At 43.2% G+C, this 265000-nt stretch overlaps 2 protein-coding genes and 1 pseudogene across 4 annotated transcripts in view; all 3 read left to right on the top strand.

The window, feature by feature from the left end:
• The window catches only part of trim44 (TRIM family member 44), a 57675-nt gene extending 25706 nt beyond the window's left edge, over window positions 1-31969 (top strand). Inside the window, 1 exon segment of the mRNA XM_088995950.1 lies at window positions 31931-31969. Within this exon segment, the coding sequence (XP_088852076.1) occupies window positions 31931-31969 (39 nt within the window).
• A 51858-nt stretch (window positions 31970-83827) lies between these two features.
• Window positions 83828-213075, top strand: ldlrad3 (low density lipoprotein receptor class A domain containing 3). 3 transcript variants are annotated; one of them, XR_016115065.1, is made up of 7 exons: window positions 83828-84132; window positions 112037-112183; window positions 127697-127822; window positions 131125-131259; window positions 190341-190583; window positions 190646-190737; window positions 209932-210068. XR_016115065.1 is itself a non-coding variant. In XM_088997329.1 (6 exons), exons 1-6 carry the CDS (start codon window positions 84090-84092, stop codon window positions 210080-210082), a joined length of 996 nt encoding a protein of 331 aa, XP_088853455.1. In that variant the 5' UTR covers window positions 83828-84089; the 3' UTR covers window positions 210083-213075. The 3 variants fall into 3 exon arrangements, 2 of the variants coding, with proteins under 2 accessions (XP_088853455.1, XP_088853454.1); XM_088997329.1 differs by having other exon boundaries at window positions 131128-131259; window positions 190341-190737; window positions 209932-213075; XM_088997328.1 differs by having other exon boundaries at window positions 190341-190737; window positions 209932-213075.
• On the top strand, window positions 148733-149530 carry LOC148898234 (E3 ubiquitin-protein ligase CHIP pseudogene; annotated as a pseudogene).
• Window positions 213076-265000: the final 51925 nt, after the last annotated feature.

Raw genomic sequence — 265000 nt, 5'->3', positions numbered from 1 at the left:
TTCTTTTGTCACTTTTAGCAGCAATTACTTTCTTTGGAGGCATGATTAGGGGCTAAAACTCTTCGTACACCTATATTAAACGCTAGAGCAAAACGCAGCACGTCCGCAAGCGACAACAGTTGGTCACGGAGAGAGCGATACACCCGTACGGTGCTCAGCCGTGTTCAAACACCGATTGGTGTTCGAACTACGAAGCAAGAATATCTCGAATATTTTGTTCGAACTCCGATTTGTTCAAACTGTGAGGCGTTCGAGAACCGAGGTACCACTATATATATATATATATATATATATATATATCTCATCTCATCTCATCTCATTTTCCGTGCCGCTTATTCCTCATTAGGGTCGCGGGGGTTGCTGGAGCCTATCTCAGCTGTCTTCGGGCATGAGGCGGGGGACACCCTGAATTGGTTGCCAGCCAATCGCATATATATATATATATATATATATATATATATATATATATATATATATATATATATATATTTATTTTTATCTGGGTTCATATGAACACACTCAGCGTAAATGGGTTCACATTCATCTATTGTTCATCCAACATTACAATCACATTTTGATATTAAGCCCATACTAAGAGTTAAAAAAAATACACTGAGCTCATTATCTCTCACTGATAGCGGATGAGGACAGGTGCTGACTGTTTGTAAAGGGCACTCATTCATTACATATCTTGATCATAAGATAGGTCAGGTGCAGGTGTGATATATAACCTTTTAACGCCAGATTCAAAAAGACCTGTGCCAGTTGCTAAATTTAACGTGTGGGATAAAAAGGTATGGGTGTGTCACTAAGTTGCACTGACAAAATACCTAAAGCTCGCTCACAATTTGAATGTCTTGTGAACAGAAGTTAGAAGTCGTGCATGGGTCTCATAACTCAATATCATGCCGGCTGCTCGGTTCTTAATTTATTTCAGTGATTCAGTTTGTAATATGAGCTCCCACTTTGGAGCAGATGGCAGCACGGCTGGACTGAAGTGTGAGATGCAGCTGCCCTTCACCAAGGTTAACTGCTACACCTTAGACAGTCCGTAAAATGATAACTCTCAGGTGACCCACACAGCACTAAATTGCAACTATGCAGACTCTTTTAGAACTACTGGAACATAACTTCAACTGAAAAGAAATATCACATCGGAAATGTATGGAAGAATTGCACTGGGCAGCTTTGTATCTTAAATTGTCGACCATGCATTGTCCGTATTTCACAGCATGACTACTAGTGAGCATTTAACAAAGTGTGCTAGATCAAATTTATCGACAATGAATGAATTATTTTTTTAATATTATTTTCAAATAACATCATGTGCCATTCATAGATTGCAATGATGGTCTCAGCAGAGTTTTACACATTGACAAGTTTTTTTTCATATCAGAGAGGTCTGTGAATATAGATCAAATTCCCGCCAGCAATTGAAATTTGTCACTCACAGAAATTTTTCGAAATGATCAACGGTGTCTCTTGTGATTGAAGCCAAGTTGTGCATGCAATTTAAATTCAACAAAATCATCTGAATTCCTGACTTTTCATTAATGAGACAATCTAATTATGTGTAACAAATGAAACATAATTCCATAAATCATTTTATATTTCGGAAAAGTAAGTAAGCAATTGATTATGCATACATGCCTCAGGAACACAATTCTGCTATCTGAGCCCAATATCACTAATATTGACAAACTATCCCCCTTAGACTGTAATCCTTACACCCCCACGCATCTTTCCACCAGTTCCACATCAATACCTTGCCTGCCAAAGTCTTCTGAATTTAAAACTTGCTCTTCTGCTCTCAGCTCATCCACCAGACTGTTGCCTTAATGAGATGCATTTTAATTTAAATTTAAATTTCATCCCTCTGCTTTAACCCCCACATGTCCTCTGCACTTCCTGACACTTTTTGTTTTACATATGTTCTATATTGATGCACACTGAATGCATTTATGAGAACACCATCTCAGGCAGATTGGTCTTTAAAATGATTTTTTTATTCTACCTTATGTTCCTTGTTGAATTGACCGACCAAAAACAGAATCAATTGACCCAATGCAGAATATGACTTTATGTCAGATGCACTGACATAAAGTCAGTGCATCAAACATTCAATAAATTCTATGTAGCATATCATAGGACATTTAAAAAACTACTTCAAAGAACCAGATTGATCCATATTTAAGGTGCATCAGGTTATATAGTGCACCGTTGGCTTTTGAGAATGAATGCTTTTTGGTGCAACTGAGAGTGTGAAAAATAGTATATATATATATATATATATATATATAGAGAGAGAGAGAGAGAGAGAGAGAGAGAGAGAGAGAGAGAATTCCATGGCTAAACCATCCACTTAGTCTTACCAAGTGATGGACTTTAGCTTCCCTTTTTCATAGTGTAAACGCACATGGAGACCAAGGCGACAGCCCTTGCTTGACAGGACATAAGAGTGGCGACACCGGACGGTATTGCATCGGCCTTTCTGTGTGACTAGTTTGCCCTTCACATAGTCAAAACAGATGAGCTCAGCAAGGCAATGTGTCAGAGGATCATGTTTGGAGGAAACAGTACAGAACTACAAAATAAAGGTTAAGGGAGGAGCTGCTACTCCTCATGAAAAAATCACGACTTGCTAAAAACGACACGGCATTTTGTGTTCACAATCAAACCGTTTTTTTTGTAAATAAGCAAAGAGGCTGTAAAAGAAATGACTGCAAATAATGCCAGCACTATGATTTGCACACGTCAATTCAGCAAAGGTGTCAAATATGGATAGTGTGTCAGAAAATAAAGTACTTGGTAAGTGTCTACAAAGAATTTATTGAACATTTTAAAAAAGTGGATGACTTTTTTAATGTACGCTATTATTATTATTATTATTATTATTATTATTATTATTATTATTATTATTATTATTATTATTATTATTATTATCAGCAAAATCATCTCATTCAAGAATAATATGCCTAGCTGGCTGCTTGAATGACAAACTGAGGCTGTACAGGAACGGGGAGTCTGATTGACATTCACACCGCAATTAATTCAATCTAAAAAATTTTAGGATTATGAGACACAAATTGTTTTCAAACACAAATTGAACAGTTGATGCACTGCTTTTGTATTAAAAACAAAATGTCAGATGGGCCGTAGCTCGCGGCCATAATGTAAAATCACAACTGAACAAGTATAAAGGTTTATGAGAATCTGTTTTTTATTCTATGTTTATAATAATTGAGATTGTAAATAAAACATCAGTGCTCTCATCAAATAGTCATCTAATGCATCTTTAAAGTGGTTGGAAAGTACGGTACCGATTGTGTTAAGCCACTCTGAATGGAAAATATGATGGTTGTCCGCAACTCTGTTTTCTACAGTGTTCCCTTGAAATAATTGTTTATATACTAGCAACTTAGTCTGATTGTATTCAGCTTGATATTTTTTACTGTTTCAAACAAGTATTTATTTTTTTCCACTTCAAAAAGGGATGTTTAAAGTCATGAGGCCCTGGCTTAAAAAACACTGAGACTCTTTGTAAGAATGCTAATGGTTTGAAATAAAGCTTTTAGAAATAGTCGGAATTATATAGAGAGATCGAGCAACCAAGTAATCAAACCTGCTATTTGTAACAATGCTTACTTAACACAGTCATTCTTTGATATCACTTGTTCTCCTCTTTTGTCCGACAAAGTTCTTCCTTTCACTTTTATAGCAACCTTCTCAGTATTTAGGCACGCTAATGATACTCACAACACTTGACACTCTCTCTTGTTCACATCTTAAGGTTGTTGCAGAAATCCATTCAAGGGTGGCAACAGTGCTTCTAATTTGCTAACATTCACAACCATGCCCTCGCTGTAACGTGTTAACAATTACTTTCTTTCAAATTGTGATTATACTGTCAGTAACCGATTATATGCATCACTGGCTGCCGAGAGAATTGTGGGATTATTTGATTTGCATTCCAACATTTCTGGGAACGGTCGGTGGTAAGGGCGGGATGGTGGGACTCTCAGTTTTTGATGTCAATTTCCACAAGCAATTTTGTCAAGACATCTCTCCCGCTTGGTCAGGCAATGTCGCATGATTGACTGGACAGCTCAGAAGAGGGAGGTCTGGAGTTCTTTGCAGAAGGGGCTGCCTCATGACTGAAACACTGATAAACAAAAAAAAAAATGGATGGGTAATAGTTTAGTTAAAAGCACAAAACAGTAACGTTTCTCATTGTTGTAGTCACACTACCATTTGGACCACTATTTGTAACATACCGTGGTTCTGCTTCACATTTATTTTTAATTATGAGGTGGTGGTGGTGGTAGTAGTAGTCGTATTAGTAGTCGAGGAGTAGTGGTAGAAGACTATACACTCTATTTGGTTGACTGTCTGTAGCTTGAAGAGTGCTTCTCGAATTGACCAGCCCCCTCGGCAGAGAGAAAGCAACGATCTCAGGGAGCAAAGATCAAGGTTTAAGTGTTTGCAATGCATCCAAAGCTTCAGTGTCGCAGAATCGGGTTACCACTGTGTTTTGGGCTGAGGCACTCAAATCTGTGGCGCTAATGAATAATGGATTGTTAATCCATGTGTGCACACTACATCCTCCCCTGCATGTACTTCCTTGCCTCTTCATCACACTGTTTGGGATGAACTCGTGTGTTTGTCCACATTGAGAGCCCCTTTGTGCATTTTTTTAAATTCGCCTTTATTATCTGAAAAATATTTGTTGTGTCCATTGCCAAAAGCCTTAAAGGGATCAATAATACTTTCACACTTGTTTGAAAATAATTTCATCAAATGACAAAATGAAAGCACTTGACTCCCAGTTCAAATACAAGGTGCTTTTGCCTAGAAAATGGCAGGGGAGACAAACTGCGGGTTTTCTGCTGAAAATGATAATGTAGTATGGGAAATTATTCAGGAATCATAACTGACTGTGACACTGTTATAGAATGGCAAACTGTATAATAAAAAAGCAAAATGTCAAAATTAATCAACAACTAATCAATTATCAAGTTAATCAAAAGCTGTTTTAATAATCAAGTGACTTTTAAACTACAGTAAAGTCTCGTTATATCGATATCGGATATATCGATAGTCCCGGTTATATCGATACTATTTCTATGCACGCACGGAGAAAATTACATGCAAACAGGGTCGGATATATCGATAGTCCCGGTTATATCGATATTTTTTCGGACTCCCTTGAATATCGATATAACGAGACTTTACTGTATATTTTATCATCTGTTCTAGGATAGTAATTATCCAACTGGCCTTCTTGGATTGTAAAGTAATTTTAAAAGAGTACAGAGCGCTAAAAACAGAAGTCTTTAGGAAGGCTACGCACACTGACCAATACTTACTTTTTGACTCTAACCACCCTTTACAACATAAACTAGGAGTTATCAGAACCCTCCAGCATAGGGCTAAACTAATACCAACTAGCACTGAAGGTAGAGAAAAGGAGTCAAAACATATCAGGAGAGCACTCACTAACTGTGGGTACCCTCAGTGGTCATTCAACAAATGTCAGAAAGAAAGAAAGAATAGGGAATGAAACCAATAATTCTCAAGATACAAAAAGGAGAGGAGTAGCAGTACCGTACATTGCAGGAGTTAAACACGATAAACACGTTAAGGCAAAAATTAGTGCATCCAAAAGATAGGCTACCAAATGAAAAACAAAGTAATGTAGTTTTTTCCATACATTGTAAGAATGAAAATTGTAAAGAGCAGTACATTGGGGAGACTCAACAAATTCTCAAAAAAAGACTTTATCAACATCGCAGGGATAATATAAGTGGACCTCAATCGGCAGTACATTTGCACCTAAAAGCTAGCAACCACTCATTTGACGACAATGAGGTTAAAATCTTAGCGAAAGAACATAGATGGTTTGAAAGGGGGGTAAAAGAAGCGATTCTTATAAAACAACAAAATCCTTCATTAAACCGGTCTGGTGGGGTGAGGTTCAATTTGGATCGCTCATACAATAGCCTGCTTAGGCAAAACAGGTTAGGCAACTTTCGTAATGCTGATGAGGGTCGTTATGCTGATGAGGTGATACCGGTGGGAGTGGGGGTAATAGGCCAGTCGTTAGTCAGGAATGTAGGAACAATCAGTGGGGCCACAGGGAGGGGTCCTCTGCCCCCCCAACCTGAGAGTAGGGACCTATCATAGCTGTGTCCGGCGCCACCAGGTCTGGAAATTAGGGATATATAAATAGGGCCGTTACGACCAGTCAGACTTTAGTTCGCTGACGAAGCCTCTTGGATAGGAGGCGAAACGTCCGAAACCTTCACTTTTGTACAGATGACGGCTGAAGAAACCTTCTCATCGATGGACCACTCCTGTACGACTGAGAGCTTACACAGACACTATCTGCCCTTGTTCAAATTACAGGTTTTTGTCACATTAAAAACAAACAAAATTTGTTTTTGTTTATTATATGAGGCTGACATTTATTTTATTGTCACGGATGACTGTATTAGCGCCTTGTTATCGATCTCCAAATAACTCTTGACAGATGTTAAGATTATGAATGCAGTTGCAGAATGTGTTTGTATTCGGATATCCATCCATCCAGTCATCCACTCATTAACTTTTCTTCAGCCAGGTTTGTTTAAAAAAAGTGATCCGTTAGGAAAGGCACGCAGGCATTATAGTTTGGAAACAGAATCTGATTTATTGGCCACTTATGCAAGAAAAACAACAATTTTACTTTACAGTTACATCCCGATCAGATGAACATAGATAAGACAGAAATAGCCAACATGGAGGAGACAGAACGAGAAGTCTGGGGGGGTCCCTGTTAAGCGCCGCGGTATCGTATACGTGAATAGATGTGAAAGGAAACCAACAGGAGAGGGCGGGGCCAGAATAACCTCAGCACATGTTGCATACATTCAAAGCAATAGATGTGAAAGGAAACCGACAGGAGAGGGCGGGGCCAGAATAACCTCAGCACATGTAGCATACATTCAAAGCACAGTACAACAACTCTTAAGACTTAACATGAATACAGCCAAAACTGTTATATTGCACCTGCAGCTGCAAGGCCAAGACATTATCAGTCACAGGCTCGGGTCGGGGGAGCGGGGGGTGGATAGGTAGATAGTGTTTTGGCAACAGTACCGTCCACAATTTCAGACAACCTTGCACCAGACGCCATGTAACTCTCCATGGCGTTAAACCAGACATTATTAGAAGTGCCAAGAACAAAACGGAAGCTCAGAAGGGCCTTTTCCATTGATCCCTCTATAGAATGACCTCCCACTGAACAGCCACAAAACTCACTGCTACTCTATAATGTTTGACTCAGCATGACTCAGACCTGGTCTTAGTTTTACTCCTTGGTGCTTTCTACTGCCTTTGTGACTAATTTATGGATTTATTATTATTGTGTGTGTGAAATCTTCATGTACAGCACTTTGTTTGCAGCGTTGGCTGTTTGAAAGTGCTCTGTAAATACAGTTGAATTGAGTTGAGTCAATCTGCCAAGTTCATTATCAATCAGTCAATCAATTTTCTGTGACAGACTTTGAACACCACATCCACTTTGGGGTTGAGTTCGGTCAATGCCTGAATCTGAATGTCGATCACCCACCCCACACTTTTCATGTCGGCCGACAGCTTGTTACTATCCAATGAAACTGGCCCCATCGGCTGAATTTTGCGATAGATGGAGAGACTGCTATTTTGCGATAGAGAGGGAGACTGCTAAAACCAAACAGCAGATTACCTGTTATCAATAGGCCAATAATATAGATGTCTTCCACATCCTCTACGGACAGTCTTGTTAGCACACCATTTTCCATTTCTGCCAAGGATCTAAGGCAGTGGTGTCCAAAGTCGATCCTCATTGGCCGCTGCCCTGCCTGTTTTCTAGTGATCCAACACACCTGATTCAAATCATCAGGACCGTTTTGATGCTGCTTCAGAGCTGGCTGATGAGCTGATCATCGTAATCGGGTGTGTTGGGTCAGATGGAAACAGGCAAGACAGTGGCTCTCCAGGCCTGGAGCTGGACATCTAATGGGCGTCTGATCTAAGGTGTACCCAGCAGCATATGTCCCAGAGGCACTAGAAGGCTCCCCACCACCTCCTCTTCAAGGTGTAGAAGATGATGCCCATGATGCCAATTTGCAGTTTTTCGACAAAACAACCGGAAGGATATTAACTATACAGAGAGGGACTGTACCTGCAACTCTGTTCTCTTTTACGCCCTAAACATGCACATGACATTGTGTTGGAATAGAATTACACGTCCGATCTCCTCAATTTGGTGAAGATGTGGGAAGATAGTGGCAGACTGAATCAAGGTGCAATGAATCAGTGCCTTATCTAGCCTCTGGCCCGAGGTTGGAGATGTCAAGACAGAAATAGAAGACACTTACACACACACACAAACACACGCACACACACACACACAAACACGCACAAACACACATTTGGCAGACATCTCCCTTCCCAGCACGCCTACGGTTTGAGACAGCAACCTCACAGCAAATGTTTGTTGACTCACTGGGAAGGGCCATCTCCTTCGCTCAGTCCACACTGCGTCCCTCTGCTCAGTTGTCATCCAAGTGAGGTAAAGGAAGCGTTTGTATGTGTTTTCATGTTTAATTCAGCAGTCCTACCACAATCTCTGTCACAATGCTTATATATAGTATTAGTTAAAGGGAAAGTGGTGATGGTTTGGATTTAATTACTCAAGGATTGGCATTTGTTAAACCACCATATTTGTTATTTGCTTCCTGGCCAACAAAAAACATGTGTGGGATTAGTAATGGCATTTCTTTGAGTGACATCGTGAAAACTCAATTCCGGAAAAGGTTGTATAGTTTTTTTAAAGGACAACCAACGTCTCCGGACAAGTTGTGTCCATAATTTGTAAAATGGCTTCAAATGACTTCTACTGTGCGTATTTTAATAAGATTCCACCGCATATAGCTATATTTTACGTTTTAAGACTGGCGCTGAATATTCAGGAAGTCTTGTTTTTGAGTTGGTGACGAGTCCGTACGTGACGTCACGAAAGGAACGCCCCTGACTGAAAAAAGACGCATTGTAGCGGTCCTTCCATCACGTCAATGTATTTTGCTGTACTTGTTTGGTCTGGGGACCTCGTTTTGCACCCAAAAGTCGACAGAAGAGGGCGTCCAAGCTCCATATAAGGAATTTATCAGCCTGTGGAAACGGAGGTGGCCACAGGAGGTCGCCAATTTGTGCCTCTTTTTCGGTGAGAGATTTCCCCTCAATGTTGCCTCGTAATGGTACGGAATAAATTCTTTAATCGATTGCAAACATGTATGCTTTCCTCTTCAGAACTATTTGAATCATATTCATAACTGGATTGTAGCATATTCACACTGCTACAGAATGTTGCGACAGGTCGTAAAGCAGCGGTGACGTCACGACCGCAGGTAGACTAAGATGGTGGCACAATAAACACGTTGACAAAGCAACTCTCCTCCTCTCATTCCTCCGGACACAACATTGGCGACGAAGATGGACTTCTACACAGCTCCCCTCCCCTCGTTTCTCGCGCTCCCCGGTGAGCCACCAGTCCCGTGGTCCCGCTGGTATGACTCGTTTACGACGTATCTGACGGCGACCGGACTAAACGAGGCAAGCGAAGCACGCCGAACGGCTATGCTAATACACAGTTTAGGTAGTGAGGGGCAGCGCATTTTTCGCTCTCTTGGACCCGCGAAGACATACGGGGATTGTGTCACTTTATTGGCCCGACATTTCGCCCCACCTCAGGGCGTGATTGTCCGGCGGATTGCCTTCCGTCAACGACGGCAACGAACAGGCGAGTCGGTACACCACTACGTTGCCGACTTGCGGTGTTTAGCGGGCCTCTGTAAATTCGGCCGCTTGGAGGAGGAAATGATTAGGGATCAACTCGCCGAGCACACGATTGATCCCAAACTACGTGAGAAACTGTTATTGTCCCCTGATGACCTCCCACTATCGAAGGCTGTGGAGATGGCGTTCCAATTGGAGAACGCAGCACAACTAACGACTCGGCTTGTGAACCCACCCACACCTTCACACTCTCCCGCATTGGCACAGATTGTTGCTCCAACCTCGCCACTCCCAGAAGCCACCGCCACCTACGACTCCACTTCTACATACCACGGTGCAGAGATAAATGTGGCCAGACGTCAAGGGGCCGATGCACGCACGCCTTGTGCCAACTGTGGGTCAGCCTCACACCCCACACGTGCGCCCACTTGCAGAGCCACCGGACAACGATGCCAACGCTGCGGGAAGATGAATCATTTCGCAAGGATGTGCCGCTCTGCTCCCACCTTCACTTACGACCGTACCGAGATAAATGTCGTCAGACATCAACGGGCCAACACACGCAGACCTTGTGCCAACTGTGGGTCTGCCTGGCACCCCACACGCGCGCCAACTTGCAAAGCCATTGGACAGAGATGCCAGCACTGCGGAAGGAGGAACCACTTCGCCAGGATGTGCCGCTCTGCTCCCACGTCAACATACCCGCCACGCCGCTCACCAGACCAGCCGAGGCGAACCACCATCCACCGCCATTCAAGTGGTGCACAGTGGAACTGGATGGAGTGAGCTTACCACTCCTGCTCGACACGGCAGCCTCCAGGTCACTGTTGAACGTGTCCACAGTTCGACGGCTATTTCCTCATCTCCAGATCGAGGCCAACGCTGAGGACTTGTTTGGCTATGGCCAAACTAAGATTGGTATGGTGGGCACTGCCACCTTCACAGTGCGCTATGGCTCGAGGACTCTCCCCCCCTTCACCTTCCAAATATCCCGTCATGGCGCCAACCTCTTGGGGTTGGACTTGTTTTGTGCACTCGGCTTTTCCATCTCTGACAATGCGGGTGCCACAATTCACCCCCAGGCCAACGGGGGTGGAGAAAGCTCCAACCAAGCAGACGGCCTGCCCTACTCTTCCTCAGCCAGCAGAGGGCCCAACGAGAAGCGCCGGACGAAGCAACGCACACTTACTGTGTCGGACTGGGTCCGCATTCGCCGGCCGTGCTGCTCTCACAAATTGGACTCATTCTGGACAGCACCAGTCCAGATTACCGCCCAAAGCGGACCGACCACCTTCTTTCTGGCTGACGGGTCGCGTTGGCATGCCAGCCGCCTAAGGAGAGTGGCGGCACCGACCCCCTCGAACGACTTCTCAAGCAAAGACTACTGACGTCCTGTCACACATCAGAGAACACCGATGGGACGCCTCGAAGAGCGTCGTGAACCAGCCGTGCCCGTGGGGCCAGAGCCTCGGCCAGCTCGCGTTCGCCTTTGCCCTTTGGTAATTTGGACAATTATCACATATTTTGAATATTCAGACCCTAGCCAGTGCTTAGCCTATCGCGTGGCAGAATAACCCACACGGCTAAGCAGGGAAACCGGCAGTCTACCCGGTTTCCCTTGTTACAAAGTGTTTTTGGTTCCTTCAGGGCGGGGGGGTAAATGTAGCATATGTCACACTGCTACAGAATGTTGCGACAGGTCGTAAAGCAGCGGTGACGTCACGACCGCAGGTAGACTAAGATGGTGGCACAATAAACACGTTGACAAAGCAACTCTCCTCCTCTCATTCCTCCGGACACAACATGGATGTGTAACAAGAAAGCATATTCTCCGAATCTGAAGCCATTGTTTTGATTCTCCAGCAATGCAAGACGTCTTGGCGTGACGTCACGAACTGGGGGCGGGACTTTCTGAAAAGGCCCAATTCGCACCTCAATTTTTTGCAGATTTTGGACACTTTAAGTCATTTTTATTTTAGATGCTATAAAACGTTTTTCTGATATCCTCATCACGACTGGCCTGGATGGCAGGGTATGGACGTCAACGCCTCATTTTTCATATGACAATAAACATTGCCTTACTGCATTCTGTTATGCAGCTCTGTTTCACAGCAGTTTTTCATCGTTTATCCTCTCTCCTCTTTTGTCCTCATATATGGTGCCTCTGATAGTTCTTCGCTACTGAGGAGGGTTCACAAAGAGGAGGAGTCAGTATCATTTCATAACGGGGTGCAAACGGGGTGCATTTTTATTTCAAACCCCCTCTCGTGCAATCCCGTTTCTGTGGTAACATGTGTCAAGGAATCTGGGCATTTTGCTGATTAAGATTGCGCCGACAGTTTAATGTTTGAGAAGGGGCTGTGAGAAAGGGGCAACAGGGGGTAAGGATACCAGTCTGCCAAGTGCGTATTCACTGCTGTGGCCAGCCAACCCTCATAATGGTTGTTTGGCTTTGTGGAAAAAAATCAGTTCAGTAATCACGTCCCTAAAAAGGTCTCCCAAAGTAACCCTGAAAATAACAGAGCTTTTTGATGGGAGAGCTAAAAGGTTCAGAGGATGGGCCAGGGCGGCAGAATATTGGAAGCATTGCAGGTGATTTTTTGTGATTTTTACATATACAGTACATGCAATGCAATCTGACAAGGTGATAGTGGGTTATGGCATAGTCTGAATGTCAAAAGTTAAAAGTGAAATGAAGAATGGAGCCAATGTACTGTTGCTGCCCACTGTTCATTACTTCTAAGCCAAAGCTGCACATTTTCAGAGGAAAATATACCGCTTTATCTCTCCAATGTATTTTGTCTGACTATTCTTATTTTAGTATGAAATTCCAACCTCAAGAAATAACTGAGACAGCGCTTTCGAATTTTCAAATTAAAGTCCCATTTCATGCTTTAAACACGTAATGTATAGAAAAGACAGATTTTGCTATACTGGCAAAAATTCAAAAATTATTACCTCACCGGGGAGTTATATAATGAAGTACAATAAATGGAACTTGTACCTTGGGGTTCTGTGATGAGTAGCGACTTGGAGCTTGGCAACAATCTTGCTTACCTCTTGAGGCAGTAATTTCATGCTAACAAGAACAGACTCCTATCGAAATAATTTGGTCAGAACTCTTCATGGTCTTGGCAACATAATGTGACAATAACATACTTCAATTGATAAAATTGCCACCAACCGCTAATGATTTTCATAATTTGTTTTGACTATTATACATTGCTACCAATTTTTAAAATGACACTTAAACCTCAGGTTACAAATATAACTTGTGCCCTGACTGTGTTTGCATGCTGCAATGTTTGCAAATTGAGGAAATTATTTTCATTGAAACGAATGAAAATTCAATCAATCCATTTCAGACCCACAAATATAGTTAAGGTGATGTTTTTGAAATTGTTTGTTTGGTTCAAACTATAGAGCGGGATGAGCAACTTAAATGTTGAGGCGGGGGGCCATAAGCGGTACATTTGAAAAAACATTCTTGTCAGGTTTCCCAAAGATCACCATAGTCTTCCTTGGCTGGCACCACACAGAATGGCCTCTTTTGCTTTTACTTTACAACACAGGCAGGGCGGGTTCAACTGATCTGCATTCACATTATGTAGGGTTTTGCCATCGCATTTCAGTTCCTGCCACCGTTTTTGCAGCCATTCAAAATATGATGTGCTGTTGAATGATGGAGAAATGTTGCAAAGAACAGCCCATCCGATGTTGTGTTTTACACCAACATTGAACCATATCCCATTTACAATTTCACATGCACTATGGTGTGAAACTTTTTGCGAGCTGCACACGAAGCTTACCACATATTCATTCAGAATGTAGAGCCCACTCTCATTGGCCGCCCACCGCTCTAAATCACTCGGATTTTCCCACCTGATCAATCTTCCTCAAAGCACGTTAATATCTTCTTCTTATCGCAATCCCCCAGATACATGAGGAGTTGCTGCCTGAAGACCAACAGGTGAGCATGTATTGGCCACAATCCACTACCTGCATGGAATAATGTTCGCGGAAAAATGAGTCATTCACTCCCTAATTCGAAATGCGGGGATTGGTTAGAGAAGGTGGTGATGTCTGCAGCAAATCACAGGACATTGACTGGACTGCCATTGTGTTGGAAAGGTTCTGAATAGATTTCGTCATTTCCCTGAGGAGAGATGATAAAGTCTGCCCAGCAGTGCACCCCTAGGACTCGCAGCTTGATGGATTTTGTCTGCTCTAACCATGAGTCTTCTTGGGTGCATGATGACTCTGAACACGCTGTCACATTTGAAGCAGAATTTGCACCCAGAACAAAACACGACACATAAGTGGCAAATAAAAGTCTTTATTTACAAAAAAAGTGCACATAATAAGAGAGAGCAGGGCTGGATGCAGACAACATGGAAGAAAGCTTCACGATTTGACATGTAAAATAGGTTGACGGTCTGACAATGTGTCACTGAGCCCACTCAAGCTGAAATACTCAGTGACATCAGGCCAGTCCCAGTCCCAAGTTACACAATGAAGATACATAACAACATAAACTGACAACGTAGAGTTAAAACAGTCCGAACTGATTGAAAGAAACTTCACGAACAAACTGCACACAAGACTGACATGTCATGCACAAACATCTTTATACAGTTATTTGGCAAAATTGCATATGCCAGATGATTTATTGTGATTACGACATTTATAACGCAAATGCCTGCAATGACATTTCCAAAGATCTTGACTTTAATGTACTCAGTCCATTAAAGGAAGTCTACCAATTTTAACAGACACCTAGTAGAAAAAATAAGTACATTTGCAGATTGAAAATACACAAGAATTGTCTGTTCAATTGCAGAATTTGCTGAGGATACTTACCAAAAATACCAAGTGTTCAATATGCACATCATCGCTCAGATTGGTTTCAAGAGTGCTGAAGTTGTTGGATGGAAGTCTGTATTGCCCCCTGTGGACACGAGCTGTTGAAGCACCAAATGAGCCAACGTAAGATTAAGGTCAAATGGCATTATCATAATGTCTCTGCATTAATTTGTCCCTGTGATTAACATTTGGGGTCTGTGTTTAAATGAATTGGGAATTCATTCATTTTGTGCTAACATAATCATCCGACTCACCTGCTGCAGCACAGAAATCTGTGTGATCCCCCATCGTGAGCTCAGTCTTAAAATGTGCATTGGTGACCTTTTTGCCCAGATGCTCAGTCCATATGCAGGCATCCTCGGGATAATACATGCGTCACAAACTGTCGGCTGAACCTTTTGAACAAGTCGTGAGCGATGCCTTTCATCACCAAACAATGCCATGTATGAGCGTTTTGGTGGACAATATTTATTTATTCTCAGTAGTTTCACTTTGCCGCAATGAGTAAGCTTCAGAACACACAAAGGCTCACATTAAACCGCCGTGAGTGCTTTGTCCCTGCCATGATGCATTGCCTTTTTGTTTTGCCCCGTATCTTCCTTTCCTCCATGAGCGGAATAAGTCTCTATCACTGGCTTGAAACACCACAGGGTTTCATATTGTTTTTCAGGGAGAAAAAAAAATCCCTTGTCTCTTTTTGGCTGCAACTTTTTTTTCCCATGTGCAGCAAAGTATAAGGCGCACCACCAATGAATGGTGTATTTTATAACTTTTTCCATATACAGGGTGAGCCAAAAAGATGTGTACCCATGACAATTTCAATTGTGGCTTTGATTAATAAGTTATTTCTTTCAAGTTACAACCACACATTATTCAGTTTATGGAAGACCATTCAGCAGAGTTTCAGCTATTTCTGTCAATTTTTAGTCAATTTATGGCTTTCCCAAGATATGTTCCAAATGTGTTCCATTTTTTTTTTTTTGCTGATGATACTAGTGCAGCGTGTTCGACCGGAAACAAATTCCTTGTGTGTTCTACATACTTGGCAATAAAGATGATTCTGATTCTGAAATGTCCACCATTTCGTTGCAAGCAAACCTGTACTCGTCTGACAAAGTTGTCAATCACTTTTACGCACTTCTCTTTCGGGAGGGTGACCCAAAAAGATGCATCCTACTGAGTCCCTCGCTGCAGCAATGTTTTCTCCCCACCAAAAAAATCCTAAACCTGTGTGGTTGTCTCAGCTATAAATTGTTGATGGAATCTAGGGGATTCATCAAAGAATGAGTTCAGGATTTATGTTAAAACCTTTTGATTAAAAACCAAACACCTAAACCTCACGCACGCGTGCACCCCTGTGTCATTGGTTTAACTGCTTCTTCTGTTTTGTATTTGAAGGCTGGTGCTTGCTTCCGATTAAACGGAGCATATTGATATTGAATCATCGCCCTGCGCTACTTTAATGGTGATAGCCTCTTTGTGATGCACATTCCACACGGGCCCTTCAACACTGTCTCACTTGAATCTTATCATCAACACGAGCATTTATTGACATCACAAGAGCTGCAACGGTTGTTTTGCCTGTTAAATCTTCCCCTGAGCAATTGTGTTTCCCACACGAGGGCTCTCCCTTCACTTCTGTGAAATGGTTCTCTGACCGTGCTTAGTTCCATCCCTCACATTTCGTATCATTAGGATATCGAGAAAACAAAAAACAAATCTTGGCTAGGTGTTGAAAGATCAGAGTATGGCATTAAAAGTGTGTGCACGGCCTATCTTTGAATAATCTTCAATCAGGTTTGTGTGAGATGGAGGGCGTACAGAACAAAATGGGTCGTTTGAATTAGACACAGTGGTGTTCACAGTATGGCCTGCTGTTTCTTCTGTCAATTGTTTTCCCCTCATCTTGTGATTTACACTATTTTAAAATATGTTTTAGTAAATCCCCCATCCAATTTATTGTTACGCCTTTTTTAAATCAAATTTTCAGTGAATGCTGCATTCTGTAGAATTGCCCGGGAGAAGTGATGGGTTTTAGTTCATTAAATTGTAGCAGAGTGCGCTGCTTCACCCCCCGCTCCCTTCTCTTCCATAGCCCGGTCAGAAAGAAAAAAAGATACGGCACTGCCAATAACCATTAAGGATCTCTGATTAGACCAAACACTATACCCCCTGGTGCTTGAGAACAGCCCCGCTGCCTTACATGATGAAATACACATAGATGGAATTCCGAGTGTGTGGATATACAAATGGCAGTGTTTATAATTGACACTAATTGACATAATTGACACTAATGCTATATTATACACAACCCTTTTCTCATTCACGTGATATTAGGTTACTCAAAATCAGGTAATCTTCTGGACAATTGACAGTGCATACACAGGAATAAGGCGATATGATTCACAAGTCACCAGTCAACGAATCTGGATCACGGTTGTGAGGCTGCCTCAAATATTGGAGTAGATCAGGGTGGGCAAGCGTTTTGGCTCGGGGATCCACATTGATTTCTAAAATTTGACAAGTGGGTCGGGTCAGCACAAGATATGGTACATTTAAAAACTGCATATGTCTACAGTGCATACCAAACATCAACAGAACAAAAGCATTCAACCAGAATGTCCAAAGTCCGGCCCGGGGACCAAATGCGGCCCGCGGTCAATTTTCATCAGACCCGCAGCCTCCGTCATAAAATCAATAATGTCTGGCCCGCATGTAGAATTAATACATTGTGCAGTAGTGCTGTTACCCATCCGAGCATACTATTGCTAAGTGCTGCAATCTAAAGGCTCAATTAGGAACAACTTATTAGTATATGAGTAATTGAGTGAATGTACACAATGTAAATTGATTTCCGAGTCCAAGCATCTCCTGAATGTCCCATACTTTGTAACCTGCTTCGTTAATTAGATACATCTCACTTTCCCTTCCGTGGTCATTACTCTCTTCCTCTTTCTTCTTCGTAAAGCAACTTAAAGTAACCATGCTACCTGGTGTTGTATTGTTTGTTATTACAAGTAGAAATGAAATGAATGCAATAATTCACATCAAACCTGAATTATGTCTCATCCTTGGGCGACCCGATTTAAAAAGACAAACTGTGACAGTTGGACTTGTTTCAACTTTGATAGTTCAAAGGCAGAGTGTAGACTGCAAGGTTAAAATATCCCATCAATCAGGCTTCACAAATAACCCGCACAAGCCATCTGTATACTTGATGCAAAAAGCGTTGATGCAATCCAGCTAAACAGAACACAATTGATGAGGAACTAGGTAAAATTATCGCAGAGAAAGCACCTCCAATGGATCATTCCTCAAGATGGTGAAAGAAGAAGGCTATCTTCCTCATCAAGTTTAATGCTGATGAAACCGGCCACTCCATTCCATTACGCCATCAATGACCATCACAAAGGTAAATAAAATGACTTTATTATATACAGTAAAGTCTCGTTATATCGATATTCAAGGGAGTACGAAAAAATATCGATATAACCGGGACTATCGATATATCCGATCCTGCGCCGAACTGCATTAAACAAAAGCCGCCAAAAGAGGGCAGCCAAGCGCCATATAGGAAACGGAGCTGGCCATTAGCTCCCTTTTTTGTTCCCCCAATGTTGCCTCAAAATGGCACATATAATTCTTTAATGATTGTAAACATGTATGCTTTAATCTTCAGAACTACAGTGTATTTGAAACATATTCATAACTGGATGTGTAACAAGAAAGCATATTATCCGAATCTGAAACCATTGTTTGGATTCACAAGCAATGCAAGACGTCTTGGCGTGAAGTCATTTTTATTTGCATTTGAATAAAAAGTGACATCGGCTGTCCTTTAATACACAGTATGGAATGTTAATAATTTTCAAAATCATCGCGCTTCAGCAGACAAAACAAGAAACATTGTTGCAAAAAACGATTGCATTCATATACAGTACAGTGGGCATGTACATAACACAACAGGGAAACTGCAACGCTTACATCTTACTGTATTATGTATACAATTTAAAAAAGTCATCAATCTTCTTCTGCTTCCCATTTTTACCTTTTAACACAAACACTTCAATCTCGTCTGCTACACACGAGCTAGCGTCTGAAAATGAAAATGGCTCTGCTACACGCGTGCTGGGCACGTAACCAAGTCACCTGACCAAGTCGACCAATGGCGCGACTGATGGCGTGACACGTAACCAAGACACGTGACCAAGTTGACCAATGGCGCGACCGATGGCGTGTCACGTGACAAAGTCACACGGCCAAGTCGACCAATAGCGCGACCGATGGCGGCTCATGTGACCAAGTCGACCAATGGCGCGACCGTTGGCGGCTCACGTAACAAGACACGTGACCAAGTTGACCAATGGCGCGACGGATATATCGATGTAAACAACAAAAATGGCCGGCGGGGGATGAAAAGGAGCACCGTAATAACCGGATTATCGTAACAACCGGGTATCGTACTAAACGGTACTAATTATACATAAAAAGACTCGAAATGTGCAAGGGAAATGAAAATAATATCGTAATAAGCGGTACTATCGATATAACCGATATCGATATAACGAGACTTTACTGTAGTACAGTTTATTTCTTTACTTATAATACCATAGAAAAGTATGTTTTATTGTGACCTGGGAACGGATTATTCTCATTTTAATGGTTTCTTATGGAAAAATTATTTTTTGGGATATAGTGCACACTCGTTTATCGCGGGAGATACGTTCCAAAAATAGCCTGCGATAGGTGAAATCCGCGAAGTACAATGTAGTCAGCTTTTTTTTTTACACAATGCAAAACTACATACTGCAGAATGAAACAAAAAATAAAACCTCTTTTTTAATAGTTTAAAGAACGGTGTGTAAAACAATATTTTGCTACTGCGCCTATTCGTCCTGACTCCGCGGCGCTGTAGCGTCTTTTTCTCCTGAACGAATCTTTCTCCGAGGTAAGGACATTGTTATTGGTAGTTGAAGATTTTTATAAACCGACATGGCCCGATTTCTAGAAGGAGTATGCTCCATGAGTTGTTCAAAGCCAGTGTGTTTGATTTTATTCTGCTTTGTTTCCAGTGTTGTTTCTTTTACTTTGTTTGTTTGTACATTTGAATCCCATTAAAAAAACGTTTTTTTCCCCAGAAAAAAAATCTGCGATACACTGAAGCTGCGATAAGTGAACCGCGAAGTAGCGAGGGATCACTGTACACACTTTTCGCCTTACACACTCTGTCTGGGAACCAATTAAGTTCGTAAGCCAATGTATCACTGTATAAAGCATAATAAAAATGTATAAAAGGTGTATACTGTGCCTGTGACAGAATGTTTCATAAAATAAATTACATAGTGCAAGTATAAAAGAAAAGAAAGATAATATATTTAATAATACATTTAAAAATAATCAGCGACCCTGTGCCCCAGTGAGTTGATTCCCCAAAAAGGAGTGTAATAAATGAAACAAGCCATGCATTGTCAGTCTTTTAATGTCGTGTGCTTTCTGATGGGTATGTTTTCAAGGGACATACAAAACTTATGGTCTGAGTTTTCGAAAAACCTGCATGATATGCATCCGACAACAGTAATTTGCCATGACTTTGTTTGCCACTTCTTTTTTTATTGTCATTTACAGTATTTGTGTTTATGTGTGGCAAGTGTATCGGATCTTCTTGCCAAATCTCACCCCATCCTCAGGCCATGGTCACACCAAGGGGAAGAGGCAATGATCGGTCCTGATCAATAATACATTGACTGCATTAATGCTTATGAATAAGTCATCGAAGCAGAGAACCCAGGTGAAAGGAATGACACACCCAAATGCATGGACACACGCCTGCACAGGCAAATGATCTTTTATTATAGGGCTGGGAAGATAAATGAACAAGAAGAGAAGGAGAGCAATGCAGGGGCTTTAACTTTGCACTCGAGAATGTATCAAGCACTTGCTGACATTTTGCTGCATGTCAAGGATCCTCTCTGTCCTTTTTCTGTCACTGGCCTTTTTTTCTCAAGGCCCCTTTCCCCTGTGGGTTGGATGAATAAGTTATTGCACCTGTGTCCTCAGTCTTAGTAAAGACTGGCTTTATATAACAACTCACTTTGGTTGAGGCCTGGATTTTATACCAGCATACAGTAAAGTCTCGTTATATCGACATTCTCGGGAGTCGGAAAAATTATCGATATAACCGGACTATCAATATATCCGATCCTGCGGCATGTAAATTTTCTCCTTGCGCTCATAGAAATAGTATCGTAATAAGCAGTACTATCGATATAACCGATATCGATATAACGAGACTTTACTGTATGTGTATATGTTCACATGTATAATATGGACTGGCCTTTTACCCCACATCCTCTCAGACAGGAGGAGGCTTTTTTGTGCCGCTAACAACAAAGCCTGAGCAGCCCGTGAGCCGGTTTGAATGCTCAGTAAAATTTGTGTTGTCGGTCAAAGTACACATGGATCTGTTTTTGAATTTGAATGGGAAGAGCACTCTTGAATAATTAATCCACTGAATGTATACCAAAGTGAGATGGGCTGCATGTGGGTGTATTCATGTTATCAGATCTTTTGACCCTTTTGGTCATAGCATTGCCAATATGTTATCCCCATGTGTTTGGTGGGCTGCTGCGTGCTGTAGTGTTCTTAAAATAAAATTATAAAGTATTGAACAATCATTAAAGTTTATTCTGTTTTATGAGAAGCCCTGTGGTGAGTTCTGGGTGGTGTCTCCCCAGAAAGTGTATGACGGGAGAGAAATCAGCTCTTTGTTTCTGCAAATGTAAATATCCATGGAGCGGTGCTCAACATAATCATTGGGTTCTATCAGGATTTTTATTTTTCCTTTCGCTCAACAATCCCACCGCTCCCCGCCTGGGTTGAAAAAGTGATGCGGTGGAGGTAGAACAGTGGCGAGTTGCTTTATAATGACAGTGGCTGTGAATGATGGAAGTATGTCCTTGGAGGGGAAACGGAAGGTGAGGTTAGAGAACATAATCATGTGGCCGCAAAAAAAAGAACAAAAAACAGCCGTTTGTGTAGATTTCATCAATTTGTTGCTTGAAAAGAAACCATTCTTCAAAAACGTATTAATTTCTCGCACAATGGCTTGCAAAATTAAAGACCTGCTCTTGCTCAGATTTTTGTCATAGCATTCATCTCTGCCCCTTCTGCTCGTCATAAACGTTTGCCTCCACATGCTTCGAGTTAAAGGCGAGGCAATAAAAAGAAAAAAAATCACGAGCTCGATCTCTTCCTAAGTGCATCCAATTATCAAGTATGAAATATTTCACAGTTTATAGTCATGAGTTTCAACATATCTAAGACTCTTTAGTAAAGCAATTACACAACCTTCAGCAAAATAGTGTATTAAGAGGGCACATATAATATGATAAAAGTGTCATAGCAATAGCTGTTTAGTGAAGGCTACCCCCCAAAAACATCCTCTGTCATGGGGGTTTTGTTCTGGATGTTTGTCTTTGCATGTGAATCAGGTACTTGGTGTAGCTTTGGGCACATTTAAAGAAGAGCTCATTTCATCACATTTGCCATTTCATCATCACATTCATCCATTTTTCATCAGGTAAGAAATGACTGAATAGGAGCATGCAAGCAGAAGTGTGAATTTCACAAAATCAAGGTGATGATTGAAGTTTGTCAAATATGCTGGTAATAACATTGCTTTAATCCGATACAGTATTACACTCACTTTGCATCAGGGCTGAGCAATTCATCGAAATTCAGTAGGTATTTCGATTGTGGCTCCTTTCAATTTTTAACAACACAATAAAGGTAGAAAAATGATATATGTGCAAAATGGTGCAATGTGTCTGCATTGCTGATTTTATTCAATTACACCCAAGAGTGCCATGTAAATCAAGCTTGGAGTTTATAATAATAATAAGAATAATAATAATTATTATTAATAATAATAATAATAATAATAATGTATTTCCCGGTGTATAAAGCGCACCGGAGTACACGCCGCACCCCCAATGATTGGTGTATTTTCAAATGTTGTTCGATATATAAGGCGCACCGCAGTATAAGGCGCACCTTCAATGAATAAACAAAGTTTTCCAAATCTAATCCATAAAGATATAAAGTTTTTAAAATACAACACACACCACATTATAAGGCACTATAGTAAAGGCTGGCGTTACACAATACTTCTTCAGGGGAAAATGGAGTCAGTGGGTGCTGTCAGTAATTGTGAGACCTGTTGTGGCTCAATATTTCTTCACATATAAGGCGCACCTGCGTATAAATTACAGGGTCATCTTTAGAAGAAAATGAAGGTGTTTGGCTTCGCGTTAAACATGGGAAAATACGGTAATAATAATAATAATACAGTATTTTCTGGTGTATACGGCGCACCCATAAGCCTTCATTTTCTTCGAAAGATGATCCTGCACATTATACAGAGACCGGCGGGATGTGATGTCATGACCCGAAGTACAAGTCTAAAACGGAAGTCCGAGAAAATCAAACGATGTATGAGGAAATAAAAAGATGTTTAAAACGTGTTCGTATAGTGAATTGCCCTAACAGGTGTAATAATAATAATCATACAGTAAAGTCTCGTTATATCGATATTCTCGGGAGTCAGAAAAAATGTTGATATAACCGTACTGTCGATATATCCGTCCTGCCCCGAACTGCATAAAAAAAGGGGGCGGGGGGGCAATACGTAAATGGGGGATCTTTGATATGGCATGTAAATTTATCATTGGGTTCATGGATTGCGTATCTTGCTTGCTTTTTGTACAGTAATGAAGTGAAAAATAAACTTTCTCTTCCGTGGTCATTAGTCTCTTCCTCAAATAAAAACGTCTTTACACTTTTTAATGACTATTTCCTTTCAAAAATGCAACCAATGCAAAAAAAAATCCTCACGTTGTTCTATTCACGTGTCTAAACTATACCTTTTGTTTTAAAACATCATCACATTTGTCTTTGCACAACTGGCAAAGTGGTAATGTAACTCGGTATGCCCACAAACAGTTCAGGAAGGTATGATGTCAAAGAATGTTACTGGCAAATGAATAAAATGTATGCGAGTGTGGCATGTTCTTGAAAAAATCTCTCCAATGAAAGATAATTCAATACAGATCTTGATCTAATTTTAAATGTTAAAGTTAAATGTTAATACGACACCAATTCTTTACAATGCATGAATGCGTGCATTGGTCTCACACCGACTTCAATTCTTCCACAGCTTTGTTGATAGAAGGCAAGTGATGGCGGCAGCCCACAAAATTTCCTCATGGCAAAAACATGAACGTGTTCACAAAAATTGCGTCAGCTGCACACCTTTATCCTGTCAAACTTTTTTGGATGCAAGTGCCCGAATGACCCGAATTTGTAATTCAACCCATTGCAATGGTACCCCTGAAACCATAAATTTTCAGGAAACCGTGCTTCAATATAACTAACCATCGCATCATCATAGTCATTTTCAAAACTTAGACTGATCAATTTACAAAATGAGCATCTCCTGTAGTGACTGACCAGTATTGGTCATCGACCAAATTTAGATAGGACATTTCCACCCCACATTGACGAGTATATCTTCCAACAATGTTTGCGCAATGTGCAATTAGAGCACTTTATGCTGAGTGTGGACCGTCTCCGATGGGATTGAATCAATCAGCCATCCCCTGATTGCTCCAGGTCTCAGCAATTTAGCTTTCGCTCTGTCTCCATCACTGCATAGCCGCTGCTGGAAATACGACCCAATTGAAGATTTTCTGCTTGAAGTGTTGATTGATTGAAGCTGATAACATCTCACAAAGGTTTATTATATTTCATATGCATGTGAGTTGGGATGGGGAGAGGTTCATTTAAAAAAGTGTTTTGATTTGATCTTTTTGTGCTGATTTCAGGCTACCAGTGCCAAGGGCAGACCCGGTGGACCTGCAGTAATTTGAGGACAGTGATTCCGGACGTTCCCTGGACCATGCCCCATAATTGTTGTCTTTCTGTTTTCTTACTTGGGCTTCAACATACTACTTTTGTCATCCTTGTGATCTTCAGTCTCCTTTATCTTCAAAATGCAGTGAAGTGAAGTGGCCTTGAGGTCACTTGTAACGGCTCAGTTGTACCTTTCAAAATGTTGAATTTTTCTCAACCTTTAACTTGGAATGGAAACACTGAAGTTCATTTTAATCAATTTCTACTGCCAGTTGGATACTTGGCTCACGAGTGTGCTTGCGGACTCAAGAGTAAGTTTGGCAGATGACAGAAATTGGATAATTCTTCAATACTGGGATTTATACTTTCAGTTTTTCCAGTTTTATATACAGTAGTGTTGAAAGATATTTTGTATTTGGTGATGATAAAAAAATAACATCGACAGTTGCGTGTTTTTATACTCTGCTTTTTCCATTTGCCGTCGTCCTGGTGCTTGAACGTTTTATTTCCTCATGTTCGCATGTTCCTCATATCTCGTCTGTGTAAGCTCTCAGTCGGACAGGAATGGTCCATCGACGAAAAGGTTTCTTCAGCCGTCATCTGTACTTTTTTGAAGGTGTCGGACATTTCGCTTCTTATCAAAGAAACTTCGTCAGCAAACTACAGTCTTACTGGAAGTTTAGGCCCTATATATATATATCCCTACTGTCCAGACATGGCGGTGCCGGACTCTGCTATGATAGGTCCTTGCTCTCAGGTTGGGGGAAGCAGAGGACTACTATGTGTGATAATGATGTGTGGATCATACATGGCAACATCCCCTGAGGGGTGCAGTCAAGTTGCAACAATCGTGTTTTTATTTTTTTTAAATGTCTTTATATTTTCTTTTTTTTTTTATTTTTTTTTTTCTCGACTCTTTAAACACGTTTGGACTTGATTTGAAAGATAATGCCTGTATAAAGACTTTATTGTGGTACCTGAAAAGGAAAGCAAGAATCTGTTATCTGAATACAGTACTTTGCAAGCAGATGGTGATACTTGGGGACAAGAAGGGAGATGCAGTGCTGCAATTTGGCCATTTGGCTTCATCAGAGGTTAAAACAACAAAGATTCTAAAAAGAGTTGATTATTTACGAACATAGCATTCAAGTGTTGAGCAGAGCTCAATGCAACAGCCCTTGTCATTGTGCCTCACTATTCAGGCGTGACACAAATTTACATGCAGTCCAGTGAGTACACAAAAGTAAATGTTTGGTTATTCTGCTTTAATTGGCCACACCCGTAGGCATAGAGTTACGGAAAGATGCCGCCGCTATTGCTTTCAATGCATGATAGAAAGAAGTACAGTAGCTCATGTGTAGTCAGTGTCCCCAATGACTGACAATTAGGGCAATGTAGGAAGGAACTTGGTTTCATTTGATCAATGGTTAATGGTGATAATGAATGCTACCGCAAATGCAATCAATCATTTGAATCTAAGATGCAATGCTTGTGCATAAGCAGCCTCATGAACATTTTTCAAATGTGCACCTCTTCTCAGAAGTGCTTTTTTTGGTCACACATAGACAGACCTAAAAAATATTTTTCGATGAGATTTTTGGGTTGAGCCGTCAAGCAAAACTGCTTGTTGGGTGGCTAGATCATAAAAAAAATATATAAAATTTGCTCAGGTTCAAAAAACAGGAGAGCCGTGATTGGGCATTAACTGAGCTGATTAACAGTGATATCATTTTCACTTGACATCAAGTGGCAAAATAACCTCCCCCTGAGACGGATAAAAACGAGTGGATTTTACGACTTAATTCATATTCTACAAACAGAAATGTAATCTTTTTTTTCTGTCACTTGCGGGGTGCAAAGAAAATAACACGTAAAGAACATTTGTCGGTTGACTTCAAAAAGAAATGAACGGCATTTCAATTGTATTTTGTGTGTGTGTTTTTCTAAACAAAAATTATATAGATAAGATTGGCATGAACTTTAATTTGTATTGTTAGGAGTTATAGTACTGTGAAAATGTTTAAAACACATTTTATTGTATGTGAATATTTGCCTGGGAAGTAAGTCGTATATGCAACGTAAGATGACAGATTGAATTCCAACTGTTGTTTGACATTTTAAAAAGATTTTTCCTATATTTGACTTTGAAGGACACTTTTATTTTTGTAGGCCAAGTAAACTTTAACATACGAATTACAGAGTTCCTCGTATCTACCGTGTAACTTGTTCTTCTTGCAACTTAACCTGAAATTTATATGTCAGTCTTTTCCATAGCAATCACTTAATTACGCTAATGCAAGTCATCAGGAAAATCAATTTATGTCTAAAAAACATAAACATAAAACAAATCAAAGAAAGTGCAGTGAGTTTGACAGTAATTGAGCACGCCTTCTTGTGCTGTGGGGTGACATTCCGACACCGTTAACCTTGAAATGTCATACAACACGCCTGTTCTCAAGCGAGGACCCTCTTTAACTGATTAGGTCAGTGTTAATAATCTCCAGAGTCTATGATTTTTCAACACAGCTGTGGATGAAAGGATTTAGGTTGCATGTGAGGGACAGCCTCATCGGGCGACTCCTCCTTCATGCTATTGCCTGTATCGCTGAGTTCAAAGAAACAATGACGAACCTGAGGAGGGGGAGGGCGCACAACAATCTGTTTGTGGTGTCGGTTGAAAATGGAGAAAAGAAATCTGATCTCGTATAACTTGGGCGACGACAAGGTTTCCTTTCCTGTTTCCCCAGCCCCAATTACAACAGCTCTTCTAAGTTCAATTAACACAAAAGCCTAACACACACGCACATATGCACATACACACACACACACACACACACACACACACACACACACACACACACACACACACACACAAAACTAAACACAACCCGAGGGCTTCTGCCTCCTGCTCCTTTTTTAGATATACAGTGATACCTCGGCTTACGAACACTTTAGCTTACGAACTTTTCGCCTTAAGAACATTAAATTCTCAAGGATATAATGTTGGCAAACAAATTAGTTTTCGGCAAACGAACCAAACCACAAGGAGCGTCACGGTGGCTGGTGGACTAGTTTTCGGCGGAATAACACCGAACCTCATGGTCGACCAGTGGGTGGCCAGTGGCTGGCGCAGTGCTGTTCCCAGCACTGCGCTTTTCTGGACCGAGATATCCGATGTTGTTCCCGGGATCTGTTGCAACCACTCGTCGAGTTTGGGGGTCACTGCCCCGAGTGCTTCGCCCACCACAGGCACGACTGTCACCTTTACCTTCCAGGCTCTCTCCAGCTCCTCTCTGAGCCCTTGGTGTTTCTCGATTTTCTCATGTTCCTTCTTTCTGATGTTGCCATCACTCGGGACCGCTACATCCACGACAACGGCTTTCCTTTCCCCTTTATCTATGACCACGATATCTGGTTGGTTGGCCATTACCATCTTGTCAGTCTGTATCTGGAAGTCCCACAGGATCTTTGCTCGGTCATTCTCCACCACCTTGGGAGGTGTTTCCCATTTTGACCTTGGGGTTTCCAGTCCATACTCCACACAGATGTTTCGGTAGACTATGCCAGCCACCTGGTTATGGCGCTCCATGTAGGCTTTCCCTGCCAGCATCTTACACCCAGCAGTTATGTGTTGGATTGTCTCAGGTGCCTCTTTGCACAACCTACACCTTGGGTCTTGTCTGGTGTGGTATATCCCTGCCTCGATGGCTCTGGTGTTCAGGGCCTGCTCTTGGGCAGCCAGGATGAGTGCCTCTGTGCTGTCCTTTAGGCTAGCCCTCTCTAGCCACTGATAGGACTTCTTGAGATCAGCCACTTCTGCTATGGTTCGGTGGTACATCCCGTGTAGGGGCTTTTCCTCCCATGATTGTCCCTCATCCAGCACCTCAACCTCTGTTCCCCATTGTCTGAGACATTCTCTGAGTATATCATCCGTTGGAGCCTTCTCTTTGATGTATTCATGGAGCTTGGATGTTTCATCCTGGACAGTGGCTCTCACACTCACTAGTCCCCGGCCTCCTTCCTTATGGCTTGTGTACAGTCTCAGGGTGCTGGACTTGGGATGGAACCCTCCATGCATAGTGAGGAGTTGATGCTGCAGCAATCTCCTCCTCGCCATATATATATATATATATATATATATATATATATATATATATATATATATATATATATATATATATATATATATATATATATATATATATATATATATATATATATAACTTTTCATCTTACGAACGTCAAATTTATGAAAATTAAACTTTGAAATACTCACTATTTTCATGATACACACCCACCACAGCTGGTGGAGTAATATTCAGCGGGAAGAACACCAAAGCAAACGACCTTTGGATCTGGCGGTGTGATCTTCGACGGAATCACACGACCGAACAGCGCTTCAGCCTACTTTCAACACCCCTCTCATTGAATGCACACGTTGATCGCCTCCTTTTTTTTTTTACTATTATGGGACCAAAAACAAAACCCACCACAGGCTCGTCTTCAGCCCAAGAAAACACAAAATAAAATCACTGTCGCTGAGAAGAAGGAGATAATTAAAAAACGCGACGAGGTTTGCGTTTGTGTGATTTAGTGGCCGAGCACGGCTATGCTAAGTCAACCATTGCTACCTATTTCCGGAACAAAGAAGCCATCGAAGGTGCGTATGTTGCAAAAGGTGTTTCCGTGCTCTCAAAGCGACGGTCTCGGGCAATCAAAGAAGTTGAAAGACTTCTGTTAATTTGGATTAACGAAAAGCAGCTATTCGGCGACAGCGTGAGTAAAGCTATTTTATGTGAGAAAGCCGATATCGCCATGCCGATATCGCCATGCGCCAACCTGGAAATTCCGCGCTTATTGAGGATTTTAAAGCCTGCAACGGATGGTTCGCTAAAATCTGAGGGCGAGGAGGAGATTACTGCAGCATCAAGTGAGCTCATAAAGGCAATGTTGGCAAAGTGGAATGATGTGCAGGCTTTTACCGAACAGTTCCATCCAGAAACGACTGTGGCTATGACAATCATACGATAATGTGATGCCTCAGCTTCGTAAGACCTTACAAGTCAGAAAGCAAAAGGTGTCAATTAAGAGGTTTTTAATCAGCAAAAATGATGAGTCTCCAAAGAAGCAAAGAAGAGAAGCCACACCAGAGGTTAAGTTACCAACAGTCCTTATGGAAGGTGACTCTTCTTCCATAAGCCATCAACGACCATCAAAAAGGTAAATAAAACTTTATTTTACAGCACAGTTTATTTCTTTAATTATAGTCCTCATGTAAACAGCAATCCTTTTCAAACAGCAATTCCCTCTGACCTTCGACCTCCAACACCATTCCATCAAGCCATCAATGACCATCATAAAGGTAAATAAAACGACTTTATTTTATAGCACAGTTTATTTCTTTAATTACAGTCCTCATGGAATGTGACTCTCTTTCCAAACAGCAATTACCTTTGACCTCGGACCTCCAACGCCATTCCATCAAGCCATCAATGACCATCACAAATGTAAATAAAGTGACTTTATTATACTATATGTATTTCTTTCATTAAATACAATAGCACATTTATTATACATAGAATAAGGTATGTTGTGTGTAGTTTTAAGGCTTATTTAGTTGAAAAGTATATTTTATGGAAACCCGGGAACAGATTATTCCCATTTTAATGGTTTCCTATGGGAAAAAAATGTGATACACACTTTTTGGCTTAGACACTCTATCTGGGAACCACTTAAATTCGTAAGCTGAGATCTCACTGCGTATATATATATATATATATATATATATATATATATATATATATATATATATATATATATATATATATATATATCATCTCATTTTCCGTACCGCTTATTCCTCATTTGGGTCGCGGGGGTTGCTGGAGCCTATCTCAGCTGTCTTCGGGCACGAGGCGTGGGACACCCTGATTTGGTTGCCAGCCAATCGCAGGGCACACAAAGACATACAACAGTCACTCTCACACTCACACCTAGGGACAATTTGGAGTGGTCAATCTGCCTGCCATGCATGTTTTTGGAGTGTGGGAGAAAACCGGAGGACCCGGAGAAAACCCACGCGGGTCCGGGGAGAACACAGGGAGGCCGGACCGGGACGCGTACCGGCGACCTCTGCACTGTGAAGCCGGTGTGCTAACCACTCGACTACCGGGCCGCCGTATATATATTTACGTATATATATTTACAAAAAAGGCTTCCATAAAAATACTAAACGGTGGATTCTCATCCTTGTGTTTTTATTGGAAGATTGTTAAGCTTGCTGTCTACACGCCAACATATTTGGTCAGGGCAGAAGAGTAAAAAGATTACATATACGTCGAAAGCATAACTGTGGATTGGATACACATTACATCTCCTTCAAAATCAAAAAAGTCAGAGCCCAAGGAAATGTCTAACCTGGAGGTCAGGTCAGTCTGTGAATCATCAGGTGCTTGCCAGTCATCTTCCTAGCGCTCTTCCAAGTCAAACTCAAGCCAGGTTGCTGCAGCCGCACGGGCAAAGGCGGAGGCCGCTCGCAAAAGAGCTGAATATGCGAAACTTAAAATTGACATGGAAGTTGAAAAAGCCCGCATTGATGCAACGTTGAATGCTCTTAAGGAAGAGAGTGAAGCTGAAGCTGCAGCAGAAAGTGAGAGTAGTAAAGCTGACTTGCCTATCGGACCTCCTCTATCGCCGGCTGTATCAAAACAACAAGTTGATGACTACATTGACGCACACTTCAGCCCCCAAAATGACGACAAAGGGAAATCAGTATACCCTCCACAGCGCCATTATAAGGACATTTCTCATAATAGCCCCAGCGTGTTGCAGCCTGTAGCAGCTCGTATAACCCAGCGTTCTGAGCAACCCCAGGCCACACGGCTGCCAGTCTTCCCTCATGCCAATATTGATGCCTTCAGATCCCACTCACCACAGGGCAACAATGCAGCAAGCCCTCCACGTAAAGTCAGTGACAGGCTTACACCGAGGTCTACAGATGTTTCTGACCTTGCTGCCTTTCTCGCTCGTCGTGAACTTCTCACAACAGGGTTCAAAGTGTTCGACAATTGGCCTGAGAACTATATGTCATGGCGATCTGCCTTTTGCAATGCCATAGACGGCTTGAATCTCAAACCTAGTGAGCAGCTCGACATACTTACCAGGTGGCTTGATGGGGAGTCACTTCACCATGCCCAGCGGATCAGGGCAGTGCATGTCAACGATCCAGCGGCTGGACTCGACAGGCTATGGCAACGATTGGAAAAGACTTATGGTTCTCCAGACGTTATTGAAGCTTAACTGTTCAAACGTCTTGACAATGTGCCTAAAATCTCTCCCAAAGATAACCGACGTCTTCAGGAGCTTGCAGATCTTCTTCTAGAGGTGGAAGCTGCAAAGAATGACCTGGCCTCAGTTTCTTCTGCTCATCTTGGGGCATAAATTCAATTGTTGAGAAGCTGCCATCCAACCTCCATGACACATGGGTTACTCAAGGGACCCAATACAAGATAGAGAACTTTGTCCATTATCCGCCATTCTCTTTTTTCGTTAACTTTGTGAACAGTTACGCAGAAATGAAGAAAGATCCCAGTTTTACCCTCCAAGGCTCCAGCACAGGTCCCTACAAAAGTGAGAAACCTCCCACCAGCCAGTGGAAGGTCAGGATCTCTGCAAATAAAACTGAGGTTGAAGCTTCCAACCTTTCAGGTGGTGACAAGCCTCCCATAGACCCGGAAATACATTGTCCCATTCACAACAAGCCACACTCTCTCGAGAAGTGTAGGTGTTTCAGAATGAAGACCCTAGAAGAGAGGAATAACTTCCTTAAAAAGCATTTCATTTGTTTCAAATGCTGTATGTCCACAAACCATAGAGGCAAAGACTGTAAGACTGCAGTTCGCTGTTCAGAGTGTGACAGTGATCGTCACCTCTCAGCTCTCCACGATGGTCCCGCTCCCTGGATGGCAAAGGAGGCCGTGACTTCCGAGGGTGATGGCGGGGAGCAGGCTGAGAACTCCACTGTAAGTACATCCAGCTGCACTGAAATTTGTGGAGAGGGTTATGCATGGAAAGTCTCCTCTTCTTTTTCCTTTCGGCTTTTCCCTACAAGGGGTCGCCACAGCGAATCAGTAACCTCCATCTTCAGAGGTATGATACGCATGTTTGTTTTGGCCAAGATTTTACATCGGATGCCCTTCCTGACACAACCCTCTGTATTTATCCAGGGTTGGGACCGGCACAAGAAGACTTATGTCCCTTTGTCATGTTCCAAAATATGCCTGGTCAATGTGTATCCCAAAGGATACCCTGAACATAAGAAGAAAATGTGCAATCTGATACCTAATAATAGAGAGGGGATACCAACTCCAGAGGCTGCTACACATCAGCGCCATCTCAAAACCATTGCTGACAGGATACCACCGCTTGATGCCTCAGCCGAAATCCTTCTGTTGCTTGGAAGAGATATCATCCGAGCTCACAAGGTCCACAGTCAGTGTAAAGGGCCACACAATGCGCCATATGGCCAACACCTTGATTTAGGATGGGTAATTATAGGAGACGTCAGCCCCAATGGAGCCCACAAACCCACTATGAACACTTTCAGGACGAGTATCCTCGAGGATGGTCGAGTTAGCTTCTTCAAACCCTGTGAGAGCAGCATCTACATTAAAGAGAGGTTTACAAGTGAGCACCCTAAACAACCTCCTCAAAAGCCAGTCCAAGATGGTCTTGGCAAGCAGATCTTCAGTCACACCGTTGAGGATGATACACTGGCCCTCTCTGTTGAAGATGAGATCTTCCTCCAAATCATGAATAAGGAGTTCTCAAAGGATGACTCAAACAGTTGGGTGGCTCCCCTCCCATTATGGTTTCCAAAGCAGCGCTTGCCAAACAACAGGGAGTACACCCTCAGCCGTCTCCTGTCTCTTCGGCGTACTTTGAAGAAGAAGCTGAAGATGAAAAATCACGATGTAAATTTTAAACGGAAAGCAGAGAGCAAGCCTTCCAACCTCTCCTCATCTGAGTCTTCATCAGAGTCCAACCACGCTCGGCCTCAGCAGCATCCCCGAGGCCAAGAACCAGGCCGGGGCAACAGGGACAGACTGGGCTCCGGTCCCCCTCCGCGACCTCCTCACCGAGACAGACAACATTGGGACCAGAACCAGGATCAGCCGATCCGCCGTGATCCCCATGCCGAACACAGGCCAAAGTCCAGCTATCAGGTACGAGATGGCAGCCCGCAGTCCCCCCCCGGGAAAAGAGAACCCTCTCAGGGCCTAACATCCGCACCCCTAACCTGGCGGCAACCGATGGCGTGATGAACACACAGCAGACAACGCGGCGGTTCAACACGTATCCCAGGGCGGAAAGCGACGGAGGGTGCAGCCCCATCGGGCCGCCAGCGTGTCCCCACAAGTCATCCTCTCAAAACAGCCCCTGCATGTCCCTCCGAGGATCTTCCGGCCAAAAGTCCCCCGACGGGCAGCTGCACCCTCACCACACCTCATCCCATCCTAGCCTGACGCCAGAAGCGGGTCAACACCCACACACGCCTCACCCCAGCGTGCCATCCCCACGTCTACTGGCCCCCTCCAGCGCCGCCCGATACCCACTCCCCGCAGAGAGAGCCGCAGAGGGTGTCCCACGAGCAGTTCCGGGCAGCTCTACAGACTGGCGACCCATGCACCTATTTGGACCAGTACATCAAGATCGGGGCGGGGTCCATGAGCATCGTGTGTATCGCCACCGTCAAGAGGACGGGAACATTGGTCACTGTGAAGAAAATAGGATATTGATACTTACCTTTTGATGATGTTTGTTAATATTTCTGTTTGTTTGTTGGTTTGCCATCTTAGATGCCAGGCGGGGAGTGTGCTGCCCCCAGTAATTACGTTACAATGCAGTACAGTGCCCCCTAGTGTTGCACTAGTTAAAACCACTCAAAAACGTTGTGGAGTAGCCATTTTGAAATCGAACTGTGGAGAGTTGTGATTACATCCATGTCCATCCTCTTTCTATCGACTTGTTCAGGCACAATCTGTAAGTACATTTACACTATTATACATTTTATCGTTTGTTGTGCAAGTTATTTATAATGCTACATCGATATTTCAAATGCTTTCCATAGAATCGTTGAATGAGCTCGAGAATAGGCTCATAGGTTTCATTAATGTTATTTTATATGCATAATTGGATGCTGTACAACATTTGTATTCTTTTTCTGTTTGTATGCAGTTTTGCAAGAACTAAACGGTGGATTCTCATCTTTGTGTTTTTATTGGAAGATTGTTAAACTCGCTGTCTACACACCAACATATTTGGTCTGGACAGAAGAGTATATACAGTAAAGTCTCGTTATATTGTTATCGGTTATAACGATAGTACCGCTTATTACGATATTATTTTCATTTCCCGTGCACATTTCTAGTCTTTTTATGTATAATTAGTACCGTTTAGTACGATACCCGGTTGTTACGATAATCCGGTTATTACGGTGCTCCTTTTCATCCCCCGCCGGCCATTTTTGTTGTTTACATCGATATATCCGTCGCGCCATTGGTCAACTTGGTCACGTGTCTTGTTACGTGAGCAGCTCTCCCGAGCAGACGCCATTTTCAGACGGCAGCTCGTGTGTATCAGACGGCTGCTCGTGTGTCTTCAACAATGGACTGTTTTGGATGCCATCAGAGCAATTTCCAAAGCGTGGAGCACGGTGTCCGAAAACACCATCAAGAACTGCTTCTGTCACTGCAAATGTGAAAATCCAGGGTGCAGTGAGGAAACATCTGCAGCTAACGAAGAGGATGACGACAACATTCCTCTTGCAGTGTTGGCTGAAAAGCTAAAAGTCGCCGACATTGCATCGTATGTCGCAGTCGACAAAGACATTGCGACATTCCCAAGCTCATCAGATGCGGATATCGCAGCGGAGGTCAAAGCCAAGTATGCCACAGTAGATTCCCGTGATGATGATGATGCTGATGACGATGAAGAAGAAGCGACTGAATACACACCTTTTGCAACTTCGACAAAAGCGTTGCAAGGGGTTGCGGACACGCGATCTTTCTTTGAATCCGTAGAAAATGCATCCGGTTTTTTAGAAACGTTAAACAAGATGGAAGTGTTCATATTAAAATATAAAAATGGGAAGCAGAAGAAGATTGATGACTTTTTTAAATAGCTTACATACATACTAATTGCAGTGTTATGTACATGTACTGTTACATGAATGCAAGCGTTTTTTGCAACAATGTTTATTGTTTTGTCTGCTGAAGCGTCATGATTTTGAAAATGACTGTACATTCCATACTGTGCATTAAAGGGCAACCAACATCACTTTTTGTGTTTCTTGAGTCAGTCAAAAAGCTGTTGTAACGTCACAGGTGCGCGCCGGCATTCTATTCAGCCACTCTCGAACGTCACGTAAGTTATGTAAACGTTGCAGTTTTGGTTTTTCATCCATGTACAGTATTTAATTGTGTTGCATCCAGATATCTTTATTGTTTGCAACAATCACTGTTTTTCATATGATTGTACATGCTGGCGTTCGTGGCTTCGTGTGAATAGAACTTGACGATTTAGCATTGGTTGGTTGCATTTTTGAAAGGAAATAGTCATTAAAAAGTGTAAAGACGTTTTTATTTTATGCACAACTTTATTTTTCACTTCACTACTGTACAAAAAAACATGTTAGATACGCAATCCATGAACCCAATGATGAAATTACATGCCATAACAAAGATGCCGCATTTACGCCCCCCCCCACAGGATCGGATATATCGATAGTCCCGGTTATATCGATATTTTTTCGGATTCCCTTGCGTATCGATATAACGAGACTTTACTGTATATATATATATATATATATATATATATATATATATATATCGATATAACGAGACTTTACTGTATATATATATATATATATACACAGTAAAGTCTCGTTATATCGATATCGGTTATATCGATAGTACCGCTTATTACGATACTATTTCTATGAACGCAAGGAGAAAATTACATGCGCGCAGGGTCGGATATATCGATAGTCCCGGTTATATCGATATTTTTTCGGACTCCCGAGAATATCGATATAACGAGACTTTACTGTATATAGATATAGATATGTATATATGTACAGTGAGACCATGGCTTACGAACTTAATTGGTTCCCAGACAGAGTGTGTAAGGCGAAAAGTGTGTATCCCAAAAAAAATGTTCCCATAGGAAACCATTCAAATGAGAATAATCCGTCCTCAGGTCTCCATAAAATATAATTTTCAACTAAATAAGCCTTAAAACTACACACAACATACCTTATTCTACATATAATAAATGTGCTATTGTATTGTAATGAAAGAAATACACTGCACTGTATAATAAATCAGAATCAGAATCATCTTTATTGCCAAGTATGTAGAACACACAAGGAATTTGTTTCCGGTAGAACACGCTGCACTAGTATCGTCGTCAAAAAAACTGCTAAGTGGCACTATACAGTTCCATTTTGGCTACTGTTGAAGAGTTCAAAGAGTTAATGGCTTGGGGGAAGAAGCTGTTTAAATGTCTGCTGGATTTGGTGCGCATGGATCGGTAGCGCCTGCCTGAGGGGAGTAGCTGGAAAAGGTGGTGGGCAGGGTGCGGAGGGTCCAGTAGGATTTTCCGCGCCCTTGTTCGGATTCTTGCAGTGTGCAAGTCCTCGAGAGTGGGTAGGGCGGTGCCAATGATTTTTAACGCCATCCTAACTGTCCGTTGAAGTCGGATTTTGTCCATTTTTGTGGCGGCCCCGAACCAAACGGTGATGGAAGAACACAGGATGGATTCGATGACAGCCGTGTAGAAATGTTGCAGCACCTCCTGTGGCAGGCCATGCTTCTTTAGCAGCCTCAGGAAGTACATTCTCTGTTGGGCCTTTTTCAGAATAGAGTTGGTGTTGACCTCCCACTTCATGTCCTGGGAGACTGTGATTCCCAGAAACTTGAAGGTCTCAACGGTTGACACAAGGCAGTTGGATAGTGTGAGGGGTAGCTGTGGTGATGGATGTTTCCTGAAGTCCACGATCATCTCAACTGTCTTGAGCGTGTTCAGCTCCAGGTTGTGACGGCTGCACCAGAGCTCCAGCTGCTCCACTTGTTGTCGGTACGCAGACTCGTCGCCGTCTTTGATAAGACCGATGACCGTGGTGTCGTCTGCGAACTTTATGAATTTGACAGCTGGGTGCGTTGAGGTGCAGTCGTTCGTGTAGAGAGAGAAGAGCAATGGAGAGAGGACGCATCCCTGCGGGGCTCCAGTGCTCGTGGTTCGTGTTGTGGATGATATATTTCCCAGTCTTACCTGTTGTGTCCGTCCTGTCAGGAAACTGAGGGTCCACTGGCAGATCGTGGGGGACACACCAAGCTGGAGAAGTTTGGGGATGAGGAGTTCTGGGATGATGGTATTGAACGCAGAGCTGTAGTCCACAAACAGGATCCTTGCGTAGGTTCCTGTGTTGTCAAGGTGGTCGAGGATGTGATGCAGTCCGATGTTGACTGCATCCTCCACAGACCTGTTTGCCCGGTAGGCAAACTGAAGAGGATCTAGCAGAGGTCCGGTGATGTTCTTTAGGTGGTTCAGCACGAGGCGTTCAAAGGACTTCATGACCACAGACGTCAGAGCGACAGGTCTATAGTCGTTCAATCCCGAGGGTGCTGGATTCTTTGGAACTGGGACGATAGTAGACTGTTTGAAGCAGGATGGGACTTCACACTGCTCCAGGGATCTGTTGAAGATTTGTGTGAAGACCGGAGCCAGCTGGTCAGCGCAGACTCTCAGGCAGGAGGGGGACACTCTGTCAGGTCCTGCAGCTTTCTTGATCTTCTGCTGCTTGAAGAGCCGTCTAACGTCCAGTTCGTGGATCTGTAGGGCAGAGGGCGGAGATACGGTAGTTTCTGGTAATGGTGGGCAGACCGGGGAAATGGTGGTGTCCTTTTCAAATCGGCAAAAGTATGTATTTAACTCATCAGCCATACCATTGTTGTACACTGCTTGGGGGGAAGGTAAACGATAATTTGTTATTGCTTTCAGGCCATTCCACACAGATGCAGAGTCGTTAGCGGAGAACTGTTTGTTAAGCCTCTCCGCATAACTTTTCTTTGCGATGTTAATTTCCTTCGTCAGCCTGTTTCGGGCGAGTTTGTAAACTGCTCGATCGCCGCTTTTAAATGTGGATTCTTTCTCTTTCCTAAGCTGCCTGAGTTTGGGAGTGAACCATGGCTTGTTGTTGTTGAATGAGCGGAAGGACTTTGTTGGTACACACATGTCCTCACAGAAACTGATGTATGATGTTACAGTGTCTGTGTATTCATCCAATGTGCCCGTTGAAGTTTCAAAGACGCTCCAATCAGTGCAGTCTAAGCATTCTTGTAGCGATAACTTTGCTTCATCTGTCCATGTTTTAACTGTCTTGACTACCGGTTTTACACATTTGAGTTTCTGTTTGTATGTGGGAATTAAGTGGATTAAATAGTGGTCAGAAAGACCCAATGCTGCATGCGCAACAGACGGGTATGCGCCTTTGAGTGCTGTGTAACAATGATCTAGAATGTTTTCTCCTCTGGTGAAACAGTCAATATGCTGCTTATATTTGAGGAGTTCACGGTTTAAGCGTGTTTGATTAAAATCGCCCAAAATGATCAGGGGTGATTCTGGATATTTTAGCTTGAGATGATTTACATGGTCCGCTAGCGTTTGTATACACGCGTTAGCATTAGCTTGTGGCGCGATGTACACGGCAACGAGAATAAAGGAAGCGAACTCACGTGGCGAGTAGAATGGCTTGCAGTTGAGAGACAGCGATTCCAAACCAGGGCTGCAGTGTGCGTCGAGCATCGTGACATCGGTGCACCATTCTTCGTTGATGTAGAAGCATAGTCCACCGCCTTTGGATTTCCCCGATTGCTCCGTGTCACGATCGGCCCTAAGGAGACGGAATCCGGGTAGGTGTAGCGAGGAATCCGGGTGGCGGTCACTGAACCAAGTCTCAGTGAAGCACAGCGCAGCAGAGCCGGCAAACGTTTTATTGGTCTTTGTGAGAAGCAGAAGTTCGTCCATCTTGTTTGGTAGTGAGTGTAGATTAGCGAGGTGGATCGATGGGAGCGGCGTTCGAAATCCACGCTGCCGTAGCCTGACGAGCACGCCGGCTCGCTTCCCCCTCCTACGCCGGCGTCTCAAAGCTCCGTACAGAGCTGCTACGCCGCTCGCGAGCAGCCTCGAAAAACCTTGTAGATTTTGGTGTGTCGGTGAAAATAGTCCAAGAGTGGATTCCCCAATGCTCAGTAACTCTTCCCTCGTGTAACTGAGTCGCATAGGATCGCAAAAAACAAATGAAAAGGACAAAACCAGGAACAATACTAGGGAGCGTGTGACCGAGGCTGCCATCCGCGGCGCCATCTTGGATCTAATGTCTAATAAAGTCACTATTTTTACATTTGTGATAGTCATGGATGGCTGTTAATTGACACATGTTGCTTTCTGACTTGTAAGATCTTACGAAACTGAGGCATCACATTATCATTCATCATGTTGATGATTCTCATAGCCTTTTCTGGATGGAACTGTTCAATAAAAGGCTGCACATCAACTCCTGGATGGCCTGCTTCTGCTTGTCCTCTTGAAGGCAAATCAAATCCTCTGTGTTGAGGACCTCATTATTGTCAGCAACAAGCTCCTCGATGTCATCTGCATCCACTTTGAGTCCCGTAGGTGCTGGCAGAGATTTGATTACAACAAAAGGCTCTCGTCCGATGATTCCACAGACGCGGAATAAAACACGACAAAAGAAGGCGGGCGGGGCGATCCGTCCAGCACATTCGCGATCCCGGAAAGCACCAAACTTATGCAATCGCTACTAACAATCACCTCGGCAAAGCAAACTCTTGAACTTGCCAGCACAGACCCAGCTGTGAACTCGCACGTGACAATTTCGGTGTCATTAGTCACGTGAAAGCATCGACTAAATAACGCCTTTGTCTAAAGCTTTTAGGCGAAGGATGGTAGCAATGGTGAACGGTACCGGGCTCTTTATTTGTAGAATGGTCGTAGAAAGTTACTCTCAGGGAAGTGACACACAGCGTGAGAGATGTGTCAGGCTGAGATTCACATGACAGCCGCGGTGTGCACATGTGACGCCACAAACGCACACCTAGTTCGTGTTTCTCAATGATCTGTAAGGTGCGCCGGCTGGAGCGCTGTTCGGTCGTGTGCTTCTGCCGAAGATAACTCCGCCAGAACTCAAGATCACTCCGCCAGCCGTCGTGGATGTGTATCGTGAAAAGTAGTGTGTATTTCAAGGTTTAATTTTCATAAATTTGACACTCGTAAACCGAAAAGTTCGTAAGGTAAGGTGTTCGTAAGCTGAGGTGTCACTGTGTGTGTGTGTGTATATATATATATATATATATATATATATATATATATATATATATATATATATATATATATATAGAGAGAGAGAGAGAGAGAGAGAGAGAGAGAGAGAGAGAGAGAGAGAGAGAGAGAGTGACACACTAATTGCATCATGGATTGTGGGATTCAATGTGGGATTCGCTCCGTTACAGGCTGACAAGTAAAGAAGGTTCTTCTTTGATTGTTCTGTTTCATAATACATTTGAACACTATGAAATTGCAATGAAGAAACACTTCCCCACCAACCGCTGTTCATTTCTACCACATAAGAACTGGCATAAATGGGAGATTTTCCTCAACCAACACATTGCCCCACGATTCAAACGTGTGTGCGTGTGTGTGTGTGCGTGTGTGTGTGTGTGTGTGTGTGTGTGTGTGTGTGTGTGTGCGTGTGATTCTTTGGTGTTTGTGTGCATTAGCCTGTGAAAAATGATCCACATTTGCAGAGACCCACACCTCCGCCCTTGCTCAGATTGCATGTTCTTGTTTCATTTGAGAGATTGAATTGCTTGTCTCACACTAAATGTACTTTCTTATTCATCTCCCGTGAGGCCCTCCTTCTTACCTACAAACACGCAAACACACGTGCACACACACACACACACACACACACACACACACACACACACACACACACACACACACACACACACACACGCGCACACACACACACACACACACACACACACACACACGCACACACACACACACCTGGCCTTTAACGTCGAAGCATATTTGAACAAAGCAATGTGTTCGTCTTTGTCTATCTGGACGACATTCTCATTTTCTCCAAGTCCGCAGAACAACATCGGCAGCATGTCCGACGGGTCCTGGCGCGGCTCCTGCAAAACCGGCTCTACGTGAAGGCAGAGAAGTGCGAGTTCCATGTCCGTTTTCTGTCTTTTCTGGGGTTCATCATGGAGCAGGGACAATTTCGGCCCGGTCCCGCCAAGACCAAAGCGGTGGTAGAATGGCCAACCCCCAAGACGCGCAAAAATTGGGGTTTGCCAATTTCTATCACCGCTTCATCCGTGATTATAGTCAGAAGGCACTTCCCCTAACCAGTCTCACGCAGAACACCAAACCGGACGCCCTGTCACGCATTCACGAGCCGGCAGAGAGGGAGGACGTCATCACCAACATCCTCTCGGCGCAACACATCCTGGGTGCCATTAGGTGGGAGGTGGAGGAGAAGGTTTAGGAGGCCCAAGGTGGTAACCTGGTTCTCAAGGGTTGTCCGGTGGATCGCCTATTCGTCCCCCCCGCACTGCGCGCTGATGTGCTGCACTGGGGACACGCCTCCAGGGTCGTCTGTCACCCTGGAATCAACAGGACGATATACCTTATAGCCCAGCGGTTCTGGTGGCCGGACTACAGGAAGGATGTCGCGGACTACGTGAAGGCATGCCCAGCCTGCGCCTGTGGGAAGGTCTCCCATCGACCCCCGGCGGGACTTCTCCAGCCACTACCAGTCCCCTCCCGACCTTGGTCCCACATCTCCCTGGATTCGTCACGGGTCTTCCCCCTTCCCGTGGCAAGACGGTCGTCTTCACAGTGGTGGACCGCTTCTCCAAGTCGGCACACTTCATCCCGTTAACCAGGTTGCCGTCCGCCATCGAGACGGCCCAGCCCCTGGTTAACCACGTCGTCCGTCTCCAAGGGATTCCGGCGAACATCGTGTCGGACCGGGGACCATAGTTCGTGTCCAAGGTATGGAAACGTTTCTGTCGGTCCATAGGGGCGTCGGTGAGTTTGTCGTCTGGCTACCACCCTCAGTCCAATGGCCAGAGGGAGCGCAAGAACCAGGATCTGGAAGCGGCTCTATGGTGCGTGTGCCTCCACCATCCAGCGTCATGGGCTCTCCACTTGCTGTGGGTGGAGTACGCACACAACACCCTGGTCTCCTCAGCCACAGGTCGGTCTCTTTTCATGTCTGCCTGTGGTTATCAGCTGCCGATGTTCCCCACCCAGGAGGGCCAGGTGGAGGTCCCGTCTATTCAACATCACCTCAGACGGGCCCATCGGGTGTGGAAGGTGACCAGAGCCACCCTGTCGCGCACGGCGTCCCGGAATCAGCACATCGCGGATCGTCGTTGCCGCCAGGCACCGGTCTACGAGGTTGGACACAAGGTGTGGCTGTGCACGAGGGATCTCCGGTTGGCCGGGACGTCGGCCAAATTGGGGTCGCGGTTTGCGGGCCCCTTCCCCATCTCGGTCAGGCTCCGGCTGCCACCCACGATGAAGGTCCACCCGGTCTTCCACGTGTCCCTCCTCAAGCTGGTGGAAACCAGCTCCCTAGCTCCAGCACCCGCTCCCCCCCCTCCCCTGATGGTGGACAGCGACCCAGTATACACTGAGACATTGGTGCATGGGCAGGGGCTTGCAATATCTGGTCGACTGGGTGGGCGACGGGCCCGAAGAACGTCGTGTGGTTCCCAGCTCCTGGATCCTCGACTCATCGCTCACGCGAGCATTCCATTCATCCCTCCAAACCGGGTGGATGCCAGGGGGGCGTCCGTTGAGGGGGGGGGGGCACCGTCACATCCCGATTGGCGTCAGGAGCGCGCCCCTCCCCTCCCTGCTCCTCCGGGCTCGCGCACCTGATCCCAATCCACTGATTTTGCCTTCTGGTTATAAAAGTCACCCGGTTAGGCTGGGTATTCGCCGGTGTATTTCCTCATTCCACGCCCTTGTCGCCTCACAGTACGCAGGTTGGGCCCACTCGGCAGTCGTTGCCTCGCTACTCCGTTTCGTCACTTTATGTTTTTTCCCTGCGTGTCTCAGTAAAGCCTCTTTTGAACCTATTCCTGTCTCCATCTAGTATTTTGGATCCAGCTCTGCTGTTTGTCCGACAAGATCTGTTGCCACATCTCGTGCGGACGTGACAGATACTTAGAGGACTCGATATTCTACTCAATATCGAATGCTGAGCCGCTCTTAAGTTAAATGTGAGACATGCAGTTTCCTGAACAGCATCATAAATGTCATTCCTTTCGAATCAGGCCTTGGTCACTTTTGTGTTTTCTTCATTCTGCTATATACTGGGATTGGACCAAAATCTCCTATGTCATTGCTGAAAATGGTCACTATCTTTGATGATGCAAACGTTTTCAGCCCGTTTTTGGGATATCACAGAAAAACTTATCCTGTGACTGTAAAGTGACCTTGAGAATGTTGAAAGGCGCTTATAAACTATAACTGAAATGTATTATTATTATTATTATTATTATTATTATTATTATTATTATTATTATTATTATTATTATTATTATTATTATTATTATTATTATTATTATTATTATTATTATATCCTAAAATCGCGGCCCGGTAGTCGAGTGGTTAGCACACCGGCTTCACAGTGCAGAGGTCGCCGGTTCGCGTCCCGGTCGCCTGTGTGGAGTTTGCATGTTCGCGTCCCGGCTTCCTCCCACACTCCAAAAACATGTCCGGCCAAATTGTCCCTGTGTGGACGTCTTTGTGTGCCCTGCGATTGGCTGGCAACCAATTCAGGGTGTCCCCCGCCTCGTGCCCGAAGACAGCTGAGATAGGCTCCAGCAACCCCGGCTACCCTAATGAGGAATAAGCGGTACGGATAATGAGATGAGATATCCTAAAAAGTGATGACTTTGGAGGCCCAAACATTCGGCCTGATATGGAAGTAGATTAGAATCAGAATCAGAATCATTATTATTCAGTATGTAGAACACACCAGGAATTTGTTTCTGGTAGAACACGCTGCACTAATATGTTAGGACAAGATTCTCACTTTAATATCAGAATTTAATTTTTTTTCCTCACTTTAATCTCACAAATCTGACTTTAAAGTGAGAATCTTGCCATGCTTGTTTTTGTTTGTTTGTTTGTTTGTTTGTTTTTGGCCCCTAATCACCGTCCATATGAATTTATATTCATACAGAAACAAACGTGTTTTGAGAACCTGAAATTTTGTATGAAATCAATAACTGAACAAGAAAACTCTTCATTCTTATCCTTGTTCTTGCGATCATGTGCACATAAATTGGTCACCTTTGTTTTGCACAGCAAAAGAATGACCTGTTCACTTGTTGGAATTTTAACTCCCTGTGAGTAAAGACGTTTCAGCTATTGGGCAAGTAAAAGAAGTTCCAACTAGATCTAGTCAGGCTTGCCTTCACGCGCAACTTGAGCTTTGGTATCAGTTCACGTCCAGTAAGATGGTTGCATCCTTGTTTGCAAAGGATGATGTAAGACGATGTGCAGTGCCATTTTTGTAATGACACTGCCATTATGTTTATGCCATTAGTTATGTTTTTATTACTATGAGATCCCCGACTGTTCATAACCATTTCCCACATAAATTACGGAAGTGTTGTGTGGCGCTAAAAGGCTTTTTCCCTCGCTGTCTATATTTGGTGAATAGAATGCTGTTGAGAAACGTCAGTCATTTATTTGTTGCTTGTCAAGTTTCTGTATAGGAGAGCATCCTTGAGTGACTGACCTGACTGTGAGAATCATTCAGGGGTGGCAGGTACACAGAGCAGCTTGACTTATGAACCACCAAATATAGACAGCGAGGGAAAAAGCCTTTTAGCGGGTGAGGCCTATGCAGCCAGAGAAGTCATTTATCCTGACAACAGCCTCGATCACTCTTACATCCTCAGGTCGACAAAGACTCTTCAGGGCTGCCCTCTCGAAGCTCTGAGTATTTTCCTGTCTGACCACCCTACTTGGACAAGTGTGAATTATAGAGGGGAAACAAAGAGGAGTGAAGATGTGCATGACTGATGCATTATCATCGTCTACAAAGACTGTTGTCAGCCGGTCCCACGTATGCGATTAGAGATGGAGGATCACAATGGTGTGAGTGCAGAATGAAGGAACCATCGGGGTTTGTTTCTTCGAGCTGATAATGGAGCTTGCCTCTGAATCCTAATGAACATCCCAGCTAGATAACACCTCCTGCTGTTGCTTGTAGAAGCTGAAGCGCAGTTTACTCTCTGCCATCACATCTGATGAATTTCCGTCACAACAAAGAGAAATGTAGAATGTTGAGAGGTGGGAGGAAAAGTCAAGTATTTTCGGGCTACTCTCCCAATATTTGTGCCCCAAGCAATTTGGGAGCAAACACAAGCTTTGCGTAAACACTAATATTATTTAAAAAATCTCACTTGGCACAAATGGGTCTTCATGAGGATGACTTAAAAAAAGGACTTGAAAGTCCTTGCCTCCCTGCAGGAAAATGAGTGACAGATATGACATCATCAACCTTGTCTGTTGTATTCAACATTTCTTTATGCTCATGATGCAGTTTATCATTCACACGGTGTACAAAGTCGGTCCCTGAAAGACTCCTTAGAAGCTTGTTCCTTGCCTTTGTGACATGGTTGAGTGTGTGTGGCAGCAGGCATATTCTCTGATTTGGACTGAAAAGAGGCAAAGTTCCTGCCCCAAATCTGGGAGATTAAAAACATGAATCCATTGTGTGATAAAACAGCTGATATTAGCAGTTTTATCAGTGACCATATCTTCCGTTGAGCTTGCACTGTTGGCTTTGCTTGACCGAACTGCATCATTAGAATGAAAATTGTCTTTCTGTAATGCTTCGCCAAGTTAGCCAGTGGCGTTACCGTAATCTTTTCACGACAGCAGGACAACTCAACTGTTCTGCTTGTTCCTCCATATTCAGAGACCAAATCACACCATGCTTTCACAATGCATGATTTGCACTTCCACAATGTTGAACCGTTAAGGCTTGGAGTGTCACAAATAAAGCACGACCAGCATTGATCTCCCATCCATCATGTTCTCTTACAAAACCCTAAAGATGAGCGATTTCATGTTTTGGATCTGTCCCGCGTGGGTTTTCTCCGGGTCCTCCGGTTTCCTCCCACATTCCAAAAACATGCATGGCAGGCTGAGTGACGACTCCAAATTGTCCCTAGGAGTGAGTGTGACAGTGACTAGTCAAACCATGCACACAGGCGGCAATAAGTGATGGTCGTTGACGCTGTGAGCTGTAGCAGCGCATCTCCTCGGCAGCTTCCATTGTGTCTGAGCAGCTCCACACTGCTCACCCCTGTGATGGAGAAGGACCTAGAAAAAGTGGTCTAAAAATTGTCTGCCCTCCACACTCCGGACGGTAAAACGCAATCGGAGCATGCCCCCTGCAGTTGAAACTTCAAAAAACGAATCACCAAAAAACTCAGTATTGCTTTGTGGAATGTCCGCACACTGTTGGACCTGGCTCAAACCACTGAGAGGCCCCCCCGGAGGACAGCACATGTAGCCATGGAGCTCGCAAGATACAACATCGACATTGCAGCCCTCAGCGAGACCAGACTACATGGATGGATACATTGATGATGATACTAGTGCAGCGTGTTCTACCGGAAACAAATTCCTTGTGTGTTCTACATACTTGGCAATAAAGATGATTCTGATTCTGATGGAGAAGACTCCCTGACAGAGGTTGGTGCAGGGTATACCTTTTTCTGGAAAGGGGTCCCCGAAGGCAACCGCCGTATCCATGGAGTTGGCTTTGCTGTGAAGTCCAAACTGCTGCAATGCATTCCGGAATCCCCTATTGGCATCAATGAAAGGCTGATTCTGCTGGCGCATTCCCTTGGCAAAGGGACGCTTTGTTACACTCATCAGTGCTCACGCACCAACTCTGGATGCCAACCACATTGTAAAGGATGAGTTCTACAGAGCTCTGGACACCATCCTGCAGAAAACTCCGGCCGCGGATAAGCTCCTCATCATGGGAGATTTCAATGCTAGGGTGGGAATAATGTTATTGGCCAGCATGGAGTGGGAAAGATTAACACCAATGGCCTTCGGCTTCCCTCCCTCTGTGCAGAGCATCACCTGGTCATTACTAACACCATCATCCAAATGAAAGACAGGTTCAAGACCACTTGGCTCCATACATTGGCACCTCCTGGACTATGTGATTGTCCGTCAGAAGGACATACAGGATGTCCTTATCACCCCTGTCAGTTTGTCCTTGTGTGCCCTGCGATTGGTTGGCAACCAATTCAGAGTGTCCCCCGCCACGTGCCCGAAGACAGCTGGGATTGGCTCCAGCACTCCCCGCGACCCTATTGAGGAATAAACTGTACGGAAAATGGATGGATGGGTTATAATAATAATAATAAAAAGTGGAATGTCCAGAGAAAAATCATCTGCATTGAGTGCTGACATAAATATAGCCTACTTGCTTTTGAGTCACTTGCACTGAGGCAAGGTGTAGGTTCGATTTTTCAGCACAGATGAAGGCATTTGTAAGTTAAAATATGCATTACTTTATAAGCTTTAGCATTATTTTTAGCATTAACATTCCTACTCCACCAACTCCGTAAACACCTTCTTTGTTGGTAGCTTTGAATTTTTTTGGCAGGTGATTAAATCATAGCGTGTGCATAGGAATTTAAAATGAAGACGTGTAAAATCGCACATTGTATTCCCATCTTAAGGGAAGGAGAATAAATGCATCCTTATTTCTCCAAGTTTATCCCCACAGGATCTCCTAAATCCCCTTAATCGACATTAAATCCTAAATTCCTCCGAAGGCAAAGACTTTAGAAATGTAGTGCAAAAGGATGATGTCGGGAGCAGAATCCCCGTCATTTTAATGGCCCTATCCTAAGAGATTTCAATTTATGAGTTCATGATTGTCCTAAATTGGGAAAAAGGCCATGTCTGTAAATGCTAATATGAATTCCACGAGTGTATGGAATGCAGTAAAAATAATTGAATGAATCGATATCCAGTAATCTGATGATCGATTCATTTTCTAACCCTTTCATGCACCAATAATGATAACCTGTAACCAGATAACTTGAGAGGCACTCCACAGTAGTAACATTTGATGTGAAAGGGCCCGCAGGACTGATTGTGAAGGTGTTCAGGTAGATTTCTGACCCTAGTAACGATTAAATGATGGCTGAAATGTAATTGGTTAAATGCTTGAATACGAAAACACACATCTGGAAGCAGCGCAACAGTGGAAAAGTAATGAAAGGAAGCTGAAAGACAATTTAGAATTAGAATTCATGGACAAAATGTACTTATCATCCGTGATTCACATATTTTTAGGCCAACAGAGAAGGCTTTGCAGGCCTTGACGGTCCACCGCTGCTTGAACCATATACACAGATTCCCAATCAATTTAACTCAACAGCAGGAGCATGCAGGTGGCTGCCTGCTGCAATTTTAAGTCATAGAACGGCAAAAATGTCTCAAAAAGTTGGGCTTATTGTAATGAGAAATCCGCTTCACATTGTAGCCAAAGTTACAATTTTGTTCCTCATAAATCGTTGTGATCAGTTTCTACATTTTTTTTGGAAACAACTTTAATTTAGCTACGTTTCTTTTCTTTTAATTCTGTTCATGTTTTCTGAAGTTAATTCTGAAATATCACACTCCAAAAAGATAGATGTGCTCTCAGTATGTATTGTGTTACTCCAAGATGTTCAAAATTGATTAACAGTCTAGTAAAGGTCATATGAGGACATCAAAGGAAGTGGAAAGGCAACTACAGTCTGAATATGCTCTTGGCTTCTAATAGTAACAGCATGCATTTATTCTTGTCCTTGCCTCCCTGCTCCCCTGTGTTGACGACAAGTCCATGATGAGAATCATGCGAGGAGGAAAAATAAATTCCATTGGAGTGGTGTTAAGACACAAATTTAAGACACATGCGCTTAAAAATAAGCAAATTAAAGAAATTAATGAATTATGGCTTTGAAAAGTATGAGCCTCCCCTTCATTATCACTCACTCTGCCCCCTCTTAATCTTTAATTTTTTTTCAGGGAGGAAACATGGTTGTGGCATTAAGAGGCAACGGTTAAGAGCTGCCCTTTCTAGCTAAAATATACTCAAGCTAAGTGTCTCTTCAACATGCTTGTTGGACAGCCAAATTAGCGATGACAAAACCTCATTTCTCATGGGCACCTTGAAGCAGTAATTCATGCGTTTTGTCTGTGTAAGCTCTGAGTCGTACAGGAGTGGTACATCGATGAAAAGGTTTCTTCAGCCGTCATCTGTACTTCTTTGAAGGTGTCGGACGTTTTCAGAGCAATAATCAGTGGAGTTGCAGGGAGTAGTCCTCTGCTCCCCTCAACCTTAGAGCAGGACCTATCATAGCAGAGTCCAGCACCGCCATGTCTGGACAGTAGTGATATATATAGGGCCTAAACTACCAGTAAGACTTTAGTTTGCTGATGAAGTGATGACTTGGATAAGAAGCGAAACGGCCGACTTTTCCGTAGCTGATCCCACTCTCTGGAATTACCTGCCACTGAACATTCTGCAAGCCCCCTCGCTGCCCATCTTTAAAATCCGTCTCAAAGCTCACTTTTACTCTTCGGCATTCGACTCAGCATGATTTCGACTTGATCTCGTTTTTACTCCCTGGTGCTCTCTACTATCTTTGTGACTGCCTTATTTCCTTTACATGATAGCTGTCCATGTTAAACGCTTTGTTCCTGTTTCAGCTGTTGAGGAAAAGGTTTGTTCAGCCCTCATTTCCTCAATGGACCACTCCTGTACGACTGAGTGCCGACACAGAAGTTTCAGCTGTTGTTAAAGCGCCATATAAATCTATGTGTATTCCATTGTAAAATATATATATTGGACACTGTTGCACAAATTGATTGAAATTCTAATTGTAGCACTGCTGACCAAAGATCTCGAGATTGCTTGGATTTTAGTACTGGCAACCAGTGGTTTGAGATGAATATGTTTCAATTATAGGTCACTGCCGCAGTCTCTCAGTGTAAAGAAGGAATGTAAAGTGAGAACTGTTCTGAGGTAGTTAGAAATGTTTTGGAGTGCCCTTGTTTACCCATGGACGGAAAATCAAACGCTCTCCTAACGTGCTTGTACAATTCCTTTGGAACAGTTGCAATTGGCGGTTCCCTCTGTCCTCTATAATGAATATCGACAGCCGCAAAGGGCATGGTTTTAAAATCTTTGTAAACATCTCTGAAGTGGCTATTCTATCTCCATTACCATGGACACGCATGGCAGATAAATGTGATGTGTGTGCTTACATTCAAAAGAAATGATCGACTTGCTTCCGTGAGTGAGCATCACTTTATTCACATATTCTGCATCTCACGACCGAGCTACAAAGAATATTTTCTCCATGAAAGCTTTTCTGGCAGGCAGAGGAATAATGAGAATATAGTGCAACATTTGTGGTCATGGCTTTTCTGGTTATGTTGAAAATGAACCTAAATGCCATGCAGTCTGAATGCATAATTACCTCTGCATTAATGCAGTTAAGGTAATGTATTACTTTTTGCTTCACCTAAAGACGCTAACTAATTATTTTCTATTTGTATTCATTTCTTCAATGCTTTGTGAGTTTTCATGGTTTCGATGTACTGTTTTGAAGGTTTTCCGTGAAATGAAGAGCATTTAAATATATATCTATTTTTAAAAATGGTTTCACATGCCGAAGATTGAATGTAAACAAATATATTTGATCATATCTCATTGTATTTCATTCTGTGATGTAAAAAATAATTTACCGTATTTTCACGACCAAACGGCGCACCGTGTGAAAAGGCGCAGTCTCATTTATGTGTGCCATTTCTGTATTTAACACACACATTGGGCGCACCGGATGAAAGGAGGCAAGTTTTATATACCGGTACATATCCTCTACTGCTATACGTACAACAACACACAGGCATACAAGTCTGCGTATTTAAAAAAACAAATCAGGAGCAAAACTGAGTTTGGTAGTGCTTTATTAATTACAAAGGAATAACATTTTGTAATCATCACTCAATATGCGTCGGCATGGTAAGAAGGAGCACATTACCGGTACCGACTTTTCCGAAAGTTCAAACCACCGTACTAGCAGACACGTTAGCCCAGGGGTGGGCAAACTTTTTGACTCGCGGGCCACATTGGGTTCTAAAATTTGACAGAGGGGCCGGGCCAGGAGCATTTGGAGGGAGTGTTTGGGCCGGAAATACTCTGAACAAGTTATGTCCATAATTTATAAAATCACTTCAAATGACTTCGACTGAGCGTATTTTACAAAGATTCCACAGCATATAGCTATAGTTTACGTTTTAAGACTTGCGCTGAATATTCATGAAGTCTTGTTTTCGAGTTGATGACGATCCCCCATGTGACGTCACGTTTGGACCGCCCCTGACCGAGAAAGCGACATACAATGCATTTTGGGTACTTTGTTTGGTCTGAAAACTTCGTGTTGATCAGTGTTGATGGTGAAATTAGAACGAAAACACATAAATAACGCGATGGTGAATCGTTGTGTGTTGCACCAAGACAACTATTTGATATTCGCTGACATAAATTCCCAGCTGACAAATCAGCCCATTTCCAACGGAGCTTGGGCGCAATCTTCTGCATTTTCTGGGTGCTACATTGCTGTCATTGACGGATCGAATTGATATGGGAGGACTCCTTGAATCAATTGCAAACATTTATGCTTTCCTCTTTAGAACTATTTGAATCATATTCATAACTGGATGAGTAACAAGAAAACATCTTCTCCGAATCTGAAGCCATTGTTTTGATTCTCGATCAAAGGCAAGACGTCTTGGCGTGACGTCACGAACAGGGGGGTGGGACCTTCTGAAACTGACCATTTCCGGATTCATTTCAGAATCAGAATCAGAATCAGAATACCTTTATTCGTCCCGCAATGGGGAAATTTGCAGTCCACAGCAGCAATTGAAGAGGGATGGGGTTGGGGTGGGAGTGAAAGGATAGAAAACAAGATATTCTAAGCATAACAAAATAAAAATGTCAACTGTATACTGTGCAAATGTAGATGTGCAAAAACCGTTCTATAAACAAGACTGTACATAGTGCAGAATCAAGAAATGCATTTAGATATATTGCAACAACCCATATTTACAAGTGTCCAGTTTTTGTTTTTTGTTTTTTTTTTTTCACATGTGATCATTGGGAATTGTGAAGCCTGACAGCAGTCGGTAGGAACGAGCGGCGGTACCTCTCCTTCTTGCAGCGCGGGTGTAATAGTCTCTGGCTAAAGGAGCTACCCAGAGCTGTCAGGATGGGCAGGAGGGGGTGGGAGGGGCTGTCCGTCATAGCTTTTAGTTTAGCTAGCGTCCGTCTGTTGCCCACCTCCTCTAGAGAGTCCAGCGAGCAGCCCACGACAGAACTGGCCCGCTTGACAAAGCGCTCCAGTCTTTTTCTGTCCCGGGTGGTGATGCTGCCTGACCAGCAGACAATGCCATAGTGGATGGCTGATGCCACCACAGAGTCATAGAAAGTCTTTAGGAGTGACCCCTGAACTCCAAAAGACCTCAGTTTCCTGAGGAGGAAGAGGCGACTCTGTCCCTTTTTGATTAGGGCATCCGTGTTTGTTGTCCAGTCCAGTTTATTGTTGAGAGTAACACCCAGGTACCTGTAGGAGGTCACCCTCTCAATGTCCGAACCCTGGATGTTCAATGGTGCAGGAGAGGATTGTTTCCTGCAGAAGTCCACCACCAGCTCCTTGGTTTTGCCGGTGTTGATCTGGAGGTGATTCTGCTGGCACCAGTCCACAAAGTCCTTTGTCAGTCCCCTGTACTCCCTATCGTCTCCCTCTGTAATGAGGCCGACGATAGCTGAGTCGTCAGAGAACTTCTGAAGGTGGCAGGTTGGGGTGTTGTAGTTGAAGTCCGAGGTGTAGAGGGTGAAGAGGAATGGAGCCAGGACTGTTCCCTGCGGCGCTCCGGTGCTGCAGAGAAGCCTGTCCGACTCACAGTTCTTTACCCTCACGTACTGTGGCCTGTTTGTGAGGTAGTCTGTAATCCAGGATGTGAGGTGATGGTCGACTCCGGCATGCTGCAGCTTGTCCCCCAGTAGACTTGGCTGGATGGTGTTGAAGGCACTGGAGAAATCGAAGAATGTGATCCTCACCGTGCTCCCAGCATTCTCCAGGTGCAGCAACGCCGTATGGAGGAGGTAGATGATGGCATCCTCCACACCGATGCTGGGCTGGTAGGCAAACTGCAGCGGGTCCAGCGATGAGCTTGCCAGCGGTCGCAGGTGGGCGAGGACGAGTCTCTCCAGCATCTTCATCAGGTGAGACGTCAGCGCCACCGGTCTGTAGCTGTTGAGCTCTTTGGGGTTGGCAATCTTGGGCACTGGGACCAGGCATGACGTTTTCCACAGCTGTGGAACTCTGCCCAGCTTCAGGCTCAGGTTGAACAAGTGCTGGACAATGTCACACAGCTGGTCGGAGCAGGTCTTGAGGAGTCGGGAACTGATGTCATCCGGACCTGCTGCCTTCCTCACCTGCATCCTCCTCAGTTGGTTCCTCACCTGTGCAGTTGTGACAGACAGGCAGGAACCAGGAGGCAGAGTGGCGGCTGAGGGTGTGGCAACGGTTGGGAGGGCAGATGTTGGTTGTGGAAAGCTGGCCGTGAGAGGGGGCAGGGAGGGTAAGGCCACAGTGAGAGTTGGTGCAGGTGCAGCTACAGGTGAAGTTGACGGTGGGCCGGGGGCGGCTGGCGTCTTGTCAAACCGATTGAAAAAGCGGTTGAGTTCATCTGCCCAGTCCTTGTCTTTTTCGTTCAATGTCACTGGGCTTTTGTGGCCTGAGATGTTTTTCAGGCCCTTCCAGACCCCAGCGACATTGCTGGCTTGCAGCTGCTCCTCCATTTTCATCCTGTAGGCCTTCTTCCCCTCTCTGATCTTCCTCCTCAGTTGGATCTGCACGGCCTTCAGTTCCTCTCTGTTGCCCGACACAAAAGCCCTTTTCTTCTCCTTCAGGAGGACTTTTATGTCGGGATTAATCCATGGTTTGTTGTTGGCAAAACACCGCACAGTCCTGGTGGGTACGGTGTTTTGTTCACAAAAGTTAATGTAGTCTGTGATGGTGTTGGTGAGTGAGTCAATGTCTTCCCCATGAATCTCAGTAAAGAGCTCCCACCTGGTTGAATCAAAACAGTCCCGCAGAGCTTCTTCAGCTTCTGTGGACCATCTTTTGATCGTGCGGGTCACAGCTGGTTGCCTCTGGACAAGGGGTTTGTACACAGGCTGGAGATAAACCATATTGTGGTCTGCTCTTCCGAGAGGGGGGAGGGGGGAGGGTTTGTATGCATCCTTGGCGTTTGAATAAAATAGGTCCAATATGTTATTGTCTCTGGTGGCACAAGTTACATACTGTGTGAATGTTGGGAGGGAGAATTTCAGGGAAATGTGATTGAAGTCCCCTGAGATGATAAACAAGGCGTTGGGGGACTGGGTTTGCAGCTTGTTTACAACAGATATGAGGGCATCGGAGGCAGCGCCGCCATTTGCCGTAGGGGGAATGTACGTCGTCACGGCTATGACGTGTGAGAATTCCCGTGGCAGGTAATGCGGCCGGAGGCTAACGGCTAGCAGCTCGATGTCCCGAGTGCAAAGTTTTTCCTTCACCGTGATGTGCCCAGGATTGCACCATTTGTCATTCACAAATACAGCAATCCCCCCTCCTTTCTGCTTACCGCTGCCTTCATTTCTGTCCGCTCGTACGAGTTGGAAGCCCTCCAACTCTGCGTGGGCGTCCGGAGTGATTGCCGAAAGCCATGTCTCCATGACGAGTAGCAAGCTGGCTTCCCGGTACTCCCTCTGATGTCGCGTTAGCGCCGCCAGCTCGTCCATTTTATTTGGGAGCGATCTCACGTTCCCCATGATGACGGACGGGAGAACGTGTCGGTATTTCCTCGTTCTTTTGCGGCGATCTTTCCCGGCCCGACATCCTCGTTTCCTCCTCTTCAATTCATCGGGGATGTCTGGTGCGGCGGCCGCTAGTCCGCTATTAGCCCGCCACGCTAGTAGCTGGTCTCGACTGTAAACAATGAGATTCCGCGTGCGCGTGGATTCCCCGTTCACAGGAGCGATGAAAAAGTAAAAAATAACGGTGATGAGCAAAAGAAAAGATGCCCATCTCCTCTCCGTAGGTTTATGGAACGAGATTAGGCAAAACAAAAACGGAAAAGTAAAGAAGTGAAAAAGTAGACAAGAAAGGGAAAGAGCTGCTGTGGAGGCAGCCACACAGGGGGGCGCCATCTTGAAGTCATTTTTAAAAAATGGTGCCGGTGCCTTTAAATGTAGTATGTACAAACCTCATAGCACAGTAAGAACACTACAACCCAATTTATTAACTGTCTTTCAAATGTGAAAAATATCCCTGATCAGTTAATAAATTTGTCTCAAGGAACATGGCGTTTACATACTATTTCGCAGATACTTGGAGGAGGAAATGGAAATAAATTAAAATAACATGCACTGTGATTTATCAAGATTGCGTCTGTTTTTAATAAGTTTCCATCGAAGGGGCAAAGTTAAAGAAATCCACATTTATTGAAAAAATTGAATCACTTTCAAAATTCAAAACATATTATTACACAACGAAATATTCAAGCTCAATAATACCTACTTGTGTTAAATTCCGCCAAATCATAGATGGTTTGTCCTGACCGCGCGCTCAACAAACTCCTCACTGACGCCCTCGCCTTCACGCGCATACAGGACACTTGCACCGTCGCCGAGCACACAAACATCGACTACCTGCAGTTGAAATTTGCATTCTCGGCACGGCAGCCAATCAGAAGCCTGCTTCTTTCTTCCGGACTTTCGCAAGCGTTATAAAGTCGTGCAATTGCATGTCATTTTCCAAAATAGATGCACAGAACCTCAGACCAGAAGAAAGATTCAAAAGAAGCTAACAACATATGTGACGCTAAAAAAACGTAGATTTACATTAAACCGTGACTGTAAAGTGTACGTAAGACTTATGAAAGGGGCTTAGTGGCTCGTAGGAAGCAATGCAAACGTTGCATTGTGCACCGCAGTGACAATCGACTACTGCAGCAAAATCTACGGCCATGCACATTTACCGTAAATTACGCAAGGTGGCATTTGTAGTAGGTGCATTCTTGATTTAACAAAAAAAACCTTATACTTTGTTACAATGTTTTTTTAATGTTATTAGTTGTCTCTTTGTGCTTCAAGTTGTGAAAAATGGGACAGGCGACTTTTCAGTTATCTGCCCTGTTGTTCGCTAACTTTTTGTCATGAGTTTTAGACACTGTTTGTACTATAATTTGGGCAAGTTCGGCGGGCCGGATTAAAAAGCCTAACGGGCCGTATGTGGCCCGCGGGCCGTAGTTTGCCCATACCTGCGTTAGCCCAAGCATCCACAATCCATTGGCAAACTGTGGCGTAACATCCAGCCCTTTTTGTTTGCCTTAAGAATGACGCCTGCTGGAAATGTCTCTTTAGGCAAAGTCTTTCTTTTAAAAAAATCACAATCGCCGGGAGTTTCTCTCCGTTAGCATGGCAACCTTTTCGCCAGCTTTTCAGAATAATTCGCCGGCCGTCGCTACAGTAGTCCCGGTCCACATGGAAAAATCGCACAGTTTCATAAAACGCCAGCACCAAGACGGACCTCCTTGGAAATGTTCAATTTTCATTTCCCCCGCTAGCGTTACTGCTCTGAGTGGGACGGTGACTGTCGAAACGCTCCTTCCGCTCGCTCTTAGCTCGCCGATCGATTGCTTGAAGCTTTCCTCCAACTCCAGCCACCTTGCCTTATGTCCGCGTATTATGTCACGGCGGCTCCATTCCCATGTTCCTCGGCGTAGTTGATAGCCTTCAGTTTAAATAAACTGAGCTTCATAATCATGTCTCATTGCCATTTTCGGGGTTGTTAAAACAGCAATGTTCTACATAAAGCACATACCTGTTCGTTTATACACAAACCACGCCCGCACACCCCCCTCGTTTTCTCTACACGTCCTTCTCATGGTGGTCTCTAACACGTCCGCACTACAGGACGCACTGCACATTTTGATAAAAATCTGAAACGTTTATATGCGCCTTATGGTCGTGAAAATACGGTAATATCATTTATTGTGTGTCTTTAATTTTTTTGTTTACAAATTCATCTGTGTTTTATAATAATGATAATACAGTAGGCGTGGGTTTTCTCCAGGTCCTCCGGTTTCCTCCCACACTCCAAAAACATGCATGGCAGGCAGATTGGCCACTCCAAATTGTCCCTGGGTGTGAGTGTGAGGGTGAGTGTTGTATGTCTTTGTGTGCCCTGCGATTGGCTGGCAACCATTTCGGGTGTCTCCCGCCTCCTGCCCGAAGACAGCTGAGATAGGCTCCAGCAACTCCCGCGACCCTAATGAGGAATAAGCGGTACGGAAAATGAGATGAGATAATACAGTAAAGTCTCGTTATATCGATAGCGGTTATGTCGATAGTACTGCTGATTACGATACTATTTCTATGAACTCAAGGAGAAAATTACATGCCCGCAGGATCGGATTTATCGATAGTCCGGTTATATTGATATTTTTTCAGACTCCTGAGAATATCGATATAATGAGACTTTACTGTAATAATAATAATAATAATAATAATAATAATAATAATAATACATTTTATTTCAAGTGCCTTTCAAAGCTCTCAAGCACACTTTACAACACAGACAAGCATAAATACAATAATAAATAAAATACAATTATAAATAGAAACAGGAGATAAAGCTACACAGAAAATGCCATTTTAAATAGGTGGGTTTTGAGATGGGATTTGAAGGTGGGAAGAGAATCAATGTCATGAATGTTGGGAGGAAGTGAGTTCCAGAGTTTGGGGGCAGAGCGGCTGAAGGCTCTGTCACCCATCGTGCTGAGATGGGCAGGGGGGGCACACAGAGGTGGAGGGAGGAAGAGGATCTGAGGGAACAATAGGAAATAGAAGTTTGAAGAAGGTTAGATAGGTATTGGGGGGCAAGGTTTTGGATAGCGCAAAATGTAGAAAGAAGAATTTTAAAGTTGATTCTATATTTGACCGATGTACTGTTTTTAAAGTTTTGTCACCCCCCCACCCACTAAGCAAATTTCCTTCAAGTCGTTATTTATTTATTTATTTATTTATTTATTTATTTATTTTCAAAAGCAACCCGTTTGTGTAACAAAATTGAATTTGATCATCATTTGCACAGTTAGGGGCAGGAATATCCCGTAATAACGTTTCTAATTACACATAAATGTAACAACAGATGTGTGTACTCTGTATGTCATGTTCCAGGTTGATACTGTCTAGTATTTTTGAATAGAAATCGGATTCAACCATGATTATTGTATTAAAATAGCTGATATTAATGGTACATTCACTTCTGTTGATTGTCTCTTGAATGAAATGTCAGGCTTAGCACGTGCCTTGATTTATTTGCCTCAAGCAATACTATTTATTGAGATGTTCTCGAATGTACAATAAAGTCTCGTTATATTGATATTCTCGGGAGTCAGAAAAAATATCGATATAACCGGACTATCGATATACATATAATCAAGCTGACTTTGACGTTGACTTTGACTTTGACTTTTGATATCCGATCCTGCGCCGAACTGCATGAAAAGGGGGCCATACGTGGGGGATCTTTGATATGGCATATAATTTTCTCCTTGAGTTCATGGATTGCGTATCTAGCATACTTTTGTACTGTAGTGAAATGAAAAATAAACGTATGCATTAAATAAAAACGTCATTTACTATTTTCATAACGCACTCTTGCAATCGTGACTCTGAGTCGCACTCGACATTGTTATATACACGCGAGAGAAACCACGAACGCCCGCATGTACATACTGTATGAAAAACAGTTATTGCAAGCGATAACAATATCTGAATACAACACAATTAAATACATGTATGGAAAACAAAAACTGCTACGTTTACATTACTTACGTTGATGAAGTATTCCGCGGCACGTCGAACTCTTTCGCAATGGAGGATTTGCTTCTTGTTGGATTCTCCTCGACAGCCACTATTGCCTTGTACTTCGTTCCGAGGTCACAATTCTTACGTTTTCCCATGGTTGAAATTGGTGATGAGTGTGATTGGTGATTGGTATAAGAAGACTACAGTACTTTTCAGATGCTATTGCAGCTCTGCTACACTGTGCAAGACACGAAATCTAGTCACGCCAACGGTGTGACCGATACAGATATCGCTAATGGTGGTACTGTATAGAAACCCTTGAGCAAATATCGATTCAGCTTAAACTGCTTTAGTATCGATATAAGCAGAGCAAAATGGCTGCTGGGAGATGAAAAGGGCACCGTAGTAACCGGATTATCGTCATAACCCGGTATCCTACTAAACAGAACTAATTATACATAAAAGACTAGAAATTTGCCGGGAAATGAAAATAGTATCGTAATATGCAGTACTATCCATATAACCGATATCGATATCACGAGACTTAACTGTATCGGCTACAGGAAGACAAATTCCTTTCAATCTGACATTAAAGATGTCTTTTGGTGTGTTACCTGAAGGCATTGAGGCAATAAAAAGCAGTTGATCAAATGTCAAGAACTGGCTGTTTTCAGCTGTTTTTGAAAACACTTCAAGGCCGTAAATACCAAAGTATCAGCACAAAGGAACGGAATAATACGTGGAAAGCCATGCTCCGACATTTGCCGGAATGGCAGCGTGCAGAGAACCACCTCCCATCCTTTGAGGATTAGAAACCACAAAGCCCTGCTCATTCCATGCTCACATTTCCTCACTCTCGACAGCAGGCTGGAAAGCCCCATCGGAGGGAGGATGGGAATACTCTCCCAAAACCTGCCATTTCATTCCCTACTTGTGGCCTGCATCCAATGGAATAATGTTGTCGCTTGATTGTTGAATCATACTCTAATTACAATATCACAATTGGAAGGAATTATTCTGGGAGAGGTTTAGAGTCGAGCTTTTCAGACAAATGTATCCCACATAGCTCCGGTCGTGCATTTGGGTGCTGGCCAATATGTGAGCGTTATCTTGATCACAGTTCACATTGACATCTTTAATAGTGGGCCAAAAAGTGAAGCCAGTTAAACGCATTTGATAAGAACATTCCCAAACAATAATGTTGTTTAATGTGTTATTGATCCTGATGTCGAACTTGATTTGTGTCTATATGGTGGCACATAAAGCAAGCCAAAAAATTGCAGTGGTTGTGCCTCTTTTGCAGACAGCAGCATGAAATATTGCAAGTGGAAAGTGTTTCTCATACAAGTACTTAATAGCAAAACCACTTTCATCCTTTGATAAAAAGAAGCATAGTGGGTCTTTTTTCCTAAGCTGCTTTTTGTTTATGTTGACGTTCAACAAATGGAAAGTTACCTGGTCTCCAATCAATCAATTACAGGGCTTGCCTGATATTATTTAGTTATTTTCCTACTCTTCCTGCTGAAGTGTTACACCCAAATTTTGTTTTATCTTGGTGCACTTGATGACAACTGTGAGAATTTAATATTCAATTCTCTTTAATCAAAACTGTCAACACACCCTTTGTATACAAACCTCTGTTGCCTTACTCAGGGCGGCCTGGTGGTACAGCGGCTAGCACGTCAACCTCACAGTGGAGGAGTGGTTAGTTCGAAGGCTCTTGCCTTCCTGAATGCAATTTGCATCTTATTCCCACCTGCGGCGGTTTTCTACGGTTTACTCCAGTTTTGTCCCACATTCCGAAAACATGCACGGCAGATTGATTGGGCATGCCAAATTGTCCATTGGTGTGATTGTGAGCATGAATGGCAACCATCTGAGGGTGTACCGCACCTAGTGCCCAAAGACAGCTGGGATAGACTCCAGCAACATTGTGACCCTTGTGAGGATAAAGCCGATTGAAAAATGGATGTAAGGCTTGACTAAGAACTCAAATGAACAAATTTATCTGCGCTGGATAAATGACTAAAACAATGCAATCACTTCGTACATGGAGGGGTCTTGGGTTAAGTGCTGCACTATGCCCCTGATTCCAGATAGAAGAGATTTTTAATCCTTGATTGTTTTACCTGGATAAATATAGGAAAAATACTAAAATCAGGTTTTGATACATTGCCTCCTGTATGATGCTCTTTTCATAAATAAGAATTTCCTTGTGATTCTCTTAATCTATATGTGTGCATGTACATTAATTTGTTATATATTTTTCAGCTTGTAGAGTCTGTAAATCAAGCTAACTCGAAGCAGAAGAACAAAACCTTAGCTTTTGTTAAATGGTATTGGGCTCCGTCTTTGAACATTAACCCATTTAATGGCATTTTTCTGGCTTGAGGCCCAGCAGCAGTGAGTACCGAGTAGGTTAGTCATGACTCATGACAATCAAAGGTTTTGCTCCCTGCTCTCACTCCACTCGCCCCTTTTCTACCCCACCCCCCTCGTATGGCAACTCGAGTTAGAGCACAACACAGTCGGGCGAGAGTTATAACCATGTGGCGTTACTGCTTGTTATCCCACAGCCTTGCAGATCTTACAGTTTCTGATTAAACTGTCTAACCCCTCACTGTGCTGACTCTTCACTCTCCTGGGCACAACTTCCTTCTGCCAAAAATCAGTCACCATCACTAAGCAGTCTTTTTTTCAACGTTCCCGCCATCGTATCCTCCCCATGTGCTTTCCTCTCTTAAACTCTTTCTAACCCCACTATAATCCAGTTTCCTGTACCCTTGACCAAACACTTGATTCCAGAAAATTGTCATCCCCTTTTCTCCCTTTGTACACACAAATGAATCCAAATTACATATGCCCTGAATCTGTATCTGGAGGTGGTTCTTTATTTCTTGTCTTTTGACAAGTCAACTGTTGTGTCCGGAGGAATGAGAGAGGAGAGTTGCTTTGTCAACGTGTTTATTGTGCCACCATCTTAGTCTACCCGCGGTCGTGACGTCACCGCTGCTTTTCGACCTGTCGCAACATTCTGTAGCAGTGTGACATATGCTACATCAACTTTCTCAAGAGTTGTCTCTTCTTTCTACTATTCCAATTCACATATCAGAATTCTTAGTCACTTGCTTAAGATACATGCAATCCCATCGCCCTACAGGACCATCTCATCAAGAGCTTTTGTACTTTCAAGGTTACTAGCAATTTTACATTGGAACCAATGTGGGTCTTTTTTACTTATTTATTATTCTCACCGCCGAGTGCACTGGGCATGTTGGATGAAAAATGCAGAACTATGCGAGGACATGGCGAGCATGCAAGTGGGCAGCGAATGATTGGCCCCTTAAAAATACAGCAGAAACAAGGCAGCCTGCGAGTGTTTGCGGCAAGCCAAGCCATAAAGGATCCCATATAATAAGTCAACCTGGCTGTGAGCATCTCTTGACGTTACCCCATACACCAACACCCCCTTGACCCTGTCTCATCCACTTATTCCAATGTAATGTTTCCTTCTCTTTATTTTTGGAACTTTGTATTCCGCATTCGATCTTTTGTATGATTTGTTTCTCTTTGTGGAATTAGTGGTGGCAAACTTTATTTGAGGCCTTCACTGAAGTGATTTGGTTCATTTGAGTCACTTATGTAGTTTTCGGCCAGCATTCCAACCCAATCATTTTGAGGGATTTTTAAAACTCTGGTTAATAGAGGCATCTGACTCATAATTTCTTCTAATTCCGGAAGATTTGAATTGTTTTCCCCGGTGAGTCAGGAACTGCCCAGCTCTAGGTGGAATAGTGTATCCATCATTACTTTTTCTGAGTGGGTTTGACATTCATAAAACATGTATATTATGCTTTTTTCCTTTTCTTATAATGTCCTTCTCTAGTTGTGTATTTCCACCTGTCTTCTTAAATTACCGGTAATCTCATCGGTGGTGAATTTTAATCTTCTTTTGTAGAGTATTTTGTGACAGAACTGAGAAAATAGTCAAGAGTATTAGTTCTTCTGTACATAATTTTGTCCAGATCCATTAAGATTGTAATTGGTGATGCTTAAAGCATGTCTCTCTCAACTTGTTTTTGGCCGGAGCCTCTGAAATCCCTAAATCAATATCATTTCCATACTTGTATGACACACAAACACACTGACACAGACGCTCACATACACCCACACACCCACACCCACACACCACACACACACACACACACACACACACACACACACACACACACACACACACACACAGATGTGCACGCAGTGTGCACACATTGTGCTATGTTTCCAAGTCCATCTAATTCTATTGTTGATGTCTTTCTGGTTTCATCAGCTTTGACAGCTACTGCCAAAGGAAGTACATGTTGATCGCTATTCTGTGGGAAACATTCCTATGGTTTCTGTCATTGTTGTTGTTTTTTTTGGGTGGGTGTGTGTTCCGTTCAGTATAATTCTAATCACAGTCATCATTTTATTTGGTGGGATGATCAAGATGGCGCCCCCCTGTGTGGCTGCCTCCACAGCAGCTCTTTCCCTTTCTTGTCTACTTTTTCACTTCTTTACTTTTCCGTTTTTGTTTTGCCTAATCTCGTTCCATAAACCTACGGAGAGGAGATGGGCATCTTTTCTTTTGCTCATCGCCGTTATTTTTTACTTTTTCATCGCTCCTGTGAACGGGGAATCCACGCGCACGCGGAATCTCATTGTTTACAGTCGAGACCAGCTACTAGCGTGGCGGGCTAATAGCGGACTAGCGGCCGCCGCACCAGACATCCCCGATGAATTGAAGAGGAGGAAACGAGGATGTCGGGCCGGGAAAGATCGCCGCAAAAGAACGAGGAAATACCGACACGTTCTCCCGTCCGTCATCATGGGGAACGTGAGATCGCTCCCAAATAAAATGGACGAGCTGGCGGCGCTAACGCGACATCAGAGGGAGTACCGGGAAGCCAGCTTGCTACTCGTCACGGAGACATGGCTTTCGGCAATCACTCCGGACCCCCACGCAGAGTTGGAGGGCTTCCAACTCGTACGAGCGGACAGAAATGAAGGCAGCGGTAAGCAGAAAGGAGGGGGGATTGCTGTATTTGTGAATGACAAATGGTGCAATCCTGGGCACATCACGGTGAAGGAAAAACTTTGCACTCGGGACATCGAGCTGCTAGCCGTTAGCCTCCGGCCGCATTACCTGCCACGGGAATTCTCACACGTCATAGCCGTGACGACGTACATTCCCCCTACGGCAAATGGCGGCGCTGCCTCCGATGCCCTCATATCTGTTGTAAACAAGCTGCAAACCCAGTCCCCCAACGCCTTGTTTATCATCTCAGGGGACTTCAATCACATTTCCCTGAAATTCTCCCTCCCAACATTCACACAGTATGTAACTTGTGCCACCAGAGACAATAACATATTGGACCTATTTTATTCAAACGCCAAGGATGCATACAAACCCTCCCCCCTCCCCCCTCTCGGAAGAGCAGACCACAATATGGTTTATCTCCAGCCTGTGTACAAACCCCTTGTCCAGAGGCAACCAGCTGTGACCCGCACGATCAAAAGATGGTCCACAGAAGCTGAAGAAGCTCTGCGGGACTGTTTTGATTCAACCAGGTGGGAGCTCTTTACTGAGATTCATGGGGAAGACATTGACTCACTCACCAACACCATCACAGACTACATTAACTTTTGTGAACAAAACACCGTACCCACCAGGACTGTGCGGTGTTTTGCCAACAACAAACCATGGATTAATCCCGACATAAAAGTCCTCCTGAAGGAGAAGAAAAGGGCTTTTGTGTCGGGCAACAGAGAGGAACTGAAGGCCGTGCAGATCCAACTGAGGAGGAAGATCAGAGAGGGGAAGAAGGCCTACAGGATGAAAATGGAGGAGCAGCTGCAAGCCAGCAATGTCGCTGGGGTCTGGAAGGGCCTGAAAAACATCTCAGGCCACAAAAGCCCAGTGACATTGAACGAAAAAGACAAGGACTGGGCAGATGAACTCAACCGCTTTTTCAATCGGTTTGACAAGACGCCAGCCGCCCCCGGCCCACCGTCAACTTCACCTGTAGCTGCACCTGCACCAACTCTCACTGTGGCCTTACCCTCCCTGCCCCCTCTCACGGCCAGCTTTCCACAACCAACATCTGCCCTCCCAACCGTTGCTACACCCTCAGCCGCCACTCTGCCTCCTGGTTCCTGCCTGTCTGTCACAACTGCGCAGGTGAGGAACCAACTGAGGAGGATGCAGGTGAGGAAGGCAGCAGGTCCGGATGACATCAGTTCCCGACTCCTCAAGACCTGCTCCGACCAGCTGTGTGACATTGTCCAGCACTTGTTCAACCTGAGCCTGAAGCTGGGCAGAGTTCCACAGCTGTGGAAAACGTCATGCCTGGTCCCAGTGCCCAAGATTGCCAACCCCAAAGAGCTCAACAGCTACAGACCGGTGGCGCTGACGTCTCACCTGATGAAGACGCTGGAGAGACTCGTCCTCGCCCACCTGCGACCGCTGGCAAGCTCATCGCTGGACCCGCTGCAGTTTGCCTACCAGCCCAGCATCGGTGTGGAGGATGCCATCATCTACCTCCTCCATACGGCGTTGCTGCACCTGGAGAATGCTGGGAGCACGGTGAGGATCACATTCTTCGATTTCTCCAGTGCCTTCAACACCATCCAGCCAAGTCTACTGGGGGACAAGCTGCAGCATGCCGGAGTCGACCATCACCTCACATCCTGGATTACAGACTACCTCACAAACAGGCCACAGTACGTGAGGGTAAAGAACTGTGAGTCGGACAGGCTTCTCTGCAGCACTGGAGCGCCGCAGGGAACAGTCCTGGCTCCATTCCTCTTCACCCTCTACACCTCGGACTTCAACTACAACACCCCAACCTGCCACCTTCAGAAGTTCTCTGACGACTCAGCTATCGTCGGCCTCATTACAGAGGGAGACGATAGGGAGTACAGGGGACTGACAAAGGACTTTGTGGACTGGTGCCAGCAGAATCACCTCCAGATCAACACCGGCAAAACCAAGGAGCTGGTGGTGGACTTCTGCAGGAAACAATCCTCTCCTGCACCATTGAACATCCAGGGTTCGGACATTGAGAGGGTGACCTCCTACAAGTACCTGGGTGTTACTCTCAACAATAAACTGGACTGGACAACAAACACGGATGCCCTAATCAAAAAGGGACAGAGTCGCCTCTTCTTCCTCAGGAAACTGAGGTCTTTTGGAGTTCAGGGGTCACTCCTAAAGACTTTCTATGACTCTGTGGTGGCATCAGCCATCCACTATGGCATTGTCTGCTGGTCAGGCAGCATCACCACCCGGGACAGAAAAAGACTGGAGCGCTTTGTCAAGCGGGGCAGTTCTGTCGTGGGCTGCTCGCTGGACTCTCTAGAGGAGGTGGGCAACAGACGGACGCTAGCTAAACTAAAAGCTATGACGGACAGCCCCTCCCACCCCCTCCTGCCCATCCTGACAGCTCTGGGTAGCTCCTTTAGCCAGAGACTATTACACCCGCGCTGCAAGAAGGAGAGGTACCGCCGCTCGTTCCTACCGACTGCTGTCAGGCTTCACAATTCCCAATGATCACATGTGAAAAAAAAAAAACAAAAAAAAAAAAACTGGACACTTGTAAATATGGGTTGTTGCAATATATCTAAATGCATTTCTTGATTCTGCACTATGTACAGTCTTGTTTATAGAACGGTTTTTGCACATCTACATTTGCACAGTATACAGTTGACATTTTTATTTTGTTATGCTTAGAATATCTTGTTTTCTATCCTTTCACTCCCACCCCAACCCCATCCCTCTTCAATTGCTGCTGTGGACTGCAAATTTCCCCATTGCGGGACGAATAAAGGTATTCTGATTCTGATTCTGATTCTGATATACAAGTCCATCACCCCCGTATTTGTCATTATCAAGTAGTCAAGTATGGATGTCAGGTCAATTGTAGGATGTAAATTGTGCTGGTTCAGCAAAGCAAAAGTCTTCAACCCATGTCTCTATAAACTCACAGAATATTTTTGTCTGTAGATTTCTAAAAGGAACTTCTGACCCTATGTCACTATTTGATAGATTGGAAGGAAGACGAGGCTGTCTCCTTCCTGTTTTCTCTCTATTGCTCTGTGCCTTGCACGCTCCGTGGCACATGAACACAGATGTCCTTTATATCAGAAGGTGGGTTAATAAATGTAAGATGAATTTTGGGAGTCACGCTCTACTGAGTGAAACTTACATTTCCATGCCTGTTGGGGCCGTGGCATTTCATAGTTAGCCAAGTGCAGTCTGATGTGACAAGGACATGACTCCTTGAAGCTCTCATGATTTGCAATACTGCCATCCCCTGGCTCATTTCATCCCCTCATTAGAAAAATTGATAGAGCTTTAGTGGCTATAGTTATTGCCAAGGTTACAGAATGTTTCTTTGTGATAATATGTGCGAATATGTTATATGTTAAATAAATAACAAAAAAATCAAATGACTTTTAAATCTCATTTTCGTATTACTATAAATAACACATTAAAAAAAGCATCACATTCGTGGAAGCTCCAACCCACCTTATTCCCCACCCCACACCAACATAATAAAACCATGGCCACAACCATACTCTATTTTGTTTTTTAAAATCATAATGGTACATCCTGAGGGTCGGACATTTTGGTATATGCCACAAATGCTCAAAGATTAAAATAAGAGTAAAAAACTTATCGTATCGATTCCTCTCAGCTAAGTTTCATGCATTTCAATTTTGCAGTCACCACAATTTGCATCTTTCTTACTGTGTGATGGCCTGGGACTTCTGTGGTGTGGTTTACTTCTTATCCCTGCTTTTCTTTTTTTTCTATTTTGGCATATTCACGACTTCCTTCTTCATTATCTTCCTCTGCGTTAATTTGCTTGGACTCTGGTTTCCTTATATGCTGCTTTGCGAATGTAATTTTTGTGACACACCCACCCACGCAGGTTCTCTTTGCATTTTGGGTCATCATAAGACATACAGTACAGCCTTAGACGTCTCAGGGCATCTCCAGCTCAAATGGTCTCCTTCCCAATGTCAGTCCTCACCCACGGGCGTAGTCTTTCTCGTTTCTCACATGTAACAAGTATTTATTTATTTGTTTCTGTCACATCTCGTTGCCATCCGGGGCGCGCCCCGCCCCTCCTGTCACCTCCTCCGCCAATCTTGGGAGACGGCCCCTCCAATCATCATTCACCTGGGTTCCCACAGCTGATTGTCATTCACTGATTGTGCCTTCTGCCTATATCTGTCTGTCGCTCACTACCGTCTCCGTCGGAGTATTTTTGGACATTGCCGTTTCCACTTCCGTGTTGCCAGGTCTGCTGTCATTTAGTTATCTTCCTCCACTCTTCCCTGTTTGTTATTTTTCCATGCGTGCCTCAGTAAAGACTTTTGTATCCGAGTATCTGTCTCGCCGTGTATTTTGGATCCACACTCCCCGCTTTCCTTTCGTCACTCGAGCCCAGCCCTCGAGCCTCGAGTGACGTGACATAATACTCCGACCTACTATGGATCCCGCCGGCGAAGACAGATATCTCGCCGCCCTCACCGAGCAAGCGGAGCGTTCGAGCCAGCTGGCCCGAGCCATCGCGGAAATCAGCCAAATTACCACCAGGCTGGCTCAACGCTTCGAGGCGGCTGAGGCACGCATTTCCGCTCTCACGGCCAAGTCTTCCCCGCCCGTGAGTAGGCACGCTCCTCAATTTCCTCTTCCCTCCCGCTACGCAGGCGAAACCGGGCGCTGCGCTCAGTTTTTAATGCAGTGCACGCTCGTGTTTGAGCAACATCCATACGCCTGCGTTAGCGATGAGGCGAAGGTAGCCTTCATCACCAGCCTGCTCACGGGAGAAGCCGAGACGTGGGTGCTGGCCATCCGAGAATCCCGACCGGAGCTGCGCACCTCGTACCCGGACTTCGTCGCCGAGTTACGCCGGGTTTTCCATCATCCGGTGACGGAGTCCGAAGCGGAGGGGAGACTACTGGACTGCGTCCAAGGGGCCCGTTTAGCCGCGGAATACTCCGTCGACTTCCGCATCCGGGCCGCTGGCAGCGGCTACGGCGACCGAGCGTTGAGGGGGGTGTTTCGTCGCGGATTGAACACCGACCTCAAGGACGAGTTGGCTACCCGCGACGCGGGCACCACCTTCGACGACCTGGTCGCCATAGTCATCGGCCTGGATCACCGCCTTCGGGAGCGACAGAGGGAGCAGCGCGGCCGACGGTCCAGACAGCCACGCAGCCGGTCCAGATCTCCCACACCCGGCAGCGAGCGTGTGCGGCGCCTGGAGGAATCCCCCGAACCCATGATTATAGGGGGGGGAACGACCACACTACCCCCGGGGCTCATCGCACCAAGGCCCCCAGGCGAAGACCTCAGGTCCACGCAAGTCCCCGTCAAGATGGCGACCACAGCGACCTCTGGAGGTCAAATCCACGACCCCCGTTACGCGGTTGGAGCTGGACAGCGAATTAATCGGCCCGTCCAGCTCCCAAACCGTGCGGGCCCTAGTGGACTCGGGGGCCGACGGGTGCATCATTGACCCCCAGCTGGCGGACTCGTTGGGCTGCCAGCTGATCGATCTCCACCCCCCAAAGGAGATGGTCGACCTGGACGGCAGACTGTTAGCCCGAGTCACCCACCTCACGGTCCCGCTCAAACTCCGGGTCGCGGGGAACCACGTCGAGCACCGCCAATTTTTAGTTATGCCCTCCCGGAATGCGCCGTTGGTATTGGGTCTCCCCTGGCTCAATACCCACGACCCGTCAATCTCCTGGGAGGGTCCCACCATTCAGGGCTGGAGCCCCTACTGCTACGCCAACTGCCTACGGTCGGCTACGGCAGGGCGAGACGCCTCCCGCGGTGGACCGCCTGAGGCCATCTGCCTCAAGGGCGTGCCACACTGCTACCACGACCTGCGGGAGGTGTTCAGCAAGGACAACGCCCAATCCCTGCCGACCGTATGACTGTGCTATTGACTTGCAGCCAGGGGCTCCATTACCGGACTCCAGACTTTTCCACATCTCACAACCGGAACGGGAAGCCCTGAGCACTTACATAGACTCCTCCCTCGCGGCGGGACTCATTCGGCCGTCACGGTCTCCGCTGGGCGCAGGGTTCTTCTTTATTGACAAGAAGGACGGAACCCTGCGTCCGTGTGTCGATTATCGGAGTCTGAACGACATCACCATCCGTAACAAATACCCCCTCCCCCTCATGGACTCAGCCTTCACGCCCCTTCAATCAGCAACCATTTTTTCCAAATTAGACCTCCGTAGCGCGTACCACTTGGTCCGCATCCGGGAGGGGGATGAATGGAAAACTGCATTTAAGACACCGTTAGGACATTTGGAATATCTGATGATGCCGTTCGGACTCACGAACGCGCCCGACGTCTTCCAAAATTTGATCAATGATGTGCTCAGGGACTTCCTCAATGTTTTTGTTTTTGTTTATCTTGACGATATTCTCATCTTTTCTCGTTCCGCAGAGGAGCACCGTCAACACGTCCGACGGGTCCTGGCGCGGCTCCTGCAAAACCGGCTCTATGTGAAGGCAGAGAAGTGTGAGTTCCATGTCCGCTCTCTGTCCTTCCTAGGGTTCATCGTGGAGCGGGGGCACCTCAGGGCCGACCCCACTAAAACCAAAGCGGTGGTGGAATGGCCGATCCCAAAGACGCGGAAACAGCTTCAGCGATTTTTGGGGTGTGCCAACTTCTACCGCCGCTTCATACGCGGGTATAGTCAGAAAGCACTCCCCCTCACTAACCTCACATCCACCAAGAGTCCCTTCAGGTGGACGCCCGATGCTGAGGGGGCATTCAATCGCCTCCGTCTAGCCTTCACCAATCCCCCTGTTCTGCGTCATCCCGACCCGGATCTCCCGTTCACGGTCGAGGTTGACGCATCCGAGTCCGGAGTAGGGGCCGTCCTGTCCCAGCGCTCTCCCACAGACCAGAAGCTACGCCCATGCGCCTTCTTCTCCCGCCGGCTCAGCCCCGCTGAGGCCAACTACGACGTCGGCAACCGGGAACTGCTGGCGGTCGTCCTGGCCCTGCAGGAATGGAGACACTGGCTTGAGGGAGCGAAACACCCCTTCACCGTCTTCACTGACCATAAGAACCTGGCGGCCATCCGGTCGGCCAAGAGACTGAACTCCCGTCAGGCCCGATGGTCACTCTTCCTCACCCATTTTAACTTTTCTCTCACCTACTGCCCAGGGTCACAGAACACCAAGCCCGATGCCCTATCCCGCATCCATGAGCCGGCAGAAAAGGAGGAGACCACTACCAACATTCTGCCGGCCCAGCGCATCCTGGGTGCCCTGAGGTGGGAGGTTGAGAGAAAAGTCCAGCAAGCCCAGGGGACGACCCCCATCCCCAGGGGCTGTCCGAAGGATCGCCTGTTCGTCTCCCCCCCTCTTCGCACGGAGGTGCTCGTCTGGGGGCACACCTCCAGGATTGCCTGTCACCCGGGGGTCAACAGGACGATCCAACTCATCGCCCAACGATTCTGGTGGCCGGGGTTCCGGAGGGACATCACCCTCTTCGTGAAGGCCTGCCCGACCTGTGCCTGTGGGAAAGCCTCCCATCAGCCCCCGGCAGGACTCCTCCGGCCGCTACCGGTACCGTCCAGACCCTGGTCCCACATCTCCGTCGACTTCGTGACAGGCCTCCCCCCCTCCCGTGGCAAGACGGTCGTCCTTACTGTTGTGGACCGATTCTCCAAGTCGGCCCACTTCGTCCCGTTAACCAGGTTGCCGTCCGCCATCGAGACGGCTCAACTCCTGGTTAACCACGTCGTCCGTCTCCACGGGATTCCGACGGACATCGTGTCGGACCGGGGACCGCAGTTCGTGTCCAAGGTATGGAAACGTTTCTGTCGGTCCCTAGGGGCGTCGGCGAGCCTGTCGTCTGGATACCATCCCCAGACCAACGGACAGACGGAGAGGAAGAACCAGGACCTGGAGGCGGCCCTCCGGTGCGTGTGCCTCCACAACCCGGCGTCGTGGGCCCTGCACCTACCCTGGGTGGAGTACGCCCACAACTCCCTGGTCTCCGCAGCCACAGGTCGGTCCCCATTTATGTCCGCCTGTGGCTATCAGCCGCCCTTGTTTCCCACTCAGGAGGGCCAGGTGGAGGTCCCGTCTATTGAACATCACCTCAGACGGGCCCACCGAGTCTGGAAGGAGACCAGGGACGCCCTGACACGCACCGCATCCCGGAACCAGCGGGTGGCGGACCGTCACCGGAGTCAGGCACCCAACTACCAGGTCGGGCAGGAGGTGTGGCTGTTGACGAGGGACCTTAGGCTGACAGGGTCTTCAGCCAAGCTAGGCCCACGCTTCACGGGTCCCTTCCCCATCGAGGCCATCCTCAGCCCAGTCTCGGTGAGGCTCCGGCTGCCACCCACCATGAGGATCCACCCCGTTTTTCATGTTTCCCTCCTCAAGCCAGTGGAGACCAGCCCCTTAGCCCCCACGCCCCCCCCCCCCCACCTCCCCCCGGATATTGGACGACGGACCAGTCTACACCGTGCGGGAGATACTGGACTCCAGGCGCAGGGGCAGAGGAGTGCAGTACCTGGTCGACTGGGAGGGCTATGGACCTGAGGAACGTCAATGGGTCCCACGTTCCTGGATCCTCGACCCATCCCTCGCCCGGGCGTTCCATGCGGCTCACCCATCCAAACCTGGTGGGCCGCCGAGAGGCGTCCCTTGAGGGGGGGGGCACTGTCATATCGCGTTGCCATCCGGGGCGCGCCCCGCCCCTCCTGTCACCTCCTCCGCCAATCTTGGGAGACGGCCCCTCCAATCATCATTCACCTGGGTTCCCACAGCTGATTGTCATTCACTGATTGTGCCTTCTGCCTATATCTGTCTGTCGCTCACTACCGTCTCCGTCGGAGTATTTTTGGACATTGCCGTTTCCACTTCCGTGTTGCCAGGTCTGCTGTCATTTAGTTATCTTCCTCCACTCTTCCCTGTTTGTTATTTTTTCATGCGTGCCTCAGTAAAGACTTTTGTATCCGAGTATCTGTCTCGCCGTGTATTTTGGATCCACACTCCCCGCTTTCCTTTCGTCACTCGAGCCCAGCCCTCGAGCCTCGAGTGACGTGACAGTTTCATGTGGCCTCTAATTTGTGTTGTCATTTTACAGTTTTACATTCCTGTAATGATTCAATATCTTGGCAAGTATTTGGTCAGGATTTTGCTTTTCATCGAAAATCAAACCTAATATGACACACCCACCCACTGTTTGATGTGATTATTGACTATGTCAGAGGTGACAAATTAAGACACATAGAAGATGAAGGCATGTCTCAACTCCTTCACCTCGATGACATGATCAGCGAGCTCCTAGATGCCCCGGAGGAACCTACTGGGGAAGGAGCTGACCTGAGAGGAGAAGTTGAGGTTCCATATCTTCCACCGAGAGACATCCACACACTGGGCAGGATCATCGCCAACAGTTCAGGTGGTGCTCCTCCTGAACATGCCGGTTTATCCTCCGGTATGGGGGAGCAGGTGGTGAAGTACACAGATGTAGCTGCTCTGTTTCCACGGAGGGAGTTCAAAATTTATGGTGGTCAGATTTCTGACACCGGGTCTGAACTGTCATACCGTAACCCGTGTAGACAAATGGATGAGGGACACACAGAGGAGTACACTGAAACTTTGGCAGGGGGACAAGGCTGTGGCTGAGGAGGATGTGCCATGAATGGCGGCGTTGCAACTCACCTCTGATGGTGAGGATTTTCTTCCGGTGACAGTCCCCGTTATCACTCCAGATGATATCAGAGCTGCTCAGGAAGAGGATACATCAATCTCTGAGGTAATGACACTGAAGAGGAGGGAATGGAACCCCAATGACAAAGATAAAATACAAATGGGACCAGAGGCAAGGAGACTAGTACACGAATGGAATAGACTGAAACTGGACAAGGGGATTTTATACAGACAATGGGGGGAAATGGAAACAGCTCGTTCTCCCTAGTAAGTTGAAGTCGACGGTGCTTAAACACCTGCATGATGACATGGGTCATGTTGGAGCTGACAAGGTGATCAACCTTGCAAGGCAGAGGTTCTATTGGCCATTCATGCAGCACGAAATAGAAAACTACATCATTCGCCAGTGTTCCTGCATTAAACAGAAACACCCCACCATCCGGAAAAAGCACCCATGGGCAACATCACTACTAGTGCTCCATTTGAGCTCATTTCGATTGATTATCTCCATCTGGAGCCAAGTAAAGGAGGCTATGAGTATATTCTAGTCCTGGTAGACCACTTTACTCGTTTTGCACAAGCCTACCCGACTAAGAGTAAGTCAGGCAAGGTTGCTGCTGAGAAAATCTTTAGTGATTTTATTCCACGGTTCGCTTATCCAGAGAGACTACATCATGATCAAGGTCGGGAGTTTGAAAACAGTCTATTCCAGCGGCTTCAACAGTTGTCTGGCATTGCGCATTCCCGAACCACCCCATACCATCCGCAGAGCAACCCTGTAGAACGTCTGAATAGAACATTGTTACAGATGCTACGCACTCTCCAAGAAGAAAGGAAAGCTGAGTGGAAAGACTATTTGCCTCATGTAGTTCATGCGTACAACTGTACAAGACATGAGTCCACTGGCTATTCACCGTTCTTCCTCTTCTATGGAAGGTCTCCCCGGTTGCCCATTGACTTAGTTTTTGGTCTGACAGCGGACAAAGAAGTAAAAAGCCGACAGGAATATGCACGTAAGTGGGCCTGTCGAATGCAAGATGCTTACAGAATTGCCTCCGAGAAGAGTCAAAAGAGTGCTGAAAAAAGGAAGAAATACTATGACCGTGGTGTTAAAGGCATTGCACTCCAGCCAGGGGATCGTGTACTTGTCAGGAACCTATCTGAGAGGGGTGGACCTGGCAAGCTCCGTGCTTACTGGGAGGAAAAAGTCCACAGGGTCACTGAAAGAGTGGGAGATGGACCAGTGTACAAGGTTCAGGCAGAAAACGGAGACAAAACTACCCGTGTGGTGCACCGTAATCTCCTAATGTCTGTCAATGATTTGCCAGTTGAACAGCCAAATAAACAGGAAAAACAGCTAGACAGACAGGCAAAGAAGCAGAAAAAACAGCTAGACAGACAGGCTTATAGCAGGGAAGCAGTTGGGCAGGAGTCTGGATATTCAGATGAAGAGGAGGGATGTTCATACAATCTCCGACGGTTACCTGTGTATACAAGGAGGACAGGCAGTCATCAGGTGTCTCAACCTGAACCGCACAATTTAAGAGCTGGGGCATCAGAATTCCACGCCCAGGCACAAACTACGGAACCAGAGGATGGGCAGCAGCTAGAGGAAGCGTTTCCACTGGTCGTACCAGCATCATTACCAAAACCAACACCAGCTGACAGCCTGCCTGCTGAGGGAAGCCCGGAACAACTTGTAATGGATGATAATGAGGGTGATGCAGGAGCGCCGGCGGAGTTGGTGGAATCGGACACCGCGTCACAAAGTGGAATGGAATCGCTGCCACGAAGGTCTACTCGTACTCTAAGACCCAGAGAGATATTTACATATGAACACTTGGGTCATCCATCATACCAGGCTTGGAGACCTGGGGTAAATGTGTTGTATACTTGCATGCCTTACCCCACGACTCATTATCTAGTGCGACCTGAACACTATTGCTACTCTACCCCGACGGTATGGACTTGAATGTAGTTGCAGTAGAATGTGATTGACACCACCTTACGGAGACCAGACAGATGACTGTGCTTCTACTGGTACTTGACTACTTGTTGGTATAGTCAAGATGTCGGGGGACATCTTTTAAAACAGGGGAGAGTGTAGGGGGTTAGAAACGACCTCTGTTATTGTATGTTAGTCGATTAGACTACCAAGTCAGGAGAGGGCGCTACGCGCCTGTGAATGGAACAGAGGAAGGCGATGTAGGCTCAGCTCACGCATGCGCAGTTGTCATAAATGCCGTTGTGTGAAGCTGATTAACACGGTTGTCTCGTGTCGTCTTTCCTCGTCGTTCACAGGTATTCAAAATAATAAGTGTTAGACATTCTCAAGATGTTAAAGTAATTGGGGACTTATTGGGCGATGCTAGATATGAAACCTTGTTTTGTGGCTTTGATGAATATTTTGTGGCTTTGATGAATTTGGATTTTTGGATGTCAATTGTAGTTCCCAGTACAACACACACGAGCGGGCAGACGTGCATAAGCATGTGCGAATGTGGAGGATATATACAATGTATAGATGTTGAATGTATAGATCTACACATGAATGTATTCTGATATTGAAATTGCTGAATTGATGTTTTGAGGAGTTGTCATAAATGCCGTTGTGTGAAGCTGATTAACACGGTTGTCTCCTGTCGTCTTTCCTCGTCGTTCACAGTGCTACCTGCCTGTGAAGCGCTTTGGACCGACCCAGGTATCCCCTAGGCCTGAGGCCGGTTACACTTGGACTCTGGTTTCCTTATATGCTGCTTTGCGAATGTAATTTTTGTGACACACCCACCCACGCAGGTTGTCTTTGCATTTTGGGTCATCATAAGACATACAGTACAGCCTTAGACGTCTCAGGACATCTCCAGCTCAAATGGTCTCCTTCCCAATGTCAGTCCTCACCCACGGGCGTAGTCTTTCTCGTTTCTCACATGTAACAAGTATTTATTTATTTTTTTCATGTGGCCTCTAATTTGTGTTGTCATTTTACAGTTTTACATTCCTGTAATGATTCAATATCTTGGCAAGTATTTGGTCAGGATTTTGCTTTTCATCGAAAATCAAACCTAATATGAGCATCACTAAACAGCGTGCCGGTCCAAATTGTGTCTTTGGTATTCAGCTTGGTCGTATGGGATCCCATGACGTTATACTGTTGTTCCAAAAGCTCAAAAGCAGTGGTTCTTAATCTTGTTTGAGGCATTGAACCCCACCAGTTTCATATGCTCATTAATCGAACACTTTTTTGAATGACTGTGCCCACTAACTGCAGACGAGACTGAGGGGTGGACCTCTGCAGCGGAGGAACCACCGACCCCTGAGACCGTCTCATCAAATCCCCTGGGATTCGCTCGAACGCAGTTTAAGAACCACTGCTCGAAAGTGTATTTCGTTCATCTATTTGATAATCTACTTATGTTGTTGAGCAGACAGGGATCTATGTATCCTATGTGTTTAAAGGTAAAAGAAACATGGGCTAACTGCCAATTAGTTGCGGCGCAAGTTTAAAGGACAACCGACGTCTCCGGACATACTTTGTAAAATGGCTTCAAATGACTTGTACTGGGCGTACTTTAATAATATTTCACCGTATAAAGCTATATTTTACGTTTTAAGACTCGCGCTGAACATTCAGGAAGTCTTGTTTTTGAGTTGGTGACGTCAGAAATGGACCGCCTCCTCACTGTAAAAAAGACGCATTGTAGCGTCTTTCCATCACGTCAATGTATTTTGCTGTACTGATTTTTTTTACCATGTCTTACACCCAAAATCCGCCAGCAGAGGGAGGCAAACTCAATGGAAAGAATGTATCAGCCTGTGGAAACGAGCTGATTCATTCCTCACCGGAGCTGGTCGGCATTTTTCTGCCTCTTATTGGGTGAGACATTCCCCCCAGCCCGTTTGCCTCAAAATGGCCCAAATAAATTCTTTAATCGATTGCAAACATGTATGCTTTGCTCATCAGGACTATTTGAATCATATTCATAACTGGATGTGTAACAAGAAAGCATATTCTCCGAATCTGAAGCCATTGTTTTGATTCACAAGCAATGCAAGACGTCTTGGCGTGACGTCACGAAAGGGGGGCGGGATTTTCTGAAAATGCCCAATTCGCAGCTCAATTTTTGGCAGATTTTGGACACTTTATGTCATTTTTATTGGTGTTTTGCATTTGACTAAAAATATCATACTGCATGTTTTGGGTATTTTAGATGCTATAAAACGTTTTTCTGGTGTGAGTTAAAAAACAAAAAGTGACGTCGGTTGTCCTTTAAATAGCACATGCAATGTGAATCATAAATGTAGCCACAAGGGGGCACAAGCCAGTGTCTTATTGTGCCGGTCCCAAGCCTGGATAAATACAGAGGGTTGTGTCAGGAAGGGCATCCGACATAATTTTTTTTTGCCAAAACAAATATGTGAATCAAACCTCTGAATCCCATACCGGATCGGTCGAGGCCCGGGTTAACAACGGCCGCCATTGGTACTGTTGACCTTCAGGGTGCCAGTGGAAAATTGACTACTGATGGTCGACGAAGGAGAGGAGGGAGTTGTGCCCGGAGGAAAAGAGAGAAATGGAACGCCAAGAGTATAGAACTAAGAGTAGGAACTTTGAATGTAGTAACAATGACAGGTAAAGGTCGAGAGCTGGTTGACATGATGCAGAGAAGGAAGGTAGACGTACTGTGTGTCCAGGAGACCAGGTGGAAAGGGAGCAAGGCTAGAAGCTTAGGGTCAGGGTTTAAGTTGTTCTATCATGGTGAAGAAGGAAAGAGAAATCGAGTTGGGGTTATCTTAAAAGAGGAGTTTGTTAGGAATGTCTTAGAAGTAAAAAGAGTATCAGATAGAATGATGAGTCTGAAGCTAGAAATTGAAGGTGTGATGTTCAATGTTGTTGTAAGTAGGATGTGAGCTGGGAGAGAAGGAGAAATTTTGGTTGGACTTTGATGAAGTCATACAGAACATCCCGAGAAGTGAGAGGGTTGTAATTGGTGGAGACTTCAATGGACATGTTGGCGCAGGAAACAGAGATGATGAGGAGGTGATGGGCAGGTTTGGACTCCAGATGAGGAACGCTGAAGGACAGATGGTGGTTGACTTTGCTAAGAGAATGGAAATGGCTATTGTGAATACTTTCTTTCAGAAGAGACAGGAACATAGCGTGACCTATAAGAGTGGAGGCAGAAGTACACAGGTAGACTACATTTTGTGTCAACGGCGCCATCTAAAGGAAATCAGTGACTGCAAAGTAGTGGTTGACAAGAGTAGACAGCACTGCTGTCTACTCTTGTACTGCTGTCACAGCAGTACAAGGAGATGCAGCGCACGGTTAAAGTAAAGGTGACAAAGGCCAAACAAGAGGCCTATTATGACTTGTATGCTTGCCTGGACAGCAAGGAAGGCGAGACTAATCTTTACAGGCTAGCAAGACAGAGAGACAAAGATGGTAAGGACCTGCAGCAGGTTCGGGTGATTGAGGATAGAGATGGCAATGTATTAACAGGTGCCAGTAGTGTGATGGCAAGATGGAAAGAGTACTTTGAAGAAATGATGAATGAGGAAAATGAGAAGGAACAAAGAGTAGAAGACGTGACGTGTTGTGGACCAAGACGTAGCAAGCATTAGCAAGGATGAAGTGAGGAGGGCGCTGAGGATGAAGGGGGGAAAGGCACTCAGGCCTGATGATTTACCAATTGAGGTATGGAACTGTCTTGGAGAGGTGGTGGTGGTGTTCCTGACTGGGTTATTCAACAAGATCTTAGATGGTGAACAGATGCCTGAAGAATGGAGACGAAGTGCACTCGTGCCCATTTTTTAAGAACAAAGGAGATGTGCAGGGTTGTACTAACTACAGAGGAATAAAGTTGATTAGCCATACAATGAAACTCTGGGAAAGAGAAGTTGAAGCTAGACTAATAGCAGAAGTGAACATTTGTGAGCAGCAGTATGGCTTCATGCCAAAAAAGAGTACGACAGATGCAGTGTTTGCTTTAAGAATGCTGATAGAGAAGTACAGAGAAGGTCAGAAGGAATTGCATTGTGTCTTTGTAGATCTGGAGAAAGCGTATGACAGGGTGTCCAGAGAAGAGCTGTGGCATTGCATGAGGAAGTCTGGAGTGACGGAAAAGTATGTATGAGCGGTGCAAGACATGTATCATGACTGTAAGACAGTTATGAGGTGTGCTGTCGGTATGACTGAGGAATTCAAGGTGGAGGTAGGACTCCACCAGGGGTCCGCTCTGAGCCCCTTCTTGTTTGCTATGGTGATGGACAGGCTGACAGACGATATTAGACAAGAATCTCCTTGGACCATGATGATTGCAGATGACATTGTGATCTGTGGCGAGAACGGGGAACAGGTGGCGGAGAAACTAGAGATGTGGAGATATGCCCTGGAAAGGAGAGGAATGAAGATCAGTCGCAGCAAGACGGAATATATGTGTGTGAATGAGAGGGATCCAAGTGCAAGAGTGATGCTACAGGGGGAAGAGATAAAGAAGGTGGAGGATTTTAAGTACTTGGGGTCAACCGTCCAGAGCAATGGAGAGTGTGGAAAAGAGGTGAAGAAGCGTGTCCAGGCCGGCTGGAGCGGCTGGAGAAAAATGTCAGGTGTGATGTGTGATAGAAGGGTTTCAGCTAGGACGAAAGGAAAAGTGTATAAAACAGTGGTGAGACCAGTCATGATGTTTGGACTGGAGACAGTGCCACTGAAGAAAAGACAGGAAGCAGAGCTGGAGGTAGCAGAGCTGAAGATGTTGAGGTTTTCTTTGGGAGTGACCAGGTTAGATAGGAATGACTACATTAGAGGGACAACTCCTATTAGAGGCTTTGCAGAAAAAGTCAGAGAGGCCAGACTGAGATGGTTTGGACATGTCCAAAGGAGAGAGAGTGACTGTATCGGGAGAAGGATGAGCCTTGAACTGCCAGGTAGGAGACCGAGAGGATGACCGAAGAGGAGGTTTATGGATGTGGTCAAAGAGGACATGAAGGTAGTTGGTGTGAGAGAAGAGGATGCACAAAACCGGGATAGATGGAGGACATTGATTCGCTGTAGCGACCCCTGAGGGGAAAAGCCACTGAATCACTGATTTGCACTTCAGCCCCACTGTTCTATAACGGTGAAACAAATGTGCAAATGGTTTTCCAACTCATGACATGAGCGGTGAGGATATCAAAGATCCAGATCAATTGTCGCGCCACAGTAAAGCCATATAAATACAGCCAAAGAAATAATTTAGGCTAATCATGTTTTGACTTCCTAAAATAAGGACACTCGCCCCGGCTTTGAAATACTGAACAGATCCTCAAATATATCATACACTATGACTTTAATCATTGCTCGAAATTGGAAAAAAAACATCTAGTATTTGATGTAGATGTTGCACATTACAATATCAAATATTGCCAATGTTAATATACTGTATACAATTACATATTCATTCTTGAATAAAGATACTACATGTTGTTATGGAGAAAAATATATGTGTGTTCTTGTCATACTCAGTTCTTAAATGTTTGTAATATGTCGAGATATTGTTTTCTTCTTGGCTTGAATTGATGTTGGGATGACATGGTAATGAATTCAACACAGTTTTATCTGACTATTATTGATTTCCCCAAAAAGTAAAAGTACAAATTGTTCAACTAAAAGTAATTTTGACGTTGGAAGTTTCACCATGATCGTAGCGCCACGATTCTGTACATCATTACGTATTCCCTTTTATCTAAGTCCTTTCCCTTACTCTTTCACTTGTCATGTGATTTTATTTGAGATTTGTGCTGAACACATCACTACCCCTGGCAATTATTGAACTATTTATATGTGCCAACCACATAGTTTTTTTTAGAGTGGTTAGAGAACACACTACTAGCATCCGTGAAAATATAATGAAATATATGAGGCCCTTTGGAAGACATACCCCCAGAGATAACCTTGCACATCAAATGGACTGCTGCACAGTTTAAAAACCTTACCTGATGTACCCTCATGAGTCTATCTGCCTCCTTGCAGGTTAATTGAAGAAGATATCAGTCAGCGTTTTTTTTTTTTTTTTTTTTTTTTTTTTTTTAGTGGCATATAGATGAATAAAATCTTCATGGCATGCATGACATGGAAATCGTTGGGATTTTGGGACTGCCTGAGTCTGGTTTGATAAAGCAGCATTAATGGAAGAAAGTAGAGGTTTAATATTGGGCCCATGCCTCCAGGCGAGCAGACAATTAAATGGAGCCGTTTGTTTGAAGACATGCTGCCTCCCTGCACACAACTGTGTTTCAGTGATAAAAGGATGGTTGTGGTGGTGGGATCTTTGATAGGTGAGGTCTGTTAATTGTGTTTCTATTATGTGCTATCCAGATTGGTCATCTAAATTGGACATGTCAATACATTTTGCAGCTACACAGCTTTGTTATTTACCAGCAGCCGGGCCTCCAGTCCATAATTGTAAGTCTGTTGTCGTTTCAAGCCGAAACTAAACTGTCATCGTCCGTACGACATCTTATTTCAACCGCACTTATGTCATTGCTAATGCCAATGTGATGCGACATTGCCGTCGCCTAATTTTGAGCTGACAAATGTGTCACTGACAACCGTAGCGTCTTGTAGTCGATTTTCAGGGGTCTTGACGCATTGTAGCCTTCACGACCCTGACGAAAAAGGTCTAACATGTCAGAATTTTTGTTCATCTTGCCGCACATTGTGACATTGTCTTACAACATCCTTTGATTTAGGGATATATAAATGGGGCCGATACGACCAGTCAGACTTTAGTTCGCTGACGAAGCCTCTTGGATAGGAGGCGAAACGTCCGAAACCTTCACTTTTGTACAGATGACGGCTGAAGAAACCTTCTCATCGATGGACCACTCCTGTACGACTGAGAGCTTACACAGACGAACATCCTTTGATTGTTTTGTCACCATTGGCTAATAGGAAGTAATGTGCCTCAAATCTGATTGCATAATATTTTTGTCCTGAAACTGAGTGAAATTACAGTTCTGTGATATTTTTGTGTAAATGTGTTTTGTGAATGTTTCATGCAGTTTTAATGAGACTGGCCATTATTAGTGGTTGTAAACCATGTACAGTACAGTATAATGCTCAAAGGTATACCATCTTGTCAATGTTGTCACCAATGAATGTGAAGCGGATTGTTGATGCTTCTTCATCAGATGCAGTTATTGTTTCTTAAATATACAGTACTCCGTTTTATTCTCAATGCGATGCCCGTTTGCTTATTGACGGAGAAGCGCGTTCTCGAAAGGTGCGCTGGTGGTCCCGAGTCGAAGCACAGTTCCAGGAGGGCCGACCCTGCAGCCAGCCGGCTTGTGTCTCCGCCTCCGTCTTTGAACAACAACCCAGGAGCGACCTCAGTCTCCAAGGCTCTACCCCGAAGACACGTCCACGTTCAGCATTTTCCCATCCCCCCAAACCGAAAGCCGCTACTTGTACTCAACGTGAACTTCTCTACGAACCGCCCAAAATGTTCCTTTTAACCCGGATAGTGATAAAATAGTCCAATTCTAAAGTCCAACGGGCGGCAGAGTTCGTCGCCGAGGAAGTCTCCCCTCCGGTTTTCGGCGAGAAAGCTCAGGACTCTGGGGAAAGGAGCGCATATGATGTGGATCTGGTACATTCTACTCGGCTCGAGAACAGTTGGTAAGTTTTTGAAAACTTAAAAATAAACTAATGGTGGGTGATGCGCGGACGGATTGCAAGCGATAAAGAGGAGGGGGCTACGTGGTTACGTATATGTATCTCTCCGCCGACAAGCAGGAGAACTTTCGATCCCCCTGAACATAATGTGCGTCTTTGGCGTCAACATAGCCTCGTATCCCACATGGCTCATGGTCACTTATTTATGATTGTCGAGCGACAACCGCATTGCTCAAGCCACCCACGTTTGCCATTCTGTGTGCAAAATACGGCAACGAGTTCAACCTTACTGAACAGCGAGCCCACTGACAAACTGTTTCCCAAGCGTGCCATGGCAGCTGTCCCAGCTGAGTTGGGCCATTGCTGATCTTAAGCAGGCGGCTTCGGTGGGGCTTGCAACGGGACACTTGGCACTCGACATTACAGTTGTGTTGTTTTTTCCAATTGGTTGAGGTTGCAAAATTTGTACTGATGTACAACTACAGATTGAAAAAAATATGATCAACGTAAAACGTATTTAACAATATATTTAAAAGTAATTAGTGCAAACTCTGAAATCTACTAAAATACCAATGCATTTTCCTTCAAGTATATGTAATACCCACCCATTTTGAGCATAATAAAGGAGTTTGTACTAAAAATAAAATAAAAACAAAACCGTTGACTCAACTTGGCTGATAGGTCTGCATGAGCAACACACGTCCCAAAATAAATGAATACATACTGAACATACATTAGTTTCATATATGACAACACTCATAAAATAAACCTTACCCATCATCTTCCTGCAACACACTGTTTTCAGTTGTGTGTGTGTGGGTATCTATCTATCTATCTATCTATCTATCTATCTGTCTGTCTGTCTGTCTGTCTGTCTGTCTGTCTGTCTGTCTGTCTGTCTGTCTGTCTGTCTGTCTGTCTGTCTGTCCGTCCGTCCGTCCGTCCGTCCGCCCGCCCGCCCGCCTGCCCGCCTCGAAAAGCATTCAAAATGGCTGACGCGAGGATCACGTGATCATAACAAATTATGACACGCTGGCATCTCCTATACGACAGGATAGTGTACGATGTCGATCTGTTGTTTTTAAGCAATACTATTATTACCAAAATGTTTGGATTGACAGCTAGTGGCGGGGCCACGCCTCCCCGCTTCCTTCTTCAGGACAGCGGGTACGAAAACGTGACGCTGTCAACTTGTATTTGTACTTTGTATGACACTAGACTTTGTCTTTGGCGCTCGGTCTGCTTTATTTACACAAGGGTGACGGTCGAAGTGGGGTGGGGGTTTGCTGTAGCCTATTCCAGCTGTCTTCAGGCAATAGGCGGGGGACACCCTGAACCGGTTGCCACAAGGCACCAAAAACAAACAACCTTTTGCCCTCACCCTCACACCTAGGGACAATTTGGTGTGTTCAATCAGCCTGCCATCCATATTTTTGGAATGTGTGAGGAAACTGGAGGACCCGGGGAAAACCCATGCAGGCCGGGTAAAACTTGCAAACTCCACACAGGCAGACCAGAACTTGAATTGAACCCGCTACCACTGCACTGTGAAGTCGGTGTTCTAACTACTCGACAACTGGGCCACCTTAAAACGAATAATCAATCAATCAATCAATCAATCAATCAATCAATCAATCAATCAATCAATCAATCAATCAATCAATCAATCAATCAATCAATCCCCCAAGAACACACTGAAAAGAAAACATTTTAATCATGTTCAATATTAGTCAAACAATTTTGTGAAAAACAGGTGTAAAACAGTGTGATTGTACATTGAACAAAAATGGTCCTGTTTTATCGCCGTATCTCTCGAGTTAGCAGGAGATTTCACCAGCCCCATTGTTTTGTCTCACTTTAACACAGGTCTGTTTTGCTTCCATTTTTTAAATACATTTATGAAAGTTCACTCAGAAAACCAATTGTTTGGGCCATTTGCCTCGGATTCCAAAGCTTTCCTTGGAATTGAATGTTGTCTGCGTAAAATAAGAGTGAGTTGTCAAATGTTACATTTACTTGTGATATTCATTCGGACAGCGAGATGTCACAGTCAAGCTATCTTCAGGGTATAATGCCTGATTCAGATGTATTTATTTTATTTTTTTAATCCAACATGCTCTCTTTATCTTCTCAGTGACATTACAGAAATGCACAAACACATGCATGGTATGATGTGCACGCATACAGTACAAAATACTACTACTGTACTTCTACTATTTTTTATTTCTACCACTACTACTACTACTACTACAGTGAAATAGCATAAACATTGCTTCAAATGCACACCAGTTGCAGTGGTGATGTTTGTAATTACTATATGTTGTCATGCCACCAAAAGCTCATTTGTTGATTTGTTGATTTCATACACAACACAAAGTCGATACACACATATCATATTCATATATGATCTGTCTACGAGTCAGCATTAAGATTTTTTTTAATTACTTTTCAAAATGAAAAGAGATGGTGGCTAAATACCTCTGATGGAGCTGTAATGCGAAGAGCATTGCCAATCTAAACCCAAGTGTGTCTCAAAAGAGATCTGAAGAGCACTGAAATGGGACAGATATCTAAATGGGTGTGGAAAATTTAACCATCCTGCTGTTTCTGTGTTACAGTCAAAGTACAAACTTTCAGCTGTTAGAAAACTAGTTAATTGTTTACATCCAAACATATGTCTGTTTCACTCAGATTTACTTCGGCCATCTGCGCTTTGACTGTGGGCCTATTGTTTAGTTGGCCAACTAAGCACGGCACTTTTAAACATGATAACTTCTTATTCTTTATCAGTGTGAAATGCCAATGTGAGGGGAGCTTTGGTGAATTTTGAATGGAGAAGAACATTTAGTTTGACTATTTACAATACATATTGATTTATATAGTTTGGAAATAGTTATAATTGTTATTATTTATTTCTGTTTAGTGTTCAGTGAATTTGTACATTTGCAACTACTGTGCTGTCGATGAGAAGGTTTCTTCAGCTGTCATCTGTACAAATTTGACAAATTTGTACAGATGACGGCTGAAGAAACCTTCTCATCGATGGACCACTCCTGTACGACTGAGAGCTTACACAGACGAACTACTGTGCTGGTAATAATGTGGTGAGAAGCCCTGCTTGATTTGCTCTCCTTAAATAGTGAGTGCTGTTAGTTTACCTTGTATTATAGTTCGTGTGTCAGTCATAGCAGTCTCTGATTTATAGTAGTAAAGCAGACTTAAGTTCATTTTTCAGTCTTTAAGAGTTTCACAGCTCCAAACACCCACCATTAAAGGTTATTTAATCATTGTAAACATCTTGCGGACTTTGTACCGATCTGTCGTGGTGAAGAAGGAGCTGAGCCAAAAAGCAAAGCTCTCAATCTATCCGTCGATCTACGTCCCAACCCTCATCTATGGTCACAAGCTATGGGTTGTTTCCGAAAGAACGAGATCCCGGATGGAAGCGGCCGAAATGAGCGTTCTCCGTCGGGTGTCCGGGCTCTCCCTTAGAGATAAGGTGAGAAGCTCGGTAATCCGGGAGGGGCTCAAAGTCGAGCCGCTTCTCCTCCACATTGAGAGGAGCCAGATGAGGTGGCTCGGGCATCTGATTAGGATGCCCCCGGGACGCCTCCCTCGTGAGGTGTTCTGAGCATGCCCCACTGGCAGGAGACACCGGGGACGACCCAGAACACGCTGGAGAGACTATGTCTCCCAGCTGGCATGGGAACGCCTCGGGATCCGCCAGGACGAGCTAGAAGAAGTGGCTGGGGAGAGGGAAGTCTGGGCTTCCCTACTGAAGCTGCTGCCCCCGCGACCCGACCCCGGATAAGCAGCAGAAGATGGATGGATGGATGGATGTAAACATCTTCTACAAGATACGACTCTAACAATTGCTGTTACCCACCACAAACCTTGTTTCGTGAAACTTCTCTATACATCTTGCAGTTGAAGAGTCTCCTTCTTAAGCAGACTTGGTCTGGTGGTTTAGTGTTTTGCGCAGTTTCGAAGGTGATCAGATCAGACAAGATGAATTGACCAACAAAATACCAATCTCCTTTGTTGTTTCCCGATTTATTATGTGCAAGATAAAAAATGAGGGTGGCGGTTCAAAAGACTTGTATTCTGCTCACGAACTGTTTAATCAGTCAGTTTGTGATCCATTCGTGCGACAAGAGCATGCACCCGCACACAAACTCACATCCAGACGATTAATTTGCATCCAAGACAAGACTACATATTTTGGCCAATTCACCCATTCAGCAGCGCCTATCCCGAAGATGGGGGGGGGGGGGGGGGGTGCCACACTTCGTGGCAGTGGGGGGAAGGGATAGCAATTAATAACATAGAGACAACACTTGCTTAGCTCCAGATATCCGCCCCGCAATGCTGATCCCATCTTGAATGGTGCCTTGCAAGCATGCATGACCATTTGCGGTACGCCGGCCCGATGGACTAGTGCTGAGCATGTCGACCTCATAGTGCAGTCGTAACGGGTTTAATTACACCTTCGGCCTCCCTGTGTGAGGTTTGGATTGAACTCAAGTGCAAAAATATGAGTCGGATATTCAAGTAAAACACTGAATCAATTGACAGGATAATGGCTGTGTTGCCATGAACTAAACTTGCACAAAAGGCTTGTGTTTTATAGCTAGAATGGTCACGTTGACTTCACAGTGCAGAGGTCGTGAGTTCAAATCCCGCTCCGACCTCCCTGTGTAGAGTTTGCATATTTTCCCCAGGCCCGCGTGGGTTTTCTCTGGGTCCTCCGGTTTCCCCCTACATTTCAAAAACATGAATGGGAGCCTGATTGTGAGTGTGAGCACGAATCATTGTTTGTGTCTGTGTGCCCTGCGATTGGCTAGCCACCAATTCAGGGTCTCCCCCACCTAGTGCCCGAAGACGGCTGAGATAGGCTCCAGCACCCCGCGCGACCCTCATGAGGATTAAGCAGTCTGGAATGATGAATGAATGAATGTTGTAACTGTACTCTCCCAGGAAGCCAGTCCTGACATCATTTCTCTGCCTCATTGTCAAATCTCACTCATCTCACATTAAGCAATTTTCTATTGTGCACTTTTATAATTTAAAGAACCCTTTATCTGGAAGCTAAACTGCAGCAGCATCACATCATTCCATCTATGAAGCCACACTCATGACGAGTAAGACGATAGATGCCTGCTTTGAGCAGTAAAAAGCAGAGAGAAATATAGAATGATAAAACACATGACACATTGTAGATAAAATACTCTTTTTTATACAAGATTGGATTCAATGGATGCCCTATTTTGCTTGAGAAATATGCTTCGGGAAAAGTACATAGAATATACTGTACTTCTGTAAGCAATTGATGTTGATTTTCATTATTTTAGCCCAAAAAAGCCGAACCAAACCACATTTTTGAGTTTGCAAGGACTAATACAGTCCATAAAGATCTCATGACACTGGTGTTAATGAGCTGCAGCTTGTTTTATTCTTACAACACCACATTAGCTTCAGTTTTCTCTGCTTAAATGCTTTGATTGCTGCTCTTTATCTTCATTCAACATGCACTCCATGATAAGAGGACACTGCATTTGTCCCCTGTGTTGTTTTGACAGATTGACAGCCGGCCAGCCTGCTGTCCCCATTATGAGCAGTCATTTGCTATTTTGTTGTGTTGTTGTCTCATACACACCACGGCAGGCACTTTAGCTGTTGAGAGTCTATTTTAGACTGAGATTTGGGCAAATTCTTTGAAAAGCATATACTTGAATAAATACAACCGAATACATTTCAATGTACTCGTTATAAGGTGCAAATCAAGGTAAAACTTACTAAAAACAAACACAGTATTCCTGAAACGAAAAAAGACATTTTGGTGGAATCCGAGTTTACATATCAAAGTATTAATAGAAAATCAGTCACAAACAGGTATACAAAGCAGAGTAAAACTGAAGTTACTTATCGAGTGTTGCTCTGTTCCATAATATTGGAGGCACTGGTGCCTTCAATATTGCGGAACAAAGCATTTTTCAAACTTAGCAAGCGTGGTTTGAGTGGTCTGTTATCATCAAGACACAGCAGTATTTTCTGAATGAAGGTGAATGTGAGGATTAATTTTCTTGGATAATCTAAATGCAATGCGTACATTAAACCAAACAAGAGGAGGTGTGCATCAGCCAACCTCACAATAATGCCATCTTCTATCACAACAGAAATGCTGTCGGGGTTAAACAAGATGGCACTAGTGAGGTTGTCAGTTGTTACGGAGAGAAGTGCGACAGGAGTGTTTTCAATGTCTGGATCCTCTTCCCACTGCAAAATACACACAAATGTACACATACTGAATAAAGTAAAAGGTTATAGCATATATTGTGGCCATAGATAGACATGTGTGTTAAGTCAGGTAATACATACATTGCATGTCTTGAAGAACTCGGAGTTATCTTCTTGTAGGTGATGGGAGCGCACGAAGGGCCAGACTGCGTCTCATGTGTATATCTGTGTATACTGAAAAGTGCAAATGCAATTGCTGTCGAGACATGGCAGTGGGCTGACTCTTGAATACTGGAAATGTTGCAAACGATAATGGCTAAATAACTTTGCCCGAGTATCCAGGGATGTAGAACACAGTTTGCATCTCCAGTCCATGTTAGGCCTGCAATTACATTAAACATTTTTCAAGAATGAGTACGTGTTTGGATAAGCAAAGTAAAGTTGGTGTGATTCTAGTGGGTCCAAATTAAAGACAGTTACGGATTATTATAGCTCAAATCCAAGCATATCCTTCGTAATAGTTTGGAACCTCCGCACTATCCCTATTGCAATTTAACAACTGCATCACTGTAATGATTAATGAACATCAGTTGCTGGTAAGAGCAGAGGAGAATGTGAGACTTGAGATTGTTTTTATTAAAGAAAGAACAATCAATGAAGTCTCAAGTAATGGTGTAAAATACTCCAATATATGTTAAAAAGGTAAAATTCTGTTCAATATAAAAAATAAAATGTAGTATGATATTCATCAGGTAATTAAGAATATAGCATAAATAAAAATGTAAACATACCTTCGATAATGGTGGTGTTGCTCAATTTACACCCGGGGGCTGAAAGGTTGAAGAGAAAAAAACATGACAATGAATGTAATCCTTTAATTTAATAAAACACATTTATCCATGTTAACTTTTTAAGTTTAATAAATCTAATGTACCAGATTAAATGATGCAATCAAACCAGTCAGGTGTTTGCAGTTTGATGACTTGGCCTCCAGCAGCTCTCTCGGTATCCTGAATATGCCAAAAATACATTTAAAAAAAAGTTCATGTTTAATTTACACATGCATAACCATTTAAACTGCATCAATTGTACATATTCCAATCCACTGTAAATTTTTTGGCTATCATTATATTTACTTAGTGCATTCTTAAAACTGCAGCACTACCGCTGCACGTGTATAGATAGCTTAAGCCTATAGCTTGTGCTGGACAATGACACGCGGTACTGTCGTTTGCAAACAAAGTTAACTCAAAGCACTAACCTGCTGGCCGTTGCAGCCACGGTGTGGAGGATTTTGTGTGACCCTTTTATATAAACCTTAATTTTACACCGATTTGACGATTACTCTCGGACCTTCGCGGACACAAACATAACCTGCAACAGGCCTTCTCATCCACTCTTTCAGCTGTCGCAAGCACGACAACCGACTAGCATCTTTGCTAACTTGTGAAAGGCGGCAAGTTCCACAAACTGACTTTCCAATTTGCTGTCGTCAAAAACACAACAAAATATCCTTTTTCTGTGCACCGACTACAGCATTGATACACTGGGTCCTTGTAATATTAAATAATGTTGTTTGTCTTCTCACCTGAATTCGTGGGTCTCTGCACGCTTTAGCCGTCGAGAAGTAAAAATGGCCCCGGTGAGACCACGCCTGCGGTGACGTCATCACGCAGCGTTCTGCCGTTTACTCAAAATATATGAGTATATGACAGCCATGAACTCAAAAGTATTGATTTACTGAAAATTAAAAACGCATGACTATTCAAAAAACTCAAAACGTTTAAGGTTTTGAAACAAAAAATCGGCTTTTGAGTTGACTGACCTCAATGACTTTGAGTCAGTAGTACTGTTCGGGTTTACAGTGTACAATACCCAAAACAAGCAGGCGGATATTTTTAGTCAAATGCAAAACAGCAATAAAAATGACTTAAAGTGTCCCAAAACTGCTTCAAAATGACCTCGGAAATGGCGAGTATCAGAAGGTCCCGCCCCCTTATTCGTGTCGTCACCCCAGGATACTCCAGACACAAAACAATGGCTTCAGAGAGTTCAGATTCGGAGAAGATGCTTTCTTGTTACTCATCCAGTTCTGAATATGATTCAAATAGTTCTGAAGAGGAAAGCATACATGTTTGCAATCGATTAAACAAGTCCTTCCGTATCAATTCGAACCGTCTGGACTCCAATGTAGCTCCCAGAAAAAATGCACAAGATGGCACTCAAGCTCTGTTGGAAATGGGCTGATTTGTCGGCTGAGAATTTGTGTCCACTTTTATGGTGTTACCGCAATTGGTAGTGTTGGTGCGACACACGATTCACCATCGCGTTATTTACAGTAAAGTCTCGATATATCGATATCGGATATATCGATAGTCCCGGTTATATCGATACTATTTCTATGCACACACGGAGAAAATTACATGCAAACAGGGTCGGATATATCGATAGTCCCGGTTATATCGATATTTTTTCGGACTCCCTTGAATATCGATATAACGAGACTTTACTGTCTATGTGTTTTTCCTTCTAATTTCGCCATCAACACAATGTTTTCAGACCAAACAAAGCACCCAAAATGCATTGTGTGTCACTTTCTCAGTCACGGGCGTTCCTGACGTCACGTCAGGCATCCTCATCAACTCGAAAACAAGACTTCCTGAATATTCAGTGTGAGTCTTAAAACGTCAAATATAGCTCTATGTGGTGGAATCTTTGTAAAATGTGCTCAGTAGCAGTCGTTTGAAGTGGTTTTACAAATTATGGACACAACTTGTCAGGAGGTGTCGGTTGTCCTTTAACTCATTCCTCCCGGCAAACGACTATAGTCGTTGTGTTTTTACATCAGTGTATCCCGATTCACACCTCCAGTCGGGCTGAAGCGATAACAAATAATGCCGGATGCCGACTACAGGCGGGCAGTGAATGGATGTTAACCCTTTACGGACGATTGTGCTATTGAGAAAATGAAAGGTAGCAGCCGATTGAAACTGATGCGGCACAAGTTACATGTCCCTTTAAAACAGGTTCGATGCAGCTTTGCCTTTAAGAGCGTCAGTGACATCATCTCCTTCATGCGCAACACAACTTGCTCTCCTCCATCTTCAAAGTGCCTTCTATTTTTCCTCATGGATGAAATACCACGTAAATATGTTGTAACTATTTTATGAGCTATTCAGAAGAGGTTTACCTTGATACTGAAATGCATAAACTAACGCTAACTTGTTTATTTATGAGAAATATTAAAAATAAGGAGTGTCCCGAATTCAGAACATTCTAACGCTAACGCTATTTTCATGATGATATTGTTGATGCTGACTTGGTACCCGATGCGAATAATTGTAAGTGAATGGTGCGTTTTCCACTAATAGCAGTACCTCATTGCATTCTCAATATGATTATTGAAAGGGAGGTCCATATGTTTTTTTTTCTAAAATACCCATGTACTGTATATCTTTCCAGATCGTGATGAGAATGAAATAGATGACCATGTGAGATGAAGACATTTTGGCATCTGACACAGTCGTGACTTTTGCATTGATGAACTTCTATCACCATTTAAATACTTTCAGGCTGATGAACTACGTGCTTCATATGCTATCTCCAGGAAATCACTCAAATGGTGGAAATACTTGTTCTGGTTTCTAGTGGATATTTGGATTTGCAATGGATTTATACTGATGAAACTCTCCAAACCATCAAGTGAAAACCAGAACAGGTCGCCTCCGAAAAAGGACTCAGTTAGAATTCAGGACAAACTTAGCTCATCAGTTGTTTGGCAATTACAAAATGAAAAGAAAAAGAGAATGCATGAAGGAGAATTACACTGCTGCCCTCCTTCATTGGCCAGTAGAATTGGATAAAAAGAGAACATGTAAAAAGTGTGCAAAGAAGAAAATTCGTTGCGACCCAAGAACAGGTTTTGAGCAATGCAAGGTGAACCTATGCATTCCATGTTTTAAACCGTACCAGAAATAAAAACATCCTGAATTATTTTAAATGCATTCTAGGCTTATTTAATGCGTGTGTGACTTGTTGTGAATGCATTTTGTTGAATTTGCAGGTTTTGGAAAAACATATTAATTAACATTGCAATAATTTTCTAAAACTTAAATCAATTTCACAAAAACACACTTTGTTATCTTATTCTATTATATGTTATGAAAGTGTACTGAAAGTTTCATGAAGATTGGACGACAAATGAAGAAGTTATAACAGTTTATTTGAACACACATGTTAGTTATGAATTTCCTGCTGAAGCCTCTCAGGGAGCACACTACAAAGCTAAGCTGCAGGCTCTGTAGGTTGTGGGGGAAGAAATGCAAAATGCCTGCTCGGGAGGAAAGAGTTAAGCATGCCCACAAATCAAATGTGAGTTTCTGTTTTGACTAAGACCATGTAAAATGTTTTTAAAATGATCAATTGTGGTGTTACTATTTGTACAGAAGCTCCCCACTTTACGAACGAGATACATTCTGAGCGGTCGTTCATCAGGTGAATTTGATCGTAAGTGGCTTCAGTGCTATATTTTGTATGGAATGTATGTTTAAGTCAAAGACTGAACAAGGAACAATAAAACACAGATGCTATAACAGTCGTAAAATAAATTCACACATATACCGTAGTATGACGAAATATGCTCTTTTATCTTTAGTGAACCATTACTGAAGCTGCTGGCACGTAATTACAGAATTACGTGCCGTTACTTTTTGTTAAGTATCGCCATTTGCCTCCTCGTCAGAGCCTCAACTGGGAAGAAGGATTTCCTCCCCGCCTACATACTCTACACAGCCAATCGTAAGCGAGATTGGTGCCTCCTACTCAGAGCGTCAACTGGGAAAAGGGATTTCCTTCCCGCCCACTTAGCCAATCGTAAGTGAGCTCGCCGGATCGGGGCCTGAACTCATTGGCTACACTTCACCATAGCGCTGATGGGTCGGCCATGGTGTCCGTTCGTAAACATCCAGCCCTTGAAACCTCTAATCATTAGAGGTCATGAAACGTTCTGATTGTAAATGTGTATCCATTAGAGTCTAATGTGTCTGTGTGCATGTATGCGTATATGTGTGTGTGTGTGTGTCTGTGTGTGCATGTGTGTGTGTGCGTGCATGTGTGCGTGTGTGTGTGTGTGTGTGTGTGATGCCCACTACACAGTCAATTGCAAGCGATCTTGGCCAGAAAAAGGTGCGGAATACAAAATCTAATTTGCAGCATCTCTGACCGAACATTTTTCGACATACTGTGCCCACAAAAATGTTTGTATGTACCGTTATTCGTAACTCGAATGTTCGTAAGTTGGGAAGCGTCTGTATTTCCTGTCTCTAAATCGAATTTCAGCGGGTGAAGCAATACAGGTATTCAATCCCCCCCAAAACTATATTGTGCGTTTCAAAGATTATTCAGTTAAATGGATAATACTCAAATTATACAATATTTAATGTATATGGTTGCATAGACAGTAGCCAAAATGGAACTGTATAGTGCCACTTAGCAGTTTTTTTGACAACGATACTAGTGCAGCGTGTTCTACCGGAAACAAATTCCTTGTGTGTCCTACATACTTGGCAATAAAGATTATTCTGATTCTGATTCTGATTCTGATATTGCAGTTCCTTTACTTATGAAGGTCTGTTCAAATGACCATGTTACAAAAGTGCCTCAACTGGAAAATATTGTTTCTATTTACGAAATAAATTACAAAAGGTAAAAATACAGTCTGATAACGTCTGCCCAGTGGCCCGGGGCGTTCAACTTCTATGTCGGGCGTACAACTTTCAAAACATCTCCGCCTGGGTGGACGACAACTTCTTCAAGAAAAAAAAGTTTTTTTTTTTTTCCAAATCAAACGTTTGTTTTATTTAATAAAGCAAAAGCTTTAAGTAAACCACTACAAGCCACGTGGACTCCTCTTTCTAAACGCCTTTCAAAACTCACAAGTACACTTTTCAGTCACGGTGTAGTCCGAAGCACGAAACAGGCGTCTGATTGGCAATTTGCACACTCGGCACCGGCAGCCAATCAGACATCCAGGAGGTCGAAGTTGACGCTGGTGGAGTCCACCAAGCGGAGCAAAATCATCAGCAAGAGATATTTACCATAAATTAAGCAAGGGAGCATTTGTGGTAGGTACTTCCTTAATTTAAAAAAAACCTTATTCTTCGCATCAATGTTTTGTTTTTTGTTTTTTTTTGCAGTTAGTTGTCTTATTGTGTTTGAAGTTGTGAAAAATGGGGCAGAGAACTTTTCAGCGTCAACTTCGACCTCCTGGACGTCCGCTCGCTTACGGGAAAGGGGTGTCTTATCCAGGACATCCTAAGTGACCGTAAGCTTGACTTTTACTGTATTAATCAGACCGTATTAATCAGGCAAACGGCGGGAGACTTCCCTCAGCTCAACGACTCGACTCCTAAGCCCCGCCTCTCAAGCCGCGAGAACTGGAAAGTCCCCCAGGTTTCACTCCCGGAAAGCCTATCATTTGAATGCCTTGCATGTAAAATTTCCGGACCCTCTCCCACAATCGAAAATTTGAAAATAATTCTCTGATGTCCTCACACACCTCTCCGCTCTGTCACCAAATGTAATTATTCTCTGGGACTTCAACATTCACATGGACATTTCCACTCTTCCCTCACCAAAGATTTCACTTCCTCACTTGACAGCTTTGGTCTGCATCAATTCTCGGATTTCCCCGACTACATAAAAGGCCACATCCTGGACCTCATTTGCATTTCTGGTCTTACCCAAACGAATTGCAAGGATAATCAACTTTCAAAACAGACCATTTCCTGGTTTCATTTAACATTTTCATCACCCTCTCTCTCCCTAAACCACCCTGCATCATCACGTATCGCAACGTCAAGGACATCAACACTGCCACCCTCGCTGAGATGATTGCCACCCTGACTCTGGACTACAACTCCTCCCCTGATGAACTTGTTTCTCAGTACAACGTGGACCTCACGAACACCCTCAATGCCCTTGCGCCTGTAAAGTTCCGGTCTGTCCAATTCACCCGGTCCGCCCCCTGGTTCACCGCCCATCTCTGCTCCATCAAAACTAAAACTCGGCAACTGGAAAGACTTTACAGGAAGACCGGTCTCACTACTCACAAGGCCATGTACACAGCTCACCTCACCCATTACAAGGACTCTATCTCACGCGCAAAATTGCAATACTACTCTGGACTCATTGACTCGAATTCTGGAAACACACGGGTCCTCTTTTCCCTCTATAACAAAATCATACAACCTTATATCTCTCTCCCCTCACACATTTATTCCTCTGATACCTGCAACGCTCTGCTTATGTTTTCTTAGTGAAAAAGTCAACAAAATTCATCAGCACCTCGGCTCCTCTGTCCCCCCCCCACTCTACTCCTTTTCTACTCCTTACAACTGCTATCCACTTTTGAACTCCCCCATCCCTCTGTAATCTCAGACATAATCACCAAATCCAAGAATTCCTCCTGTCAGCTCGACCCCCCCCCCTACTATCGTGATCTCTTCTCCCATTTATTTCAACCATTATTCACTCCTCGTTATCAGCTGCAATTGTTCCTATCCCACTCAAAACCGCAGCTGTTACTCCAATCCTGAAAAAACTTGACTTAGATCCCAACAATGTCTATAACTTACGTCCAATTTCCCATCTTCCATTCATCACCAAAATCCTGTTGCCTCCCAGCTTCACTCTCACCTCACAATAACCTTTACAAACAATTTCTGTCTGGTTTCCACCCCCGCCACAGTACTGAACCGGCTCTCATAAAAATCACGAATGATCTTTCATGGGGGCCGATGCCGGTTCACTCTCCATCCTCATCCTTCTCGACCTGACCGCGACCTTTGACACCGTTTCCCACCTCATCCTGATCGACAGACTTTCCACCCTAGGCATCACACACACCCCACTTTGCTGGTTTCACTCCTATCTCTCTGATCGCTCACAGTTTATCCAAATCAACTCCTTCATCTCACAGTCCTCTTCTGTGTCCTCTGGTGTGCCCCAAGGGTCTGTCCTGTGGCCCCTTCTCTTTATTACCTACCTTCTTCCCCTTGGCAATATTTTCCGCAATTTTGGCATTCACTTTCACTGCTTCACGGATGACACCCAACTCTACCTCTCCAGCAAACCTGACACCTCTCTCCCACCTTCATGCCTTTCACTTTGCCTCTCAGAAATTAAATCCTGGCTTTCCCATAACTTTCTCAAGCTTAACAGCGAAAAAACTGAACTTCTCCTTGTCGGTACCAAATCCACCCTACACAAAGCAAACAATTTCTCTCTCACCATTGACAGTTCAACCGTGTCCCCCTCCCTTCAGGTCAAGAGCCTGGGTATGAATAACCCATATGAATATCATAACACGGTCTGCATATTTCCCCCTCCGTAAAATCCATCGTCTCCGTCCCTCTCTCACCCCTCACTCCGCTGCTATCCTTATCCACAGTCTAAATCCACTAGTCCAAAATTCTTCAGCCCGGATCACTAAACACATCACTAAAACCCCCTCCTTTCACCACATCACCCATGTCCTCCAGCAGCTCCACTAGCTCCCTGTTAAACATCGGATCAAATTCAAAATTCTTCTGTTTACATTCAAAGCCAGCCATAACCTTGCCCCTCCCTATCTGTCTGACCTGCTTCAAATCTCCGTTCCCTCTCGGTCCCTCAGATCCTCATCCTCCCTTCACCTCGATGTGCCCTCTGCCCGTCTTACCACGATGGGATGCAGAGCTTTCAGCCACTCTGCGCCCAAACTCTGGAATTCACTTCCACCCAACATCCGTAATATTGACTCCCTCCCTATTTTCAAATCCCACCTCAAAACCCATCTGTTTAAAATTGCATTCATGGTCTAGTTCAGGGGTCGGGAAGCTTTTTGACTAAAAGAGCCATAAAAGTAAAATATTTAGAAATGTTTTTCAGTGAGAGCCACACGCACGCGCGTGCGTGCGCACACACACACACGCAAAAACACATGCAAACACGCACGCACGCGCGGCCACTTTTCAACAAAATATCAGAATATATTATTCAAAATAACTTTGTGATAGTACTCACCCTTAACATGAATGGTTTTCCGTTCCTCGTGATTGGTAAAAATCCAGTCAAACGATCGGAATGAAATTCAACTTGCCGGTCTCGAGGCGAAGTTACCGCTAGCTAGCCTGCACACGGCCCATAAGTTTCCACACTTGCTATCTGCAATATACTTCTCACAGAAGTATGTTGATGCTAACGTTAACATGGAGCTTGTTCAAATGTCACTGACATTCGACTGTTTCATCGATGGTGTTGTTTCATTGCAAATTAGAATCAGAACATTTTCTCTCCTTAAAGGTGAACGCTCCGGTGCATTCAAGCTGAAGTGCACTCGTTGGGCTCATTTAAAGGGGTGTTTACCTGTTTCAACATGATGGCCGGTATCATCCAATCAAAATTGCGCTTTCCGCCAACTGCAGCCCCAATAGGAAATGAACGGCGAAAAAAACTAGAATATGTATTTTGTTTTATCGGCGAGCCATAGACAATCATCAAAAGAGCCATACGTTCCTGACCCTGGTGTAGTTCAATCAGCTTTTTTTATTATTTATCATTTTACTTGTGGTTTTATTGTTGTGTGTTTTATTTTTATTGTAGTGTCCTTGGGTGTTGTTCTGCCCCCAGTAATTACGTTACAATTCAGTACAGTGCCCCCTAGTGGTGGAAATAGTTAAAACCACTCAAAAACGTTGTTGAGTAGCCATTTTGAAATCTAACTGTGGAGAGGTGTGATTACATCCATGTCCATCGTCTGTGTAAGCTCTCAGTCGTACAGGAGTGGTCCATCGATGAGAAGGTTTCTTCAGTCGTCATCTGTACAAATTTGAAGGTTTCGGACGTTTCGCCTCCTATCCAAGAGACTTCGTCAGCGAACTAAAGTCTGACTGGTCGTATCGGCCCTATTTATATACCCCTAATGTCCAGACATGGCGGCGCCGGACACAGCTATGATAGGTCCCTACTCTAAGGTTGGGGGGAGCAGAAGACCACTCCCTGTGGCCCCACTGATTGTTCCTACATTCCTAACTAACGACTGGCCTATTTGCCCCACTCCCACCAGTATCACCTCATCAGCATTACAAATGTTGCCTAACCTGTTTTGCTTAAGCAACCCCCCTTTCAAACCATCTATGTTCTTTCGCAAAGATTTTAACCTCACCTCGAGGTCCATGAAACGTTCTGATAGTAAATGTGTATTCATTTAAAAGTTGTCCACCGGTCAGGGAATCACTCTGTTGATCTTTGTGTGTCTTGGACATTGTCCAAGGATTTATAAAAACCACCATTTGCTCAGTTCTTTACAAAACACCTCGCAAAAAACCCTTCTGAGATAAAACATGAAATAAAGACAGAAAAAAATGTATGCGGTTTCAAGTTCAATACATAGTACATTTTACTCAAAATTTTTGAGTACAGTTTACTCAAAATTTTTGAGCAGTGGAAATAAATTTTATGAGTTTGACTGAACTTAAATGTTATGAGTTTGTTTGGACATAAATGATATGAGTTTGAATGAACTTAAAATATGTTCTTTCAGTTTACTCTAATGTTTTCTTGTTATCTTAATTTTTAAGTTAAAATTAGGTTTCATATTTAAGCGTAACCAACTCAAATTTATAATGTTACATGAAAAAATATATTCATGTATACTGTACTTACATTTGCCTTCTATGTCTAAAAACCAAAACCCACCTCACATGTCTGTTTCAGTGCACATTTTTTATTAAGGTTTAAAACAACCTTTGATAAAACATTCATGATAACAGTATCAAATGCACAGCATTTCCATGTACCAAAACAACAAATAAACCCCTGAACAGTTCTTTTTTAGTAATTAACACAGCATCGTGATAAAGATGTGAAATAAACACAACAAAACAAAACAGAAAAAAAACAACAAATTATACTCTGCTGTTCTGTTAAAAAATAAATTCTCTGACAAGCATATACTTGAATAAATACAAAAGAATACATTTCAATGTACTCGTTATAAGGTGCAAATCAAAGTAAAACTTACTAAAAACAAACAGTATTCATGAAATGAAAAAATACATTTTGGTGGAATCTAAGTTTACACATCAAATTATGAATAGAAAATCAGTCACAAACACTACATCAATGTTTAGGTATACAAAGCAGAGTAAAACTATGAAATTACTTATCCAGTGTTGCTTTGTTCCGTAATATTGGAGGCCTTCAATATTGCGGAACAAAGCATTTTTCAAAATTAGCAGGCATGGTTTGAGTGGTCTGTTATCAAGACACAGCAGTATTTTCTGAATGAAGGTGAATGTGTGGAATAATTTTTTGGGAGAATCTAAATGCAGTGCATACATTAAAGCAAACAAGAGGAGGTGTGTATCAGCCAACCTGCGGAGACATCTCACAATAATGCCATCTTCTATCACAACAGAAATGCTGTTGGGGTTAAACAAGATCGCGCTAGTTGTCAGTTGTCAGTCACGGAGAGAAGTGCGACAGGAATGTTTTCAATGTGTGGATCCTCTTCCCACTGCAAAATACATCAATAGACATTTGTGTTAAGTCAGGCAATACATACATTGCATGTTTTGAAGAACTGTGAGTCATCTTCTCGTAGGTATGCATGGAAAGCACAAAGGGCCAGACTGCGTCTCGTGTATATCATGCTGCTCCTTTATCAAAAGCAAGAGGAGATAAAAGCTGGAGGAGACAAAAGTTTTAATTTGGGGAAAGCGACAAGAGCTTAACATTGCAGTACTTGTCTTCAGCATCTCAAACCCAAGACAGTGGCCTATGGAGACCTCTGGAGAATTAAGTTTAGGTAAAATTCTGTTCAATATAAAAAAAATACATACATGTATTATTTTTAATATGATTCGGAGCGGTGGATGACATTGATATTAAATACGATTGTCTTTCCACCCTAATTTAAAATAAATAATCCGTCGGTCTTTGCCAGATTCAGCCGTTGAGAATTCAAATGGCGTCCAATGAGAGCACGCTGTGACGTCATCACGCAGCTTCCTGCCGTGAACTCAAAATGTTTGAGTAAACGATTGCCATGAACTCAAAAGTATTGATCTACTGCAAATTAAAAACGCAGGAGTCATTCAAAAACTCAAAACGTTTGAGTTTTTGAAACAAAAAATCGGCTTTTGAGTTGACTGACCTCAATGACTTTAAGTCAGTAGTACTGTTCGGGTTTACAGTGTAGTAATGTGAAATTACAATTTTAATTAGGGTTCTGGTGTACAGTAAAATGCATGTAGCTTGTTTTGAATTTAATGTGAAGAAATTCAGTGTCATAGTGCCATTTTGCATAGTACTGGCTTGAAGAACTTTGCTGGTGAAAAAAGGTGCATCGGTTTCTTGGCCGAGCACTCAACATACTATTCAAATGATTCAACTCTCAAACAACTCAAACATGACTTGTGAACCACCATTTCAATCCATGTGACATGAAGTCAAAGTCTAAACAAACAGGAATAGTGTTTTTTTCTGTGTATTTTATATTTCAACCAAATCATTCATTTCCAAAAAATGCGTTGTCCACACAGGTTTCATTTTGAGGAGACAAATTAACCTCACATATTAACAATGGTCAATAGATGAACATAAACATATAATTTTTATATGACCTCCTAACTCTGACTACCGAAAGAGATCACATAGATGGTAATCTTTGGGGAATGACCTTTAGTAACAGTACCATCAGCCAGCCAGAGGACCCTGTTCAAACACCTTCTAATAGCATTTGCCTTTTTCAATCAAACCCTACATTTGGTTGTTGAAATTCACACAAAAGAAGTCCCGACACAATTATAAAGACACCACACACAATGGTAATAGCCTCACTGGTGCAAATCCTTTTTTCATGGTCTCTCTCTCTCTCTCTCTCTCTCTCTCTCTCTCTCTCTCTCTCTCTCTCTCTCTCTCTCTCTCTCTCTCTCTCTCTCTCTCTCTCTCTCTCTCTCTCTCTCTCTCTCTCTCTCTCTCTCTCTCTCTCTCTCTCTCACACACACATTCTCTGTCTCACTCTCTGTAGATCTGACTTTCTGCATTCCTCGCTTGCTTATGCCTGGCTTCACAATTAGGAGTTAATTGCTAGTAAGACAAAATCGGTCTATTTTGTCTTATTTGTGGCGTTTTCTTCTGTCACCTTCTTAACTCTTTCACTGCCATTCTCAAATGGCAGTGAATGAATTGCCTTTTATACAACCGCCTCCACTTGCACCACATATCACTCCAGACCCATATCACTTTGGAATTAACTCTTTTTTTTCTCATGAAAGAAGCGAGTCTAAGGGTCTCTGTATCTGGAAGTCCCACAGGATCTTTTCCCGGTTATTCTCTAGCACCTTTGAAGGTGTTTCCCATTCTCACCTTGGGGTTTCCAGTCCATACTCACGCAGATATTTCGGTAGACTATGCCAGCCACCTGGTTATGGCGCTCCATGGATGCTTTCCCTGCTAGCACCTTACACCCTGCAGTTATGTGTTGCATTGTCTCAGATGCCTATTTGCACAACCTTCCCCTTGGGTCTTCAGTCCCTCTATAGCTCTGGTGCCCAGGGCCTTCTCTTGAGCAGCCAGGATGAATGCCTCTGTGCTGTCCTTTAGGCCAATTACGATAGCACAATTGGTAAGGCATTGGTTTGGCGTATGGGAGATGATGGTTCAAATCCTGCTTGGGGCTGAAATGAGCGGCTAATGCTTTTCAGTGTCAGTCTTTGTGCAAGATCTGGGTTCGGAGTAAACCAGAGCACCACATAATCACTATAATATATATAAAATAGATTGAGATGTCTGCTTTCTACTGTATATATATATATATATATATATATATATATATATATATATATATATATATATATATATATATATATATATATATATATCTCCCTACTGTCCAGACAAAAAAAATAGACTTTCTCAACATCGGCAGTACATATTCACCTAAATGCTAGCAACAACTCATTTGATGACAATGAGGTTAAAATCTTAGCGAAAGAACATAGATGGTTTGAAAGGGGAGTAAAAGAAACTATTTTCATAAAACAACTAAATCCTTCATTAAACCGGTTTGGTGGGGTGAGGTTCAATTTGGATCGTTCATACAATAGCCTGTTTAGGCAACATAGGATTAGTAATACTGATTAGGTGATACCGGTCGAGGTGGGGCAATTAGGCCAGTCGTTAGTCAGAACAATAGGAACAATCAGTGGAGCTGCAGGGAGTAGTCCTCTGCTCACCCCAACCTGAGAGCAGGGACCTATCATAGCAGAGTTCGGCACCGCCATGTCTGGACAGTATGGATATATATATAGGGCCTAAACTACCAGGTAGACTTTAGTTAGCTGACAAAGTTTCTTGGATAGGAAGCGAAACGTCCGACACCTTCAAAGAAGTACAGATGACGGCTGAATCAGAATCATCTTTATTGCCAAGTATGTAGGACACACAAGGAATTTGTTTCCGGTAGAACACGCTGCACTAGTATCATCATCAAAAAATTGCTAAGTGGCACTATACAGTTCCATTTGGGCTACTGTTGAAAGAGTTCAAAGAGTTAATGGCTTGGGGGAAGAAGCTGTTTAAATGTCTGCTGGATTTGGTGCGCATGGATCGGTAGCGCCGGCCTGAGGAGAGTAGCTGGAAAAGGTGGTGGGCAGGGTGCGGAGGGTACAGTAGGATTTTCCGCGCCCTAGTTTGGATTATTGCAGTGTGCAAGTCCTCGAGAGTGGGGAGGGCGGTGCCAATGATTTTTTTTTCCGCAGTCCTAACTGTCCGTTGAAATCGGATTTTGTCCATTTTTGTGGCGGCCCCGAACCAAACGGTGATGGAAGAACACAGGATGCATTCGATGACAGCCGTGTAGAAATGTTGCAGCACCTCCTGTGGCAGGCCATGCTTCTTTAGCAGCCTCAGGAAGTACATTCCTTGTTGGGCCTTTCTCAAGACAGAGTTGGTGTTAACCTCCCACTTCATGTCCTGGGAGAGCTGGAAAACAGGCAGGACGGCGGCCCTCGAGGACCGACTTTGGACACCCCTGGTTTACATGGTCCGCTAGCGTTTGTATACACGCGTTAGCATTAGCTTGTGGCGCGATGCACACGGCGACGAGAATGAAGAAAGCGAACTCACGTGGCGAGTAGAATGGCTTGCAGTTGAGAGACAGCGATTCCAAGCCAGCGCTGCAGTGTGCGTCGAGCATCGTGAGATCGGTGCACCATTCTTCGTTGATGTAGAAGCATAGTCCACCGCCTTTGGATTTCCCTGATTGCTCCATGTCACGGTCGGCTCTGAGCAGACGGAAGCCGGGTAGGTGTAGCGCGGAATCCGGGTGGCGGTCACTGAGCCAGGTCTTAGTGAAGCAGAGCGCAGAAGAACGTGCAAATGTTTTATTGTTTTTTGTGAGAAGAAGAAGTTCGTCCATCTTGTTTAGTAGTAGTCCATCTTGTTTAGTAGTAGATTAGTGAGATGGATCGATGGGAGCGGCCTTCGAAATCCACGCTGCCGTAACTTGACGAGCACGCTGGCTCGCTTACCCCTCCTACGCCGGCGTCTCAAAGCTCCATATAGAGCTACTGCGCCGCTCGCGAGCAGCCCCGAAAAACCTTGTACATTTTGTTGTGTCGGTGAAAATAGCCCAAGGGTGGATTCCCCAATGCTCAGCAACTCTCCTCTCGTGTAACTACGTCGCGTAGGGTCGCAAAAAAACAAATGAAAATGACAAAACCAGGAACAATACTAGGAAGCGTGTGACCGAGGCTGCCATTCGCGGCGCCATCTTGAATGTACTTTCTGAAGAAACCTTTTCATCGATGGACCACTCCTGTACGACTGAGAGCTTACACAGACGTCTTGTAGCGGTACATAAAGTGAATGTGTTCCAGTTCTTTGGCAAGGGGCAAAACAGTATTACTGGGTAATCTCGAGCTCTGTGAATTTGGGGGAAGCCAACAACGGCATTAAAATGATGTTTTGTTTCATTTGCCTCATGCCAAATGTGTGGTGACTGAATGAATGTGCCCATCTTCATAATGTGTTTTAAATTTGCAACAGCACTCCTGCAAAAATGTTCCAGGCACACAGATGCAAGAAAATGGCAAGTCTTGTGCACAACCAGTCATTGCGTCGGCGTCACAGAGCAGAATTTTAGAGTTAGATTATGGCCGGTGGACTCCCTGTGTGGAGTTTGCATGTTCTCTCCCATGCCTGTGTTGGTTTTCTCCAGTTCTTTCTGCTTCCACCCACATTCCTAAAACATGCAGGATACTGTAGGTTCATCAACTACACAAAATTGTCCATAGGTGAATGGTTGTTTTGGGGATCGGCTCCAGCACATCCATGGCCCGTGAGGATATGGCTTGACTATATCTGTGAATGGCATCAAGTTTTTTTCCTGAAATCATTCAGACGCTCTGAAATTGATTAAATGAATAGAATTTATGTCCAAACAATTTTGATTTCTTGGAATTTCACAAATGTGCTCCCGCTGATGGGTTCTACTTGCCACCTCTCGCAAAGTCCTCTTGATACTTTTTGTGCTTATTGTCAGACACAGCTTTTAAAGATTCAGAAAAAGTCCTAATGATTTATCTTAGGCGTGATAAATTTAATTGCATGCCCTACTTTTTTTGTACTGCTCCCAGAATATACGAAATGATCTGCATTGAAATTATGAGTGCTTGGGTAATAACAAAAAGTAAAAGAAAAGGCTAAACATAGAATTCTGAGTTTGTTGGAGGCAAGGGGAGGCCGGGAAAGCCAATTATCCCGTGCACCCATTTTCACTTTACTGTCAATTTGCATTCATGGTTTAGTTATTCTAAATCTGACCCTCTGTTGCTTTGCTTTGTGAATTCTTTTGCCTGTGTGCCTCCGTAGGGTGCCTTTAATTGAAGAAGGCCAGCTTTCTACGAGTGCTTACTTTAACTGCTGGCTTCAGTGGGCTTCAGGAACGGACAGGAGAATGTTCTCCCTTGCACACAACGCACTAACATCCACACACACGCTCAGAGGGACAACAAAATCCCCTCCTGCTGCACCACAGAGCCCAATTGAGAGTATTGTATGACTGAAAAAAAAACGTGTGCTCTTTATCTGAGAACCTGTGAAGCCTGAATATTGTTATTCAGAGCTTGGTCACAAACTTCCCATTTTCCTTTTTTCTCCAATCTTAATTTTATCAATTGCAAGATAACAATTAATTGTTAAGAATTGTTATAACACATAGACACACACGCGCATGCACACACACACAAACACATGTATGCACACACACGCACACACACATACGCACACACATACACATACACACACGCGCGCACGCTCACACACATGCACAGTGTGTTGACCAAGATCTGATCAGTCACTCCTCCCATCTAGTGGGTATTTATCATACTGAAATCCTTCCCAAATCCTTGATACGAAAGCAGTGAAGAGCTGTGTGAAGCCCTTTTTTTAAATGGTATCTTAAGTTCGACTTTAGTTCGCTGACGAAGCCTCTTGGATAGGAGGCGAAACGTCCGAAACCTTCACTTTTGTACAGATGACGGCTGAAGAAACCTTCTCATCGATGGTATCTTAAAGCAAAAAAAAAAACACAAACACATTTATGTTAGCTTTTAGCTTTGAATTAGTCTAGCTTTTTAGACAATGCCAGTGCAAACCCATTTTGAATATCCACCCATGAGTATCCATAGCATGACGATACCCTCTGTTGTACTTGTTTCTGCTGCCATGATCAGGCTTCCACATAACATGGTCAAGTTTGCAATATCTTTCAAAACGTTGTTTACAAAATCATTCAGCATGTGCCGTCCTCCCACCCCTCAAAACCTGACATTTTCCCTAAATAGAATGTTGCCTTGGAAAATTATTAAAAAAAAAAACAAAAGAAAATGTCTTTCACTGAGCCAAATTGTACTCCATTTTTCCGAAAATAATTAACATCCCTTGAAAGAGATTTACATGGAGTGTTCCTGTTACAATCCTGGAAAACGTGTTGTCAACAAAATTAGTTTTCATAATTTATTTTTCAGAAAGAATGAAAATGTAATATTTTGTCCCCATTGGAGTAGACTCACCGTGAAGCTTTGTGAACGAGTTGCATCAAGTAATGCTTGGAAAAAAGGTTTTCTCACTTTGTGGAAATCCTTTTTTGGGATACATTTGATCATTCCTAAATCTGACCCAACTGTACCTGACAGCCGTTAAATTGGAAAGTTTTTGTTTTTGCCAAAGCAGCTTGGCAGATCATCCCCCCGTCTATTCAATTTTCTCATCTGCTTATCCTCACAAGGGACGGCCAGGGGATCCGGCCAAGGGATCCTGGCCTCGCGGGCTGTGCTGGAGCCTCTCCCAGCTGTCTTTGGGCTGTAGGTGTGGGATACCATGAACCGGTTGCCAGCCAATCGCAGGGCAAACATCGACAAACATCCATCAGTAATATCATGAATACGAGGGGTTCTCAAATAGAAAATGACCATTTTATTGGAAAGTATAGACCACAGGTGTCAAAGTCAAGGCCCGCGGGCCAAATCCGGCCCGCCACATCATTTTTTTCGGCCCGCGAAAGCAAATCAAACTTGTTAAATTCCATGATGATTGCTAAAATCTGAGCCAAAATGTCATATTTTTGGATGTCAACCACAATAAAAGTAATTATTCTTGACTTCAGATTTGAAAACGAGTTATTCATTAATTTGCTGTGTGCTCAATATGTAATATTTGAAGGGATTTAAACATTCTAATGGGTTCCCCAAATTCATAACGGCCCTCGAGAGGAAACCATAACTACAATGTCGCCCGCGGCAAAAAATGACTTTGACACCCCTGGTATAGACGCTCCCCATCGTACGAATACGTTCGTAAGCTGAAAGTGGTCGTAAATTGATTCAGTGCTATATTTTGTATGGAATGTATGATAATTCGAAGACTGAAGGGGAAGTATAAAATACAAACGCTCTAACAGTTGTAAAATAAATTCACACCTCCTGGAACTCAGGCAACTTACTGTAGCTGTTCTCCCTCTATACTAGAAATGGGTAAACCACGGCCCGCGGGTCAGATCCTGACCGTTGGTCTTATTAATCCGGCCCACCGAAGGTTGGTACACAATTGAGGTTCGAAATGAATGATTGCATTCATTTCATTTGGACTTTCAGCGCCAGGGGATGGGGGCAATTATTTCCAGTTGCAGAGAGAGGAAGAGAGGATTAAAATCAAGGAAGAAATATTATCTAACATACTAAAGTATGCATTAGTTCTACTACTATATTACATTAACGATCAATTCATAACAAAAGAGGTTCTGCAAGCTATACAGAAGTCTGCAGTCGCGACAACTCAAGCAACTCCCACTTGATGCGACGGAATAAGCATATCCGTGCCATTATTTTCTATCATTGAATCCAAAACGGCAACATGCAAGTAATTGCAATCAATTTACTGGAATTGTGAAGGCTTTTAATTTCATTCATTTACATTTACGGTCATGGCATCCAAATGAAAAGGAACAGTAATGATCGCAAAAGAGAAAGTGGGTTACAAAGTACGAAACAATCAGGTGACGCTTGGAGCCGGGAATCCTCAAATCCATGAGACTTTGCAATTCCAAGCAATTCGTATTGAGTCCGATTCTGGCAATTTCTATGCTCAGGGTGAATGGCTTGTGGCTTGATGGACAGTCAAGTAAATGCACATTTCCTTGAATGGTTTGACTGTTCTCATGTTAAAAACGGCAGCAAACTAACTATGAGCATAGAAGACTTTGAAGCATCCCATGCCTCGCTTCAAAAGTTTGTTGCACGACATCAGCTGAACAATGCTGTCATGTTTGCTGATCAAGGCAAGGTTAGAGACAGTGAGTGAGTGGAAAGAGAATCCACCAGGTCACTTAGTCCAGAGGTCTCCAACCCCCGGGCCGCGGACCGGTATCGGTCCGTGGGTCATTTGGGACCAGGCCGCGCAGAAAGAATGAATAATTTACATAATTTCCATTTTATTTATTATCTGAGTCCGAAATATGTTTTATTTTGAAAAATGAAAAATTCCCGGTACGCGTGGATGTGGAACACAGATGCCTTCTCTTACACACAGAAATTAGATGGTTATCCCAAGGGAGATCGCTTGCCACAGTGTTTGAATTACGAGAGCCGCTGCAGAGATTTCTCTCAGGAAAAAAGTCACCTCTTGCAGCAGATTTCAGTGACGTGGAATGGGTCGCAAAGCTCGCTTACTTGTGCGACATATTCAACCTGCTCAATGAACTCAATTTGTCACTTCAGGGGAAAATGACAATTGTCTTCAAGTTGGCTGATAAAGTAGCTGCATTTAAAGCCAAACTGGATTTGTGAGGACGGCGCATGAATAGCAGTGTATTTAACATGTTTCAAACATTGGCTGGGTTTTTGGAAGAGACTGAGCCAGAACCTTCATTCCCCCAAATGATGCACGAGCACCTGTCTTTGCTTTTAAAAGAGTTCGAGCGCTATTTCCCAGCCACAAAAGACCCACGAACTGCCAAGGTATGCATCCGCAACCCATTTGTCAACAAACCAGGTGAATCCAGCATGCATGTGCAAGAGGAAGAACAACTGCTCGAGTTCGCAAATGATGGCGTACTTAAAAGTATGTTTCAGACAACAACTCTGCCGGTGTTCTGGATTAAAGTGGTTGCAGAATACCCCGAGATCGCCACAACAGCACTGTAAACCCTGTTGCCTTTTCCGACATCTTATTTGTGTGAAGCGGGGTTTTCTGCAGTGACCAGCAATCAAAACAAAACTACGGAGTAGACTGGACATAAGCAAGACATTTCGGGTGTCATTGTCTCCCATCATCCCTAGATGGGACCATCTCGTTGCAGAGAAACAAGCTCAGGGGTCCCACTGATTCAATTGTAGTGAGTTGTATTTTTCATGCTCTTTGTACTTTTTGTGGTGTATCTTATTTTGAAGGCACATTTAAACATTACCATGGTGACCATAGAGCGATAAGGGGCAGAGACGATGTTACATATGTTGTTGTTGGCGCGATATTACCAGGACCCTGCTAATAAAGTTACACAATGGATTCACGTTTATTATTATATTTAAAAGAAAGGAAAAAAAAACAGTTTCCATGCCTGTTGTATCATTTTATTTTGTTGTATTTATCCGCCGGTCCGTGAAAATATTGTCTGACATTAAACCGATCCGTGCGCAAAAAAGGTTTGGGACCACTGTCTTAGTCGTCTCATTTTGCAGCAAATAGTATATACGTATATGTATCTCTATCTATCTATCTATCTATCTATCTATCTATCTATCTATCTATCTATCTATCTATCTATCTATCTATCTATCTGTCTGTCTGTCTGTCTGTCTGTCTGTCTGTCTGTCTGTCTGTCTGTCTGTCTGTCTGTCTATCCATACATACATACATACATACATACATACATACATACATACATACATACATACATCCGCCCATACATACACACATACATACATACACACACACATATATATATATATATATACACATTTTTATGATGGGTGTTGACTGTCTTAAAAGTTCATATTAAATCTACCTGTGTGACTTTTTTCAACTGAATGCTCATCGGTCTCTGTTTTTTATGTCTTTTCTTCTTCAGAGAGCCAGCTGCTTCCAGGGAATAACTTCACCACAGAATGCAACATCCCTGGAAATTTCATGTGTGGAGATGGGAAGTGTGTCCCAGGAGGGTGGCAATGTGATGGATTGCCCGATTGCTTTGACAAGAGTGATGAGAAAGGCTGCCGTAAGACCACTTTACTTGATTGATTATGGTTTTGTCGATCCTGCCCCTCAACAAAGGATATTTACTTTTGTATCTACATTTTTACGATACTTTTAAGAACGTGGCGGTTAACTGGTAACATAATTATAAACACAAAAACATGAATGACCAAAAAAATAATAGTGATTTTTCATAATGTTTTGTTTCTCGAGTACCGTAATTTCCGGACTATAGAGCGCACCTGATTATAAGCCGCACCCACCACATTTTAAGAGGAAAACCGATTTTGTACATACACAAGCAGCACCTGTAAATAAGCCGCATGTGCCCACATTAAAACCTGTAACACAAACACAAAATTAACCCAAACCCGACTTCAAGTCCCGCGAATGAAACTAAATGTCCTTCATTAAAGTCCTCAGTCCAAAAATCACAGCCGGCAAAATGAACGGAAAATGATACTTAAGGTTCCGTTGAAAGTAATCCAAGGAAAGCGTCTGTGTAAGCTCTCAGTTGTACATGAGTGGTCAATCCATGAAAAGGTTTTTTCAGCCGTCATCTGTACTTTTTTGAAGGTGTCGGACGTTTCGCTTCTTATCCAAGATGCTTCTTCAGCGAACTAAAGTCTTACTATATCTAATGGAGATTGGAGAATGGAGAAGTGTATATTTCCAAAGGTAAGGGAGGGAAAAATATATATCCACTATTGTCCACCGCGTCCACAAACAGGTGGTTGGTCGCCGCCTCGCCTCATCTATCGCAGAGTCAGACGGTAGATATGGTGTGTGTGTGTATATATATATATATATATATATATATATATATATATATATATATATATATATATATATATATATATATATATATATATATATAGATTGGATGAAACATCCAAGCTCCATGAATACATCAAAGAGAAGGCTCCAACGGATGATGTACTCAGAGAATGTCTCAGACAATGGGGAACAGAGGATGAGGTGATGGAAGAGGGACAATCATGGGAGGAAAAGCCCCTACACGGGATGTACCACCGAACCATAGCAGAAGTGGCTGACCTCAAGAAGTCCTATCAGTGGCTAGAGAGGGCTGGCCTAAAGGACAGCACAGAGGCACTCATCCTGGCTGCCCAAGAGCAGGCCCTGAACACCAGAGCCATAGAGGCAGGGATATACCACACCAGACAAGACCCAAGGTGTAGGTTGTGCAAAGAGGCACCTGAGACAATCCAACACATAACTGCAGGGGGAAAGATGCTGGCAGGGAAAGCCTACATGGAGCGCCATAACCAGGTGGCTGGCATAGTCTACCGAAACATCTGTGCGGAGTATGGACTGGAAACCCCAAGGTCAAAATGGGAAACACCTCCCAAGGTGGTGGAGAATGACCAAGCAAAGATCCTGTGGGACTTCCAGATAAAAACCGACAAGATGGTAATGGCCAACCAACCAGATATCGTGGTCATAGATAAAGGGGAAAAGAAAGCCGTTGTCGTGGACGTAGCGGTCCCAAGTGATGGAAACATCAGAAAGAAGGAACATGAGAAAATCGAGAAATACCAAGGGCTCAGAGAGGAGCTGGAGAGAGCCTGGAAGGGAAAGGTGACAGTCGTGCCTGTGGTGGTCGGAGCACTCGGGGCAGTGACCCCCAAACTCGACGAGTGGTTGCAAAAGATCCCGGGAACAACATCGAATATCTCGGTCCAGAAAAGCGCAGTGCTGGGAACAGCACGGATACTGCGCAGAACCCTCAAGCTTCCTGGCCTCTGGTAGAGGACCCGAGCTAAAATGGGAGACAGACACCACCCATGGTGGGTGAGATGCAGATTTTATATATATATATGGTAAAGTCTCGTTATATCGATATTCTCGGGAGTCGGAAAAAATGTCGATATAACCGTACTATCGATATATCCGATCCTGCGCCGAACTGCATTAATGAGGGGGGGATACGTAAATGGGGGATCTTTGTTATGGCATGTAATTTTATCATTGGGTTCATGGATTGCGTATCTAATGTTTTTTGTACAGTAGTGAAGTGAAAAATAAAGTTGTCCATAAAATAAAAACGTCTTTACACTTTTTTAATGACTATTTCCTTTCAAAAATGCAACCAACCAATGCTAAATCCTCAAGTTCTATTCACACGAAGCCACGAACGCCAGCATGTACAATCATATGAAAAACAGTGATTGTTGCAAGCAATAAAGATATCTGGATGCAACACAATTAAATACTGTGCATGGATGAAAAACCAAAACTGCAACGTTTACATAACTTACGTTGATGCCGCACGTCAAACTCTTTCGCGATCAAGGATTTGCTTGTTAGATAGTCCTCCACAGCCACGATTGCCGTGTACGTTGTTCGGATATCACAATTCTTCTATTAAATCCATGGTTTAATTGGTGTCAAACAACAGTACTGGATATAAGCTATGCTGCTAGTTCTTTTTTAATGTGCTCGCGTCGACAGGATAAACATGGAAGCTGGTTACGCGACAGTTCGAGAGAGTGCCTGAATAGAATGCCGGCGCGCAGCTGTGACGTAACAACAGCTCTTGTTTGTATCTGGATGTGATAACGGCTACGTTTTGTTATTAAAAAGACCGACCAGTAGTAATGAAAGCTGTGAGCTATCAACAGTCTCGGCCAATAGCTAGTTTTTTTTATTGTGCTTGCGTCGACAGGATAAACACGGAAGCTGGTTACGTTACTGGGGGATCTTTAATACAGTATGGAATGAAAACTAAACATTGTTGAAAAACGATTGCATCCATATACAGTAGTGGGCATGCACATACAGTAACACTGCAACAGGGAAACTGCAACGCTTACATCTTACTGTACATTATGTATGCATGTTTTGTCTGAGAACCGTGTTGCATCCAAAAGCCGCCAGTAGAGGGCATCCAGGCTCCATAGGATACAGTATACAGTACAGTACAGTAAATCTTTAATCGATTGCAAACATGTATGCTTTACTCTTTCTCTTCTGTATTTGAATCGTATCCATGAATGGATGTGTAACAAGAAAGCATATTCTCCGAATCTGAAGCCCTTGTTTGGATTCTCCAGCAATGCAAGACGTCTTGGCGTGATGTGAAGTCATTTTTATTGGTGTTTTGCATTTATCATACTGCGTGTTTTGGGTATTGTAGATGCAGAGTTGTACTAACTACAGAGGAATAAAGTTGATGAGCCATACAATGAAACTCTGGAGAAAAATGCCAGGTGTGATGTGTGATAGTAGGGTTTCAGTTAGGATGAAAGGAAACGTGTATAAAACAGTGGTGAGACCTGCCATGATGTTTGGACTGGAGACAGTGCCAAAGACAGGAAGCAGAGCTGGCGGTAGCAGAGCTGAAGATGTTGAGGTTTTCTTTGGGAGTGACCAGGTTGTATAGGATCAGGAATGAGTACATTCGAGGGACAACTCATATTCGAGGCTTTGCAGAGAAAGTCAGAGAGGCCAGACTGAGATGGTTTGGACATGTCCAGAGGAGAGAGAGTGACTATATCGGCAGAAGGATGCTGAGCCTTGAACTGCCAGGCAGTAGACCGAGAGGAAGACTGAAGAGGAGGTTTATGGTGTGGTCAAAGAGGACATGAAGGTAGCTGGTGTGAGAGAAGAGAATGCACAAAACCGGGATAGATGGAGGACCGTGATTCTCTGTGGCGACCCCTGAGGGGAAAAGCCAAAAGGAAAAGAAGATATATATATATATATATATATATATATATATAGCATTTTTTTTAAATGTAACTGAAATTATTATATATAATAAAAATCAATCACCTAATTTAAATGTTTATGTTAAGTGTTTTATGAGTGACCCATACAAGGTCACTCGCTAAGAATAGTTTAGTATGTTGACCAATTCACCGTAAAGTATGAAGCCATAAATAGTCTGACTAATGACACAGCAAGTCGATTCAATATTGCTATTGAACTATTCAGAACATCTGTTCGTATGATGTTCTCTCTTCTCCTTAAATTATAATTCCATGACATTTGAAATAACGGACATGCCAATTTGTCTAATTTCCAGAATCTTCAAATAGAGGTCAAAAGGAGCACAGACACACTATGTTCCAAATGACAGGAAGAGACAAAATAGATTCTGACAAGGGAGTGAGGAAGTAAAGCTGACTGAGCCTTCTGGGCCTCCGAGCCAGGATTAGCCTCTTTGCCCTTGTCTGGATAGGGAAAAAGCAAGCAAGAGGTGAGAAATGAAACGAATAGGCAGCTAGGTAGAATGGGTGTGACTAGTAATGCTAAGAGTGCAGATCATAAGGTGAAACAAATGCAATATACAGAAGTGTCATCTAAAATGTATATAATTGTACGTAATTAATAATTGTACGCATTGTTGGAGTCTAATTCCTGTTTCTCTTCTGGTTCGGAGTTCAACGGAGTTTTATGATGAAATACCAGCGGGGACGATAGATGGTGAACAGAAAAGACTACTTTATTCTAGTAGAACAAAAGAAAGAACATGTCTCGTCGGAGCGGGAAGCCAAGAGCAACAAGCCCGCCTCCTCAAACTAGTTTAAACACACAGCAGTTGATGACATCGTCTCGACTGAGCCTATCAGCTACGGACAAGTTTTGGGAGAACATTAGACTGAAAGTTGATACTTGTTACACTCTGCATACGCAACTAGTTAACTAATAAGCTACATACATCCATATAGACTAAACTAAACATGAAATACCACCTTGATATGCAGTTGGCGTTGTGATCAGCACGGTGAATGGCCCCTCCCACTCCGGGGGCGCAGCCTCTGTTCCTGTGGAGGGAACAAAGAGGACTGCGGCAGTACACATGTGGAATGTACTACTCTTTTGTTGTAAACATTTCACACAACCGATGAGAAGGTTTCTTCAGCCGTCATCTGTACAAAAGTGAAGGTTTCGGACGTTTCGCCTCCTATCCAAGAGGCTTCGTCAGCGAACTAAAGTCTGACTGGTCGTATCGGCCCTATCTATATAAATAGGGCCGACATTGGGTTATAGGGATATATAAATAGGGCCGATACGACCAGTCAGACTTTAGTTCGCTGACGAAGCCTCTTGGATAGGAGGCGAAACGTCCGAAACCTTCACTTTTGTACAGATGACGGCTGAAGAAACCTTCTCATCGATGGACCACTCCTGTACGACTGAGAGCTGACACAGACGTATTTCACACAACCATTTTGCCAACAAAGCACTTGGATCTGATTCATTATTTTGCCAGGACACACCTTCCCATAATGGGAGAAAGGTCTGCAATGCAAGGTCTCAAAAGGCGTTAAGCCGTTATTAGTGGCCGTTATTTTCATATATAATTTAACCAAAAACAGACATTCAGGCCATGTTCTGGAATAATATGTTTGCTTGCTTTCGCAACGGATAATGCATCGGATTTCTTTGAAGGCACAATATTGGCTGTCTGTAAAAATCGTCACCGTCTTTCAAATCAGGTCGTAGAAATGTCATCTTCTTCTTTTTTTTCCTAGAAGTTCAACTTCTTTTTGGCAAAACTGTAACATAGTCAAAGAAGCTTTGTTACCTGTACTTTCTAGATTTTGGAACAAAGGGATTGATACAGTCTTGTTTTCGACTTCAGTCGGTGAGACACGTAAAATGTTGTCAATGTACAAAAGAATTTGAGAAGTCACAGAATTTTTTAAAGTCAGCAATACATGAAGACATTTCTTGTGAAAAAAAATGGTGTAATGACTGAGTCCCCCCCAGTAGGGGATGTGTGTGCTCCAGTCTGTTCTTTTCCTGAAAACACATCTGGTCTTCTATAAGCAGCAAGAAGGGCTGAGAGGGAGGGTGGGGGACAGAGAGGGCAGCCGTTAGAGGAAGTGGTGGGGGACCCCGCGCGCAGATCCCCCCCCTGACCTCTGGCCCCCAAGCTCAAATTTCCCAGCCTACAGCTCGCCCCTCCTCCTGCAGTGGTTAATTCTATGTCTGTCCCAGTAATGGCGATTTTAAGACCATGTGCTGCTTTGTCCTCGTAAGGGAGGAGTTTTTTTTTATCAGCGGCCATCTTTAAAGACACAGCTTTTTCATTTTGCCAGTTTGCTTAAATTGGTTAACATATACGGAATCCTCATCAGCAGATTCAGGGATACAGCTGGGGTGTCTGAAAACATCTTCAAAGCGTCCTCTGAAAATGTTTTCATCTTCCCCACTTTTTTTATGAATTTCGTATCCTGGTGGATGTCACGGCACTCGAGGCTTGAGGGCAGGGCTCGAGTGACGAAAGGAAAGCGGGGAGGTTGGATCCAAAATACACGGCGAGACAGATACTCGTGAACAAAAAGTCTTTACTGAGGCACGCATGCAAAAATAACAGCAGGGAGAGGTAAGTGAGAGATCGGAGACGGCAGACCTTACGGCATGGAAGTAGTAATGGTGGCTTTCAGAATACTCCGACGGAGACTGTATTGCGCGATCGGTAGATATAGTCAGAAGGCACAATCACGGGAATGACAATCAGCTGTGGGGACCCAGGTGCATGATGATGGGAGGGGCCGTCTCCAGGGAGCAGCGGAGGAGGTGACAGGAGGGGCGGTGCGCGCCCAGGACGGCAACGAGATGTGACAGTGGATTGGGGTTTTCTTAGAAAAAGATTGCACCCATCAATTCAATTCACCACAGTTCACTAACAATTTCTTCTGTTAGCTCAAACACAAAGAAGACTCCTGTTGTGTCACAACGTCTCCAACCCCGAGACGCGCTCACATACACACACAATGAATGACATACACACACACGCGAACGCACTCACACGCACACGCGCACACACTCTCACTAACGGCTCAAATGGCTTCTCGCCCCCACCTTCCTTTGTTCAAGATCTTTGTGAGACAAATAAACTCTTGTAGTTCACCATTTCAGCACAGATCAACCAAAATGAATGTATTAATATCACGGAGAATCTACGATCAATTGAAGCTGCATTTAAACAAAAAAAGAACACATAATCGCCTGGATCAAAATAAAAAAAAAAACAATTCCTTAATTTTTTCACCAGTCCTCGCACAGAAATAAATCCTAGGAGTTCACCTTCTTGTGAAGAATCTCTCACTAGAAAATTCCGGATCCGAGCCGGCGTGCGGAAACCAGACGCTATCTCGACCCGTACTGGCGTCGATCAGTCGCGCGTAAAGAACCTCTTACACATAAGGCCCGAATTTAAGGTTATCAGCCGTGATCAGAATCATCAGAAACAGAACCAGAATCAGATGATCTAACCCAAAAATCCGCATTACCAGCCCTGGATACGTAGATTAAATGTGAATAGAATACCTTCTGGCCATAAAAGATCCCACGATACATTCAAACAAATTGGCTGTGTGCTGGCGCGTCACCCACCTTGAAAAAACTCTCGTCGAACTCAGCTGTGTAGTCAGTCAGAATGAAGAGGAGCAAGCCCACCGTGTCACCACGAGCAGGTGCCACCAAAAAGGGAAAAAATCTTTTTGTCTCTCGTGAGAAAGCATGAGCAGGCTCCGCCAAAAAGAAAAACATTTTGTCTCTCGTGGTCAGCCACGCGCCGGGAACCCGCCCCCCTCTCTGGAACCGGCTTCTTGGCTCGGGTGACTGGCACCAATTTATGTTGGTGTCTAATTCCTGTCTCTTCTGGTTCGGAGTTCAACGCCGTTTTATGATGAAATACCAGCGGGGATGATAGATGTGAACAGAAACAACTACTTTATTCTAGTAGAACAAAAGAAAGAACATGTCTCGTCGGAGCGGGAAGCCAAGAGCAACAAGCCCGCCTCCTCAAACAAGTTTAAACACACTGCAGTTGATGACATTGTCTCCACTGAGCCTATCAGCTACGGACAAGTGTTGGGAGAACATTAGACTGAAAGTTGATACTTGTTACACTCTGCATACGCAACTAGTTAACTAATAAGCTACATACATCCATATAGCCTAAACTAAACATGAAATAACATAGTATGTACTAAACTAAACGTGAAATAACATAGTATGTATTAACAAAACATGATGTTTACGGATGTGTATAAAAATATTCTATCAGCATTGTAGCAGACATTTCATTTCCTGTTTCCAGTGCAATTGCAACATTATTGTTTAGAGCTTCGTTGGCTCCTTTTTTACTTCTGACGACTTACTTTATGAATAAAAAATACACACTTGCCTCATGGATGCTCACTACCAGTCCAACTGCTTTATACTGTATGTGTCAATACTACAGTACAAATGGCGACCAAAAATCGACATTCCAGTGCCAGTGGACCTTTTTCCTCAGCTACAATGATAATTTGACATGCGGTTGACACACTGGTCACACAGTCATTGAAATAAAGCATTGCTATTTTTTTTGAGGGGGATGCATTTCAGTGCATTGCTTGGCCACCTGGTCAACTTTCAATTGGCAGCGTCTACCAAGTTTTCTGCGACGAGTACGGTATTCATATTAAAAATATTTTGATTTGATTTATTCAAAAGTGAATGCAAAAACATACACTCTGTCAAAATAACCTGTTGATGAGCACAAATCACTGGTGGTCTAGGTCCAGGTAGCAAATGACGATAGATGGATCGATATAGATAAAATACATACAGTTGATTTGTTTTATAATGTACATCTTTGGATTGTTGCATATTCTCAGCTAAGTTAGTTTGAAGGAAAAAAATAATACGTGGTTGGTTCCAGTACTAGAAACGAACATGGATTGCTACACTCTACTGTACTATCCATTGCTCTTGCCCTATCTCAATAAATGTTGTTTGCATTTGTACAATAAGAGACTAAGTCAATAAATTTGGACTGATAAAAGACTTAAAAAAAGTGCTTTATAAGTGTTTTTAAAACATGCATGGGTGGAAATTGACAAGGATTATACCATATGTCATAGGTTTCAGTTGTTGTGGGTGTGGTCTGGAACATAACCCTCTGTAATGTAGGGATGTGGGGTTGGTGGTTACTGTGCACAATTTTAGTCATTCAAACCTTAATTTCATCCGTTCATTGTTATCTGCAATTTATAAGTATTCTACTCAAACTTTGAATTCGAAATATAATACAATGAATGGCATGGACACATTATTTCACCATTATTAAAGACAATGTTTGTTTTTTTTATCAATCCTTCCATTTATTTTCTAGACTGCTTTATTGTCACAAGTGTCATGAGGCATCCTTGCACTTATCCCATCTGCCGTTCGGAATTTGGCGAGGGACACCTTGAGCTTGTTGCCAGCCATTTGCAGTCTTTTAAACCACGAGTCTGAAAATAATTGTGACCTTCTTGCTAACGCCCTAAGTCGGATACTTTGATGATTGCATTTTCACCTGTGCTCGTGTTTAGCAAAGTCTGAACTCTTGAAATCCTCTTATACTCAACCTCTGTACTATTTTCTTTTGTTTGAGTCTCTTCAGTTCCCCCAAAGCCTCCCACTCCTGGATCAATCATGCATGCCCAATATGACCAAACGTACTCATGCCAAACAAGTTATTCTATCATCAGGGGAACTGAGAAAAGAACAAGAAGGGCAAAGCACCAGGTACACAAGTACAGTAGCATGTTCCACTCAACATGAATTCTGAAATATATGCAGGAGAGCAGACAAAAATATAGTGTTCCACTTGATGTCAGCTTGAGTTGCTGATCTCCCTGATCTGGATTTTCATCATTTATTACTTAATGTTAAAGGACAACCGACACCATTTTTTTGTTTCCTAAGTGACATCAGAAAAACGTTTTATAGAATCTAAAATACCCAAAACACACAGGCTGATATTTTTAGTCAAATGCAAAACACCAATAAAAATGACTTAGTGTCCAAAATCTGCAAAAAAATGAGCTGCGAATTGGGCTCCCGCCCCCAGACATCTTGCCTTTCTCCAGAATCAAAACAATGGCTTCAGATTCGGAGAATATGCTTTCTTGTTACACATCCAGTTATGAATATGATTCAAATAGTTCTGAAGAGGAAAGTATAAATGTTTGCAATCGATTAAAGAAGGTCTTCAGGGTCATTTTGACGGATCAAGACTGATGTGTAGCATCACAGAAAATGCAGAAAATGGCGGCAGAGCTCAAGTTGGAAATAGTTTTATTTTTCAGCTTGGAATTTTTGTCAACGAATATCAAAGAGTTGTCTCGGTGTAACATACAATGATTCACCATTGCGTTATTTATGTGTTTTCCTTCTAATTCCGCCATCAACACGGATCAACACGAAGTTTTCAGACCAAACAAAGTACCGCAAAATGCATTGAGGTGATGCAAGGTATGTCCTTTCTCTGTCAAGGGTGTTCCTTCAGTGACGTAGGGTGAGGACTCGTCGCCAACTCAAAAACAAGACTTCTGGAATATTCAGCGCGAGTCTTAAAACGTAAAATATAGCTATATGCGGTGGAATCTTTGTAAAATACACGCAGTAGAAGTCATTTGAAGCGATTTTACAAATTATGGACACAAATTGTGTGGAGACGTCGGTTGTCCTTTAATCTCTAAAACTAAGTTTACTGTCTCCTTTGGAAATGGTAACATGACATAACATAACAACATAACAACATAAATGTATGCGTGCACACATCCAGCTGTGTATTCAACTCTAATCTTGTCTCTGAATGTGCTTTTGATAGTTTCACCTCAGGAGTCAGCTTGACCTCAGCGTCTTTCGGATTCTCTTTGACTACATCCATAAACCTCCTCTTTTGTCTTCCTCTCGGTCTGCTGCCTGGCAGTTCAAGGCTCCGCATCCTTCTCCCGACATAGTCACTCTCCCTCCTCTGGACATGTCCAAACCATTTCAGTCCGGCTTCTCTGACTTTCTCTCCAAAGCCTCTAATATGAGTTGTCCCTCTAGTGTACTCATGCCTGATCCTATCAAACCTGGTCACTGCCAATGACAACCTCAACATATACAAATCAGACACTGTCATGATTAAAATAAAATCATGGTTAAATGATTGTTTTTCCACGTTTTCTACCGAAACTGGTGAGTGCATGCTGTAATAATATTTGTTCTAAATCCCACTTGCTGTCTTTCCCACCCACAAATTTCTCTTCATGAGTTTGCCCTTCATGCGACATTTGAGTTAATTGGGAACACAAACATTGGGTCAGATAAATTCAGCCAGCAGCAGAAGTGGTAATGAGGATGCAGATGAGACAGGAAGTGGATGTGGGGGCTTTCGAGGCAATCACAGAGCTGTCTCAACTAAGAAGATCATAACCATGCATTCAGCAGAATGCAATGCAATGTATTTGCGGCAAAGAAAGACCAAAGTAGAAAAAGCTGGCAAAAATCTTGGGCACAGATACATTTTCTGTTCACCCCTATTATTTTTCCATATCGCTCAGACCCATGTCTCATTTCTCCTTGGACTCCAATGAGCATGATATACCATGCCTAATGAGCTTTGGGTGATTATGGGGTGCTGTCCAGGTAAACAAAGGTTTCCAAGAGTACACAAAAACAAATTGGACTCAAGCCCAACTCCCTCCCTTGTTCTGCAGATTACTTTTCATCTTGGAGACGGGCGCTCCCCTTGCTATTCCTGTGTACCTCATGCTTTGCCAAATGTATTTGTGCTATTTGAGAGAGCCTATGACTCTGACCACAACATTCTTGTTTACTGAAAATATTGCGCCTGTGGTATTTGAGTTGTGACGATTTCAACAATGAAGTATTATTGGTGATATTCTTTATATATCGGACAGAAAGCAAATCACAATACGGTTTCTCTAGGAAGCAGCCATGCAAAATGAAGATACAGTAAAGTCTCGTTATATCGATATTCGAGGGAGTCCGAAAAAATATCGATATAACCGGGACTATCGATATATCCGACCCTGTTTGCATGTAATTTTCTCCGTGCGTGCATAGAAATAGTATCGATATAACCGGAACTATCGATATATCCGATATATCGATATAACGAGACTTTACTGTAATTGTCAATTTCTGCTAAATTAAAATTGAAATGAGCTGTCACCCTCTTAGCTTTCTCACTCTGCAATAAAATAGTACAGGCGACAATCAGGAAGATCTTAATATTTCTATTTTTTTGTGTATTCCTTAAGTACTGTTAATTAAATAGTGTCCATGCATACCACACGCACACAAGCGCACACAAGCGCACGCACACACACACACACACACACACGCACACGCACACGCACACGCACACGCACACACACACACACACACACACACACACACACACACACACACACACACACACACACACACACACAATTAATGCACAAATATACTTCTGTGCTTCACACACACACACGCAGGCACACACACGCAGGCACACGCACACACACACACACACACACACACACACACAGACAGATACACTTTTGCATATCTATCTCGTGAAGGTTATTCATATACAGTAAAGTCTCGTTATATCGATATCGGATATATCGATAGTCCCGGTTATATCAGTACTATTTCTATGCACGCACGGAGAAAATTACATGCAAACAGGGTCGGATATATCGATAGTCCCGGTTATATCGATATTTTTTCGGACTCCCTTGAATATCGATATAACGAGACTTTACTGTATCTTTTTTTATTATTGATTGTCATTTTTTTAAAGACTAACCAACAAATATATTGTATGTGCATATATTTTTCTATATCGACGAGGGGTGTATATTGTGTCAAGCAGATAGACGAAATTGCCATCCAATGAATGGCAAAAGGTGCAATCAACAAAGGTATCCAACTGTTGCCATTTCTTCATCCAAAAGAATAAATTGTGACTTCCTGCAAATATATCAGCTATGTGTTCCATTGAAGAAGCACAGATTTCCAACGAAATAAGCGGCTCCTGTAATTGAATTGGGACCACGTGGAACCCCACCAGTCCTGGGGTTCCACAGCTAGCATCTCCACTTGCAAGATAGGTTGACATTAGCCACGCAGGCAGCTGCTGCAACATGTATAACGGCACAATTCCTGCACAAACTGTCAGATGTCATCTCACGGAAGATCATCTGCATGCTCATCATCCATGTCAGGGTTTCAATCTGACCTCAGTTTGTCTTCATATCTGACTTGAGTGAGCATTATATAATTGAGTCTGATTGCTGTTCTCTCCATTCACAAATCCTGGTTTGTCACTGTACAGGCAGTTGCAGACAAGGGAGGGGTACATTGCATCATGTTGGTCACATAGGCTGTGGAGTTAAGGGGTTGTCTTATTGAAGTTCATTTTGAATGTGGAAAGATACCAAGACAATGTTGGAGGCCTGTTGTTGTGTAGTTCCTCCATAATCATAATCACGTTGCAATATGATAATGAATAGCCCTCATTTGCTAGTGTGTGTGCACAATATATCTTTAATAGTGAAAAAAACGTTTACTAATATTTTTCATTTCTGCACTTCCATCCCCACCTAGTGGTTCATTTATTGGTGCATCTTAATTTGAATTTGGCAACCACGCTGATTGCCAGATGAGATGAGATGAGAGATGATTTTCACTGCATGAGGCAAATGGTGGTCACTTTGGACCGATCTGCCCGTCCCCCTCAAACCCTCGCCGGCTCCCCCAACACACCCAATACGGCAAAACTACAAATTTTACAAAGATCCTTTATTGTGCATTTAGATGTAGCACACCTCTGAAGTGAATTAAATATTATTAGATGAGTGTAGCACATATTCAAAAACATTATTTAACATTCATTTGTGTTTTGTGGACAGAGAAACACGTTTGTTTGTATGCTTTTTTTTGAATTACCCTTTCCTTGTGTTTTATCCGATATGTTTGTTTCGGTTTGGTCAGGAGAACATTTGGTATTTGATCCAGGCTGGAGATAAGGATTGTTCCCTTTGTTTTCGCGCCGTGTTTGTTTTCCTCTCCCGCCATTGCCGAATAGTGCTAGAATTTGTTGCTTCTCTCAAAATATTATTTTGAGGGTGTAAAGTACATTTTATTTTCACATTTGAAACATTTCATGTCCTGCTAATGTTTTTAAAATGACTCCCATCCAAACAGAATGCTTTAAGAGCCTGTAGTTACATATCATGCCAAAGTAATTTGCATTTTCATCATCTGCTTGGTTAGCTGGTCAAACATGTTTATTACTTTGCATGTATTTATGTTGAAGATTTGACTAATGGGAGCAATACCTGCATGTATTTTGTATTTAGCTCATGTATTTTGTTTTTCTACTTTCATTCCTTTCATCACTTTGCTGCTGTGAAATGTAAATTTCTCCACAGTGAGACTAATAAAGGCATATCCAATCCAATGTTTCAGTTGACATAAAAAACATCTGAACTGCACAAAACTGTCAAAGATCACGATACCTGTTGGTGGCACAACAACAACCCTTTGTTCTACAGTTCATGAATGAATATATGTGAGTCTTACATATTAGAAACAATCAAATCACCATTTATAAATTTGACAGCCCTTTTTACACTATGCTATTTAAAACAAATGCTTTGCTGCAAACCAGTGTCTATGAATTTTACTTAAAGCAAATAATAATGTATTAAATATAAAATGAATAACTTCCATGAGAACATATTGCCTCTTATGTCTGAAACAAAGCACACACTACAAAATAGCCTGTCAAGATATCCTCAATAGTCCGTGTCTTCTTGCCCTGCTACTACGTTCTCATGAAAAAAAAAATAGATTGCTTGTCGGGTGGGCACTCCTGGGAATGTTCACAGTTTTCTCTATTTTTGATCAATGTCTCTCACTGTGCTTCAATGTTGTCCTCACTATTTAGTAATGACTTCATAGCTCTTTCCAGACTGATAGACGTCAATTTCTTCATTCCTCATTTCTTCATTTGCTTTTGGATTTCGTTGACTCGCGGCATTTTGAGATTTTTTTGACCAACCTATCATTGTCATACAATTTATATTTGACGAAGGCGGAAGTAGTCGCCGAAACATGTCAGGTATTTGAACACCGACAATACACTGTCTGTAAGTAAGGAATCTGCTTAACATTAATTTATATTTGAGTATTTTTTGATTGAACACTTGGTCTTGAATTTTGAGTGTGGCCCGTGAAAATGAATTCAGCTTTGCTAAAATTGCTTTTATCTATGATTTAACAGTTGAAGCAAGTACTTTTTTTACACACAGGGCCTTTTTGGAATAAATCTCTCCAACACCTTCCAATAAGCCATTATCAACCTGTATTTTATTTCTGCTAACATCATTGAAAGAGTTCAGATTGAAAATAATTTGTCACTACTCTGCACCTTTGCTCTCGTCGTGGTCAGATGCCATAATGATGCCCTCTTGTCATATTGAAATACTCGCTCCATATATAACCATCATGTTTCATTTCTACTGCATGTTAAACCAATCATTAACAACATGTTTTGGACAGACATGATTTGCTGGAACATAGCAACCCAGAGTTTTGAATGCACCCTGGCTGTACCGGTGTCCAACCAAAATGCATTTATTGTGAATGGATTTTTCTGTGATTGTTGTTGCTTCCTCTGCTCAATGACTAATATGATATTTTACTTGATTCCCTTCCCTCAACCACTCCTTAGCTAAAGTGAAGTCCAAGTGTGCACCTACGTTCTTTGCCTGTGCCAATGGGGTCCACTGCATCATTGGACGTTTCCAGTGTAATGGCTTTAGTGACTGCCCTGACGGGAGTGACGAAGACAACTGCAGTAAGTCTCTCCATACAAACATAAAATGAGTGGCAGGTGTCTGTGGGCTATGATTATGAGACCCGGTGATGATAACTTTGTCATGCCATCATAACATTTGGCTAGACATAATAATATAAATTATATATTGGCATTTTGTTTTTAAATCGCTTCATTAAGATCTATTTTCAAAACTACACGAGGTGTCTAATCTTTTCAATGATTTCGAATTTTCATTCAGTATTTCTGTAAATGTATATTAAAATAATGCTTATTTTTTATTGTTTAGGTTATGTGTCTCATTCGTGTACACTGTACAGTTTCCAGCTAAAAACGTGGCTCTGCAAAAGTCCTTGAAGTAGAAACGCAGCCCCGAATTTCTTCTCATAAGCAAGTTGGCACGACCGACTGCGTTTGTGTGACTTAGCGTCCCAGTACCAATATGCTAAGTCAACCATTGCTAAGTGTGGCTATGGGTGTTTCTGTTTTTTTTTTTTCCGAAGCAACGGTCTCAGGCAACAGAAGAGGTTGAAATACTTCGATTGATTTAATTTAACGAAAAGCAGCTAGCAGGGGACAGTGAGTGATGGTATTATCGCAGAGAAAGCACGGCAACTTCTCTCGGATATCATCAAGAGACAACAACATCAACGACCACCACAAAGGTAAATAAAACAACTTTATTGTACTGTACAGTTAATTTCTTTAATTACAATACAATAGCACATTTATTATTCATAAAATAAGGTATATATTTGTAGTTTTAAAGCTTATTTAGTAGAACATTATGTTTTATGGGGACCCGGGAACGGATTATTGGATTGGATTGGATTGGATTGGATTTGCCTTTATTCGTCTCGCAGTGGAGAAATAAATGTTCGGCAGATGAACTTTTTGCCTTACATACACTTTCTGGGAACCAATTAAGTTCGTGAGCTGAGGTATCACTGTAATTATAAAACACACCTTTGGAGGTATACACCGGAATAAACTTCAAAAATTTAAAACACAAATAACTCAAAGTAACAAACTAACTAAAGCACACTATCACCCTGAAAGAAAAAACAAGAAGACAGAAATACAAAAAAGAGAAACAATGTCTTTGAAATCAGTACCAATTACTACTAGAAAAAAACATACACATACTCCCTTTTAAAAATGAAATGCTTTTATTCATCAAATACCAAGGAAGCCATTGTATTGTTAGACCCCGAAGACCTAATAGTTTGTTAATAGCTGTAGTGAGGGTGGATGTGGGGGTAATTGGTGTTAGAGAGGGGGATGCAAAAGTATGACACACTTTGTCAACCCCAAAAGGATAAGCCTAAAGGAAAAAATAACTAAATGCTGTATTGTCATCGTGTGGTGTACTTACTGAAAACTACAGATACAACAAAATGAGAGAAATAGTTGTATTAAGTTCAGCCCTTTCATTCCTTTCATCACTTTGCTGCTGTGAAATGTAAATTTCTCTACTGCAAGACTAATAAAGGCAAATCCAATCCAATCAATCCTGTCTACTTGATATTTAATTTAATTTAAAATCTAAAATATCCAAAACACGCAGTATGATATTTTTAGTCAAATGCAAAACACCAATAAAAATGACTTAAAGTGTCTAAGAAGTACTTCAATTTGAAACCGGAAGTGGCCAGTTTCAGAAGGTCCCGCCCCCTTGTTCGTGGAGTCACGGCAAGACGTCTTGCCTTGCTCGAGAATGAAAACAATGGCTTCAAATTCGGAGAATATGCTTTCTTGTTACGCATCCAGTTATGAATATGATTCAAATAGTTCTGAGGAAAGTATAAATGTTTGCAATCGATTAAAGAAGGTCTTCCGGTCATTTTGAGTGATCAAGTGTGATCAAGTGTGTAGCGTCAGAGAAAATGCAGAAGATGGCGCCAGAGCTTCGTTGGAAATTGGTTGATTCTTCACCTTGGAATTTTTGTCAGCGAATATCTAATAGTTGTCTCGGTGGAACATACAACGATTCACCATTACGTTATTTATGTGTTTTCCTTCTAATTTCACCATCAACACGGATCAACACAAAGTTTTCAGACCAAACAAAGTACCGCAAAATGCATTGAGGTGATGCAAGGTATGTCCTTTCTCGCTAAGGGGCGAGTCAGTCAGTGACGTAGGGTGAGGACTCCTCACTAACTCAAAAACAAGACTTCCGGAATATTCAGCGCGAGTCTTAAAATGTAAAATATAGCTATATGCGGTGGAATCTTTGTAAAATACGCTCAGTATTAGTCATTTGAAGCCATTTTACAAATTATGGAGACATCGGTTGTCCTTTAAAACAGATTATTTTCTTACAGACAGTGTATTTTAGGTGTTCAATTACCTGACATGTTTCGGCTGACACTGACGAAGGCGGAAGTATACGCCGAAACATGTCAGGTAATTGAACACCTAAAATACACTGTCTATAATAAAACCACAGTTTTAAATTAAAATGACAGAAATAGACACAAAATCTTCTGGGTGGTTGTTAGCTGATAGGCTTGACTTAATTATGTTAGATGCTATAAAACGTTTTTCTGATGTCAGTTAGGAAACAAAAAAAATATTTTCTGTTTGTTTTCCACTTGGGCTGCCTTTAATGGAAATCCTCATATCTACGTACACGCACATGTGACGTCTCCTTTGCATGATTTCTTTCCGTATTCCATGATTTCACTTCACTTAAATTGACATCCATCAAAATTTCCTCCGAGATGTTTCATCAGAACAAGTCCAACTCAATTGGTGAAAGACAGCGAGTGAACTATGCCCTTGAATTACAGCGCGATGTTTGAGTTTTGCTCTTCTAACACTGAATACGAGCAGGCTTGCCCACAGGACCAGAACTGAAATGTCTGGCCAGACCAAAAGGCATTTCCTCCAATTATACAATTTCAGTTTATATGAAACATTGAATGTTATGTTTTAAAGGCAACATGAGCTATATTAGATCTCACTACATTTTTGGTGACAAAATTATTCTTGAGCCTATTTATGAAGCACAGTTAGCCAAAGCGGGATCAATATGATCAATAAGTCATCATTCTCATCAGCATTTGAGCAACAATATTTTGGACTCTGTGTCATTTGAAAATGGTTCCATCAGTTCTTCAGTAACATACACCTGTTATAACATTGCAGTCTTGGAGTTGTGTGCAATGGTAACATATTCTGTGTCTGTGATCCTTATATTTTACGTTAAATTGGTGAGCATTCTTGCTACATGCATTCTTGCATAGGTTGAATAGGCACTGACGAAAGGTACGGTAACTCTTGCTGTTTTTTGTTTGTTTTTTTGTTGTTTTTTACAGCAGGGAACCCCTTGGTGTGCTCTGAGGCTCGCTTCAGGTGTCGAAACGGCCGTTGTGTAGACCGCAGCTTTTTGTGTAATGGTCAGGACAACTGCCAGGATAACAGTGATGAGGAGCTCTGCCTGAGCACAGTAGGTAAGACAAGCTGCTTGGCAGGTTGTTTCTGCATGAATCCAAATCAAGCCCGCCTCATATGTATAGGCTATAGGCTTTGTGTCATATCATTGTTACCCAAGATTTCCATAGGAAACTCAAGCTTTTTTTTATTATTTCTTGGCTTTTAAAAAGTAGCTAGTTTTACCAAGGGCATTAAAATTCTTGCTCGCCGCCAAGATTTGTGTAACTGGCAACTAGCACCAGTCCAAAAGTAGCCACACATTCAAGCAAATCCTGGTTTCTACATGTAATTTTTAAACTGGAACACAAGTGTGATGTTTATTTTAAAAGGGTCTGCAGGAATACACTAAATGATGAATTAGAATACAGAAGATCCGCCCCAGTTTTGATGAGATTCCTGACCCTCGTTACGGCAATCTGAGTAACTGCACAATGAGACGGCGAATAAAGAAGTGACAGCAAAACGTCACTTCTTCTAAATATAGCTTTGAAATTCAGGTTTAAAGATGTATCCTGGTTAAATAGGATGCTTGCAATTTACATCTTAACATCTCACATGTTTACCAATCATCCACAGCATTGAGACCATGCGCACAATAGATCTAATCCATGAGCCGAATCAAATATGTTACCTATCAAAAGACAACAATCTCCCGGAACCTTTGTAGAGGCAGAATATTTTTTTTGATTGCATACACTGTATTTTGTGGTTGGTTGTAGTACAGTGTGTTCATATCACCAATATCAATGGGTGGGAAGCCTTTTTGCACACAGTCTAGTCCAGGGGTGGGCAAACTTTTTGACTCGCGGGCCGCATTGGGTTCTAAAATTTGACAGAGGGGCCGGGCCAGGAGCATTTGGAGGGAGTGTTTGGGCCGGAAATACTAAACCTAAAGCATTAAAGAACAATCGACGCCTCCGGACAAGTTATGTCCATAATTCGTAAATTCACTTCAAATGACTTCGACTGAGCAATTCCACAGCATATAGCTATAGTTTACGTTTTAAGACTTGCGCTGAATATTCATGAAGTCTTGTTTTCGAGTTGATGACGATCCCCATGGGACGTCACGTTTGGACCGCCCCTGACCGAGAAAGCGACACACAATGCATTTTAGGTACTTTGTTTAGTCTGAAAACTTCGTGTTGATCCGTGTTGATGGCGAAATTAGAAGGAAAACACATAAATAACGCCATGGTGAATCGTTGTGTGTTGCACCAAGACAACTATTTGATATTCGCTGACACAAATTCGCAGCTGACAAATCAGCCCATTTCCAACAGAGCTTGGGCGCAATCTTCTACATTTTCTGGGTGCTAAATTGCTGTCATTGACGGCTCGAATTGATATGGGAGGACTCCTTGAATCAATTGCAAACATTTATGCTTTCCTCTTCAGAACTATTAGAATCATATTCATAACTGGATGAGTAACAAGAAAACATCTTCTCTGAATCTGAAGCCATTGTTTTGATTCTCGAGCAAGACAAGACGTCTTGGCGTGACGAACAAGGGGGTGGGACCTTCTGAAACTGGCCATTTCCGGATTCATTTTGAAGTCATTTTTATTGGTGTTTTTCATTTAACTAAAAATATCAGCAGGCCTGATTTGGGTATTTTAGATGCTATAAAACGTTTTTCTGATCAGTGGGAAACAAAAAAAAATGGTGCCGGTTGTCCTTTAAATGCAGTGTGTACAAACCTCATAGCACAGTAAGAACACTACAACCCAATGTATTAACTGTCTTTCAAATGTGAAAAATATCCCTGATCAGTTAATAAATTTGTCTCAAGGAATATGCAAGATATGGCGTTTACATACAATTTCGCAGATACTTGTAGGAGGAAATGGAAATAGATTAAAATAACATATGCACTGTGATTTATGAAGATTGCGTCTGTTTTTAATAAGTTTTCATTAAAGGGGCAAAGTTAAAGAAATCATCATTTATTGAAAAATGGAATCACTTGCAACATTCAAAACATTATTACACAACGAAATATTCAAACTCACTACCTACTTGTGTTAAATTCCGCCAAATCATAGTTGTTTTGGTAGTTGGTCTCCTCACTGACGCCCTCGCCTTCAAGCGCAAACAATACACGTGTACCGTCGCCGAGCACACAGATATAGGCTACCTGCAGTTGAAATTTGCATACTTGGCACGGCAGCCAATCAGAAGCCTGCTTCTTTCCTCCGGACTTTCGCAAGCGTTATAAAGTCGTGCAATTGCATGTCATTTTCCAAAATAGATGCACAGAACCTCAGCCCAGAAGAAAGATTCAAAAGAAGCTAACAACATATGTGACGCTACAAAACGTAAATTTACATTAAACCGTGACTGTAAAGTGTACGTGAGGCTTATGAAAGGGGCTTAGTGGCTTGTAGGAAGCAATGCAAACGTTGCATTGTGCACCACAATGACAATCGACTACTGCAGCAAAATCTAGCCATGCACATTTACCGCAAATTAAGCAAGGTAGCATTTGTAGTAGGTACATTCTTGATTTAAAAAAAAAACTTTATACTTTGTGACAATGTTTTTTAATGTGATTAGTTGTCTCATTGTGCTTCAAGTTGTGAAAAATGGGGCATGCAACTTTTCAGTTATCTGCCCTGTTGTCCGCTAACTTTTTGCCATGAGTTTCAGACACGTTTTTACTATAATTTGGGCAAGTTCGGCGGGCCGGATTAAAAAGCCTAACGGGCCGTATGTGGCCCGCGGGCCGTAGTTTGCCCATGTCTGGTCTAGTCTGTGTCAGGTACAACTGTAAATTTCATAGTTTCATATCATAGAGGCAGCTGCCGTCTCTGGTTTCTTGTGAATACTTTAGGAACAGAATTAAGGCACGTCAAGATGGTTCCTACATGCTGTAAAACTCTGACCATCCCTGTTTGTTTATGTATTTATGTTTCCTCTGTAGGGAGTGAAGTCATTAAAGAGGAACAAAATGGAATAACGGATTGATGGTCTTCCATAATGCCACACTTGTAGCTCAAGCACACACAACAGTCATTTATTTTTTGCTGAGATGGGCAAAATGAGCGTTTATTTGACGCAATGGGGCTGTAATCCTTTTGCAACCTGCCAGACACCCTGTGATATCGTAAACGTTCTTTATCCGGCACAAGTGGAACCTAGGTAACAAGCCTTCTTTTTGTGGACTGTGCTTGTGTTCATTTTGCTTTGTTTTTGTTTTTAATCCAACAAAATTAGTATGCCTGAAAAGTTACAAATAACTAAGTGCATAATTGAAAGGAAAATATTAATATTTTTATGTTCCAGAAAGGGGGTTTAAAGCTTCTGACTTCTGCTCATGAGTTGTCACAAATACGTGATGATCTTTTCAATTCTCAGTTAAAAACAACAATGAAAGTTGTGATGTGTAAATATGTCTTCACTGGAAGCAAATATGGTTCACATCGGTTTCTCTGATTGTCACTGCAACTTGAATCTCTGTGTCTACACAAACATATACACACACACACAAACACACACACACACACACGCACACATACACTACACACACACACACACACACACACACACACACACACACACACACACACACACACACACACACACACACACTTTATAATGAGTACAGAGCTGCAGGTGACAGATAAGGCATACAATATCCGTCATCAGCCAACTGCGATTTCTTCCACACTTCCCTTTTTCGACCTTTACCTTGGTCCAAGTATTTCCCCATGCTACTAATGACTAGGTGGTGCCCGGTATCCACGTTGTGTTTGTTTATGGAATTCATAGCCATAGATCAGCCCGGGCCTAATAGAAGGCACGGCTATGTTACAATTATACACCAACATTTTTTTCTTCTGTTTTAAGTGTGTTCCTTTTCGATTGCAGTCACCTTTAACTTCTTGGCACATATATATCAACCTGATACTCACGCTCTTTCTCTTTCTACTTTGCATAATGTGCACTGGTAATCGAATTGTTGCGACAAAGAAACAAGTGCAGCACTTTGTTCCATCTTTCCAAAAATGCAGTATTGTATTCATAGAATTAAGAGGGCCTTTCGCAGAAAGGAAGCATGAAAATGCTTCTCCTGAACAGAATAGAAAGGTCACTTGGCGATGAATAGCTGTGGTTGAAGATAGGAGTAACTGAAGACCCAAGCAAGCAGAAAATGAAATGGATTTTGCAATGGATGAAAAGAATGTTAACAGTCTCCATTTAAAAACAGACCCCAAATGCTGAGTCGCGGGACAGCTCGATAACAGAAATGGACTGAAAACTACTTTTGCAATTTTGTCATTGCTTTTCATATCTTTCATCATTGTAACCGGCCTCAGGCCTAGGGGATACCTGGGTTGGTCCAAAGCGCTTCACAGGAAGGTAGCACTGTGAACGACGAGGAAAGACGACACGAGACAACCGTGTTAATCAGCTTCACACAACGGCATTTATGACCATATACTCATCAAAACATCAATTCATCAATTTCAATATCAGAATACATTCATGTGTAGATCTATACATTCAACATCTATACATTGTATATATCCTCCACATTTGCACATGCTTATGCACGTCTGCCCGCTCGTGTGTGTTGTACTGGGAACTACAATTGACATCCAAAAATCCAAATTCATCAAAGCCACAAAATATTCATCAAAGCCACAAAACAAGGTTTCATATCTAGCATCGCCCAATAAGTCCCCAATTACTTTAACATCTTGAGAATGTCTAACACTTATTATTTTGAATACCTGTGAACGACGAGGAAAGACGACACGAGACAACCGTGTTAATCAGCTTCACACAACGGCATTTATGACAACTGCGCATGCGTGAGCTGAGCCTACATCGCCTTCCTCTGTTCCATTCACAGGCGCGTAGCGCCCTCTCCTGACTTGGTAGTCTAATCGACTAACATACAATAACAGAGGTCGTTTCTAACCCCCTACACTCTCCCCTGTTTTAAAAGATGTCCCCCGACATCTTGACTATACCAACAAGTAGTCAAGTACCAGTAGAAGCACAGTCATCTGTCTGGTCTCCGTAAGGTGGTGTCAATCACATTCTACTGCAACTACATTCAAGTCCATACCGTCGGGGTAGAGTAGCAATAGTGTTCAGGTCGCACTAGATAATGAGTCGTGGGGTAAGGCATGCAAGTATACAACACATTTACCCCAGGTCTCCAAGCCTGGTATGATGGATGACCCAAGTGTTCATATGTAAATATCTCTCTGGGTCTTAGAGTACGAGTAGACCTTCGTGGCAGCGATTCCATTCCACTTTGTGACGCGGTGTCCGATTCCACCAACTCCGCCGGCGCTCCTGCATCACCCTCATTATCATCCATTACAAGTTGTTCCGGGCTTCCCTCAGCAGGCAGGCTGTCAGCTGGTGTTGGTTTTGGTAATGATGCTGGTACGACCAATGGAAACGCTTCCTCTAGCTGCTGCCCATCCTCTGGTTCCGTAGTTTGTGCCTGGGGGTGGAATTCTGATGCCACAGCTCTTAAATTGTGCGGTTTAGGTTGAGACACCTGATGACTGCCTGTCCTCCTTGTATACACAGGTAACCGTCGGAGATTGTATGAACATCCCTCCTCTTCATCTGAATATCCAGACTCCTGCCCAACTGCTTCCCTGCTATAAGCCTGTCTGTCTAGCTGTTTTTTCTGCTTCTTTGCCTGTCTGTCTAGCTGTTTTTTCTGTTTATTTGGCTGTTCAACTGGCAAATCATTGACAGACATTAGGAGATTACGGTGCAACACACGGGTAGTTTTGTCTCCGTTTTCTGCCTGAACCTTGTATACTGGTCCATCTCCCATTCTTTCAGTGACCCTGTGGACTTTTTCCTCCCAGTAAGCCCTGAGCTTGCCAGGTCCTCCCCTCTCAGATAGGTTCCTGACAAGTACATGATCCCCTGGCTGGAGTGCAATGCCTTTAACACCACGGTCATAGTATTTCTTCCTTTTTTCAGAGCTCTTTTGACTGTTCTCGGAGGCAATTCTGTAAGCATCTTGCATTCGACAGGCCCACTTACGTGCATATTCCTGTCGGCTTTTTACTACTTCGTCCGCTGTCAGACCAAAAACTAAGTCGATGGGCAACCGGGGAGACCTTCCATAGAGGAGGAAGAACGGTGAATAGCCAGTGGACTCATGTCTTGTACAGTTGTACGCATGAACTACATGAGGCAAATAGTCTTTCCACTCAGCTTTCCTTTCTTCTTGGAGAGTGCGTAGCATCTGTAACAATGTTCTATTCAGACGTTCTACAGGGTTGCTCTGCGGATGGTATGGGGTGGTTCGGGAATGCGCAATGCCAGACAACTGTTGAAGCCGCTGGAATAGACTGTTTTCAAACTCCCGACCTTGATCATGATGTAGTCTCTCTGGATAAGCGAACCGTGGAATAAAATCACTAAAGATTTTCTCAGCAGCAACCTTGCCTGACTTACTCTTAGTCGGGTAGGCTTGTGCAAAACGAGTAAAGTGGTCTACCAGGACTAGAATATACTCATAGCCTCCTTTACTTGGCTCCAGATGGAGATAATCAATCGAAATGAGCTCAAATGGGGCACTAGTAGTGATGTTGCCCATGGGTGCTTTTTCCGGAATGGTGGGGCGTTTCTGTTTAATGCAGGAACACTGGCGAATGACGTAGTTTTCTATTTCGTGCTGCATGAATGGCCAATAGAACCTCTGCCTTGCAAGGTTGATCACCTTGTCAGCTCCAACATGACCCATGTCATCATGCAGGTGTTTAAGCACCGTCGACTTCAACTTACTAGGGAGAACGAGCTGTTTCCATTTCCCCACCTGTCTGTATAAAATCCCCTTGTCCAGTTTCAGTCTATTACATTCGTGTACTAGTCTCCTTGCCTCTGGTCCCATTTGTCTTTTATCTTTGTCATTGGGGTTCCATCCCCTCCTCTTCAGTGTCATTACCTCAGAGATTGACGCATCCTCTTCCTGAGCAGCTCTGATATCATCTGGAGTGATAACGGGGACTGTCACCGGAAGAAAATCCTCACCATCAGAGGTGAGTTGCAACGCCGCCATCCATGGCACATCCTCCTCAGCCACAGCCTTGTCCCCCTGCCATATGGTGGAAACCTCGTCTGGGGGCAAAGTTTCAGTGTACTCCTCTGTGTGTCCCTCCATCTTAACTGGATAACGCGACAGTGTGTCGGCGTCAGCATTCGCCTTGCCTGGCCTGTACTTTATTGTGAAGTGGAAATCCGCCAATTCACCCACCCAGCGATGTCCGGCAGCATTGAGTTTGGCCGTGCTTAGAACGTACGCGAGAGGGTTATTGTCCGTGTACACAGTGAATGTGGGTGCATAGTAGAGATAATCTCGAAATTTGTCGCAGATTGCCCACTTCAACGCCAGAAACTCTAGCTTTCCAGAATGCAGATGATAATTTTTCTCTGAAGGTGAGAGTGTTCTGGATCCATAAGCAACAACGCGAAGTTTATCTCTCTGCTGCTGATAAAGCACAGCCCCCAGACCTTCATTGCACAGCGGCCGTGCAATCCTGGCAAAGTCCTGTAAGAAGGATCTATAGTAGCCCAAGAACCCCAATAGCGCTCTGACTTCCCCTACATTGCGTGGTTCTCTCTCTTTTAACTGCAAAACGGCTTCCAGGTCTTTAGGGTCTATGCGGACACCATCACTTGACACGAGACGACCCAAGTACCTCACTTGTCGTCTGAACAGGTCACATTTATTCGGACGTAGCTTTATGCCATGCTCCCGCAGCCGGTTAAGCACTTTCCTCAGGTCCTCTACTTTACGCTTTCCAGAATGGAGATGATAATTTTTCTCTGAAGGTGAGAGTGTTCTGGATCCATAATCAACTGCGAAGTTCATCTCCCTGCTGCTGATAAAGCACAGCCCCCAGACCTTCATTGGATGTGTAGGGGGTTAGAAACGACCTCTGTTATTGTATGTTAGTCGATTAGACTACCAAGTCAGGTGTGGGCGCTACGCGCCTGTGAATGGAACAGAGGAAGGCGATGTAGGCTCAGCTCACGCATGCGCAGTTGTCATAAATGCCGTTGTGTGAAGCTGATTAACACGGTTGTCTCGTGTCGTCTTTCCTCGTCGTTCACAGGTATTCAAAATAATAAGTGTTAGACATTCTCAAGATGTTAAAGTAATTGGGGACTTATTGGGCGATGCTAGATATGAAACCTTGTTTTGTGGCTTTGATGAATATTTTGTGGCTTTGATGAATTTGGATTTTTGGATGTCAATTGTAGTTCCTAGTACAACACACACGAGCGGGCAGACGTGCATAAGCATGTGCGAATGTGGAGGATATATACAATGTATAGATGTTGAATGTATAGATCTACACATGAATGTATTCTGATATTGAAATTGCTGAATTGATGTTTTGATGAGTGAGTGGTCATAAATGCCGTTGTGTGAAGCTGATTAACACGGTTGTCTCGTGTCGTCTTTCCTCGTCGTTCACAGTGCTACCTGCCTGTGAAGCGTTTGAACCGACTCAGGTATCCCCTAGGCCTGAGGCCGGTTACAATTGGGGGCTCGTCCGGGATCGTGGGCAGAGTGGGAGCTGCTACGAAGAGAACCTGTGCCTAAAGCTTCAGGGAAGACTGTAGTGCTGTCCGTTCTCCAGAGAGTAGAGGCTTCAGGGGCTAACGATGGCTCCCACAACTCCACGACGGGTATTGATTTTCAAGATCCAAAAGAGACTATTAGCTTTGAATGTCAATCAGCTACTAACTGTTGCCAGCACAGTGGATGAGAGTGATACTGAGGACTTTGCGGGCCTTAGTGAACCAGAACTGTTTGATGTGATTATTGACTACATCAGAGGTGACAAATTAAGACACATAGAAGATGAAGGCATGTCTCAACTCCTTCACCTCGATGACATGATCAGCGAGCTCCTAGATGTTCCGGAGGAACCTACTGGGGAAGGAGCTGACCTGAGAGGAGGAGTTGAGGTCACACCTCTTCCACCGAGAGACATCCCCACACCGGTCAGGAACGTCATCATCGCCAACAGTTCGGGTGGTGCTCCTCCTGAACTTGCCGGCTTATCCTCCGGTATGGGGGAGCATGTGGTGAAGTACACAGATGTAGCTGCTCTGTTTCCACGGAGGGAGTTCAAAATTTATGGTGGTCAGATTTCTGACACCGGGTCTGAACTGTCATACCGTAGCCTGTGTAGACAAATGGATGAGGGACTACAAGAAGGGTTTAGCGAGTCTGAGGTTATCCGCACTGTGTCGAAGATAACTAAACCTGCAACTCAAGATCCAACTCACTGACAACACGCCGGTGCAAAAGCGTTACAATGCCATTCCAAAACCCCTTTATCAAGAGGTGAAAGACTATGTGCAAAACCTACTTCACCATGGTTGGATAAGAAAATCCACTTCAGCATACTCATCTCCTGTCGTCTGTGTTAGAAAAAAAGATAAAAGCTTGCGTCTGTGCGTTGACTTTAGGGAGCTAAATCGCAAAACTGTCCCTGATCGTCATCCACTCCCACGCATTCAAGATCTGCTAGATAACCTGGGGGGCTACTCTTGGTTCTCAATACTTGACCAAGGCAGCGCTTACCACCAGGGCTTTGTTGATGACAGTTCCAGGCATCTAACGGCTTTCAGCACCCCTTGGGGGCTGTACGAGTGGCTCCGCCTTCCATTTGGCCTAACTAATGCGCCAGCAGCCTTTCAAAGATGTATGGAGGACGTTCTTGATGGCCTGAGGGACGAATGCTGCTCTCCTTATCTGGATGACGTGCTCTGCTTTTCAAAATCATTTCATGAACACGTAGAGGACCTGAGGAAAGTGCTTAACCGGCTGCGGGAGCATGGCATAAAGCTACGTCCGAATAAATGTGAACTGTTCAGACGACAAGTGAGGTACTTGGGTCGTCTCGTGTCAAGTGATGGTGTCCGCATAGACCCTAAAGACCTGGAAGCCGTTTTGCAGTTAAAAGAGAGAGAACCACGCAATGTAGGGGAAGTTAGAGCTCTATTGGGGTTCTTGGGCTACTATAGATCCTTCGTACAGGACTTTGCCAGGATTGCACGGCCGCTGTTTAAACTGGTAGAGGGGGCCACTCAGCCTGACCAGAGGCCAGTTCACAACACCGCTGCACGCCAAAGGAAAGTCACCAAGTTAGGCCAGCTTCCCTCTGGTAACCCTGTTCAGTGGGGCCCCGAACACAGTGCTGTGGTCTCCCGCCTGGTAGATGTATTGACTGGTCCACCTATTTTAGCCTACCCAGACTTTAATCTGCCCTTTGTGTTAAATACGGACGCATCCAATGAAGGTCTGGGGGCTGTGCTTTATCAGCAGCAGAGAGATAAACTTCGCGTTGTTGCTTATGGATCCAGAACACTCTCACCTTCAGAGAAAAATTATCATCTCCATTCTGGAAAGCTTGAGTTTCTGGCGTTGAAGTGGGCAATCTGCGACAAATTTCGAGATTATCTCTACTATGCACCCACATTCACTGTGTACACGGACAATAACCCTCTCGCGTACGTTCTAAGCACGGCCAAACTCAATGCTGCCGGACATCGCTGGGTGGGTGAATTGGCGGATTTCCACTTCACAATAAAGTACAGGCCAGGCAAGGCGAATGCTGACGCCGACACACTGTCGCGTTATCCAGTTAAGCTGGAGGGACACACAGAGGAGTACACTGAAACTTTGCCCCCAGACGTGGTTTCCACCATATGGCAGGGGGACAAGGCTGTGGCTGAGGAGGATGTGCCATGGATGGCGGCGTTGCAACTCACCTCTGATGGTGAGGATTTTCTTCCGGTGACAGTCCCCGTTATCACTCCAGATGATATCAGAGCTGCTCAGGAAGAGGATGCGTCAATCTCTGAGGTAATGACACTGAAGAGGAGGGGATGGAACCCCAATGACAAAGATAAAAGACAAATGGGACCAGAGGCAAGGAGACTAGTACACGAATGGAATAGACTGAAACTGGACAAGGGGATTTTATACAGACAGGCGGGGAAATGGAAACAGCTCGTTCTCCCTAGTAAGCTGAAGTCGACGGTGCTTAAACACCTGCATGATGACATGGGTCATGTTGGAGCTGACAAGGTGATCAACCTTGCAAGGCAGAGGTTCTATTGGCCATTCATGCAGCACGAAATAGAAAACTACGTCATTCGCCAGTGTTCCTGCATTAAACAGAAACGCCCCACCATTCCGGAAAAAGCACCCATGGGCAACATCACTACTAGTGCCCCATTTGAGCTCATTTCGATTGATTATCTCCATCTGGAGCCAAGTAAGGGAGGCTATGAGTATATTCTAGTCCTGGTAGACCACTTTACTCGTTTTGCACAAGCCTACCCGACTAAGAGTAAGTCAGGCAAGGTTGCTGCTGAGAAAATCTTTAGTGATTTTATTCCACGGTTCGCTTATCCAGAGAGACTACATCATGATCAAGGTCGGGAGTTTGAAAACAGTCTATTCCAGCGGCTTCAACAGTTGTCTGGCATTGCGCATTCCCGAACCACCCCATATCATCCGCAGAGCAACCCTGTAGAACGTCTGAATAGAACATTGTTACAGATGCTACGCACTCTCCAAGAAGAAAGGAAAGCTGAGTGGAAAGACTATTTGCCTCATGTAGTTCATGCGTACAACTGTACAAGACATGAGTCCACTGGCTATTCACCGTTCTTCCTCCTCTATGGAAGGTCTCCCCGGTTGCCCATTGACTTAGTTTTTGGTCTGACAGCGGACGAAGAAGTAAAAAGCCGACAGGAATATGCACGTAAGTGGGCCTGTCGAATGCAAGATGCTTACAGAATTGCCTCCGAGAACAGTCAAAAGAGCGCTGAAAAAAGGAAGAAATACTATGACCGTGGTGTTAAAGGCATTGCACTCCAGCCAGGGGATAGTGTACTTGTCAGGAACCTATCTGAGAGGGGTGGACCTGGCAAGCTCCGGGCTTACTGGGAGGAAAAAGTCCACAGGGTCACTGAAAGAGTGGGAGATGGACCAGTGTACAAGGTTCAGGCAGAAAACGGAGACAAAACTACCCGTGTGTTGCACCGTAATCTCCTAATGTCTGTCAATGATTTGCCAGTTGAACAGCCAAATAAACAGGAAAAACAGCTAGACAGACAGGCAAAGAAGCAGAAAAAACAGCTAGACAGACAGGCTTATAGCAGGGAAGCAGTTGGGCAGGAGTCTGGATATTCAGATGAAGAGGAGGGATGTTCATACAATCTCCGACGGTTACCTGTGTATACAAGGAGGACAGGCAGTCATCAGGTGTCTCAACCTGAACCGCACAATTTAAGAGCTGTGGCATCAGAATTCCACGCCCAGGCACAAACTACGGAACCAGAGGATGGGCAGCAGCTAGAGGAAGCGTTTCCACTGGTCGTACCAGCATCATTACCAAAACCAACACCAGCTGACAGCCTGCCTGCTGAGGGAAGCCACGCCCAGGCACAAACTACGGAACCAGAGGATGGGCAGCAGCTAGAGGAAGCGTTTCCACTGGTCGTACCAGCATCATTACCAAAACGAACACCAGCTGACAGCCTGCCTGCTGAGGGAAGCCCGGAACAACTTGTAATGGATGATAATGAGGGTGATGCAGGAGCGCCGGCGGAGTTGGTGGAACCGGACACCGCGTCACAAAGTGGAATGGAATCGCTGCCACGAAGGTCTACTCGTACTCTAAGACCCAGAGAGATATTTACATATGAACACTTGGGTCATCCATCATACCAGGCTTGGAGACCTGGGGTAAATGTGTTGTATACTTGCATGCCTTACCCCACGACTCATTATCTAGTGCGACCTGAACACTATTGCTACTCTACCCCGACGGTATGGACTTGAATGTAGTTGCAGTAGAAGGTGATTGACACCACCCTACGGAGACCAGACAGATGACTGTGCTTCTACTGGTACTTGACTACTTGTTGGTATAGTCAAGATGTCGGGGGACATCTTTTAAAACAGGGGAGAGTGTAGGGGGTTAGAAACGACCTCTGTTATTGTATGTTAGTCGATTAGACTACCAAGTCAGGAGAGGGCGCTACGCGCCTGTGAATGGAACAGAGGAAGGCGATGTAGGCTCAGCTCACGCATGCGCAGTTGTCATAAATGCCGTTGTGTGAAGCTGATTAACACGGTTGTCTCGTGTCGTCTTTCCTTGTCGTTCACAGGTATTCAAAATAATAAGTGTTAGACATTCTCAAGATGTTAAAGTAATTGGGGACTTATTGGGCGATGCTAGATATGAAACCTTGTTTTGTGGCTTTGATGAATATTTTGTGGCTTTGATGAATTTGGATTTTTGGATGTCAATTGTAGTTCCCAGTACAACACACACGAGCGGGCAGACGTGCATAAGCATGTGCGAATGTGGAGGATATATACAATGTATAGATGTTGAATGTATAGATCTACACATGAATGTATTCTGATATTGAAATTGCTGAATTGATGTTTTGATGAGTGAGTGGTCATAAATGCCGTTGTGTGAAGCTGATTAACACGGTTGTCTCGTGTCGTCTTTCCTCGTCGTTCACAGTGCTACCTGCCTGTGAAGCGTTTGAACCGACTCAGGTATCCCCTAGGCCTGAGGCCGGTTACAGATGCGTCCGTATTTAACAAGAAAGGGCAGATTAAAGTCTGGCTAGGCTAAAATAGGTGGACCAGTCAATACATCTACCAGGCGGGAGACCACAGCACTGTGTTCGGGGCCCCACTGAACAGGGTTACCAGAGGGAAGCTGGCCTAGCTTGGTGACTTTCCTTTGGCGTGCAGCGGTGTTGTGAACTGGCCTCTGGTCAGGCTGAGTGGCCCCCTCTACCAGTTTAAACAGCGGCCGTGCAATCCTGGCAAAGTCCTGTACGAAGGATCTATATTAGCCCAAGAACCCCAATAGAGCTCTGACTTCCCCTACATTGCGTGGTTCTCTCTCTTTTAACTGCAAAACGGCTTCCAGGTCTTTAGGGTCTATGCGGACACCATCACTTGACACAAGACGACCCAAGTACCTCACTTGTCGTCTGAACAGTTCACATTTATTCGGACGTAGCTTTATGCCATGCACCCGCAGCCGGTTAAGCACTTTCCTCAGGTCCTCTACGTGTTCATGAAATGATTTTGAAAAGCAGAGCACGTCATCCGGATAAGGAGAGCAGCATTCGTCCCTCAGGCCATCAAGAACGTCCTCCATACATCTTTGAAAGGCTGCTGGCGCATTAGTTAGGCCAAATGGGAGGCGGAGCCACTCGTACAGCCCCCAAGGGGTGCTGAAAGCCGTTAGATGCCTGCAACTGTCATCAACAAAGCCCTGGTGGTAAGCGCTGCCTTGGTCAAGTATTGATAACCAAGAGTAGCCCCCCAGGTTATCTAGCAGATCTTGAATGCGTGGGAGTGGATGACGATCAGGGACAGTTTTGCGATTTAGCTCCCTAAAGTCAACGCACAGGCGCAAGCTTTTATCTTTTTTTCTAACACAGACGACAGGAGATGAGTATGCTGAAGTGGATTTTCTTATCCAACCATGGTGAAGTAGGTTTTGCGCATAGTCTTTCACCTCTTGATAAAGGGGTTTTGGAATGGCATTGTAACGCTTTTGCACCGGCGTGTTGTCAGTGAGTTGGATCTTGAGTTGCAGGTTTGGAATGCAACCTATATCAGCATCACCTCTTGCAAAGACATCTGACTCTTCATACAACATGTCTCTGGCAATCCCCTGTTCTTCCTCTTTAAGATGTGACAAGTCAACCGGAGGATGCCACTTGTCTGTGGTCAGAGCCGCGCAGCTTTGAACGGTGGGACTGTTTAGTGGCTTTGGATTGTCAGAGCACTCCTTAAAGGGCACGACCCCAGTAACTTCCTCAATTGAGCCGAGAACAGTTCTCTGTGGAAGATAAATGTCATGTTTACTAACATTCTGAATGGGAATTTTTACCATTTTTGTCGGCCCACTGGGTACATGAACTAACGAGGAGACCGGCTCTCGCCCCTCAGGGCAGCTGTTCCCTATACTGGGTTCAAATAGCATTGTTCCCCCCTTGGCCCATGCTCTTACTCTGCACTTCACCTCCCATACCTTCCCCGCAGGAATAATGAGTCCCCTCTTCCCAACACACACAGGGTACTGGAGGAATGTCTGATCAGGGCCCGATTTCTGAAGCACAGAAATCAAGGTCTCTACTGTGCGTTCACTGACACTCATGGCTTCTTTCAGTATGGCTCCAATGTCCACCTGTTCATTATTCTCTTTGATCATTTCTGCAATCACATTGCTTCCTAAGAGAGGACAATTCACACAACTCGTACTGATTAGTATGGGCACTTGTATGTCAGCATGTCCATGGCTTCCACTCCGTTTCTGCAACCCCACATTTACCCATCCATCAAATGGAACCGCTGTGCCATTCGCTGCAGATACCCCAAACGGTTGGTCCGGAAATAGGGATGAAAGTGGCTGAATGGTTACGTTGGGCAGTGCTTCCTCTACCCACGCCCTACTCACCACGGTCACTTGAGACCCTGAGTCAAGCAGCATTTGGAGTGGGACCCCATTGAGTGCACATGAGACCATACATCGCTTGCCAATTAGTTGTGCTACATGTTTTTGTGATGTTGACTGACACTGCGTCGTCAGACTTATGGATGTTACTGGTTCAACCAAGTTGCTTTGTACTGGAGGCTTATCATTGGCATTGATCACTGGAAGCCTCACTCCAGTGACCTTTCCCCGTTTTCCAGTGCCTTTCTTCGCAGACAGCCCACAGATCTATGTCCTTCCTGACCACAAATCAAACAGTGAGGGCAGCTCTTAATGTTCTTCCGCACACAGGCCTGACACCTGCCCCTAGTCTCATTCGTTGGTGTCTGGGGTCGCGTCGAGGATCGAGTCAGGGACGGACCTGGATCTACCTGAGGCGCCGATTCTGTAGGTTTAACAACTTGGGCAAAGTGTTTGGTCAGTGCGGTCACTTGTGCAGTCAGCTCGAGAATGGCAGCACGGTTAGCCTGTAAATCAGAGTCAACTTTGGTCTGGTTAATCTGGTCAGTTTGATTAGTTTGAGCAGCAGGGACATTCACAGATCGATTTTTAGTCACAGTACTGAGGCGTTTCACCCTCTCAGCCTCTTCACTTGTGGACTTGGTAAGTTGTTCTAACAGGACATCATCACGAACCTGTAAATCGGTAAGGAATGGTTTGAGATCACATCTGACATGATAATTCTTCTCATTTAGCCCTTGATAGAGTGTGTGCAGAAATGTACCTTGGACAAGTTTTTGATCGTAACCAAAATCTGCACCTGGTTGTTGTGACTCAAACATAATTCTTTGCTTCAAACCCATCAGTCTATATAAAAATTGCTGTGGGGACTCACTGTCTCACTGCTGAGCGGTACTGAGTTCGTTGAAGAGCTCAGAGCTGCTCTTATCTCTGATATGTGATCGTAAAATTGTTTTTAACTGTGACATTGTAAGACCCTCTGTATCACTTAGCATGTCTCGGAATGTTCCAGGTTTAGTTATCTTCGACACAGTGCGGATAACCTCAGACTCGCTAAACCCTTCTTGTAGTCCCTCATCCATTTGTCTACACAGGCTATGGTATGACAGTTCAGACCCGGTGTCAGAAATCTGACCACCATAAATTTTGAACTCCCTCCGTGGAAACAGAGCAGCTACATCTGTGTACTTCACCACCTGCTCCCCCATACCGGAGGATAAACCGGCATGTTCAGGAGGAGCACCATTTGAACTGTTGGCGATGATCCTGCCCGGTGTGGGGATGTCTCTCGGTGGAAGATATGGAACCTCAACTTCTCCTCTCAGGTCAGCTCCTTCCCCAGTAGGTTCCTCCGGGGCATCTAGCAGCTCGCTGATCATGTCATCGAGGTGAAGGAGTTGAGACATGCCTTCATCTTCTATGTGTCTGAATTTGTCACTTCTGACATAGTCAATAATCACATCAAACAGTTCTGGTTCACTAAGGGCCGCAAGGTCCTCAGTATCACTCTCATCCACTGCGCCGGCAACAGTTAGTAGCTGATTGACATTCAAAGCCAACAGTCTCTTTTGGATCTTGAAAATCAATACCCGTCGTGGAGTTGTGGGAGCCATCGTTAGCCCCTGAAGCCTCTACTCTATGGAGAACGGACAGCACTACAGTCTTCCCTGAAGCTTTAGGCACAGGTTCTCTTCGTAGCAGCTCCCACTCTGCGTCTCCAATTGCATCGTGCGTGTGGTTTAAATGGACTTGGGTTCTGATGGCGCTTTTGTGGTCTCTTTTCTCTCTCTTTTGCTCGATTGCAATCTGAAGGAGTGTTACACTCAGCGATCTCTTTCTTTTCTAGTTGCCAGTCAACGAAATATGGATAAAATTGTATTGCAGTTGCATTGATGAGGATCTAACTCGCATGCCGTCTTTTGGGTGCACAGTGTCGGAAATCCAGGCGGGGACCGGGCTTTCTTGAGCCTGTCGGTTGAGCCAGCCGGAGAGATGGGGAACAGGATTGGGAAGCAGGGCGAGGCGGGTCCCGTGCAGCCGGTGGAGAAGATGGCCGGCAGCCCGGAGAAGAGTTCCACCGCGCAGGAGATGAAGGAGCAAGGGAACCGCCTGTTCCTTTGCCGCAAGTATCAGGAGGCTGCGACCTGCTACAGCAAGGCCATTAACCGTAACCCCTCCGTGGCGGTGTACTACACCAACCGGGCCCTCTGCCATGTGAAGCTGCAGCAGCATGACAAAGCTCTGGCTGACTGTAAGCACGCGTTGGAGCTGGACACCCAATCAGTCAAGGCCCACTTCTTTCTGGGCCAGTGTCATCTTGAATTGGAGAATTACGACGAAGCCATCGGGAACCTGCAGAAAGCGTACAACCTAGCGAAAGAACAGCGTTTGAATTTCGGCGACGACATCCCCGGCGCCTTGCGCATGGCCAAGAAGAAGCGTTGGAACAGCATTGAGGAGAAGCGCATCAACCAGGAGAACGAATTGCACGCCTACCTGAGCAAACTCATCCTCGCAGAGAAGGAGCGACAACTTGAAGACTACAAAGAAAAACAGGATGACGATCGCATTGGCGGTGACGTGGCTAAGATTGCATCTAAACACGACAAGTACTTAATGGACATGGATGAACTCTTCTCTCAAGTGGACGAGAAAAGAAAAAAACGTGATATCCCGGACGAGCCCCCAATTGTAACCGGCCTCAGGCCTAGGGGATACCTGGGTCGGTCCAAAGCGCTTCACAGGCAGATAGCACTGTGAACGACGAGGAAAGACGACACGAGACAACCGTGTTAATCAGCTTCACACAACGGCATTTATGACCATTTACTCATCAAAACATCAATTCAGCAATTTCAATATCAGAATACATTCATGTGTAGATCTATACATTCAACATCTATACATTGTATATATCCTCCACATTCGCACATGCTTATGCACATCTGCCCGCTCGTGTGTGTTGTACTGGGAACTACAATTGACATCCAAAAATCCAAATTCATCAAAGCCACAAAATATTCATCAAAGCCACAAAACAAGGTTTCATATCTAGCATCGCCCAATAAGTCCCCAATTACTTTAACATCTTGAGAATGTCTAACACTTATTATTTTGAATACCTGTGAACGACGAGGAAAGACGACACGAGACAACCGTGTTAATCAGCTTCACACAACGGCATTTATGACAACTGCGCATGCGTGAGCTGAGCCTACATCGCCTTCCTCTGTTCCATTCACAGGCGCGTAGCGCCCTCTCCTGACTTGGTAGTCTAATCGACTAACATACAATAACAGAGGTCGTTTCTAACCCCCTATATCATCAATGCTGAACTCATTGTGGTTTAAAAAGAGCTGCTGGACACGTGGGGCCCATGCCCTGACGAGAGCCACACTGACACATTCAACACTTAGTCTCTATATTTAATCTGAGGGCGTAGGTTGCATAGGGCTAACCCCCTAAAATACCCACATCCATCTCAATGTACACATTTTTAAGACTAATAAGTCCAAAAAGCATGTCAGATTTTCTGATGACTTTTGCGGACTTTGAAATAGTGATTAAGTGTCTCATGAAGACACTTTAAGGAGGCTCCATCTTGGCTGGTTCTTAAAAGTGACATTGATCTGAAAGAGAAGCAGCCAAACAAAGTGGCTTGCATGATTACAAGCAAGGATGAGATGGCCCAAACGTGTGTTTCCAATTAGAAGTAAGGGGTAGCATTGGCATGAGACACAAACTATTGGCATGTAACAGTTTTTATTTGGTGCACTTGGCACGAGTGCATTTTTTTCCACAAAGGGCACACATCAATTATATGTTAGCATGAAGACAAAATATCACATGACATTTGTCCTTGTAATCAGGCTGACAATGTGACTTCAGAATAAACTGACATTACATATATGCCAATGACCACTGAAACATTAACATTTCAAAGTCCAGATTCCAGATAATTACTTAACTTAATATTCCATTTGCTTAAAACAACCACATTTGTCATGTAAACTTCATTCTAACGACCAAAAGGCCTTCGTGACAATGAACCATGGGATGCTAACTGCCACCATGCTTTTATGAACACAATGTTCAGCACGGGATTCCCCTCCATTGCTTAGCAAGTCTCCAGATGTATTCCCAGAAGAACACCACAGAAGCACATCTTCATCATATGATCTGAAAACATGTCAGGTAAACAGAAGCAAATCTGTCTGTGTGTGAATGCTGAAAGTGTCTCTCACTTTTAAAAGGGATTTTACCAAAAGATGCTCAGCCGAGACTACAAAGTCATTCAACCGGAGGAGAAAAGAATAGACAAGTATATACAAATATATACCTGTATACCATTGTGTTTGTTTGCTTGTTGTGATATTTTGAGATGATTTTTTCATGGAAATAATTCTCGCGCTGTTTTAATAGCAATCCATTCAACTGTTAATTATGGCATCAGAAATATCTTGCTTCGTCAAATTTTAGGTTAGCCGTTGTCATTCTACCGTAAGAGAAAAGAATAGACAAATATATAAAGATATATACATGTATATCATTTTGTTTGTTTGCTTGTTTTGATAGTTTACATAATACCAAGTATATTATACAGTGAATTAAATATCTTAATGAAAAGGTTTCTCCAGCCGTCATCAGTACGTCTTTGAAGGCGTTGGACGTTTCGCTTCACGAAAAGCTTCATCGGCGAACTAAAATTTAGCTGTTAGCTCTGGCCCTATATACATACTGTATCCCTAATGTCCAGAGGTAGCAGTGCCAGACCTCTGCTTTGATAGGTCCCAGCTCTAAGGTTGTCTGCTCCTCCCTCCTGCCTGCTTTTTTGAGGTCCACCACCATCACCATCTCGCAAATAGTGACAGGATTTTGAGCAGACCAGAACGTGTTTTGTGTTCACAAACGTAGCCTATTTGTTTTGCAATATTTCAGAAGTGTATTTGGTGTAAAACTTTTTTTTTCTTTGTGCTGATTGCATTTCCCTTGCATTCTCTTACCTCTGAACTCTATCTATCTATGAGAAGGTTTCTTCAGCCGTCATCTGTACTAATGTGAAGGTTTCGGACGTTTCGCCTCCTATCCAAGAGGCTTCGTCAGCGAACTAAAGTCTGACTGGTCGTATCGGCCCTATATGAATAATACAATAGATTAACCCACCATTGAGCAATTTTTACCCATAGATATAACACAGGATGAAGTCAGGACTTGAAGCGCACAGAGTGGATGCCTTCTTAAACCAGGAGTCCTGCAATTGTCACCCTCCCTACTTAATTTAATTTTAGAAAGACCATGGACATAACCACAAAAAAACACTCAATTATCTGAATTGTTAGGTGTTTACCATGCGGTTTGTTTTGTTGAAAACGTAAGATGTGGCGGCAATCCATAAAATCTGTGTAATGTTGAGCAGATTCTTTACTTACAGACACTGTAGGTGTTCAAATAAATACCTGACATGTTTCGGCGACTACTTCCGCCTGACGAAGTAGACAGGATGAACTAAGTACAACGAAATCTGTGTGTGTTTAAGATATTTCCTTCCTCAAAAATCCTCTAATTTAATCAGAGGCTAAACTATCGGCAATAGGCCCAGATGTATTCAATATTTACAACATGTGCAATTTTTATTGTAAATATATACATTACTGTTTTTTTTAAACACACACACACACACACACACACACACACACACACACACACACACACACACACACACACAATAGTAGTGATTGGCAGCAGCATTGTTGTTGGCTACCAGCAGTTGAGACAAACTAGATTTGAGCCAAAATGGTCTTTCTAAAATCGGTTCACATTTTTTTCACGTATAAAAGTTGCAGTACACCGTACATTCATTGAAATTATTAAAAAAAAATATATAATACAGGGAATACATATACGTTGACAGGTATGCACACTATTTAACAAATCTTATAATAAGGAGAAATAATTATAAAATACAACACGGAACGGAATAACATCACTCATGTTTGGGTTTGTATATGACCGAATTGCACAACGACAGGTATAGTGTAATCCAACACCTGTTGTTTTTTATTAGTCTTTGCAATGTAACTCAGGAAGAAGAACGAAGAAGCCAAAGGGAAAATATCCACACAGGAAACAAATGCTTTAGAAAACTGGGATTTACTTAAATGCACAGGGAGAAGCACGAGGAGTCCACAGGGAAATGTCCACACAGTAAACGAAAAACCGCAGGATATGCCAACAGACTTCACTACAGGTAGTGTCATGAAATTGCTCAGAGAAATCGTTTGGGAGCCAACTTATTCCAGTCAAAATGTAGCCCACAGGTGGGTGATGAACTGGCGAGTATCAGGTCTGAGGTACAGAGCACCATGGCTGAGGAGGCTGCATGGCTGGCACCTCCCTAAAAATTCATTAAAAAATATTTTTTGACTTATTGTGGGCTGCCTGGTGTTCAGCTGGTTAGCAAACTGACTTCACAGTGCTGAGGTAAACGGTTTGCTTCTGACTCCGGCCTTCCTATGTGAAGCTTGCATGCCTGTGTGGGTTTTCTTCAGGTACTTTGTAAAACAAATTTAGTATTGACTCGTGCACCTCGATCCACAGCTGAATGGGTGGATGGCTGGATCTCTCGATTGATCAATAGATAACTTCTGACCGAAATTAGTTTTGAGAGCTTTACGTTTTTCTGATCTTTCTGGGTGACCAGTGTTAAATTCAATTCACGTGTCTCACATGCACACATCTGTACATATAATTTTGATATGACACATGATTTCAGTCGAGAAAGAAAGAAAAACACGTGTCTTTTTCCATTGATAGATTTAGCAGATTATATGTTATTTGAATGGTGTAGCTGTGGGTAATTCAATAGGGTTTTAGTTTAGTATTATTTACAAAATATGGATGTGGCCTTACCCTTCTTAAAAATGAATTAATGAATTCTCTAGTGAATGTGATACAAAACGGTCACCAATCCATTCTCTTTGAGTCACTTTCCAAACTGGCCACGCTAAGACCAATACGTTCCAATTAAACTACTCATTTTTCTTATTACATCTTTGGCCAACAAAACCTATTTGTGGGATGACAATTGAGCTATACTAGTTTACAACGGGTGATCCTGGACTCTACTGCTTCATCACTTCTCTCACATCACATCACATCTCTCTCTCTCTCTCTCTCTCTCTCTCTCTCTCTCTCTCTCTCTCTCTCTCTCTCTCTCTCTCTCTCTCTTATATCCTCCCACACCACCTACATACACTTTCAAAATGTAGTTCTTCAGAAAAATCCAAAATTTTACATACGATGTACAGCACGCAGTACTTCCAATCTATGTATTATTATTGCCTGGAAATTATACATTTAGATTCTGGTGTCAGGAGAGAATATCTCACTAATTCTGCATCTCTCGGCCTTCTATCTCTTAGCTTGTTAATCGCATCTCATGCTGCCCTTCCCGACACACTGATTGCTGCCAGAGTATAGCTCCAAATAATAATGGTGAATTAGATTAAAATGTTAATTAACCTGCAGGTTTTATAGTGGAGCACTGTGTGTAGCTGAAACGGTCGAGTAATGCCCTTCATCAGCATCACTCTTGAGAGCTGGTAGAGTACAAAGATGTGGGAGGGAGTGTGAAATGGTGTTAGGGAACGTCATGGCTCTTGACTGAGATGTGGGAGTCCAATGTCTAGTGTGAGCCAACAAGAAGTTCACAAATGTCACTACTATATATGGATTTAAACTCTTGAAATGATCTGTCAAGAATGGTTACCAATTGGTGTCCTGAAGTCTCAATTAACTGGGAAAAGAGCATTTAGGATCTAAAGCAGGGGTCCCCAAACTTTTTCCTGTGAGGGCCACATAACTTTTCCCTTCTCTGATGGGGGGCCGGTGTCAGTTTGTAACAGAAAAAGTGTGATGATCGTAGGGGAGCTTAAAAAATGTAGTTTTTCAGAAGGCCACACATAACCAAATAACCCTTTCCAGGTTCTTTACTGATTCTTTCCAGAAAAAAAGTCAGTAAACAAATAATAACACTATTAATGTTAGAACTAGTTGATACACATGCTAAAACATCCTATGTTATTTCATTTCTACTTATTCTTATCAATTAGTACGTCCATATATGTATGTAGTTTAGTTATTTGTATATGTTAATTAGTATACATGTACTCAGCTTGTACTTAGTTGGGATACAAATCTAGCTATCAAGTTTCAGTCTAATAATAAATATTCATGATTGTATCTAGCAGATGATAGGTCATTTCCAAAGTGACATCACTCCTGTTGTTTATAAATGTCTGAGACGAGCTCTCGTGCGCTCGCTTTCGCTCTTGCCTCTCTGTCCCTTGGCCTAGCTTCTCCCCTGGAGAACATCCTCTCGCTGCCTGATAATAAATATTGCTTTTTTTGTATATCACCTTGCTTTCTGCTGATTAACATTTCGACTATACAAATGGAGAGCTGAACCAGGAAGAACAACATTTAACCCAACAATTAATGAAATAAATAATAACTAAATAACCCTCTCTGAGTTCTTGACAGAAAAAAAACAGGAAATAAATAACACTATTTATGAAATAAATAATAACTAAATAACTCTCTCTGGGTTCTTCATAAAAAAAAGGCCATGGAACATTAAAGGACAACCGCCTCCAGACGAGTTGTGTCCATAATTTGTAAAATCGCTTCAAATGACTTCTACTGAGTGTATTTTACAAAGATTCCACCCCATAAAGCTATATTTTACGTTTTAAGACTCGCGCTGAATATTCAGAAAGTCTTGTTTTTGAGTTGGTGACGAACGCCCCTGACCGAGAAAGGACACACAATGCATTTTGTGGTACTTTGTTTGGTCTAAAAACTTCATGTTGATCCGTGTTGATGACGAGATTAGAAGGAAAACACATAAATAACGCGATGGTGAATCATCGTGTGTTGCACCGAGACAACTACAGTAAAGTCTCATTATATCGATATTCTCGGAAGTCGGAAAAACTGTCGATATAACCGTACTGTCGATATATCCGTCCTGCGCCGAACTGCATTAAAAGGCGGGGGGGGGGGGGGGGGGGGGCAATACGTAAATGGGGGATCTTTGATATGGCATGTAATTTTATCATTGGGTTCATGGATTGCGTATCAAGCATGCTTTTTGTACAGTAGTGAAGTGAAAAATAAACTTATGCATAAAATAAAAATGTCTTTACACTTTTTAATGACTATTTCCTTTGAAAAATGCAACCAACGCAAAATCCTCACGTTGTTCTATACACACGAGAGAAACCACGAACGCCAGCATGTACAAACATATGAAAACAGTGATTGTTGCAAGCGCTGAAGATATCTGAATACAACACAATTAAATACATGGATGGAAAACAAAAACTGCAACGTTTACATTACTTACGTTGAAGAAGTATTCTGCGGCACGTCGAACTCTTTCGCAATGGAGGATTTGCTCCTTGTTGGATTCTCTTTGACAGCCACTATTGCCTTGTACTTCGTTCCGAGGTCACAATTCTTACGTTTCCTCATTGTTTAAATTTGTGTTGAACAACAGTACTGTATATAAGCTCTGCTGCACCTTTTATATTGTGCTCACGTATGACAGTTCAAAACACGGAAGCTGGTAGAAAATGGCGTCTGCTACACTAAGCAAGACACGGGAGCTGGTCACGTGACCAACGGCGCGACCGATACAGATTTCGATAATGGTGGTACTGTATAGAAACCCCTAAGCAAATCGATTCACCTTAAACAGCTTTTGTATCGATATAAACAAAGCAAAATGGCCGGCAGGAGATGAAAAAGAGCACTGTAGTAACCGGATTATTGTAATAACCATGAATCGTACTAAACAGAACTAATTATACATAAAAAGACTGGAAATTCGGCCAGGAAATGAAAATAGTATCGTAATAAGCAGTATTATCAATATAACTGATATCGATATGATGAGACTTTACTGTATTTGATATTCGCTAACAAAAATTCCCAGGAGACAAATCAGCCCATTTCCACTGAGCTTTGTAGCCATCTTCTGCATTTTTTGGGTGCTACATTTCTGTTGTGCATTGCACAATCTTAACAGATAAAAGTTCAGCTAAGTTGTCAGAGCAGAATATCTTTGACACATATGAGCAGTCACTTAAAGTTTGTGTGTTCCTTCCTGATAATCCTTTTGTAGGTCCCAATAGGCTTGTAGACACCGCTGGAAGGGGAGAAAATGAGGAAGATCAAAGAACAACAGAAGCAAAAACAAAAGTTCTATCATGACAGAGGAACACGGAATCTACCTGCACTATACACCGGTGACCAAGTACGGTACAAAGACAAAACAGACACATAGTCACAGAAAGGGACTGTTCTGCGTCAGGTCCAACCAAGGTCATACAACGTTCAGACAGAGGAAGGTGCTGTTTTAAGAAGAAACCGCCGAGATCTTCTGAAAGAACTAACTATAGCAAGTCAACGAACAGAGACTGTAACAGAGACTGTTATAACCCCTCTAATTCCAGGACATGCTATCCGAAAATCCTCAAGGAAAGTGAAACCACCAGAGAGACTGATTGAAACCATTTAACATGTTTTTCTACGTGATCATGTGGTGAAAAGATGATGTGAATGTTTTATGTGAATGTTTCATTTATTGTTGCAAAATTTGTAAAGACTTTATTCAAGTTTGAATTTGCTAATTTCTGACATAATTAAATTCATTACATTTGTTAAAAATAAAGAATTCAATTAAGAAAGGGAGATGTAATGACATGAGCAAATTGTATTTGCATGTTTGACTAGTTATGCCTGGCTATAGATCAAAGGAGCATGCGCGCTGCTGCAAGTCGGTCTGATGAGAGCCTACGAGTGCCACACATGTCAATTGCCTTCTCCCTCCAACCAACACAGCCGTCCTAATAAAGAACCTCAACTCTATCCAGAAGTTATATCATTTACTGAACCTGCTTACTGATACTTGGCCAAAATATCCTCTCCCGTTGTAGCCCCTTTGAGACTTTGAAGGGCTGCCAGCTCCTCGCATATCTCAAAGTTTGCGCTAACTCCGCGAATTAAAATTTGCAGTTGTGCTGTGTCTTGCACGTCCGTGCATCCAGTGCAAATGAAAAACATTATTTCGACTTCTGCTGCAGCTGGGCATATACATTACTCACAATTTCTTCACCGTGTCTGGTGATTGTACTCGCCGACAGACTTACGGCATTAAATGCATCTTTCTTCTTGGGACACAACTCCTCCGCGACAGCATCCATACATTTCTTAACAAACTCTCCGTCCGTGAAAGGCTTACCGCTGCTTGCTATCAGTTTAGCAACCCGAAAGCTGGCCCGAACGGATGCCTTGTTCAGCTGAGCTTGGCGTACAAATGTATTCTACTGAGATAGTTGTCCACTTTTTAGCTTTGAGAGTTTGTCTGCTTGTATTTAGCCTTGCAAAACAGGGTCACGACCAAACTGAGCCCACCTGAATGCACCACCGGACTCCCCTGCACTTCATTATAAGTCACTTTCTTGTGTCACGTCGCATTGTGACCGACTCCTTTAGCATTCTATTGTGAGCAGGCGTGTTTGTATTGTTCAATCACGATTTTAAACAACATACATTGATTACATTGATTAAAATAGTAACAGATAATGATCGAAAACCGACGTTTGACTTGTAAAATGATTTTTTTTTCATCTCATCTCATCTCATTTTCCGTGCCGCTTATTCCTCATTAGGGTCGCGGGGGTTGCTGGAGCCTATCTCAGCTGTCTTCGGGCACGAGGCGGGGGACACCCTGAATTGGTTGCCAGCCAATCGCAGAGCACACAAAGACATACAACAGTCACTCTCACACTCACACCTAGGGACAATTTGGAGTGGTCAATCTGCCTGCCATGCATGTTTTTTCTGGAGCCCAAATAGGAAAAACAAAAATATAGCATCTCTGGTATTGTACAGGGGGCCGGGCAAAATGTGTTGACTCGCCTGATACGGCCCGTGGGCCGTAGTTTGCTGACCTAAAGTATCTAAAGTATAATGTCACCATCCATTAGCAATTGTTTTATTGTATTATTATTTTTTTTTTGTGACCAAGATGCAATTTTCTTCATTTCAAACCTTCTCATCTCGCACTTACCAAAACCTTGGTAAGGGTCAGTCTTTTTAGACGGCTTGTTCTTGACGTCATTGTTGAAATAGGTTGTGACCACACCAAATTGTAATGGGTCCACATGAATCAACCCATGTCTTTGGAACAATTTCAGTCAACTGTCACTTGTCAAGTCTGTGTAAATCAACAACCTTTGCTTCTGCAACCTACACAGTCACTATGGTGATGGTTGGTCAAGTGAAAACAGGCATCCATTGACGGCTTGAGGAATTTTCCGTTGAATAAAAGCTCCATTGTAGTTTTTGATTCAAAGAGAGGCTGTGGGGTTTTACCTGTTTGTGAGTCGGTGAGTACAGGTGTGCATGAGTGTGTGAAATTTCAATCGTCAGAAATATTGCAGGAAAAAAACACAACATCCATCCTTTTTCCGTACCGCTTATTCTTCATTAGGGTTGCGAGGGTGCTGGAGCCTATCCCAGCCGTCTTTGGGCACTAGGCGGGGGATACCCTAAATTGGTTGCCAATCGCAGAGCACACAAAGACATTGTCACAGTTTGCATGGTGGTGATGGTGGTTGATCGCAAAAAAGCAGGCAGGAGGGAGCAGCACCAGGGTGTAATTGACAGGTTGTATTAAATAAAGTCAGCAGGAACACAATCTGACAGGGTGAAGCAAACACATAGAATGACCCGACAACGAATAGTTGTGCCGGGAGTCCTTTTAACTGTCACTGATTGGAACGACCAACACAGGCGGTGCCGACAGCGCCATGCGTTGGTCGCCAACCAGATCATGACAGTACCCCCGCCCCTCAAGGGACTGATTCCAAAAGTCCCAACAGTCTCCCAAAATGTCCAACTCACCATGGAACAAGATGGAGACGGCAACCATTGCCTCTCCAGGAAATAAAAGGCGACGGCCTGATGGGAACGGGACTCGGCCTGACATGGACATGGACGGCTTGTCGTGGATGTGACTCACTTCAAACAACCACAACGAAGCACGGCTCAACGTGGACGTGCTCTGCAAGGCGCAGAGTGGCACCCCGGGCGGCCACATGGAAACAGGTCTTGGCACGTTTTCCACATGTATCCAGACGTTGATGTGGACGCAACGCGGCACGGCTCGTTGTGGACGTGAAGGTGACTCCATTCAAACCATCACGTGGCTAAGCATGGCCCAATGTAGATGTGTACTGCCTGGCACAGGGTGGAAACGAGACCAGTCCTTTGCAACTGTGGGATCCAGCGGTGAGTCGGGTCTCAGCCTGACGTGGACGTGGCACGGCTCGTCGGGGATGTGATTCGATTCAAATATACATGACGATTGATGGATGGACGTGAACGTGCACTGCCAGGCACCGAGTGTCACCCTGGACGGCCACCTGGAAAGAGGTCTTGCGCTGATGTGGACGTGGATCCGGCACGGCTCGTCGTGGATGTGAGTGTGACCTTATTCACACAATCACGTGACGAAGGATGGGTCGATGTGGACGTTGCATTGCCAGGCACAGGGTGGAAATGAGACCGCTCCGTTGTACCTGCGGGGATCCGATGGTAGGTCGGGTCATTCTGTCACGGTTTGCATGGTGGTGGATTTCGAAAAGCACACAGGAGGGAGCAGTAGGGTGTAATAGACAGATTGTATGAAATAAAGTCAGCAGGAACAAAATCTGACAGGGTGAAGCAAACACATAATATGACCCAACAACGAATGGTCATGCCAGGAGTTCTTTTAACTTCCATTGATTGGAACGACCAACACCTGTGCAGGTGCAGGCGGGGCCGACAGCGCCACCAGATCGTGACAGACATACAACAGTCACTCTCACACTCACACCTAAAGACAATTTGGAGTGTTCAATCTGCCTGCCATGCATGTTTTTTGGGATCTGGGAGGAAACCGGAGGACCCGGAGAAAACACTATGTGGGGTCCACAGCAAAACGTTACAGTAAGTGCAATCTTTTCATTCAATTTTTAGCATTTTCGCATAACTTACCTTTCATTGTTTTTTTTTTACTGGTCCTATATAAATACTACATTGTACGTGATTTTCCGGGAAAGGTGTGTCTAATTTAAATAATTCAGGTTTGGTGTTTACAACTTCAATGAGCAAACTTATATGGGTAACGGGAGAAAGTTTGCTTTAAATTCATTCATTCTACCTAATAATAGCTATCATATGAATCATTCAACATGTTGAGCAGTAAGTAGTGAATTCTATTCTAATCTCTTCCATATTTTATTTATTTATTTGGTGAGGTTCTCACAAAGGAATGAAACCAGAATGAAACCTGATAGTGCCCTTGTGAATCTTTTTTGGAGGTGCAATGGACCTTAAAAATGGTCAGCATTTAGTAAAATGTCCACCTAAGTGATGCATTAGGTATCACTCTGCTCTCGCTATAATGGGCCAAGCTATTTTCTGCTCGATGCAAATTCTGTATGTGTGCATTCACCCACAAAACCATTCAGCTGAAGTTGTTGCTGACAGACCGCAGCAATTGTATGTGTGAGTTATAATTCAGACCTGCATGTAGAGATTGTTATATCCATGCACTGCAAAAAATGGACGAAGGGAGTTGGGGGTTTCACATGAACATTAAAGAACAGTGCCGACAAGATATGTGAAATTGGATGGAACGAGAAAAGAAAGAATGACCTTGAGAATGCTTCAGAACGAGCTAATTTTCCGTTGAATAAAAGCTCCATTGTAGTTTTTGATTCAAAGAGAGGCTGTGGGGTTTTACCTGTTTGTGAGTCGGTGAGTACAGGTGTGCATGAGTGTGTGAAATTTCAATCGTCAGAAATATTGCAGGAAAAAAACACAACATCCATCCTTTTTCCGTACCGCTTATTCTTCATTAGGGTTGCGAGGGTGCTGGAGCCTATCCCAGCCGTCTTTGGGCACTAGGCGGGGGATACCCTAAATTGGTTGCCAATCGCAGAGCACACAAAGACATTGTCACAGTTTGCATGGTGGTGATGGTGGTTGATCGCAAAAAAGCAGGCAGGAGGGAGCAGCACCAGGGTGTAATTGACAGGTTGTATTAAATAAAGTCAGCAGGAACACAATCTGACAGGGTGAAGCAAACACATAGAATGACCCGACAACGAATAGTTGTGCCGGGAGTCCTTTTAACTGTCACTGATTGGAACGACCAACACAGGCGGTGCCGACAGCGCCATGCGTTGGTCGCCAACCAGATCATGACAGTACCCCCGCCCCTCAAGGGACTGATTCCAAAAGTCCCAACAGTCTCCCAAAATGTCCAACTCACCATGGAACAAGATGGAGACGGCAACCATTGCCTCTCCAGGAAATAAAAGGCGACGGCCTGATGGGAACGGGACTCGTCGTGGATGTGACTCACTTCAAACAACCACAACGAAGCACGGCTCAACGTGGACGTGCTCTGCAAGGCGCAGAGTGGCACCCCGGGCGGCTACATGGGAACAGGTCTTGGCACGTTTTCCACATGTATCCAGACGTTGATGTGGACGCAACGCGGCACGGCTCGTTGTGGACGTGAAGGTGACTCCATTCAAACCATCACGTGGCTAAGCATGGCCCAATGTAGATGTGTACTGCCTGGCACAGGGTGGAAACGAGACCAGTCCTTTGCAACTGTGGGATCCAGCGGTGAGTCGGGTCTCAGCCTGACGTGGACGTGGCACGGCTCGTCGTGGATGTGATTCGATTCAAATATACATGACGATGGATGGATGGACGTGAACGTGCACTGCCAGGCACCGAGTGTCACCCTGGACGGCCACCTGGAAAGAGGTCTTGCGCTGATGTGGACGTGGATCCGGCACGGCTCGTCGTGGATGTGAGTGTGACCTTATTCACACAATCACGTGACGAAGGATGGGTCGATGTGGACGTTGCATTGCCAGGCACAGGGTGGAAATGAGACCGCTCCGTTGTACCTGCGGGGATCCGATGGTAGGTCGGGTCATTCTGTCACGGTTTGCATGGTGGTGGATTTCGAAAAGCACACAGGAGGGAGCAGTAGGGTGTAATAGACAGATTGTATGAAATAAAGTCAGCAGGAACAAAATCTGACAGGGTGAAGCAAACACATAATATGACCCAACAACGAATGGTCATGCCAGGAGTTCTTTTAACTTCCATTGATTGGAACGACCAACACCTGTGCAGGTGCAGGCGGGGCCGACAGCGCCACCAGATCGTGACAGACATACAACAGTCACTCTCACACTCACACCTAAAGACAATTTGGAGTGTTCAATCTGCCTGCCATGCATGTTTTTTGGGATCTGGGAGGAAACCGGAGGACCCGGAGAAAACACTATGTGGGGTCCACAGCAAAACGTTACAGTAAGTGCAATCTTTTCATTCAATTTTTAGCATTTTCGCATAACTTACCTTTCATTGTTTTTTTTTTACTGGTCCTATATAAATACTACATTGTACGTGATTTTCCGGGAAAGGTGTGTCTAATTTAAATAATTCAGGTTTGGTGTTTACAACTTCAATGAGCAAACTTATATGGGTAACGGGAGAAAGTTTGCTTTAAATTCATTCATTCTACCTAATAATAGCTATCATATGAATCATTCAACATGTTGAGCAGTAAGTAGTGAATTCTATTCTAATCTCTTCCATATTTTATTTATTTATTTGGTGAGGTTCTCACAAAGGAATGAAACCAGAATGAAACCTGATAGTGCCCTTGTGAATCTTTTTTGGAGGTGCAATGGACCTTAAAAATGGTCAGCATTTAGTAAAATGTCCACCTAAGTGATGCATTAGGTATCACTCTGCTCTCGCTATAATGGGCCAAGCTATTTTCTGCTCGATGCAAATTCTGTATGTGTGCATTCACCCACAAAACCATTCAGCTGAAGTTGTTGCTGACAGACCGCAGCAATTGTATGTGTGAGTTATAATTCAGACCTGCATGTAGAGATTGTTATATCCATGCACTGCAAAAAATGGACGAAGGGAGTTGGGGGTTTCACATGAACATTAAAGAACAGTGCCGACAAGATATGTGAAATTGGATGGAACGAGAAAAGAAAGAATGACCTTGAGAATGCTTCAGAACGAGCTGATGGAGATGAGAGATTAAGGAAAGTGACATACAGTAAAGTCTCGCTATATCGATATCGGATATATCGATAGTCCCGGTTATATCGATACTATTTCTATGCACGCACGGAAAAAATTACATGCAAACAGGGTCGGATATATCGATAGTCCCGGTTATATCGATATTTTTTCGGACTCCCTTGAATATCGATGTAACGAGACTTTACTGTAGTTATTGAAACGTATAACCCTCTAGATTCTGAGTGCAGAAAGAGAGGGAATCGCAGGGTGGACGAAGCACAGGATGACACAGATGGTCGATCGTGGAGGGGTCGTGACAGCATGTAGAGAAAAAGAGATGAAGGGTAACTAGTGAAAGGAAGGAGAATATTGTGTTTTTTTCTGAAATGGGAACGAGCAAGCAGTATAAATGCAGGAGCCCGCGTGATAGGAACGACTGGATTTAAGTTGAGCCACTCAAGTGAGATGAAAATAAAACACAACACTACAAAAAAGAAAGTATAAAAACAGAATGAAAGAAGGTGGAAAGGAAAAATGAGGGTTTTTAGTAGAATCCCATTTGAAGCTTCAAATGATGTATTTCATTTGATTACTCGTGGCTCAGGCTCAGTCATTTTGTCGTCATTGTCTTCTTTTTTGGAGAGGGAAAACTTCTGCTTCTGACTCATTCCTGACATGGAATCGTAACTTTGAAATTTCTGCTAGTATTTGCTTTTAATTTCCATGATCCCTATTTGTGCCATGTCTCTTCACAACCTCACCTAACCAAGACTGCGTGAGTCAGTCAGATTCTTCTTTCTTGTGGGTTTTTATGGAGCTTACACAAAGCTTTGTTTTTAATTTTGGGTCATACATAATTTTTCAGTCTATTTTTCGACATCCAAATGTCACCTTATATTGATAATTACAGTCGTGTGCTGTTGATGGTGTAATGGCAAAAGGCACTGTTTGAACACTTGTCTTTCTTTAGTTTACTTTTGCTAATTGAGCTAAAAGGCAATTGTTGCAACCACTCTCATTGACTGAAAGCCTAGACCAAGTGAGTTCACTCTTGAGAGTTGGCTTTTGAGTGATGCTTTATAGCTACTCAAAGACACAGCAATCCCCTGCCAGTTTACTGGGAAGCTTTACATTAAAATTCATAGACACAGGATCAAAATGCAGAGCTGTGCTTTCCTTCGCATATACTATTTTCTTTTTAGGTGAAAGTAGCACTGGGATTTACACATTTTAATGCAGCAAAGAGAATTAGATGTATATAAAATTGGCAATAGGGCCCCAGATCATTACTTGCCACCACCGTGTTTAACTATTTGTATGATGTTGTTTTTTTCTGAAATGATGTCTGATATTTGTGGCAGATGTACTGTTGCAAGACACACACGGTAAAATACGTTCACCTTTTGTCCTTTGTCTGTGCATGGGATATTCTCCCAAATGATTGACCATCATTCATGTTTTTATGTTTGGTTTAGTTTTGGTTGGGTTGTGGTTCTTTTTTTGTTTTTTTGTTTTTTTGGTAAAAGAAAAATTTGCTTATATGTTGTTTTGGATCAGTTGATTTTGCCTCGTGTTTCTGCTGTGGATGTCATTTTTGCCCAGGCTTTTCTCCTGCTGTTGAGTGATGAACATAGACCTTAAGTGAGACGAAGAGCCCTGCACTTCTTTCAATGTTCTTGGCTCGTATGCGGCACTCTTGGGGTAATTTTTTGAGACCGGACAGTCCTGGGACTTTTGATCCATCATCCATGTTTCTCTATTTGTGGCTAATGCTCACACTTTGCTTCACTGTGGTCTTCATAAAAAAATCCAGACTAATAGATGTTATTTACTACAGTGTGTTAGTCATTTGTGCTGATTTTTGTTTGGATTGTGGCATTTTGTCGACGATTTTTGACATCTTTCATTTTGGCAGTTAGGTGGCAGGAATTTCTGGATTGAACTGCTCTCGAGATATGAAATCAGGTCAGTTTCATTGTCAAATAGGCTCTATGTCAGAGGTGAACAAACTATGGCCCGCGGGCCGGATCCGGTCCATTGGTGGCCCACATTGGTTTCATTTCATTTCATTTGGACTCTGGTAATGAAAGCATTTCAACACTGGACCGCACAGTTAGTTGAAGTTGCAGAGCACATGGAGGGAAGGGGAGACGAAGAGAGAGGAAGAGAGAGATAGAAGAAGACATTTTGTTTACCCATTGCGGACTCCCTCTTTACGATGGGAGAAGTGTGTTCCTGTTATTTCTCATCATTGGATCCAAAACGGTGACAGGCAAGTGACTTCAAGTGGTTTCAGTGTGTTTTCCTGGAATTGCAAATGTTTTTCATTTAATTAATTTACATTCATGTCATGTAGAGCGGGGTATCCAAACGAGGAACAATAATTACCACGGAAAAGAAACAAAGATGTATCTGACTAAACACAGCGGACTACAAAGTTTGAAACATTCATGAGACACTTAGAGTCGGAAATACTCAATTCTCAGAGACTTTGAAAAAGAAGGAAGTGATTCTTGCTCAGTACGATTCCTGTAATGTTCATACTCGGGATGAATCGCTTGTGACTCAACGTATGTTTGCATGTTTCCTGGAATGGTTTGACTGTTATCGTGTTAAAAACCTTTAGCAAACTGAACCACTAATAAGAGAGGCCATGTTATCACTCCAGCTCCCTCAGGCCACAAATGATGCATTGTCGGAAGCTTCATCATGAATCCAATTGGCCCAAAGTTGAATCACTGGCACAATCTGTCGCAGTTTGATGTTTGTATGCTAGCTCATCTAGGAGTCGCTTGAGGCATTGTAACACAGGAGTCTCTAAGTCAAGTCCTCTGTAGCTCCTGCTCCAACACACCTAATACAAATGATCATCAGCAAGCATTGCGCAAGTCTATTAACATGCCCGCATTTGGATAAGGTGTCTTGAAACGAGAGAAACTTCGAAAACAGGCTGGGTAAGGACCCTGGTACAACATGACACGGATGCACGTATGCCTGAGCATTGCAATGCTGGATAGATCCCAAAATCTGTATGACCATAAGGATGTAAAAGAGTTATTAATTCCCAAGTTATATGGGTCTGGATTTATCTTAGCTTAAAATTGGTGGGCTTGTGCAAAAGGCAAATGCTGTATCCGCGTGGGAGTGAAAAAAAAAATTGCCAGAGGTCTGACCAGCGCTTTATTGGCACCCCCCGTCCCCCCGGAAGAAAAAAACAAAACCCGAACAATGGCGCTCCATGTCATGCTTTTCAATGCATGGCAGCGAATGAGTTACAAAAATAAAACATAAAAGTCATTGTTCGTCGTCATGTATTGCTTTATATTTCTTTGAAAAAAATTAATGGTAGTGATAAACAAAATCCAACAATCAGCAATGAACTCTTGGTGGTGGATGCCCTCTTCTCACCTAACAAAGTAGAGGAATGGAACTCATTGACCGATGGGAAACAAATTTCATGAAAGAAAAAAGAAAAACAAACTGAAGAAAACTTTATTCAAAGTGTGGTTTTATGTAACAAGATAATTGCATTACGTCTGTGTAAGCTCTCAGTCGTACAGGAGTGGTCCATCGATGAGAAGGTTTTTGAGAAGGATGACGGCTGAAGAAACCTTCTCATCGAAAGATAATTGCATTCCACCCAAACACATACTATCTGAATCGATAAATGTGACATGCCTCTTTGACATGGGTGTGCGACCCTCTGTGGGGGCAAAGTGTCAGTGTACAGTGAGACCTTGGCTTATGAACTTAATTGGTTCCCAGACAGAGTGTGTAAGGCAAAAACTGTGTATCCCATTTTTTTCCCATAGGAAACCACAAAAATGGGAATAATCCGTTCCCAGGTCTCCATAAAATATAATTTTCAACTAAATAAGCCTTAAAACTACACACAACATACCTTATTCTATGTATAATAAATGTGCTATTGTATTGTAATGAAAGAAATACACTGCACTGTATAATAAAGTCACTTTATTTACATTTGTGATGGTCGTTGATGGCTCTTAATTGACACCTGTTGCTTTCTGACTTGTAAGATCTTACGAAACTGAGGCATCACATTACCATTCATCATGTTGATGATTCTCATAGCCTTTTCTGGATGGAACTGTTCAATAAAAGCACTCAAGCACTCAACTCCTGAACGGCCTGCTTCTGCTTGTCCTCTTGAAGGCAAGTCAAATCCTCTGTGTCGAGGATCTCATTATGGTCAGCAACAAGCTCCTTGATGTCCTCTGCATCCACTTCGAGTCCCGTAGGTGGTGGCAGAGATTTTATTACAACACGCCTGTCAAGCTAGACAAAATAAAATGGCACACTCGCGATCCCGGAAATCAACAAACTTACACGATCGCGGCTAACAATCACCTGGGGCAAAGCAAACTCTTGGACTTGGCAGCACAAGACACAGCGAGGCGCGAGGCTTCGTAATCATGTCACTGGTGAGGTGACAGCGACTCGTTGAAATATCCCAGTGATTAGGGGATCAACACGCACACCTCGTTCGTGTTTCTCAATGATCTCTTTCTTCTCCTCGACTGTAATTTTGTTTTGTGTCTCCTTCGGCTGGCGGAGGTCGGGAGCGGCGGCTCCGCCCCAGCTGTCAATTCGCACGTGACAATTTCGGTGTCATTAGTGACGTGAAAGCATCGACTAAATAACACCTTCGTGTCAAGCTTTTTGCGAAGGATGGTAGCAATGGTGGACGGTACCGAGCTCTTTATTTGTACAATGGTTGTAGAAAGTTACTCTTAGGGAAGTGACACAGCGTGGGAGATGTATCAGGCTGAGATTCACATGACAGCCACGGTGCGCACATGTGACGTCACAAACGCACACCTCGTTCGTGTTTCTCAATGATTTCCTTCTTCTCCTCGACTGTAATTTTGTTTTGTGTCTTCTTGGGCTGGCGGGGGTCGGGAGCGGTGGCCCCGCCCCAGCTGTCAACTCGCACGTGACAATTTTGGTGTCATTAGTCACGTGAAAGCATTGACTAAATAACGCCTTTGTGTAAAGCTTTTAGGCGAAGGATGGTAGCAATGGTGGACGGTACTGGTCTCTTTATTTGTAGAATGGTCGTATAAAGTTACTCTCAGGGAAGTGCCACACAGTGTGAGAGATGTGTCAGGCTGAGATTCACATGACAGCCACGGTGTGCACATGTGACACCACAAACGCACACCTCGTTCGTGTTTGTCAATGATCTCCTCGACTGTTATTTTGTTTTGTGTCTTCTTCGGCTGAACACGAGCCTCTGTGGTGGCATCTTTTTCGGTCCCATAACAGCAAAAGTATCGTTGAAGACAATCGACGTGTGCACTCATAGAAAGGGGGTGTGGAAAGGTAGGCCGGCTGGGACGCTGTTCGGTCGTCTGCTTTTGTCGTGTGCTTTTACTCCGCCAGCCGTGGTGGGGGGTGTGTATGGTGAAAATAGTGCGTATGCCAAGGTTTAATTTTCATAAATGTAACGTTCGTAAACCGAAAAGTTCGTAAGGCAAGGTGTTCGTAAACCGAGGCCACACTGTACTTGATGTGGATGCCTCCGCATTCTTGCTTCTTTACATTTTTTAATTGATGTGATTCAAAAAATAAAAACATGAATACATTGATTGATCACTCAGACCTAAAATCAATCGATCACTCAGCTCAAAGTGAATTCATGCAAGATATAAAACTGACCATTCCAATCAGCTTCTGCTGCACTATTTTGTATCACTCGACAAACATTCCTGTCCCGAGGGGAGATGGGAGAAGCAGAAAGCAACTTGGTGGGTGTTGTGTTGGTTAACTTTGATAAAAGGCTCAGGGGCTTCATTCTCTTCCTCCAGCATGTTGTTGAAAGAGAGCGATTAGATGGTGAAATGGGCACTGGGGTCTTGCTCTACTTTTTTTACTCTGAGGAAAATAAAGCAGAACCGAAACCAAGGAAAGGCTGGGACCGTATGCTGGAAATTACATTTGAAATATATCCATGTTCAATCACATCTACTGTACAGTATAAACTGAAGATAGAAGACTGAACTTTATTTTCTTTGAGTCCAGCAATATTTTTTCCATGTTTCTAGTGTGTTTCTATGATTTGTGGTTGGAAAGTTGCTGCTTATAATAGGTACCTTGAGTAGATCAACCTCAATCAGGTTCTCATTTTTCCCTTCAGATTTGGATCTTGGGGCTTTTCTTAATGTTGTTTATTCATTAATACATTGAACTGATGCAGTGATTATGAGTTATCATTGTCTGTGTGGTGCAATTGATTTGCGCGTTCAGCTGTTAACCGAATGGTTGGTAGTTCGAGCCCACCTAGTGACGGTCTTTTTTTTTTCTTTTTCTTTTTTTCCGACGTCATGGCGTCCCCTGTGCGGCTGCCTCTACAGCAGTTCCTAACCCTGTTTAAGTCCCTTACCGTTCGACTATTTTGTTTTTGTATTTGTCCGATCGTGTTTTGGGTGTTTTTGTTCCCGAAACCTATGGGGAGGAGATAGGCATCTTCACTTCTTCTCATCTCCATTATTACTATTATTATTATTATTATTATTATTATTATTATTATTATTATTATTATTATTATTATTATTATTTTGCGACTACTATGATCGTTCATACAATATCCTGCTTAGGCAACATAGGATTAGTAATACTGATGAGGTGATACCGGTCGAAGTCAGAACGACAGGAACTATCAGTGGAGCAGCTGCAGGGAGTAGTCCCCTGCTCCCCCCAACCTGAGAGCAGGGACCTATCATAGCAGAGTCCGGCACCGTCATGTCTGGACAGTAGTGATATATATATATAGGGCCTAAACTACCAGTAAAACTTTAGTTTGCTGACGAAGTTTCTTGGATAAGAAGCGGAACGTCCGACACCTTCAAAGAAGTACAGATAACGGCTGATGGACCACTCCTGTACGACTGAGAGCTTACACAGACGTATACTTGTATATATTTTTATTTTCATTTCAGTCTCCTGACATTTTATTTTGTGCATACAATACTTTGTTTTATCTTCGACCCCCACTCCCCTTTCAATTTCGCTGCTGTAGATTGCAAATTTCCCAATTGTGGGACTATAAAGGGTTTCTGATTCTGATTTCTGACTCTGATTCTGATAAGGCAATGTGTGTTAGATTTCACATGTTAATTATCCATACATTTTTCCTTGAAAGGGTAACTCCCTCTTTCAAGGAATAATGTATGACAACAATATACCTGTACAGCCTCGCTAGTCTCAACACATAAGCTGAAAATTGGATCACAGTTGCTCAGGGCTCAGATCACGACCAACTGAGCATCTGTGATGGCATTTTCATTCAACACCAAGTAGCAAAATGGCCACTTCCCCTGATGGTTAAAAATGTGATGTTTTTCTGCTCAATTCATATTCTATCAATGTACTATGAATCAGAATACCATATATGAAATAGTGCTGCCACATAGAACATATTTCAGTATTTTAAAGAAGAAAATTGAGTTGACTTGTCCACAAGGTACTATCACAGTTGGTTTTGCAATACGTTATTGCCCATATGTATTCTAGTATTCTCGACATTGGGTTTGCACCGTGGACAGTTTTGAAACTCACCACAGTCCTTTCCAGGTGGGTTTTAAACCTTTGACTTGGTCAAGTGAAATGTTCCCCTTCCGACAATAGCAACGCAAAGCAGAACTTAACTTTGATTAATACTGCTTTTTGTGATAAGTTCTCATAAACGTGTAATGTTAGCCATTTCCCTATTTGGCTTACAATCACAGATACCGTTATAAAAGGGTATACACACTTAAAAAAGCTTTGGTTAAATAAACATTATTGCAGTGGTGGGCCGTGCATGTTACTCATTGACCTTGAGTAGCGCTATGTCTGAATCAATCTGCAGCTTCCACTGTAAAAAAAATGTGAAGAAATAAATACTGTCATTTAAATGTCCGAGTTTTTACCATCAACGCCATTCATCATATGGTGTCAGAAGTCGCTCTTTCACACTGGGTCAGAAGTCGCTCTTTCACACCACAGAGAAGATGATTGGCGAAGGATGGTGAAGCATGAATAATAACCTCATAAAACTGCATAAAATAGCAAATATGATTTGCTATTTTTGCTAGTCCGACCGACCTTTCTTAATGATGTCCAACTTTTCTTGGAAAGTCCATCTTGAAAATGGCTTTAACAGTAAATCTGCAACCAAATCCATTCCTTCTCCTCCTTCATACATGGTGGGTTGACAAAGACCGCTATAAAATCAACACAATATATTTGCTTATGCAGCTCGCGACTGATGAAGTGTGTTAGTTCTGGCCAATATGCTCTTATCACCAATGGCTAGTGATAGCCATATATGTGACTAGCCAATCATAGTTTGCGAAAACTCTGATGTTGACCAGCGCCTGCAAGAAGGCGCTGGTGCCCCTTTTGGGTTGCCAACTCGAAATCTGATTGGTTCAAGCCGTTTGATCGAAACATTTGATGCTCCAGGGCCCGCAGCACTGATTGTGAAGGCATACAGGTAGATCACTGATCCTAGGACCAAATGAAATGTGATTGGCTAAATGCTTGAATACAAAAACACACGTCCGGAAGCAGGGCAACAGGGCAAAAGTAATGAAAGGAAGCTGAAAGACAATTTGGAATTATTGAATAAGAATTCATGGACAAACTATTTGCCTCTGATTCAGATATTTATAGGCCAGCAGAGAAGGCTTTACAGACCTTGATGGTCCGCCACTTCATATTTGTATTAATGGGAGCGAGGTCAGATGACGCTGATCCACTTTGTCTCCTCTGTCTCACCTTTTTTTCTTGTTTGTTTGTTTGTTTTTTGTTTGCTTGTTTTGTTTGAATTTCTTTGACTTTGAGGGAATACTTCATTTGAAATTTGAAGTTAAATTCCATGTTGTTTGTCCACAAAGCAGTTCAATTTGTAGTTAGCAAATATTGAACACAAACCATGAGTGCATCAGTTGCCTTTAGACCCTTTTTTATGGACTGAACACAGAGTTCAAAGACCTTTTCTATGCAAAACTATTCACAAATCTGTCAGTGAACATTTTTGCCAAAGTATGTTTTTAAGCTTTACGGGTGATGACTTATTTAGAAACATGCACAATCAACACTGCAGTTTTATGAGCACTGTTGCATCCACATTTAGATTTGGTGGAATATGTCAAAGTATGGTAGAAGAAGTAACAAAGAATGAGAATTTAACAGGATAAAGTAAATTAAAACAATTTGAAAAACTAAAAACGGATTACATGAGACATTGCTATCTTTATAAAAAGACGACATGCAGTTCCTTGACAAACTTGGCCCCATTAACTCAGTTTTAAGTGTACACTTGCATTTTACACTCACTGATTGTCATTTGTAATGATGAGCTGTGAGGAGTTTATCCTGATTCGAGTCTGTAGAGCACAGGTGTGGCTTGGTCCTTGCGAGGAGAGCTGATGAGACCGGATCGTGCTGGGCATGCCACCGACAAAAAAGAAAAGAAATTTGACAGTCCGTGAAAAAGGAAGCCCCCAGAGAGAGAGAAGGAGGGAGCCCAGCAGCAGGCACATGGCCATAGCAGAGTAGGAAAAGGGACAGAAGCAAAAAGAGGCCCGTCGTCCAGCGTGAGGGGAAAAACATCAATAAAGACAAAAGAAGAGAGGAACAAAAGTGGGAGAAAGAGAAATTGGCTTCAGCCTTCAGATGCTGTGAACTCAAGCCAGCGAGGTCCCTCCCATGGTATAATGTGGAGATTTGTGAGGACTCGTCTACCCCCTCTCTTCAGTAAAATACTGTAAGATTAGGACACAGGGGGAAATTAAATCACTCTCTGTTCTATAACACACACAGACATTTGCAGCTGCCCTCTAGTGTCACGGGACTTTAGAATGCAAGCATCTTAGGATGGGAGATGGTCTTCATCTTCCCTTATACAGAAACTCACGTCCCCTTTTAGGCACACAAGTGTCCTCTTGGTGATGATTATGATTATGACAGAAGTTTCTTGAGGTTTGCAGCCTGGGGATGTGAATTACAACATGCAACATTTTCTTTCTCCAAATCGCTGAAAAAGTGTTTACTTTTTCAAAACATCATACCTGTCAACCTGTAGGTTTTTGCCATACAAAGTACGTTTATTATGCATTTTAAGATGTGGACGGCGTACAAGAAAATCTGTTTGGAAAACGCAAATTTGTCAATTATGGGTACCACCCGCTATACACCAACAATCACGAAACGGCAAGTCAATCACGTCAAACAAGTTTGCCGCGGTAGCCTCTATCTCGGTACCGTTTTTTTTCCTTGCAAACGAAGCGAGCGGTTTGATGCTACTGTGCGCATGCGTCTTCCGCCTGGGGATTTCCCATTGCATCATTCCGATCACACATGAACAAAGCGAAAGCAGAGCAGTAGGCCTACATTACAACATAGTTTTGAATTTTCTTTGGATACAATCATCAAGTCGCAATGGCCAAACCTGAATTAAAACGGCGTAAGTTAAATGGTAGAGGCAAGCATCACAAAGAGTGGGAGCAAATGTTAGGACGAGAAAGCTGTGGAATATTTGTATTGTGTTGCTTGCAAAAAAGACGTGAAAGCAGCTGCCTCCGGTTTCTATGTTTTAAAGACGCATTTTGATACAAAGAGCCACGCTAAAAACGTAGAAGTTTGGAAAACATATCGATCAATGGATGTTCATTTTGTTCCTAAAAAAGAACCGGAAGTAATTTCATCATTTATGGTGACCAAGGGCACCATTGTTGGGGGTCTTCTCCACATGTTTTACCTCAATTTCTCTCTCTAAAACCAGAGTTGGACATTGTGTTACCTTTGCAAATTGCTAGATTCAAGCTCTATTTTTTCCACATATGGTTATTACTTTGGTGCTTAAGAATTTTCACCTTGACCTTCAGATGCCAAATTCAAGTTCTATAGTTTTCCACATATAACTATTATTACTTTGGTGCTTAATAATTTTATATCTGTCATTTTATATCGACCTCTTTGCTACTCAGGCTGCCAAATGCATCTGTGACTCCCTGGGTCACTCCTGCTTGTCATCTTGCCTGCTGTTTTGTCTGTATTTCTATAAACAGCAATCCAATGTGCAAAGACCTGAAATATATCATGTTTCTTATCACATAAAAGCTCCATACATTGTTGGCACGTGTGTCAAGCATATCTGAGTTTGTTATGCACTGTCAGGCTATCTTCCACGAACCCAGGGGTGGGCAAACCTTTTGACTCGTGGGCTACAATGGGTTTTAAAATTTGACAGAGGGGCCGGGCCAGGAGCATTTGGAACCTTTTTTGAATCATTAAATGTAGTGTGTGCAAACCTGCTCTAAGGTTTTATATACAGTGAAACCTCGGTTTACGGAGCCCTTGGCTTACGAACTTTTCGGTTTACGAACTATTTTTCGGGATACACATGGAGCTGCCTCAATGAGTGATGTGTCGTTCGCGAATGAGCTCGTTCTCCTAACAAGAAAATGGTGGCCACTGTTTTTGTCCTCTATTCCCCGCCCCCAGTCAGGTTAAAGCCACGTGATTGGTCAAGTACGCAGCAGTGGGGGATGGGGTTACAGACAGAGAGAGAGAGTGAGGCCGTTCTCCAAAAAACGAAATGGCATCTTCGGTTAAAGCCACGTGATTGATCAAGAACCCAGCAGTGGGGGGGGGGGGGGCGAGTTAAACATTAAAGAGACAGGCAGACAGAGAGAGAGTGAGAAAACACACACGCGCGAAAGGGAAATGATAGAGCTTAAAACAAAAAACAACAAAAGTGTGAGAGTGTGAGAATAGTGAGAAAACTGATTAAAATATCCCATCAATCACGCTCCACAAATAACCCGCACAAGTTATCTGTACACTTGATGCAAAAAGCTATCAACCCAGCTAAACAGATCACAATTGATGAAGAACTAGATACAATTATCACAGAAAAAGCACCTGCAAGGGATCATTCCTCAAGATGGGGAAAGAAGAAGGTTACGTTCCTCATCAAGTGTTTAATCCTGAGGAAACCGGATACTCCATTCCATCAAGCCATTAACGACCATTACAAAGGTAAATAAAATGACTTTATTGTAAAGTACAGTTTATTTCTTTAATCATAATACGATAGCACATTTATTATACATAAAATAAGCTATATTTTGTGCAGTTTTAAGGCTAAAAAATTTGAAAGTATAAAATTATGTTTTATGGGGACCTGGCAACGGATTATTCTCATTTTAATGGTTTCCTATGGGAAATTAATTTTTGGGAAACACACTTTTCGCCTGACACATTCTGTCTGGGAACCAATTAAGTTCGTAAGCCACTGTATTTATATTGCAGGGGTTTCTGAAAAACTACAAAGGGTCATATTGCAACACAAAATTCCTACCTATTTCTCATGACCTATAACTCATGACAAAAAGTTAGCGGACACCAGGGCAGACAACTCATAAAAGTTGCCTGCCCGGCCATAAAGTTGCCTCTGCCAGGCCATAAAGTTGCCCGCCCCATTTTTCACAAATTGAACCGCAATAAGACGACTAATCGCAAAAAAAAATACATTGTTGCGAAGTATAAAGGGTTTTTTTTAATTAAGGAGGTACCTACCACAAATGCTCCATTGCTTGATTTATGATAAATATCTCTTGCTGAAGATTTTGCTCCAGTAGTCGTTTGTCGTCGTCATGGTGCACAATGCAATGTTTGCGTTGCGTTGTCTGCTAAAAGCCACGTGTAACGCCTCTTTCTAAGCGCCTTTCAAAACTTTCAAGTACACTTTACAGTAACAGTATAGTCAAACGAACATTCGTTTGGCAATTTGCATACTCGGCACGGCACCCAATCAGAATCCTGTTTCGTGCTTCGGACTATACCGTGACTGTAAAGCACAGGTGTCAAAGTCAAGGCCCGCGGGCCAAATCCGGTCCGCCACATCATTTTTTTCGGCCCGCGAAAGCAAATCAAACTTGTTAAATTCCATGATGATTGCTAAAATCTGAGCCAAAATTTCAGATTTTTGGATGTCAACCACAATAAAAGTCATTATTCTTGACTTCAGATCTGAAAACGAGTTATTCATTAATTTGCTGTGTGCTCTATATGTAATATTTGAAGGGATTTAAACATTCTAATGGGTTCCCCAAAATTCATAACGGCCCTCGAGAGGAAACCATAACGACAATGTGGCCCGGGGCAAAAAATGACTTTGACACCCGTGCTGTAAAGTGTACTTGAATATTTTGAAAGGCGCTTAGAAAGAGGAGTCCACGTGGCTTGTAACGGTTTGCTTGTCGCTTTTGCTTTATTGAAAAAGAAACAAATGTTTGATATGAAAAAAAAAATGTCCTTAAGATGTTGTCGGCCACCCGGGCCGGGACGTTTTGTAAGTTGTACGCCCGACGTAAAAGTTGTATGCCCCGGGCCTCCGGGCAGACGTTATTTCAAACACTGTCTTAAGAAAAAAATTAGTGCATCCAAAAGATAGGCGCCAAATGAAAAACAAACTAACGTAGTTCATTCTATACGTTGTAAAAATGAATATTGTAAAGAGCAATGAATTGGTGAAACTAAACAAATGCTCAAAAAAGACTATCAACATTGCAGGGACAATGCTCGTGGACCTCAATCTGCAATACATCTGCGCCTAAAAGAAAGTAACCACTCATTTGACAACAGTGAGGTTAAAATCTTAGCTAAAGAAAATAGATGCTTTGAAAGAGGAATAAAAGAGGAAATGTTTGTAAAACAGCAAAACCTTCACTAAATCACCATGGTGGTTTAAGGTTTAATTTAGACTGTCCTTACAACAGATTTCTTAGGTCGATAGCATGTAGGTTTAATTTTTGTTAATGAGATGATACAAGGGCCCGGAATAGTACAATTGAGGTCATCAGATTGATTCAGGGAGTGGTCCACTGCTCCCCCAACCTTAGAGCAGGGACGGCACAGGGACCTATCAGAGCAGAGGTCTGGCACAGCCACCTATGTCCCTTAGGGATATAGGGACAGGGTTACCAGCACAACTTCAGTTCGCTGACAAATCTCTTCGGATGAGGTGCGAAACGTCCGACACCTTCAAAAAAGTACGTAAGATGGCTGAAGAAACCGTTTTTTCGATGCAGTTCACTTAGAACCATGACTGCCAGCATCAGCTGTGACATATTGAAGCGGTGCGTGATCACCTCCTCTCGAAAATTGGGCAATAGGACCGTATATCAACATGGTAATCCCAGACTTGCCTTCCAAAAGAGGGCAAAGTTGATGGACCGGTAAAACATATCCAGACCGAAATCTATGGCACCTATGGCACAAACCTCAAACAACCACCCACAATTGGCCATTGGCTCCACAAAGTATGGACACATTTGACACATTTTTTTAATTTTCCCTTTGGGGTGCATTTTTTTTTTCATGTTGTGTTTACTATCTTATTTTACTTTTAAATTAGAAGCATGTTCAGAAAGCAGAAGACATCATGTATGTCGTCAAACCTTCAATTGCGGTCAACATTCTGCGGTTTGGCACAGGAGTGACAAATATTGCATGCATCCATTTTTAACTGTGTGTGTGCATCAGAAATATGAAAGACCCGATTTGCTTTCTGGATAAGTATTTACTAGATATGAATGAATATTCAACTCCCAAACATTTTTTTTGCTCTAAACTTCTTTCACACCTAGAATTTCTCTCTCTCCACACACAAAACACACACACACACACACACACACACACACACACACACAGCCGCACACAAACGTACACACCATCACCACCACGACAAACCCCACCCCTTAAAGGACAACCGACACCATTTTTTTTTTGTTTCCTAACTGACATCAGAAAAACGTTTTATAGCATCTAAAATACCCAAAACACGCAGACTGATATTTTTAGTCAAATGCAAAACACCAATCAAAATGACTTAAAGTGTCCAAAAACTACTTCAAATTGAAACCGGAAGTGACCAGTTTCAGAAGGTCCCGCCCCCTTATTCGTGGTGTCACGCCAAGACGTCTTGCCTTGCTCGAGAATCAAAACAATGGCTTCAGATTCGGAGAAGATGTTTTCTTGTTACTCATCCAGTTATGAATATGATTCAAATAGTTCTCAAGAGGAAAGCATACATGTTTGCAATCAATTAAAGAACTCCTTCTGTCTCATTTTGAGTCGTCTGCACTCCAATGTAGCGCCCAGAACATGCAAAAGATGGCGCCCAAGCTCCGTTGGAAATGGGCTGATTTGTCTGCTGGGAATTTGTATTAACTAGTATCAAATTAAAACTAGTAGTCTTGGTGCAACATTTGGTGCAAATATAAATAATGCGCACCATTGCATTATTTATATTTTTTCCTTCTAATTTCGCCATCAACATGAAGTTTTCAGACCAAACAAAGTACCCAAAATGCATTGTGTGTCGCTTTCTCAGTCAGTGACGATACCTACCGTGACGTCACGTACGGACTCGTCACCAACTCAAACACGACTTCCTGAATATTCAGCACGAGTCTTAAAACGTAAAATATATCTATATGCTGTGGAATAAAATACACTCAGTAGAAGTCATTTGAAGTGATTTTACAAATTATGGACACAACTCGTCCGGAGGCGTCGGTTGTCCTTTAAATGCATGTTAGCAGTGCTTTTTTTTTTTTTTTTTGTCTTTCTACTCTCTCTTCTCGATGCTAAATGTGTCTATTAAATCTTGCCTATCTTCCACCCCCTACCCCAGGGGTGGGCAAACTTTTTGACTCACGGGCCGCAATGGGTTCTAAAATTTGACAGAGGGGCCGGGCCAGGAGCATTTGGAGGGAGTGTTTGGGCCGGATATACTAAAGCATTAAAGGACAACCGACGTCTCCGGACAAGTTGCGTCCATAATTTGTCAAATCGCTTCAAATGACTTCTACTGAGTGTATTTTACAAAGATTCCACCGCATATAGCTATATTTTACGTTTTAAGACTCGTGCTGAATATTCCGGAAGTCTTGTTTTTGAGTTGGTGACGAGTCCTCACGTCACATCACTGAAGGAACGCCCCTGACCGAGAAAGGACACAATGTAGCAGTCCTTTGATTACGTCAATGTATTTTGCGGTACTTTGTTTGGTCTGAAAACTTCGTGTTGATCCGTCTTGACGGCGAAATTACAAGGAAAACATAAATAACGCGATGGTGAATCCTTGTGTGTCAAAAATGTTGAGCCATTTCCACACGGAGCTTTGTCGCCATCTTCTGCCTTTTTTGGGCGCGACACCCCCCCGCCCCCTGATGCCTCAAAATGACACTGAATAAATTATTTAATCGATTGCAAACATGTATGCTTTCCTCTTCAGAACTATTTGAACCATATTCATAACTGGATGAGTAACAAGAAAGCATCTTCTCGGAATCTGAAGCCATTGTTTTGATTCTCGAACAAGGCAAGACGTCTTGGCGTGACACCACGAACTTCCCAAACTGGCCACTTTCGGTTTCGATTTTTTGCAGTTTCAGCACACTTTAAGTCATTTTTATTGGTGTTTTTCATTTGAGTAAAAATATCATACTGCGTGTTTTGGGTATTTTAGATGCTATAAAACATTTTTCTGATGTCAGTTAAGAAAAAAAAAAGTGATGTCGGTTGTCCTTTAAATGTAGTGTGTGCAAACCTCATAGCACAGTAAAAACATACTGTATTGGATTGGATTGGATTTGCCTTTATTCGACTCGCAGTGGATAATTTTACATTTCACAGCAGCAAAGGGATGAAATTGATGTTTTTTGACTGATTTATTAACAGTCTTTCAAATGTGAAGAATAGCCCTTATCAGTTCATAAATTTTTCTCAAGGAATATGGAAGATATTGCATTTACATACTATTTTGCAGATACTGGGAGGAGGAAATGTAAATAGATTAAAATAACGCACTGTGATTTATCAAGATTGCGTCTGTTTTTAATAAGTTTCAATCGAAAGTGGAAAGTTAAAGAAATCAACATTTTTGAAAAATGGAATCACTTTCAACATTCAATACATATTATTACACAACGAAATACTCAAGCTCAATAATATCTACTTGTGTTAAAGAATTAAAGGACAACCGATGCCTCCGAACAAGTTATGTCCATAATTTGTAAAATCACTTCAAATGACTTCGACTGGGCGTATTTTACAAAGATTCGGCAGCAGCTCATGTATTTCTTTTTTCTACTTTCATTCCTTTCATCACTTTGCTGCTGTGAAATGTACATTTCTCCACTGTGAGACTAATAAAGGCAAATCCAATCCAATATAGCTATAGTTTACGTTTTAAGACTCGCGCTGAATATTCATGAAGTCTTGTTTTCGAGTTGATGACGATCCCCATGTGATGTCACGTTTGGACCGCCCCTGACGGAGAAAGCGACACACAATGCATTTTGCGGTACTTTGTTTGGTCTGAAAACTTCGTGTTGGTCCGTGTTGATGGCAAAATTAGTAGGAAAACACATAATTTGATGGTGAATCGTTGTGTGTTGCACCAAGACTACTATTTGATACGAGTTGACAGAAATTCCCAGCAGACAAATCAGCCCATTTCCAACGGAGCTTGGGCGCCATCTTCTGCATTTTCTGGGTGCTACATTGCTGTCATTGATGGCTCGAATTGATATGGGAGGACTCCTTGAATAAATTGCAAACATCGATGCTTTCCTCTTCAGAACTATTTGAATCATATTCATAACTGGATGAGTAACAAGAAAGCATCTTCTCCGAATCTGAAGCGATTGTTTTGATTCTCGAGCAAGGCAAGACATCTTGGTGTGACGTCATGAACAAGGGGGTGGGACCTTCTGAAAGTGGCCATTTCCGGATTCATTTTTATTGGTGTCTTTCATTTGACTAAAAATATCAGCCTGCCTGTTTTGGGTATTTTAGATGCTATAAAACGTTTTTCTGATGTCAGTAGGAAACAAAAAAAAAATGGTGCCGGATGTCCTTTAAACGTAGTGTGTACAAACCTCATAGCACAGTAAGAACACTACAACCCAATTTATTAGCTGCCTTTCAAATGTGAAACATATCCCTGATCAATTGATAAATTTGTCTCAAGGAATATGCAAGATATGGCATTTACAGACTATTTCGCAGATACTGGGAGGAGGAAATGGAAATAGATTAAAATAACATATGCACTGTGATTTATTAAGATTGCGTCTGTTTTAATCAGTTTCAATCGATGGTGCAAAGTTAAGAAATCAACATTAATTTAAAAATGGAATCACTTTCAACATTCAAAACATATTATTCCACAATGAAATATTCAATATCAATAATACCTACTTGTGTTAAACTCCGCTAAATCATGGATGGATTGTCCTGACCGCGCGCTCTACAAACTCGCCACGGACGCCCTCGCCTTCACGCGCAAACAGTACACGTGTACCTTCGCCAAGCACACAGACATTGGCTACCTGCAGTTGAAATTTGCATACTCGGCACGGCAGCCAATCAGAAGTCTGCTTCTTTCCTCCGGACTTTCGTAAGCGTTATTAGGTTGTGCATATGCATATCATTTTCCAAAATAGATGCACAGAACCTCAGCCCAGAAGAAAGATTCAAAAGAAGCTAACAACATGTGTGACGCTACAAAATGTAAATTTATATCAAACCGTGACTGTAAAGTGTTTGTGAGAGTTATGAAAGGGGCTTAGTGGCTTGTAGCAAGCAATGCAAACCTTGCATTGTGCACCATGGTGACAAATGACGACTGCAGCGAAGTCTGCAGTCTTGGACTTTTACTGTAAATTTAGCAAGGTAACATTTGAGGTAGGTACAGCCTTAATATAAAAAACTTAAAACTTTGTGAAGAGGTTTTTTTTTTGCAATTGCTGTGTTTCAACTTGTGAAAAACGGGGCAGGCAACTTTTTAGAATTGTCTGCCCTTTTGTCCGCTATCTTTTTGTAACGAGTTTCAGACACTGTTTTTACTATAATTTGGACAAGTTCGGCGGGCCGGATTAAAAAGCCTAATGGGCCGTATGTGGCCCGCGGGCCGTAGTTTGCCCATGAAGCCCTACCCCCTCCTGTCCTTTGGTCCACCACAATCAGCTTTGACTGAGTGTTATGGCTGTTCTGATTGTAGCAAGCAATGGAGCATACGCGTTATTATGGAACAGGCAAATGGAGGTCCTGTGAAGCATGACAACATCCTTTTTTCACACATTAAAGTATAAACCAGCAGTTAAGATGCACTGTATACGCACTTTTCTTTGTAAAGGCGTAGTTATTCATCGAGATTGTGGATCTCTTCAAATTCAACAGATCACATCGAAAGGTTGTTGTTATATACTGAAAACTGATATTACGTTACATGGCTACATCCATCATCCATCCATTTTATTGTTTTGCTGATCCTCACGAGGGCCGTGGGCATGCTGGAGCCTATTCTGGCTGTATTCGGGCACAAGGTGTGGCACATCCAGAATTAGCTTGCCAGACAATCACAGTGCAGACATAGACAAAAAAAACAGCTTTGTTCACACTCATACCTGGGGAGAATTTAGAATGTTCAATCAATGCCTTGCATGCTTTTTAGGAACCCCGAGCTGGCACAGGGACAACATGTAAACTCCACACAGGAAGGTCAGGACACTGTCATCCATATTGTTAAATTCACCTCTGACGGTTTCAATCAAAATTGAGCATTATTTTTTTAGAGCTAGTTCATTTTTCATTCACTCACTTTTTGTGCGTGCTAAGGTCGTTTTTGAGGTGTGACAACCAACTGCTTGTTTGCAGAGGGCTGTTGAGTGTTTGAATTGCTCACTGGAATTAATTGTGTCATTTGACATTTGTCGGTCAGCCACTTAATGAAAACATCAATGAGAAGACTGTGCCACAGCTTTGCCGCGTTAATTAATTTAATTATATATATATATATAGTAAAGTCTCGTTATATCGATACTCAAGGGAGTCCGAAAAAATATCGATATAACCGGGACTATCGATATATCCGACCCTGTTTGCATGTAATTTTCTCCGTGCGTGCATAGAAATAGTATCGATATAACCGGGACTATCGATATATCCGATATCGATATAACGAGACTTTACTGTATTACATGTGTGCTGCATGACCTTAGTACATATAAAAACCACATCTTCACAACTGTGTGGATTTTAAACAAATAACAACAAAAATCATGACCCTGAAAAACTCACTGCATTTTTTACACAGACTGAAATCATTACATTACATCTTATGTGTTCTGATAGCTGATAAAGATGCAAGTGACGGTGAGATACAAAGTAGAATATGTTGGATTGTATGTGTACCTTGTGAATATGGAGTACAGCTGTTGGGATTGGATTGGATTGGATTGGATATGCCTTTATTAGTCTCACAGTGGAGAAATTTACATTAGTCCTGTTAGTCAAGGATTTGGAATGCACTACAAGATAATTGTGCGAGTGAACTCAGAGCATTGTTAAACCAGATGGTGTGGCCTACCCAAACTACTCCCTTCATAGTTGCCAAGTGTTTGTATGTGTATATAAATACAGTAAAGTCTCGTTATATCGATATTCAAGGGAGTCCGAAAAAATATCGATATAACCGGGACTATCGATATATCCGATCCTGCGCCGAACTGCATTAAACAAAAGCCGCCAAAAGAGGGCAGCCAAGCGCCATATAAGAAACGGAGCTGGCCATTAGCTCCCTTTTTTTTTGGGTGAGAGATGTTCCCCCAATGTTGCCTCAAAATGGCACATATAATTCTTTAATGATTGTAAACATGTATGCTTTAATCTTCAGAACTACAGTGTATTTAAAACATATTCATAACTGGATGTGTAACAAGAAAGCATATTATCCGAATCTGAAGCCATTGTTTGGATTCACAAGCAATGCAAGACGTCTTGGCGTGAAGTCATTTTTATTTGCATTTGAATAAAAAGTGACATCGGCTGTCCTTTAATACACAGTATGGAATGTTAATAATTTTCAAAATCATCGCGCTTCAGCAGACAAAACAAGAAACATTGTTGCAAAAAACGATTGCATTCATATACAGTACAGTGGGCATGTACATAACACAACAGGGAAACTGCAACGCTTACATCTTACTGTATTATGTATACAATTTAAAAAAGTCATCAATCTTCTTCTGCTTCCCATTTTTACCTTTTAACACAAACACTTCAATCTCGTCTGCTACACACGAGCTAGCGTCTGAAAATGAAAATGGCTCTGCTACACGGGTGCTGGGCACGTAACCAAGTCACCTGACCAAGTCACCTGACCAAGTCGACCAATGGCGCGACTGATGGCGTGACAAGTAACCAAGACACGTGACCAAGTTGACCAATGGCGCGACCGATGGCGTGTCACGTGACAAAGTCACACGGCCAAGTCGACCAATAGCGCGACCGATGGCGGCTCATGTGACCAAGTCGACCAATGGCGCGACCGATGGCGGCTCACGTAACAAGACACGTGACCAAGTTGACCAATGGCGCGACGGATATATCGATATAAACAACAATCGGCCCTATTTATATATCCCTAATGAGAGTAGGGACCTATCATAGCTGTGTCCGGCGCCACCATGTCTGGACATTAGGGATATATAAATAGGGCCGATACGACCAGTCAGACTTTAGTTCGCTGACGAAGCCTTTTGGATAGGAGGCGAAACGTCCGAAACCTTCACATTTGTACAGATGACGGCTGAAGAAACCTTCTCATCCACGGAAGTGAACGTAGCTGTGGCAGCCGAGATACCAAAGGAACCACCAGCCCCTATCCCACCTGTAATTAACATAACACAAAGTGACTGTGTGATGAGGGGAACATGTAGCTGTGACATACTTCTTTCTGTTAGCCGTTGACAGGCTTGGATTAGCAGAGCCTGAAAAAGTGGAGACGACGGATGATAACTAATTTCGACCCGCACTTGTTAGTCGGTTTAAAGAAAGGGCTTTATTCATGTGAAATAGGAATGTGGCAAAGTACTGGATGCCTTCATTTCAACTTTTCTGAGGTGGTTTAAGTGCGGCTTTTAAAAGAATATCATTTGACGTTTGTTATGATCCCTAATTGTATTTGTATTTTATGTTGCGCTCTCATTCACTTGAATGCAGTGCATATCAGCAACTGGTATCGTAGATACATGGATAAATCAGACTTCTTAGAACATTTTTATGCATTACGTTTGTGGCTTCAACTTTTCTTAAATTGTTAAGTACAACTCTTGTTAACTCGTTAAGTACAACTTAAATATTTAAATATTGAATAAAATCCGATCACAGTTGTGCAGTTGGTGCAGAATTTCAGTGACCATTTTAAAGTGATCAGTTGCTGTATTTGTAGTAAAACAAGTGTGCAATTTAGCAGATGACCTTGAGTGTCTCAAAGTGTCTAGTGCTGGGGAAAGTGACAGTTGTTCAAGTGAATGCAGAGCTAGAGCTACAATGAATATCGCGGGATACTGTTTCACGGGGTTGTGCAAAATTTCAAAGATCCACTACACATTTAGATTTGGGATGCTTTTTAGAGAGGGAGAGGGAAGAAACTGTTTGAGTGTCTGCTGGATTCAGTGCACATGGATCGGTAGCCCCTGCCTGAGGTGAGTAACTGGAAAAGGTGGTGGGCAGGGTGCGGAGAGTCCAGTAGGATTTTCCATGCCCTTATCTTAGTTCTTGCAGTGTATCCTCCAGAGTGGGTAGTGGGGTGCCAATTATGTTTTTCGTTCATGTAATTGGTTAACCTTTTCTACCCAGCATACCAAAATGAGTGCAGACAGCAGCAGCTTATTTTTATCGCTATGCCAATTGTTTTCTATGCATCCACCCATCAATTCTCTGATTCCCTTTGTCCTCACAAGGGTCGCGGGGAATGTCGGAGCCTATCCCAACTGTCTTTGAGTGGTAGGCACGGGATACCCTGTAATGGTTTTCATCCAATTGCAGGACAACCATTCCCGCTCACAATTACAACGAGGGACTATTGCAAATGTACCATTAACATGCCAGACATGTTTTGGGAATTTGGGATGAAACCGAAATGAGAAAAAACACACAGGCGTGGGGAGAACATGCAATCCCAACACCGGAAGGGCGAAGAAGGAATTGAACCCTGCCAGTTGTTATCGATTAAAATCTGATTCTTAAATGTTGATACCTCTCCCAAGTCTAGAGGAATGGGAGAAAGAAATACACGGACACATTACTGAAAATGTTTCTAGTTCACCTGTGAGAGATCTGGTCCACAGCTGTTTCTACTATACTGTACATTATATGCCCAAGATACGGCAAGGAAAATACAATTGAACTAGTGAAATTTCATGACGGTGCAGGAAAATAGGGACCCATACAGCACTGAAAACCGGGGAGCAAATTGATACATTCTGTGTTTTTGCAGTCTATAACACTGCAGTCAGAGCATCATCGAGTCTGAGTTCACTTTGAGAAGTTCAGAATCTCATCTCAGTTACTATACAGTAAATTAACACACAAAGACAATCAGTACTGTTGAACAGGAGGACGCAAAGAAAACGAAGTGGTATACTTTCTATCTAATGGATGGATTTGGAAAACCACTTTTGGAAGAATACGAGAGCTGCCATGGTAGTGGAAAACAAATGCAAAATAGTCCCATTAATACTTGCTACCAGTTTGACCAAATACTGATTGATGTTTGACCCATCACAATATCAAGTAATTACCATGTTTCAAAGTCACCCCACATCATTGTCATCATTGTGCGTATACACACATTTGGGAAGAAGACTACCCGCACCTCTGTGGATGAAACGTCTTCACATGTTCACGTCTGTGTGTGATGATTTAAAAGCCTCTGGAGTACTGCACGGTGCAACTTTGATCTTGACTGCTCCGCATTTCATGTTTTTGCTCCAAAGTAAGCATGGTCAGAATTTCATATACAATGAGGTCACCCGTCACAAAAGGTTGATGTGATGAAAGCCGGCGTGCTCCCCGTTGTACCTTGCAGGCACCCAACCACTTGCTGGATTGCTTCATCAAACACATGGCTCCAACGAGAGGTTCGAGCAGTTGAAATAAGGATGCTGATTGCATTGATCGGCAAGTTGTAATAAAAGTGAAAAGTGAGCAAGTGAGCCGTTAAATGAAAATTAGCTTGAAGTGTCAAAATGGAGCCTGCTCTGTTGTGGCATTTTTTTCAGTCACCCGAATGTTTTTCAACAACCTTTGCAGCTAATGCTGACGAGCGTTGATGAAGCTCCCATTGTCAATGTTGCAACATTATGAGTTTCCTTTGTGTGTTTGTCTACACTCCCAAAGTGACATCTGATCGACAGACTTGAGTAATGATCGTGGGGTGTCTGCATTTGTGTTTTTTTCAACCATATAATTATAGAAAGTGTTCTCCAGTAACAGTCCAATTCGCAATGAATTGGTTTATGACATACTGGCCAATTTTACATCACCAGGGAGGGTGAATGGGCTCTTATTTTATTGGCTGCTAACTTGTTCAGGAAGCGAGCGAGTGGAGCATCTGAATTACACATGAATAGGCAGCTTGCCTTGTTGGGAATTCAACAGTATGTGTGCATCCTCATATATGGACATACGTCTCCCAGGGGCCTCCAAGGTCAGACCAACAAACAAAGCATGCAACAAAGAGCCTGAAAAAAAATCTGACATGAAACAAGTCTTCTATAAGAAATAAATGACGTGGAATAACTCATAACTTCCTGCTTTTCCAAACCAATACCGATAACCAATAACTCCTTTTTTTGGTATTCTACAAATACATGTTATTGCTGTCTAAAAGAAAATATAAAAATGCACTCCCCTTACCTACTTCAGCCTCTTTGTATAATTGTATCAAAAAGTAATGAGCGACAATGTCAGTGTATTTGAGGCGGCTTTCGGTCTAATTTTGCTAATATCGCATGGATACACGTGACAATGCTTTTTCTCAATATCAGTCCGATAATTATCAGTCCAACAGTTATCATGCATCCGCTTTTTCTAGAAATAAAGTATTTGCAAGTACCAGTAATTTCCCTCAAGGTCAAACAAAGATCACAATGTATGTGCACTGAAACAAGTGCTCACTGTATCTTCCTCCACTGTTCTTTCTAAATTGTACAAAAAATACAATAGTCACATTTCACCTCAGTTGTAATCATTACAATTAAGCATCATGCATTGATTAACTTGATTTTCTGACCATTATATCTCAATGCAGATGACCAGCTTTTCGATTAGTCTCAGAGGCCCTGTACGTTTGTGACATGTCAGGGTTACAAAACATGATACCCCTCAAGTGCTCGTCCACACCGACGATTTCAAAAGATGACAAAGGGCTTCCTTCTTCACAGCCTTCAGTCTTCCAGATGGATGCAACATCCTGCTCTAGCAACCCAGTGGTATCTTGAACTGGTCATTTGTTCTTTTGGCAAGGTTCACATCTTGTTTGCATGGTTGCTAGGCAACATAGACCACACACAGTCTCAATTGGAACTGTAACAAAGTGCATTCAGGCAGTGAAGCATTCTACTTTCCAGTGCAGACCAGAAAAATTATTCCATTGTGCGTTTTGAACTTTTTATAAGGGACCCATAGGTTTGCTGTTTATAGCCTGAGCCCTAGGCACTTGTGTAATTTGAAATAAAATTGCCACCAGTAATAGAATATACTATCTTCTCATTAGAACTGATCGCCTGCAGTGCCTTAATAAAAAAGACCTCGTCCCTCTCTACCTTCCTCGTACAATTACATTGTATGAGCTGCCAACACGAAGCTGAAATTTGATTTGCACATGCCCTGATTCAAATGGTTACGCTGTCGCTGAGAGCGACTGCCTCATCACATTTGTACAATAATGATTCAGTGCTTTCTAGCATTCCAGCAATCCCTTCTTGCTTTTCATTTGGCAGCAGTCCTTTGTTTCACTGTGAAGTTCCCTGAAAATGGGTAGTTTATGGAAACACTGATGTGGCGATTAAACCGTAACCTCGAGCTTTGATCTGCAGTTACCCTCTCTTATCTGTGACGGCTAAAAACATAGATCATGTTTGATTTGAGGTTGCTCACATCACTTGTCCTGTGTCCTTTTCTCTTTCTCTGTCAAGAGTAAGGGTTAAAATTCTTAACCTGCGTCACCCAACAAGTTTTTTTTTTATTTATATAATTGCATTTATATCTCTAATAAAATTCAGGCGTCTCCACCTCCTTTGGATTACATTGAGAGTATTTTCAAATAAAGACTGTTCAGTGCTTTGACTCTTCAGTGCTTGCCTCTTCCTTCCAGTTCACATTGTTTTCCCTTATCACCTCCAACCGACATCGGTCTCCTGATTCTTACTTGATTCTGCTAACTGATAATTGATTCCTTACCATTTCATGGTTCCTACCTTCCTATCCAGCCTCACTTGACACTTTCCCTTTTCCCTTGCAGAAGCTCCCGGGCAGGACTTTGTGACGTTGGACTACCGTCTGCGGTACTACCCTAGCATCACCTATGCGGTCATTGGAAGTGCCATCATCTTCGTATTGGTTGTAGCGTTGCTGGCCTTGGTGCTTCATCATCAGAGGAAGAGGAGTGTTCTGCTTCCCACTGGTGTGAGGGGAGCCTCCCACCACCAACAACCGTTGCTTCTGTCCCGACTGGTCATCTTGGATCACGGCCACATGCATCCTGGTGATCCGGGTCTCTCTCCTACCTCCCACTCCGCAGTCCACCAATTTAACTCATCTCCTCAGATTCTGCGAATCCTGTCTGATGATACTCTTTGTTCAACTGCACAGCCAATAGAGACGCCCCCATCATACTCTGAGGCCGTCATGGATGTCAGGTAAAAAAATTATAATATTCATAAAAATAATTGTTAAATGTACCGTATCTTCCGGTGTATAAGGCGCACCGGAGTCTCAGGTGCACCCCCAATTAATGGTGTATTTTAAAATGTTTTCCATATACAGTGGTACATCGGTTCTCGAACGCCTCACAGTTCGAACAAACCGGTGTTCGAACAAAATATTCGAGATATTCTTGCTTCGGCGTTCAAACATCAATCGCTGTTCGAACGCCAATACGACGCGTGAGTGAGTGCGTACGCGAGGGTGGGGAGCTGAGTGGCGCACGGGTGTATCGCTCTCTCCATGACCAACTGTTGTCGCGTGCGGGCGTTTCTCCAACGTTTGCGTTGTGTTGCCTGCTTAACACTACGAGGACTCCACTTTCTCAGCGGGTTTCAAAACTCTGAAGTACACTTTTGAGTCAGGGTGTAGTCCGAAGCTGGCTTCTGATTGGCCGCCGGTGCAGAGTATGCAAATTGCCAAACGAACGTTCGAAGACGTGAAAAATTATTACACATAATGTTTGTTAAATCCTCTCGCAAATTGCCAAACGAATGTTCGTTTGGCAATTTGCATACTCGGCACCGGCGGCCAATCAGAAGCATGCTTCGGACTACACCCTGACTCAAAAGTGTACTTCAGAGTTTTGAAACCCGCTGGGAAAGTGGAGTCAACGTGGCTCGTAGCGATTTGTTATCGCTTACTACGGCAAAAAGCAAATGGCACACAAGGGTGCAAAATGACCCAATCCCGGTAGATGACATAAATTTACGGGACGCAGGGAAAATACCTCGGACCGGATACACTCGCGCATCGAAGGAAGAGTCCAGGTACGGTGGCGAGTTGAGTCAATCATCCGGCATTGGCGAGGTGATCGCGAACCATATAAATGCCCCGTGTCCGTGATTAGAGAATGACTGCGGGTGGAGAACGCCCGGAACCCCCCCCCCTGTCAACTCGTAAGTTACAGGAGCGAAGAGGTGGTTTCGGTGTTCGAAAAAAATCGCTTTTCGAACAGGGTCCTGGAACGAATTATGGTCGAGAACCGAGGTACTACTGTATAAGCCGCACGTCAATGAATGAAAAAAGGTTTCCACATATAATATATAAATATATAAAAGTTTTGCAAAGCACAGCACATTTTTAGGCATGACAGTAGAGACTGGGGTTCCCCACTACTTCTTCTACGATGGGAAATTGTGTTGTGGCTGCTCACAGTAGTTGCGAGACCTGTTGTGGCTCAATATAACTTCACATACACTATCAGGCGCACCAGCGTATAAGGCCATCCAATGAGAAAAAGAAAGACTTTTGGATATGTCTTATACACCGGAAAATACAGTATGTGTGTGTGTCTGTGTGTGTGTGTGTGTGTGTGTGTGTGTGTGTGTGTGTGTATGTGTGTGTGCGCGTGCGTGCGTGTGTGCGTGTGTGCGTGTGTGTGTGTGCGTGTGTGTGTGTGTGTGTGTGTGTGTGTGTGTGTGTGTGTGTGTGTGTTTGTGTGTTTGTGTGTGTGCGCATGTAACCGGCCTCAGGCCTAGAGAGTACCTGAGTCGGTTCAAACGCGTCACAGGCAGGTAGCACTGTGAACGACGAGGAAAGACGACACGAGACAACCGTGTTAATCAGCTTCACACAACGGCATTTATGACCACTCATCAAAACATCAATTCAGCAATTTCAATATCAGAATACATTCATGTGTAGATCTATACATTCAACATCTATACATTGTATATATCCTCCACATTCGCACATGCTTATGCACGTCTGTCCGCTCGTGTGTGTTGTACTGGGAACTACAATTGACATCCAAAAATCCAAATTCATCAAAGCCACAAAATATTCATCAAAGCCACAAACAAGGTTTCATATCTAGCATCGCCCAATAAGTCCCCAATTACTTTAACATCTTGAGAATGTCTAACACTTATTATTTTGAATACCTGTGAACGACGAGGAAAGACGACACGAGACAACCGTGTTAATCAGCTTCACACAACGGCATTTATGACAACTGCGCATGCGTGAGCTGAGCCTACATCGTCTTCCTCTGTTCCATTCACAGGCGCGTAGCGCCCTCTCCTGACTTGGTAGTCTAATCGACTAACATACAATAACAGAGGTCGTTTCTAACCCCCTACACTCTCCCCTGTTTTAAAAGATGTCCCCCGACATCTTGACTATACCAACAAGTAGTCAAGTACCAGTAGAAGCACAGTCATCTGTCTGGTCTCCGTAGGGTGGTGTCAATCACCTTCTACTGCAACTACATTCAAGTCCATACCGTCGGGGTAGAGTAGCAATAGTGTTCAGGTCGCACTAGATAATGAGTCGTGGGGTAAGGCATGCAAGTATACAACACATTTACCCCAGGTCTCCAAGCCTGGTATGATGGATGACCCAAGTGTTCATATGTAAATATCTCTCTGGGTCTTAGAGTACGAGTAGACCTTCGTGGCAGCGATTCCATTCCACTTTGTGACGCGGTGTCCGATTCCACCAACTCCGCCGGCGCTCCTGCATCACCCTCATTATCATCCATTACAAGTTGTTCCGGGCTTCCCGCATCACCCTCATTATCATCCATTACAAGTTGTTCCGGGCTTCCCTCAGCAGGCAGGCTGTCAGCTGGTGTTGGTTTTGGTAATGATGCTGGTACGACCAGTGGAAACGCTTCCTCTAGCTGCTGCCCATCCTCTGGTTCCGTAGTTTGTGCCTGGGCGTGGAATTCTGATGCCACAGCTCTTAAATTGTGCGGTTCAGGTTGAGACACCTGATGACTGCCTGTCCTCCTTGTATACACAGGTAACCGTCGGAGATTGTATGAACATCCCTCCTCTTCATCTGAATATCCAGACTCCTGCCCAACTGCTTCCCTGCTATAAGCCTGTCTGTCTAGCTGTTTTTTCTGCTTCTTTGCCTTTCTGTCTAGCTGTTTTTCCTGTTTATTTGGCTGTTCAACTGGCAAATCATTGACAGACATTAGGAGATTACGGTGCAACACACGGGAAGTTTTGTCTCCGTTTTCTGCCTGAACCTTGTACACTGGTCCATCTCCCACTCTTTCAGTGACCCTGTGGACTTTTTCCTCCCAGTAAGCCCGGAGCTTGCCAGGTCCACCCCTCTCAGATAGGTTCCTGACAAGTACACGATCCCCTGGCTGGAGTGCAATGCCTTTAACACCACGGTCATAGTATTTCTTCCTTTTTTCAGCACTCTTTTGACTGTTCTCGGAGGCAATCCTGTAAGCATCTTGCATTCGACAGGCCCACTTACGTGCATATTCCTGTCGGCTTTTTACTTCTTCGTCCGCTGTCAGACCAAAAACTAAGTCAATGGGCAACCGGGGAGACCTTCCATAGAGGAGGAAGAACGGTGAATAGCCAGTGGACTCATGTCTTGTACAGTTGTACGCATGAACTACATGAGGCAAATAGTCTTTCCACTCAGCTTTCCTTTCTTCTTGGAGAGTGCGTAGCATCTGTAACAATGTTCTATTCAGACGTTCTACAGGGTTGCTCTGCGGATGGTATGGGGTGGTTCGGGAATGCGCAATGCCAGACAACTGTTGAAGCCGCTGGAATAGACTGTTTTCAAACTCCCGACCTTGATCATGATGTAGTCTCTCTGGATAAGCGAACCGTGGAATAAAATCACTAAAGATTTTCTCAGCAGCGACCTTGCCTGACTTACTCTTAGTCGGGTAGGCTTGTGCAAAACGAGTAAAGTGGTCTACCAGGACTAGAATATACTCATAGCCTCCTTTACTTGGCTCCAGATGGAGATAATCAATCGAAATGAGCTCAAATGGGGCACTAGTAGTGATGTTGCCCATGGGTGCTTTTTCCGGAATGGTGGGGCGTTTCTGTTTAATGCAGGAACACTGGCGAATGACGTAGTTTTCTATTTCGTGCTGCATGAATGGCCAATAGAACCTCTGCCTTGCAAGGTTGATCACCTTGTCAGCTCCAACATGACCCATGTCATCATGCAGGTGTTTAAGCACCGTCGACTTCAGCTTACTAGGGAGAACGAGCTGTTTCCATTTCCCCGCCTGTCTGTATAAAATCCCCTTGTCCAGTTTCAGTCTATTCCATTCGTGTACTAGTCTCCTTGCCTCTGGTCCCATTTGTCTTTTATCTTTGTCATTGGGGTTCCATCCCCTCCTCTTCAGTGTCATTACCTCAGAGATTGACGCATCCTCTTCCTGAGCAGCTCTGATATCATCTGGAGTGATAACGGGGACTGTAACCGGAAGAAAATCCTCACCATCAGAGGTGAGTTGCAACGCCGCCATCCATGGCACATCCTCCTCAGCCACAGCCTTGTCCCCCTGCCATATGGTGGAAACCACGTCTGGGGGCAAAGTTTCAGTGTACTCCTCTGTGTGTCCCTCCAGCTGAACTGGATAACGCGACAGTGTGTCGGCATCAGCATTCGCCTTGCCTGGCCTGTACTTTATTGTGAAGTGGAAATCCGTCAATTCACCCACCCAGCGATGTCCAGCAGCATTGAGTTTGGCCGTGCTTAGAACGTACGCGAGAGGGTTATTGTCCGTGTACACAGTGAATGTGGGTGCATAGTAGAGATAATCTCGAAATTTGTCGCAGATTGCCCACTTCAACGCCAGAAACTCTAGCTTTCCAGAATGGAGATGATAATTTTTCTCTGAAGGTGAGAGTGTTCTGGATCCATAAGCAACAACGCGAAGTTTATCTCCCTGCTGCTGATAAAGCACAGCCCCCAGACCTTCATTGGATGCGTCCGTATTTAACACAAAGGGCAGATTAAAGTCTGGGTAGGCTAAAATAGGTGGACCAGTCAATACATCTACCAGGCGGGAGACCACAGCACTGTGTTCGGGGCCCCACTGAACAGGGTTACCAGAGGGAAGCTGGCCTAACTTGGTGACTTTCCTTTGGCGTGCAGCGGTGTTGTGAACTGGCCTCTGGTCAGGCTGAGTGGCCCCCTCTACCAGTTTAAACAGCGGCCGTGCAATCCTGGCAAAGTCCTGTAAGAATGATCTATAGTAGCCCAAGAACCCCAATAGCGCTCTGACTTCCCCTACATTGCGTGGTTCTCTCTCTTTTAACTGCAAAACGGCTTCCAGGTCTTTAGGGTCTATGCGGACACCATCACTTGACACAAGACGACCCAAGTACCTCACTTGTCGTCTGAACAGTTCACATTTATTCGGACGTAGCTTTATGCCATGCTCCCGCAGCCGGTTAAACACTTTCCTCAGGTCCTCTACGTGTTCATGAAATGATTTTGAAAAGCAGAGCACGTCATCCAGATAAGGAGAGCAGCATTCGTCCCTCAGGCCATCAAGAACGTCCTCCATACACCTTTGAAAGGCTGCTGGTGCATTAGTTAGACCAAATGGGAGGCGGAGCCACTCGTACAGCCCCCAAGGGGTGCTGAAAGCCGTTAGATGCCTGGAACTGTCATCAACAAAGCCCTAGTGGTAAGCGCTGCCTTGGTCAAGTATTGAGAACCAAGAGTAGCCCCCCAGGTTATCTAGCAGATCTTGAATGCGTGGGAGTGGATGACAATCAGGGACAGTTTTGCGATTTAGCTCCCTAAAGTCAACGCACAGGCGCAAGCTTTTATCTTTTTTTCTAACACAGACGACAGGAGATGAGTATGCTGAAGTGGATTTTCTTATCCAACCATGGTGAAGTAGGTTTCGCACATAGTCTTTCACCTCTTGATAAAGGGGTTTTGGAATGGCATTGTAACGCTTTTGCACCGGCGTGTTGTCAGTGAGTTGGATCTTGAGTTGCAGGTTTGGAATGCAACCTATATCAGCATCACCTCTTGCAAAGACATCTGACTCTTCATACAACATGTCTCTGGCAATCCCCTGTTCTTCCTCTTTAAGATGTGACAAGTCAACCGGAGGATGCCACTTGTCTGTGGTCAGAGCCGCGCAGCTTTGAACGGTGGGACTGTTTAGTGGCTTTGGATTGTCAGAGCACTCCTTAAAGGGCACGACCCCAGTAACTTCCTCAATTGAGCCGAGAACAGTTCTCTGTGGAAGATAAATGTCATGTTTACTAACATTCTGAATGGGAATTTTTACCATTTTTGTCGGGCCACTGGGTACATGTACTAACGAGGAGACCGGCTCTAGCCCCTCAGGGCAGCTGTTCCCTATACTGGGCTCAAATAGCATTGTTCCCCCCTTGGCCCATGCTCTTACTCTGCACTTCACCTCCCATACCTTGCCCGCAGGAATAATGAGTCCCTTCTTCCCAACACACACAGGGTACTGGAGGAATGTCTGATCAGGGCCCGATTTCTGAAGCACAGAAATCAAGGTCTCTACTGTGCGTTCACTGACACTAGATAATCAATCGAAATGAGCTCAAATGGGGCACTAGTAGTGATGTTGCCCATGGGTGCTTTTTCCGGAATGGTGGGGCGTTTCTGTTTAATGCAGGAACACTGGCGAATGACGTAGTTTTCTATTTCGTGCTGCATGAATGGCCAATAGAACCTCTGCCTTGCAAGGTTGATCACCTTGTCAGCTCCAACATGACCCATGTCATCATGCAGGTGTTTAAGCACCGTCGACTTCAGCTTACTAGGGAGAACGAGCTGTTTCCATTTCCCCGCCTGTCTGTATAAAATCCCCTTGTCCAGTTTCAGTCTATTCCATTCGTGTACTAGTCTCCTTGCCTCTGGTCCCATTTGTCTTTTATCTTTGTCATTGGGGTTCCATCCCCTCCTCTTCAGTGTCATTACCTCAGAGATTGACGCATCCTCTTCCTGAGCAGCTCTGATATCATCTGGAGTGATAACGGGGACTGTAACCGGAAGAAAATCCTCACCATCAGAGGTGAGTTGCAACGCCGCCATCCATGGCACATCCTCCTCAGCCACAGCCTTGTCCCCCTGCCATATGGTGGAAACCACGTCTGGGGGCAAAGTTTCAGTGTACTCCTCTGTGTGTCCCTCCAGCTGAACTGGATAACGCGACAGTGTGTCGGCATCAGCATTCGCCTTGCCTGGCCTGTACTTTATTGTGAAGTGGAAATCCGTCAATTCACCCACCCAGCGATGTCCAGCAGCATTGAGTTTGGCCGTGCTTAGAACGTACGCGAGAGGGTTATTGTCCGTGTACACAGTGAATGTGGGTGCATAGTAGAGATAATCTCGAAATTTGTCGCAGATTGCCCACTTCAACGCCAGAAACTCTAGCTTTCCAGAATGGAGATGATAATTTTTCTCTGAAGGTGAGAGTGTTCTGGATCCATAAGCAACAACGCGAAGTTTATCTCCCTGCTGCTGATAAAGCACAGCCCCCAGACCTTCATTGGATGCGTCCGTATTTAACACAAAGGGCAGATTAAAGTCTGGGTAGGCTAAAATAGGTGGACCAGTCAATACATCTACCAGGCGGGAGACCACAGCACTGTGTTCGGGGCCCCACTGAACAGGGTTACCAGAGGGAAGCTGGCCTAACTTGGTGACTTTCCTTTGGCGTGCAGCGGTGTTGTGAACTGGCCTCTGGTCAGGCTGAGTGGCCCCCTCTACCAGTTTAAACAGCGGCCGTGCAATCCTGGCAAAGTCCTGTAAGAATGATCTATAGTAGCCCAAGAACCCCAATAGCGCTCTGACTTCCCCTACATTGCGTGGTTCTCTCTCTTTTAACTGCAAAACGGCTTCCAGGTCTTTAGGGTCTATGCGGACACCATCACTTGACACAAGACGACCCAAGTACCTCACTTGTCGTCTGAACAGTTCACATTTATTCGGACGTAGCTTTATGCCATGCTCCCGCAGCCGGTTAAACACTTTCCTCAGGTCCTCTACGTGTTCATGAAATGATTTTGAAAAGCAGAGCACGTCATCCAGATAAGGAGAGCAGCATTCGTCCCTCAGGCCATCAAGAACGTCCTCCATACACCTTTGAAAGGCTGCTGGTGCATTAGTTAGACCAAATGGGAGGCGGAGCCACTCGTACAGCCCCCAAGGGGTGCTGAAAGCCGTTAGATGCCTGGAACTGTCATCAACAAAGCCCTAGTGGTAAGCGCTGCCTTGGTCAAGTATTGAGAACCAAGAGTAGCCCCCCAGGTTATCTAGCAGATCTTGAATGCGTGGGAGTGGATGACAATCAGGGACAGTTTTGCGATTTAGCTCCCTAAAGTCAACGCACAGGCGCAAGCTTTTATCTTTTTTTCTAACACAGACGACAGGAGATGAGTATGCTGAAGTGGATTTTCTTATCCAACCATGGTGAAGTAGGTTTCGCACATAGTCTTTCACCTCTTGATAAAGGGGTTTTGGAATGGCATTGTAACGCTTTTGCACCGGCGTGTTGTCAGTGAGTTGGATCTTGAGTTGCAGGTTTGGAATGCAACCTATATCAGCATCACCTCTTGCAAAGACATCTGACTCTTCATACAACATGTCTCTGGCAATCCCCTGTTCTTCCTCTTTAAGATGTGACAAGTCAACCGGAGGATGCCACTTGTCTGTGGTCAGAGCCGCGCAGCTTTGAACGGTGGGACTGTTTAGTGGCTTTGGATTGTCAGAGCACTCCTTAAAGGGCACGACCCCAGTAACTTCCTCAATTGAGCCGAGAACAGTTCTCTGTGGAAGATAAATGTCATGTTTACTAACATTCTGAATGGGAATTTTTACCATTTTTGTCGGGCCACTGGGTACATGTACTAACGAGGAGACCGGCTCTAGCCCCTCAGGGCAGCTGTTCCCTATACTGGGCTCAAATAGCATTGTTCCCCCCTTGGCCCATGCTCTTACTCTGCACTTCACCTCCCATACCTTGCCCGCAGGAATAATGAGTCCCTTCTTCCCAACACACACAGGGTACTGGAGGAATGTCTGATCAGGGCCCGATTTCTGAAGCACAGAAATCAAGGTCTCTACTGTGCGTTCACTGACACTCATGGCTTCTTTCAGTATGGCTCCAATGTCCACCTGTTCATTATTCTCTTTGATCATTTCTGCAATCACATTGCTTCCTAAGAGAGGACAATTCACACAACTCGTACTGATTAGTATGGGCACTTGTATGTCAGCATGTCCATGGCTTCCACTCCGTATCTGCAACCCCACATTTACCCATCCATCAAAGGGAACCGCTGTGCCATTCGCTGCAGATACCCCAAACGGTTGGTCCGGAAATAGGGATGAAAGTGGCTGAATGGTTACGTTGGGCAGTGCTTCCTCTACCCACGCCCTACTCACCACGGTCACTTGAGACCCTGAGTCAAGCAGCATTTGGAGTGGGACCCCATTGAGTGCACATGAGACCATACATCGCTTGCCAATTAGTTGTGCTCCATGTTTTTTTGATGTTGACTGACACTGCGTCGTCAGACTTATGGATGTTACTGGTTCAACCAAGTTGCTTTGTAGTGGAGGCTTATCATTGGCATTGATCACTGGAAGCCTCACTCCAGTGACCTTTCCCCGTTTCCCAGTGCCTTGTCCAGTTTCAGTCTATTCCATTCGTGTACTAGTCTCCTTGCCTCTGGTCCCATTTGTCTTTTATCTTTGTCATTGGGGTTCCATCCCCTCCTCTTCAGTGTCATTACCTCAGAGATTGACGCATCCTCTTCCTGAGCAGCTCTGATATCATCTGGAGTGATAACGGGGACTGTAACCGGAAGAAAATCCTCACCATCAGAGGTGAGTTGCAACGCCGCCATCCATGGCACATCCTCCTCAGCCACAGCCTTGTCCCCCTGCCATATGGTGGAAACCACGTCTGGGGGCAAAGTTTCAGTGTACTCCTCTGTGTGTCCCTCCAGCTGAACTGGATAACGCGACAGTGTGTCGGCATCAGCATTCGCCTTGCCTGGCCTGTACTTTATTGTGAAGTGGAAATCCGTCAATTCACCCACCCAGCGATGTCCAGCAGCATTGAGTTTGGCCGTGCTTAGAACGTACGCGAGAGGGTTATTGTCCGTGTACACAGTGAATGTGGTCTTCGCAGACAGCCCACAGCTCTATGTCCTTCCTGACCACAAATGAAACAGTGAGGGCAGCTCTTAATGTTCTTCCGCACACAGGCCTGACACCTGCCCCTAGTCTCATTCGTTGGTGTCTGGGGTCGCGCCGAGGATCGAGTCAGGGACAGACCTGGATCTACCTGAGGCGCCAATTCTGTAGGTTTAACAACTTGGGCAAAGTGTTTGGTCAGTGCGGTCACTTGTGCAGTCAGCTCGAGAATGGCAGCACGGTTAGCCTGTAATTCAGAGTCAACTTTGGTCTGGTTAATCTGGTCAGTTTGATTAGTTTGAGCAGCATGGATATTCACAGATCGATTTTTAGTCACAGTACTGAGGCGTTTCACCCTCTCAGCCTCTTCACTTGTGGACTTGGTAAGTTGTTCTAACAGGACATCATCACGAACCTGTAAATCGGTAAGGAATGGTTTGAGATCACATCTGACATGATAATTCTTCTCATTTAGCCCTTGATAGAGTGTGTGCAGAAATGTACCTTGGACAAGTTTTTGATCGTAACCAAAATCTGCACCTGGTTGTTGTGACTCAAACATAATTCTTTGCTTCAAACCCATTAGTCTATATAAAAATTGCTGTGGGGACTCACTGTCTCGCTGCTGAGCGGTACTGAGTTCGTTGAAGAGCTCAGAGCTGCTCTCTCAGCCTCTTCACTTGTGGACTTGGTAAGTTGTTCTAACAGGACATCATCACGAACCTGTAAATCGGTAAGGAATGGTTTGAGATCACATCTGACATGATAATTCTTCTCATTTAGCCCTTGATAGAGTGTGTAAAAGGGGACTCACTGTCTCGCTGCTGAGCGGTACTGAGTTCGTTGAAGAGCTCAGAGCTTTTGATCGTAACCAAAATCTGCACCTGGTTGTTGTGACTCAAACATAATTCTTTGCCTCTTATCTCTGATATGTGATCGTAAAATTGTTTTTAACTGTGACATTGTAAGACCCTCTGTATCACTTAGCATCTCTCGGAATGTTCCAGGTTTAGTTCACTGTCTCGCTGCTGAGCGGTACTGAGTTCGTTGAAGAGCTCAGAGCTGCTCTTATCTCTGATAATCTTCGTGACAAAATTGTTTTTAACTGTGACATTGTAACCTCTGTATCACTTAGCATCTCTCGGAATGTTCCTTCTTGTACCTCAGATCTCGCTAAACCCTTCTTGTAGTCCCTCATCCATTTGTCTACACAGGCTACGGTATGACAGTTCAGACCCGGTGTCAGAAATCTGACCACCATAAATTTTGAACTCCCTCCGTGGAAACAGAGCAGCTACATCTGTGTACTTCACCACCTGCTCCCCCATACCGGAGGATAAGCCGGCATGTTCAGGAGGAGCACCACTCGAACTGTTGGCGATGATGACGTTCCTGACCGGTGTGGGGATGTCTCTCGGTGGAAGAGGTGTGACCTCAACTCCTCCTCTCAGGTCAGCTCCTTCCCCAGTAGGTTCCTCCGGGACATCTAGGAGCTCGCTGATCATGTCGTCGAGGTGAAGGAGTTGAGAAATGCCTTCATCTTCTATGTGTCTTAATTTGTCACCTCTGATGTAGTCAATAATCACATCAAACAGTTCTGGTTCACTAAGGCCCGCAAGGTCCTCAGTATCACTCTCCACTGCGCTGGCAACAGTTAGTAGCTGATTGCCATTCAAAGCTAATAGTCTCTTTTGGATCTTGAAAATCAATACCCGTCGTGGAGTTGTGGGAGCCATCGTTAGCCCCTGAAGCCTCTACTCTCTGGAGAACGGACAGCACTACAGTCTTCCCTGAAGCTTTAGGCACAGGTTCTCTTCGTAGCAGCTCCCACTCTGCCCACGATCCCGGACGAGCCCCCAATTGTAACCGGCCTCAGGCCTAGGGGGTACCTGAGTCGGTTCAAACGCGTCACAGGCAGGTAGCACTGTGAACGACGAGGAAAGACGACACGAGACAACCGTGTTAATCAGCTTCACACAACTGCATTTATGACCACTCATCAAAACATCAATTCAGCAATTTCAATATCAGAATACATTCATGTGTAGATCTATACATTCAACATCTATACATTGTATATATCCTCCACATTCGCACATGCTTATGCACGTCTGTCCGCTCGTGTGTGTTGTACTGGGAACTACAATTGACATCCAAAAATCCAAATTCATCAAAGCCACAAAATATTCATCAAAGCCACAAACAAGGTTTCATATCTAGCATCGCCCAATAAGTCCCCAATTACTTTAACATCTTGAGAATGTCTAACACTTATTATTTTGAATACCTGTGAACGACGAGGAAAGACGACACGAGACAACCGTGTTAATCAGCTTCACACAACGGCATTTATGACAACTGCGCATGCGTGAGCTGAGCCTACATCGCCTTCCTCTGTTCCATTCACAGGCGCGTAGCGCCCTCTCCTGACTTGGTAGTCTAATCGACTAACATACAATAACAGAGGTCGTTTCTAACCCCCTACACGCACACGCACGTGAACCTTCATTTAACATTCAACAAGGAATGTGTCGTGAACTTAGACTCTCTAACAGCCAATTGTCCAAGCACTTGGGGCTCCTTAATATTTGTTGTTTATTCATTGCCATTGTGTGTTCATACACTGATTGTGACTTGAGTTCGATTCCCCTCATTATTATTGTTGATTTTCATTGCCAAAAAACAAATATTACAAGTTTCTTGTTCGGTCTGCTCGGTTTTCGAGCATGTCCAAGTGAGTCCATTGCCACATCTTTGAATTATTTGAAAGGAAATGAGACATGACAAATATCAGTACTTTCTTTCTGCGGTGCCATGGTATTGGTGAATCCCTACGATTTGCCAATTCACCTTTAATGTATTGTTTCAAAAAGTATTGCTGTTATGTATGTTGACAACGTCATATTATGAATTACCTATTCTATAAAGATAATATAATCTGAAAATATGAATAGAACACAGTTGTTGAATACTGTACATACATTTTGTGCTTTTCTAGGGTTGACAGGTGATTGGCATTCTGTAGGAGTATTTCACTTCGTGCAATGCAGGATCTCTACATATTTGTCTCATCTTTCTTTCATCCCTGTATAGGGCATGGTAATTTGATGTCGTCTAGCGAACAGCTTAAGCATTTAAAGGATGTTATGATGTCCCAAGAGAAGGTAAACCTCTTGGATTTGGAGAAGGAAAATGTTGCAATGCAGTGTAATATCTCGCCATTACGACGTGAATGACAGCACCATATGGGTATCTATAAAATTCTGCAGTGCCATTAACGTTAGCATGGAAACAGACGTATGAAATATTCTCTTACGATTCTCACCCACCTCTCCTCTCTCTCACCGAATATAATTATTCTGGGAAACTTCAACATTCACAGAGACAATCCAAATATTCCACTAATAATAGACTTCACTTCTTCCCTTGATAGCCTTGGCTTCAGCCAACTTGTGGACTTTCCTACACACATAAAAGGTCACACACACACTTGACCTGATTTGCTGCTCTGGATTGACTCCCTTCAACTGCATAGCTGTTGAACTCCCAGTAACAGACAATTACCTCGTTACATGTAACGTTTCCATCACACTCTCCACCACGAAAACACCCCGTACTATCAACTTTCGTAACATCAAAGGCATCAACCAGGACTCCCTTGCTTCAATGTTCGCCTCATTATCTCTGGATCCAAGCTCATGACGAACTGGTTTCCCGCTACAACGCTCAACGACATTCTCAACATGCTCTCTCCTGTCAAATCACTCTGTTTTATTTACTCGTTCTGCACCCTGGTTTAACGTTCATTGCCGCTCCATGATATCGAAAACACGCCATCTTGAAAAACTTTATCAGAGAACCAGACTCACTGTTCACAAAGATATGTACACTGCTCAACTTTCTCTCTACAAGAACAGTATCTCTCAAGCAAAATCACAATACTACTCTGGACTCATTGACTCAAGTACTGGAAATGCCCGGGCTCTCTTTTCTCTTTATAACAGAATCATTCAACCCCCTGTATCTCTCTCTCCTCACTTTTATTCCTCTGACACCTACAATTCTCTCTTTCTATTGTTTTCGAAAAAAGTCAAACAAAATCCACCAGCATCTTGGCTCCTCTGTACCCCTCCCCCAACCTTCCTACCCCCTCTCATCTCTTCTTTTGATCTCCCTCATCCCTCTACAATCTCGAACCTCATAACTAAATCAAACAATTCTTCCTGTCATTTAGATCCCCTCCAAACAGTTCTGGTCAAATCCTGCTTGCCATCTCTCCCTCCATTCATTTCAACAATTATTCACTCCTTGCTATCCTCAGGAATCATCCCTGTTCCCTTCAAAATGGCGGCTGTCACACCAATTCTTAAAAAGCCTGGATCTGATCCCAATGACTTCAAGAACCTTCACCCCATTTCTCACCTTCCTTTTATTTCCAAAATCCTAGAAAAAGTTGTGTACTCCAGCTACACTCTCACCTCTCCCAGAATGATCTCTACGAACCATTCCATCTGGTTTCCGCCCCCACCACAGTACAGAATCAGCTCTCTTAAAAGTCACGAATGATCTTCTGGCAGCTGACGCCAGTTTACTCTCCATCCTCGTCCTACTTGATCTCACTGCAGCTTTTGACACCATTTCTCATCCCATCCTCCTTGACAGACTTTCCTCCATAGGGATCACAGACACGCCCTACGCTGGTTCCACTCTTATCTCTCTGGCCACTCTCAGTCCATCCAAATTAACTCCTTCACTTCACAGTCCTCTCCTGTATCTTCTGGTATGCCTCAAGGCTCAGTCCTGGGACCCCTCCTCTTTATCACCTACCTTCTTCCCCTTGGCAATATTCTCCGTAAATTTGGCATACGATTTCATTGCTTTGCGGATGACACCCAGCTCATTCTCTCCAGCAAACCCTACGCCTCTCCTCCACCTTCTTCCCTTTCACTTTGCCTCTCTGAAATTAAATCCTGGTTTAATCATAACTTCATCAAACTTAACAGCGACAAAAACTGAAATTCTCCTCGTTGGTACCAAATCCACCTTGAGCAAAGCTAACAGTTTCTCTCTCACTATTGACAATTCAACCGTTTTTTCCCTCCCATCAGGTCAAAAACCTAGGTGCCATCCTTGACAGCACACTATCTTTCCACTCCCATATAAATAACGCCTGCGATCTGCGTACTTCCACCTATGCAACATCTATCGTCTTCGCCCGTCCCTCACCCTTCACACCACTGATATCCTCGTTCATCGTCTTGTCACCTCCCGGATTGACTATTCCCTCAGAAACTTCTCCACAAACTTCAAATCGTCCAGAATTCTTCAGCCCGGATCATCAACAGAACCTCATCCTTTGACCACATTACCCCCATCCTCCAAGAGCTCCACTGGCTCCCGGTCAAATATAGAATCAACTTTAAAATTATTCTTTATAAATTTCAAGCTATCCATAACCTTGCCCCCGATACCTATCTGATTCTGATCTGTGATTGTATTTTATTTATTATAGTACCTATGCTTGGACTGTAAAGTGTCCTTGAGAGCTTTGAAAGGCACTTAAAATAAAATGTATTATTGTTATTCTTATTCTTCTTATTATTATTATTCTAATTCTTATTATTATTATTATTATTATTATTATTATTATTATTATTATTATTATTATTATTATTATTGTTGTTGTTGTTGTTGTTGTTGTTGTTGTTGTTGTTGTTGTTGTTATTATTATTATTCGTCATCATGATAGAAAACAACAGCAGCAACTCATGCCCATCGTCTTTGTCTGCAAACCAATCAGAAAAGTCGCATCAAAACATACAAATCCTTTGCCGTCATTCATCCGACTGTTCAGTCCGGCAAATTTGTCTTCTTCTTCGTCAGCTGGTTCATCACCTTGTGTTTAACTTGTCCTCATGACAATACTGGAATAAACTTGAACGATTTATTTTGCCATGTCCTTACTACATTGTATGTACTTAGCTTTCAAGTGATTTATTCTTTGATGGAATATAAGTGTTGCAAGTTGTCCGTAAGACTTTAAGAAGGCAGAGTGTTTTTGTGGCAGGGAGTGGCTTTTTGAGGGGTCGGTGGTAAATAACTCATCTTCTATTTATGGTTTCAAAATATTGCCCTGTTTCTCGATGCAGAAAGAACATGGCAAAAGTGCACAGCTCGCAGGAGAAACAAAAAAAAAGAAAGATGTGAACATGGGACAATGTCTTTCGTGAGATTTGTATATTCCCCACAGTAGAAATTACTTTTTGTGGAAACAGTTTTTTTTATGTGCACAGGTGACCAAGGATGCACAGATTGAACGAGGAGTTTTTCGTAACATCAAAGGCATCAACCAGGACTCCCTTGCTTCAATGTTCGCCTCATTATCTCTGGATCCAAGCTCATGACGAACTGGTTTCCCGCTACAACGCTCAACGACATTCTCAACATGCTCTCTCCTGTCAAATCACTCTGTTTTATTTACTCGTTCTGCACCCTGGTTTAACGTTCATTGCCGCTCCATGATATCGAAAACACGCCATCTTGAAAAACTTTATCAGAGAACCAGACTCACTGTTCACAAAGATATGTACACTGCTCAACTTTCTCTCTACAAGAACAGTATCTCTCAAGCAAAATCACAATACTACTCTGGACTCATTGACTCAAGTACTGGAAATGCCCGGGCTCTCTTTTCTCTTTATAACAGAATCATTCAACCCCCTGTATCTCTCTCTCCTCACTTTTATTCCTCTGACACCTACAATTCTCTCTTTCTATTGTTTTCGAAAAAAGTCAAACAAAATCCACCAGCATCTTGGCTCCTCTGTACCCCTCCCCCAACCTTCCTACCCCCTCTCATCTCTTCTTTTGATCTCCCTCATCCCTCTACAATCTCGAACCTCATAACTAAATCAAACAATTCTTCCTGTCATTTAGATCCCCTCCAAACAGTTCTGGTCAAATCCTGCTTGCCATCTCTCCCTCCATTCATTTCAACAATTATTCACTCCTTGCTATCCTCAGGAATCATCCCTGTTCCCTTCAAAATGGCGGCTGTCACACCAATTCTTAAAAAGCCTGGATCTGATCCCAATGACTTCAAGAACCTTCACCCCATTTCTCACCTTCCTTTTATTTCCAAAATCCTAGAAAAAGTTGTGTACTCCAGCTACACTCTCACCTCTCCCAGAATGATCTCTACGAACCATTCCATCTGGTTTCCGCCCCCACCACAGTACAGAATCAGCTCTCTTAAAAGTCACGAATGATCTTCTGGCAGCTGACGCCAGTTTACTCTCCATCCTCGTCCTACTTGATCTCACTGCAGCTTTTGACACCATTTCTCATCCCATCCTCCTTGACAGACTTTCCTCCATAGGGATCACAGACACGCCCTACGCTGGTTCCACTCTTATCTCTCTGGCCACTCTCAGTCCATCCAAATTAACTCCTTCACTTCACAGTCCTCTCCTGTATCTTCTGGTATGCCTCAAGGCTCAGTCCTGGGACCCCTCCTCTTTATCACCTACCTTCTTCCCCTTGGCAATATTCTCCGTAAATTTGGCATACGATTTCATTGCTTTGCGGATGACACCCAGCTCATTCTCTCCAGCAAACCCTACGCCTCTCCTCCACCTTCTTCCCTTTCACTTTGCCTCTCTGAAATTAAATCCTGGTTTAATCATAACTTCATCAAACTTAACAGCGACAAAAACTGAAATTCTCCTCGTTGGTACCAAATCCACCTTGAGCAAAGCTAACAGTTTCTCTCTCACTATTGACAATTCAACCGTTTTTCCCTCCCATCAGGTCAAAAACCTAGGTGCCATCCTTGACAGCACACTATCTTTCCACTCCCATATAAATAACGCCTGCGATCTGCGTACTTCCACCTATGCAACATCTATCGTCTTCGCCCGTCCCTCACCCTTCACACCACTGATATCCTCGTTCATCGTCTTGTCACCTCCCGGATTGACTATTCCCTCAGAAACTTCTCCACAAACTTCAAATCGTCCAGAATTCTTCAGCCCGGATCATCAACAGAACCTCATCCTTTGACCACATTACCCCCATCCTCCAAGAGCTCCACTGGCTCCCGGTCAAATATAGAATCAACTTTAAAATTATTCTTTATAAATTTCAAGCTATCCATAACCTTGCCCCCCGATACCTATCTGATTCTGATCTGTGATTGTATTTTATTTATTATAGTACCTATGCTTGGACTGTAAAGTGTCCTTGAGAGCTTTGAAAGGCACTTAAAATAAAATGTATTATTGTTATTCTTATTCTTCTTATTATTATTATTCTAATTCTTATTATTATTATTATTATTATTATTATTATTATTATTATTATTATTATTATTATTATTATTGTTGTTGTTGTTGTTGTTGTTGTTGTTGTTGTTGTTGTTGTTGTTATTATTATTATTCGTCATCATGATAGAAAACAACAGCAGCAACTCATGCCCATCGTCTTTGTCTGCAAACCAATCAGAAAAGTCGCATCAAAACATACAAATCCTTTGCCGTCATTCATCCGACTGTTCAGTCCGGCAAATTTGTCTTCTTCTTCGTCAGCTGGTTCATCACCTTGTGTTTAACTTGTCCTCATGACAATACTGGAATAAACTTGAACGATTTATTTTGCCATGTCCTTACTACATTGTATGTACTTAGCTTTCAAGTGATTTATTCTTTGATGGAATATAAGTGTTGCAAGTTGTCCGTAAGACTTTAAGAAGGCAGAGTGTTTTTGTGGCAGGGAGTGGCTTTTTGAGGGGTCGGTGGTAAATAACTCATCTTCTATTTATGGTTTCAAAATATTGCCCTGTTTCTCGATGCAGAAAGAACATGGCAAAAGTGCACAGCTCGCAGGAGAAACAAAAAAAAAGAAAGATGTGAACATGGGACAATGTCTTTCGTGAGATTTGTATATTCCCCACAGTAGAAATTACTTTTTGTGGAAACAGTTTTTTTTATGTGCACAGGTGACCAAGGATGCACAGATTGAACGAGGAGTTTTCAAATCTGGCCTGAAAACGTATAAAACCATTGTAAAACATGTTTTTATTGCTCATATTTGCCATTTATAAATACACATTTCCAATGACAATATTATTTGGGGTGATTTTCCTTGTCATGGACCACATCTTAATGTTGTCTGACTTGTACTCGTGTGCATCGTGTGTTTTTATTTTCTTCCAGTCGGCCTCCCTGGTTTGACCTACCGCCTCCTCCTTACATCCCAGATGGACACGAAGCATCCGAGGCTGACTTGCCCCATTACGCAAGACCTTCTCCATCACTCGCCCTCAGAACTACGACCTCAAACAGTCAGTCTGGTTCAAATTCTTGACACATGGCAGATCAGCTTTCGCTAGTCTTGAACTTCACAAAGGCACCCATCCCAAAAGGCTGAGAACACAACTACAGAAAACTGAACGACCCTGAGAATGCTCATCTTGAAACTTAACCTTGGCTCTTGGCTCCCCCTAGTGGACAAGTTTGCAGAGCCACATCTCCATCAGAATGAGTGGTTACTTCATTTCATTTGAATAGTTTCCACATAAAGATGTGCTCGCTATTTTCTTAACCAGTTACCACTCCCTTAGAGAATTATCTCAAATGAGTTACTAAAAGTGTGTTAAAAGTGCCAATACTGTAAGATTGTTCTCACTATGCAACAGTAAATAATTTAGTCTGGGGAGGTCTTTTTGACGTTCTTGTACGTACAGTATACCCAAAAGTTCTATCAAAACCTGAGCGTTCATGATATTTCCTGTCTCTGCTCACAATGGAAGTGTGTGTAAACCATTTTAGGAATTACAGTATGGAACACTACTAAGATTTTGCACACGCAGATATTTGATGTTGAAGGATTGAATTAAGCCAAGTATGAATATGCTCTCACTCGTACAATGAGACAGTAAATTAACTGGACAACTACTTGTAACAAGTGAGACTACTGCTTGATTCTAGTACAAGACATATTATACAATACAATACAATACAATACAATACAATACAATACAATACAGCACAGTACAGTACATTAATACAGTAGTAGTACAATACAGTAAATGTGCCAGTTGTCCCAATAGTGAGAACAAATAATAATTTGATGCCCCCCTACTCACCGAATAATCTTACTCATGATGACAACAGGCGTGTTAGTCTGGCTCTCTAGCTCGATATTAAGTACAGTGAAATCTTGCTATAATGCGAGTTTCACAGCTTCACTAAAGACAAGCAATAACCCTCCCATGATCAACACATGACTGAACGTAGACACGCACGTCTTTACAAGCAATGACCCTCCCATGATCAACACATGACTGAACGTAGACACGCACGCACAGACACACTCCATGATGAGCAACAGCCAACAAAAAAGCAAACAACAAATTTGAAAAATAAAATAGATACAAGAATTTGTGAGTTCATGAGAAGTAAATCATTCCCGACAGAACTGTCGTAGAGGAGAGGGGCACACTTTTCTCGCTTGTTAATTATACGTACGTATGCCATTTGAATAAGCTTCTCGTGCCCCTCCAGATTCACATTCTTTGAAACAAATTTCATCCATTCATCCATCCATCATCGGAACTGCTTTATATTCATGAGGGTGGTGGGTGTGCTTGAGCCTGTCCCAACTGTCTTCGGGTAGTTGACAGAGTACACCCTGAAATGGTTGCCAACCAATCACAGGGAACGCATAGACAATCATCCACGCTCACACTCACACCTCGAGGCAATTTAGAGTGCCCCATTGACCTGCTATTTACAGCAGAGTCTGAATCGAACCCCAACACCATGTTTTTTTCAGAGAGGGGTTGGGGAATGCGGTAAACAAGAGTTTACTGTCCATCGAATAAATGCTTAAAACAGCTTTCCAGAGAGTGCGACTTTTCAACCCCAGTAACTCTCTCAAGGAACCTTTGGAGAACCAATTTATTTTGACAACACCACTCAAGTATGCTCTTTTGTCCAAATTGATGACAACATATTCAAATATTTTAAGACTGAGCAGAGTTACACAAAGAGGCTTGGGATCAGTCCTCCAAAACAGGGGAAAAGACACTCAGCTCCTGAATCGGTACATGGGTTGCGTCAGCAAGATATGCAGGCGATGTTTTGGTTGCACCTCATTCAAAGGCACCTCCGACTTATGTTTCATCAATGGGTTTTTGCGTGTGTGTGTGTGTGTGTGTGTGTGTGTGTGTGTGTGTGTGTGTGTGTGTGTGTGTGTGTGTGTGTGTGTGTGTGTGTGTGTGTGTGTGTGTGTGTGTGTGTGTGTGTGTGTGTGTGTGTGTGTGTGTGTGCGTGTGTGTGTGTGTGTGTGTGTGTGTGTGTGTGTGTGTGTGTGTGCGTGTGTGCGTGTGTGTGCGGATAAGAAGAAGTTTCAAACAGCAATACATTTTAGGCATGCTATTCTGTAAACTTTCAAATATCAGTATTTTTGCGTTATTTGGGTAAGTTAATGCACTAAGCAGTATTTCAATTTTACATGAAGCGTTGGAAAACTGTTAGTATAAAATTTGCTTGTGAATAGACAGATGCATCAAACTCGTAGGAACTCGTTTGTGGGTTTATTGTTGTACAAAATAATGTATGACATGCCCACTAAGTGGTAGTTAACATTAGACTACTTGAAATGAGTTTTTACATATTTCAACTACATTGTTTCGAGCAATGTTTATTTGTGGCTGGGTTCTTTAAAAGCAATATTAGATTTTTCAGCTTCAACAATACAACAATACAATACAATACAATACAATACAATACAATACAATACAATACAATACAATAGTTGCTAATAGACAACAAAAACACTTATGGTCACGTATGGTCGTTTTCATTCTGAAGACCAACCATGTTATTTTAGTTACAGAATGGCACTCTGGCTTGTAAAAAGGACGGTGGCACTGTTACTGACATTTTTTGTTTCAGAGTTCTATTTTAGCTGTTCACCCAAGTTGCATTTCATGTCGCTTGTGTAATTTTACTAATTGCAATTGTGTGCTGTGCCTTTTATTTCCAAATGAAATGAACAGTGTTTATTTCCGTATTTATTCCAAAACCTGGGAAAAAAATTACAATTGTATTGAATCCTCAACAGGCATTCACTGCTGCTGAACTATTCTAAAAATGACATGCAATATGCAATATTTTCTGAAATCAAATTACACATGCTGGGAAACATCAATCCTCAATTTTTATGAACATGTTTCTTGTTTTCATCTCAGTTTCCACGTCACCTTACCACATGTAAATGGGGTAAATGGTATGCATTTTAATTTTGGTATCATCATTTTAATTTTGGTATCATCAAGTCTCTGAGTGTCATAATTTGTGAATTATGTATATTACAATACAATACAATACAATACAATACAATACAATACAATACAGCACAGTACAGTACATTAATACAGTAGTAGTACAATACAGTAAATGTGCCAGTTGTCCCAATAGTGAGAACAAATAATAATTTGATGCCCCCCTACTCACCGAATAATCTTACTCATGATGACAACAGGCGTGTTAGTCTGGCTCTCTAGCTCGATATTAAGTACAGTGAAATCTTGCTATAATGCGAGTTTCACAGCTTCACTAAAGACAAGCAATAACCCTCCCATGATCAACACATGACTGAACGTAGACACGCACGTCTTTACAAGCAATGACCCTCCCATGATCAACACATGACTGAACGTAGACACGCACGCACAGACACACTCCATGATGAGCAACAGCCAACAAAAAAGCAAACAACAAATTTGAAAAATAAAATAGATACAAGAATTTGTGAGTTCATGAGAAGTAAATCATTCCCGACAGAACTGTCGTAGAGGAGAGGGGCACACTTTTCTCGCTTGTTAATTATACGTACGTATGCCATTTGAATAAGCTTCTCCTGCCCCTCCAGATTCACATTCTTTGAAACAAATTTCATCCATTCATCCATCCATCATCGGAACTGCTTTATATTCATGAGGGTGGTGGGTGTGCTTGAGCCTGTCCCAACTGTCTTCGGGTAGTTGACAGAGTACACCCTGAAATGGTTGCCAACCAATCACAGGGAACGCATAGACAATCATCCACGCTCACACTCACACCTCGAGGCAATTTAGAGTGCCCCATTGACCTGCTATTTACAGCAGAGTCTGAATCGAACCCCAACACCATGTTTTTTTCAGAGAGGGGTTGGGGAATGCGGTAAACAAGAGTTTACTGTCCATCGAATAAATGCTTAAAACAGCTTTCCAGAGAGTGCGACTTTTCAACCCCAGTAACTCTCTCAAGGAACCTTTGGAGAACCAATTTATTTTGACAACACCACTCAAGTATGCTCTTTTGTCCAAATTGATGACAACATATTCAAATATTTTAAGACTGAGCAGAGTTACACAAAGAGGCTTGGGATCAGTCCTCCAAAACAGGGGAAAAGACACTCAGCTCCTGAATCGGTACATGGGTTGCGTCAGCAAGATATGCAGGCGATGTTTTGGTTGCACCTCATTCAAAGGCACCTCCGACTTATGTTTCATCAATGGGTTTTTGCGTGTGTGTGTGTGTGTGTGTGTGTGTGTGTGTGTGTGTGTGTGTGTGTGTGTGTGTGTGTGTGTGTGTGTGTGTGTGTGTGTGTGTGTGTGTGTGTGTGTGTGTGTGTGTGTGTGTGTGTGTGTGTGTGTGTGTGTGTGTGTGTGTGTGTGTGTGTGTGTGTGTGTGTGTGTGTGTGTGCGTGTGTGCGTGTGTGTGCGGATAAGAAGAAGTTTCAAACAGCAATACATTTTAGGCATGCTATTCTGTAAACTTTCAAATATCAGTATTTTTGCGTTATTTGGGTAAGTTAATGCACTAAGCAGTATTTCAATTTTACATGAAGCGTTGGAAAACTGTTAGTATAAAATTTGCTTGTGAATAGACAGATGCATCAAACTCGTAGGAACTCGTTTGTGGGTTTATTGTTGTACAAAATAATGTATGACATGCCCACTAAGTGGTAGTTAACATTAGACTACTTGAAATGAGTTTTTACATATTTCAACTACATTGTTTCGAGCAATGTTTATTTGTGGCTGGGTTCTTTAAAAGCAATATTAGATTTTTCAGCTTCAACAATACAACAATACAATACAATACAATACAATACAATACAATACAATACAATACAATACAATAGTTGCTAATAGACAACAAAAACACTTATGGTCACGTATGGTCGTTTTCATTCTGAAGACCAACCATGTTATTTTAGTTACAGAATGGCACTCTGGCTTGTAAAAAGGACGGTGGCACTGTTACTGACATTTTTTGTTTCAGAGTTCTATTTTAGCTGTTCACCCAAGTTGCATTTCATGTCGCTTGTGTAATTTTACTAATTGCAATTGTGTGCTGTGCCTTTTATTTCCAAATGAAATGAACAGTGTTTATTTCCGTATTTATTCCAAAACCTGGGAAAAAAATTACAATTGTATTGAATCCTCAACAGGCATTCACTGCTGCTGAACTATTCTAAAAATGACATGCAATATGCAATATTTTCTGAAATCAAATTACACATGCTGGGAAACATCAATCCTCAATTTTTATGAACATGTTTCTTGTTTTCATCTCAGTTTCCACGTCACCTTACCACATGTAAATGGGGTAAATGGTATGCATTTTAATTTTGGTATCATCATTTTAATTTTGGTATCATCAAGTCTCTGAGTGTCATAATTTGTGAATTATGTATATTATAACTACGTATATTTCTGATCTTTAGACCATAAATACATTTTGCAAAATGTCCTTTTCCTGTTCTTTTTCACATTGGAAGCAATTTCCAGTTTTTGGGTGTTCGATGTATATTTGACCACAAGGTGTCAGCCTCGATTGTGAAATTGAAATGTCCGAATGTTTCGTTCTATTCGAATATCTGTGGAGCTTTCTTATTTATAATCATTCTTGTCAACTAGGATGTCTTTCACGTTTCTTTTGTTTTGAAATTCTATCTACTGTCGTAGCCCCGACAAATTAATTCATGATCCATATCTGCCCCAGAAAAAAAACATATCCCGTGACTGTAAAGTGACCTCGAGAGTTTTGAAAGGCGCTTAGAAATGAAATGTATTATTATTATTGGCAAATAACATTTGACATCAGTGATCTTCAATCCTCTGTCTCAAAGGCAGCTCTCCTGCCTGTTTTCCATCGCTTGCTGCAACAACTTACCTGATTAAAATGATTAGATGGGAAACGATGTTCCTCAAGGAACAGGATTGAAGTCTTAAATGCTGCAACGTCCTTGAGAACATCAATTACTTATAATCATGGCCTTCCCCTTTTTTATAATAAGAATTTCTACTCCAGAATATATTTGTGTTTGACTCAGATCACTTGTGACATGTTTGGCTTGTCAGCACAAACAGTCTCATCATTCTATGAGTAGCATTTATCATTTGTTGTCATCCCACTCTCCTTCATGCAGCTCACAAGAATTTTCAGCACCTTTACACCTCCCTTGGTTCTCTTTAGCCAGTCTTCAACTGCACTGCAAGAGGCCCATATTTGCTTAGCCCCAGCCCTTAACTACACAGACTTTAATTAAAAGCCCGTGGGCCACTTGGCCAAGTTTCTCTAGCTCTCTCTGCGTCCCTCTGCTTGGCAGCTGTTGGGTTTTGGAATGCTTGAAATATTCTACCAAACATGCCCTTTCTGTATTTTACAGGCAGTCCAAATGAGAGAAAACCAACTGATTGATATTCCTGCATGCATTTTCAGTTCATGTTATGTGTTTGGATGAATGCAACCTTATTATTATACCTTTGACGTTGTAAATGGCAAAGCCATGCACAGTACTACATGGTACTCTTTCTGCAGTTCATGGTGTGCTTCCATAATGTCTTATGGGTAAAGTAAATTGTGCTGGTGACAGAACATTTGAGGATACCATGGGGACAAATTCAACTTAATCCATTTCTGACATTTTCTGTAAAAAATCAATACAGTACCACAAAAATGCAGTATAACAGTGTGCAACTCTTCCAAATACTCTACGTCATCTGAAGCAGTCCAATAACATTACGATAAACCCTTTCAGGGACAGCTGTCACTACAGTGGAGAGTATTTTATTTTATCAGGTTACAGGTTACCATGACTATATAGTGCTTGAAAAGCCTCAGTAAAATACATACAGATATGATTATTAGTTAGTCAGCAGGGGTGTCCAAAGTCGGTCCTCGAGGGCCGCCGTCCTGCCTGTTTTCCAGCTCTCCCAGGAGCAACGCACCTGATTCAAATCATCAGGACCATTTTGATGCTGCTTCAGAGTTGGCTGATGAGCTGATCATTTGAATCAGGTGTGTTGCTCCTGGGAGAGCTGGAAAACAGGCAGGACAGCGGCCCTCGAGGACCGACTTTGGACACCCCTGAGTTAGTGTATTGTCTGCAGATTGCAGCAGAGACGTTGCATTAGAGGTTGCAATCTGATTTTTTAAAAATATTGGCTATCCACATACTCATTTTAACAAATAAGTGTTGCACTGTTACTATATGCGTTTTTTCACATTGAAAAACGATGCTATATCATAGCAAGAATAGGAATTAAATAGGAATCAAATCAACACCAATCCAATATGTGCTGCATTCATTTTTATGACAAGTAAAATAAAATTACTTGGAGCTTTAAATTGCTCTCAGTCGGATGTATAGCTTTTTTTGTGTGTGTTTTTTTTTTTTTTTTTTTTTGTGACCCTCGGTTCTTTTTATCCTGGTTGTTTGCACTCCCCAGCGATATTGTAGTATCTTGAATCTTTACATCAGGGGTATCAAAGTCATTTTTGCCGCGGGCCACATTGTAGTTGTGGTTTCCTCTCGAGGGCTGTTATGAATTTGGGGAAGCCATTAGAATGTTTAATCTCCTCCACATATTACATATTGAGCGCACAACAAATGAATGAATAACTAGTTTTCAAATCTGAAGTCAAGAATGTTATTGTGGATTACATCCAAAAATATGACATTTTGGTGAGGATTTTAGCAAGCATCATGGAATTTGCTCTCGCGGGCCGAAAAATAAATTATGTGGCGGGCTGGATTTGGCCCCCGAGACTCCGACAGCTATTCCACCACAGTTCATTCTTATTTTGTTTTGGGCAGTTGACGTATTGCATTAACTGCCCAGTTGCTTTGCCATGTTAAAGGATTAGCATTAGCGCCAGCTTTTTAACGCTGCTCCACTGTTATTGTTATGGAGCAGAGAACATGTGCAAGTACTATTAATGCCGTGATTGGCTGCATAGCGTCATTGCATTGTATTGTATGATTGGATGGACACCTGTCACTCACTGAATGACACTCCAAATTAATTCGGAAAAAAACGTTTTACTGTATGTCAAATTCAGTGACGTGCGGTGAGGTTCATTGCTGGTGAGGCACTGACGTCTTCACAGTCAGATTTACAAACATAAGAACTCCACAGAGTAGCTTATTCACCATTTGATTGGCAACAGTTAACGTGTTTTGTTTAAAATGTCATGTCAGCATTCTTTATATACTGTATACAAACAGCATGTAGCATAGAAAAAAAAGAATTAAAAAAAACGTTATTATCATGTTACCTTTACTTATAAATGAAGTCCAAGTCTCTCTGTCTCAATGGAGATCACTGCCAGTGAAGAAAGTCGTCCTTGATCAGTCCTGTTCCGACAGTATGTTTTCAGTCTTTTCATTGCTGAGAAATTACCGCTCCACTGATACTGTAGTAGCTGGAACAGTGAACACGGCCTTGAGCAACTTTGTCGCTTCAGGAATAGTTTCAATGAGATCCTTCTTGGCCAAAAAGCTGAGAAGCTGTCCAGGAGATTTACATTTATCCCTCACCGTTTGTGATCTATACCGTCCGGTGTTGGTCTTCCTTTAATTATTATCTCCTGCTTCGATTGAAAGTCTAGTTTAGAAAATTGTTTCAATTTAGATATATAATCCTCCATTCTGAAAATAAGGCCAAGCAACACGAAAAAATGAGTGGATGGTTGCACTTAACTTGCTAACTGTAGAAATGTAGTTCATGTACTAAAAGCTTTTGAACACTTTAATATAGTGATATGCAGACGGACAGCAATGCGGTCTCACTGCAGAGCAAGTCTGCACAGTTAGCATAGTGATTGCGCAATCCATGCTGAGCTTCAGCCGACTAGTACCTCACCGCTCGTCTTTACTTAGTATCTGAACGTAAATGTGAAAATTCAGCGATTTTGAAAAAAAATTCCAAAAATGGTGAAGTTAAATGGAAAATAAAGTTATAGTATCACTAAATAAATATAACCGTTTCATTTATTTTGTCATTTGATATTTCCATGATGGCAGGTGAGGCATAGCCTCACCTGCCTACCCTGACTGCATGCCACTAGTCGAATTCATTTGCGGTGTGTTCACTGTATCGGTTTTGTTATGCACTGAGAGTGCGCAACCAGAGCGCAGTTGCACAATTTAAAGGTAACATTGGCGCCGTTGCATCTCTGGTCAAGGTAAATCCAAATGAAAGACAGGGCTATCAGCTGGCATTGTGGCTTATACCGCCGACCACAGTTGCTAACAAGAGCCGATGCTGTTTTATTGTAGTGCTGGCTATTGCAGTAATATACTCCACAATCAACCTATTTTCAGCTTGTGCTTCATTGGATTGAGAGGGTGAGCGGTGCATATTTGTTTGTTTTTTATATATGTGATTGCATCAAGCATTATAGCAAGTTGCCAGACATGTATCACACATAACGCTACTGCGTTCAGCAAATGATAACCTTGCTGAGCTGGGTATAACCCCACCATAAAAGCTTTTTGGGAAAGAGTTCCCGTAATGTAGAAAGCATACTGTAGCTCTTGTATCAGACATCGGATTGTGCATGTGGACCTGATGAATTCTCCTCCAATAAGTATAGATACAAGTGCTGCTTTTGAGTATTCCCTTTCAGTCATGCAGTTATCTCAAGGCCACCTTCTCTCAGCAAGAGCGTTCACACGTACACTCACTTTGGCTGTTGAGCCAAAGCTGCGGTGCACTGGAGATAAGACCGTGTGTTTTCACATGCAAATGGTGTGAGTGAGGAGGGGAAGGAGGGTGCATTGTTCATAGGCAGAAGCTCTGAGGGGCCCGTGAGGAGCTCTGCCGAGCGTTTGGCCAGTGTGGCCCTTATCAGATGAAGAGCAGGCCTCTGAGGGAAGGAGGGGTCGGCGAGGGGCGAATCGCTGGGTCGGGTTTAGAGGGCCAAGCGAGAGAATAGAACAGCTGGCGGAGTCACGCGTGCAGCCCCAAAAACATACACAAGTGCAGACACTTTGAGCATGGTGGGAATCTCCCCTGCTCAGAGATCCACAAACAAACACGCCTTCTTGTGTTATAATCAGCCACCGACCAGCAGGTCTGAGCACATAATCACACACTGAGGCACTAAAAAGGGTCAGAATCACAAAATCTAATCAGTTCAAACCATTACGTCGATTCAAACATATCCATTTCTATAATGTCACACATCAAGGAACACCTTCCTTGATGTGTGTGGAGGTAACTTAAATGTTGATTATGTTTAAAGTGAAATACTTTTCTTGAGAATTTGTGATTTTTAAATACTTGAAAAAAGTAAATATGTCAATACCCTGGAATATTGAATATCAAATAAGGTTAAAGAGCGTTTAACCTGTTTTGTCACAGATGCTGGTTATTTATTTATTTATTTATTTATTTATTTGTTTATTTATTTGTGATTTAACTATTGCTCAATCTCATAATGTCATAGTCCTGTTCAATCGGGTGATATGCTTATGGATATGCTCAGTCATCCTAAGATAACTGCTCTTAGGATGGACTCCATCCTAAGAGCAGTTGATTTATTGCACCTTGACTTTTCTACTGAAGATGTATTCACCTCCAATCTGAGTAGGTTTATACAAATTCATGCAACAGGTCTCATGATTTGGACTGCAGCCGAATGTTCTTTGTCGTTTGGAGAAACTGAGTCCATTTTCTTTTTTTAAATATAAACACAGTGCTTATTACACATGGCAAGCGACTATGACATTCCATGCCATGGCCAGTCTAAATTAAACACAGTGTTAACGATCAAAATCGTTTTCAGTTGTGGTTGATCAAACAATATTTAATGTCAAATCTCTTCATGAGTCTTTTGATATGAATATTATTAATGTCCGACTACAGTATGTACACCATCCAAAAGCATGCTGGATCCATCCAGAAGGGTCCTGGTGCCTACTGTTTCCAAACATTGAGATGAGCACTAATTCTCGATTCAAATTGAAGCATGATCGAATTAATTGAAATGGTGAAGTTCTGAGAGCAGTCAAAATGAAAAAAGAAATTACAATTCAAAAGAATGTGATATTTTCTTGACTTTAGGACTATGACACCATCGAAACCTCGTTTAAGAAACTGACGCTCACTCACTTCAACATAGCCGGTGTTGCGAAATATAATCATTCATTTTGTAATAGCAGTTGTGATTAATCTTTTATCAATGATTGTTTAAGGCATACTGATAGAAACTCCATATATGCATGAATGTGTATGTGCACAAGTCAGTCTGGTATTAGCAGCTGAAACAGTGACATTTCCCAGTTAAAGAATAGGCTGTGGGTGCTGTCGCTTGTCCTTGCATTCAGACCAGTGTTAAACACACATACTAGCATGCTAATGGGTAATCCCTGAGGAGCAGCAGCCTTTGTCACAGCCTGAAGAGGATGTCTCTCTCTGGGTATGCAGTGACAGCCACCAGGCTGCCTGCTTCTGGACAGCCAGCATGTTGGCAGATAGTGATCTCGCTCCAGAGGGATGCCAGCAGGTTGTCAGGTCCTGATTGAGATCTGATGGGCAGAAGATTGACGTGTGTCCTGATTTTCTTTTGTTTTCTTTTGTTTTGTTTTTGTCTGTGCGACACGGTGGCCTTTGATATCTTCCTCGCTGAGAGAAAAGGGAAAGTGTTTCCTGCGGGGGCTTTGTCATGCAGCAGGTGGTCTCCATGTGTCCACAGAGACCTCCAGTCAATCTCACAGAATACAGTTGTGGAGGGAGGCACGATGTTCATCACTTTGTTGCTTTATTTGACCTCCAAAACAATTCCCAAGTGGCCATGACTCACAAATACTCAGTTACTGCATTTTTATCATTGGAAGGCAAAATAAATCAGAATTGACATGATGTCAGAAGGCTGAAAGGGGTCGAGCAGTGTTCCCACCGAGACGCCACTTGTGCATGTGTTTCACTGGATTAAAGGCATTCCAGTTTGCAAGGTGGACTCCAGGAGAGGGAAGCAAGTTGTTTAGTCGGCTGTCGCTGAGTAGCAGGGAGGAAATTCCACAGAGCAAGGTGCAATCGGAAAACCAAAGAACAGTCCTAATCTCATGGGAACATTTTGACTCATTCACTGCCATACATGTGTCCAGTCCAGTGGTTTTTGTCCTTGTCACTCAAATTCCAGGACCCACAGAATATTGAGTTTTAGAACTACATTAACATTCAATGCAGCATAAGAAACCTTAGACTTTCTTCTTCCATCAGACAAAAAGAGTTACTTCCTAAATTCAATAAGTCTGATGTTATATGAACTTGAAATGAAGGTGGCAAAATACAATGCAATACATACATATCAGTTTATATCGCGCTTTAATAACAACTGAAGCTGGAACAAAGTGCTAACATGGAAAAAGGGAAATGCAGCCCCCTTGTGGAAGGGAAAACATTGCCAGAGATCTCTGCCAGCGCTTTATCGGCACCCCAGCAAGAAAACCCAAAAACCAAACAAATTCGGGAATAGCGCTCTATGTCATATTTTCAATTCCTAAATAAATTCCGGAATGGCAGCGATTTAGGTAATTTCAAAAGAAAGATGTTGATAAAATGAGCCGCTTCATAAATGTTGTCTTACTTTGTGGGGTACTGTGCGCCATGAGCTGAAGGATTGCATCATGGTGACTATTTTAATGCATCCAGCCCTGGTTTTATACTGTCTCTGATGAAATATTGTATCCTGACACCAGTGCTCAACACTCATCTGTCTTTTCATCCCCAGAGAACTGAGCTCCACATTCAGTTGCACACATTTTCTTTTAGCAACAAACACAGATGTGCTTGTCCTTGATTTTTTTAATTAATTAATTTATTTTTTTGCATGTTATCAAAACTTTGATAGCTCTTTGATTAGCACTGAGCACTTGCGATTTTGTCCTGTTTGCTAAACAAAACACGCAGAGAGATCATGAAGGCATACCGCGCCCGTCCCTCAGTCCCGGTCCGCCCACTACAGATCGCCACCCCATGCCTCGCACGCTCCTCTCAGACAGGCAGCACGACACTGGGGCCCCTCAGTCTCCACCTTCTCCATGGCCACCCCCCAAAACCTTGTCTGGGGTCCCCAGTGCCATCCATCATATTTGCCCCCTTGCCCTCCATCGCATCCCCACAAAGGCAACCAAGTCAAAGAAAAGAAAAGGTGGAAAAAAAGAGAGGCTGAATAATACAACCGCTACCATGCAGAACAGTGCTGGCCCGAGGACCGGCTTTTGTCCCAAACCCTGCCTCTGTTCGCCTGGTCATGCCTGCAAAACACACCCTCTTCTTGGAAGGAACAACAGCCCGAAGGCCTGGGGGCTGGAACCGGGGTGTGATGGTAGCTAAAGTAGAATAGTGTGTTCCCCCTGATGGCCCCCTGGTCACCAGCAGACTCTGTGTGTTGAGCTGTCAAACCGGGACGCCCTTACCCTCCCTCTCGTGGCCACGGGCACTCCCTCTGGGGGGCAGCAGGAACCCCCAAAATTCTGATTCGCGGGCCTCAAGCAGAGGTGAACTGTGCACTGACGCTCTGTGAAGTGGAACTGTAAAATTCAGGTGAGGAGGGGAAGTGTGGGTTCATCTGCAGGAGATTTGCATAGTTTTACTTTCCCCCACACCTGTGACTTTTGTCTGCGTCGTGCATTCAAGTAAAAGTACCACTGGACCACCGGATTCTTTGACCGAGTCTTCTATAAGGGAAGAAAGAAGAGTCGCCTCTTTCACATGGAGCTGATGAAAGAAGAAAGAGAGCAAGTGAGCAAAATGTAGGGATCCATTAAGTGCAAATAAAAGCGGACGCTGATGTGAGTTGGCCAACCCATCTTGGTTGCAAAAAGAAGAGAAGCCCCCACTAGGGACATTTGACCCATACGACTGAGAAACGTGATTGACGTATGATGTGAATTACAGGATAAAAGAATTTTCACACTTTAAAACAACACTTTTTATACAGTAATGCAGTTATTTTTTTTCATTAGTTTATGTTTGCCACATTTTAGTCACTGAACATATTTGATTGAGTCTCATTTAATGTCACTGCATTTATTTCCAGAGTTCCAGTTGCTGTATTTTGCTTATGAAGACTTAATCGTTGCTAATGGTCTCTTACAGTACACCCTGCACGCTACTAGAAAATCCTGAAGGAGAATGTCCAACGACCGAACAGCGCTCCAGCCGGCGCTCCTTTGCACACCCCCTCTCATTGAATGCACACGTCGATCGCCTACTTGAAGCTTTTTGCTTATAATTTTACTATGATGGGACCGAAAAAAAACCACCACAGGCTTGTGTTCAGCCCAAGAAGACACAAAATAAAATCACCGTTGCTGAGAAGAAGGCGCTGATTGAAAAACACGAACGAGGTGTGCGTTTGTGTGAGCACGGCTATGCTAAGTCAACCATTGCTCCCATTCTCCGGAACAGAGAAGCCATCAAAGGTGCGTCTGTTGCAAAAGGTGTTTCCGTGCTCTCAAAGCGACGGTCTCGGGCAATCGAAGAAGTTGAAAAAAACTTTATTTTACAGCACAGTTTATTTCTTTAATTACAGTCCTCATGTAATGTGCCTCTCTTTATTGGATGGGATTTGATTTGCCTTTATTAGTCTGGCAGTGGAGACATTTACAATTCACAGCAGCAAAGTTATGAAAGAAATGAAAGTAGAAAGTTTATGCCTTTTTGCCTGACTTTATGATACAATGCAGTGTATTTGTTTCATTACGATACAATAGCACATTTATTATACATAGAATAAGGTATGTTGTGTGTAGTTTTAAGGCTTATTTAGTTAAAAACTATATTTTATGGAAACCCGGGAACGGATTATTCCCATTTTAATGGTTTCCTATGGGATTTTTGTTTTGAGATACACACTTTTCGCCTTACACACTCTGTCTGGGAACCAATTAAGTTCGTAAGTTGAGGTCTCACTGTATATATATATATATATATATATATATATATATATATATATATATCCCTACTGTCCAGACATGGCGGTGCCCGACTCTGCTATGATAGGTCCCAGCTCTCAGTGTGACGGGTGTCACAACAGTGACTGTCTTCATCTCCACGATGCTGCCGTATTAATGAAGACGAGACGCGTGGATGTGTCTTTTTATTTCTTTTATTTCTGCAACACAGTATGGCAGAAGGGATGGGTGAAGTCGCATGGGTTTCGTCTTGTGATTAACCTGAATCTCCTCGAGATTGTTCTCAAATGCAAAACATTGTAGATAACAAAACAGAATTAACAACGTGTGATCGTATAGTGGTTATTTACAGAAAAAGAGAATACAACACAAGGTCACTGTTATTTACAAGATGTCCCTGAACGCATCATGGGCGGAGACTCGGCAGAACACGCGGTGCGCTTGTAATGGCTGGCGCACAGTTCAACCAGCCACGGACACTCACGGGCAAATGAAACACGACACAAGAAACTAAATATTGTTCAATAAAAACGAAATGAAACAATTATTACCTGCAACACAGTATGGCAGAAGGGATGGGTGAAGTCGCATGGGTTTCGTCTTGTGATTAACTGCGCAATAGAAAAGCACTATGAAGCACATGCGCTCCAAAGTTCCACTCAACAAAACGTGAAGTAAATAATGACACAAAAAGTAATCTGGACTCGAAATGAATAAGGGAACTAATTAGATAACACTAGACAGTACAAAAGGGGAAACAAAATAAGATATTGTCATGAAAATGCGCGTTAATCAAGACCAACAGAAAATTGCGACTCACCCTGAATCTCCTCGAGATTGTTCTGGAAACTATGGGCGGGACATAGTGCCACACTGTGCGCCGTTGCGTCACTTCCTTCATAATTTAATAATCTAAGCGCACAACTCCGTTACATACACCCCCCTTAAATTATGCAGAAGTGAGGCAACATACACACGGAAGACAACAGAAAGACCAACAGGCACAATAGACAAGGTTATCGGGCAAGGATGTACAAAAATGCTGTCTAATTATGTCACTCATCTGACCAACTACGTCAGGTGACTGGAGTAAGGGATCTGTCGCCGGTGTGTCAGGATCTGTGTGCTCGTCGGAGATGCACTGTACTGGGTCTGGGAAGGAACTCTGTCCCCACTAACATAAGTGGCCTCAGCTCGCACCTGCCCATTCCCCTCTGTACAAACTACATCACCCTGCATAGCACTACATAACTGTGACAGACTGGAGAAAGGTATCTGTTGCTGGTGTATCAGTTGTCTGTGCGCTCGTCGTAGATGCACTGCACTGGGTCTGGGAAGGAACTCTGTCCCCACTAACATAAGTGGCCTCAGCTTGAACCTGCCCATTCCCCTCTGTGCAACCTACACCACTCTGGATTGCACTACACAACTGTTACACGGTTGGGAAGCCTCTACCTCTACCAACACACTCATTCAACGGTGTGCTACTTGTTACTTCTAAGGAGCTCATTCTTAGACTTAACACACAAAAACACGTACATGAAAAAAAGTACAGCAATTGCAAAACAGCAGGTAGACAATTAACACTCTACATGTATTTCCAAAAAGGGGGTCGACACACCGTCCACCGAGTGATGGGACTGCAGAGCGTCTTCATTATGCAGCATCGCGGTCCCGGTCCGAAGTGGAGAGTCACTTGTGAGTCCGGGTCACGGCACCAATGTGACGGGTGTCACAACAGTGACTGTCTTCATCTCCACGATGCTGCCGTATTAATGAAGACGAGACGCGTGGATGTGTCTTTTTATTTCTTTTATTTCTGCAACACAGTATGGCAGAAGGGATGGGTGAAGTCGCATGGGTTTCGTCTTGTGATTAACCTGGATCTCCTCGAGATTGTTCTCAAATGCAAAACATCAGAATCAGAATCAGAATCAGAATCAGAATACCTTTATTCGTCCCGCAATGGGGAAATTTGCAGTCCACAGCAGCAATTGAAGAGGGATGGGGTTGGGGTGGGAGTGAAAGGATAGAAAACAAGATATTCTAAGCATAACAAAATAGAAATGTCAACTGTATACTGTGCAAATGTAGATGTGCAAAAACCGTTCTATAAACAAGACTGTACATAGTGCAGAATCTAGAAATGCATTTAGATATATTGCAACAACCCATATTTACAAGTGTCCAGTTTTTTTTTTTTGTTTTTTTTTTTTCACATGTGATCATTGGGAATTGTGAAGCCTGACAGCAGTCGGTAGGAACGAGCGGCGGTACCTCTCCTTCTTGCAGCGCGGGTGTAATAGTCTCTGGCTAAAGGAGCTACCCAGAGCTGTCAGGATGGGCAGGAGGGGGTGGGAGGGGCTGTCCGTCATAGCTTTTAGTTTAGCTAGCGTCCGTCTGTTGCCCACCTCCTCTAGAGAGTCCAGCGAGCAGCCCACGACAGAACTGGCCCGCTTGACAAAGCGCTCCAGTCTTTTTCTGTCCCGGGTGGTGATGCTGCCTGACCAGCAGACAATGCCATAGTGGATGGCTGATGCCACCACAGAGTCATAGAAAGTCTTTAGGAGTGACCCCTGAACTCCAAAAGACCTCAGTTTCCTGAGGAGGAAGAGGCGACTCTGTCCCTTTTTGATTAGGGCATCCGTGTTTGTTGTCCAGTCCAGTTTATTGTTGAGAGTAACACCCAGGTATTTGTAGGAGGTCACCCTCTCAATGTCCGAACCCTGGATGTTCAATGGTGCAGGAGAGGATTGTTTCCTGCAGAAGTCCACCACCAGCTCCTTGGTTTTGCCGGTGTTGATCTGGAGGTGATTCTGCTGGCACCAGTCCACAAAGTCCTTTGTCAGTCCCCTGTACTCCCTATCGTCTCCCTCTGTAATGAGGCCGACAATAGCTGAGTCGTCAGAGAACTTCTGAAGGTGGCAGGTTGGGGTGTTGTAGTTGAAGTCCGAGGTGTAGAGGGTGAAGAGGAATGGAGCCAGGACTGTTCCCTGCGGCGCTCCGGTGCTGCAGAGAAGCCTGTCCGACTCACAGTTCTTTACCCTCACGTACTGTGGCCTGTTTGTGAGGTAGTCTGTAATCCAGGATGTGAGGTGATGGTCGACTCCGGCATGCTGCAGCTTGTCCCCCAGTAGACTTGGCTGGATGGTGTTGAAGGCACTGGAGAAATCGAAGAATGTGATCCTCACCGTGCTCCCAGCATTCTCCAGGTGCAGCAACGCCGTATGGAGGAGGTAGATGATGGCATCCTCCACACCGATGTTGGGCTGGTAGGCAAACTGCAGCGGGTCCAGCGATGAGCTTGCCAGCGGTCGCAGGTGGGCGAGGACGAGTCTCTCCAGCGTCTTCATCAGGTGAGACGTCAGCGCCACCGGTCTGTAGCGCTGTGGAGGGCAGATGTTGGTTGTGGAAAGCTGGTCGTGAGAGGGGGCAGGGAGGCTAAGGCCACAGTGAGAGTTGGTGCAGGTGCAGCTACAGGGGAAGTTGACGGTGGGCCGGGGGCGGCTGGCGTCTTGTCAAACCGATTGAAAAAGCGGTTGATTTCATCTGCCCAGTCCTTGTCTTTTTCGTTCAATGTCACTGGGCTTTTGTGGCCTGAGATGTTTTTCAGGCCCTTCCAGACACCAGCGACATTGCTGGCTTGCAGCTGCTCCTCCATTTTCATCCTGTAGGCCTTCTTCCCCTCTCTGATCTTCCTCCTCAGTTGGATCTGCACGGCCTTCAGTTCCTCTCTGTTGCCCGACACAAAAGCCCTTTTCTTCTCCTTCAGGAGGACTTTTATGTCGGGATTAATCCATGGTTTGTTGTTGGCAAAACACCGCACAGTCCTGGTGGGTACGGTGTTTTGTTCACAAAAGTTAATGTAGTCTGTGATGGTGTTGGTGAGTGAGTCAATGTCTTCCCCATGAATCTCAGTAAAGAGCTCCCACCTGGTTGAATCAAAACAGTCCCGCAGAGCTTCTTCAGCTTCTGTGGACCATCTTTTGATCGTGCGGGTCACAGCTGGTTGCCTCTGGACAAGGGGTTTGTACACAGGCTGGAGATAAACCATATTGTGGTCTGCTCTTCCGAGAGGGGGGAGGGGGGAGGGTTTGTATGCATCCTTGGCGTTTGAATAAAATAGGTCCAATATGTTATTGTCTCTGGTGGCACAAGTTACATACTGTGTGAATGTTGGGAGGGAGAATTTCAGGGAAATGTGATTGAAGTCCCCTGAGATGATAAACAAGGCGTTGGGGGACTGGGTTTGCAGCTTGTTTACAACAGATATGAGGGCATCGGAGGCAGCGCCGCCATTTGCCGTAGGGGGAATGTACGTCGTCACGGCTATGACGTGTGAGAATTCCCGTGGCAGGTAATGCGGCCGGAGGCTAACGGCTAGCAGCTCGATGTCCCGAGTGCAAAGTTTTTCCTTCACCGTGATGTGCCCAGGATTGCACCATTTGTCATTCACAAATACAGCAATCCCCCCTCCTTTCTGCTTACCGCTGCCTTCATTTCTGTCCGCTCGTACGAGTTGGAAGCCCTCCAACTCTGCGTGGGCGTCCGGAGTGATTGCCGAAAGCCATGTCTCCGTGACGAGTAGCAAGCTGGCTTCCCGGTACTCCCTCTGGTGTCGCGTTAGCGCCGCCAGCTCGTCCATTTTATTTGGGAGCGATCTCACGTTCCCCATGATGACGGACGGGAGAACGTGTCGGTATTTCCTCGTTCTTCTGCGGCGATCTTTCCCGGCCCGACATCCTCGTTTCCTCCTCTTCAATTCATCGGGGATGTCTGGTGCGGCGGCCGCTAGTCCGCTATTAGCCCGCCACGCTAGTAGCTGGTCTCGACTGTAAACAATGGGATTCCGCGTGCGCGTGGATTCCCCGTTCACAGGAGCGATGAAAAAGTAAAAAATAACGGCGATGAGCAAAAGAAAAGATGCCCATCTCCTCTCCGTAGGTTTATGGAACGAGATTAGGCAAAACAAAAACGGAAAAGTAAAGAAGTGAAAAAGTAGACAAGAAAGGGAAAGAGCTGCTGTGGAGGCAGCCACACAGGGGGGCGCCATCTTGATCTCAAAACATTGTAGATAACAAAACAGAATTAACAACGTGTGATCGTATAGTGGTTATTTACAGAAAAAGAGAATACAACACAAGTTCACTGTTATTTACAAGATGTCCCTGAACGCATCATGGGCGTAGACTCGGCAGAACACGCGGTGCGCTTGTAATGGCTGGCGCACAGTTCAACCAGCCACGGACACTCACGGGCAAATGAAACACGACACAAGAAACTAAATATTGTTCAATAAAAACGAAATGAAACAATTATTACCTGCAACACAGTATGGCAGAAGGGATGGGTGAAGTCGCATGGGTTTCGTCTTGTGATTAACTGCGCAATAGAAAAGCACTATGAAGCACATGCGCTCCAAAGTTCCACTCGACAAAACGTGAAGTAAATAATGACACAAAAAGTAATCTGGACTCGAAATGAATAAGGGAACTAATTAGATAACACTAGACAGTACAAAAGGGGAAACAAAATAAGATATTGTCAGGAAAATGCGCGTTAATCAAGACCAACAGAAAATTGCAACTCACCCTGAATCTCCTCGAGATTGTTCTGGAAACTATGGGCGGGACATAGTGCCACACTGTGCGCCGTTGCGTCACTTCCTTCATAATTTAATAATCTAAGCGCACAACTCCGTTACATCAGGTTGGGGGGAGCAGAGGACTACTCCCTGCCACTGCACTGATTGTTCCTATTGTACTGACTAACGACTGGCCTGAATGCCCCACTTCCACCGGTATCACCTCATCAGTATTCTATTTATAATCCTATTTTGCCTAACTCGGCTGTTGTACCTTTGATCAGGCAGCAAGACAACAATCCAAAACACACCAGTAAGGACAGAAAAAAAAGTTTTTAAAGTTGCAAAGTCAAGTCTGAATTTGAATCCTATTGAGATGCTGTGGTGTGACCTTCAACAAGCAGTTCATCCCCTTCAAAAAACACGATTTATATTCCACCATAATGCAGGTGATGGCTGAGTAAAACAATTCTGTCTCGAAGGGTGGCTCAAAATTCCTCTACAGTGATGTGACAGACTCATCACCAATGCCTGATTTGATTTATTCCGGCCAATATTCAGGGGGGAAATTCTTTTTTACAGAGGACAAGTAAGTTTTGATATATTTTTTAGCCTTAATAAATGAAATTGGCATTTAGAAACAAAATTTGGATTTCATTGGATTATCAGTGTATGATATTATAAGTCATTTGAGAATTTAATTACGTATTTTCCAGTGTATACGGGCATACTGGAGTATAAGGCACATCCCCAATGAATGGTGTATTTGTAAACTTTAAGGCGCACCGGTCATTAAGGCAGACCTTCAATGTATGATAAGTTATCCAAATATATATAAATATAAAAATATGGCACACCACATTATTAAACGCTAGAGTAGAGGCTTGGGTTGTGCACGACTTCTTCTACAGGGTGAAATGGAGTCAGTGGCTGCTGACAGTAGTTGCAAGACCTGTTGTGGCTCAATATTACTCCACATCTAAGGCATACATGCGTATAAGGCGCAGGGTCATCCTTTGAAGAAAATTAAGGCTTTTGGGTGTGCCTTATACACAGGAAAATACGGTAGTTGTGATCAAAATGCAAAGATTAAAGAAATCAGGAAGGGGCAAAATACATTTTTATGACATATACAAAGTTTATTATTATCAAAATAAATGACAGGGGGGATTTCTGGCACGTGACATTCGATAATCACTCTACAAGAGTTAGACAAACTGCACCAGGCCAAAGGCCACCTCAAATCACCACACTGCGTATGCAAAACTCTGACTGGCCACGTTCCAGTTCCATTCAGACAGCTAACAATAGTGCGTAGCGACTGCAAAAAAGCCTGCCACTGTGAGTCCTTGGTGTGTTTTTAACGTGTAAAGTATGTCTGATCCCTGGGAGCACAGATTGTGATTTTCCCAGGTGAACAAGGCCATGAAGAGCGTTGCATCTTCAAGCCCATGAAATAGCTGTCTGAGCCATTAGAATGCATTCAGCATACCCACAGAATCCAATGTCAGACACACAGCCAGTTCTAAAGGCCCTGGGGTTGAGACCTATGCTCAAAGGGCCCAGGGAAATCAGCAGAAGGAGTTGATGCTTTTTTTTCTGTTCTGTGTGGGCAGAAAGGCAGGGGCGTGTGCGCAACAGCTTGGTGGGTTCCCTCGCCTGCGGAATTCAAACGATTCTTGAACCTTTGAATGGAATGATGGATGAATTTGAAGCACAATTCCTGAAACCCATATGTTGTGCTATCAAACCAATTCCAACCGATGATCTCTATAAGATAGTGTAGTGCTGTCAAGGTTGTGTCGACAGTTGAGCAAACACAAACAGTCCCTTTTGTGGACTGCAGCCAGATCCTCCACCGTCATTGAATCTGCTCAATATGGCGTCACAATACAGATCACTGTCATACCATTCAGCGCTCTGTGTTGCTAGGAAGATTGCACCAGTAAATTTATGTGCGTGTCCGTGTGTGTGTGTGCATTTGTGTGTGCATGTGCATGTGTGTGTCTGAGTGTGCCTAAGTGCGTATGCGAATGAATAAAACAGACAAGCTTGCAGCGTCCCATCCTGATTGTTATAGATGAGTCAGACACATGCACGCGCGCACACACACACACACACACACACACACACACATACACACACACGCACACACACACACACACACACGCACGCATGCACGCACACACACGCACACACACACACACGCATGCACGCACCCACACGCACACACACACACACACACACACACACACACACACACACACACACACACACACACACACACACACACACAGAACACACACACAGAAATAGTCAATTAGAGCACGCTACCCTGTCCTGGAATTGTCAACTGCTCCTTTACTCATGTAACAATAGATTTATGTCCATATAATGACATCCAAAAGGACTATTGAACATTAAAAAAATATCAGAATCAGAATCAAAATACCTTTATTCGTCCCGCAATGGGGAAATTTGCAGTCCACAGCAGCAATTGAAGAGGGATGGGGTTGGGGTGGGAGTGAAAGGGTAGAAAACAAGATATTCTAAGCATAACAAAATAAAAATGTCAACTGTATACTGTGCAAATGTAGATGTGCAAAAACCATTCTATAAACAAGACTGTACATAGTGCAGAATCAAGAAATGCATTTAGATATATTGCAACAACCCATATTTACAAGTGTCCAGTTTTTTTTTTTTTTTTTTCACATGTGATCATTGGGAATTGTGAAGCCTGACAGCAGTCGGTAGGAACGAGCGGCGGTACCTCTCCTTCTTGCAGCGCGGGTGTAATAGTCTCTGGCTAAAGGAGCTACCCAGAGCTGTCAGGATGGGCAGGAGGGGGTGGGAGGAGCTGTCCGTCATAGCTTTTAGTTGAGCTAGCGTCCGTCTGTTGCCCACCTCCTCTAGAGAGTCCAGCGAGCAGCCCACGACAGAACTGGCCCGCTTGACAAAGCGCTCCAGTCTTTTTCTGTCCCGGGTGGTGATGCTGCCTGACCAGCAGACAATGCCATAGTGGATGGCTGATGCCACCACAGAGTCATAGAAAGTCTTTAGGAGTGACCCCTGAACTCCAAAAGACCTCAGTTTCCTGAAGAGGAAGAGGCGACTCTGTCCCTTTTTGATTAGGGCATCCGTGTTTGTTGTCCAGTCCAGTTTATTGTTGAGAGTAACACCCAGGTACTTGTAGGAGGTCACCCTCTCAATGTCCGAACCCTGGATGTTCAATGGTGCAGGTGAGGATTGTTTCCTGCAGAAGTCCACCACCAGCTCCTTGGTTTTCCAGGTGTTGATCTGGAGGTGATTCTGCTGGCACCAGTCCACAAAGTCCTTTGTCAGTCCCCTGTACTCCCTATCGTCTCCCTCTGTAATGAGGCCGACAATAGCTGAGTCGTCAGAGAACTTCTGAAGGTGGCAGGTTGGGGTGTTGTAATTGAAGTCCGAGGTGTAGAGGGTGAAGAGGAATGGAGCCAGGACTGTTCCCTGCGGCGCTCCGGTGCTGCAGAGAAACCTGCCCGACTCACAGTTCTTTACTCTCACGGCACTAATTGTATATCCAAAGTTTTATACAATGCTGTGATGAAAGTTTACATCTAATAAGATGTAAAATAAAATAAAGAAAGATGGATCAAAAACTCGGCACCAGAGAGTATATTTACAGTATGTTATGTTCAAAGGAGGAGACGATAAAGGATGTGTTGGTTTTGGTGGTGTAATGTGTCACTGATAACAAGCTCTATTTTATTGCTGAATAAGATGTTCTGTGGAATGTAGAGGATAGACCCTGTCTTATTTTTTAGGCCCACTAAAATAGGATTTATTTCCTCTTTCATTCAATTAATCAAACATTTCCCTCTGGTGAGAAGGTGTAGCCGGTGGTGACCAATTATTTATTGACTCATGGTCCTGTTTTTATTGTATTTTTCCACCAACTGCAGCGTCCGTAAATCCTACTTTGGCATCATTGTTGTAATAAACTGTGTATCTCAAGGGCTAAGGGCTGACTGTATCCCACTTTCTCGGAAAGACATGTCGGGCCATATAAAATCGCTTTTATTTATCCATCCTTCTATTTTATATCCCGCCTTCTCCTCATTTTGATCATGGGTGAGCTAGAATCAAATCGGACTAAAAGGCAGCGTTTACCCTGTACTGCTTGCAAGTCATTTGTTGGGAACACATAAACAGAAAAAAAAACATTTATTTACATACAGTATATATTTTGAAATTATAACGTGCTTGTTGTAGAAAATCTATATGGTAAGAACAATCCATTCAGTGACATTGTTACCATTAGAAACGGAGAGGGCAAAATTGCACAGGTATTGCGTAACATGTTCAAAAAAAATATTGCCCAAGCATCCTTGCCTGCACACCTGCCAAGTTTTCCTGTCTCTTCCATAGCAGCATTCTGGACCTGCGGAGCTCGTAGCCCTGTATGACTTAGACTCCCCTGGCATATGCCTTACCTAATTGAAGGTGGAATCTTGTCAATCTGCTGTTCCCCTTTGCTCACCCCATTCATACTTCAGGTGTATTTTCTCATGTGGAAATGTTTTCCTTCGATATTGGCTAAACGAGTGTCCCGTGAGATGCAGTTCACACACATTTTGTGCAACGTTTGTAGCAAGTTTTGTGTGTGTTTTCCAGATTTGTCTTTTCTAACTTGACAGTCAAGTGTTATTTTCATGCTTTTCATCATTTGTGACTTGGTCATCCTACATTCAACACTGTTAACTTTTCCAAAAATAAGTTTTTGAATTGAATTTTAAATACTGTGACCAATATTTCAAACAGCTTGTATATTGCTTTAAAGTCGCTCACACTGGAGAATTGAGACTAGTAGTTGTTATGCCGATGCCAGTTCCTCCAAAATGTAATCCTGAAAAGAAAGGTGGTTGCTAGAGTTCCCTGTCTTGGTATGTTTTAGTGTCAGCCAAGACAAAGACACCCCGGACTTGGGGTGGCCTTTACAACTGGGAGTTGACTGCCAGCCAGGAGATGGACTGAAGGGCAGGAAAAGGAGAAGAAAAGAGATGGATAGAAGGATAAAAGACTGAAAAAGGAGTCCTGCAAGAGGGTAAAATGAGAGGTTGATGTTACACCCGGGCTGCAAGAAGGAGCGATGCCGCCACTCGTTCCTACCGACTGCTGTCAGGCTTCTTAATAAACACTTGAAGAAAAACAAACAAACTGGACTCGGGCATTATAAATAGCACAGCCACCTTATGTCGAGTCAATACAGTTACATATATCAAATACAGCGATATCTGAGCTTACAAACGCTTTAGCTCACGAACATTTCGCCTCACAAACATTACATTTGCGAGAATATAGTCTTGGCTGACAAACTAGTTTTCGGCGGACGAACCAAACCACACAGCGCCACGGTGGCTGGCGGACTAGTTTCGGTGGATGAACACCAAACCACACGGTCGAACAGCATCACAGTGGCTGGCGGACTCGTTTTCGTCACCTCTTTTCTTTGAGTGGTCTGGAGTACTATTAAGGGACCGAAAAAGACCCAACCACAGACTAGTGTTAAATTGAAGAGGACACAAAAGGAAATTACGGTCGAACAGAAGGAGATAATCGAAAAACACGAACAAGGTGTTCGTTTGTGTGATTTAGCGTCCCAGTACCAGTATGTTAAGTCGACCATTGCTACGTGTGGCTACGGGTGTTTCTGTTTTTTCTAAGCAACGGTCTCAGGCAATAGATGAAATTTCTGTTGATTTGGATTAACGAAAAGCAGCTAACAGGGGACAGTGTGAGTGAGGATATTATCGCCGAGAAAGCACGGCAACCAGAGGTGTAGTCGAGAGTATACGCTGGTATACGGCGTATACCCACTTATTTTGGCGTAGGCATTGCGTATAGCCACCCCCCCCCCCCATCCCCGCGCGTCCCCCTTGCGCACTATTCAGTAATATCTAACTGTCATACTGCCCTTTTTCCCTTAAGGATGGTGAAGCCATGACCCACACTTCTCTGCCTCTAATTGGCTGGTACTCGCTGCCTTCACTGATTAAATTGGTTAACTTTGGGCATGGTGACTGATGAGCCAATCAGAAGCAGAATAAGGGTGGTAATTTGCGGCGCTTAACATATTGCACTTCAGGTGCCTGCGTGCCACTTGACTTGACAGTGAACGGCAGCAGAGCAGACAAAGAAGGAGCGTTGAGTTGATGGAAGACAACAAGATAACTTTGAGGTAAGTTTTACGGTGTTTTTCAAATGAATCATGGTTTTAAACGAATGACAATAACAGGACTGCACATTTAGAGGAGAAGAGATTATGCCGCCAATAGTAAAACTGTGTGAGTCGGCTAACATTATGAAACGTTAGGGTAAGCTAGCTAGATGCCACGAAAGTTCCCGTAGCAGCCGAACCGCGGCCTCACCCCCGCAGCCAAAGCGGAGCTGCAGCCGCTCCGTACACCGGCCATGACCGGACAGAGCCGTCAGCCGTGACCGGACAGCCGGCTCGGGCGTTCATGGTCGCTGAAAGGACCGAGCTTGATTCCACTTGATGCCGTACGGCAGCAGCTCCGCTAATGTCCAATGAAGCTGATCATGTCTATGAAGCTTGTTATTGTAAAGATCTTAATTACATCGTTAGACAAGTTACTTAGCCTTAATTAACCTACATGATCTAGTTTAATTTTACAATAGCTAGGCTGGTAGTTGATTTTTAAGTAAATTAAAACACAAGAATGGGACTAATAGTTTGAGATTCAGCCTAAAACAACACTGTAGTCTAACCAGGCTGTCTTTTTTGTATAAGGACAGATAGCAATGAAAAGAAAGGGAAGCAAAGCAGACTTTTTTTTTTATAAAGAGGCCCAAATCAGGCCCAGACCAGGCCCAGGCAGACCCAGCCCAGAAATGTCCTGGTGTGAGGGGGTGTGATCTTGAATATCTTTCCTGATAATGAGCAGGTGATGTACTAGTAACAAAATGATGCTACATAATTTGATTTCTGCAGAAAGGTCCTGGAGATGTCATGGAGAATCTTATGCTGCCTGCAACATCATTCAGCATGACCGGTTTGGTGGTGGGTCAGTGATGCTCTGGGTGCAGTGGGACCTGGGTTCCTCCTTAGGTCCTTCCGGCGCCACCAGGTTGCTCCTCAGACTGTCCAGGAGCTCAATGTTGCCCTGGTCCAGATCTGGGAGGAGATCCCCTAGGACACCATCCGTTGTCTCATTAGAAGCATGCCCCGACGTTGTCAGGCATTCATACATGCATGTGGGGTCCACACAAAGTACCGAGAATCATTTTGAGTTGCTACAATGAGATTTTGGCAAAATGGACCAGTCTGCTGCATAATTTTTTTTTTTCACGTTCATTTTTGGAGTGTCTGTGATTTCCCCCCTCTATTGGGTGATCATTTTAATTTCTATCAAATTATGTAGCATCATTTTGTTACTAGTACATCACCTGCTCATTATCAGGAAAGTTATTCAAGATCATCCCCCCCATTTAGAGCTGATGTGTTTTCGAAGTGTTCCTCTAATTTTAGAGCAGTGTATTTTGTTGAATTAATCTTATCAGCTGCTGAGAGCAAATGTACAGTAAAGTCTCGTTATATCGATATCGGATATATCGATAGTCCCGGTTATATCGATACTATTTCTATGCACGCACGGAGAAAATTACATGCAAACAGGGTCGGATATATCGATAGTCCCGGTTATATCGATATTTTTTCTGACTCCCTTGAATATCGATATAACGAGACTTTACTGTATTTCATTTTTATGACAGTGCAATTTTAATTTAATTGATTGTTTTGATGTTTGGAAGAGAATGATTTGTGTTGTATTTTATGAACAAGAATGCATTGTCAACTTCAGATGTTAAGTATTTTTATTTTAGTGAATGTTCAAAAAAATAACCAAAACACCATGTTTGCCTCTTCATAAATACATTTTACATTCATTTGTGTGACCGGTAGTAACTAAAAACTGCTCCTAATTAACTCGTGATAATTTTGAGTAGAAATGACAGATTTTTGGGTAAATAAAGTAGTCTTACATGTCACTGGTTCTAAAAGCGTCCTTTTTTCTGTACTGCTTTCGGTGAATATTTGTGAAATTTTAGAGTATACCCACTTCTCAAGACCACTACACCACTGATGGCAACTTCACAAGGATATCATCAAGAGGCAACTACATCAATGACCATCACAAAGGTAAATAAAACCACTTTATTGTACAGTACAGTTTATTTCTTTAATTAAAATACAATAGCATATTTATTATACATAAAAATTAGGTATATTCTGTGGCTTATTTAGTAGAAAAGTTTGTTTTATGGGGATCTGGGAACGGATTATTCTCATTTTTAATGGTTTCTTATGGGAAATAAATGTTCGGCAGACAAAGTTGCACCTTACACACACTCTCTGGGAACCAATTAAGTTCGTGAGCTGAGGTATCACTGTATGCTGTTTATACTGTATTTTTATACTTTGCATTATGGACAGTTCTTTTTTGAAACTTTTTTTGTGAAGTTGTACATTTCAGTCTTCTGACATTTTCTTTTGTGCCTTGAATACTTTGTTTTATCTTTTAACCCCTCCCCCACTCCTTTTAATTTTGCTGCTGTAGATTCCAAATTTCCCCATCGTGGGACTTATATCAGAAAGCCTTTAATGGCTTTCTGATTCTGAAAATGGGAAGAGGGAAAACGAAAAAGTAAATCAGGCTTGAGGAGAATCCCACTTCAGACAGAACAGAAATAAGCATGGGTTTCACCAGTGCGGTGTTCTCTGGTCATTGCTGCTTCTGCCCCCCCCCCCAAAAAAAAAAAGAGAGAAAACAAAACATGTTGTAAAGCGGCACAGTTGTAAAAGACAAAATAAGTGCAAGTTTCGACCAAAAAAAAAAAAATGCAGCAAGAGTAAAGGGTCTTGGTGTCAGGAGACCGAACTCTTGACCTCAATGGTAACGAAAGACTGCCACCCCATTTAAAACAATGCACTCGTCATCTTTCTCTGTATGTGCCACAAGCCTCCCCGCTGGCATCTTTCATCACTAATCATGTCTGCCACCCCCCCCCCTCCTTCTGCTCAGAAGCCCCTAAATATGCTCCACTTGGGAAGGTTGCCTACTTGCAACAAAAGACATCTTCCTCTCATCCTTCTCGCGGGAGACAGCAGGACAGATGAGGAGACACAAGAGCATCGGCTCATCCTTTTAATGCAAGAAATTCTTCAGTGAAGAGGCGGCAAATCCACTGATCAGCGGCTTAACATGCAAATGCTTCAAAAGACCTGTAGCTCTCTTTTAGGAGGATCGCAGCGGGATGGCTTTGCAATCTTTGCCTGTGCATTGTGGAGCGCATGCGCCCTACCACTGTTAAAGTAACGCACCCATTAGCACTTGCATACGTACTAACCTTTTAAGTGTTACTTCTTCACAGATTAAGTTGGATTCATTCTCCTTGTATCCATGCTCTCCTTAGTTGAGGTTTACAGCTTTCTATGTTCCTTTTATAGACATTGACACAGTTGGGTTCAAATGGGCTCACTCCCTTGTGTTCAAATTCATCATCCCTAAACAGGAAAGAGCTTCTCAGACACTACAGGCATGTGTTTTGTGCATCAGTATGAGCATGCATATCACTGTGCGTGTGTGTCATTGTGCTCTCCTTTGTGCGTGCGGCGGTGAGTGTGCGCCCGCTTTCAGCATCTCCCTGCAGCTAATGAGTGGCGGCCCAACTCTCCAGCAGGCCTGGCAGTCCTCAGCTATGAGGCTGGGGCTGGCTGCTTTCTCATGGTAATCGCATACTTTGTCCCTGGGTGGATAATCCTGCACTGGCTTTGTGCGGCCCCGGAGGAGAGCCCCACAAGGTCGACCCCGCTTCGCAGAGAGCCACAAAGAGCCAAAAGCAGCAGCAGCAGCCCACTCTAGGCCCATGCACCCCTGCTCGCAGACATCCACAATAAGCACGCCCACACTCAAATGCACGCTTGTACTCATTAGTTATTCTCAATTTCAGCAGTCATTAAAACAAGTGTCTTGTTTCCTAGCACAGACACACATCCTGGTATACAGTACGCCACACATGCAAGGAAATGTCAATGGAAAAGGACATTTTCGACATATTACTGCATGACTCTTTTCGAGCGACTTACGACCACCCTTTCATACGACCACGACCATCAGGCCCTTTTTTTTTAATTCAACCCCTGGCACCGCAACACACTAGCAGCTTGGCAACGTGCACGACAATTTTGTCCGGCCAGCCAGCATCTCCCTCTCGAGAACGCCGCGAATGAGTTAAATAGCAGAATCCCTTATTTTTATGCATCGCAGTGGGCATCTATTGTGCCATTTGATGTCAACTAAATATGGCACCACAGACTCAGGTAACGACAAATCACAATGCTCCTGATTACTGGGTCTGGTCATGTGACATTTGAAAACTGAGCCCTGAGGCGTCATGATGTCATTTTCTGTCGACATCATATGCATGGTAAAACTGGCAACCCCTGAGATGGATCAAAACAGGTGGATTTTGCTCCTCAACTCATATTCTACAAACACAATGTTCATCGGAATACCATGTTTAGATTATTGGGGGTGCATAAAATATGATATTGTAAATCTGTATTCATTTTAAACGTTTATTTTTTTTAAGCCTTCCACTTTAATAAAATCAATCAATAAATGAATATATTGGGTACATTTACTGGCTGCACATGCATGAGTAGATGAAAAATATATTCACACCGTCTGAAATATTTGTGTCACGGTTTGCATGGTGGTGATGGCGGTGGATCCCAAAACAAGCAGGCAGAAGGGAGCAGCCGGGTGTAATTGACAAATTGTATTTAATAAAGTCAGCAGAAACAAAATTTGACAGGGTGAAGCAAACACATCAATGACCTGACAACGAATGGTCGCGCCGGGAGTCCTTTTGACTGCCACTGATTGGAACGACCAACACCCGTGCAGGTGCAGGCGGGGCCGACAGCGCCACCTGTTGATCGCCAACCAGATTATGACAATTTGAAATCAAGTGCAAACAGTCTTTGATCCCTTGAGTTGTGTGTGTTATCTTTTTTACCTTGACAAAATAAATGGGATACTGTATTCAAAATAGACCATTAATGGATTGTATACCTACTCTACAATTTTGACATGGCCTATCTTGAGGGACATTCTGGATGAGTCCATCTAAATGAATGCATATGACTTTGTGGTGCCTCACTAAACAGAAGCAACAGAGTACTGTGGACCAGTGTGAGGAGGCAAAGAGAGGGTTTGTAATTCCCTGTGGCTTGCAAGACAGCCCAATGTCTGTCCAGGGACACATGAGGACAGTTGTGTTCCATAAACAAGGAACATGCAAACACACACACGCACGCACACATGCACACACACTTACACACATACGCACGCACGCACACACACACACACACACACACACACACACACACACACACACACACACACACACACACAGCCAGAAGTCTAGAAGTCCGACTGCTTCTCCAGTCTCCTCATTAGTTATTCTGACAGAGTTTTGCTGTAGACACGTTGACCGCTAGAGTGCGAGAGGAACAGTGGAAGGGGTGGGGGCAATCAAACAAAAAAAGAAAGAAAGAAATCCCTTTCACTGCTTTCCCTGCCGCCATTGGTAGATGGCACAAGGTCTTTTCTGTGCTTTTTGCTAATTGGCCACCCAGGCGTTGACTCTGGCAACAGTTCTCTGCCAAAACACATGCACGCCACCACCCCCTGACTATTCTCCACTCACCTTTCCATTGAAATGACTCTCATATGCTTGTTTCTATGGTAAATGAAAACATCCAGTGAACACGACGGCAAGAGGTCCTCTCTTAGCTGCGCTTATAGACACCTGAAAAAATGAAATCCTTATCGGAAAGTATGCCTTTTCAAAGATAATAGTGCTCGGTTATGGGTGATTTTGTCAGAGAGGTACTACTTGTCTATATTTAATTTAAAATTACATCATACAGTCTAACAACTTTTTATCTTATTTCACTACATTAAATGTACTAATATACTGAACACTGAAAAAAATATATATATTGTATTTACTCAATTTTATTCCATCAACTGACTGCTCAAAATAAAATAATCTGGAACCAGATCAGTTTTTAAAGTAAATTTATAATTTCAGATTTTTTGCTTTATTTTGGACAACCTGTTTGAAAAGTGAAATTGAGAAAAATCAACACGTCATTTTTTTCAGTACACTGTAAAAAACAGATTTGAATGCATTTGTTCTTAAAATTCTATATGTAATGTAAGAAATACGTAGTGGTGTTTTTTATTTGACCTCCATGAAGGTTTTCAGCTTTGAAGAAAATAATTCAGAAAGCACAATCCTTTCGATCGCGACAGACAATGGCTGACAATGGCTGATGTCGTTATTTCGTTAACTTATTTGCAGAGGTCATCTCGCACTTTTGCTTTGTCAAAGGGCATGCCATAATTTATTTAGACAAAATGAAAGAAAGAAACAGAGAATGGGTGAGGGTAGAAAGGAGTAATTTGATTGTCTGGAGGCTCCATATGGTTCTGTGGCATTTTCCTTCCCCCGGACTGACTTAGGTCTTTCTTGTTTCAAACTGATGACAAACTTCCTTATCCGTCACGCATCCATCTCTCAGTAGCGCCGGACAAACAACCCCTCTCCGCCCAATCCCCAAATGCTGTGAATCTGCTGAGGGGGAGAATAGGCCAGGAAAACAATATGTGTGTGTGTGTGTGGGGGGGGGGGGGGGGTCAAGTGACCCGCAGAAAAGACTATCAAACAAAACTGGAACTCTGAGGGCGCCACAATGAAGCACCCTGCTCTTCTCTGTGCTGTACCACTGGTGAGGAAAGATAAGAGAATTTCTCCATAAAGCAAAAAGAAAAAGGGAGTATTGCTTTTGAGTTATTCAAACCTCCAATGCAAACGCACCCAAGCCCCCTTAATAGATTAGGTCTCCTGTGTTTAAAAGGGTGGCTGAAATAAAGAAACACTTTGTTGGTCAAGTCGGCCCTGTTGGAGGTGATATGTGCATTGTGAGCAGCGGTTTGATGATGGAAAGCGGGGAAATGTACAAAGTCCATGCATGGAACTGACGATGCGCTCATTTAACACAATTAATTCATGACATAACACAGCAGCTGTCTACGTCTACAGAGATGCAGATGAAACAGCTTCATCGCTCCTAGATGAATATAACTGATGAATCCAGCCTCATCTGTAATTCGTATGGTGACGGGGGCAAAAATGGGATACATATTTCTGATCCCAGATCACTCTTGCTTATCTCACATTAAATCATCCATGTCATCATTATCATAACCTTGGGGGCCAACCGATGCCCACAAACACCAGACTGGTAACCCAAAAGTAACATTTAAAATGTAGGGTCAGTTATTATTTTCAGACTTCAGTTTTTATACATCCGGTCAATGACGTCACATCCTGCCGTTCTTTACAAAAGCTCTCCCAATCCGCGCGAGCTGCCTGCACCAGTGGGTGCAGGCAGCTCCATTATGTGCCGTCCCAAAGATTCAACAATCTTTTTTTTCTTACTTTTGAGTCCTGCTTCATTAATAATGGCCCTAACAATAATAGTGGTATGGTATAACAATAATAGTGGCCCTAGTGGTATGCTATTATTTTAGATGCATCCCTGTACCCCCAAGCTGGGTAGAAAAAAAATAATTAAAACTACTAGTTTGAAGCAATGTTTCCGCTTTCCAATCCTTAGAACATTTTTTCCCAAAATAAAATAGCAAAAAACATAATCAATGAAATAAAATAATAACCACAGAAATGGTCATGTTCTTATTTCCGGGATGAATTTTCTGAATGCAAACTCATAGTTGAGGTTTGAGTGGGATTTACACGATTATTGAGAATGACAATGGTATGGAACAGAGCTAAAAATAAAACATCCGTTGAGACACATTTTCTCTGCATAAAACCAAACTGAGCGCTTATCTCAACGCTTGGTCCAGAAGGGGCTTTACTTTGGACAGAGCTACCCAAATATGCCTTATTTGCACAGTATACAACTTCACAGTCACTACGGATTAAGCAAACAATACAGCTCCCTCAATTCTGCCCTTAACCCTCACCACCCCACCCCTAAAAAAAGAAGAAAAAAAACCTCCGCCCAAATTAGTCTTCCTTTGGTGAGTTATAAAGACCTGAGTATGAATGAGGGGCTCTGTTAGTCCCAAGAAGATAACACACGCTCACTCAAAGCGAGTGAGAAACACTGCTGTGACCTCCTGTGCTGTCTCATTGGCAAGACATGACTGGTCTCCTTTCTCATTGGCTGATGAGTGTTATCACCATGGGGGTTCTTTACACCTGTGCAACCACTCACCTTGCAAAGTACAACTGCAAAGTTACTGAGCATTGCATATGACCCAGCCGTTTATGACTATGCTATATATCATTTTTGGAGAGACCTATGTATCAAAATATGTGGGATGGTTTAAGTCACATTGATGCAAATCGTAAGGAAGTGACAAATTTAAACGTTCTACTATCAAGTAAGTCACAATTTGGGAAAAATACAAATAAATAACTCCATCAATCCATCCATCCATCCGTACGTACGTACATACGTACCTACATACGTACGTACATACATACGTACATACGTACGTACATACGTACGTACGTACGTACATACATACATACATACATACATACATACATACATACATACATACATACATACATACATACATACATACATACACACACACATACACATACATACATACATACATACATACATACATACATACATACATACATACATACATACATACATACATTCATACATACATAAAAAATCAAGACAATGCTCCACAACATTTCAACAAGTTGTCAGTTAAGTGATAAAATTGTCATATCATGTCAGTCATGTCATGAAGTGGAATCAACATCGAATGAATAGCTTTTCCCATTAATACGCAGTTAATTGTCATGTGAAGTATTTTTGGGTTGTTGGTTGTATGATTGGTTGTTACCAAGCCCCGTGCAATAGTGATGCCATTTTAGTCGACAGCAAGTGGCAAAAGAGTTGAGCTGTAAAACAAATAAAAAGGGGTTGATTTTGGTGCTGAATTCAGTTTCCACAAATATCATGCACAAATCAGAATGCCATGTTTAGACTAGACATATAAAATATTAAAGAAATGACTTTTGTTGACTTCCGCTTTAATTTATAAATATACGCCTGGCGGCTTTGCACAATGTTACGCAGGTGCGCCCTTCTCCATTAGTCTCTGCAAGTTCGTATAGAAAAAGCACCTCATGGGACCTTTGGGTTTGTTCGTAGAAAAATGTGTTTTCCAACTTGATTAAGAGCGGCATCTCGTGTGGGCAGGAACTCGGATTAATGCTCTTCAACTCAGATATGCAGACAAACTCTCTCCAAGATGTCTGAGTGACTGGTCCTCTTAGCCTCGGCCAGGTCCACATTACAGCCACAGTAAATCCAACTGTGCTAAGTGTCAATGGTTCATAGAGGGCAGTTTGCTCAACCTTCGTCTGAACCAGCATTCATCCTGTTGATGCCACTGCTCCAGATGGCAAATTCACACTTTTCCAAACAACACTTCATTACGCTGATGAGGGGGGTTCAATGAGAAAGACCAACACAACTTAAATATGTTCACATTGCTGAGTTTGGTAAACATCCACCAGGGCAACACGCTTTCACTCCGGTCGATGTAAGAGTTACACAAACAAAACACTTGTGAATTGACTAATTTAGGGATTGAAATGTGATGGAAAGTATGTTTGAGTGAGATGAACATTCTTGGGGGAGACAAAATACAATCAACAAACATATTTGATTGAATGCGGTGACTACTTTGCTGGTTCTGCTGTTATTACTCGAGTCAAATAATAAATACAGATCCTTTAACAGGTTAATACCCCACGTCAGTCATGTGTGGAATCTAAATGGTGGAGCCGTCAACGTGGTAGATTAATCAGGGATTAAAGTGGTCCACTCAATTCGTCCACGTTATCCTCATCAAGACAGACCTTTTGAATCTCAGATTAATTTAAAATGCAAAGACAGTGTGTCTGGCACCTTTCTCCTGGACAGTTGTGAAAAGAATAATGCTTTTAAGAATGGTAAATTTTATTACTTTATATTTTTGTTGTTTGTTCACAAATGTAGTGTGTATGATTTTCAGTGTACAATATAATTGAAAAATCACAGAAAGTATCACCAGGCAAGAATTTATGGATATACAACCGAACCATTGTTTTTTATTGTAATTTATTATTGAGACTCATTTTTACAAATATTATTTGATGATTTCATTGCAAATACAATGGACACATCCAATATGGCCGATACTTGATTAATTTTCTGGATTACAAAGTGAATATTTTCTCTGGAATGCGTTGGATAACTTCATTATTTTTCATGGTTGGTGTGTGGCATGGGTTATGATTGAAAATTAATAGAAAAGGAACGCGCTCCACGTCTCTTGAACACACTTACTTAGAGTCAGGATTTTGTGTGTCAGTTGGTGCTCTCATTTTAATGTATCCAAGTCACACGAGGATTTAAATTGTAGAACCATGCAGTCAAACTATGAATGTGACTTATAAAATGTTAGACAGTATTTTCATTCTCTCTGACCCATGCAAATTTATCATGACCGCGGCCCTTTGGAAACCACACATTTTTCTGTTCTTGCTCAGAATTTGTAGATCCAATTGAGTCAGAAAGCCTCTGTAAAATCGCTGATGGACAGACGAGATGCAAACAAACATGATTTGTGATTACTTAATTTCTAGCATTGGAGAAGATTCATAATAGAAGAAGAAAAGAAGAAGAGTGAATAAATTGACTGATCAGGATAAAAACAATACAATACATATCTGTATTGACAGCCTGATGTTGGCATGAAGTTATATATTTTTGCTTCCATTCACCCGAGAAATCTTTCTTCAATGTATTCAAATTTCCTGCCATCCCAGGGATATGAGAAATGAGCCAATTTCCTTTGATATCTTCGAAATAGATTGGAGGATGAACCAATGCTTTAGGAGAAGTTAGTTATTATCGATCAGTATTAGACAGACCGGTCAATATGGACATAGTCGGCAGGTCTCTTACCAATCACTCCTGCTAAGTGATAGCAGGGAAGCAATCTACTTTGTCGAGAAGGCCACACTATGTTTATCTAGCTGCACACTTTCATCAACTGACCTGTGATAATCACGCTGACTTGGGCCGAATAGAGCAGTGCAGTCATGAACCAGCACCCCATTTCATAACTTTGCTGCTGTGAAATGTAAATTTCTCCATTGCAAGACAAAAAAGGCAAATCCAATCCAATCCAATTTCAAAATGCCACCTCGTCAGAATTCCCAATTGTTTGTCTTCCTGGGTCTCATCCAAAAGCAAATTTTGAGTATGTATACCTGGTCACTTCACAAATACAGTAAAGTCTAGTTATATCGATATCGGATATATCGATAGTCCCGGTTATATCGATACTATTTCTATGCACGCACAGAGAAAATTACATGCAAACAGGGTCGGATATATCGATAGTCCCGGTTATATCGATATTTTTTCGGACTCCCTTGAATATCGATATAACGAGACTTTACTGTATTTATACAATATTAATACCTTTTTACTTTACATACTTTGCTGGTGAATTATCCGCTGCTCATCCATAGGATTTTTCAAACATTTTCAAAGATTGGCATTTTCAAATTCCAAAGCATCCGCAGAAAAAAAATATCCTGTGACTGTAAAGTGTCCTTGAGAGTTTTGAAAGGCGCTTATAAATGAAATGTAGTTTTCATGTATCATTATTATTATTATTATTATTATTATTATTATTATTATTATTATTATTATTATTATTATTATTATTACAGTAAAGTCTCGTTATATCGATATTCAAGGGAGTCCGAAAAAATATCGATATAACCGGGACTATCGATATATCCGACCCTGTTTGCATGTAATTTTCTCCGTGCGTGCATAGAAATAGTATCGATATAACCGGGACTATCGATATATCCGATATCGATATAACGAGACTTTACTGTAATTCATTGTCACCAATCATCACCAATCAATTCACCACACTTAACTCCTCTTTTTCATCAATTCAACTTCATAAGTTGCTTCATGTATTAATAGGAAGGATGGATTGCCATTGTTGTGATGAATGGCTCGACGTGGAGGTGCACTGCCAGGCGCAGAGTGGCACCCCGGATGGCCGTATGGGAACGGGTCTCGACCGGACGTTGACATGGACGTTACGGCTCGTCAAGTGACGCAATTTACACTGCCAGGGACAGGGTGGAAATGAGACCGGTCCGTTGTACCTGCGGGATCCGATGGTTGGTCGGGTCATTCTGTCAAGGTTTGCAAGGTGGTGATTGCGGTTGTGGATCCCAAAAAGGAGGCAGGAGGGAGCAGGAGGTTGTGTTTGACAAATTGTATTAAAATAAAGTCAGCAGGAACAAAATCTAAAACATCAACATCATCTGAACAGAAAAAATACAAAGTATCAAAGGGAGACCAAGAGTAAAAGTCTGCCAAGGTGAAACAAACACATGCACAGCATACAGTGCATACACAATGCACAATGCATACAATTGCATACAATGACCCCGGGAGTCCTTTTCACTGCCACTGATTGGAACGACTAGCACCTGCGAGGCTGCAGGCAGGGCTGACAGCACTAACCATTGGTCGCCAATCCGAACGTGGCAGACTGCCACTGATCGGGATGACCAGCACCTGTGTAGGTGCAAGCGGGGCCGACAGCGCCACCTGTTGATCGCCAACCAGATCATGACAGCCGTGCGATTGCCTGGCAATCAGTTCAGGTCCTCCTGCCCGAAGACAGCTGGAATAGGCTCCACCATCCCCACAATACTAGTGAGGGTAAGGCGGCTCAGAAGATGAATGAATGAATGAATGAATGAATGAATGAATGAATGAATGAATGATTCTGTTCTTGCTCAGAATTTGTAGATCCAATTGAGTCAGAAAGCCTCTGTAAAATCGCTGATGGACAGACGAGATGCAAACAAACATGATTTGTGATTACTTAATTTCTAGCATTGGAGAAGATTCATAATAGAAGAAGAAAAGAAGAAGAGTGAATAAATTGACTGATCAGGATAAAAACAATACAATACATATCTGTATTGACAGCCTGATGTTGGCATGAAGTTATATATTTTTGCTTCCATTCACCCGAGAAATCTTTCTTCAATGTATTCAAATGTCCTGCCATCCCAGGGATATGAGAAATGAGCCAATTTCCTTTGATATCTTCGAAATAGATTGGAGGATGAACCAATGCTTTAGGAGAAGTTAGTTATTATCGATCAGTATTAGACAGACCGGTCAATATGGACATAGTCGGCAGGTCTCTTACCAATCACTCCTGCTAAGTGATAGCAGGGAAGCAATCTACCTTGTCGAGAAGGCCACACTATGTTTATCTAGCTGCACACTTTCATCAACTGACCTGTGATAATCACGCTGACTTGGGCCGAATAGAGCAGTGCAGTCATGAACCAGCACCCCATTTCATAACTTTGCTGCTGTGAAATGTAAATTTCTCCATTGCAAGACAAAAAAGGCAAATCCAATCCAATCAAATTTCAAAATGCCACCTCGTCAGAATTCCCAATTGTTTGTCTTCCTGGGTCTCATCCAAAAGCAAATTTTGAGTATGTATACCTGGTCACTTCACAAATACAGTAAAGTCTAGTTATATCGATATCGGATATATCGATAGTCCCGGTTATATCGATACTATTTCTATGCACGCACAGAGAAAATTACATGCAAACAGGGTCGGATATATCGATAGTCCCGGTTATATCGATATTTTTTCGGACTCCCTTGAATATCGATATAACGAGACTTTACTGTATTTATACAATATTAATACCTTTTTACTTTACATACTTTGCTGGTGAATTATCAAGATGGGTTTCACCGTGTTTGTTTTGGTTGCACATTCTAAGAATGAACATGAAACATCCATAGGATTTTTCAAACATTTTCAAAGATTGGCATTTTCAAATTCCAAAGCATCATTATCTAGAAAAATGAAGGACACAAAATTCCATTTTTATTATTATATTGCCATATACACCTTATTTATAGAATGGATATCTAAAAATTGGAATATTTGTACTGATAGAACTTCTTCATGTCACAAAGAGGGTACAGAAAGTGCTGAAGAATGAATGACTGTGTTATCATGTGATTTGTTGTTTATTTATTTATTTTTTTTTACTTTATGTTACTTTCTGGTTGAGTGAACGGCGGCGCGTGTGGCTTCCGCTGCTCACCCGCAGAAAAAAAATATCCTGTGACTGTAAAGTGTCCTTGAGAGTTTTGAAAGGCGCTTATAAATGAAATGTATCATTATTATTATTATTATTATTATTATTATTATTATTATTATTATTATTATTATTATTATTATTATTATTACAGTAAAGTCTCGTTATATCGATATTCAAGGGAGTCCGAAAAAATATCGATATAACCGGGACTATCGATATATCCGACCCTGTTTGCATGTAATTTTCTCCGTGCGTGCATAGAAATAGTATCGATATAACCGGGACTATCGATATATCCGATATCGATATAACGAGACTTTACTGTAATTCATTGTCACCAATCATCACCAATCAATTCACCACACTTAACTCCTCTTTTTCATCAATTCAACTTCATAAGGTGCTTCATGTATTAATAGGAAGGATGGATTGCCATTGTTGTGATGAATGGCTCGACGTGGAGGTGCACTGCCAGGCGCAGAGTGGCACCCCGGACGGCCGTATGGGAACGGGTCTCGACCGGACGTTGACATGGACGTTACGGCTCGTCAAGTGACGCAATTTACACTGCCAGGGACAGGGTGGAAATGAGACCGGTCCGTTGTACCTGCGGGATCCGATGGTTGGTCGGGTCATTCTGTCAAGGTTTGCAAGGTGGTGATTGCGGTTGTGGATCCCAAAAAGGAGGCAGGAGGGAGCAGGAGGTTGTGTTTGACAAATTGTATTAAAATAAAGTCAGCAGGAACAAAATCTAAAACATCAACATCATCTGAACAGAAAAAATACAAAGTATCAAAGGGAGACCAAGAGTAAAAGTCTGCCAAGGTGAAACAAACACATGCACAGCATACAGTGCATACACAATGCACAATGCATACAATTGCATACAATGACCCCGGGAGTCCTTTTCACTGCCACTGATTGGAACGACTAGCACCTGCGAGGCTGCAGGCAGGGCTGACAGCACTAACCATTGGTCGCCAATCCGAACGTGGCAGACTGCCACTGATCGGGATGACCAGCACCTGTGTAGGTGCAAGCGGGGCCGACAGCGCCACCTGTTGATCGCCAACCAGATCATGACAGCCGTGCGATTGCCTGGCAATCAGTTCAGGTCCTCCTGCCCGAAGACAGCTGGAATAGGCTCCACCATCCCCACAATACTAGTGAGGGTAAGGCGGCTCAGAAGATGAATGAATGAATGAATGAATGAATGAATGAATGAATGAATGAATGAATTGGAGTGGATTGGATTGGATTTACCTTTATTAGTCTCGCAGTGGAGAAATTTCACAGCAGCAAAGTTATGAAAGGAATGAAATAAGTAGAAAAACAAAATACAGGAGCTGCTGGAACGGCAGCCACTCTCGCGGCGCCATCTTGAAGTCAAAGTAACAAAAAAAACTAAATAACAAATAATATGACAATACAAAGACACAGAGACTCATTCATTCTTAAGCACTTTCTGTACCCTCTTTGCGACATGAAGCAGTTCTAGATGAAAGAGGAGAGGATCAAAGCGTCCTTTTCACCAGTGGATCAGGGATGTCATGGTGGAATGGGCACGGCTACTACAAGCTAAATGTTGAAAGCAAACACAAAGATGTAGCATCCATTGACGAATAGAGATTGTCTCACATCTCCTGTACCACTTAAATCAGTGTAAATGAATGAATGAATGAATGAATGAATGAATGAATGAATGAATGAATGAATGAATGAATGAACAGCATCCTTAGCAAAAGACTTTCCAACTTCCACTGCTATTTTTTTCCACAAAACAGAATGTGTCTTTGTCTTTAACTCCTCTTATTCTAACTGTAACCAACACACCAATGAATCCGCAATCCACTTTTGGGGTCCAACTCCCAATTCAGAATTGCTCTTCTTACCGAAAAGTTAAAGTTGAATGTTTCTTTTTGTTTAAATTTAAAAAACGTCTGAAGAAAAGCCAAAGTATAACCAAGCTGATGCCTGAGAAGATAGTTGATGTGAAAGTGAACATTAAAATACTGTACACAAATCCACAATTGTTTCTTTCCAGCCAGACTTGAGGACACATGTGTTTGTTGGTGGGACCGTTTTTCTGCGTTCATAAGAACACACTGGTGAAAGTGCATGTGTGCCTCCAGATCTTGCCTCTGGGATTTGTTTCCAAATGAGTGGTGTGTTGGTGCATTAATGAGTAACACACATCCCTCATCTTCAACAAACTCCCCTGCCACCCCAACAAAACACACATGCATTCAACACACACCCCTTTTGACATTTCAAGGCTGTTTTGGGAGCCAGAGGAGGAACTTCTTCATTTGGAGTGTGAGACAATGTGGCAGGCTGGTTGGCTTTGTGCTCCCGACATCCCACCGAGGCACAATATGGCTCCGTCAAGGATCAGTGGGAATACACAATGCCCATTACCCTCGGGGGCCGTGCAGAAAGCCTCAAGGTCAGAACCGGGATGGGCCCGTTTCCAGACTACGGGCTGTCTAGGCCACGCTGAGAAAAAGGCGGAAAGGGGAATGACGATCAGAGATGAGTTGAAGTGGCAGAAGATTTAAAGATGAAAGAGAGATAAGATGAAGAGGAATGGGACAGTGGCAGGACAGACACGGCAAAGACTTAAGTGGAAAAAAGACAAATCAACCTAGAAAAAGACCGCAGTAGTTCCTGTGCCAGTGATGCAAGAAAAGAGGCGCTGCATCCACCCTGTGAGAAGAGGTTGGTCTTTGAGTTGAACTTGGTGGCTCTGTCAGCAAAAAGGCCACCTTCAACAAACAGCAGAGGTCAGAGTGGCATTTTTCACCTTCACCGCTGCACCTTTGACCTCTCACTTCTCTGACTGAACACTGGGGGTGGACATCAGGTGCCTGAGAGCCAAAGGGTGTGACCAGAGGGTCACGTAAAGGCACAGAGACACAGATAGAGTGGGTGGACTAGGGTCAACGAGCCATCTGAACTTAACCATCAAGATTCCTCTAGAACCGGGCTGCCACTTCTTTTCCTACTCAAGACAGAAGTTAGCTCAGTGAACAAATCTGTAACGTGGAGATCCATCCTTTGAACTTGGGTGGGAAATGGTAGCAAAAGCAATCCAGTGATAGGTCAATCATCCCATTTCCTTTTTATCTGTTGTGCTGCCCCAACTTGAATTTCACATCAAAAGACTCCACAGATCGGAGCTGATTTACATGTACGGCTTATTCCCAATGCTTACTGACGGAGGAGTGCATTCACAATGAGAAAGTAGTGCTTCTGGAAGAAATGGAAAAATAAACAATGATGTAATCATTGCTGCCAAATGGCAATCTAGTCCGCACTATGACAATTTTGCCTTTTAACATAAGGAGACTCCCCATTGGCAGCATAGTGGGTCGACGAGTGGTGTCAAATGTGTCAGAGTTTGCATCGTTTCCCCTCCCTTTTTCCAAAAGCATGCAAGTTAGGATCTTTAGAAGACTCAATAATTTGTCCTTAGGTGGGAAAGTCATTCTTTAAGCTTGTTTGTCTTTAGTATCCCGTGATTGGTAGTCCCGGATACACTTCGTCTTCCACCTCAGTTGGGATACAGTTCCACACCACCTTGACTGATGAATGTAATGTAATGTACGATTGTCGTGCGGCGTTACAGCAAGCAGGTGGAAAGTTGATAAAAGTTCACTCAGCCAGATGCAGGAAGGGTATAGTGAGTTTCCTTTATTTGAAGTTGATATCAGTTTTCGGCAGACCCCAGGTAACACTGCTCTCCAGGTTGCCCTTTGTCCCTCTTCTTCCTCCTCGAGGTGACTGGCTCAGGCTGGCTTTAAAGGTGCTTCACCTGAGCTTCTGGCCAATCAGGTCCCAGCGGCAATTGGCCATTCCCAGGTGGTTGCAATCACCTTCTCAGAGTCAATTAGTGGTCGCCCAACTCTACTGTTCTGGATGGGGAGAAATGCGCACCTTTCTCCCATCCAAAATACAGAAAACACATTTAACATTTCTTTTGGCATCATGACAACGGTATTGAAGGTATGGCTTACGGTGACTTCTATTTAAAATATTATAACATTGCTTTTGTAATGGTATGAGCAAATCGTATTTGCATGTTCGACTAGTGGTGCCTGGCTATAGACCAAAGGAGCATGAGCGCTGCTGCAAGGCAATCTGATGAGAGCCTACGAGAGGCGCACATGTCAATTGCCTTCTCCCTCCAACCAACACAGCCGTCCTAATAAAGGACCTCAACTCTATCCAAAAGTTGTATCATTTAACGAACCCACTTACACAAAGCAACACGTTGAGTCAGAAGTGGGATGAACCAAGGTCCTCACTGTGTACTTTCAACACTCCGTTTGGAAGATACAGATTCCTAAGACTACCTTTTGGAATTGATTCAACTCCTGAAGTTTATCACAAAACAATAAACATGATATATGAGCACTTGGAAGGAGTTGATACCTCGATGGATGACATCATCATTTGGGGTGCCACCAGGGCTCAACATGACGAAAGACTGAAAGCTGTGCTAGAAGCAACAAGAGGAGCAAACTTGAAGCTGAATAAAGAGAAATGTCAGCTAGGTGCAACAGAATTGACATTTGTGGGAGATTTCCTATGCAGCAAAGGTATCACACCAGACCCACAAAACGTGTCTGCTATAGAAAACATGCCAAGGCCACAATGCAAAAAAGGATGTGCAACGGTTTAATGGGAAAATTCATACCCAACCTGTCCGAAAAGATGGCCCCACTGAGACAACTAACTGAGAAGAAGATAGAATGGCAATGGAATCATGAGCATGAAATGGCATGGAATGAACTGAGGAAGCTGCTCACAGAGGAACCAGTACTGAAATTCTATGATCCATAAAACCCAATCAAAATATCATTGGATGCATCATAGAGTGGGCTTGGTGCAGTACTTCTACAAAAACATGAAGACTGGCAATATGCATCACGTTCGATGATGGATCTGGAAACACATTATGCACAGATTGGAAAAAACTGCTCAGCATCACGTATGCCTGTGAGAGATTTCATCAATTTGTGTCAGGACAAGAAATCAGCGTGGAGACTAATCACAAGCCCTTAATAGCATTGTTTCAAAAGCCACTAAATGACTGTCCACTCCATATACAGCGAATGATGATCAGGCTGCAACGTGACGCACTGAAGGTTGCATACACCCCTGGAAAACTGATGTATAGAGCTGACGCGCTATCCAGAGCTGTTGACCCGAAAGAGCACTCGAAGGCCAAACTGGATGAAGAAATTGAAGCTTACGTACACATGATCACCAGTGCATTGCCAGTTGCAGATGCAAAAATGGAGGTTATACGGATGGAAACAAACAAAGATGAGACACTGAAACAATTGAAACAAATCATCAAAAATGGATGGCCCGAAATGAAACAAAATTGTTCACCAGCCGCAGCTGAATATTGGAACTATATGATGGAGTTATCTGTAGTGGACGATATCATATACAAAGGCAGTAAGATTGTCATTCCAAAACTTTGAGAAGTGAAATGCTCAAAAAGATTCATGAAGGACATCTTGGAATTGAAAAGTGCAAGAAAAGAGCACGACAACTGAGGTTCTGGCCTAGAATGAATCAAGACATCACAGATCAAGTGTCGAGATGTACAATTTGCCTCAAATATCAAGCAAATCAACCGGCAGAACCATTACACCCACACCAAGAACCAGAAAGGCCATACCAGAACGTGGTGCTGACCTGTTTTCGTGTCAGGGTAAATATTATCTTTTGGTCACAGACTACTACTCCTTGTATCCAGAAGTTTGCCGACTGCAAGCTACAACAGCAGAAGCAGTGATAACATGCATGGAGGCCATATTTGCTAGAAACGGGATTGCAAACCAAGTGTTTTCTGATAACGGTCCACAATTCGCCAATGAGAAGTTCAAAAAATGTGCAAAGGACTGGGACTTTAAACACATAACCTCAAGTCCACATTATCCACAATCCAACGGATTAGTGGAAAGTTCTGTCATGACTGTGAAACGGATGATGTACAAGGCAACAGACAGTGGAACAGATTTTTACCAGGGCTTGCTGGTGAATCGCACAACACTGCTCGAGTGTGGTATGTCCCCGGCCCAGCTACTCATGGGACGTGTGCTGAGATCCAACTTACCCATCCCAGAAAACCTGTTGAAGGCAAAGGAAGGGGGAAAGTGAGGAAGAACAAAGAACAACAGAAACAAAAACAGAAGTTCTACCATGACAGAGGAACACGGAACCTACCTGAACTACACACCGGTGACCAAGTACGGTACAAAGACAAAACAGATACATGTTCACAGAAAGGGACTGTTCTGCGTCAGGTCCAACCAAGGTCATACAATGTTCAGACAGAGGAAGGTGCTGTTTTAAGAAGAAACCGCTGAGATCTTCTCAAAGAACCAACTATAGCAAGTCAACGAACAGAGACTGTAACAGAGACTGTTATAACCCCTCTAATTCCAGGACATGCTATCTGAAAATCCTCAAGGAAAGTGAAACCACCTGAGAGACTGATTGAAACCATTTAACATGTTTTTCTAAGTGATCATCTGGTAAAAAGATGTGAATGTTTCATGTGAATGTTTCATTTATTGTTTCAGAATTTGGAAAGACTTTATTCAAGTTTAAATTTGCTAATTACTGACATAATTAAAAGTAAAGAATTCAATTAAGAAAGGGAGATGTAATGTTATGAGCAAATCGTATTTGCATGTTCGACTAGTGAGGAGCATGCATGCTGCTGCAAGGCAGTCTGATGAGAGCCTACGAGAGGCACACATGTCAACTGCCTTCTCCCTCCAACCAACACAGCCGTCCTAATAAAGAACCATTTTTAATAAAGACGTTTTTCTACTTTCATTCCTTTCATCACTTTGCTGCTGTGAAATGTAAATTTCTCCACTGTGAGACTAATAAAGGCATATCCAATCCAATATCCAATCCAACCACAACTCTATCCAGAAGTTGTATCATTTACCGAAACCGTTTACACAAAGCAACACAGCTTTGACATCATCTGTTGTTTCATGACAAGACGGACTTCTGAGGTATTAATTCGTGAATGAAATCATTATACTAAACTCCGGGTCGGCAACTCAAAATGTTGAAAGAGCAATATTGGAATATGAAAATAAATAAAATCTGTCTGGAGCGCCCAGAAATTCAAAGCCTTTTATATGCTTCATAATGAAAGTAACAGATGCACACAGTATGTATCTGTATTACCTATATTGGGTCCAATACATAGGTCTCCACTGAGGGCTGGATGATTATGGAAAGAATATCGAAGAAAAGGTTTCTTCAGCCGTCGTCTGTACTTCTTTGAAGGTGTCGGACGTTTCGCTTCTTATCCAAGATGCTTCTTCAGCGAACTAAAGTCTTGCTGGTACTTTCGGCCCTATATATATCCCTACTGTCAACCACTCATTTGACGACAAGGAGGTTAAAATCTTAGTGAAAGAAAATAGATGGTTTGAAAGGAGAGCAAAATAAGCTATTTTCATAAAACAGCAAAATCCTTCACTAAACCGCCATGGTGGGGTGATGTTCAATTTGGATCGTTCGTACAACAGACTGCTTAGGCAACATAGGCTTAGTTATGCTGATGAGGTGATACCAGGGCAAATGGGGCAATCAGGCCAGTCGTCAGTCAGGACAATAGAAGTAATCAGTGGAGCCGCAGGGAGTAGTCCTCTGCTCTCTCCAACCTGAGAGCAGGGACCAATCATAGCAGAATCCGGCACCGCCACATCTGGACAGTAGGGACATATATAGGGCTGAAACTACCAGCAAGACTTTAGTTCGCTGAAGAAGGATCTTGGATAAGAAGCGAAACGTCCAACACCTTCAAAGAAGTACAGATGACGGCTGAAGAAACCTTTTCATCGATGGACCACTCCTGTACGAGTGAGAGCTTACACAGACGTATGGAAAGAATGATAATCACAATCATTAAAACAACGTTGAATAACAATGATTATTCAGTGTTTTCAAAACATTGCATTTGTTTAACTAACAAACGTCCTTTTGTCAAGAACAAAATAAACTCATAAATCTCATTTGAAATTCAAGCCTCTTGCATTTTTATTTGGCAACATCCACACTTTTGCTGCATTAAAATTTTCACAAATACAGACCACGAATAAACAACTCTTTATCATCTTTATTTTTATCGTTTAATTTTCCCTTCTGTAATTTTCACAAGTGTGGGTTTACTGGGTAGGCCTGGGACCCTGTGTTTCTTATTTTATGCCATTTCATGTGGAAATATGTTGGAATGAGAAAACTTCCTTGAATCCTTAGAGACTCGTCTTTAAATATACCGTAAAAGAATAATGAGAAAATTAAGTAAAAATAAAATCAGAATGTACAAAAATAATAACAAAAAACAAACACTGGCTCTTCCTGCTGCGTTGGCCTCTTTGGGGCAGTGTGGTTCCGTGCATGCATGGAGTACTGTGCACACAAAAAGTTAAAAGAGCAAAAGGAGAGAACAGCACGTCTTCTTCTTTTCCTCTTGGCTTTTCCCTCTGTGGCAACCCTTTCAAATGGTCGGCACAGCGAATCAGTGTAATTCCATCTTCAGAGGTTTGATTTGTATGTTTGTTTTGGCCAAGCTTTTACGTCGAATGCCCTTCCTGACACAACCCTCTGTATTTATCCGAGCTTGGGACCGGCACAAGGACATATTGGCTTATGTCCCCTTGTGGCTACAGAACAAGCAACTCTATGAACTTAAGAAAGATGAAGATGCTCAGGAAAAGGCTCCCAAACACAAATGGTCATTGGCACAGCAGCATTCAAGCAAAGCAGCACTTGGACTGTCTTAATAAAAATCAGCTGTTGAATGTTGTTATACAGTATTACATTTATGGATGTGTGGCCATACAGCGTTTGTGTATGCATGATTTATTTTTTGAAGGAATATCAACGAGGGATGCTAATTTTCTTGAGCATGTCAATTTTTACATTTTACATTGCATCAGGTTCAGCAATGTTTTTGTCATGTATTCCAAAAATATTGTATTTCAATATACAATGTGTGTACTTGTTTTTGTTGGGTATTTAGTTTTCCAGTGGATTCCAATACTTTCTGAGGGCGAAGTTAGGTAACGTACACATCACACACTTGATGCACAATGCAACATGCATTCAGGGGATTTTCACAAAATCCATAACTTCCAACCACCCTACACCATTATTCGGGTGATTTTAATTTGAAGGGGTTTTTCTTAGATCAAGAGAAGCCCAAATCGAAATCACAATTATATTTTGATTATTATCTTAGCCCAAACAAAATTTTATTTGTTACATTTAAAAACTGACAAACACAGGGTGAAACAAAATGCAATATCAAGTGTGCTACTAAAATCAAATACAGTATTGGCTATTTTTATGTTTGACCTAATTTCCACCTCATGGTATCCTCTGATCATACCTGAATTGCTGCTACAGGTTTCAGGAGCTGAAGGCGTCCACATTGCACAGCTTGGCTGAATGGACACTCAGCCCAAGTAGAGCCCCCACCCTTCACCAACACTCGCCATCTGGCTTGGTCTTTTCGGCAGCATGAGAGCATGCACAGATGTGGGATAAAATAAATAAATATATAAATAAATATTCCCATGCTTGTGTGCATATGGAGTACCCCTTTTGTTGTTTTTTTTCCCCACAGCACATAACTTTTTATCTCTGGTTGTGAATTATATACAATAAAATCGCAATTTCATCAGACTGTCATACTGTGATGGGAAGCTGCCAATTGTTTTGAACAATGCATGACAAACAAAGCCCAATGTCTTGAAATAATACCACCAAAAGGCATTTTGTTTGCAAGAATACAGATGAATTCCCACAGTGACTGAAAACCATTGTTTAGTAGTTAGTATAAATCCAGTTCCGACCTTAGTCACGACATGCGCCAGTGTGCTCTCCACACTTGTCAGATGTCCTGAGGAAGACACATTCCATCACTGGAGCAACATTTGAACATAATAAATGTCAGTCATTGTTTTTGTTCACCTTGTTGAGCATGAAGCAGACAAATGGACTGATTAAAATAAAAATATTCCGAATGTGTATATTGATGGCTCAGACTTCAAAGGGGAGTGTTGTTAGTTGAAGTGGATCAGAGTGAACAAATGATGGGTGATGGGAAAGAGCCCTGCGACCAACTTAGTGGATGACAGCCTGTTGTGCGACTGCCAGCCCCATCTGTCTACTTTCTCATCACCTCACTTTGAGACACAGAGCCAGAGATGTAAGATGGCATTGGAGAGAGAACAGATTGGCCCTCTCATGGATGACGAGTTGACACTATTGCGACATATGTGTTATTAATTACGTCCTTCTGAACAACGGGCATGTTCGAGTGATCCGTTTGAGTACGACAGTCTCTAGAGAAGATGCATCACTAGTATATAACCCGTGGAATATGAATAGGAGTTTCGTCAACTGCATGCTACACATCTCTGCAGTCTGTTTCTTCCAAATCCTCTGCGATAATCAAAGACTCATTCTCTCCTCGTCACAGAACAAATACTCAACAGTAAAGGTGTGTCCCGTGCTCCCAGTCAGCTCATTTGCCTAGTGCTCAGAAGTATTATGTTTGTTTCTGAGAAAAAGGCGATGTTGTTAACTGTTAAGAGCCAACGAAAGTTGGCCAAGTATCAAAGTCTCTGCAAAAGGGAAAACCATGCTCAATCACAAAGGTCTACCAAGTGTGCCGAGCAAGCAGTTGTCAACTCAGCTGTCAACTCGTACGTGACAGTGCTGAATGCAAACAAGCAACACGTTATATAAGCCCGAGAAATACATCATGCATCAATATCTAATACATATATGACTTACTATTATCAATATCTATCAATATCTAATACATATATGACTTACTTACATATTTCACTTCAAGGAATCAATAATAAAACATTTGACCATTCTTACCAACGAATGCCACAATGGAAGTAAATTCTTCTTCCTTTTATCACTTTGCAGTTGGGAATTGTGAATTTCTCCACTGTAAGACTAATAAAGGTTAAGCTAATGTAATTGATTTCTCCTTCAATTTAAAATGGACAATTTTTGCTCCAGAATTCAGGCACCTATTAACTAAGCCACCTGAAAAAAATGTGTTGTTGCAGCCACAGGGCATGTGCTGCTGGGACAGGTCGGGATGAGAGCAAGTTCAAAAATGTGTCCACTCTTAAAAAGATGCTCATCCTTGAAGACAGACTACGAAGAGCCCCCGTAAACGCCCCCCGGGGAGTCAGTTCACCAGCCAAGCTGTTCGGTGTGAAGTATTAGAGTGCAATGTCTCTCTGTGTTCCTTTTTTTTTTGATTAGTTGATTCAATCAAGGTTGGTAAGAATTTACATCAAATCAAAATACAACGTATCAAATTACGACCCCACACACTCACTCAGCAGGAATCTTCCAACATATCATCCAAGCGGTGGAATCACAGAAATATTTATCCTTTTTAAAAGTTTAGGAAGGAGAGAAAGGACCGCACCACTAAACCCTTTAGTGAGGCAAGAGGAATGAAAACCTCCAGTGTAAAAGGGCCTATTAGTCTCAGGACATGGACATTAGCATGATAGTAGACTTATCCTCGGGCTGAAGGAGTGGGACGCTGTTGCTATGCTTTCAGCTAGTGAGGGGGTGGGGGAGTCGAGTTATAGGGGATCCTACACACACACACACACACACACACACGCACACACACACATTCACACACACACACTCACACACGCACGCACGTACACACACACACGCACACACACACACACACACACACACACGCACACACACGCACACAACACACACACACACACACACACACACACACACACACACACACACACACACACACACACACACATAGAGCGCACTGATGGGACGGAAAATGCAAAGTGGAGCCCCGTAAACGCACTTGCTCTACCCCAAAGCAAGGAAGCTTCGAAGAATCCAATATAGAAAAAATACCAAAATACTAACTTAAGAAAATACCAAAATACTAACTTAAGAAAGAGGCCAACAAGTAGAGAGAATGAAGCTCATTGTAGCGGAGTTGGGAGGGGTGACAGAAGCCAAACAACGAACTGAAAGTGCGGTATTTACATCAAATCAAAATACAACGTATCAAATTACGACCCCACACACTCACTCAGCAGGAACCAAAACATAACCAGGCAAGGGTACATTACAAGTGACCTCAAAATTATTGACAGAAACAGACAGAAGCATCTAAGACATGAATTGACAAGCAACAAAAGAAAACAGGGGGCATTATGCAAGCTAAGTGATGAGATAGCAGGGAACCCTTGGACACCAGTATCTGAATGTGCTGATTGATAGACACTGGATCAGCTCGACAGAGGCTAGGAAGAACTTTTTTAACGAGACATATTCAACAAGAAGAAAATACAACCTTTAACACAAACCATTTCCTCTAATTGACAGCATACGCCATGACACTAACACCAACCATAAACTGGTCAAATTATAGAGAATGAAAAATGCTCTAAAATCATATATTCAAGACAATTAAGTGAACAGATAGTGTGATTCCTACTTCAAGGTCATAGATTAATGGCCTCTTAATTTACCTCCACATATATGTCTGCCTAGACAAGACGGAAGGAGTAGAGGGCTTGAGGGTCTCATTACAACAATCCGACTATCAACCTGACACTCAAAATTATGCTCAAACACTCACTCCAATGCATGAAGGATATTTACACCTGACCTATCAGAACTATAGAAGCTAAATGTACAAGAAATCGTCTTCCAACATATCATCCAAGCGGTGGAATCACAGAAATATTTATCCTTTTTAAAAGTTTAGGAAGGAGAGAAAGGACCGCACCACTAAACCCTTTAGTGAGGCAAGAGGAATGAAAACCTCCAGTGTAAAAGGGCCTATTAGTCTCAGGACATGGACATTAGCATGATAGTAGACTTATCCTCGGGCTGAAGGAGTGGGACGCTGTTGCTATGCTTTCAGCTAGTGAGGGGGTGGGGGAGTCGAGTTATAGGGGATCCTACACACACACACACACACACACACGCACACACACACATTCACACACACACACTCACACACGCACGCATGTACACACACACACGCACACACACACACACACACACACACACACACACACACACACACACACACACACACACACACACACACACACACACACACACACACACACACACACACACACACACACATAGAGCGCACTGATGGGACGGAAAATGCAAAGTGGGGCCCTATAAAGACCATGGGGCACACCAGCACCCCTGTAAATAAGGAGGAGGAGGAGTGAGGATGGTTCGGACGGACCAAAGACTTGAGTTCTCTAACCACAAACCCAGGGAGGTAACTTGAAAAGATGTAAAGTGTATTTTTTTTAAATGGCAGAACAATGATGCCTTATTTTGTCTTTGTGTCTATGTCAAAAACTCAGTATTGCTCAGATCTATAGTTTCTCAACAGGTGAATTGTTTTCCTTAAATCCAGCTGGTTGATGCAACAAGGTAGGAAAAGAGAGCCACGAAGAAAAAACAAAACATGAATTTTTCACAAAGAACGGTTGAACGTCCACAAAAGCAATGCAAATGTTCACTTATATGCAGAAGCACACAGAAAGAAACACAAACTGACATGTAATGATTTGTTGTTACAGGAGGGTGGGGGCGGGGCTTCTGGGTCGTGGAGAGCAATTATTCACAATGCATGTATGGACGTAATGTAAAGATTGACAACAACTCAAACAGGGAGAGGCCAACAAGTAGAGAGAATGAAGCTCATTGTAGCGGAGTTGGGAGGGGTGACAGAAGCCAAACAACGAACTGAAAGTGCGGTCTGGCATTGAACTGCGCATAAACCAAACAATCAGTTGGCCAAGAAAATGTGAGGGGGAGAGGGCAAGTTCCAAGGGGCGGTCATTTGAAAAATGATAAATGGCCGGTTTGGTGTGAGCATTCAGCGTTTTGAGTCATGGCAAGACAACGAGGGATTAGCCACTATGAGTCAATATTAGTTTTGTAGCATCAGG

This window comes from Hippocampus bargibanti, linkage group LG05 (genome assembly GCF_051943395.1).
Source record: "Hippocampus bargibanti isolate YZ-2025 linkage group LG05, ASM5194339v1, whole genome shotgun sequence".
Lineage (NCBI taxonomy): Eukaryota > Metazoa > Chordata > Actinopteri > Syngnathiformes > Syngnathidae > Hippocampus > Hippocampus bargibanti.
This window is presented reverse-complemented; position numbering and strand designations above follow the sequence as displayed.

Bases quoted from the DNA above. Each gene is read 5' to 3' on its own strand.
- ldlrad3 (XM_088997328.1), top strand. From the start codon at position 84,090: ATGATGTGGATCTGGTACATTCTACTCGGCTCGAGAACAGTTG. The intron at 112,184-127,696 runs GTAAGACCACTT...ACCACTCCTTAG, and splicing joins GAGTGATGAGAAAGGCTGCC to CTAAAGTGAAGTCCAAGTGT. The intron at 190,738-209,931 runs GTAAAAAAATTA...ATTTTCTTCCAG, and splicing joins GAGGCCGTCATGGATGTCAG to TCGGCCTCCCTGGTTTGACC.